Here is a 288,358-nt window from a genome sequence, read left to right on the forward strand (position 1 = left end):
ACAAGAATTTTTGTTTGTCTATTTGTTTTATTTTACTGGGGGGAGGAGAGGGATTTTGGTGCACGATGTGTAAATCATAGACATTCAATAAATGTATATATATATGTATATATGTATATATAATGTATTTGGAGGCAGGTGGTGGTCGCACGCCTTTAATCCCAGCACTTGGAAGGCAGAAGCAGGTTGATCACTGTGTGTAGGTCAGCCTGGTCTACAAAGTGGGTTCAGGAGAGTCAAGGCTACACAGAGAAACTCTGTCTCGAAAAACAAAAACAAAAACAAATTTAAAAAGAAGAAAAAAAAATAAAGAATGTATTTGGGAAATGCTGTGATTGCCTGGTGACTTTCATTTTTCCTAAAACTAAACCTCATTAAGAACGTCCAGCCTTGATTAAGTCATTTGGGGCAAGCTTGATATGTGTGTGGTCCCAGGCCACGGTCACTCACATTTCTCTCCAGAATAAACTTGAGACAAGAGCTGTGTTTTTCACTCAACAGCTTTGCGCATCAGGGAGGTACTGCCGGGGACAGCCCTGTCAGTCGGTCACCTGTTGAACTTAGTGGGGTCTTGCCCCGTAGGACCCAGAGCGCAGAGCCCGCGGCGCACGCGCAGAGCGGAGGAGGGCGAGCGCCTGCCCTCGCCCCTCCGCCCTCCAGGTGGCGCTGGCGACCCGCCGCCGCCTCTCCGAGGCCAACCGGGGCGGCGCCGGCCGCCTTGCGGGCCGCGGGTCCGCCTCCGCCGCCGTGCCGAAAGGGCGTGGGCTCCGGGCTCCCGGAAGCGGCGGCCGCGGCGTGGAGCCCAGCGGGCTTGTCGGTCGCCGGAGCGACCATGCGCGGCGGCCGCCGGGGGTTGTGAGCTGTGCGCGGCGGCGGCGGCGCGGCCGGGGCCCCTGAATGGCGGCTCGCTGAGGCGGTGGCGCGGCGCGGGCTCCTCCCGGCGTGGGGCGGCGGGGGCCGGGGTGATGCTGCTTAAGCTCCTGCAGAGACAGACCTATACCTGCCTATCCCACAGGTATGGGCTCTACGTCTGCTTCGTGGGCGTCGTTGTCACCATCGTCTCGGCTTTCCAGTTCGGAGAGGTGAGTGGCGGGGCCCGGAGACCCGGAGCCGCGCGCGCAGTCCTCCGTGGCCGAGCCCCGCGCGGTGCAGGCGCCCAGCGTCTCCCTCCTGTCTTCCCCATTCTCCCTGCAGCCTGGGGACCAGCACTCTGCAGCAGCCCCGGCCCCCCGGGCGCGGGCGGAGAGCGCGCACCCTCCACCCGGCTGGGCTGCAGCAGCTGGACAGCATGTCAGCGTGCCGGTGGGTCCCCTTCTTTCCCGGGGCTGTCCCCCGCAAAGAGCCCTTCAGTCATTTGGCTTTCGCTCTCAGGCCTTGCGCCGGGGAAACTCCTTCCTAGGATAGATCCGCAGTATGCATTTTTTCCCCCCTTCCCTGTAGAGGTCCTCCGTTCCTTGGCCCCGCTTCAGACCCAGTCCTCTTGGTGCCACCCTATTGCTCTTTCACCTTTGACAAAACGCCTTGTCTTCTTAATCCCGTTTCTTCTGGATCTCATGGTTTGTCTAAGAGGCGCGTGCGGTTTTGCATGTGAATATTGCGCGGTTTGGCATGTGTATTTTGCAGAGTGTAAGGGTTTTGGGTTGTTGTTGTTGTTTTGCTTTTTTAAACTTTTACCCACCTCCTTTTTCAAAATTACTCTGCTGTTTTGTACAGCTGTATGTCCCCGGGTGAAGACCTTACTGCACACGCTTATGGGAAAGCACCAAGTGCTTATCTCAGATGAGCTGAGAGTAGGGCACTTGTCAGGTGACTAGGACTGCCTGCGGATCTTGGACTCCAGCCCCGCACCTCTTGGACGCCAGCACCGACCCTTGCGTCATGGGATACGCTAATACTTTTTAGTTCAAGTCGCTGCTCTGTCTTGGATTGACACCTGCGCTTAATCCATGAGGAAGCAGGAAAGGTGTTTGGTTAGATTGTAAACTCTTCAAAGGGCACAGGCAACCGGCTTGGAGAGGTGGGAAGCACCAGGTGAAATGAATTTTGTCCTCTTTTGGAGACATGCCTTGAATGTTTTTGGACTGCAATGACTCTCTCTAACTAAATCACACAGTTATTTGATTCTTGGTAGTCTGATATGATATTCTCTTTATTTTTTATTTTATTTTATTTTGGTTTTGTTTTTATTTTTTTCCAGACAGAGTTTCTCTGTGTAGTCTTGGCTGTCCCGGACTTGCTTTGTAGACCAGGCTGGCCTGGAACTCACAGCGATCAGCCTGCCTCTGCTTCCCTGAGCGCTGAGATTACAGGCATGTGCCACTGCTCCTGGCTGGTATTCTCTATCTTAAGTATGCAAAGGGCTATGAGCAGGTAAAAAATGTATGTGCAGGCACATGCATGTAATTCAACAAAACACTTTCTGGAAACAGGAAGAAACCATGTGCTTTGAGAGAGTTTGAAATGTGACTCCCTGTTTTCTTTCTTTTTTTTTCTTTTCTTTTTTTTTTGGTTTTTCGAGACAGGGTTTCTCTGTGTAGCCTTAACTGTCCTGGACTCATTTTGTAGTCCAGGTTGGCCTTGAACTCACAATAATCCGCCTGCCTCTGCCTCCCGGGTGCTGGGATTAAAGGCGTGCGCCACCACTCCCGGCCCTGTTTTATTTCTTTGCTTATATTTTAGTTAGAAGTTTAAAGGGTTGTATAACAGAATGATTTTATAAAATGGTCTTCAGTGGAGGAGTTGGTATCACTTTAAATGCTGTACCTCTAACCCAAGCCCAGTGCCAGGCACTGCCACTGTATGCTCGCTAACATTTGTTTAGTGACTGGCTGAACGATGATACGGCATGTTTCTAAGTATGTTTTTGTGTGTGCATGTGATTCTAGGGATTAGAAAAACACACCCTTGTAGGTGAAAATGACAACATCACAGAAAATGAAAATCACAGACTTCTAAGTGTGGAATTTTTTTCTTTTTTTTCTTCTTCTTCTTTTTTTTTTTTTTTTTGTTTTGTTTTGTTTTGTTTTGTTTTGTTTTTTTGAGGCAAGGTTTCTCTGTGTAGCTTTGGCTGTCCTGGACTCATTTTGTAGACCAGGCTGGCCTTGAATTTACAGATCCACCTGCCTCTGGTCTCCCAAGTGCTGGGCGGATTCAAGGAGTGGGCTACTACCCCAGGCTGGAATATTTTCTTTCTTTCTTTCTTTCTTTTCTTTTTTTTTTTTTTTTTTTTGTCCGAGACAAGGTCTCTCTGTGTTAGCCTTGGCTGCCCTGGACTTACTTTGTAGACCAGGCTGCCCTCCTTGAGCTCACAGTGATCCTCCTGCCTCTGCCTCCAGAATGCTGGGATTCAAGGTGTATGCCACAATGCCTGGCTTGTGGGCACATATCTTAAAGTTTAGATCAAACAAGAGAAATGAAGAGTAAAGGGTGTCACAAGGTAGCATGAGAGGTGGTGGCAGGTGGCAGGTGGCCTGTGGTGGGCCCGAGAGACAGATAGATCTAATTTGGATTTGATGGGGAGGCCCGAGGTACTACTAACTCTGACAGCAATGAACATAATAACTTAGCAGGCGTTCTCCTAACTGCCTTCCAGGCTAATTGAGTCTTCACAGTATCATCTGACACACACAGTATTATTTTACCCACCTCACAGGTTACGCAACTGAGATGTTTGCGTAAGTTAACACAGTTCATTGGTGGCAGACATGTGCTTCAAACGTAAGCAACTAGCTTTGATGCCCACATCATAATAACACCTCTTTTTTTTTAATTAAACATTCTTTATTTTTACATAGACATTTATATTATTACACATATATACAATAAACTACCTACAGCAAAAAGAACCATGACACAATCAGGAGTTATATAAATGTTGCATTCTTAGTGTTTTGGCTATTTGTATTTGACAGCCTTGAAGAAAACATCTTTCCTATCATGATGCATCTGAAATTCTGAACGTAAATCAATCTCCATCACATCTTGTCATTATCAACTTAAAACATCTATCTAGACATAAAAACATCTTAACCCCTAAGCAACTAAAGCTTCATTGTAAAACTAAGCTACCTGGTCTTCAGCTCCATCAGAGATGTGAGAAGGAATAAACTTGATTACCTGAGTATGCCGGGAGTGCAGATTAGTAGCTTTCCAATAATGCCTCTTTTGTAAAATAGGTTTACATTGCATTTACTTACGCTGTGTGCGCACGTGGGTACACATGTGAAACACTGTACATGTGCTTCTCCCTCTTCTCTTTGTGGTTCCCAGGGATTAAACTGAGGTTTGGCAGTGGCCCTTATCCTGGGAGCTATCTCATTACCGCCACCGCTGGGGACTGAACCCGTGACCTGGTACATCCTAGGCAAGAGCTCTTGGTGGTTTCTCAAGCACCCCAGGCAGGCTCTGCTTATCCGATCTGGGAAAAGAAATTAACCCCTCTCAGCTTCTGGGTTTTTTTTTTTTTTTTTTTTTTTTTTTTTTTTTTTTTTTAATACCCTGAGACAGGGTTTCTCTGTGTAGCTTTGGCTGTCCTGGACTCCCTTTGTAGACCAGGCTGGCCTCAAACTCACAGCGATCTGCCTGCCTCTGCCTCCCGAATGCTGGGATTAAAGCTGTGTGCCACCACACCCGGCTTTTTTTTTTTTTTTTTAATAAAAGCAAGAATGTCTTTTTATTAGGGTTGCTAGTGGAAATTAAGTGTATAAAGTCCTTCATCTGACTGATTGTACATGACAGATCATTGTTAAGCCATAATAGTTAATGCTACTATTAATGTTATCACCACCAGTTGTTTTTGTCTCAGTCTTCAACTTGCTAACTAGTTGTAGTACTCATAAAGGTTAAGAAGGTCATTGTTAAATTGTGAGGTCATTATTTTCCCTCTCTTTAGTTTAAGAGATAAAGTATTTTTGTTTTCAAAAAATTTTCTTTTTCTTTTTTGCCCCCTGAGACAGGGTTTCTCTGTGTAACAGCTCTGGTTGTCCTGGAACTCGCTCTGTAGTCCAGGCTGGCTTCGAACTCGTGGAGATCCACCTGCCTCTGCCTCCCAAGTGCTGGGATTAAAGGCGTGCTCCACCACCACCTGGTGAAAATTTTAATTTTTCTGTCAGTCTGTCTGTGTCTATGTATGTCTGAAGATTACCTGGATCTGGAGCCCCCCACCCCCCTCTCCTGTGTGTGTGTGTGTGTGTGTGTGTGTGTGTGTGTGTGTGTGAGAGAGAGAGAGAGAGAGAGAGAGAGAGAGAGAGAGAGAGAGAGAGGTGTGTGTGTGTATGTGAGAGAGAGTATTTAAGACAAGATCACATGTACCCCAGGCTAGCCTACAAGCCCATTTGTACTTGAGGATGACCTTGAACTTCTTTCTGATCCTGCTTCGGCTTCCATGGTGCTGGGATTCTTGCTGAGCAATGCCTCAGACAGTACTGGGAATCTAACCCAGGGCTTTATGCGTCTTAGTTGAGCAAGGTACAAATTTAAGGTACCTCCCAAGCCCTAGGGTGTTGCTAAAAAAAAAAAAGGATTTATTTATGTATTGTATATACAGTGTTCTACCTGCATATAACTCCTGCACACCACAAGACAAGAGGGCACCAGATCTCATTATAAGATGGTTGTGAGCAGGGAATTGAACTCAGGACCTTTGGAAGAGCAGCCAGTGTCTGAGTCATCTCTCTAGCCCTGTTTTGTTTTTGGTTTTTGGTTTTTGTTTTGTTTTTCCTTTTCTTCAAGACAGGGTTTCTTTGTTACACAGAGCCCTGGCTGTGCTGGACTCTCTTTGTAAACCAGGCTGGCCTTGAGTTCACAGAGATCCACCTGCCTCTGTTCCCCAGTGCTAGAATTAAAGGTGTTGCTTACCGCCTCCCCCCCCCCCCCCCCCCCCCCCCCCCCCCCGCCCAAGCCAGGGTTATTCTGTGTAGCCTTGGCTGTCCTGGACTTTGTAGCTCAGGCTATCCTTGAACTCACAGAGATCTACCTGCCTCTGCCTCCCAGGTGCTTGTATTAAAGGCCCAGTTTGGGTGTTGCTTTTTTTGTTTTTTGTTTTTGTTTTTCGAGACAGGGTTTCTCTGTTCCTTTTTAATAAGCCATTTGAACACTTGTCCAAATTTTGAGGACAAATGTAATCGAGGATGGGACCTACTAAATAATTAACTTTCCCCTACAAGTTGAGCCAGGTACTTTCTGGGAAAACCCTTGGGAATTCTGACAAAACTGAAATACAGCTGAATCCAAAGGTGAAGGTGAGGGTGTTGGACAGGACAGCTCCGAGGTGTGGTTGAAGAGAAGGTTTTTATTGTAGGTATGAGGGAGAGCACTGCCAGAGGCATCTGGAAGGGTCCAGAGCAGGGAGAGAAAGTAGTGCACTAGACATGACAGACCAGTAGACTGAAGGGGGCCAAGGATTGGAATTGAGAGAGGAAGAGAAAGGGGAAGGGAGGGGAGAGGTGAGGAGGGAAGGGGAAAACTGAGAGAGCCTTGGCTGCAATGGCAGGTTTCTGTAGGAATGAAAACTGGGGACCGGAAGCCCAGGAGCAGAAGTTTAGGGTAGGGGCCCTTTGAGACAGGCTGAGGGGAGCCATGGACTCTCTAGCAGGTACTGGTGATGCTGAGAGAGCCTGGAAGCCAGCGAGCTCTTTGGTATGCTAATAAGCACCACAGTTAGCTTTTTGTCCGCAGTTTCCCTGGGACCCAGCTGCTGTGACCTTGAGGTGAGGGCAGCAGGGACAAACCCGTGTTTGTTGAAAGTCATGTGGGTCTGGGAGCCTGGGTTTTCTTACAAGTCAGGCACTAGACAGTGTCCTTTAGAGTCCTTTAGGGACTCTGGAGCAACTGTGCCTTAATTCAGAAACATTTGATTCTGTTTTGTAAGGTATAACGTGACTGTTATAACTGCACTCAGGAAGACAGGCAGGAGGGTTGAACTAGAGGTTAGCCTGGGCTACACAGTGAGCCATTGACTCAAGGGAAAAAGAAAGACGCTTCTAGCTTTTTTTTTTTTTTTTTTTTTTAATATTTTATTTAGTTTTTAATCTATGTGCATTGGTGTCAAAGTGTCAGATCTTGGAGTTACAGACAGTTGTGGGCTGCCATGTGGGTCCTGGGAATTGAACCCGGGTCCTTTGGAAGAGCAGGCAGTGCTCTTAACCACTGAGCCATCTCTCCAGCCCCGATGCTTCTAGCTTTAACATCAGTATTTATTCTGTCTTATTATAGTTGCTATTGTGTGTCTTTGTTGTTGTTGTTTTTGTTTCATTTTCCGAGACAAGGTTTTTCTGCTTACTCTTGACTGTGGCTGTCCTTGACTAGCTTTGTAGACCAGGCTGGCCTCGAACTCAGAGATCTGCCTCTGCCTCCCAAGTGCTGGGATTACTGGAAATTGCTATTATCAGTCTTAAGGCCTGCTTTTGAGGGGAAAATGTATTTCAGGCCATTATCATTTATATACAAGTCTACACACCATTTCCTGGAACTTCTGCAGCTCTTGCATTATCTTGTCATCCAGTGCGTGCACTCTCTCTCTCTAGAAGTGCATGAATATTTATCCTCCTGGAGGAAAATACTGACTATAAATAGTCCCGTGTCAGTTAGGTTAGGGTTTACCACCAGATGAGTTCAGGGCAGGTCAAGTGTGCTGCCAAGTGGGGAGCAACAACAGAACTGGTATTTTGGAGCTCTTTTGATTTAGGATTGTGAATAAAGGCTTTGCAGGTTACTGGTGCACAAGTATGTGTGTATGTGTGCCTGTTCTTACATGGAATGTTTCACTTTCTGTGTAAACTGTGTGTGGAAACAAAACTAATCCCCATTAAGAAAGTCGGGGGGGGGGGCTAGAGAGATGGCTCAGTGGTTAAGAGCACTGCCTGCTCTTCCAAAGGACCGGGGTTCAATTCCCAGCACCCACATGGCAGCTCACAACTGTCTGTAACTCCAAGATCTGACACCCTCACACCAATGCACATAAATTAAAACTAAATAAAAATATTAAAAAAAAAAAAAGAAAGTCAGTAGGCTAGCTTACACTCTGCTACTGTGTGAGCATTTCCTCCACTTTCCTGCCCCTTTTGCTTCCATGTTTATCATCATGATTTTGGATTGAGCCTATGCCTTGAGGGTTAATTCTCATGGCTTTATGGTTTATTTTTGGCAGAAGTTTTTTGTTGTTGTTGTTTTGTTTTTGTTTTTTGAGGCAGGGTTTCTCTGTTACACAGAACACTGGCTGACCTGGGCTTGCTTTGTAGACCAGGCTGGCCTCGAACTCACAGCAGTCCGCCTGCCTCTGCCTCCCGAGTGCTGGGATTAAAGGCGTGCGCCACCAACACTCGGCTGTTGTTTTTGTTTTTTGAGACGGGGTTTCTCTGTTACACGGAACCCTGGCTGACCTGGACTCTCTTTGTAGACCAGGCTGGCCTCGAACTCACAGAGATCTGTCTCCCGAGTGCCGGGATTAAAGGTGTGCGCCACTACGCCCAGCCAGCTGCAGAAGTTTACTAAAAAGTAATTGTTTTGCTGGGTATGGTGGTTTTGCATAGCCCTTACTACCAGCAGTAGGCTAGCCTGATCTAGATTTACAATTAATCACTGGGCTAGCCAAGGCTATGTAGTAAGAACCTGTCTTACAAAACAAAAGTACCTAAAACAACAACAAAATGGTTTCAAAACTACTAGCCAACATATCTAAGCCCCCTTCCTCCCATTTTTAATGTTGAAGAGTGTACATTATTGGACTCTGGAATTGGTGCGTAAGAAACCTGAACTGTGCTTGACAGTTGGAACTCCTGGACAGGCTGAAGGAAGTCCTCTGACTTGTGTGTGTGTGTGTGTGTGTGTGTGTGTGTGTGTGTGTGTGTGTGTGTGTACCGCCCCCTAAAACAAAATTTAAAAGGAACATACCCTATTATATATTATTAATATATATAAATGGAATTTGTGCTATGGAGAAAATGTGAGGGATCACAGAATTTTCTTTAAAAAAAAAAAATCTTGGGGCTGAAGAGATGGTTCAACAGTTAAGAGCACTGTCTGCTCTTCCAAAGGCTCTGGGTTCAATTCCCAGCAAACACATGGTGGCTCACAACCATGAGATCTGGTGCCCTCTTCTATTGTGCAAATAGAGCGCTCATACACATAAACAAAAATCTTAAAAAAAAAAAAAAACAAACCAACAACTTTCTTTGGGGGACACTACAGTCAGAGCCTACCTAATTAGCAAAGTAAAGACTGTCTAAGTCATTGCTCAACTCTTGCTAAATGAAAAATGCTTATTAACCAAAAGATACCAAGTAAATTCTGGAGCTCAGTGGGAAGAGGGCTGGCTTGTGGGGGATTTCTACCTAGAATCCTTTGAACAGTTTCAATGAGGGTAAATTCTCTACTGATATAATGTGTGGTTACTTTGTATTTTGCAAACATGGTCAATGTGACTGTAACGTGTCCATTTTCATGTTCCGAAATTCATCTCTGTTCTAGGAAGATTTTCCTAGAAACCCGAGGCTTGTAGTTAGGATGCACACAGTATGGCCTTCAGGTTAGAGATAGAACTGCATAATAGCCGGGCGTGGTGGCGCACACCTTTAATCCCAGCACTCTGGAGGCAGAGGCAGGTGGATCGCTGTGAGTTCAAGGCTAGCCTGGTCTACAAAGTGAGTCCAGGACAGCTAAGGCTACATAGAGAAACCCTGTTTTGAAAAACAAACAAAAGAAAAGAAAAGGGACTGCATAATACATAGTTTAAGGGAAAAACAGTGCAGTCTGTGGATAGGGAAACAATAACTTAGTTTAGGGGAAGGAAATCACTGGTTGGAGCATTTTAGAAGAACCTCAGAGACCTTTGCAGGAGGCACAGGCTGTAGGCTGACTTCATAAAGGAGTAGGCGTGTGGACAGACGGAAGGAAAGAATAATTTGGACTGTAAGACCATTGGGAGTGGCTGAGCTGAGGCTTGGTGTGTGCTCCCTTATGCATTGTGAACCTCTAGTCACTGCCAGTGGCTGCTGGTTGTTATCTGTAGCACTGGGTGACAAGTGACAGATCCCACCTCAGACCTGGTTTAAGAACAAAGGGGAGCTTATGAGCTGGGGGTAAAGCTCTGGCAAGGTTGGATTGAGGCGCTTGAGTGACGTCAGGACTCCCTCCAGCTTCTCTTCTGCCAGCTAGTAACTGCAGAGACTTCCCCAGGAGGGCAGGCCACACTCCAATCTGCCTGCCTTGCCCTGAGGATGAGTGCCCTTGTCATACCTCTGTCACCCCACCTAGATCGGCTTCAGAGCCTTGGGAGTGGGCAGGCATGGTAGTCAGAGCTGAGCCACAAGGTCTGAGAGGGCTGCTGCCCCCCAGGTGTCCCCCCACCCCCATCCCGGCCTCCTGGAGAATAGTTGCCAGACTATTGTGGAAGGATTGGCCAGAAGCAACAAATGTCTAAAGATACAGCTTCAGTTCAAACCCATTTCTTTCCCTTGGCCTCCCTATTGTGCCCGTGATAACCGTTTGCCTTCTACCTCATGGATGTAATCAGCCATGGCTGTTGAAAATCTTTTTTTTTTTTTTTTTTGGTTGTCCTGGACTCACTTTGTAGACCAGGCTGGCCTCGAACTCACAGAGATCCACCTGCTTCCACCTCCCAAGGGCTGGGGTTAAAGGTGTGCGCCACCACGCCTAGCAAGCTGTTGAAATTCTTGTACCGGCACATTATCCTGGCACTTTGCTAAGTCCAGCTCAAGGGTACCTCATAAAACCTCCAGCAGTGATTGAATGTATATAACATATGTAGCAACTTTTGAGATCTATTCTTTTTTTTTTTTTTTGAGACAGGGTTTCTCTGTGTAGTCTTGGCTGTCCTGGACTCACTCTGTAGACCAGGCTGGCTTCGAACTCACAGAGATCTGCCTGCCTCCGCATTTTAAATGGAAGTCTATTCTTTTTTGTTGTTGGTTTTTGTTTGTTTGTTTTTGGTTTTTTGAAACAGGGTTTCTCGGTGCAGCCTTGGCTGTCCTAGACTCACTTTGTAGACCAGGCTGGCCTCAAACTCACAGAGATCCGCCTGTCTCTGCCTCCCAAGTGCTGGGATTAAAGGCGTGCGCCACCACGCTGGCTAGGTCTATTCTTTTTACTAATGAATTTTATTTTATTTATATATTTATTTGGTTTTTCGAGACAGGGTTTCTCTGTGTAATCTTGGCTGTCCTGGACTCCCAGTGTAGACCAGGCTGGCCTTAAACTCACAGCAATCCACCTGTCTCTGCCTCCAGAATGCTGGGATTAAAGGTGTGCGCTACCACTGCCAGGTTTCCTTAGTCTTAAATGCTGGGATTGACACCCTAGTTACATATCTCCCACTGCCCCCTTGTGGCAGCGGACTGGGGTTCCACCACTGGGCCAGAGTTCTCCCAGAAATGGAGGCGGACTTGTCTGAGTCATATGTAGTTCATCCCTGGCATCGTCAGCAGTTATATCACAGAACCGTGCTTGGAAGAGCACCCAGACATCTGTACTGTACAGGATGAAGTCCCTTTGTGAAAGAAGAATAAGAGACAAAGCACAGGCCATTTACTGTTTGTCTCTGAATAGTAGGCTGTCAGTTGGGCCCAAGACCTGTGTTGCTCATTGGCAACAAAAACTTCCCTTTTGGCCTGGGCATGGTGGTGTATACCTTTAATTACAGCAATGAGGAACCGGAATAGGCACATCTTTCTGAGTTCGAGGCCAGCCTGGTTATACACTTCTGCAGTCACTTCAGATTACGAACTGTAATATGACTTCAGCATTAGAGTGGCCAGTCTCAGTGGGTAACAGATCCCAGAGCCTAAGCTGATTCTTTGTGCCTTGCCTAGCTGGGTCTGCGTCAGATAGCACACCCAAAATTAAGGAGAGGAGATGGGTTTGTGGTCCCCTCCCTTTCCTAGCCCAGTGTGCCTCTTTTCCACTGAGAGCACCTGGACGGCTGCGAGAAAGGAGGGCAGGAAGTGCTTCCTATGTAAGTGTGAAGACCTCAGATATGGCAAGTTTCAAAGTTAGTTCTTCCTGAGTACCCTCAAAGGGCACCTTCCAAGACCACTGCTTCTGCCATGCTCGGAGCTGTCACGTGGTCATCCCCGGGGAGACCAAATGTCACTTTGATGTAGATGAGTTGTTTAGCCTCTGCCTGGGGCTCAGGGGTGGGGGAGGTGGGGGGGGGTGGGTAGGGGTAGGCAGTAGAGGTGGATAGGGCTGGGGGGGTAGGGGGACTAGGGGTGGGGTGGGTAGGGGTGGAGCCGCAGTTACAGACCGCCCAGCACTCCTGCAAAGCTTCCTAGCCTGTGGCCCTTTATGTCACAGCTGGGATGGATTTCCCTCTCCACTCTGTAGGGAATGCTGTGTTTTGCTCCATCCCTTACTTGGCCCCAGAATGTGGTTTCTCATATTTGGTACTTCCGAAGCAATGCTTGCTTTTTCTCCTCACAGCGGCTCTTTGGTGCCAGTTCACCTAGCTTGTTGCCCAGGAGATCAGAACTCAGCTTACCACTCTGTACCCAGCGATCTAGGCTTAGAGATGCTATCTCTCTCTCTTTCTCTTGAACCTTAAAACTCCGCTGTACCCACAGAATGACTGGCTCGCTCATTTGGTTAGGAAATACTTAACCAGGCCCCCACCCCCACCCCCGGGGTGCACAGCAGTCAAGGAGACATTGTTCCCCGACAAGGAGCTTGTGCAGTCGCGCTTTAAATGCTCCTTCATCAGATTGTGAGCAGTGCTGCGAAGACGGCACAGAGGGCGTGGTGGGAGAGGTCAGCGGTGAGAACAGACTTGTCCCGTGGCATATCAAGATGGCTCTTTTGATGGCATGTGAGCTCAATGGGTAGGCCAGCAGAGCTCAGGCAGAGGACAGAGGAGGAGGGTAGGGCTGTGTCTGGTGTTCACTTTCAGCCCGGCGGTGAGATGTCCCCCAGGGGATGTTTCACAACATCTGGAGACATTTCAGAACGTCACACAGGGCATGGAATGAAATAGTACTACTACTGGCTTTACTGTGGAGAAGCCACGGGATTCTGTTGCTCTCTGGGGCAATCCCCTCACAGCAAAGAGCTATCCAGGCCCAATGGCGGTGGTGCCGATATGGAGAAACTACCATCTCTCAGCCAAAGGAACGGAGTAAAGGCCTTGACATTGGGAGAAAGGTCAAAATGGCAAATGAAGGGGGCGTCGGTGGAAAAACGTGGCTGTCACTAAGTCTGGGGCCAGAGTGTGAGTCCCAGGACGGTGTGTGGTGGAAGCAAGAGAACACACCCCCAGATCGTCACTCGTTGCCCTCTGGGCCCCCTTCCCCCCTTACATACATACATGCTGGAGATCTCACGTGCTCCTGCCACCCACAAAATAAGCCAGTGAAAAGATAAACAGGGAGAGGGCTGTGCGTGCAACAGCGGAGGCCCTCCCGGCTAGAGATAGAAAGGAAGACAAAGCTGACATAAGGGTGATGGGTGTAGTTGTGGTGACCTTTTCCCCACCACCTGGAGGTACCATTAGAGGTGGTTTTGTTCTGGCATCTAGTAGCCGAGGCCCTGGAATACTGCTGAATAATGATAAGCCAGCCCTCCTAAGAAAAAACAAACCAAAACAAACCCAAAAAACCTGTCCAGACCCCTTCCCAGTGGTGTGAGGTTTGAGAAATACCAAGTAAGAGGAGGCGCATGGCTGTGGGTTGTCTGCAGGAGTCTTGGACTAGGCTGGAGACAGAGCGTAGAGGGAGTGGGGAGAATGGGAGCACTCAGTCGTGTGTGTGTGTGTGTGTGTGTGTGTGTGTGTGTGTGTTTGCGTGTTTGCCAGCCGCTCCGCTAACATCTCCCATTAACAAAAGCCAGCAAAACAGCCAGTTGGCGCTCACGCTCCAAGTCCCTCATGGTAGGTGTTCCCGTGAGCATCTGTTGAAGGGATACTCTGAGCACCAAAACTCGCTTTCCTTCACTGATTGCGCTGTCAAGTTTTATGCCAACTCGACACAAGCTAGAGTATTCCAAGATGTGGGAGCCTCAGTTGAGAAACCACCTCCAAAGGGATCGGGCTCTATGCAAGCCTGTAGGACAGTGTGGGAGGGCCCAGCCCAGCGTGGGTGGTGCCGCCCCTGGGGCTGCTGGTCCTGGGTTCTGTAAGAAGGTGGCTGAGCAAGCCACGGGGAGCAAGCCAAGAAGCAGCACCCCTCCATGCCGCTGCATCAGCCCCTGCCTCCAGGTACCTGCCCTGCCCTGAGTTCCTGTCCCTGACTTATTTTGAGAAGGAACAGAGAGGTGTGGAAGTTTAAACCGAATTAACCCTTTCCTCCCCAAGTTGCTTTTGCTCATGGTGTCTTGTAGCAGCAACAGAAACGGAGACACTGGTTGTGACTAAGCCTAGTGAGGCCAGGAGGTGGGTTAAAGGAGGTGCCAGATGCCCACAAGGCACCTTGCAAAATGCCCGGTGGAAAGAGTCCAACAAATACTAATTAAGAGCTTACACGTCTCCTCTTGGGAGCTCCTCCAGCTGCGATGCTCGCACAGGCAGAAGCGGGGGACCCACTCTCTCAGCTGATGCCTGTCAGTTTTTCCCTAGGCCCAGCAGAAAAGCCCAGGAGAATTGCCTGGATGTGCTGTATTATAGGATACCAGAGGGGCAAGAACTTTAATAATGTGGCTTGCGCTTCCATAATCACAATGTGGATGTTCCTTCTCTGGTTCCTCCTAGAATGTAGCCAGCAGGTATTCGTGGCAGATGACGTCTATTCACAGTTTGCCGGTTTAAATTTCTCCAGTCTTGGGACAGTTTGTTCCAGTCTTGTGATGCAGATGGCAGTGTCTTCAGCGAGTGATCATTCAGCCCGTGGGTGTGATTCATAAGTGCAGCACATCAAACAGGAAGAAGGGATTTCAGAGACCTCCTGCAGACTAAGTCTCCTTCAGACAGAGGGAGCGGCATTCAGAGATCGGACAGAAAGCCATATGGCCCACTTTTTTTTATAGATTTTGAATTTTAAGATTTATTTATTTTATGTAGACGAGTGCTCTATCTGCATGCACAGCAGTGGAGGGCGTCAGATCAAAGTATACATGGTTGTGAGCCACCATGTGGGTGCTGGGAATTGAACTCAGGACCTCTGGAAGAATAGACAGTGCTCTGAACTGCTGAGCTATCTCTCTAGTCCCTATATGGCTCACTTTTTTTTTTAAGATTTATTTATTTTATTTATTGTATATCAGTGCTTTATCTGCCGAAGAAGGCATCAGATCACATTATAGATGGTTGTGAGCCACCATGTGGTTGCTGGGAATTGAACTCAGGACCTCTGGAAGAGCAGGCGGCACTCTTAACCTCTGAGCCATCTCTCCAGCCCCTATGGCCCACTTTTAAGTGTGCTTAATTTTCTAAGTGTGCTGCTTCTTTTAGGACTCTAGTTAAATTCTTTTCCCTTGATCTGCCTGTTTTCCCTTTTCTCTTTATTGACAGATTGAATTATTCTGTGTGTCTGCATCTTTTGCTTACATGTATATATGCCACCATGTGTGTGCCTTGTGCCCTTTGGAGGTCAGAGGAGGACATCAGATTCTCTGGGACTGGAGTTACAGATGGTTGTGAGCCCACACGTGAGTGCTGGGAATTGAACCCAGGGCTCCCGGAGACACCAGCGCTCTTAACCATGGAGCCATCTCTCCTGCCCCTTATATGGCTGCTTTTCTTTCCTTTATGTTTGTTTGTTTTGTTTTGTTTTGTTGAGGCAGGGTTTCTCTGTGTAATAGCCCTGGCTGGCCTGGAGCTCTCTTTGTAGACCAGGCTGGCCTGAAACTCAGAGATCTGCCTGGCTCTGCCTCCCGAGTGCTGGGATTAAAGGCATGCGCCACCACGCCCGGCTAATCCTTTATGTTACTTCACTCCTTTAGCGTTATTTCTGTTTCTCATTTATTCCTGCTTAATAAAGATTCTTCACCAAGATTTCAGAAGTTGTCCACGTGACGGACTGATGGAGGTGCTTGCTCTGGTTAGGTCCTCGGTGGGTAGGCCTCCTTTTGGATTTGAGGACCTCACAATGCAGCGGGGAGACGGCCAGAATGGACTTGAAATCTGTGCAGGGCAACAGTGGTAAAGGGAGGCCGAGTAAGTTCAAAAGAAGTTGACAGAGGGGACCACAGTCAGAACGAAGAAGACAGGCTGTAGAGGGAGGTGAGGCGGAAGGCTGAAATGACACGAGAGTGAACAGAGCAGCGACAGCTGTACACACCACAGGTTGTGCCACCAACCCAGAGCTGTGAGCAGAATACCAAATATGAACGCACCTCTGTCTCTCGAGAGCCGCGTAGGAGGTTTGCTAGCCACACGATACAAGCCAGGCATGGTGACTTTCATCTCCTCAAAGAAGGGTGTTGCAAAATGAACCGGTACCAAGGGGTTGTCTGCATGAGGGGTTGGCCCTCAACCACTGGGGGAATCTCATGTTGGCCACTAGGGGGAGTAACTGTTGGTGAGGGAGGCGGTCCATGATGCTGGCATCTGCCTACTGCTAGGCTGGCATCATTTCAGTGAGGAGTCACACTGCATTTGGCCGGCCACCTATAGCCCGAATCTGACACCCTCACGTCGTCATGGAATACAGAACACCCTGACAATGTTGAAGCACCATGCACACTGGGACCCTGGCTGCTGCCTTTCAAAACCTTTAGAACCAGGCCGGAGAGATGGCTCAGAGGTTAAGGGCATGGACTACTCCTCCAGAGGTCCTGAGTTCAATTCCCAGCAACCACATGGTGGCTCATAACCATCTATAATATGACCTGATGCCCTCTTCTGGCCTGCAGGTGTATGTGCAGTCAGAGCACTGTATACATAATAATAAATGAATCTTTAAAACAAAAAACAAAACCTTTAGAACCTACAGTTGAAGGGGATACGACCATTTTCTCTCTATCTAGATGGTACTACTACCGAGTTCACTGTCATCAAGTCTCTTGTTGATACGCTACTGAAAAAGCTTTTAGTGGTTTAAGAGTCATTGAGGGTGAGGGGTTGGAGGGATGGCTCAGAAGTTAAGAGCACTGACTGCTCTTCCAGAGGTCCTGAGTTCAATTCCCAGCAACCATATGGTGGCTCACAACCATCTATAATGTGATATGATGCCCTCTTCTGGCCTGCAGGTGTACATGCATGCAGGCAGAGCACTGTATGGTGGCACAGGCCTTTAATCCCAGCAGAGAGAGGAAGGCAGGTCTCTGTGAGTTCTAAGCCAGTCTGGTCTACAGGGTAGGATAGCCAGGGCTGCACACAGAAACCCTGTCTCAGGAAAACAAAAAAGCAGCAACTAAAATACTAGCCAAGATCACTTGATACTAATCTTTTTGTTTATTTTAGTTTTTTTTATTTATTTATTTATTAGGCTTCTCTGTGTAGCCTTGGCTGTCCTGGACTCGCTTTGTAGACCAGGGTGGCCTCGAACTCACAGTGATCCCCCTGCCTCTGCTTCCTTAGTGCTAATACTAATCTTTTTTAAAAAAACTGTATTATGGTAAGTGAAGTTGAAAAAGTCCCAAGTGTGTGTAGACACATATACATACACACAATAAGTAAACAAACGTAAAGAAAAACTTCTTTAAAGAGTGGTAAAATCAGGCCCGGTGTTGTGGCACATGCCTTTAATCCCAGCACTCAGGAGGCAGAGACAGGCAGATTACTGAGTTAGAGGCCAGCCTGTTCTACAAAAGCAAAAACAAGTCCAGGACAGCCAGTGCTATACAGACAAACCCTGTCTTGAAAAAACCAAAAATAAGTAAATAAATGAATAAAAGTGTGGTAAAATCCCCAGATGTGGCACTACACAAGAATTTCAGCACTTGGGAGAGAGGCCTGTGGGCCTTGAACTCACAGAGATCTGCCTGCCTCTGCCTCCCAAGTGCTGGGAATAAAGGTGTGCGCCACCACGCCAGGCCAGCCTGGTCTTTTAAATTAAAAGAAAGAAAAAGAAAAATCTAGCCTGTGCACAACCACTGTGGCAGTAGTGTAGACAGCGTGTTGCTGGAGGAAGACACTTAGCAAAGTGGTGGATTATAGCAGGAGTCAGGTGACAGACAGCACCTGAATGACCACAGTGACTCACAATCAGCAGAATTGCCCTCTTCCTCCTCCTCCCCGCAACTTGCTCTTTTTTTGCAATGAAGGTTTGGGTAGCCTGGCTTGGCTTATCCTGTGGGCTCTGCCTCCAGTGCCTCAGTTTCCTCTCCCAGGAAAGGCTGCCACAGTTCTTCCTTTTTTTTTTTTTTTTTTCTGAATGTGTTCTACGTACTTCAGCTGGCACTGATCTAACACTAAGGAGTGAGTGTTTCTGCAGCATCTCATGTGAGCGTGACTGGTTCCTAACAGGGCCATCGGCTTGTAGATTTCCATTTGTGCTCCTTAAAAATCTGTTTAGCGGACCAGATCTGGAAACGGTTGCGTTTGATTAGTGTTACAGCAGAAAGTGGTTGTTTACCTTGGATTTGAATCATTTGTTTTAATTTGTGTGAAGCAGGGGGAAATCACTCCAGTTTTAATGATTCAGGTTTTTCTTTTCTTTCTTTTTTTTTTTTTTTTTTTTTTTGGTTTTTCGAGACAGGGTTTCTCTGTGTAGCCTTGGCTGTCCTGGACTCACTTTGTAGACCAGGCTGGCCTCGAACTCACAGCGATCCGCCTGCCTCTGCCTCCCAAGTGCTGGGATTAAAGGCGTGCGCCACCACGCCCGGCCAGGTTTTTCTCTTAAGTTGTATTTTCTCTTTTCCTCTTATTAAAAATAGATTCTTTTCTCACATAATTACGGTTTCCTTTTCCTCCTCCCCAACCCTCCTATCCTCCTCCCAGTCCCTCCTCCCCAACCCTCCTAGCCTGATCCACCCCCTCTCTGTTTCTCATTACAAAAGAACACACTCGTAAGAGATCACACTAAAATGCAACAAAATAAAATACAGTAAGACAGATAAAGCAAAAACTATCATGTCAAAGTTGGACAGGACAAACCAATAGGAGGAAAAGGACCCAAGGGAAGGCACAAGAATCAGAGACGCGCACATCTGCGCACGCACAAGTCCCCTGTGAACACTAAAGTGGAAGCTGTGATGACTATGCAGAGGGCCGGCAGCACAGCTGTCCCAAGTCCTGAGTGTGCCACTTCTGACTGAATTCCTATGAGCTCTGCTCATGTTGATTTAGAGGGCTTGGTTTTCTTGGTGTCCCCCAGGCTTCCCTGAGCTGCAAAGAGAGAGATTTGATGGAGACATCCCATTTACAGCTGAGGGGTCCATGGTCTCTCAATCAATCTCTCTGCATAATGGCTGGTTGTGGGTCTCTGTATTTGTCCCTATCCATTGCAGGAGGAAACTCCTCTGACGGTGACTGAACGAGGCACTGTTTTTGTTTTTCAGACCAGTAGTACTTGGTTTTTGCCTTAGGTTCTGGTTCTGAGTCACCCAAACCGTGTTGGGTATGGGTTCCGGCTCACGGAGTGGGGTTGGTTACTCCCACAAGCTTTGTGCCACCGTGGCCCTAGCACACCTTGCCGGCAGGCCACCGCTATGGGTGAAAGGCTTGTGGCCTGGCTCAGTGTTGGCGGTCCTCCTTCCGCAGCAGGCAGAGCGCCCTTCTGGACCAAAGGCACTGGAACAGCGCTCCCCGGCTTCCCTAGTGCTTCATCCCTTCAATACAGCGCCTCCTCGTGTGGTGGCGACCCCCAACCATAAACCATACTTCGTTTCTGCTTCATAACTGTAATTTTGCTGCTGTTGTGAACTGCAGTGTAAATATTGGATACGCAGGATAGCTGATAACGTGACCCCCCCCAGAGTTGCAACCCGCGTGTTTCGACTGCTGCTGTAGGATGCGGGAGTACAGGTTCTTTGCAGGCATCAGCGCTTTCTCCCTCTCCCTCCCCTCCCCACCCCCCCCCTCCCCCCCCCCCCCCCTCCCCTCCCTCCCCTCCCCCTCCCCTCCCTCCCCTCTCCCCTCCCCTCCCCCCTTCTCCTCCCCCTCCCCTCCCCTCCCCTCCCTCCCCTCTCCCCTCCCCTCCCCTCCCCTCCCTCCCCTCCCCCCCTCCCCCTCCCCTCCCCTCTCCTCCCCTCCCACTCCCCTCCCCTCCCCCTCCCCCTCCTCTGTCTGTGCAGTGAGTTGTGTAGGCATCGTCCTCAGCAATCTATGGCTTTGGAACAGCCTGGGTTGTTTAAGGATTCCCCTGGGTCCCCTTTGGCCAACAGCTCAGTTAGATGTGACCCAATCCTGGTACTGTAACGTACATTTGGTGACAAGAGATGGCCAGTTGGGACTCTTTCTCCCTCATTAGTTGGCCATTTCTATTTAGATTGCATTCATGTATGTATATATTTCAGGAGGCGTCTGCTGGGTTAGGTTCCTATAATGCCTCCCCAAAGCCGTCTCTCCTTGTCTTCCCCCCTCAGTGCCGTCTCTAACCCGATGCCCACCCGAGTCTCCTATTCCAACCCTCTCATCCTTTTCTAATGAGATCTGTCTCCCCTAGTCCCCTACGCTACCTATACCCAACCTCTGTGGTTCTAGAGATTGTAACTTGTCTGTCATTGACTTAACAGCTTATATCTACACACAAGGAGGGCACATACCAAAGTTGTCTTCCTGGGTCTGGGTTACCTCACTCAAAATGATTTTTTTTTCCCTAGTTCCCACCATTTGCCTGTAAAGTTCATGATGTCATTATTTTTAATGGCTGTGTACTACTCCATCGTGTAGATGTACCACATTTTCGTTATCAATCCTTTTGAGGGACATCTAGATTGTTTCTGATTCCTGACTGTTATGAATAGCGCAGCAATGAACATAGTTGAGCAAGTGTCTCTGTGGTAGGATGAAGTGTCCTTTGGGTATATGCCTGAGAGTGGTATAACTGGATCTTGAGGTAGATGTATTCCTCTCTTTCTAAGGAACCGCCACACTGATTTCCATAGTGGCTGCACAAGTTTGCACTCCCACCAGCAATGAGCTCATACAGTACGGGCTGTGTGAGCTGTCACTTGTTTTGTTGGTCTTAGCCCTTCTGGCAGATGTAAGATGAAACCTCAAAGTAATTTTGATTTGCATTTCCCTGATGGCTAAGGATGTTGAACCTTTCTTTTAAGTGTTTGTCAGCCATTTGAGTTTTCTCTTTTGAGACCTCTGTTTTGATTTGTACCCCATTTTTAATTGGGTTATTTTATTTTAATTTTTTATGTCGTTTTTTGGAGTTCTTTATATAGTTGGATTACCCCTCTATCTGATGTATAGTTGGTTAAAAAAAAAATATGTATTTTTTTTCTTATTCTGTAGGCTGCTACTTTGTCCAAACATGCAGAAGTGTCTCAGTTTCATGAGGTCCCATTTATTAATTGTTGATCTTAGTGCTGGTGCTAACGATGTTCTGTTCACAAAGTTGTCTCCTGTGCCAATGTGTTCAAAGCAGTTCCCCACTTTTCTTCTTCCAGGTTTAGTGTATCCGGCTTTATGTTGAGGTCTTTGAAAGATACGGAGTTTAGTTTTATGCAGGGCAATAAGTATGGATCATTTTGGATTCTTTTTTTTTTTTTTTTAAGATTTATTTATTATGTATACAGTGCTGTGCCTGTATGTACACCTGCAGGCCAGAAGAGGGCACCAGATCACATTATAGATGGTTCTGAGCCACCATGTGATTGCTGGCAATTGAACTCAGGACCTTTGGAAGAACAGACAGTGCTCTTAACCTCTGAGCCATCTCTCCAGCCCCCCCACCCCCTTTTTTTTTCTTAAAGACAAGGCTTCTCTTGTGGTCCTGGCTGTCCTGGACTTGCTTTGTAGACCAGGCTGGCCTCGAACTCACAGAGATCCGCCTACCTCTGCCTCCCGAGTGCTGGGGTTAAAGGCGTCACCACGCTCAACCTGTTTGGATTCCTGTACATGCTGACATCTAGTCTGATGAGCAGCATTTCTTGAAAATGTTGTCTTTTACCCAGACTGTATACTATATATACTTGCCTTTTTTTTTTTTTTTAAATCAGAAATTGGATGTCTATAGATTTGTGGATTTGTTTCTGGATCTTCTATTTAATTCCAATGATCATAGTGTCTATTTTTGTTTCAATACCATGCTTGGTTTAGTACTATAACTTTGAAGTACAACACTTTGTAAAAGCCTGGGGACAACCAGTGTCCTCAAATCCAGGATTATTCACCTGGGCAAAGTGCTGGCTCACCAAGTGCCATACATCTCTAGGCGAGAATATATTTTAAAAAGTCATTTGGTCCGCTACTTCCTCTTAATGCACAACTAAATTTTGTTGTCTGAAACTGAACACTGCACTATAACGCAGCTGAGCTGGGTTTCTGGATGTCAGGCGAGGAAGAGCCTTAGCTGTGTTGTGCAGAGCTCACACGCTTGTCAGTCGTGCGGAAACGAGTCTTCTCTCGCTTCACAGGGCAGTTCGCCACATCTCCTCCACACTTAGAAAAAAACAACTGCAGCCGTCATTCTGCAGAGAATGCCATATGCCGTGTGGTCAAGCCTGCTCTTGCCTCCTTAAGTTCTGGCTCTCGGCTTCACTATAACTCCGTGGAAGTGGGTCCAAAGCAGGAAAGTTCTGGAAGGAAACGTGGGGGTGGTGAGCACCTCCAAGGTCCCACCCTTGTCCATCCATTAGCCGTGTTTGTTGATTTGTGTGGTAGGCATTGGGCAAGGCTCTGGAAATCAAGTCCCTGGCTCTCAGGCATGGCAGCCCTTATTCTGTCTTTAAGTTGACTCATGGAAATTGCACATAAATCTGCGGGGTGCTGTGGGATGTTTTGATAAATGCATACATTGTGGAGAAGCTCTGGCAAGTTCTTTAACAGTTAAATTGTAGTATTATAAGTGCCATTGTAAGAGTCCTGTTAGCAAGGTGTGGTGGCGCACGCCCTTAATCCCAGCACTCGGGAGGCAGAGGTAGGTGGATCACTGCGAGTTCGAGGCCAGCCTGGTCTACAAAGCGAGTCCAGGACAGCCAAGGCTACACAGAGAAACCCTGTCTTGAAAAACCAAAGAAAGTGGCGCACACCTTTAATCTCAGCACTAGGGTGGCAGAGGCAGGTGGATCACTATGAGTTAGAGGCCAGTCTGGTCTACAAAGAAGTCCAGGGCAGCCAAGCCTACACAGAGAAACCCTGTCTCAAAAAACCAGAAAGAGAGAGAGAGAGAGAGACAGACAGACAGACAGACAGTGACAGACAGAGCCAGAGAGAAGAGTCTGTGAACTGTTTGTCTATAAACATGTCGTACAGTCTTATAAAGCAGGTGGCATTAATATTGTCATTACACAGAAAGAGAAATTGAAAGTAGGAAAGTGTCCTAGGTTTATACAACTGATAAGTATCAGGTTCAAATTTTCTGATAATAAATCTTTTGATCTTTGTATCGTCTAGGATGAATGCAGGACTCTGCACATATTCTACTCCTGAGCTAGACCCAGCCCCAATTCTCTTCTGCCTTTTTCCACTAAAAAACATGTGTCGTTTTTATTTTATATACACTTAAAACACTCTTGCATATAAACATTCTTACAAGAGCGCTTTACCTGCATGTGTGCGTGTGTCAGGTGGCTACGTGGATGCCGAGGAAGCCAGAAGACTTCCCTGAAACCAGAGCTACAATCTGAGTTGCCGGGTAGGTGTGGGAGCTGAATCCAGGTCCTCCGTAGGAATAACAGATGCTGTTAACCACTGCACCATCCTTCCAGACCCCTCTCCGTCTCCTCTTCTTCTGTATTTGCTTTTAATTATGTGCATTTGTATATGAGTGTCTAGGTGTGTGTGTTACAGGTGAGTGTAGTTGCTGGCTGAGGCTGGAGGCATGTGATCCTCTGGACCTGGAGTTACATAGGAGGATGTAACCGGACCAATGATGTGGGTGCTGGGAACCAAAATCCATTCCTCTGCAAGAGCAGTGAGGGGCTGCCTTAACTGCTGAACTGTCTCTCCAGCCCACCTAGCCCCTCCTCTGATACAAAGGAAGATGAAATTCCCTATCACTTACCATTACTCTACTGTGGCATGCGTTTCATTAAAAAAAAAACAATAAAACTGTATTCTCATTTTACATTAAATTTTCCATTACATTTTAATTAATTTATTGTGTGTATATGTGTGCACCTGTATGTGTACATGTATGTGTGTGCACATATGCCTGTGTGTGTGAGCGCGCGCGTGCGCACATGCATGTGTCGTGTACATATGCAAGTATTGCCATGGCATACATATGGAGGTCAGAGAACAACTTGCAGGAGCAGCTCTCCACTTCAGCTGAGCATTTTAGCAACCATAAGGGTGGCCAGGCTTGGTGGCGCACACCTCTAATCCCAGCTCTCCGGAGGCAGGGGCTGGCAGATTGCTGTGAGTTTGAGGCCAGCCTGGTCTACTAAGTGAGTCCAGGACAGCCAGGGCTACACAGAAAAACCCTGTCTCGACAAAAAAAAAAAAAAAAAAAAAGTAAAATAAAAAAGGCAACTGTAAGGCCAGACTAAGAAAATGCTCTTTTTATTTAACTGTGATCGTTTATGGCCATCTCAGGGAAGTAGTTTGGGGTCTCTGGTTGTCTGGTCTGTTGTGTAAACATCAGTTTTAGAACTGGTGAGTGGCTGAGTATATATTTAACAAGCCAGCTGCAAGTGTGCCTGAGTAAGCAGCCTGGGCAAAGGTACAGCCAGGTGACTGGAGCTCAGCCCTGTGACTAAGGCGGTGGGGAGCAGCTGTAGGAACTTGAGAGTTAGCTCGGGCAGCTCAGGCAGGCTTCTCCGCAAGCCCGAGAACCTGAGTTCTTGTCATTAGCACCCACACTAAAAATGCAGCAGCGAGCTCTTCCGTCTTACTCCTAGAGAGAAAGGTAGTGACAGGTAGATCCCTGAGCTCGGTGGCCATCCAGTCTACCAGAATCAGTGAGCTCCAGGCTTAATGAGAGACTCTGCCTCAAAAAAACAAGACAGAGAGCAACTGAGGAAGATATCCCATGTTGATCTTTGACAAATATACACATTCATGCAGATGTGCACAACACATAAACACACACACACACACAAAAGCATTTTTAACTAATATAACAAGTTTCCTTCTAATGGTATTTATACTTTGTTTGTTTGTTTGAGACAAGGTTTCTCTGTGTAGCCCTGGCTGTCCTGGACTCACTTTCTAGACCAGGCTGGCCTCAAACTCACAGAGATCCGCCTGCCTCTGCCTCCCAAAGTACTAGGATTACAGAGCATGCGCCACTGCAGATCAGTTTCAAAAATGGTATCATAGTTCATCTAGTCTCAGATTTTTACCAACAAGCCACCCTCCTGAGTGGAAATTGTTTAACAATAAACATTATTCAGAGGAAAATGGTGTAGAGCAGCGGTTCTCAGCTTTCCTAATGCTGCGACCCTTTAATACAGTTCGTGTTGATCCGACCATAAAATTATTTCATTGCTACTTTATAAGTGTAATTTTGCTCCTGTTATGAATCATCATGAAAACATCTGGTATGCAGAGTACCTGATGTGATGGGACCCACGGGTTGAGAACCACTAGGTGAGAGGGTGGTGTCTGGAGGAAAAGTTTCAAGTACATTTCATCTGTAAAAAGTGACATTAGGAGCCAGAGGCAGGCAGATGGTTGTGAGTTTGAAGCCAGCCTGGTCTACAAAGTGAGTCCAGGACAGCCAAGGCTACACAGAGAAACCCTGTCTTGAAAAACAAAACAAACAAACAAAAATATTGACACTGAGATGGCTCAGAGGTTAAGAGCACTGACTGTTCTTCTAAAGGCCCTAAGTTCAATTCCCAGCAGCCACATGGTGACTCACAACCATCTATAATGAGATCTGGTGCCCCCTTTTGGTATACATAATAAATAACTATTTTTTTTTTAAGTGATACTAATTTCCATATAGAAAATTTTAATTTGTATTAGTGCTATATAATGCTTCAAGTATCATGCCATTACAACAACGAAGTTTCCAGAAACCATGCAGTGCCTAGTATGCCTGGCTAACACAGGAGAAAAAGTCAATGAGGACAACAAAACTGGGGCTTGAGAGGTGGCTCAACATTTAAGAGCACGGGCCGTTCTTCCAGGGGACCTGGGTTTGATTCCTAGCACCCATGTGGCAGCTCACAATTGTCCGAGGGATCTCGTTGCCCTTTCTGGCCTTCGTACATGTGGTGTACAGACATAGATATAGGCAGAAATAAATAAAAATAAAAAAAAACAATAATGTTATCAGGCGTGGAATACTACAGACAGTGGGCGGCTAATTTCCAAGTCAGCAGTCGAGGTAAAAGTTGCTTGGAGAAATCAGGGGGCATTTGGATTGAGCCAAGAAACAAGGAGTTTCCTTATTTCTTCCTAGTCTACCAAAGCACTCTGGAGCTGGCGAGGTTGGTTTTTCTGGGGAGGGAACTCGAAGCCTATTAGCTGAGCATGACCCTTGGTGATGTCATACGCCCTCCCTTCCCCCAGTGCGTCTCCTGGACAGCCAGCTAGCCAAGAACAGTTTTCCTAGCTTAATTTTTTGTGGTTTGTTTTTCAAGAGTGATAAGCAGTTGTCCCATGGCAGATCACACAGAGATATTGATGGAGAGTTGCTTTGTCTGTACTCAGTGAGTTGGCATCAACGACTGAAAATGGGCACACCTGCATTTCAAAGGGCAGGCGACATTTTGTAGCCACGGGCTTGGTTCTGCCTGATATCAAAGACAGAGAGCGCTTTCTTCCTCCTCTAGGAATCTGAAGTCCAGCTGGGGGACGGCTGTATGCATCCTTAACCTCATTCACCGTGATGATGACGGGGTCCAGCAAGTGTCATCGGGCTCAACAGCGTAGAGCCTCCATAGACCACTGAGATGGGGGAGGGCAGGTGCGGTGGAGAGGGCTGAGGGTTCTAGAAGAATGTGGATGCCGTTGAAAGCTATAGAGGATTTGGGATAGAGTGAGAGATCAGCTAGAAGGGTGTAAAGGGAAGGCTTCCCAGAGCCCCTGGAGCGCGTCATGTATGTATGTATGTATGTATGTATGTATGTTTGTATGTATGTATGTATGTATGCAAAATCCTACTGAGAGGAAGGAGAAATGGAGGGAAGGCCATGAGCTGAGAGTTGATGAGGCCTAGAGCAAATGCGCAGCGGTAGGGTGTTTGCAAGGAAGAGCACTTCCTCAGTGCTCAGGAAGTGGAAGGGGAAACAAGATCTGTGTATGGTGAGTTTGTGGAGCACTCATCGGAAGCTCCTGGAGCAAGGCCATCAGTGGAAGCCTCAGGTAGTGAGGTTGTCATCACCCAGGAGATGTCAGTGTCTTCTCTTACTGTTGGTGTTCTTAGGTAGAGCACAGGCTGCCTTACAGCCCTCCAGAACGCCTGCTAAACCATGCGTGGCAGGCAGGTCATAGTCGAGGTCTAGCTTACTGTCCTAGCTTTGATTCTCTCCTGGTATCTACCCATTCTCTGCTTTAAAAAGGCAACCACAAGCCGTAAAAAGGCAACCACAAGCCGGGTGGTAGTAGCACACGCCTTTAATCCCAGCACTAAGGAGGCAGAAGCAGGTGGATCTCTTATGAGTTCAAGGCCAGCCTGGTCTGCAAAGCGAGCCCAGGACAGGAAGGCTACACACAGAGAAACCCTGTCTGGGGAAGGCGGAGGGGGGGAGGGGGTGAAGCCAACCACATGGAGCTGGAGGAATGACTCAAGGATTAAGAGCACTGGCTGTTCTTCCAGAGGACCGGGGTTTGATTCCTACTACCCACATGACAGTTCACACCTGCCTGCCACTCCAGTTCCAGGGGATCCGACACACTCACACCAGCATACATGCACGCAAAACACCAATACACATATAATAAAAAAAAAGAAAACATTGAAAAATCCAACTTCATAGGTGCCCTCAAGCAACTTGCCCCAAACACCCTTCCCATCCCCTTTCTCATCCTCCTTCAAGACCCCATTCAAGTATTACTTCCAAGAGCTAGAGAGATGGCTCAGAGGTTAAGCGCCCTGGCTACTCTTCCAAAGATCCTGAGTTCAATTCCCAGCAACCACATGGTGGCTCACAATCATCTATAATGAGATCTGGTGCCCTCTTCTGGCGTACAGGAGTACGTGCAGGCAAAAACACTGTATACATATTAAAATTTATTTTTTTTAATCACTTCCTTTTAAACATTTTGTATTCCCAGGCCCTGACCCACAGTCAGTGAGATCCTCAGTCTTCTCAGATGACTACGCCACAGTGTTAGCTAATTTACTGGCTTCAGCAGGGTGTCGGGTGTGGGTGGGCGCCTTAGACTGCTGGGTCTGTTCCCTTAGCAGTTGCTCATGAATTGAAGTGGGCTTTTGTATTGAACTGTTAGCCTTTGATGCACAGAAAGTATTGGTATTTTTCTTTTTATTCTAGGTGGTTCTGGAATGGAGCCGCGATCAGTACCACGTTCTGTTTGACTCCTACAGAGACAATATTGCTGGCAAATCCTTTCAGAATCGGTAAGATGAGAGTGATTCTGTAGGGCTTCTGTTATCTGAACGTAAACATCAAGTCGTGTTTTAAATATGGTGGTTGGTTAAAGAGATCTTTCCAGGTTGTTTTTGTCCATACAAAACATGTCTCTCACCTCCGAGGAAATAAGAAACTGATTACTGTTGAGGCAGATATAAGTAGCCAGGAGCATGGATTCTAACTGTGTCAAGTCGTACCCTCCTATGTGGAAATGATTTATGAATTTTTTATAGTTATGTAGCAAAAGGAAGTAATAAATGTATTTTAAAACCAGATTGATGGGAACATTGGGTAAGTGAGAGCGTTCAGGCTTCATTGCTGTGGACAGACACCATGACCGAGGCAACACTTACAAAGGACAACATGTAAGTGGGGCTGGCTTACAGTTTCAGAGGTTTCGTCCCTTATCATCACAGCGGGAAGCATGGCAGCATGCAGGCCGGCGCGGTGCTGGAGAAGGAGCTGAGATTACTCTATCTTGATCTGAAGGCAGCAGAAGGGGTCTGTATACCACACTGGGTAGAGCCTGAGCATAGGAAACCTCAAAGCCCACCCCCACAGTGACACACTTCCTCCAACAAGGTTGCAGATCCTAATAGTGCCTCTCCCTGTGGGCCAAGCATTCAAACAGGAGTCTCTGGCAGGGGCGGGGGCCACGCCTATTCAAACTACCACAGGGCTTATAGTAAACAGGGGGGGGGGGGGGGGGGGTATTTCTGCTATCAGTTTCAGATGATGGCAGTGCTAGCTTTTGGATTGATGGAAACTAGTGATCTGTTAATACATTTGTTTTGTTTTGTTTTGTTTTTTTTCTGAGATAGAGTTTCTCTTTGTAGCCTTGGCTGTCTTAGACTCTCCACCATGCCCAACTGTTAATACATTTTAAATGTTTTTACCTGCCCATATTACCTGGTAGTGATAAGGATCTTAGATCTGACACAGAGGTGAGCACTGGATGGCAGTTAAGGATATTGAAAATGGCCCAAGAGGATTTGCCTCCGAATCTGCAACATCCTAACCCTCTACAACCAGGTGGTTCTAAGCACCCATGTAGACGCTGTAGTAGAGGTGTGACTTGGTTCATATATTTCAGAGTATATACACCTACCTGAAGAAACCTTCTAGTTCATTCTATTTCGTAGGTGGAAAATCTTGATGTGCAAGAAATAATCTTGCCTTGCAGTGTTGAATAGACTAGTTTGCATGGACTCATTTTATCTCTCCAGTCCTTTGAGGTACAGGATATGGGAACGAGGTAGCCACTACCCAGCTAGTTGGGAGCATTGGCCAGCTTAACATCACCGTGTCAACCAAGGCATGGCCACAGAAACTGCCAGGCTGGTCCTTACACTTTGGCCATCACATTTAAAAAAATATATTATATATGAATATATATTTGCATATATATTCATTATATATTCAATATATATGTGTGTGTATATGTATAAATATATATGTGTGTGTGTGTGTATATATGAATGCTCTATCTGCATGCATACTTGCATACCAAAAGAGGACATTAGAGGCTAGAGATGGTTGTGAGCCACCATGTGGTTGCTGGTAATTGAACTCAGGACCTTTGGAAGAGCGGACAGTGCTCTTACCCTCTGAGCCATCTCTCCAGCCCTGGTCATCACATCTTGCTGCCTCTGTGAAGTACCAGTAGCCTCAGTGTCTGGGCCTCTCTCTGTTTAGGCCAAGCTTCCTGATGAAATGCTTATTCTTTTTTTCTTTTGTTTTTTGTTTGTTTGATTTTTTTTTTTTTTTTTTTTTTTTTTTTTTTTTTTGGTCTTTCAAGACAGGGTTTCTCTGTGTAGCCATGGCTGTCCTGGACTCACTGTGTAGATCAGCCTGGCCTCAGATTCAGAGCGATCCATCTGCCTCTGCCTTCTGAGTGCTGGGATTAGAGGTGTGTGCCACCACGCCCAGCGCAATGCTAGTCTTACCCTTATCGATTTTACTCTTTTATAAGCCAGGCCTCGGAAGCAATTTTCACCCCAACACCATACTTCCTGTGCACAAAATGAATCACATAGCCCTACCCTCCCCCCTTTATCGTTTTGGTCTACAAAACTATTGCTTATTTTATATATTTTTTTATTACGTGCTTGTATGTGGCTATGTGTAGTTACATGTAGGACCCATGGAAGCCAGGAGAGAGCATCCAATTCTCCCAAACTGCAGTTTCAGGTGGTTGTGAGGCACCTGATGTGGGTGCTGGGAACTGAACCCAGGTCTTCTGTGAGAGCAGCAAGTGCTCTCAACCACTGAGCCAATGCTCCGGCCCAAGCCTTCAGCTTTGGTCTTTAGTGCACATCTTCCACAAAGATGAACTCTCTCTAGACACTGAGATGTATGCATCTGTTGTAACAGTAGTGGGAGAGAGATGCAATCAATGTAAGGAAAAGACACCCATCCCTTAGGTTCGATCTATCTATCTTATTTATTTATTTATTTATTTGAGACAGGGTTTCTCAGTGTAGCCTTGGCTGCCTTAGAATTCATTCTGTAGACCAGGCTGGCCTCTAACTTAGAGACCCACCTGCCTTTGCCCTCCAAGTGCTGGAAATAAAGGCGTGGCCACCACTGGCCCCCTCAGGATCTTTTTTTAAAAAAATAATTTATTTTTATTTTATGTGCATTGGTGTTTTGCCTGCATATGTGTCTGTGTGAGGGTGTCAGTTGGAGTTATAGACAGTTGTGAGCTGCCATGTGGGTGCTGGGAATTGAACCCAGGTCCTGTAAGAGCAATCAGTGCTCTTAACCACTGTGCCATCTCTCTAGCGCCCTCTTAGGATCTTTAAAGCAGCGGTTTTCAAAGACACCCAGGGAGTTCAGTGGAATTAAAGATCTTTCTATAACAAATGCCTGTGTGGAATTTGCTTTTTAAAATACTATATGCATTAGTGAATGGTCTAGCAATAGTGTGTAAAATTTCTCACACCCTAATATTCTACCATTGCATTGATTAAAGGGAGCAGAACAGGACGGTTGTATTCATAAATGCTCATGATGAAGTAGAGCAGTTGTTAGCCTGATGATAGGTTGACCCTTGAGTGCATATCTTGCTAATACCCTAGATCAGTGGCTGTGGTCCGAAACCCCTTTGGGGTTGAATATCAGATCTGCTGCACATCAGCATTAGGAAGGTGGAGAATCACTGCTTTAGATAATGTTCACACTAGCTTCCTGTCGTTTGCTTAAGTAAAAGCCCTCAGGCGGCTGAGTCACAAGTCCAACCAGCCATCTTCTTCATGGCAACTCCTGTTACTTTATAGAGCAGACAACAGTGTGATGACTGCGCAGACTTAATTACTTCTATTTCTAGGCAGTGAACAAGGTCATCTTGTCATTTCAAGGAAAGCAGGTAACGGTATTTGTTAGTGATGACTCCATTTATGTTCTCAGGGTTATAGGACTTGCTTCCAACATGGAGACACTAACAGCTTCACGGTTCTTTTTGACTAGCGTTGGTCTCATCTCTGAGATCGCACCTGTTAATACCATGTAAAAAAAATCAATAAATGGCATCAGCTTTTGGCAGATCTGCATTCGTTGTGTGTTTTCAGATTCCACTCTGCAGGCAACCCTTAAGTCGCCATGGCTGATTTTGGCTTTGGTATCAGAGGAGATTATATATATGATCTATTGTCTGGAAAGGCTAGCAAACGATGCCCCTCCCGTGTCTGCGTGATCAAGGCTTTTCTCCAAAACCCTTGTCTCTCTCGGTTGCCTAACCAAAGCATTATATGTCAACACATTGAAACTGGAAGCCATAAGATGCCAGCTTGGTTCTGTTAAGCCGAACAGAAAATTTCAGAAACCACAGTAACGCCTCTGTCTAAGTTTTGCTGTTGTTGCCTAGAAAATACAGCTTCTGGGTCTCAGAGATAGATCTGTCCATAAAGTGCTTGCAAGTAAAGCCTAAGAACCCAGAGTGACTCCCCCAGAACCCGGGGCAAAATAGCCGCGTGAACCCTTGTAACCCCAGGGCTGGGGAGGCAGAGGCGAGCAGGTGTAGGGAACTTCTTGCTGGCAGCCAGTTGAACCTATTGATAAGCTCTTGGCCAGTGAGGCACCTTGTCTCAAAAAAAAGTGACTGTCACCTGACCCTGGTTTTCCTCTGACCCATGTGCATACACATCTCCTCCACACATACACAAGAAAATAATAGTTTAATTGTTTGGTCTTGGAGCTTTGAGGGTCAAACCCTTATGCTGGCAGAACAGTTATTTTATCCCCCTGGCCCAAGAAAATTGTGGTTTTCATGACAGAAGCTATAAACATTTTGTTTTGTTTTGTTGTTCTTTTGTTTTTGTTTTTGTTTTTTGAGACAGAGCTTCTCTGTGTTGCCTTGGCTGTCCTGGACTCACTTTATAGACTGGACTGGCCTCATAGTGATCTGCCTGCCTCTGCCTCCCGAGTGCTGGGATTAAAGGCATGCACCATCACGCCTGGCTTTTTTTTTTTTTTATCTTATTTTATTTTAATTTTTTGGAGAAGCTATAAACATTAACAGGTGAGGAAGCTCATTGCTTTAAGACGTCCCATTACATTGCAAATATGGAGACCATGAACAATTATAACCTGTGAGGCCGAGGTCTTGTGGGCCTCTGTAGTTTTTGGTCTTACAGCCAACAGACTCAGAGAAGGCTGCTAAACATTCCCTGTGATGGTTGCTCAATTTTGTGTGCAGTGGAGGGTGTGAGCAAAGGGCAGCTTCTTCCCACCCCAGAGTTGCTGAGTCTGCAGGTCTCGGAGTGTCTCTAGGAACTTGAGTTTCTTTATAAGCACTTTCCTGGAGGCCCTGAGGCTGCAGGTCAGCTGAGTCCTCATGAGAGTGCCCATCATGGAGTGACTTCCGTGCTTTGCTGACTTGCCCTTCAGCAACAGTTGATTCCCCCCACCCCCACCCCACAGAAAAAGGCTAAAAAGTGATTCTCCCAACCCGACATTTATGGAGCGCTTACTATGTACCCCTTGTTGTGACAATGCACAGATCAGCATGTCCCCGCTTTGAAGAAATGCCAGGCTTTTTTGTTTTGTTTTGTTTTTTTGTTTTTCAAGACAGGGTTTCTCTGTGTAGCCCTGGCTGTCCTGGACTCACTTTGTAGACCAGGCTGGCCTCGAACTCACAGCGATCCGCCTGCCTCTGCCTCCCGAGTGCTGGGATTAAAGGCGTCCGCCACCACGCCCGGCTCCTTTTGTTTTTTTTGTTTTTTGTTTTGTTTTGTTTTGTTTTGTTTTTGAAATGCCAGACTTTTAAGAAAGCTAAGTTGTTAGAAAATGTGGATTTTTTAAATTTAGTTAATTTTTTGTTGTTGTTTTGTTTAGTTTTTCGAGACAGGGTTTCTCTGTGTAGCCTTGGCTGTTCAGGACTCGCTTTGTAGACCAGGCTGGCCTCGAACTCAATAGTGATCCACCTCCCTCTGCCTCTCGAGTGCTGGGATTAAAGGCGTGCGCCACCACGCCCGGTCATAGCTAAATTTTTTTTTAATTTAATTTTTTTGTCTTAATTTTTAATTATGTGTCTGTGTGATGGTAGGAGGGTTGTAGGTGTGAATGCAGTGCCCGCAAAGGCCAAAAGAGGGCATCAGATCCCTCGGAGTTGGAATTAAGGGCGGTTGCTAGCTATCTGGCTGCTGGGAGCCAAACCCACGTCTTCCCTGAGAGCAGGGTATGCGTGTGTCCTAGACCTGAACCCAAGCTCAGTGGTTTTAACAAATACTCTTGTTTCCTTTCTGAAGGATTTTTGTTTTGTTGAGACAGTCTCTCATTATGTAGCCCTGCCTGGCCTGGAGCTTGTTGTGTAAACCAGGCTTGCCTGTACGGTCTCCTGAGTGCTGGGATTGAAGACGTGCACCACCACACCCAGCCCCTTTATAAAGAACTTTATAAATCTTGACTACGTATTTATTTATGAAACAGGTCTCAATATGTATCCCACTCCGGCTCCATATTCAGAATCCTGCCTCAGCCTCCCAAGTGCAGGGAGACTGCAGGCTAAGATCTTTGGGAATGATGTGTCAGCCGTTTTTAGGTTCCACTAAGTACTGTAACATTTATTGAAAGCCTCTATTTTTTTGTTAGTTTCCGTACTTCTTTGTTTTGTTTTTTCAAGACAGGCTTTCTCTGTGTAGCCCTGGCTGTCCTGAAACTTGCTCTATAAACCAGGCTGGCCCTGAGCTCAGAGATCCACCTGCCTCTGCCTCCCAAGTTCTGGGATTTTATCATGTTTAAAACATGGGTATTATGTTGTAAATCCCAACTACTTAATTTCTGGATTGTTTTGTCTTTTTTTGTTTTCTTTTTTATTCTTTTGTTTTTCTACTGTAGGACTAAAGGTTTGCAAAATGACCGTAAGAGTTCCTTTTAAATCGTGACTTGAGTGCAGATTGATTCACATCTTTGTCACCATCACTTTTCATTCTGAGTCACAGGCTTCCTTGTCATCTGGAAACCAAGATCACGGTCTAGTGGTTATAAAACTAAAGGCTCAGCCTCATCTCTGCCATGCTTGATAGCCAGACAGCTGAGTCACGGCCATGAGCTGATCATGTGATGTCTTTTGGGCTTTCAATTTAACCCATGAGATAATTGGGCATGTGACACCAGGCTCATTTGAAGAACTTGAGTTGTTTTCCTCAGCTGGTCATTTACCTGTATCTCCTGAATCTATTAAAAACCGTTAAGAACGAGTAATTACTTTGCCAGGAAAACCACAGAATATGCAGTCTCTTCCCTCCTTTTCCACCTTTCCATTGAAAAGTGTATTAAATCAAGCAGGGTTTTTTTCCCTTTTGTTTTCTTTCCCCCTTTCTCTGCCTCCTCCTCACAGGGTAGTATGTAAATGTTTGACACACAAACCTAAAATGACTTGTGAGAACTGACACCCCAAGGTTCTTCTTTGCTCTCCACACACGAGCACGTGCCTTCACTGCCACAAACAAGCCACCCACATCAACACAGACACCATCCCACACACCGCAATAAGAGCATTTGGGAGACTGGGAGCCGAGTGACCGTGGATAAGTTGTATGTGGGTATATCGAGTCAGATAGATATTAACAGGAAACACACATACATATGTGCCAAAGGAATTACAGTCCCTGGGGCTAAAGAGATAGCTTAGCGGTAAAGAGCACTGATGCCTCTCCCAGACTTTGGTTCCAGGAGATCCAACACCCTTTCCTGGCCTCTGCAGGCACGAAGTCCATAGAGGGTACACAGACATGCATGCAAGCAAAACACCCACACACAGCAGCAACAACGATGCTAATTTTAATGAAATTATGCATTTTCAAGACCCTAGGTGGGTAGTGGTGAACAAGATGAACCCATGAATCTTCCGTACAGGACTGGCAGTGTAGCCCAGCTCCGTAGAACGCAGCTGTGTGGTCGACCGTGGCCGCATTAGCTGAGAACTTGGAGGAGAGCCTTCTGAGGCTCCACCCTGACCTGCCCAGTTAGGATCTGACGGGGAGCCGCAGCCTGCTGATGAGTCAGTCCTCCTTGTAGCTGCCAGTTACCGTGTGAGAATCACTGAAGGACATGTGCAGGAAAACCTAGAGGGAACGTTTCTGATACTGTCTCAGTGGGAAGAGAGAGCGCTCGGAGATGCCAGAGAGAAAATAAGTGTAGTAAAGTGGCACCCAGCATGCATAGCTCCACTTGTGCCCTGGGTCCTGGCTATCATGCGGAAGGGAGTAGGTAGGAAGTTCTAAGAGGAGTAACAACCCCCTAAAGTATAAAGCGCCGGGGAAGGTGCCTACTGTGAGTCAATGCTCTTCCAAGAGAATAGGGGTAGAGAACGGATGGAGGAAGACAGAAGTGGAACCGACCCAAAGCATCCTCCAAGTTTGTTTGTTTGGTTGGTTGGTTGATTTTTTTTTTTTTTTTTTTTTTTTTTTTGAGACAGGGTTTCTCTATGTGGCCTTGGCTGTCTTGGACTGGCTTTGTAGACCAGGCTGGCCTTGAACTCACAACAGAGATTCCCCCTGCCTCTGCCTCCCGAGTGCTGGGATTACAGACGTGTGCCACTGTGCCTGGCTTTTACTGTGAGTTCTTAACCATATAAGGGGAGGGAAAGCAGCCAGGGTGTCCCAAGAACAACATATTGTGAGGCCTAGTCTGTGCTGGGGTCAGTGATGATCGGTCATCACTCAGCTATCACATAGGTGACCTCACTTTCCTGACAGCACTGGGACCCCTGGTGTCTCTGAGCTCTGTTTCTAGTTAGGGTCTCCCATTTGCTTGGTCCTTCCTAGTCTCTTGGACAAGCCAGCTATGCATGTGTCTCAGGGCACAGGAAAACACCTTTCCCCAGCCTGCTTCCTCCTCCAGCTTCCAAACTGGCTTATTCCCACACTTTATGCCTTTTTTTCTACAGTGCCGTATTCCCAGCACTTTTCCCTTCAGAGCTGAGGTTAGAACCATAGACCTCTTGCATACTGAAAAAACACTCCACCACCCAGCTACATTCCTGCCCAAACCTACTTGCTCTGTAAGACCAGCTGATATCTGTATCTAAAAATAGTCCTATATAAATGGTTTCTAAATTTTCTGTTTATCTTCTCTGTGACATTTAACATCTCTGGCTTCATATCTATTTCGTTTATCTCCTGGGTTTTTTGTTTGTTTGTTTGTTTGTTTTTGTTTTTCCGAGACAGGGTTTCTCTGTGTAGCCTTGGCTGTCCTAGACTTGCTTTGTAGACCAGGCTGGCCTCGAACTCACAGAGATCCGCCTGCCTCTGCCTCCTGATTGGGATTAAAGGCGTGCGCCACCACGCCCAGCTGCTCCTGTTTTTACTCATCTAGAATATAAGCATCACATCATTTTGGGGGTGGAGTCGGGGCAAGGTCTCAGCATGACCCAGGCTGACTCAGTATCTTTCTTTTTTTTTTTTTAATATTTATTTATTTTATGTATATGAGTGCTCTATCTGGATGTACACCTGCAGGCCAGAAGAGGGCACCAGATCACATTATAGATGGTTGTGAGCCACCATGTAGTTGCTGGGAATTGAACTCAGGACCTTTGGAAGAACAGCCAGTGCTCTTAACCTCTGAGCCATCTCTCCAGCCCCGTATCTTCCTTTCTTGCACCTCTTTATAGTTTTGGAATTACAGGTACGTGCCACCAGTCTCGCGCTCATGTCTTTAAAGCAGAAGGTGGTGGTTACTTTGACTAATTTATTTCCCATGAAGTAATTAATCTGTGATGGAAAAAAAAAATGGAGTTGCAGCCAGAAGTCTAATCCTGTGCCCAGGCTGCAAGAAGAAAAGGAGCGTGTGTTTCCTCGTAGCTGTGACTACACACCTTACCAGGATCGCCTTATGGGAGGAAAGATTTATTTGCCTATTTTGGCTGTTGATTCATGGTGGGGAAGGCAGGATGGTCTGAATGGCTTTGCAGGTGGGGCAGGTGTGGGGCAGGTGTGGGACAGGTGGGGCAGGTGTGGGACAGGTGGGGCAGGTGTGGGGCGGGAGTGGGTGAGGAAGCAACCGCAGGAAATGCAGTGCTGGTTTTCTCCTTCTAGCCATTTCTATTGAGTCTGGCACCCCAGGCAACGGGGATGACCTCCTCTGAATCTAATCAAGTTGATAATCAGAATTAACTACCACAAAGGGCAAGCTTTGGGGGTTGGCCCTAAAACAAACAAACAAACAAACAAAACTGTCCATTTGCTTGGAAATCTAAAATGCCAACAACCCAAACAGACAGGAAGTCTGTGTTATAGGCCAGAGAGGTGGTGGTTGGGGGTGGGGCGGGCGTTGGTTTGGTTTGGTTTGGTAAGTTGGTGAGCCAGAGGAGAAACATTCTTTTGGAGGGATTAAACCCGAACAGAAACAAGGCTGGGCCTCCCTCATTCCTTATTTTGCAGACGATTTGAAAGCAAGAGCAGGTGTTTGAAAAAACACACCCCACACCCTACCCTAACCCCACAGCAAAGCAGGAAGGTCTCCTGCCTTCTTGGACATATGTCACTGATAGTCATTTAACTATTAGAAAGACGTGAAGGGCTCTGGAGCAAAGGAAAAGAGGAGGGCCGGACTTGGAACGGCTCTCTTAGATCAAGCCTCCTGCCTGGACTGTTTGATTACGTCACTGTCTTTGCTCCTTAAGCCTCTGAGTACCTTCTGTACTTTGCTGCACTTGTCCTACTGATCCCATATTTGTGGACTATATGAGTGATTATCTAATCTCAATGGGAAAAAGTTATTCTCACTCGGCTTGACATCTTCCTGAAGCACGAAAGTTAGCATTTCCGCCATTTTTAAAGTGCATGGTTGAGAGCAGCGCCACATGGCATTCATTCACAATTGTTTGAGGGGCTGTGGTCACCGTATGGTCCCAGGACTTTGATCACCCTAAGCAGAAACCCTGTGCCTGATGACCAGTCACTGTCTGCTCCACTGGAGATGTAAGGTCTCCAAGGACCGACTTTTGTCTATTAGAGTCTCCTCCATTAATCTTTCATTTACATCACCGTCACCATCATCATCATCACCACCACCACCACCACCACCACCTCCATCACCATCATCATCACCACCACTACCACTGTCGTGTGTGTGCCTGGTGGTGGGGGTGGCATGGCAGAGGATAACATCCAGGAGTTAGTTTAGTTCTCCTTACCTTTCCGGGGATCAAACTGGGTTCTTAGGTTTGTGTGGCAAGCACTTTGAACTCACTGAGCCCTCTCAGTAGCCCCTCAAGTAACCTTTAGGAAGGAAAGACATTCAGCCTGTTTACAGGAGGATGAAACCATCCAAATTCCATGACGTTTCTAACACAATGCAGTTCACAGAGATGGTATTTGATAGACACCACTCCTTCTTCAACAGTGGCCCCTGGACGGCACACAGTTCTGTCACACGGGCATGCCATAGTCCTGCGGCCTTTTTGTTGATAATGTCTACATTTAAACTCTTTGTTGTCGGTGGTTGTGATGGTGGTGGTGCTTGGTTGGTTGGTTTTGGGTTTTGGTTTTTTGAGACAGGATATCTCTGCTTCACCCTGGCTGTCTTGGAACTCATTCTATAGACCAGGGTGGCTTCAGACTCAGAGAGCTACCTGTCTCTGCCTCCCAAGTGCTAGAATTAAAGGTTTGCCACCACTCTTATGTGTAAGCCGTGCTATAATCTTTTCCTCAAGTGTTCTGAAAAGCCCACAATTAAGCTGGAGGACTTGTGGTGTGCCCTAGGCTCTGTCTGCCCATGCCAATCGATGTGGTCTACACCTGGGTGAACGGCACAGACCTTGAGCTGCTGAAGGAACTCCAGCAGGTCCGGGAGCAAATGGAGGAAGAGCAGAAAGCTATGAGGTAAACCAGCTTAAAAAGAAGCCCATAGTACGGTTGCGGGGGCCCGCAGGTGCACATCTGAGATGGGTGAAGTGGTCACTCAGAGTTGGTTCACTGTTACTCTCTCATCCGGAGGATTTGCCGAGAGCTTCCCCCACCTCCTTATAAGCATCGCCAGTGCACTGCAGGAGCATATGACTTGTTTACATTTTCAGTGCTGTGTGACCTGTCCCATTGGCATATTAGTCCCAGCGAAGTCACCAAAAAAGTCAGCATTGTAAAGTCTTGTCCACATCTGGGGCTCACACTGGCTGGTGCCTGTGTAACAAGCTGTGTTTGCTCTTTGTTAGGGAAATCCTTGGGAAGAACACAACAGAGCCAACGAAGAAGAGGTAAGCATTTTGGTCTCTTCTCGGGAATAGAGCTTGAGGAGACGAAGTGTCCAGATTATCACTTGTGGGCACGCACTGTTTTGTTTTGTGTTTAAACTACTGCTCAGATGCAGGGCCCTCACCCGTACCCCACTATTTTCGACACCCCAGTTAAGTGCATGCATTAGAGAGAATTTGCAGTGCTCAACAGCATAGTGACTGAGCACTCGCGGCGTCTGTGTGCTGGCCAACCCAGTCCTGCGCGGTTTTGGCAAGGAGAGAAGTGCTCATTTATCCATCCTGATGCGTTGTTCCCTTGGCCTCTTCAAACTAATTATACCCTGTGTTTGGACTATAAAATTCATTCCCACCATTTAGTTGTACATTTGTAATCTGTCCTTATCTTTGGGAGCTGTCAAGTTGTATATATTTAAAGACCTAGAAGGTGATTTAGCCCAACGATGCATCTCTTTTGCTAAATATATTGATTTCAATCACGCGTGGTGGCACTGATGAGTCCTTAAAACAGTTCTGACTGACAAACAGAACCGTCTTCACTGCTCCTTTCCCACTTAAACTTTAAAATAAGGCATTTGTGGAGATGATTGTGACCCCCGCTCCTCTACAGTCTTTTTTTTTCTTTCTAATATTTATTTATTTATTATGTATACAGTATTCTGCCTGCATGTACACCTGCATGCCAGAAGATGGCAGCAGATCTCATTGTGGATGGTTGTGAGCCACCATGTGGTTGCTGGGAATTGAACTCAGGACCTCTGGGAGAGCAGTCAGTGCTCTTAACCGCTGAGCCATCTCTCCAGCCCCCTCTACGGTTTTTTTGCTTGTTTATTTTTGTCTTTTGAGTCAGGGTCTCCTAACTCTCAGGCTGGCCTTCACATTCACTCTGTGGCTGAGCGTAGCCTTGAACTCCCCACCCTCCTGCCTCCTCCTCAAGTGCTAGGATTACAGGAGTGTGTGGCTACACCCAGCTCAAAACTGTCAGTCATAGTTAATGGCCCGAAGTCTCCTGCTTTTCAATTCCCACATCAATGCTTTACTTTCGTGTTTCATACCTCTCGGTATATTGGACAGGCACAAGGACACGTATATGAGTCGTAAGCATATAATGTGTGCCTATTACCACAGCGTGTCCCTAAAGAGCTCTGAGGCCAGAAATGTTTGAGAGGGGCAGATTTACAGTGCTTGGATTAAACCCAGTAGTCGGTTGACTACTGATTGAGCCAAGGGTGCTTTCTTCTGCATTTCTGTGACTAGCTAAGAAGGTTGAATGGTTTAACACATCATTGTGCTAGCTGTGGTTCCAGCTTTGTGAACTTTTTAGCCATGTTATGTGCCCACTGCCCTCATTCAGGTAAAAAGCTCTCCTACGTGCACACATTAGAACCAGGTTACGTTGCTGGTATTTGTGTCAGTGTAATGTCCGCTGTGGTTCATATTGTTCTGATTGGGGTGGGTAGACTGTATGAGCCAGAATCTCTCTCCTAATATGCTAACAAGGGGCTTCAATGGACTTTAAAAAAAATTTTTTTTTAATGGTAGCACTGAAGTACTTAATATCTCATGAATTTTGAGTTAGTAAATTTTGGTGCCAAACTTAACTTAATTTGTCTTTTTTTTTTTCCTAGTGTAAATTAATTCTTTTTTTCCTTTTTTTATTATTAATTTATTCAAATTACATCTCAGTTGTTAGCCCAGCCCTTGTATCCTCCCATTCCTCCCTCCCTCCCGCTTCCCCCCCCCCATTCCCCTCCCCTATGTCTGTGACTGAGGGGGACCTCCTCCCCCTGTGTATGCTCATAGGGTATCTTGAGTCTCTTCTTGATGACCTATTATCCTTCCTCTGAGTGCCACCAGGCATCCCCATCCAAGGGACATGGTCAAATATGGGTCACCAGAGTTTGTGTGAAAGTCAGATTTCCTTCTCCACTTAACGGTGGAGAATGTCCTGTCCATCTGCTAGTCTGGGTAGGGGTTCGAAGTTTACTGCCTATATTTTCCTTGTCTTTTTTGAGACATGATTTAACTATGTACTCCAAAGTGGCCTAGAATTTATAATCGTCCCTCTTGCCTCATCCTTCAAGTAGGAGACATCACAACTTGATTGCTACTCCTGTAATTAGTAAAAGTTTGAAAACTGTATCTTTAAAATGTGTCCTGTTATTTTTAATCCCATACTTACTAACAACAACAAAAGAAGGTTTAGGGTTACATCCTTGAGATGAATGAGCCTAGTAAGGTGTGGTAATTTTATATAGGCTGTGGGATTTTAAATCCCCCCTCGGTGAGTGGGGGCCACAAGCTTCTCCTTGTCTGGAGTGTTGTCTGTCTCTGCAGCGAGAAGCAGCTGGAGTGTCTGCTGACACACTGCGTTAAGGTGCCCATGCTCGTCCTGGACCCGCCCCTGCCCGCCAACAGCACCCTGAAGGACCTGCCGGCTCTGTGCCCATCCTTTCACACTGCCACTGACATGTTCAATGTCGCGAAACCAAAAAACCCTTCTACCAACGTGTCAGTTGTTGTTTTTGACACTACTAAGGATGGTAAGAGGTTTTTTTTTTCCCTTTTTTAAAAAAAGATTTACTTATTATGTTGTGTGTATGAGTGTTTTGTCTGCATGTATGTCTGTACACCTCATGCCTGGAGGTGTTGGGTCCCCTGGAACTGGGGCTATAGGGAGTCGTGAGCTGCCATGTGGGTTCTGGGAATTGAACCCAGGTCCTCCGGAGGAGCAGCCAGTGCTCTTGCCTCCTGAGCCACCTTCTCCAGCTCCTGTGTATGTTTTATTTTCATTATTATTTTTAGAGGTTTCATTGTTGTTGGCAGGGTCTCTCTATTATGTAGCCCTGGCTGTCCTGGAACTCACTCTGTAGACCAGACCTCTAACTCTCAGAGATCCACCTGCTTCTGCCTCCTGTGTGCTGAGATTAAATGTGTGAGTCACATGCCCAGCTCCTTGCATGTATTTTTAAACCATGTTATTATCATTGATATTCAGAATAACAAAATTCTGAATGAAACACATGATTCAGTTTTTGGTTTTTCAAGACATGGTTTCTCTGTGTTGCCTTGGCTGTCTTGGATTTGCTTTGTAAACCAGTCCGGCCTTGAACTCACAGCTATCTGTCTGCCTCTGCCTCTCAAGGGCTGGGATTAAAGGTGTGTGCCACTGCACCCAGCGAAAATGATTCAGTTTTTAGAAACGGTCTGAAAAACTAAAAATGTCCAAGAAAAGCCAAAGGGGCCACTATTGTATTGTGTTGTAAACCGTCTGTCACCTCAGAAAAGGACTGCACAGCGTTCCTTCCATCTCCACGCAGACACATCAGACCCTGTGTTCTGAATTTCCCGTGAGTCCCTTGAATCTGGTACTCAAAATTACGTCTTCCTGGCTCAAAGTCATCTGGAGGCTTTTTTAAAAACCATATGACATACCAGAGCATTCATACTTTTTATTCAGATTCCTTCTGCTTCACACACAGTGAAATGCGGACTTCCAAAGGCATGGCACGGGAGGCGGGAGGTGGGACCTCTGGGAGGTGATCAGGGCGGGAAGACTCAGCCTTCACAAGTAGCACTACAGACCCTAGCCCTTCCCTGCGAGGAGTTAACCAGCCGATCCCTAACTGCACTTGGGAAGAGGGTCCTCCTGAGAGCCCAACTCCGCTGGAGCCTGTGCTTGGCGTCAGTCCGTCTGCTCAGCAGCTGGTGGAAGAACTAGTTCTCCGCTTGAAGCTGCTTCGTCCCTGTGCCACTGAGGCCACACACGTGCCCCAGCCCTGGCGTCTCTTCTCTCACAGCCTTCCTGTTCATCAGACAGCCCCACCTGGAGGAGGTGCTGTGGGTTTCATGTGGATACCATGAAGGCTCGCAAGCTCCTTCGACAATTATGGAGTGCCATTTTGCCCACGCCGTATACTGCAGCCCCGCTTTTTATCTTTGCTTTTTCCTTCAAATGTAATAGCTAGCCCCATCCTGTCAGTTGCTTTTGTTTTGCAAACAGTTCTTAGGTTCCCTTGTATCCGTTTCATTTCCTTCACACACTCCTGAAACAGACGCAGGAGCTGTTCTTTCCGTCCGTCTAGTACCCTCCGTAGCACAGACTGGCAGATAGACTGAAAATCCCCGTCTCATTGGCTCACTCTCCCTTAGAAAAGCGTACTTCAGTGAGAGTGCGTTTGCTCTTCCTACGGGTGTGAACTCCTTCCTGTCCCTAATGGTGTAGATTCTGCTGGCTGTGCCCGCCCCGTATATCTTTCCTCACGCTTTGGCTGCAGGAGGTGGTGGGCCAGCGCTACGGCCACAGCCTCCTCTTAGCCATCTCCCGGTCTTCCCCATCCATCTCTTCCATGGGAGGACTAGGGCATTCACGGTGCTTTTATCCTTGCTTTCCTACCTCCACGGTATTCGGGATCTATCTCATATTTTAACTACAATTGCATGGGAGTTTACGGCATCCTGAATAATTTATTGTTTGAGACAAAACTTTGCCACACACCAGTCTATATTGGAAAGAGTGCCACAACTAGGTTCCTAGTTTGTGTTTCCGTGGAAGGAAATTCTGACCTTTCTGCGTACAAGCCCCTCCCCTTGCAGACAAGAGGTGTGGTCAGCCATGTCTCAGTCCAGCCCTGCAGCCTGCTCCTGGGACTCCAAAGCAAAGTGGCTTTTCCAGTCAAGCTTACATCCCTTGAGTTATAAGAACCAATGCCTTCTTGTGGCGGCTCATTTTGCATCTAGACTAAACTGGCTTTTAGGAATAGCTACAAATGGCTCCCTCATGGTCTCTCACAGATGAAATGTGTTTCCAGTGCACATAGAGCGGGGATTTAATTCCTTCCCATGATGCTCCTTTCACTCTTGAGCTGTGAGTTCTCGGGATATAGTAAGCTCACTATGGGAAGAGTGCCAACCTGGACATGACCTTTGTATTTCCTGTGTCTTGCTCTGCAGGGAGAGCAGGCGTGCCCACTTAACAGTGTTTTGTTACATGCCTAGAACATACCAGGCATTGTCCTCGGTGATGGAGATACAGCAGATGAGCAGATGGCAGTATTTTCTGCCCTGAATTGGCAAATAGTTAACAGATAAGCAACTGATTTGCTCTGTAGAAAATAATGCTACAAGCCAGGCGTGGTGGCGCACGCCTTTAATCCCAGCACCTGGGAGGCAGAGGCAGATGATCGCTGTGAGTTCGAGGCCAGCCTGTTCTACAAAGTGAGTCCAGGACAGAAAAACCCTGGGACAGAGAAAAACTAAAGTGGGGATAGTGGAAAAGGAAATGGCAGTCAGAAAAGGGTGAAAATTCTAAATGGAGTGGAAGGGACAGGCTTTGTGATAGGGTGATTTTTTAACGAGATGCAACTAACTAACTAACTAACTGCCTAAAGACTTACCAGGGAGGTCGACTATCTATTGCAAAGGCAGGAATGCGGCTACCATGTTGCAGGCGCAGGAGGCTGGCATGAGTGAAAGACGCCGCATAAGAAAAAATAGGCAGAAGAACGAGCCTGGAGAGTTGGGAATCAAGGGCACGGTAGCCATATCGAACCCAGTCTTTAGCCTCTAGTGCAAGGGGGATCACCGGAGCTACAGTCTGACTCCTGTTCCGTACAAATCAGTTTGCTGTGTGTAGAGAGAATAGACTGAGGAGGGAGAACAGTTGTCGTAATCCAGGCAGAAGTGAGTGTGCCTCAGCAGAAGTGCGTGGGAAGTGACAAGCGTTTGGATTCTGCCAATTTTGAAGGCCTGCTCACCCAGCTTTCTTGGTGAATACCTCTCGTGATGACTGTTTGTATAATTGGCTTGTGGTGCCCCTTTACAGATTATACCTTTGTAGAAGACTGTATTTTGCTAGATTTGATGCACTGCTGTAAGCAACCACAAGTTTGGAGAGTTGTTAGTCTGTCATCTAGGATAAGAAATCACACTGGGCTATGGTGGTGCATACCTTTAGTCCCAGCACTCGGGAGGCAAGAGACTGACAGATCTCCATGAGTTTGAGGCCAGCCTGGTCTACAGAGAGTTCCGGAACAGCCAGGGCTACACAGAGAAAACCTGTCCAAAAAGAAAAAAAAAAAAATCCCTGTCAGCTTTGTCTGTAATTTCACAAACACGTTTCCCATATCTTTCAAAACTTTGTTTTGATGTCCAATTCATAGAGACAAGAACCGTGGCAAAGCACTCAGGTGTTTTTTCCAGGGTGGCTACAGCTGAGTGATTCCTTCAGTCAGAACTCTCTCCTGAGTTTCTAGCCTTTATGTCTCTTAAAAATAAAGGTGGTGTAAGAACACTGTGAAGACTTTGGTGAGATTTTATGTGCGTGGATATATTTTTGCACGTACCAAACCTGTTCAAATTCTCCAATTTACCAGCTGTTGCTGTTAAAAAAAAAAAAAAAAAATGAAAATCTCAACCATTCAGTTTTTACCACTAAAGACTCAGGAGGCAGATGCTGGGTGTCAGCAGCGCCTTCGCTGGGTCACGTGTCCCCGTACTCCTCTTGCAGCTGAGAGCCCGCCAGCGCCAGCCGTGTTCCACATCACCTTGTGGGAAAGCTGCTCTTTACTGGAACGTGGCGTGTAAGGCAGCTGCTTTCTTTTCCGTAAATACCTCTGCCTGTTGTTCAAGGCCCCTTCCCTCATCTGGCTGCTCTTATCTGCTGGTGCTGACGGCCCCAGAGGTTTTACTGTAGTCAGACAGTCAAATGATGCTTTCCGTTTTCTCATCCAGGTTTGCTCTTCTATATGGGATGTTTTTCTACGCCCCCCACCCCCCGCACCTCCATTTCTTCCTTGTGGTCCAGCTTAAGTTTGTTTATTCCCACAGAGCACTGCACGTTTCCACGGCCTGCGTGGATCTCGTGGCTGTGCAGGATTGAGTGTGTAGTTATGCTCGGCTTTCCTTCCATGGTGCCACCTTTGTCAAATGTGATGGTTTTACCTTCTCTAACTACTTTTTTTGGGAACCATGTATTATGCTACTTTAAGAGCTCCCTGCCAGGGAGTGTTCTGCCAGGGAGCATAGGTGGGTATCTGTTAAACGTACGCTTGCCTCTTGCATTGTCTGTTGTAGTTGAAGATGCCCATGCTGGACTGGTTAAAGGAAGCAGCAAGCAGACAGTCTGGAGAGCCTACTTGGTATGTCACTTTAAATCTAATTGCCCGTTTTGCACTGGACTAGAATAAAAGTATGAATAAGAAAGCTCCTTACCTGAAGTCTCACAGTGTAGTCCTAGCTGGCCTTGACCTTGCAATATTCTCACCTCTGCCTTAGGAATGCTGGGACTGCAGTCTGGGCCACTGTGCTCTGCTCCTTAAGAACCTTTTCTCTGAAGCTAGCTTATGGGTGTTGGTGAGGGCCCAGCTAGGGTGGTACTCTTAAGTTGAAGCCAGGTGAGTGCCCAGCTAGGGTGGTACTCTTAAGTTGAAGCCAGGTGAGTGCCCAGCTAGGGTGGTACTCTTAAGTTGAAGCCAGGTGAGTGCCCAGCTAGGGTGGTACTCTTTAAGTTGAAGGCCGTGGAGCACAGCGGGAGCGCACCAGCTTCTCTGCTGAGTTTTCACCAGCTCTGTGATACGGGAGGCAAGCTGCGTCTTTACCTTTCATTTTAGACAACAGACAAAGAAGTCCCAGGCCTAGTGCTGATGCGCGACTTGGTGTTCCTGAGCGGATTCCCACCCACGTTCAAGGAGACAAGCCAGCTGAAGGCAAAACTGCCAGAAAATCTGTCTTCCAAAATAAAACTGGTAAGAACAGAACCGGAGCCACCAGCACGGCACATCTCATTTCACGTGTGACCCTTATGTCACGACCCACTTTGCACTTTGTCCAAAGTTTCGCCAACAGTTACAAAAGGCTAACTCTGCCCTGCCACAGTATGCTGTCAGAATGGTAAATCTGCACAGGAGGTCCTCCTTGCTTACTCGTTTTGTTTGTTTGTTTGTTTTTAAATTTATTTATTTATTTATCATATATACACAGTGTTTTGCCTGCATGTATACTAGAAGAGGGCACCAGATATCATTATAGATGGTTGTGAGCCACCATGTAGTTGGCTGGGAATTGAACTCAGGACCTCCGGAAAAGCGGTCAGTGTTTCGAGACTGTGTTTTGAGACTAGGTTTTACCCTACAGCAAGGTTGATGGTAAACTTGTAACTTCCTCCTGCCCCAGCCTCTCAAGTGCTAGTAGTACAGATCTGCACCTTCAAACCAAGCTCTGAAATTGCTATTTTTATAATTTGTCATTAAGTGTGTGTGTGTGTGTGTGTGTGTGTGTGTGTGTGTGTGTGTGTGTTGGGGAAAGCCATAAAAGTACTAAGTACTCTGAACTGCATATTTGTGAAAGCTTTCATTCATAAAGGGTCATATTTCCGATATTTATAATGTTTAATAATATGATACTCTGATTGATAGCAAATCCAGCCATTGATGGGTTTAGGACATAAATGTATTTCTTACCCTTTAGCCCTGCCCATTCTGTTTCTGAGGATTGACTTGGCTGGTGACCAGCCTTTTCCTGAACATTTCTTGTTCTCTGAATCATTTGCCTGGTAGGTTCAGGACACAGTTCATGTTTCCAGTTGGCCTTCTATCTTGGTGTTGTAACATTCCAAGGGGTAAACGCGAGCATCTTCTCTCTAGAGAAGAGGCCATAGAGTCCTTGCCTCTGCAACTGTTGGGATCTGGCTCTTGAATTTGTGGAATTCTGCCACTAGGTTTAGCTTGCTTGATTCCTACTTCTTCCCCCTATTTTTTTTTTTTTTTCATCTAACAGTTTGTGAGAGCATGGAGAAGGTGGGGGTGATAGAGTAAGGGGGCTCTTACTCAGTTCTTACGTCAGCCACTCCACCCTAAAGCTCCCTTTGAGTCACTGCTTTTTCCTTTCACTGGGTTTTACGGGTTAAGGTGCCATGTGTCGCGTTTGTAAGAAAACGGTGATGTGAATGATGCCTCGTTTTTCTTTGTTTCCTATCTCGCTCATAGCTAGCTTGCTTTATGTGTTGGTCCGTTTTTCTCTTCCTTCCTCCTCCTCCTCCTCTTCATTTTTGTTTGAGACAGGTCTTGCTGTGTCATTCTGGCTGGCCTGCAGCTTGCTGTGTAGATGAGGCTGTCTTCAAGCTTGGAAGCTTCCCACTTCTGCGTCCCACATACTGGGGTTACAGGAATGCGCCACTGTGCCCAGCTGTCCCTTGTAGTTTTTCTTCCTTGCATTTGAACTATATGGTAGGCGTTCCGGAAGTGCAACCAGTTAGTTTGCCTTTCTTGTACGGATTGGAACAGCACTCAGCTGTATTTGGGGTGAACTTGGGGTGAATCTGCAGTTACTCTAAAATAGATACCACACCTCCTGCTTCCCCCGAGGGACTTTCAGTACTGATTTGAGCAATTAAAACCATAGACTAACTTCTTTTTTTTTTTTTTTTTTTTTTTTTTGGTTTTTCGAGACAGGGTTTCTCTGTGTAGCCTTGGCCATCCTGGACTCACTTTGTAGACCAGGCTGGCCTCGAACTCACAGTGATCCGCCTGCCTCTGCCTCCCGAGTTCTGGGATTAAAGGTGTGCGCCACCACGCCCAGCTAGACTAACTTCTATTTCGTGGCTTTTTAGTTGCTCGTCTCAGAGTTACAGACTCGTGTACATTTGTCGTTTCACGGCCAGCTCATCTTCCTTTTATAGGAAGAATGACTTTCTTGATTATTTTTCTGTAAGTCCACATTAATAAATTTTTATAATGAAATTAGGAATTCATTCTGCCTCTCCATCTTACACTCAAGTATGGACACGTCACATCCTGCTGTGCTGTACCCCACCTGCCCCTCAGCATGGACACGTCACATCCCGCTGCGCTGTACCCCACCTGCCCCTCAGCATGGACACGTCACATCCTGCTGTGCTGTACCCCACCTGCCCCTCAGCACTGACAACACTTGACGTGCCTGTGGGTGATTGGTATACACTGACAAAGGTGACAATTTCAAATAGCAGCGGGCCTCCGCAAACTATTCCTGGGTGACCAGGTGCGTGGTGCATGCAGGTGGATGTAAAGTGTCATGGTGACTTGAGTTGCCAGAGAAATTGAGAGCCAGGAAGAACAGATGTGGTGACATTTGAGTCCAGTTCTTCAGATCTGTGTGTGTTGTGGAGAGAGTGCAATACTTGTTCTTGTGAGCGTGAGTGTACGTGTGTGGGTGTCGGTGCATGTGGAATCCAGAGGTTGACGTCAGACGGCTTCCTTGATCACTCTCCCTCTGGTGTTTTGTTTTGTTGGCCAGAATCTCTCATTAAGTCTTTGACCTCACCAGGTGGCCAGGCCGCTTGACCAACAAGCTCTAGGGAATCTGCCTGTCTCCCTGCATCCTACCAAATGCTAGACTTACAGGCATGCGCAGCTTGTACATGGGCTCTGGGGATTTGAACTCAGGTCCTCATACTCTCGTGGAGCCGTTTCCTAGCCCCTTAGGCTCTGCCTTCTAGTTGTATTACGTTTCTTCTGAGAGTAGTGTTTCCTATCATAGGTTCTCAGTCCACCTAGATGACTTTTGTCTGATATCTCCTACCTGCCTGGGACTGCGTGAGGGAGAACCGAGGGTATTAAAGCTTTTCCTTGGGACGTTATGATTTCCAAATAGTAATATAAAAGTGCCCAAGAACACCTGGGCTTTAGGCACATTAGGAGTTAGGACAGGCGGTGCAGCTTAGCTGGTCCCTAAACACAGCCACTGTTCTTGGGTTGAGAAGCCAGTGCAGAGAGGACAGCCCGGTCTTAGAAGTAGAGAGCGTGTCTGGGGAGTGTCAGAGCCAGATTGTCACAGGTTTCCATAGAGGTAGGGATGGGGAAGAGAGGTCAGGCGAGATTGCTGGACCTTATCCTGGAGGCATGGGGAGCTGCAGCAGGAAGAAGATGGCGACAATCTGGTCTATGTGTAAGGCGCAGAGTAGGGACAGGAGCGGTAGGTGTTAGGCAGGAGGAAGCTGGAGGCGAGGAAACTAGTTCCGTCCTGCAAGACAGTCCTGTTCAAGGGCCTCCTCCCATGGGATGCCAGTGATGGGAGTAGTTCCCCAAACATCTGAAAGGTACTCAAAAGCATATGTCCAGAAGCCGCTGGGAAGCAGGAAGACGGAGAGAGGAGCCGGGTGGACACAGCGAAGGTGGCAGTGATGGTATCAGCCACACCAAATGCGGTGGGAGAAAACGAGATCGGTTTGCAGTTTTGCGCAGAAGACACTGGACTTGAGGACGTGAGCAGCTTGATCGCCTCATGCTCCCGAGCTGCCCCCCCCCCCCAGGAGGCCTTTGCTGAGGCCTGTAGTCCAGAAGTCAGTCAGGGAGGGCCCGGCTGTGTCCAGCATCACAGGCTGCATCTTGGAGCATCATCTCTGTCCTTCCACACACTCCTACAGGACACTCATAGTGTGCAGGCCTCGGGCCAGGAGGGGACGCTTGTGGGTCCTGTGATGATGCCGGGTGCAGAGGTTCACCTATGCACACACCCTAGCCTTCACGTGTCCTGCTTGAAGGCCCATGCTTTGTGTGGCTCTAAAGGGTGGAGTGGGACTAGGAAGCGCTGGACTTAGAATGGATTTGAATTTCTACGCGCTTTGCATCCACTCTCATCCTATATAACAAACAGCCCTCTCTCAGGTTTTCTGTTTCAAGAAGCCTTATTACCTATGAATTTATCGGTAGAGTTTTTAGATGTGACAAATACAGTTTCTCTTGCTAAGCCACCCATTGTCTTTATTTTCAGTCCACTACCAATCCTTCCGTGGTTTGGGGACGTGTTCATGCACGCTGGGGTGCGTCCATTTACTCTTGGGTTTGTTTTTATTCTGTCCTACAACATGTGAGGGGCGGATGGGAAATTATCCGAGTTCACAAGGAAGTGCTCCCAGTAAGTGTAAGCCAGTGATGCCAATGCTGAGTGGGTATGCAGGAGTCCGTGTGTGCGTGCGTGCCTGCCTGCCTGCGAGCGTGCATGCGTGCACATGTGTGCACGTGTGTGCCCTGCCCTCAGGTATTTAAACCTTGTTTGGAAGCACAGGAGTCACATACTGGGCAGGTCCTGAGTGGTGAGTAATAAATGAATAACCACGGAGGGGCCCCACTATGACTTGGATAGAAACGTGCCTCAAAGGCGCCTGTGTTTTTAACATCCAGGTCCCAGCTGGTAGCGCTATTATGAGCGTTGTGGTACCTTCAGGAGATGGGTGAAGTGGGTAACCAGGGAGCTCACAGGCCAGCCTGGCTTCCTGTTTGTTTCCGCCTCCTGGTAAGCTGAGACAGGGAACAGGCAATCTCACATTCCTGATGTCATCGTTTCTGCACCACGATGGACAGCTCCTTCAAGCAGTGAGCCGCAGTAGATCCTTCCTCCCTTCCTTAAGATGTTCCCGTCAGGCATCACGGCACAGTGACACAAAAAGTATCCAGTGCACACGTGGAGTCGGGGAGGCCTGCGTGGTTCAGACTAAGTGTGCACTAGTTCTGTACTGAAGGCTAGCTAAGCTTATCAGTTAGGGAGGGAGGGGAGTCTAGACCAGATGCTAACAGCTTAGTGACTCGCCCACATTCACGTTCTGCCCCTTCTCAGTTCTATTCAGGACCTGCTTAAGGGCACCAAAAATGGTGCCACCAGTTAAACATCTCTAACTAGAACATCCGAAGTCTAAGATACTCCAAAATTCAAAACTTTCTGAGCACCAACATGACCACCACAAGTGTAAAACTAGGTACCTGTCCTCATAGGAAACTGTTTCACACACAGAATTATTTAGAATATCTTAAATTATCTTCAGGCCATGTGTATAAGGTACATGAAATATAAATGTCAGTTTTAGACTTGAGTTTCAGCCCCCACATAGATGTAAATATTTGGAACTTTTTTTTTTTTTTTTTTTTTTTTGAGACAGGGTCCCACTATGTAGCCCTAGCTAGCCTAGAGCTCACTGTGTAGACTAGGCTCCACCCTCCTGTGCCTCCTTGAGTGTTAGGTGTGGGAAGGACTGTAAGCTTTGTCACAGGTGAAAGCAATCTTGGTGGGCTTTGCCCTTGGACACACCACGGATACTCCCTGAGATTAACCTTGAGATAGACTGGGTGAAGCCATCTTGGGCCTAGAATTCAAGAAGGGGACCAAGGGACTCCACCTGGACTATTGTGTTTCTAATTGACCCTCAATGGGAGGCGGAGACCACCCCTTAAACATGAGAGACTGGCAGGTGGAGAGGAAAGAGGAGCAGCAGGTTCAGACTGGGCTTGAGCCCACATGGATCAGCAAACAGGCTGGACCAGCGCACAGGCCAGAGACACCTAGGGACCCGTCCCGTGGAACGAATACTGGAAGGTTCACTCTTGTTTCCCTTTAATCTTTTTTTCCCTTTTGTGCAAGCTAGTTGGGTTGTATAATAAAGTTTAATTGTTAAAAAACAGAGCCAACAGTTAGGATTAAAGGCATGTGCCATCATACCAGTCTTGAAACAAAACAGGCACAGTGGCATAGTGGTGCACGCCTTGAGGCCAGTGAATCTGAGTTCAAGGCCAGCCTGGACCCCATAGCAAGTTCCAGGCCAGGCCACACCAAAGCTATACAGTAAGACCCTGTCTCAAAAACAAACAAACAAACAAACAAACCCAAAATAAACAAATAGCCCTCTTGCTTGGTCCCGAGCATTTTAGATAGAAGATTCTTGGCCATGTAATACTATTGCTAACAGGGACTTCCATGGCTTTCAATGCACGACCTCCCCTTTTGCAGCTGAAGCAACAACATGGAACTAGCTTTAGCTTCGGGACAACCATCTGGGCATCTTAAAGCCTAGCAGCCATCATATATCAAATCAGTAAAAGGTGCTGCTAGCTTGGTTTTCAGTTAGCAGTAGCAGAAGTGGTTTTATCCTGAAGACTTCCTTTTCTTTTCTCAACATATTTGTATTTGGGAATTTCACATAATACACCCCACGATCACATTCACATCCCTGTCCTCCTAGGTTTGCCCCCCCCCGACCCCTCCACTATCCTGTGACCTCCCACACCCCCAGAAAAGAGAGAGAGAAACAACAAAACCCAAGTTCTATTGGTGTTACCCCATACTCACTGGAGCATGGTCAGACTGCCAGTGGCCAGCGCCTTAAAGAAAACTGGGTCAAGCTTGGCAGTGGTGGCGCACGCCTTTAATCCCAGCACTTCGGGGGCAGAGGCAGGCAGATCACTGTGAGTTCAAGGCCAGCCTCGTCTACAAAGCGAGTCCAGAACAGCCATGGCTACACAGAGAAACCCTGACTTTAAAAAAAAGAAAATAAAATAAAATTGGATCCTTCCCCATCCCACAAGAAGCCATCAACCATGGAGAGCTCCACCTCAGCATCCTTATAATTTTTAAGAGTTCTTTTCCAATGGCTTTTTCTTGTCTAGGCTGTCACTTTTGGGGGTAGGGTAGGAGTTGTCACTGAAGCCTACTATGTCTGTCTGTCTGTCTGTCCCCCCCCCCCCGCCTCTCTCCCAACTGTGAGTCTTTAATTGTCATCACCACGGCAAAATTAGCTTCCCAAAGGCTTCTTAATAACATACAAATCAAATCAGCCCAAATTTAAAGGCAAGCTGTATCTTGAGAAATTCTCAGTCCTTTAAAAAGTTGCTGGCGGTGTACGTCTTACAGGAAAGCTCTGCCTTGCTCTGGGATGTGCTGTTCTGGAACAGATTTGCTTGCTGCCTGCCTGACAGTCTTACCCCAGTGCAGGTGTCCTGCACTCCAAGGATGTTAGCAGCACCTAGGCCTCTGATCTCTGGATTAGAGCCTCCTCAACCTTCCCGCCCACAATCCTTGTGACCTGTGAAGTTTGTTCATGAGTCTACATATATAGATACAGGAAATAGATACATGCTTACTGATAATAAATTATAAGGAAAAATTTTGATCCTGCGAATCAAATTTGTGATGTCACACATGCTTGCTGGCAGGTGCCATTATCCACTGAGACATCTTGCCAGCCCAGGAAATTTATTTTCAAATAATTCTTTGGTATACATGTAATTTTACCTTTTTATCAAAGATGAAAACTAATTTTTTTTTTTTTTTAAAGACAGGGTTTCTCTGTGTAGCCTTGACTGTCCTGGACTCACTTTGTAGACCAGGCTGGCCTCGAACTTGCCTGCCTCTGCCTCCCAAGTACTGGGATTATAGGCATGTGCCACCATGCTCAGCTTTGAAAACCAATTTTATGCTATTGAGATGGTCATAAATAATTACATTTTGGCCAGAGTTGGTACTGCAGAATCATCATCTTCCATGTTTTTCTTTTCGTTTGTTTGTTTGTTTTGCTTTTTTAGTTTTTGTTTTGTTCTTGAGACAGGGTTTCTCTGTGTATCTCTGGCTGTCCTGGAACTCACTCTATAGACCAAGCTGGCCTCAAACTCACGAGGGCTTCCTGCCTCTGCTGAGTACTGGGATTAAAAGCACCACCATCAGTGCTTTTTGTTTGATTTCTCTCTCTCTCTCTCTCTCTCTCTCTCTCTCTCTCTCTCTCTCTCTCTCATAAGTGCTAAGAATTCTACTTTCTAAATAGTGCAAATGGCAGAAACATGTTTAGTGATATTTCAGAAATCTTTGAAAGCTGAAGATAGAGCTCGGTAGGTCAGATGGCAGCATAGCAGACCAGAGGCCTGGGGTTGGGTCCCTAGCACTGCTCAAACCGGACACACAGAGAGGGCCGCGGTCCTGCTTTTCAGAGCTGGTAGCAGAATCATTAGGAGTTCCAGCTAAGAACTCCATCCTTGACTAGAAACCACAGCTATTTAACCCGTACCAAAAATCAACATGACATTTGCTCAAAAACAAAAAATAATCCAGCATCGAGGAAAATCGCAGATCCTTTCCCAGCAAAAGAAGCTTCTACTACAAGGAATCAAGAGTAGCAGGACTGGGCTGCCACCTAGTGGACAGCTGAGGTTACTGCATGTTCGTTACCCTGCCCCTTTTAAAATGTTCTTTTAAAGTTTCTTCCTTTTTAATCTCTATTCTGTGGTTTTGGTGAGAGAACCTCTTTCTGGTTTTTGGTGAGGTAGTTAGAAGACAGCCCTAGGCGGTTGCTAGTATGAGCTGGCAAGTTGGCTTAGTGGGCAGAGGTACTTGCCGCCTGACCTTAGGACTAAATCTGGTCCTCTTAGCAAGTCCCATGCTGGAAGGAGAGGACAGACTCCTGCTAGTTGCCCTCTGACTGTCACACCTGCACTGTGGCACACACACCCCCTCCCTCCCACAAAACACACGAGTGACACTTTTAAAATTATTAAAATAAATAAAATTACTGATTTTAAAGTGCATTTTTAAAGGTTGATAATTTAAAAATAATTTTCCTGTTGCAGTTCTTTTTTTTTTAATTTATGTAATTTTAATTTATGTGCATTGGTGTGAGGGTGTCAGATTTTGGAGTTACAGACAGTTGTGAGCTGCCATGTGGGTGCTGGGAATTGAACCCAGGTCCTTTGGAAGAGCAGGCAGTGCTCTTAACCACTGAGCCATCTCTCCAGCCCCCCTGTTGCAGTTCTTAATACAAATTATGAAATACAATTAGTTATCATTTTGAAATAGTGCCGTGAGTCTTTGGCTCTTTTACTACTGTTCTCAGGTTGTCTTTCTTTGTACATTGCTGGGGCTGGCTTGGAAGCCAGGGTCTTATGCACGAGAGTCAAGCACTGAGCCTGAGCCACACACTCTGCCCGGTTCCTCCCTTTATCAGTAAGACAGCAGCAGCAATAACAAACACATATATTTACTGGCTTAACAGTGTTTTTTTTTTTTTTTTTAAAAGATATGGTGTTTTGTTTTGTTCATTTCAAAATGGAAATGCCTAGCCTCTCAGGGATAGTTAACTGTGTTTCTCTGTGGTGGCTTGGGACTCTGTAGGAGGCATGCCATGAAAATTCCATACAGGACCTGGTGGAAGCCTGGCTCCTGCTTTGCTCTCCAGCCACGCTGAGTGATTTTCTTGCTCTGACACTGGCCGATGATATCTCTCTCACTCTCCCTCCGCACCCCCTCTCTCTGTTTCTGTTTTTTTGAGACAGGGTTTCCCGACTTGACTGTCCTAGACTCCCTTTGTAGACCAGGCTGGCCATGAACTCACAGTGATCCGCCTGCCTCTGCCTCCTGAGTACTGGGATTAAAGGTGTGTGCTACCACGCCCTGCCCTTTTTTTTAAACCTTGAGACTGCGTTTCTTCACAGAGCCCTGGCTGTCCTGGAACTCACTCTGTAGACCAGGATGACCTTAAACTCAGAGAAATCTGCCTTTGTCTCCCGAGTGATGGGATTAAAGGCATGTGCACAATGCCCTGCCGAAAAATCAAACATTTAATGAGCATGGTGGCACATGCCTTTTGTTTGTTTGTTTTTGTTTTATTTGTTTGTTGCTTTTAGAGGCAGGGTTTCTCTGTGTAGCCCAGCTGGTACATGCCCAGCACTTGGAAGGCAGAAGCAGGCAGATCTCTCTGAGTTCAAGGCCAGCCTGGTCTATAGAGTGAGTCCAGGACATCCAGGGCTATACACAGAGTATCCCTGTCTCGTAAAACAAACAAAAAGCCAAAACCAAACCAAAACATTTACGCCAACTCTGAAGAGTTAGGAGGATTTCATAAAAGAGTCTGACCTCAGGAGATCTAGAGTCCCTGTGGCATTGAGGAGTGTCTACAGCTGTCCAGTGACGCCCAAGGTGCCCTGTCCACAGTGTCCCCTCCTCTTCCCCACTGCATTCACCTGGGCAATACTTTGGACCCGTGATCTCAATACTAAAAGTTAAAAAGCTGGGCATGATGGCTCGCACCTGTAATCTCAGCACTTGGGAAGGCAGGATTGCCATGAGTTTAAGGTCAGTCTAGACCTCTCAAACTGTCTCAAAAAATTAAAATAAAATAAGATAAAGGCATATCTGTGTTTATTTGTTGAGGTCCAGGTGCCCATGCAAGTCTCTTGTCCCCTGTCAGTTGCAGCTATATTCCGAGGCCAGTGTTGCTCTTCTAAAACTGAATAACCCCAGAGGTTTCCAAGAACTGACCAAGCAAACCAAGAAGAACATGACCATCAATGGGAAGGAGCTGACCATCAGCCCTGCCTATCTGTTGTGGGACTTGAGCGCCATCAGCCAGGTAAGGGGTGGAGGCTTCTGCTGCTCAGCTCAGGGACTCAGAAGGCCTGCCTCTGTCAGAGTAGCTCTGTCGAGAGAGTGAGAGCCGTAGGCTGAAGAAAGTTGGCTCAGAGGTTAAGAGCACACTTCCAAAGGTCCTGCATTTAATTCCCAGCGATCACATGGTTCACAGCCATCTATAGTGAGGTCTGGTGCCCTCTTCTGGCATATATAAACATTTAAAAAAAAGATTTATTTTTAAATTAACCTTTAAAAAAAAGAAAAGAACAAGGCTAGAGAGGTGGTCCCTCTGTTAGCAGCACTTCCTGCTCTCTTCCAGAGGACCCAAATTTGGCTTCAGCAGCCACACTGGACAGCTTATAACCTCCTGGCCTCAAGGAATCTCACGCCTTCTCTGGCCTCCAAGGGTACCCACACACACATACACATACTCACGCATTAAATGTAAATAAAAATAAAGCATTGGCCAGGCTGGATGGCATATATGTCTGTAATCCCAGGCCTCTAGAGGCAAAAGCAGGCACATTTTTGTGAGGGTAAGGCCAGCCTTGGTCCATGTAGTGAGTTCCAGGCCCACAAGACCAATCGGGATGAGACCCTTTGTGTAACGTATAATAAAGAGCACACACACCCATGCATGCACAAGTGCACAGAGGTCAGCCAGAACCATGCGTGCACAAGTGCACAGAGATCAGCCAGAACCATGCGCGCACAAGTACACAGAGGTCGGCCAGAACCCCTGTCTTAGTTAGTTAGGATTTCTACTGCTGTGATGAAACACCATGCACTTTAGGGAAGAAAGGGCTTATTTGCCTTATACTTTGTTCTTCATGGAAGGAAGTCTGGGCAGGAGCCTGGAGGCAGAAGCCGATGCAGAGGCCGTGGAGGGGTGCTGCTTACTGGCTTGCTCCCCATGGCTTGCTCAGCCTGCTTTCTTATAGAACCCAGGACCACCAGCCCAGGGATGACATCACCCACACTGGGCTAGACCTTCCTCCATGGTTCACTAATTAAGAAAAGTCCTGTAGGATGGTGGTTGGAGTCGGGGAAGGGCGCACGCCTTTAATCCCAGCACTTGGGAGGCAGAGGCAGGTGGATCTCTGTGAGTTTGAAGCCACCCTGGTCTACAAAGCAAGTTCCACAGAGAAACCCTGTCTCGAAAAACAAACAAATGGAAAAAATGAGAGAGGGGGGTCGGCGAAAGTTTCTAACAAAGTTACCTATAGCCTGATCTTATGGAGAGTCTTCTCAGTTGAGGTCCCCTCCTCAGATGACTCCAGTTTGTGTCAGGCTAGAGCAGAGCAGGCAAGGGTCAGGACAGAGCCGTGGGTTTAGGGTAGATACTTCATGACTTTATGTCTCAAGTACCTCTCCCACCCCCCAGTCCAAGCAGGATGAAGATGTGTCTGCCAGCCGCTTCGAAGATAACGAAGAGCTGAGGTATTCCTTGCGCTCTGTCGAAAGGCACGCCCCGTGGGTACGGAATATTTTCATTGTCACCAACGGGCAGATTCCATCCTGGCTGAACCTTGACAACCCTCGAGTGACAATAGTAACCCACCAGGTGGGTGACTTTGCAGGGATCGCAAGGCTGTGGCTTCCCCTCCAGTGTGGTACAGTGGGTGACCTCTTCATGGCCCGCACCTTCTCCGACTCCATGTGTGCCTTCTGAATGATCGCAGTCTCTCCCCTTCCCTCTTTCTAAACGCCCGACCAAACCAACACAACTCATAGTTACCCTCCGTGTGTGTTTTCTGTTAAAAGGACATTTTCCGAAATCTGAGCCACCTCCCCACTTTCAGTTCGCCTGCTATTGAAAGCCATATCCATCGCATCGAGGGGCTGTCACAGAAGTTCATTTATCTAAACGATGATGTCATGTTTGGTAAGGATGTTTGGCCGGATGATTTTTACAGTCACTCCAAAGGTCAAAAGGTAAGTGCTAAGATGGGTGGGCACCTAGCTAGACAATCCCTAGGAGATGAGGAAATCTGTGTGTACATATCTATATCTAAGCGTTAGCAAATAAACACTTATGACTTCCAAGTCAGCAGTTAGGCAATAAGAAAACTACGGTGGGAAATTGCTTTCCTTCAGTGCCAGATAAACAGAACCCCCCCCCACACACACACACACATACACATACCTTTTTTTCTCCTTGGATCTTTCTGTTTTCTGCTATAGCAAAGCCACTTTGCAACGGAAGTGCAGCTAAGAGAGACAACAAAACGACCAACATAGAAAATTAGCTTAACATAGTGCTTAAACCACCTGTAATGAGAGCTGGTGTCTTCCTGTGGTGGGCAGAATAGTATATAAATAATAAAAATAAATCTTAAAAAAAAAAGAAGTGGGAAGTGAGAGCCGGGCAGTGGTGGCACACGCCTTTAAGAAGGCGGATCGCTGTGAGTCCAAGGCCAGCCTAGTCTACAAAGTGAGTCCAGGACAACCAAGACTACACAGAGAAACGCTGTCTCGAAAAAGAAAACACAAAGTGTCAAAAATGATTGTGTTTGTCTCCTTGACTTTATCACAGGTTTATCTGACGTGGCCTGTGCCAAATTGTGCAGAGGGCTGCCCAGGCTCCTGGATTAAAGATGGCTACTGTGACAAGGCCTGTAATAATTCAGCCTGTGACTGGGATGGTGGTGATTGCTCTGGTGAGGACCCGCTAAATGTGACCTGTTCACTTCCCCATCTTTAGTCCTAAGAATACGGGGTCGACAATCGACCATCCAGGAATTACTGGTCAGCGTGTCCACGTGGCCCAGATGATTCATGGGATGCTTTCTCTGATGTAGGGCCTTCTGGTCCTCCTCTCCAGTTTAGGGGTCCTGCAGATGGGAGGACCGAAAGAATGAGAAGAGGGCATGGGTACTCCTTCACCTGGGGATGAGGCAACAGACAGATTGCTCTCCCCACCCCCCCTCCCGACCCCACCCCCCTGACACCACCACCCCCCAACCCCACCCCCAGGGAGGAGCAAGTGGAGGAGACCACCTATTGGTTCACTCCTCCTTGCAGTGGTTTTCCTCAGTCTCTGTTCCTCAGGGCTCTAGGGAAGGCTTGTCCCAAGAACAGGTGGTTACACTGAGAACAGGGTGGGGTGGGTGAATGTGGCCGCCTGTGCTGGTTCTCCAGCGGGAGGGAGCTCTACACTTCTGCGCCCTTCCCAATGGAAAGAGGGCCCTAGGCTTGGGAAAGTATAGAGTAGCTGAGCACTGTTAGCCAAAATTAAGACAGTAGAGAAACAGAGAACTAGGTTTTAATTCACGCAGAGCTAAACTGACAAAAGGAAAAATAAAGAAAAGCCTTTCCTCTGTCCTCCCGACCCCAAGCCTTCTGTCCCCTTCTCTGTCCTAGAGCTCTCCGATGGGAGCCTGGGCTTTTAAAGTAGGGCACTTGTCCCTGGGCCTCTTGTCAGTGCAGGGTTGCTTTGAAGTGTCCAAATGGAGCCAAAATAATCATTCTGTTCTGCCAGTGGGATGTTATGGGTTCTTTCTGGAAGCAGGAGGGAGTTGCTTCCCCTTATCTGGAGCAGGTAAAACTGGCTTCTCCAGAGAGCACTGACTCAGACCTCTGCCCAGAAAATTTGCACGCACTTGGAACTATCTTTCCTTATCACTTAAAGCATCCAGAGTACTCTTAATTATATAAAGCTAAGGATTACTCTCACTGGTCCATGGCAGCATCTTTCAGCAGGAAACTGCAGTAGGCCCTGAAATGATCAGAGTTGCAGAATAAACAGCTCTTACCTATATAACACTTAACATCCTACCCCACCCCACCCCACCCCTCTACACCCCTCCCCCCTTCCCCCTCCCCAACCCCAACCCACCCCTGCACATCTCCGGTTACCTTTGGACTTGATGCTGGTGCTTTTTAAAATGTTTGCTCGCCACCTTTCAGTTCATTAAGGCACTAAATCCTAGAACATTATTCATTACCCACTTGAATATCCGGGGCTTTGAGGAAGAGAGTTCACAGACGTTATTATCATCCTGGTGTTCCAGATGAGGAAATGGGCTCGTGAGTGTGTCCAATTATCAGAGGAAACAAAATGTCCAGGCTGTCCTTTAGTGTTCTCCGTCAGGTGCGCTTCTGTAGACTATAAGCAGCCACAGGGAGAGGACACAGGTGTACAAAGTAGCCCTGGTCAGCGCCAACATTTGATAGAGTTAATGCCTGTTGTCTGGATGTGGTTTGGGGAGTTCTGACAGTCAATGGTCCCTGGAACCATATCTTCCCCTTCCCAGCTCTGCTCTCCTGTCTTGACCACACTGCCTGCCCTCTACCAGCTGATGCTGCTCCCTTTGGGGGTTTTCCTTAAGGCTCAGGGAGGCTTCTTCTGCCTCCCTTCCCAGCAGCAAGCCCAGCAAAGCCTCCTCTTTCCTCCTCTCTCCAGGTAACAGTGGGGGGAGTCGCTACGCAGCAGGAGGTGGGGGTACCGGGAATATTGGAGTCGGACAGCCCTGGCATTTCGGTGGAGGGATAAACAGTGTCTCGTACTGTAACCAAGGATGTGCAAATTCCTGGCTCGCTGATAAGTTCTGTGACCAAGCCTGCAACGTCTTGTCCTGTGGGTTTGATGCTGGTGACTGCGGACAAGGTATGGTTATTGCAGTGGGAACATTAGAAGCAAGGGGCTCAGCCCACAAATAAGAGGTGCACTCGGTGCCTGTCATTATTTAAAGTAGTTCTTCTCAGCGAGGCAAAAAAGTTTGAAATTAGTCATTGAAATTTATTGATAAAAATCATGGCACATCTCTATATTGAGTCAGGGATAACGTTCCATGCAAATTGCTGTGGACACCTCAGATGGTAAGATGAGCGCCCACACACACATACATGTGTACATGCATGTGTGTGCATGTATGTATGCATAGCCAAACCTCGTATTAAAATTTGTGAGCATTTTAAAATGAATTTAAAGCCGCCCTTAGAAAATAAGAACTTGAACCCAGAGAGTTAAGGAAAGCGAGTAAAAGTGCCTAATTAAAAAGATACCATGTGTGGTTTTTTTTTTTTCCCTCTAGATCATTTTCATGAATTGTACAAAGTAACTCTTCTCCCAAACCAGACTCACTACGTTATCCCCAAAGGTGAATACCTGTCTTATTTCAGCTTTGCAAAAATAGCCAGAAGAGGAATTGAAGGTACGTACAGTGACAATCCAATAATCCGACACGCATCCATTGCAAACAAGTGGAAAACCATACACCTCATATTGCACAGTGGGATGAATGCGACCGTGATACATTTTAATCTCACACTGCAAAACTCAAATGACGAAGAGGTCAAAGTCCAGATAACAGTAGAGGTGGACACGAGGGAGGTGCCAAAACTGAATTCTACAACCCAGAAGGCCTATGAAAGTTTGGTTAGCCCAGTGACGCCTCTTCCCCAGGCGGAAATCCCCTTCGAAGATGTACCCGAAGGGAAACGCTTCCCCAAGGTCAGGAGACCGGAGGTAAATGCAACAGGGAGACTCCAAGAGGAGGTGAAAATCCCACTGGTAAACATTTCACTCCTCCCGAAAGAGGCCCGGGTGAAACTGAGGGAGTTGGACTCTCAGCTGCAGCAGGGAGACCTCACTCTGAAAGGATACAACGTGTCCAAGTCAGCCCTGCTGAGCTCTTACCTGGGCAACTCACGGGACGCTAAAGAAAGACGGCAAGCCGGAAGGACTGATGAGACACGCGACAACTTGGAGGTCTCACAGGAAAAGCCCTCTCACGAAAGCCCACGTGGCTTTGTTGCTGGACACAGACCAGAGAGATGGACGTCCCCAGCCGGGACAGTGAACGTAAACGGTCCTGACCATGATTTGACTCCAGCCCTGGTCTTGGAGACCAAGGCAAGATTTAAGTTGGAAACTCAGGCCCAACGTGCACCAGGCATGGGTGTAGCCAAAGAAAACCTCTTACCACAGGCTAGTCCCCTGGAAAGCCACGTGACAAAAGCAGAGCTCACAGGGAGAGAAGAGGAGAGAGACAGAGCAGAGGGCAACGTTGACAGCCGCGTAGCTGTGAATGAAATAGTGCCCGGAAGAAGGTTGCAGCAGCACACGCAGAGTTACCCAGGCTTTTTACCTTGGGAGAAAAAAAAGTATTTCCAAGACCTTCTTGATGTAAGTTAGACCCAGCCCCATTCTTTGTCGTGCCCAGGAACATAAGTAACTTTTGTATGTGATTCTACAATAGTAACTACCATTTATCTAGCATTCTTCTGTGACCACAACTGAAATAAGTGCTTTTCTTGGGTGATTTCATTTAATTTTCCCCCAGTAACCCTAATAATAAAAATGCCACTTAAAACGTGTAAGGATTTTAGCAAGAGGAACAAGGCTGACATCCTGTCCCTCCTTAGCCTGTAGCTCTGGTACTATTCCAGCTTTACTGTTGAGAAAACTTGAGGTTCTGATAAGTTGGTTAGTATCTCCAACATCAGCGCAACCAGCGGTGTAAGCCAAACCTCAAAACCAAGGCTTTTGTGTCCCCGTCCCATCCATCCATATGTCTCCCCCCCTCAACCTCCCCACCCCCAGTGTCATACGGGGCCATGGTGTCATTTTTCCTCCGGGTGCTGCCACAGTGATAAACCCTGGGGAATACAGACACAGTCACACTGCTCTGGAAGCCTGAGCGGCCACTAAGGACAGGTTTAAAAACTGATAGTTGTGGCCATGAGATACTTCTGCTGAGACATAGGCAAGGTGTGTGTGGGGTGGGGAGACGGCCTCAGCTTTGCCCAAGGCATTAGGGAAGGCTTCCAGGAGCCAAGGCCCGTGAGCTGACCCTACATGGGTTGACGACAGGCCAAGAGCAGCTGTGTGGCCGAGGCTGGACAGTGAAGAAGAAGATGAAGTTTGCCTTATTCCTCAGCACTTCGGGGAGGTAGCCGTTTGCCTTGCACACTGGGCATTTGCTAATTGAGTAGAAGGTGACAGGTACTTGCCTGTGTTTTCTTTTTACGCTTTCCTAAAAGTATAGAAGTTTGACTGACTGTAGACTAGTAAAATTTTCAAGCAGTACAAGAGCCAGGGAAGCTCTTGAATCTTCCTCCTTGAGAACGATGAGTGGGAGGCCTTCCAGTCTTTTCTGTAGGTACATAAGCGTGCCACCAATGGGGTTTCTGTCCTGCAGTGGTGACTCCACCACCCGCATGTCCCTGCCTGTGAGAAAGGAGCCCTTGGCAGTTCCTCTCTCTTCTTTCCAACAGCTGGGCGTTGGCAGTGTTTTACAACTCTAGCAGCTCAACACATTTTCTCACATATTGCACCCTTAAGTTTTTATTCCCGTACGTAGAATTGGTAGGTTTCATCCTTGAAAACTTTGTGTCCTAAAGTGTGGCACCACTTTACACTCCTACCACGCACAGGGACGCGTGCTGCGCCACACGCCAACCAGCACTGGTCGTTTTCTTCAGTTTGGGACACAGAAAGTTTCTTCTATTAAAGTGTACACAAATTCTTTGCCAGTTTTCTTTGCCCATTTATTTCCACCTAGCTGGTTTTGTCTCTGTCATACGGTGGGCTCAGTTTCTTTGAGTCGTATTCAAGACTCAAATACACACTCCTTTGTTACCAGCCAAAGTAGCTTGACATTTAAGGCACGACAAAATTTGTATTAATTCATTTTCCCTAAACATTATACACCGTTTTCTGCAACTAGTTTTTGGTGCACTCCTGGCCCATGACATCACTGTTATTTTCAAGCCGGTGCTGTCCTTAAGATCCTTAGAGACACCCAACAGCATACGCACCACTCCCCTTCAAGGACTGGTAATGACCAGCTGACATTCTGTAACACTGCACGGTGGCACCTTTATCTCCTGTTAACAGAACCCACGCTGGGCTAAACACAATGCTGAGTTACACGGATTCTCCTTTCAGGAGGAAGAGTCGCTGAAGACACAGTTGGCATACTTTACAGATAGCAAACATACGGGGAGGCAACTAAAAGATACGTTTGCAGACTCACTCCGATACGTCAATAAGATCCTGAACAGCAAGTTTGGATTCACCTCCAGGAAAGTCCCCGCACACATGCCCCACATGATTGACAGGATCGTCATGCACGAGCTACAAGATATGTAAGTCTCCTGCTGTGCCCGTGGTGCCCGCCTATGTACTCTGAGCCTATGGCCTTCGTATTTGATTTGTCAGAGACGCCATATCAATACAACATGAAGACAGACTTCCTGTTTTCACAAATGCCCGATACAGTAGGTACTGGGGATGCCCTAGCTCTGTGTGTTGTATTTGGGCAGGTTCCCTGAAGAATTTGACAAGACGTCATTTCACAAGGTGCGTCACTCCGAGGACATGCAGTTCGCCTTCTCCTACTTTTATTACCTCATGAGTGCAGTTCAGCCCCTGAATATTTCTCAAGTCTTTGATGAAGTAGATACAGACCAATCTGGTGTCTTGTCTGACAGAGAAATCCGAACGCTGGCTACCAGAATTCACGATTTGCCTTTAAGCTTGCAGGTAACATTATTTGAGCCTTAAGCTTCTGACATGTCAAGTGAAAATAATTACCTCTTTTTCTACTACATTTCAAGTGAAGATCATTCTGAATAGTTAATGTGTTGGCTAGTAACTCATCCATTTATTAGTGCCAGAGTTAAGATAGTATTTGATATTTGTGTTTTATGGAGTGTGTGTGTGTGTGTGTGTGTGTGTGTGTGTGTGTGTGTGTGTTTCCGTCCTTGCAGTGAGGCTAGCTGTTATGTGAGGGGAGACTCAGGCGGTAGATACCTGCATATATGGTCCTTGTAACGAGTTCACTCAGGGCCTGGCGGTGTGACTGACTGCAGCTGAGTCCCAGGCCAGGTGCGCATCAAAACTTATTTGCAGAAAACATGACTTCAAAGTTGGTTTGGTATAATGTCTGGAGAACTGTTGCATCGCCTTACTTTGCTCTTTTGAAATGTCTCTGTTTCTTACATAAGAATTCTATTGCTTTTGAGCCATTTAAAATAGCCATTTCTTTAGACTTTCTCTTCCTTTTTTCTTATGATTTTTCATTTTTTTGTTTGTTTTTATTTTGTTTTGTTTTGTTAAGACAGGGTCTCTCTGCGTAGCCTTGGCCGTCCTGGACTCACTTTGTAGACCAGGCTGGCCTCGAACTCACATCCATCCGCCTGTCTCTGCCTCCCGAGTGCTGGGATTAAAGGCGTGCGCCACCACGCCCGGCACAATTTTTCCTTTTATTATTTGAGATTATAACGTAGTTATATTATTTCCCCATTTCCGTCCTTCGCATCCTCTCATGTATGCCCCTCCATGTTCTTTCACATCCATGCCGGCCCCTCCCCCCATTTAATGTTTGTTAGATGCATGTGTATATATGTATATACACATATATTTCTAAATATATAAATACAACCTGCTCAGTCTGTAAATGTTTCTTGTGTGCGCATACCTTTTATTTTTACAGCTTTATCTATGCTGTATATAATGGATTTATATTTTTCTTTGTTAGGATCTGACAGGTTTGGAACACATGTTAATAAATTGCTCAAAAACGCTCCCTGCTAATCTCACTCAATTAAACAGTATTCCACCAACTCAGGAAGCATACTATGATCCCAATCTGGTAAGTGTCATGTTGCTCCGTATCAGGTGTGTCCCCCACCTTTCAAAAGCAGAGGTGGAGCAGAGGCTCCGATCACACAGTCACATCATGCCTTAGGATGTCTCCCACTCTGTGAGCCTGTGGACTAATGTTCAGTTGGTCATTTAGATCCCATAAACAGACATTCTAGTGACCAAAGAACCTCAGAGCTCTCTTTTGGAAAGAGAAATAAGTCAGATGGGGCCCTCAGGGCCCTTCCTGGATTTTATAGGGGATAGTGATGAGTTCCAACACCTGTTGCAATGTCACCTGACCAGAGTAGTCAGAAGAGTGTTAACTACAAGAGACATCCCCATTATAGAGTGGTGAAAATAAGTGCACCTCAGAATTGATAAAAGGAAATGCGTTATACAGTATTTAACATGGTTTTATAAGTAGTGCATATGATACATGGGAAAATGCTTAGAAAATCACAGCATACACTATGAGTTGAATTATCAAAAATTCTCAACTACAGTCCACTTCCTATATTAGTACATGGAACATGCATACTTCAAGAGATATACTAGGCGGGCTGGAGAGATGGCTCAGAGGTTAAGAGCACTGGCTGCTCTTCCAGAGGACCTGAGTTCAACTCCCAGCAACCACATTGTGGCTCACAGCCATTCTGTGATGAGATCAAGTACCCTCTTCTGGTGTGCGGGTGTACATGCAGGCAGAACATTGTATACATAATAAATAAATCTTTTTTTTTTTTTAAAGAGAGAAAGATTTTTGAATCATAAACTTTTGGGGGGAGATTTGAGACAGGGTTTCTCTATGTAGCCTTGGACTCACTTTGTAGACCAGGCTGGCTTCCAACTCACATCAGTCCGCCTGCCTCTGCCTCCCAAGTGCTGGGATTAAAGGCGTGCGCCACCACACCCAGCCTGAATCATAAACTTTAGTATTGTTGTTTTACTTGTGTGTTCTATATTTTTGTACAATGAATAACTTTGCTTTCATTATCAGAATAAAATTCTATTTAAAAAAAACTATGGTAGGGAGGTGGCTCAGTGGTTAAGAACAGCTTTTGTTCTCAGAGAGAACCTGGCTTCCGTTCCTAGCACCTACGTGGTGGTTTACAACCATCTGTAACCCCAGTTCTAAAAGAAACACAGCTGGTTGGTGGGGTGTTCTTAATCAGTGAAAGGGGTGAGTGTGGTGTGTGTGTGTCTGTATAATCATAGTAGGCATTTTCTGCCTCTGCAGAGAAGTTAAATTGTACAGGCTAAAGAACGTTTTCAGAAGAGTTTAAAGACAACAACTCCTTTAAAAAAATTTCCCCAGATTTAATTATACCAATTCTAACAAAGCTAATATAGTCAAAGGCATCTACAGGTTAATGGCCTGCTGTTTGTTTATTTGTTTGTTTGTTTTGATCTATTTTAAGCCAGGCCTGTTATCCCACCACATGAGAGGCAGAGGCAGGAGAGTCGCAAGTTTAAAATCAGCCTGGGTCTCCTTAGTGAGTTCCAGGTCAGCAAAGACCTCATCAGGAAATGCTAAGAAGACAAAAGAATAATTAGTTAGTTAATTAGGCCAAAGATGGGTAATTAATTTTTCACTCGTGTGTTTATCAGCACACCTTTTCTGGATGTAGGTTGGAATGGAAAGCCAGCCCTATCACTTGTCCACACATCTTTTCGTGTACCTCAAGAGTGTGACTAAGATGGTAGCTGAGGGGAAAGGGTGCTGGTTCCCCTTCAATATGGCCTTAGTCCAGTGAACTCTTGGTGACCCCTTAACCTCAGCACCCAAGGCAAGGGCCTCACTTGCTCTCTCTTGTCTTGCCCTTGAAGGACCATCTGACCCACTTGTGTTTTCTCACAGCCCCCAGTCACTAAAAGTCTTGTCACCAACTGTAAACCGGTAACTGACAAAATCCACAAAGCGTATAAAGACAAGAACAAGTACAGGTAAGTAGCCCGGGCGTTTGTTCAGCTTGTGAGCAGTTAGACAGCCGGGCATGGTGGCGCGCACCTTTAATCCCAGTGCTCAGGAGGCAGAGGCAAGCAGATCTCTTTGAGTTCAAGGCCAGCCTGGTCTACAGAGTGAGTTCCAGGACAGCCAGAGCCGTTACCCAGAGAAACCCTGTCTCCAGAAAAGAAAAAGTAGTCATAAAGGTCCTGCATGTTTATGCCTCTACTGTGTTCCGTTAATTATACATTCCCTTAAATTTCCTCTCGTAATCTTAAAAGATGCATCCACTTCTGTTCACATCGAGTCCACCGGGGTTTCCAAGAATGCTTTTCCTTCTGAGATGTTGCTTTTCCTTTCCATATGTTTAGTAAACTCTTTCAACGCGTTTGACAATTAGGTTTGAAATCATGGGAGAAGAAGAAATTGCTTTCAAAATGATTCGTACCAATGTCTCTCACGTGGTCGGCCAGTTGGATGACATAAGAAAAAACCCCAGGTACAATTTTTTATAATTTTTCTCTGACTGATTATAAAACTGTGGGCTTTTAATAAATATGACTTTGAAGGGAACAAGCAGGACTAGCGAGAAGGGGGCGGCTTACTTCATTCAGTAAGGAGTGGACAGAAAAGCTCCGTGGTGGAAGGGCATGGTGTTTCAGCCGGGCTTGAACAGAAGTGGGGGGTGGGGTGGGAGCGTTGTGAGTTAAGTTTTGAGTTACCCACAGAGGGCCTCACCCAGACTACCAAGGGTTGGTGGCACCAGCTGGCTGCTCAGTGAGGCCCAGAGCAGGTTGGATGTGGTGGGGGATGGGGCACAAGGAGGAGTCTCTGCTCAGTGTCCCTAAAAAGAGTCCTCCTGAGCGGTTGCCATGGCAGTTAGACCTAGGCCCTGATGCTCTCCCAGCACGCAAGAGGGGCCAGCTAACAGCTCGGACAACTCATTGGCTGTTTGGTGGCCTGAGGCTTCTTAGCTCTTCTTGTTGTGGTTGTGGGTGTGGTTTTTGTTTTTATTTATTTTTGAGACAGGACTAGTTCCCACCAATCCACCCTGGCCTGGAACTCAAATCTGCCTCAGCCTCCTGAGTCCTGAGATACAGGCAGCAGCCACTATATTTAGGGAATTTCTTTCCCTCTTTCATTCTTTGGATAAGGTTTTTTTGTTTTTTTGTTTTTCAGGGGGTAGGGGGTTCCAGACAGGGTTTCTCTGTGTAGCCTTGGCTGCCCTGGAACATTCTGTAGACCAGGCTGGCCTCAAACTCAAAAGATCTGCCTGCCTCTGCCTCCGGGGTGCTGGGATTAAAGGCGTTCACCACCATGCCCGGCTCTTTCTGGAAGTTCTTAAGTTGTTCCTATACCCTCTGTTTTCCCAAGAATTGGTAGTTGGATCTGAAGGTCTTATTAAATTTGTTTGCTTTTTTTAATTGTTGTTTTCAAAAGTGTTGTTGTCACAACTTGTCATGATCTTAATGGGACCATGGTTTAGTGACTTTTCACCTAAAGAAAACTTGAGACAAGAAAGTCGCACTATCCTAACCTGCTTTTGCTGAGCTCCAGCCTCTCACCGCTTGGTTGGAAATACGTTAAATCAAAACTCAAAGTCTGACTGTAGGACACAGTCTGCATTTCAGTCATCCCAGGGCCGGATATAACAGGACTTGTTTTAGGTGCTTACTAAGTTTCCCCCTACTGTGCAGCCAGTCAGATCCACGCACTGAGCACATACATCTAGCCGCACTCACTGGAACTCACCTATTTATTCCGTAGGTAACAGGGATCTTTCATAACTATCTGGCCTGGTTCTCTCCCTATATAGGGAAGGAATTTGCAAGGAAATTTTACAACACACTCCTCCTCCAGGGAACAGTATCAGCGAGTGTACCAACCCGGGGAGCTGGCACGTTGGAATGTTTTTTTCAGAATGCAGATTTTATTATCTCAGGCTCCTGTGTGCGACGGCCAATGAGTCTCTGTTGTTTCAGGAAGTTCGTTTGTCTGAACGACAACATCGACCACAATCATAAAGACGCCCAGACAGTGAAGGCTGTCCTCAGGGACTTCTACGAATCCATGTTCCCTGTACCTTCCCAGTTTGAGCTGCCAAGAGAGTATCGGAATCGGTTCCTTCATATGCATGAGCTGCAGGAATGGTAAGTTCTTGTTTTGCGTGCGTGAATGCGTTCATGTGTGCGTCTGTGTGCGCGAGTAAGTGTGTGTGCCCATGTGTCTGTGTGTGCCTGTGTATCTGCATATACATTTGTGTCTGGATTTTGGATTGCTGACAGTTCTTCAGTGTGCTATCTGCTGTCTAATTTCTTCAGGAAAACATTAACAATTTTGTTTTATTAAACATTTAAAAGATATTTACTGGCATCTCTAGAGATTTGAAAAAAAAATTACGTAACTGGTTTTTTTTTCTGGCTTTGCTAAATGAAACGTCATTTATTCCATTGTTTGTTGACCGATATCTAAGTGAACAGCAGCACTAACGTGGAAGATCTTGTTGTGCGGTGCAAAACATGAAGTGAGCATGGGCCGACCAGACCGTCAGTCAGGCCAGCTCTCAGAACCAATGGGAACCTGGTAGAGACTGTCTGAAAAGCTGACTTCTGGGCAGCGTTGTGTAGAAATTGTGTGCTGTAATTGGGAAGGATGAAGACAAGTAAAAATTGAAGTGGAGGTCACCAAATACGCCGCACCATTTCCAAGCATACGGTTCAGGGGCATTGACACCTTCATGGCGCTGTGCAGCACTGCTCTCGTTTGAAGACTTCCTGGTCACTCCAGAAGTTATCCCCATAGCCTCTGAGCAGTCATTTCCCCATCACCCCGCCCTCCGCCCCTGGTTGACCGGTTATTTGCCTTCTCCCTGTGAATTTGCCTGCTCTGAATACTGCTTACGTAAGGGCTTGGGCCACGGGATCTCGTGTGTCTAACTTCTTCCACTTCAGGGGAATTATTTTCTTTAGTGACAGGCTCAAACCCAGGGTCTTGTGTGTGCCAGGCAAGTGCTTTCTGACCAGGATACACCCTGAGCCCTTGATTTTAAAGACAGGGCTCCAGTATGTTGTTCATGCTGGTCTCGAATTCCCTTTGCAGCCCAGGCTGGTCTCACTTGTGGTCTGATCCTTGCCTCAACCTCATGAGCACTGGGAGTAATTTGCTCACACTGAAGTAGTTGGCATGTGGTAGTCAAACCTGGCTCATGTTTACACATTCTAGAATATTCCCCAACTGCTTCTACCCCCACCTCCTATAGGAGTTTTTCTTTCCCTCTCTTGGTAGCTTTTTGGCTTCATGGCCTGCATACACACAGGAATATAGAGAGATTAAAATCTAGGGCCCACATATGAGAGAAAACATGCAGTATTTGTCTTTTTTTTTTTTTTTTTTGAGTCTGGCTTTTTTTTCTCTTAACCTGGTAATTTCCATTTGCATCCACTCCCCTGCAGATATCATGATTTCATTTTTTTTCTTTATGGCTCAGTAAATCCCATTGTGCATATGGACCATACCTTCTTGATCCCCTCACCTGTTAATGGACACCCGGGCAGCTTCCATGGTTTAGCTGCTGACTAGTACAGCGGTAGGCACGGCTGTGGCGAGTACCTCCGAGGCCCAGATAGAGTCCGCATGACCCTGCACACATTTGAGTCCACTGAGCCAGCTGTGTCTGGTCACAGATATTAGAAACATAGGAAAAACCCTGCGCAGAAGATTATGACTTAAACTAGAAGAGACTTATATTCTCATAGAGCGGTAAGAATCTGGTGTTGCGGTTAAATTATTATTGTGGCAGTATTTTCTAACCCGCCAGCAATCAATCAAGACACAGACACCTGTTATATTTTAAAATAGCCTTAGTTAACCTGGGGCAGGGCAGATGTTAATCCCCTAAACTACCTCCCATAGAGGGGCAGGTATGGGATCCCTGTCCCAATCCCATGCCATCTGCTTCTAATGTCTTTCAAGCTCCCTCCCATCCATAATCCCATATACTTGCTAATGTTCTTCATCTGGGCCAAATCCTCCATCCACGCCGGCCATGTGCTTCTCTTCCATCTAACCCGTGATGGCGCGACCTTCTCCTCTCCTCTCTTCTCCTGTCTCTTCCTCCCAAGATCCTCTCTGTCTCCCCAAGCCTGGGAACTTTAGCCATGCCTATCCCTGCCCAGGGATGTGATAGCCTTTTATTGGTCAAATAGGTTAGTTAGTCTCTAGGAAAGGTACAGGTGGGCCACAGAGACAGCAAGCAGTAATTAGCATCAAAATACACCAGACCAGCCTCCAACAATCTGGGACTAGGCAAAAAGCCCGAGTGCAGCAGTTAATTTAACTGTATGTTAAGCATTTTTACTGAGTGCTCCTAACAGTTCATTACCTCCAAGTAACAGATGAGAAACTGTTGCACCTCCCTCCCTTTGTCCCCAGCTCTTGTCAACTCCAGCTACCCTTCCTCCTACCTTCAGAACATGACCTTTGCTCTATTTCTTTTCCTTCTCATGGCTCTGGAGCAGCCCCGCATTCCATGCCACGCCTCAGCTAAAACCGGGCTGTGTGCCTTGCTTGTCCACCTGTCTGCCCTTCACGCCGCCTCCTTTCTTACTTTGCTTGTGTGACACAGCAATGCCCCCATAGTTCATCTATTTTTCCCTCAGAGTTTTCCAGGCAAACCTCCTTTGCGGAGTAGCGTCGGGTCCTGCCAACTGCCTTCCTGTTGTTCAGCTCTTCCCAGAGCCTCACCAGCTCGTCAGTTCTGCAGGACTCTGGGTGACTGTTGGCCTCTGCCACTTATTTTACCCTTTTCAGCCAGACATGTTGCTTCTCACTCAAGGCGAAGGAAAAACGGGACCCTATGGGTACCACTGTCCCTGTTTCTCTGGGGGTTTTCTACAAGACTTTACTTTTTTTAACACGTGTTTCCAGCCACCTGGTTGACAGCATGTCAGTGACTCTCCGAGTTTCTAAACACCTTCAAGCAGAAACTTAGTCTCGTTCATCCCTGGGCATCCACGGGAATTGTGTTCTGGAATACGTGAACGTGAATGAGTAAATAAAATAAAATAAAAATAAATGATATTTTAAGGTGTAAGTACTTTTCTTTTGAAGCCGAGGAGACTTTTACTACCTGTAGTAGTATTTATTATAAAATAACAGATCTGAACTTGTGTTAGGAATGTATATTTTACTAATTTTTTTTAGCACTGACTGGATAGTACCTGTTTGCTTCACAGTCTCCACAGTGTGATTTTGTAAAAAAACAAGCAGTGAGTAACTCCTCTGTTTCCGAACAGGAGGGCCTATCGAGACAAGTTGAAGTTTTGGACCCACTGCGTGCTAGCAACATTGATTATATTTACTGTATTCTCATTCTTTGCTGAACAGGTAAGCTTTTTGTTTCATGTGGCCTTTTAGAAAATGATATAAACTCACACCCACACTTAGGTGTAGAATCCCAGTGCTCAGGAGGTTGGATCACAAGTTGGAGGGTAGCATGGGCTACGCAGGACTTGCATTGAAAACTGCACCACCAGCCTCTCTCTCTTCCCCGCCCTCAAAGAAGGAAAAGTAAGGAAAAGCAGTGCACACAGAGCATTTAACTTTTCCTGTTGCCTTATAGCTCCATGTCACAGCACGTGAAGTCATGCAGTATTCAGCCAGCCTGGCGACCTCCTCTTCGTTTGTCTCCCTTCTTACTTAGAAACTCAGTGGGTTAACTCATAGATTAAGAATATAGCGGAAAAGTTCGATTTCCAACCCAAACCTTGCTTAGAGTCCTTATCTGGTACTAAGCCTTCTTCCTGTAGCCCTTCCTAGAGAAGCCACAGCATCTTCTGCTCAGGCTCCCACAGTCCCGGGTGTCACTCCGCACGCACCAGCAGCCCCCACTTATGGTCCTTTGAATTGTCCTTCCTCCTCTGTCATCGCCCTCTAGCACCTGGGCTCCAGCCAGCTCCTTGCTGAGGGTCCGAGAGGAAGATGTCAGGGGTGATAATAAAGTGATGAGGGAGCCTTCACTGGGCTACAGGTGGGAAACACTGTGAAGAAAAAAGGTGGAAGGGGAGGAATGGAGAAGAGAAGAGAGCACTGACTGGTGTAAGGCCAGAGGCCCCCTCAGCCCCCGGGGGAAGTGACTGATGAATGGACCGGCTGCGCTTGTCCCTCCCAGGAAATGCGCACTGCCAAGGAGGCGTGTAAATACTGAGAGCTTGAGGAGAAACGGTTGCTTCCTGCCACAGACAGAATAAAATCCATCTACCTTCAAGACCTTTCTTGATCTTTGTTGTCACGATCTTGTAGGGGGGAAAGAACTAAACACACACACACACACACACACACACACACACACACACACACACAGCACCTGTTTCTAGAATATGGGTCCCCCAGGAACTTAGCAATCTGCTCTCAGCTGTTTCAAGATGAAGGAGAGCGACCTGCCTGAGCTGAGCCACTGAGGGACATGAGGACCGAGCCTCCTCCTGCATCCTTTGTACTAGGAGAGAGCAGGGAGCTAGAAAGATGGGTGGGGAGGAGGAGGAAGATTCCCTCCGTGCTTCTCCAGCCCCTTGCCCTCCTACTCAAATCAGCATCCTTCCTTCTGTCCCCATCGCTTACCACCCTCACAGACAAATAGAAAGCTCTGTTCCTCCCTCAGCAGCCAGTCCCAGCTCCTTAATGGAACTGCTCAAAAGGCCTAGCCAGTCTCCACCTCTGAAGGAAAATGCACAGATGTCAGGGCTGGGTCCTGCATAGATGGGGAGAGGAAAGGTAAAGTCAACATCAGGGACCCAGATGGAAACTAGAAGTGTAGTTGGGTTTTTCCTCAGAGCAGCTTTACAATGATGGATAGGTTTTCCATGTCAGATGTAGCACATGTGTTTTTGAGAAAAGACGTATTTGTTCAGGTTCTGAACAACAAATTTAGAAATGAACTTTAAGAAGAAGGTGGGGTTTTGTTTGTTTGTTTATTATGTGTGGGTGGGTGTTTCCTTAGCGTGTGTTCCTATGCACCATGTGCATGCAATGCCAGTAGAAGCCACAGGAGGGCATTGGATTCCCTGGAACTGGAGTTGTACACAGTAGTGAGCCCCCATACAGGTGCTGGAAATCAACTCCACTCATGTCTTCTGCAAGAACAGCCCGGGCTCTTAACTGCTGAACCGTCTCTCCAGCACCTACAAATGAATGTTTTGTATTGCAACCCATTCCTAACCACTAGCTTTATTTTCAAACGACTGTTGATAAGTATAGGGGAAAAAAAAAAAACATCGATAGGATTTTAATAACATAGCTTTTTTAAAAAACTGTCTTACAAAAAAGCCTATTCAAACCCAGAATCGGTGTTCTAATAATTAAGCAGAAGTGGTTCCTTTCAATTAAAACCAAAACCAAAACTGGGTAAAGGTCTTGAAAATAAACAGCTTTAGCAATGGCTATATAAAATCTATTGTTACGGATCTTCCAAAAGTGAGCTGTGGGCCAGCATAATTTTAGTCTTGTGTCTTTGTGGGCACATGCTTAAGCACAAGTAACTGCGATAAGCAAAGCTAGCGATTGCTTTTTGTCTTGGGAAGTGTGAAAGAAATTGGGTTTTGTTTTGTTTGTTTTGTTTTTTTGGTGGTTTTTGTTGTTGTTGTTGTTGTTGTTTTGGTTTGTTTGTCATTGTATCAGACCATGGCAATGATCAAGAATATGTGTGTCACAGAAGGAAAGCTGGCTTCACTAAGAGTCACTATGGAAACCCACTATTTAGTTTCTGTCTTCCATCACATAGATAATTGCTCTGAAGCGGAAGATATTTCCCAGAAGGAGGGCACACAAGGAAGCTAGTCCCGACCGGATCAGGGTGTAGAAGGTCTTCATTTGAAGTCACCACCTACCTCAGCGTCATCTGAGCATCTCCCACCTCTTCGACATCACAGGGTGTCGCCCATGACGTGGCACGTAGACAGCCTGGTGGGAAGACGGGACGGCATGCAGTGCGTGTTCCTTCGCAGCATGAAGAGAGCCTGCTGCCCTGGAGTTGATCAGCGCTCTGGGAAGTTGTGTGGACAGCTTGTTCAGCTTGTACTTTTAAAGGCTTTGCTGGAGGACCTGTCAACTTGTGGATGAGCCCTCGCTGGCAAGCTGCTGGTTTCCTCCCACAATCATTGAAGGCTAAGAAGCCAGGCCAGCTCAGGAGCAAGCGCTGGGGGACAGCAAGTCTTTGCATTCCAAAGCTCTTGGCATAATTTTTCACTTTTCTCCTCCTTTTATTCACTTCCCATTAAAAAAAAAAAAAAAAAAAAAAAAAAGTAGCTACTAAGTTAGTTATTCTCACTTCTGAAAATAATAAATCAGGATGTCAAAACATATTTGGATAGAATAATGTGGAACTGCCACGTCCTCCTAGCATATCTAAATTATTGATTTTTTTATTAACATTCAAGTGGTCTTGAATAACAGCTACTGAAGAGCTTGGGGATTGACGTCGAAAGTGCTTTGCGCTCCTTTGGCTCAGTCTCCTAGAACACTGTGGTGTGTGCGGGCCTGATCGCAAAGGGCTAGTGTCAAGCAGCGCTGCTACTCACCGGATGTAATTATGTCTTGGAAATGTACATTTGCAAACAAAAGTGCCTCATTTCAGAAACAGCCCCAGCACATGACTGTGGCATCCACTTGAAAATCCACCGTATCGCCCAATAGCTCACTCTCAGTTTATATGGACCAGGGGTCAGCTAAGTTCCATAAAAGAACAAAGTAAGTAACTCGAGACATGGCCATCTTCATCTCATCGAACAGTCTTCTCTGTTATTGATTTTGGGGGGTTTTCTTTTATTTATTTTTAGACAGCTCAATAAGAAAGAAAGAAAAAACCTCTGCTTTAGTTTGCAGCTACACAAAAGCAGGGCCCCAAGCAGACTTGACCCATGGGCCATTGTTGGCAGACCAGAGAAGCAGCCTGGTTTTTACATAGGAGTAAGCAAACCCTGACGTTAGCCATGCTCCGTTATGTCATTCTGCGCTGGTTTTGTGGAGCCCTGATGCCGTGAGGCCTTTTTGAATTCTGACAGATGTCTTCGATCATGATCTCAATGGGATTCCTCCAAAACGGGCGCACATTTTTGTAAGGAGAACTTGAAATGTAAATACTGTGTTTGTGCTGTAAATTTTGTGTATTTCAAAAACTGGAGTCTCATAAAAAATTACATTTATTGATGCTTTGAGTTTGTTGTCATTATTATTTCATTATTAATATTGTGTATGAGTGTTTTGCCTGCATGTACCACACATGTGTCTGGTGTTCCTGGAGAGCAAAAGAGGGTTTGAGATCCCTTGGAACTGGAGTTAAAAATGTCGCAAGCCACCATGTGAAGGCTGCGGATTGAACCTGGGTCCTCTGGCAGAGCAACCAATGCTCTTAACCACTGAGTCATCTCTCCAGCTCTGTGCTTTGAGCTCTAAGTCTCTGAAGATGGGTGTTACTATTGTCTAGGTTCAGCCGTCACTTGGATGGTTGTCTGTGTGGCGTGGTTTGGCTGTCGGGTTCTACAATGGACACTAGGAAGTGTGAAGTAATGCAAAGAAAGGTTAGTATTATGACATACTGGAGAATGCTGCTTTATAGAAGGGGAAATTTGTCAAAAATCATTTATCTAATAATTTGGCAGGTCATTGGAACAGAATTTAATGAGCAGTCAGTGGCCAGGAGTATTAAAACCTTAGAACCATTCATTCAAGTGAAATTCTATAAAAAGTTAGAATGTGTCTTAAAGTCCATTTGTGATAATGAAATACAGTATACTTGTGGCTGGAGAGATAGCTGAGTGGTTAAGGGCACATAATCTTCATGAGGACCTGAGTTCAATTCCCAGCCTCACATCAGCCTGTAATCCCGGTTCCAGAAGAATCTGACACCTCTGACTTCCACAAGCACTTGCAGTCACATGCACATAACCCCACCTCCCATCCCGCCTATCTAATTAAAACAACAAAAATTAATTCATACAAATTAAAAATAGGCTTGTAATCTCTGCATTCTGAAGGCCAAGATAGAGGAGATTTGCCATGATTTCCAGGCCAGCCTGAGCTGCATAGTGAGTTCCAGGTACCCTGTGCAACAAAGAGAGACCTTATGGGCCGGGCGTGGTGGCCCACGCCTTTAATCCCAGCTCTCGGGAGGCAGAGGCAGGCGGATCACTGAGTTCGAGGCCAGCCTGGTCTACAAAGTGAGTCCAGGACAGCCAAGGCTACACAGAGAAGCCCTGTCTCAAAACAACCAACCAACAAACAAAACAATGTGAACTTATCGCAAAGCCACCACCACTGTAAGGAATAATATGCAAGCATGAGTAATTTTTTTAAAGATTTCTTTATTATGTATACAACATCTTGCCCGCATGTGTGCCTGCCCACCAGAAGAGGGCACCAAATCTCATTATAGACGGTTGTGAGCCACCACGGGGTTGCTGGGAATTGAACTCAGGACCTTCGGAAGAGCCACCAGTGCTCTGAGCCATCTCTCCAGCCCCTAAGTATGAGTAATTTGTGAATAACAGAAATGCATTTCCTAATAATTCTAGGGGTTGAGAAGGTCAAGTTGCTGGCGGGTTCAGTTTGACACCCCACCCCACCTCACCCCACCTCCAGCCCTAGAAGTGAAATACCTTGTGCTGACAAGGCAGAAGGTGGAAAGACAAAAGGATAGTCCTTTTCATTAACTGATCATGGTGACCAAGGTTCTTCTGCCCTGGTGACTTAAACCACTCCCTCTTAGCAACGTTACATGGGGGTTTACATTTCACAAAGATCCATCTGCCTCCCCGAGTGCTGGGATTAGAGCTGTGTGTCCCATGACCTTTTTACGGATTTATTTTCTGTGTGGTGGGGAGAGTCATAGGCACACCACAGCATACCTTCAGAGGTCAGAGGACAACTTGTAGGAGTTGGGTCTCTCCAGAGATACGGATCCCGGGAAACAAACTCAGGTCCTTAGGCTTGGAGGCTTGTGCTGAGCAGCCTTACCAGCCTGTTCATGTATTTTTCCAGACTGGCATGGTGGCACACATCTGTCATCCCAGGAGGAGGATTCTGAAGGAATACAGCAGGAAGATAGTAAGTTCAAGGTCTACCCAAGAACTACTCTTCCATTCCATCCCTCTTATTCTTTTTTGTTGTTGTTTTGTGGGTTTTTTGTTTTGTTTTGTTTTGTTTTTTTGTTTTTCAAGACAGGGTTTCTCTGTGTAGCTCTGGCTGTCCTGGACTCACTTTGTAGACCAGGCTGGCCTCGAACTCAGAGAGATCCACCTGCCTCTGCCACCCAAGTGCTGGGTTTAAAGGTGTGCACCACCAACGCCTGGCTCCATCCCTCTTATTCTAAGTTGGGAGCCTGGGTGTAAAACTCTCACTATTAAATGGCTATCAGTTTTTCTCCTCAAAAGTCTCCATGAAGCTGGCCAGCCTGGTCTACAAAGAGAGTCCGCGACAGCAAAGACTACACAGAGAAACCTGTCTTGAAAAACAAAGAGAGTCTCCATGAAATTCATTCTTTGGCACTGAAACATGCTTGGATTGCAAGGGACAGGTGAATCTTAAAGCCCTTTAAACAGAGGAATCACAGTGACTTATTCTATGTGACAGTACTGTCCATTTGTTGAGATCTAGAATCATTCAAGAGACAAGCCTCTGCGCACAGTATCATTTCTGTTAGGTAACTGGAGTGGGGCGATCCATCCTACACATGCGCAGTACCTTTGTGTTAGCCCAGCTATAAGGAAGTCAGCGGGGAAAACTGTTCTTTTGCTGGTGAGTGTGTCTGCCGCGTCAAGACCTCTCTTGCCCTGTGGCTGCCCCTGCACTGTCCTTTGTTGGCACCTGAGGCCAGCTTCTTCAGCCTTCTGACATAGATGAAGATCTTTGGCCCTCCAGGGATGCCACCCCCAACCCCCGCCAGGCCTCAGTGCCACGCTGGAACTGCCGAGGTGCTCAGCATCATAGACCTTGTCTGCAGACAGCCATTGTGGGACGGCCCAGAGCTAATGGTGTAGGCCAATCTAACCAATCCCCGCCTTGAATATATGCCCGTTGCACCAGTGAGATCTTCCTCTAGAGACCCCTGACGAATGTACCCTGTCGCTCAGGTCCGCCCAGCCCCGCCTTTCTTTCCACGTGGGTCCTATCCCCAGAATGAAGGCACGCCTCGTAACGCACATCCCTCAGGGAGTCCAGAAACGTCATCTCTGGTTTCATATAGAAAATCTTGATTGGGAATGAATTGGGGACGATTAGCATACTCTAGGCGTCTGTCTGCTTCTGGCTATTTCACTACCCGGCTATTTCTTAAACAATACTCAGGAAAGTTCAATCATAAATTTCCCCGGGGCTAAAGCCATTGTGTTTACAAGATTGTCATAGCACCATAGCTTGAAACTAAATGTCCTTAATATGGAAAAAAACCTGACTTACTTCCTGTCCCAAACCAACAGGCGTGCTATCCAAGCCTAGGCTAACTGCCAAGGAGTCCTCTATTGTAAAATACCTGTAAAGCATGATGTTCCAAGCCCACCTTCTATTACTTTCAAAGCAGATTCTAAAGAAACAGGTTTTACGTTTCTACAGCTAACAATACCTAACCAGGTCCTTTTATTTCAGAGTCCTAACTCTCTTTCCAAGCAGTTTCTGCTTGGCTGATCACAGTCAGAGCCCAAACTCTTATTTTTTCATGCCTTTGGCCAGGTGCCTTCTTTCAACAATCTCTTTGGGAAAAAGTTTTCCCAGTGTGAATTTCATTAGGGCTGAGAAATAAAAGAGAAAGGCAGTTTTTAGGAGAAAAAGCAGATTTCAAAGTAGTTTTTAGACAAAAATCATACGTGGACCATACATAATATTTAAGGGCAGTGGTGATCAGCCTGAGATCTTTGGAACTTTGTCAAGAAAAGCCTCAACAGCTGTTTTGGTTTCTAAAAATCATGCTAGACAGCTGGGGGTCTTTGGAACTTTGTCAAGCACAGCCCCTACGACTTGTCCTCATGTCTGTGACATCTCCCCCTTAGGCATACGTTTTAATTCAGTGGTCTTCAGATGTCAAGGCATCTATGGCTTTTTGGAGCTGGCAGAAGATGACTGGAAGACAAATGAGCAAGAGTAGTGCCGGGTGTGGTGGCGCACGCCTTTAATCCCAGCACTCAGGAGGCAGAGGCAGGTGGATTGCTGTGAGTTCGAGGCCAGCCTGGTCTACACAGCGAGTCTAGGACAGCCACGGCTACACAGAGAAACCCTGTCTTAAAAAACCAAAAAAAGAGTAGACTACCCCGAGTGCAAATGTACCATTGACTAACACAGATCGTATGATGGTATTGAAAGAAGTTTATCCAAGGCAGAGGAAAGGGCAGTAGCCACTTCCTCAAGAGAGGCAGAACCTACATGTGAGCTACCAATATCAATTATCTTACCATGACGCAGATTAACTCCCAAATCATGATGATTCCAGAGTCTTTTAATATGGCTTTGAATACGTGTCCACTCATGTTCTGATTCATTATATTGTAATGGAGTTATACAAATCCATCTAAGCATGGAATGGGATCGAACTGTTGATCTAACCTTGATGCTCTCTGAATCTGTTTTCCCATATATAAAACTGCTTCCCTGCCGGGCGGTGATGGTACATGCCTTTAACCTCAGCCACAAATTTTCTTGCTCATTTTAAAGATGACCTCTATGCAGTACCTCAGTTCCAGGATTATTAAACCAAAGCCCAGTGGTGTTCTCAGGCAGTATACCATAACATAGGGCGGTGTCCTGACCAGTTTCAGTGATGCAGTTGGTCAAAACACACTCCTTACAGGAAATATAGTAGACACCTTCATTCTTTTTTTATTTTTTTATTTTTTGAAATGCAAAATTCCATTTGTTCCCTTATGCAAGATAGAAAGTGGGGAATAAACACCATCAGTGACTGGTTCCCTTGTCATCAGCTCTGTACCAGACAAGAGACACTTTTCTAGTAGCTGCAAAAAGATGAGATAAATTATCTTGCAAGGGCAACTCTCTTTTTGTTATCATGGGGCAGAATATTGCAGCCACCCGTCCTGGGCAATACCAAGCTCCCACATTTTCAACTGGAAATAGCCACTGATATGCATAATAGCACTTTCCCTCCCACAGTTCATGCTTTTTCTTTTTTTTTTTTTTTTTTTTTTGTGAAGATGTGGACTTGAAACTGACCAATCCCAGAGCTGCAAGCTAGAATTATTAAAGGGAGTATATACCACAGCATTGAGGGAAAAAAAAAACACACATGAAAACCATTTTGGGTCTCCTTCCTCAGATATCTATACTAGTGGCTTAGGACACAATGAGATAATGTCCTAGGGAAAGGTTTTGGAACCCATTCAAAGTTAAGTATCACTGTAAAACTGAGGTAAATGTAATTTAAGGAAGTGCACATCTCCTGGCACATCATGATTATATCCAGAGGCTCAGATAAAGGAGAAGGAGAATCCGCTACTAAAGTATGTTCCTTCGGCGAAAAACAATCTTGAGTGACTTCTCCACATGTAAAACAAATGTGGGAGCAAAGCCCTCAGGAGTAAAATTTACTTTCTGGCCGCTGAGTTAAATAGTTGTTACTCTGTGCACCTGGCAGGTCAACGCTGTCAGTAGTGACTTTAATTAGGTCAGTATCCCATGCAGCCACATGGAGTGTGAGGAGATCAGGTAGATAAGCCCGATAAGGCACAGAGTTTCCAAATTCCTGGGCATCGGTCATTGGAAAGCAAGAAAGACATTCCTCTCCTGCCAAAAGAGCAAGCGTGCCTACGTGCAGAGGGTGCAGGGGGGTGAGCAGTAGAAACCAGGGCCTGGTCTCCACTAGCCAAAGCCTTGAGCGGACCCCAGGTAGGAATCAGATTATCACGTGTGGCTGCTGTGACTGGAGTCTATTGATGCTCCTCTGACTTTAACTGGGCAAATGACGCAGCCAGTGCCTGACCTGTGCCGGTGAGGAGGATGAAGCCATGTTAGCTGTGGAGTGAGGTGGTGTCTTTCCACTCCGGGTTTTTAATCTTTCTTTTTTTGTTTGTTTGTTTTTTGTTTTGTTTTTGTGGGTTTTGTTGTTGTTGTTGTTTCGAGACAGGGTTTCTCTGTGTAGCCTTGGCTGTCCTGGACTCACTTCGTAGACCAGGCTGGCCTCGAAACTCACAGTGATCCACCTGCCTCTGCCTTCCAGAGTCCTGGGATTAAAGGCGTGCACTACCACCCCTGCCTTTCATTTCTTTTTCAATGGAAGCTTTGAGTTATTGCAATGCTCAGGCATAAAAAATAAATAAATAAACCTGTAATGTCTTGGCATATTAAAATTCATATCTAGCAGGCCGCCTGCAATCCCAGCACTCAGGGAGGCAGAGGCAGGTGGATCTCTGTGAGTTCAAGACCAGCCTGGTCTACAAATGGAGTCCAGGACAGCCAAGGCTACTCAGAGAAAGCATGTCCCAAAAAAGAAAAGGGAAAAGTCCATGTCTGTGTGTTATCGCAACTCAGACAACGTAAATCGTTTGTTGATTTACTCCTATAACTCTTGCACTTAAGACGCTAAGGCAGGAAGATTACCGTGAGTTTGAAGGCCGCCTGGGTTAGAGTGAGACCCTGTAGCAGGAGCCAAACAACAAAGAACCAAACAAAAACATCAGAAAACGGGTGATGAGTAATTTACATAAATTCGGAAATTTCCATATACACCTGAATGAGGAACCGCAGGCAAAGATGGCCGCCGGGTCTGGTGGGATGATGGTGACCCGTGCGGTTTGGAGAGGGATTTCCTAACGCAGTTCGGTGAAGGAATTGCGAGAAAGCCCGGCTTCTAAGGTTAAATGTTCGTCATGAAAGTGCCGCGCCCCGCCCCCATCGTGGCGGCTGTGAGAACACGCATGCGCATGGGAAGCATCTCCCCCCCCATGGGGCGGAGCTAACGTCAGCGCGCGTGCCCATAGCGGCCGACCAATCAGCGGAGAGTTTGGTCGGGGCCACGCCGTATTTTCTCCCGCCCAAAGGCGAAGGTTCCTCAAATGCTTCGCGGCTCCGGAGACGAGGAGGATTCCTCTCTGGAGGAGCTGAAGTAAGGCGATGGCCGAGTGAGAGCCGGTGCCAGCAGCTTGGCCTTCACCGGGGAGGCGGATGCCATAGCCCAGCTAGGCGGGAACGTGAGAAGGCGACGCTCGCTGAGGGCGCAGCGGTTCACCAACCGTGGTCGGTGTGGGGCAGGCAGGGCCTGAGGCCGGACGACAGCTCCGGAACGGCACGGGTCCGAGCTCAGGGAGTCGGGGCCTGAGGAGCCGGGGGTCCGGGTCGAGGGAGCCGGGGGTCCGGGTCGAGGGAATCCGGGGTCCGGGTCGAGGGGCCAAGGGTCCCGGGGCCGAGGGAGTCGGGGCCTGAGGAGTCGAGGGTCCGGGCCGAGGGAGTCGGGAGTCCGGGCCGAGGGAGTCGGGGGTCGGGGCCGAGAGAGTCAGGGCCTGAGGAGTCGGGGGTCCGGGTCGAGGGAGTCGAGGGGCTGAGGGAGTCGGGGCCGAGGCCGAGGGAGTCCGGGGTCGGGGCCGAGGGAGTCGAGGTCGAGGGAGTCGGGGCCGAGGGAGTCGGGGCCGAGGTCGAGGGAGTCGGGGTCGGGGCCGAGGGAGGTCGGGGTCGGGGCCGAGGGAGTCCGGGGTCGAGGTCGAGGGAGTCGGGGCCGAGGGAGTCGAGGTCGAGGGAGTCGAGGTCGAGGGAGTCGGGGTCGGGGCCGAGGGAGGTCGGGGTCGGGGCCGAGGGAGTCGGGGTCGAGGGAGTCGGGGGTCCGGGCTGATGGCATTGGGGTCAGAGCTGAGGAATTAGGGGTCTTGACCTTAGGGAACAGGAAGCTGGGCCTAGGAAGGTAGAGTCAGGTTTGAAGTAGGGAAGTAGTGGTCCGGACCTAGGGAGTTAGGGTCAGGCTGAGAGAGTTAAAAGGTCAGGGGTCAAGGGAATCTGGAGGTGGAACCTTGGGAATTGGCTCCCCTATTGGAGCCTATGGGAGCCAATAGGGGGCGGGGCCTGAGAAATAAGGACGTGGCAGCTGAGACTAATAAGGGCTCTGACTAGGGAAGAGGAGTCAAGGACTAAGGAAATGAGGAGGGGCCTGGGGAGTTAGAGGTCATGGTTAAAGGCATTGGGGTCAGGGCTGAGGGGCCAGAGTCAGGGGCCGAGGGAATGTGGAGGCTAGACTTTGGGAATTGGGATGGTAGGGGTTGGGAGCTCAGGGACTTTAGGACTGGGCCTAGGGGATTAGGGGGTGTGGTCTAGGGGATGGAGGCGTGGCCTCGGGAAATGGGGGTGGGGCGAAGAGAATTGAGTTGAGGTTTAGGAAATTAGGAGTGGTGGCCTATGGATTTAGGGACAATGGACTAAGTAAACTAGGAGGCAGATTTATATTTTATATTGCTACAACCAACTTTTGGAGTGCTTGTGATTTATTCTGCTGGTAACCATGATTTTAGTTTCTGAGATACAAACTTAACTAAAACTTATCAAGTATCTGGCAGATAGTGCTAAAATTGAGCTCTAGTGGCTAAGTGGAAGTATTTGGAGTCCATGTTCAAACTATCACTGTGGTATGTTTATTCTTAATTTGGCAAATGATAAACTGTTAAATTTTGGAACTATTAAAAAAAAAAAATCAGGCCGGGCCTGGTGGTACACACCTTTAATCCCAGCACTTGGGAGGCAGAGACAAGCAGATCTCTGTGAGTTCGAGGCCAGCCTGGTCTAAAGAGCGAGTCCAGGACAGCCAAGAGAACATTGAGAAACCCTGGCCCGGAAAAACAAAAAACAACAAAAATCAGGCCAGTAAGATAGCCCAGTGAGTAAAGGTACTTGTTCTCAAGCCTGGTGTAAGAGAACTAGTTTTTAAAGTTGGCCTCTGCCTTCCATATATGTGTTATTCCCCCCAAATAAACAAAAAAGTTAAATGATATCTATGAATTCAAACAGTTTGAAAGATTTGGTGGTTTTGCTGGTTTCTGTTTGCTTTTTAAACAAGGAAACGTCTAAAGATGGTGGCTGGTGGAAGAAAGCATTCTGGGAAATCTGGGAAGCCACCATTAGTGGATCAGCCTCAGAAAGCCTTTGACTTTGAGAAAGAAGATAAAGATCAGTCTTGTTCAGAGGAGGATGTTGTTGATGGTAAATATGCCTAATATCGGGTATTAACCGTGTCCTAGGGTTTACTTTGAACCTGCTACACGTAAAACTGAATTAAAGCACATACTTTATGCCTCATCAGATCTTCAATCTCTGTTATCAGAGTTGTAGCACTTCAAATAGTATTCCTTCTATTGTCCAACAGTACATGACCAAACTTAAATTTGCTTCTATAAAATGAATGGATCAATTGTGATATAATTGTTTACCTGCTTTTAAAATGTTACAAAATCCTGAAATACTTTAGATTTAAAATTTACCAAAATAACACTTAATTTTAAATTTTATTTTGTCAATACAGAAAAGACTCCAGTAATTGATAAACACGGAAAGAAAAGATCTTCTGCAGAAATAATTGAAGATGTGGGGTAAGATGTTAAAAAGACTTGAGGGTGTTGTGTGCAAGTGCATGCCGGTGTGTGTGTGTGCGCGCGCGCGCCAAATACCAAGTTATATGTCAAGTACTTTATGTGGGTACTGAGGTTGAACGTCAGGTATTCATGCTTGCAGAGCAAGCATTTAACTGTTCTGAGCTATTTCACAAGTCCCAAAAATGTTTTCTTTGTTCAATAAAGTACTTTAAGAAAAATTTACTTCAGTTTAGCTAGCAACTAGGGTATTTTTTCCAAAACAAGTATATTGTGAATCTCTAAATTAAAAGATTTATTTGTTACTCAGGTAGATCTCTGTGAGTTCAAGGCCACACAGAGAAACCTTGTCTTGAAAAACAAAAACAAACAGTGTCTTATTTTTGATGATGCTAGGGATTAAACCTAGGGCCTTGAGCGTGTGGCAAATGTTTTACCACTGAATTACACTCCTGGTCCTAATTTTTCAACTGTAATCTTTTTCACAGAGGCGAAGTACAGAATATGCTGGAAAAATTTGGAGGTATGTTTTTGGGAGACATATTTAAAGAAGATTGTTTAAAACTATATAGCAATTGTACCATAGGAAATAAGTTCACTGTGAATATTGTTTAGTGCCATATTTTTGTTTATAGGGTTTTGCATAAATGTTTTAAGAGTTAGTATCATTTTCTTTCTTAACCTTTTATGATATGAAAAGTAAACATAGTACTTCAAGAATTCTAGAAAAAATAGAGGGGATAAGTTTTTCTACTTTATATTAATAGAATAAGTGATTATATTTTTTTCTGGAAATTTTTTTTAAGGTTTTTCGAGACAGAGTTTCTCTGTGTAGCCCTGGACTCACTTTGTAGACCAGGCTGGCCTTGAACTCAGAGATTGCCTGCCTCTGCCTCCCTGAGTGCTGGGATTACAGGTGTGCACCACTGTACCTGTTTTACTTTATATATATTTTTATTCCAAAATATTTGAGATTAAAAATTCAGAATTCAGCCATTTTTAGATTTTATATTTGCGTAGACTTAACTGGCTGAGCTTCCCTAGTCTGAAAATTCTAAATGCTAAGCATTCTAAAGTACAAAGCATTTTCTATTTAAGATTTTATTTACTTATTTTATGTATGAGTGCTCTATCTGCATGTACAGCTACAGGCCGGAAGAAGGCATTAGATCACATAGATGGCTGTGAGCCACCATGTGGTTGCTAGGAATTGAACTAAGGATCTCTGGAAGGGCAGACAGGCTCTTAACCTCTGAGCCATCTCTCCAGTCCCCAATAAAAAAAAAGACACACACATTAGTGCTATTCAAATTTTATTTTATTATTTTGTGTGTGATGTATATGTGTGAGTGTGGTATAAATGTGTGATGCAGGTCACAGTATTTTGGGGGGAGTTGTCTCTTGTTTTCTACTGGCAGAGACAGTGTTTTTCAGGGCTTGGTTTTCCACTTACACCATGGATTCTCAGCATCAAACTTAGGTTGTCAGGCTTATGGCAAGTGGCTTTTTTCCCTGTTTGAGACCGAAATCCTCTATATTTCCTGGCTGGCCTGGAACTCAGAGATCACCTGCAGAACTCTGCCTTCCAAGTGCTGGGATGAAAGGCATGGCCCAGTAGTCTAATGCAAATGTTTTTGTTTGTTTTCCTACTGAACCTTCTCTCTGGTCCCTAAATTTAATTTTAAATGTCCTTGATATTGATGAATGAACCCATACTTACAGTTATTTGATTATGTGGAACAAAATTGTTTTCTTTAATATTAAATTTTGATGTTTATTTTCAATATAGCTGACATCAACAAAGCTCTTCTTGCTAAGAGAAAGAGAATAGAAATGTATACCAAAGCTTCTTTCAAAGCCAGTAACCAGAAAATTGAGCAAATTTGGAAAACACAACAAGAGGAAATGTAAGGTTTTGACATTTCTTAATATGTCCTAGTGCAAATTACCTATGGAAAATAGCATCATCTGCTTCTTAGAATCTCTAGTGAAAATGCTTGGGTTTTTAAATTTTCTAATTACATAGTCCTGTAGCCTCATATCTTCATAGAATTGAGATATTTCTTAGAAGTCAGTGGAGATTACTTTTTTCCTCCTTTTAAATACTTGGGAGGTTATTTCATTGATATCCATTGTGGAAATATATTACTTGAATAAAAAATGTGTCATAGAAATTATTGTTTGATAACTGTAAAATATAGAAAAAGTTCTATCTTGTAAATAAGTTTACACATTTTAGTTACTTGACTATTCCTTTGTACTAAACCTTTTATGCCAAAATAGGGGAGGGGCAACCTAAGTGAAATAATTTAACCTATAAGAAGTATATTCAGTAGGAAAAATGAAAAATTCCTTGGAGATTAAAAGCTAAAACTTGCTCAGTTTTCAAGATCTAAAGCAGGTTAAAAGACCTCTGTTAGGAAAAAAAATACTGAAATTAACATACATTTAAAACTTTTTCCTATCAAAATAATTAAACTCTTATTTCCTTTTATAACATAAAATATGTGAGTTGAATTTGTTTTGAATGTTCTTTTCACACTGGTATGAAGTTTGACAGGATTCAATGTTGTTTTTTTTTTTTTTTTTTTTTTTACAGACAGAAGCTTAACAGTGAATATTCTCAGCAATTTATGAGTGTATTACAGCAGTGGGAACTGGATATGCAGAAATTTGAGGAACAAGGAGAAAAACTAACTGTTAGTATCACGAGTCACTTTATAATTAATCTATTATAATAAGCCTCAAGTAGAAATAAAGAACCTAGTCATATATTATGTTCATAGAACTAAGACAAGTTTTATTACCCACTGTTAATTACATATTTTAATATTTACAAATCATCAACCACATAAGTATAGGTACATAAAATATTCCTAAAAGCACTGGTTTCCTTTTATCCCCCTCCCCCCGCCTTGGTGGTGTGAGACAGGGTTTCTCTGTGTAGCCTTGGCTGTCCTGGAGTAGCTTTGTAGACCAAGCTGGCCTCAAACTCACAGCAATCTGCCTGCCTCTGCCTCTCAAGTGCTGGGATTAAAGGCATGTGCCACCACTGCCCGGCTTAGCACTGGCCTTAATAGTTGATATCCTTGCAACTTTAAATAACAGAAACTTGTCAATAGATAAAAGAATTACTTATTTATATAAAAGAATTTGGTATAAATTAGCTTTAGACACACAGTTGAATAGAGGTGGGGAACAGTTGCTTAATTATAGTGCCATCTTGGCTCTGCTGCTAGGTCTCTATGAAATTTTGTTTTTTTGAAACAGGGTTTCTCTGTCATAGTTCTGGCTGTCGTGAAACTTGCTTTGTAGACCAGGCTGGCCTTGAACTCATAGAGATCCACCCGCCTCTGCCTCTGCCTCCCAAGTGCTGGGATTAAAGGCGTGCGCCACCACTGCCCGGCACAGCCATTATTTTTTTTAAGATAAGTGAAACAGCAGGCTTATGTGCTGACAGGAATCTAGAGAAACAAATTTATTTCTGGTATTTCAGATTGAACCTTGGCCTTCAAAACTGTTCTACCAATACACTATGTTCCCAGCCCTCTTTTTTACCTTTAATTTTGAAACAAGATCTCATCAAGATAGCCAGACTACTCTTGTTACCCTATAGCCTAGGTAGGACTTCAGTGTGTGGCTGCCTGTCTCCACCTTGAAAAAAGGTAGGGTTATAGGCCTCCAGCACCAGCTCTGGCTACAGAGAGAAATTTAATAGTAACAGAAGGGGGAAAATTAAAATTCTTGAGAATGGAAAAGACATGAAGTTGGACTAAGTATCATCCTTAGAAACAAGAGGAAGTAAGAGTATATAAGTACAAATACAAATAGATGTAGATGGGTGGTATATAACACATGGTGATGGAAAACTGTTCTCTTTGGATTATGTTTTATTTAGGAGGGTCATTAGACATCGAAAAGTAATGCCACCACGGAGAGTAACTAGAGTTGAATTTTACAAGATAGGGATTTAGCCAAGTAAATGTGACAAAGTCAGAAGGCAACAAAGTGTATAGGCTAAGGAGTATTATGTAACTTAATCTGGGAATTACAGTAAAAGGAAGAATGCAGATTTTAGTCCTGAACTAATAAAAATGAGCTATATACTGTAGTACTAAAGAGCCAGAATAGTAGGCAGGCAGTGGTTGAATATACAATATACTAGAGAAACCATATGTACAATGATTAGTGCCTGGATTATAGAAACCTATTTGGAACCAAATTCTGCTCGAACAGTAGTTAGCTTTGAAACAATAGGTTTTACTGTTATGGTTCAGTTTCTTCATCTTTGGATATGGCTGATGAATATCTATGCCAAATAGTTGTGGAGGACTGTGTATGTGTACTTAAGGGTCTCAAAATAGTTAATACAATTAAATACATTGTCATTACAGTACTACTGTACAGAAAGAACTGGAGAGGTGGCTCAGAGGTTAAGAGCACTGACTGCTATTCCAGAGGTCCTGAGTTCAATTCCCAGCAACCACATGGTGGCTCACAACCATCTTATAATGTGATCTAATGCTCTCTTTTCGCCTGCAGGTGTACTTGCAGGCAGAGCACTGTATACATAGTAAATAAATAAATCTTAAGGATATAAGTGCATGGATTAAGGAGGCTAGAAGACAAAGTCATTTGTAAAGAATAGATTAGGAACTAAAAGACCAACATTCATATATCAGCTGTATAATACATTCTTATTACTAAGAAGATATTCTTGGGGCTAGGGATATATATCAGTGGTAGACTCTAGCACGTACAAAACTTTGTGTTTGATCCCCGGCACTACATAAACCAGGTGTGGTTTTCACTTTCCATTATCTGATGGCCTTACTAAATAAAACAAAAGATGCATTTGATGTAGAAACAGAGGGACCCAGCAGTTCAAAGGCATTTTGACTACATAATAAATTAAGACCAGCTTAGACCCTGTCTCAAAACCCTAAAACAGTGAGATTTCCTATTCAATCTTATAGTGGTATATGCCTGTAATCCCAGCTACTTAAAATGCTAAGGTAGGAGAGTCATAAGTTCCAAGTCAGGCTGTGCAACACAATGAAACCTTGCTTCAAATACCAGGGGCTGGAGCAATGGTTCAGAGGTGAGGAGTTCTTACTGCTCTTGTAGATGACCCAGGTTTGGTTCTCTGCACTAAAATGGCAGCTCATAATCACTTGTGACTTCAGTTTCAGGAGATTCAACACCCTTATATCCAGGCACACAAATATTTTTAAAACTTACACATTGAATGACAGGATTATTATAACAGGATATTATAGTTAGTGGAAAAAGTACTTAAGCTTAATCATAATAGTTGTTAAAATACTAAAAACCTTAAGCTATACCTTTATCGTGGAATTATATTTTGCTAAATTTAAAACTAAGGTATGAGATAGAGCTCAGAGCTAGGTGTCTGCCTAGCATGCATGAAGCCCGCATAACAAAAATACTTTAACCAAGTCACTATTACTTTTGCTTATAGAATCTTTTTCGACAACAACAAAAGATTTTTCAGCAGTCTAGAATTGTTCAGACCCAGAGACTGAAAGCAATCAAACAGTTACATGAGAAGTTCATAAAGGTGAGTTATACATGGTAACATGTTTTTGTTTGTTGTGTTTTTGCTTGAGACAGGGATCACTATATAGCCTTGCTGGCCTGGAGCTTACTATGTAGAATAGGCAGCTTTCAAACTCAAAGAGGTTCTTTTGCCTCTTCTTCCCCAGTACTGGTGTTAAAGGTGTGTGCCACCACACCCAGCTAACTTATGTTCTTGTTTAATATTGCATATGAGTGTTTTTTATATATGTGTGTATACCATGTGCATGCCTGGTGCCCACAGAAGTCAGAAGAGGGTAGTGGATCCTTTGGAACTAAAGTTACAGATAGTTGTGAGGTGCCATGTGGGGACTGGGAATCAAACCTAAGTCCTCTGTAAGAACAAGCATTCTTAATCACTGAGCCATCTCCTGCCCTATTCTTTGAGTCTGCCCTGTTATCTTTCTAAAACATCTTCCTCAAAATGTGCCTGTAGTCTCCCCTTCTAAATTTTTAGGTGTTTAGGATTCTCTTTGACATGATTCTGTTTAAGCTTCACAAACTATACATGTCTGTTAATCCAAACTCTCTACATAATTGCTTTCTCTAAATCTACAGACTTACATATTTCCATGCTTTGGTTATACTGTTCCTCTAGAATCTTTTAAGTTCCCTTTTAGAACATCTGGGTATAGTCAACTTATTATGACTAAGAAACTTACTAGAAATTTTCAAAACTGTATTTACTGATAGACAACCTACTGTTTCTTATTCTTTTGAGATAGGATCCTATGTTGCCCACATTAGCCTTAAATTCTCAAATCTCCCATCTTTTTTTTTTTTTTGCTTTTTCGAGACAGTTTCTCTATGTTATCTGGGCTGTCCTGGACTTGCTTTGTAGACCAGGCTGGCCTCAAACTCACAGCGGTCCACCTGCCTCTGCCTCCCAAGTGCTAGGATTAAAGGTGTGCGCCACCACACCCAGTTCAGTTCTCCCATTTTGTTTAGCTCCCTTTTAAATTTTATTTTATTACCTTGACCTTAATATTTCATTAAACTACTGTTTTGGGTAAAGATGCTATTGTTGTACTCTAAATAATTGTGTTTGATTAATGTGATTATATTTTATATGTTTATAGTGGGAAGTTTGGTCTACATAAGTACATATAAATTATGTTAGGATAAATAATCAGCATTATTTGCATAAAAGATTTTTACTTTTGAAAAGTTTACAGTTTACAGTTTAGAACTATAAAAGTATAAACTAATGAAAATGGCCTTTTTGTGTTTTAGAATTTGGAGGATGTGGAGAAGAATAATGATAATCTATTTACTGGCACACAAAGTGAACTTAAGAAAGAAATGGCTATGTTGCAAAAAAAGGTTATGATGGAAACTGTAAGTTCTATTTAATTGCAAAAATATGGATTAGTGGAGGTACTGAAATGTTTTATTTGCTGAAATTTTATAACATTTAACTAAAAATTAAACGTTTCATATCTCCTTTCATGAAACAGCAGCAGCAAGAGATGGCAAATGTTCGAAAGTCTCTTCAATCCATGTTATTCTGATGAGTCTTTGAAGAAAGAACTTGAACCTATGTAATATGATACAATTAAAACATTAAGAGGCATGCCTTTAGAAGTTATATACTATAACATCTGTAATAATTAGCTAAGTGGAAGATTTCTGCTCTGTAAACTTAAATAAACCTAAACACTGTATAAAATAGCAGCTATTCTAGTGTATCAAGCTTTCAGCTCTTTTGTTGTAATAGTGAGTTCTCTCTACTATTGTGTCAATAAAGACTTAAATTTAAGTCTTGGTTTCAGTGCATCTCTTAAGAATCCCAAGGAACAAAGTTCTAAATATAGATGGTTCTGTTGTTCCGTTTCTAAGAAAGAGTCTAACCCTCTTGCCCAGATTAGTTTCATGGAGTAAGTGATTCTTAGTCCTCAGCCTCCCATGTAGCAGGAACAAGTACATTTCGCCACTTTGGCTAACTAACACTGTTCTCCTTTAAGGAAGAAAACCACAGAATCTGTTTTATGTGTATATATTTATATGTTTACTAAAATAATAGATTGCCAATTCTAAGAAAAGAATCTGCTATACAGTTTATTAAAAGAACTTAAGTTAGTGTCTTAGAATAAATTATAAAAGCTAAAATAATAAACCTGAACATTTCTAAATATTAGTTTTAATACATGGATTTATGAATATTTCACTTCTGTAAGGTCATCAAGATACCATTTAATTGGGCTAGTTTATTTAATTGACACATGGCTCTAGTAATGATTAAGAGCATTATCACAAACACAGCTAAAGTTATCTATGGTTTAAGTACTTCATATATAAATTACCTAGCTGTCTTTTCCATTGTAATGTTCAGTAAATATACTGAAGTTTGATTTCACATTCATTTCTAAACTTGGACTATTTTTAATAAAATAGGCATTATACAGATAAACTTACAAAACACTAATTTCCTACATGTTTTTTCAACATTTCTTTAAAGACAAACTTACTAGTTTTGCTGAAATTGCATTCAATGAGTCATTCTGAATAACAAAACATACCCATTAAGAGGAAAGCAACAATCTTTAAAATCTTTAAAAGATAGGTTATAGAACAAAATTTAAACAAGTCTATGTAATACTATCTTTTTATTGTCTAGGAAGAAAGTGCCCTTCTACCATTAGCTTTGACATTAAAAGGACACCTCAATTTAAAAATCGCTTTTTGGGGTTGCTGGTAGATCAAGCCAAGTGCCTCACCCATGCTAAGCATTAACTCTCCCACCTAGTATCCAACTTTTAAGGTCTTTGAGAAGTACCAGGGGTTAGAGAGGCAAAGTAAATACTAGAGTGTTTTTTCTGTATTTACATATTTTTTTACCTTTGAAAAACATACTTTTAAAAATCCTTTTCTTGCTTGGAATACTTAAAAGTACATGTTTATTTGTCTGATTATTTCATACTGTGGAACTAAGGTGATATGGGTCATAAAGTCTGAAGAGTGTTCAGGTAATTCTATTATTTATAAAGAGAATCTAAGTATTTTAAACTGAGAACAGAAAAGATGATCAGAACACAATGTACTTAGTGTTGAGTAACTGACTCTTGTTCCCCCCTCCCCTTTTTATTTTTTCAAGACAGTGTTTCTCTGTGTAGTCTTGGCTATCTTAGACTCACTTTGTAGACCAGGTTGGCCTTGAACTCACAGAGATCTGCCTGTCTCTGCCTCCCAAGTGCCGGGATTAAAGGCACATGCCACCATGCCCAGCCCTGAAGTAAATTTTTTACTTGGACTATTAAGGCACAAGTTATCCTCAAAGATTCATGTTATGCTGAATTGGTACAACAGATTCCTTTTAGTAAATACAAATTACAACAAATTTCCATAACCATTGTTTTAAAGTCTAGGTAGTATTGAAAGTGTGTCTTTCTATAATTAGCATACCTCTTGAACAATGGTTAGTATATAAAAATATCTCATTATATCACTTGACTCAATGATAGTATTACCATTAAATACTTATGAGCTCACTTTTCAAGTTCTTATCAATCAAATGTCACTGCCAAGATGGCTAGAAGTTCTTTTAAGTTCTGAATATTTGTGTGATCCTTTGGCAATCAAACCTCCCCAAGTCTGATAGGTACTTTGTGGACACAGTACTATTTAGAATTATTGGGGTCTAATTTCTTATTGTCCTTTTAGTATTAACATTTTTGTTTCTAATTCATACATTATATTACACTGATAACATCTGTAATAAAATGTTAATGACTGATGTAGGCATAATGGAAGCTACCAGATTTATGTTTCACATTTAAACATAACCTTATAGATAGTATACTAGCCTCCTGCATAGAGAGTTTCCTTCACACATAGGTTCCCCTAACTGCTTCTCCTCTTTTCCTTGGGCTACTAGTCAGTCAATATGCTTGTGAACCTGTTCAGGTGCTTGTTGATATGAAGTCTTGAAGATATTTAGATGAAGGTGTCTTGAAATTTGCAGACACAAAGAACTAAAGTATATCATCATATCAAATGAAGAAATGACCTTTGGAAGCAAAAAGGAAAATACAAAATGGGTTATGTATGGTTCATCTTTTGTAAAAATACAATTAATTTTCTATTAGCCCCAAGTCCCATCTCAAATGTCCTTAAAATTCCTAGCTGAAAACACTGTATTTTAGAATACTTTTTAATACCTTTCATACTTACACATTATATCCTTACTGTTCTTTTTCTTGTTTTGTTTTTTAAAACAGGGCCTATCTATGTAGTCCTGGTTGGCCTTTTGACTATGTAGCCCAGGCTGGCTTTAACGCATATCACTTCTCTTGCCTTGGCTTCCAAAGTGCTGGGATTACAAGCCATAATGTCCAGATATTCTGGATATTTACAAAAATTGAAGCATAGAGGCAAAAAAGACTAAAGTACAAAAGTGGAAGGACCTAAACATTCTATCAACTTTCTGCCATTAAATGAACTCACAAATTTCTTTTCTTTTCTTTTTTTTTTTTTTTTTGGTTTTTCGAGACAGGGTTTCCTCTGTGTAGCCTTGGCCATCCTTTGTAGACCAGTCTGGCCTCGAACTCAACAGCGATCCGCCTGCCTCTGCCTCCCGAGTGCTGGGATTAAAGGCGTGCGCCACCACGCCCGGCTCAAATTTCTTAAAAGAAGGGCTGTTCATATTTTTTTATCCCTTTGACATTTAAGAACTTAAAAAGCCTAAAAAAAGAGACTAGTTTAGGGAAGCATACATAAAATTGTTGTATTCAAAAGTTAAAGGGAAAGGTCTCTAGACACTGCTCAGAGATTATAGCCAAATACTTTAAGAAAATAAAGCTCAGAAAAAGCTTTTAGGGATAGAATTCTCACTCACAGGAAAAGGTCCTTTTTATTGGACAATTCTGTCATGCTCTTTCTATCACCGAAAGCTTACCTCTAGAGAGACCACGGACCACAGATGTTCTGTTTGGCCCATGTTCTGTGTGTCTGAATTGTCTCCAACTGTGTTTTATAGAAAAAATTGGACACAGTTCACCAGACTGCTCTATCATTGGTGTAAATCAGGCCCATAACTATACAAAATAGGTGCTTAGCTGGCTGGTGGTGCATGTTTTTAATCCCAGCACTCAGAAGGCAAAGGTAGGTGAATCTCTTAGTTGGAGGCCAGCCTGGTCTATAGAATGAGTTCCACGACAGGCAGAGCTACAGAGAAACCTTGTCTTGAAAAACAAAAAATTGGTGCTTGATTTCCCCCAGCCCCATTTGGGGGAGGTGCTGGGATTATACATAGGGTCTTTTGCAGGTTAGGCAAATAATCACAAGTTCACAGATGCACACAAAGCTTACATCACCTAGATATCCCTATTCTTTCCTCTAGAAGTTTCAGAGTTTCAAATCTAACATTGTGAGGTGCTCAGCCATAAATGGGACATCTAAACTATAACCCTTCTGAGGGCTCAGGGAACATGGAAGAGGGGGCAGAAAGATGGGAAGAGCCAGAGGCTGGGGAAAAAAAAGACATCAATGTTGTATAAATGCGGCTCCCCAATTGTCCCCTGATATACCAAAAAAGCAGTTTATAGCCAATCAGTGAGCAGGGGAGAGAACAGGGCTAGACTTCCTGCCAGCCAAGGGAGAAGGAGTTAGAAGAGGAAGCAGGGGATTCAGCCACGGGAGAGATCCAAGAGACAGATCAGGAAAGGTACAAAATGCAAGTATCTCTGGGATGTATGCTGGGAAGAAACCAGATTATTTAGAGGGTTAAGAATAGAGTAATAACTTCTCAGTTATAATGTTGTAAAGCTTATTAAAGAAATATAAAAGTCAATTATTTGTATGTTAGCTGAGTTGAGAGAAACCGAAAAACAAAGTTTTGTAAAAGTAACTTTAACATACATTCCCTTCTTAATCAGGGTATAATCAATGAGAATTTAACCTTTGCTTAATGACCAAGTCATTAATAAAACATTGTCACCAAGGGCCATATATTCAAGGTTGTTACCTCAAACATAAGCTAGTCTTTGACTCTTACCCTGAGAGACGAGTGGTACTATCTTTTCTGTTTCTCCAACATTCAGTGGCAGTTTGGGGTGCAGCAGGTGCTAATTCCAACCCCATCCAACTGGTTTGTCCCCTGATACGAGCTGGGGATAATTTTAATAAGCTTGTAAAGTTGGAAAGTCTTGGGCAAAATAGACTTTTTGACATATCTGTTCCGATTTAGGGGAGAGAAAAGTTATTTTTAGGTCTAGGCTATTTGAAGCCTGACCTCTCAGATATGAAAGTCACTTCTACACATAATATATATGTTTCATGGGTTTACACTTAAATATGCAGAACATTATGTGGACTATACATATGATCCCATTGAAGTGGTTCTTAAACTGAGCTGACATGCTAAAAAAAAAAAAACCAAAAACAAGCTGGAAAGTACTTACCATTGCTATCCATAAAACAACATATTCATCTATGAAATTATTAAAGTATTGGTCTAAAAACAAAAGACCTGGCCCAACAAACACAGTATCTTGAAGATATAGTTCACTTTTCGTCATATGAGCTATCTATAAAAAAGCAAATAAAACAATTTCACTGTTAAGACAAGTCCATTTCATATTTGATAAAGGAATACTTAATGCACATCTCAAGTTCACAAGCAGATAGTTTGTTAAAAGTCCTAATATAGGGGCTGGAGAGGTGGCTCAGAGGTTAAGAGCACTGGCTGCTCTTCCAGAGGTCCTGAGTTCAATTCCCAGCAACCACATGGTGGCTCATAACTAAGATGAGATCTGATGCCCTTTTCTGGCATGCAGGTGCACATGCAAGTAGAGCACAATGTATATAATAATAGCAACAACAACAACAATAATAATAATGTCCTAATATACAAGCTCCTTGGTAGCAGAAAGTTATAGTTGACTATTATTGAGAATATACTGTTAACTCACAGTTTTACCTGGAGCACAAACAGCTATTTGTTTTTTTGGTTTTTTGAGACACCACGCCTGGCTAAACAGCTATTTGTTGTGCTGCTGACACCATAAAGGAAAACCAACACTCGAGAAGCAAAGGCAGGCGGATAGCTGTAAGTTCAAGGCCAGCCTGGTCTACAAAGTGAGTCCAGGACAGCCAAGGCTAACACAGAGAAACCCTGTCTCAAAAAACCAAAAAAAGAAAAAAAAAAAAAAAGAAAAAACCTGTTTTCAGCTTTGTGGTTGAAGACTATAATATTTATATATCATGAATTATAAAGAATTTCTTACCACCAGTTTTTGTGCAACTTTAGCAAAGACACATCCAAACATTAAGGTATAAAGGCAAGGGTGTTTTTCAAACAAATTTGTTGCAGACTTTTTGTAAATCATTATTGCCAATATAACAATTAATCCTATGTGGAGTCCAGGTGACAAGACACTGGTGCCCTAAAAGATAAAAGGAAAATAGTTAATCACCATATTTTAACATTGCATATATTACAATGCAAACATTTCCAATTTTTGTTTTATTATGAGGAACTCTAAATTCTCTTTTTGAAAGTAGAGGAAGCAGTGAACCCTAGGAACAAGCCATGATCCCACAAGGCCATGCTCATGATAGAGGGAGCTTGAAAGAGGATCAGGATAGTGATGGGCCAGACCCAAGGATTTAACAACTAAAGAAACTTATCAAATTAAGTAATTCTTACTAGCGTGGTATAAATGAAATAGAAATCTAGAAAGGTTAATTAAGAATGATTAAATAGTTTCAAGCCTTAGCACCTGGAAGTAGCTCCAGGATGTATGTACTCTTTTGGGGTACAGTCAAACCCAGTCTTGGTTGGATACAAGGGCTGCCATTGTTGCATGCCAAACAGCTCCTTGAAATTTGCTGAAGTACAGTATTAAAGATCCACAAGGCTCATTAAGACAATTTAGGTATTTTATATTCTCTTAACTGCCCCTTTTACACAAAGCTACTAATACACAGAATGTTAACTCTTCACATGTAATACATTTTCTCAAGTGTTCTTTGGGTAATAGGCTGGGCATCTGTGACTATTTCTGGGGATGCAGTCCCAAGCTCAGCAATGAGACACTGTATAGCTACAAGAAGCAGGGCCCTTCAGCCAACAAGATACTCTGTGGAGGAGAAGGAAAGGGCTCCACTCAAAAAGGACCATTTCTAAAAAATTATCCAGTGAGTCGTGACCTTTTGCTTTCTGTGTCCTGGGAGAGGAGAGGCTATCCTTAGGCTACAGATAGCAAGATTTATAGACAGTCTTAGAAAGTTTAACAGCATCCTGTTCTCCAAGAAAGTAGGCAGGAGAAAGTGCAACCATTTTTAATTTTTTTATTTTTTATTTTGAGTCAGGGTCTCATGTAGCCCAGAGTGGCCTTAAATCCATTATGTCGCTGAGGATGCCATGATTCTCCTGACGCCACCGATCAGGTGATGATGGTATTATAAGCATGTGCTGCCAGGCCTGGCTTTGAACATCTATTTCATGCAAAGAACTTGAGTATAAACAGTATATGACTAAATTCAAACTTTCTCAGAACCCTTTGGTTGTACAACAATAACAAGGCACAACAGATACTGCTTCAATTTTGTGTGTGTGTGTGTGTGTGTGTGTGTGTGTGTGTGTATGCTTTAATTAACAAGAAATAAAATTGACAATCAGATTTCTCTATGTCAATTTTTACTAAGTAAAAGGCCATTAATACTTAAGACTGTCAATGAAGTTTTGTAAAAGTGTTAAAATAAGATGTATCCTGCTAACTACAAAATACAAGAGTCATTGATTAGAAAAGGCTCAATTTAACCTGGCTTCTTTCTACATATACAATTATATATTCCAGGTCATTAAATTTCCTTCAGTGAGAATCAACACTTATCATAAACAACATGTTGAAATTCTTCTGGCATTGAGGCTAACTGAATGACCACCAATATGCTCATTAAAACATCCTAAAATCTTTTACATTCATGCACGTTTTAAGCTGAAGACAGTACTTTTAAAAATGTAGAGAGCACATTTATTTACACATGTCAAAAATTCCATCTTCTTGGCCGGGCATGGTGGTACATGCCTTTAATCCCAGCACTTGGGAGGCAGAGGCAGGTGGATCACTGTGAGTTCGAGGCCAGCCTGGTCTACAAAGTGAGTCTAGGATAGCTAAGGCTACACAGAGAAACCCTGTCTCAAAAAACCAAAATAAATAAATTATTTGTTATGTATACAGTGCTCTGCCTGCATGTACTCCTGTATGCCAGAGGCAGGCACTAGATCACAGTATAGATGGTTGTGAGCCACCATGTGGTTGCTGGAAATTGAACTCAGGACCTTTGGAAGCATAGCCAGTGCTCTTAACCTCTGAGCCATCTCTCCTGGCCCCAAGGTACTGACTTTTTAAAGCATATGAGGAAATCTACAAATGATGTTAGCATAAGCAAAGCATGAAGAACACAAAGAAATGAGGTTAAAGCTTTAATTCTAACTCACCAGGTAGTTCCTTTAAGTACAGATCACTAAAAGTTCCATAGAAATGTGTAAGTCAGAAACTGTACAGTCTATGAACCTCTGCCCTTTGGGATCCTTCCTGTCACTCAATCAAGAACCAATGTTCTGTTCTCCATGCTGAAGTTTCACCCAGGCACAAAATGAAAGCAAGCAAACGGCACCGATGATGCCTATGGTTGCCATGTACAGTAATTAAAGACTAAAAGAAAGGAGAACACTTTAAACTGTTTTAAAAGTGCTTTTGTGTTATGTATCTAAAACAAATTCTTCAGGATAATTGGCTGCTTTTTCTATTCTTGAGTTTTGGTGTATTTGATTATCTTTTTATAGTGATTACATATTCCTGCTGAAAAATGATGGAAACAATCTCTTACTGCAATAGTCGATCCATTCTTGCCAACGCCACCATGGAGGATCACATGGAAATAATTGGAACAGGAAAATATCACTCCACCTATTAATCCAAGGATCGGAAAGGTCTTCAGTTTTATTTCTAGAACAGGGATCTTTAGGGGCAGAGGAGACAAACCATTAATAAAACAGAACTTCTCTCCCTATTAACTAGAAAGACACATAACATGATCGTGTACAACAGGCGATTCTCTCCTGTAGAACCGATCATCAGCTTCTACAAGACAAGCAGGAGCTTTTCTGAGACTGTTTTACTAACTGGGAAGTGAATCCACCCAATCAGTTCAGCCCATTTGTAAGATTATAATTAAATCATTAATTTCACAAGCCTTTATCTGACTTAAACATGACAAAGGATAGTTCACTGGAATCCAGTAGCTTCTAAAAGGCAGCATCACAGGAAAGGCAGACACTGTGACCTGCACTTTATGTGTAATGAATACCACGCATGTGCATGCAAAAAACTAGTTAATATCCAGGATTAAACCTCTGGCAATAATATTTACCTGATGGTCAACCGCTGTTTAAGACAACTTCCAAAGGCAGCAAAGGAGTTAAAAACAGTAAGAATGAATTGCTAGATGCTATAGGCTATTATACTTTGAAAATAGACTCTGAGAAACGATACCCAAATTTATGAAAACTATAGGCTAATAACTAAATTTAGAAAACCGTAAGTATCATAGTATGAGAATCAGATGTGTCTCTCGTATGTTACTGTCGAAACCCTAAATGAAACAAGCTTAAGATTCAGCTGCAAATAGAAGACCGCCCCCCCACCCCCCCGACTTGATGACTAGAACTGCCAGCTGCTTCCTGGTCCACATCCAGCATCCAGTGGACTCAGGCCAGTGGTAGAACACCTTTGATTTTACTGTTATATGGGAAGGAGCAGGACTGTCATAACGACTTGAGAGTGTGCTGAAATCCTGTTCTGAGCTTACAGGTAGGAGCAGTACCTGAGACTCTAACATAGCTAAGTGCTACAGGGAAACTTTTGTTTTTAAGATTTGACTTTTTGAAAATTGTGTGTGTGTGTGTGTGTGATGTGATGTGTATGCATGGAGGCAGAGGGCATTTAGGGACAAATTTCAAATATATTTTACTAATTCTATTCAAAATAACTGTTTTCTATGGTAAATCTTGCCCTGAAAAAGGTAATTGGAGTGTATTTTTTTCCCTTTACTATTAGGAAAATAGGGACATTTTCTTCTGTGCAATAGAACATTCACTACAGAAATAAAAGTCATATAAATATTGCATACAGAATATTAATATTATTAAATGAAAGAAAAAACTTATAAAAGAGAATGACTGTTAAATATAACTGAGGATTTCTGAAGACAAGCAACAATCTAATATCTTCCTATGTACATTAAAAGCACATAAATGTAAATTTAAATATTTAAATTTACCGTATAGTCCCACATTGTTGCTCCTCCAAATGTAGATAATATAAAGACAATCACCAAAGCTAACTGAATCTCAGTTACATCCACTCTGCAGAGGAAGAACAAAGAACAGGCCAGTGTTTATAAATGAAGTCCTTGAACATGAAGGTGAGTTATCACATATGCTACAGCACAGATATGCCTCTATGCCCATCACTGAGTTCTGTGTCAGCTGACCCTGCTAGGTAAAAAAGAACAGCATTTGGTCTCACACAGTAAATATCGAGGTAACAGGACAAACTTAGGTGTTGGGCCTCACCATGTATGTTGCTTGAAACCAGTCTCTGTCATCTGCTGCTGCAAACACCAGGTCAGCTAGCCTGCACACTTCTGGGGATTCTCCTGCCTTCACCTCCCATTTTGCTATGGAAGCACTGTGATTACAGACATCTGCTGCTGCACCTGGCTTTATGTAGGACCTAGGGTCTTGAACTCAGGCCCTCACGATTGTGCAACAAGCACTTTACCCACTGAGCCACTCTCTCAGCCCTAAGGCAAGTAATTCTTCTTACAACTATTATTATTATTTCTCCTTTCCTTTTCCTCTTTTTCTTTTTCTTCCTCCTCCTCCTCTTTTTCTTCATCATTTTTAATATACTTATTTAGTGGGTGGGTGTATGTATGTGTGCCATGAAGATCAGAAAATAACTGAGGAAGTTGGTTCAGTGGGTGCTTCGCTGGCCGTCAGTGAAGTCGTGATGGTCAGGCAGGCTCCAGAAAGCCTGGCTAGCAGTCAAGCCCTGGGAGTTCAGTGGCAAATTTCTAGTGAGGAGGGGAGCCTTCCATCTCAGGGAATAAATGACAAGTCTCAGGTGGCCATGGTGGAAAGCTGATGGTAGCATGCAGCATGCAGCCAGCACCTTGCACATTTATTTCATGTGAAACCAGGGATTTATAAACCTTGGGCAGTGGAAGGGACTTTAAGGGTGAACGTGTTTGATTCGCTGGGATTGGAGGTGCTAGGATTCATGACTTACATGCAGTAGCACAGTCTTATCACAAGGGGAACACAGTACTTAATTATCCTATGGGCATGGGAGAATCTCCAGGTACAATTGAGGGTTACTGCAGAAAACTAAGATCTCCTTAGCATAGGGTAGGATATCTCCAGGAATCCCCAGGTGCTTGCCAAACAGGTCCAACCTGTAATCTTCCCTGAGGGCTGTGTGACACTCCTTATAAGATCTGGCCTTCCCAGATCAGGCGGAGAGAGAAGTCCACCATTATAGACTGAGCACAGAGGCTATCTGGGAATGTCAGATGACTTCAACCTTCTCCAGCAGAGTCCCACATTGTATTATATATTTATGTGAAATGGTAGTCTCAGCATTGATAATTATAAAACCAAACAAATGACTGGCTCTGAAAATGTTGAAGATCCTCTATGTCCTGCAATATCAAATAGCCAAGCTTTATTTTTTAGGTAAAAATAAATAAAAGTATCTACTCATTAGAATGCAACTTTTCTTTTGTCTTTATTGTTTTACTTTATGTACGGGTGTTTTGCCTGCACGTATGCCTGTGCACCACATGTGTGCCTGGTGCCATGGAGGGGAAAGGTACTCAACACCCTGGAGCTGGAGTTCCAGGTAGTAAGAAGGCACCATGTGGGAATCAAACCCAGGTTGGAGCCATCATTCTAATCCCATTGATTTTTGTCTTTAATAAATCATAAATTTTTATATATTTGTTTTAAAATAAAATTCCTTACGTTTTCTTATCAGTGAATGTTTTATAATCCATTTTGTAAGTCTACATACCCATATAGTCATTTCTCAGGGATAAAGGAAGGCGTCGTAGGTAGGAAACAGCGTGAGCAGTCCTGCTCTAGAGCATACCGTTATTCATCTCCTAAAATACTGCCTCCAGAATTCCACGTGCACTTTTACATCCTCTGAATACTTTTATCTCTACTTAAGACCATCATCTTCCATGCTAATCCATGTCTCCAGTCCACATCCCTCCCCTGAGCTCCCATCTCTCTTAGACAGGAGAGTAATAATAATCTCTTAGCAAAGATAGTAAATGTAGGGATTAGTTTTAAAAGAAGCTATGGAAGAAAACATCTCAACCGTGTTATTTGGGGTACAGTCAAAAGAATAAAACAGACTTAGTCTTAAGTGAATAATGGTATCCGTGGCAAGCAAACACCAACAACCGGAGAGATGGTGGCAAACGCGCACACACTAACGCTGTGTGCAGCACTTTCCAGGAGAGAATACAGGAAGGACTGATGTTTGCTACAGACCTCTCTCGTGTTATATGAGCTGGAAGTTATTCGGTGGTGTTTCTCATTTGAGGTTTTTTCTTTGGGTCGAGGAGAGGAGAAATTAAAACAATATCTCAATGCCTGTATTGGAACAGCTGAATATCCTAGAAAAAGGGCCTTAATACCCTTACCTACAATACTTAGGACTCTTATCAATGCACAGCATTTCAGTAGTGGTGACAGAGTCACATGTGACCAGTCCATCCACAACTGTCATGGATTTTAACTAATGACTAGAAGTAAAGAGTATATATGGGAACTGTGCTTTACCACAGGCTTTTGATCAAATTTAGGCTAAAGTTCACCCTATGTCCGTGTCTGTTGCAGGTAGGTCTGGTGCTATATATATATATACTAATTACCGGCTCCCAAGATCTAGCTGCTGACCTGAAAAGCACATTCTCAATACCCCAAGTATTGCTGTGTAGCCTTGCCTCCCTGATTGACTGAATAAAAGACCTACACCTGGGCAGGACAGAAGGAAGCGGGAAGAGTGAAGGTTCGAGGGCTCTGGGGAAAGAAGGATCTTGAGAGGCAGAAGCAGAGAGGGACCAGAGGAGGAAGAAAGAGGATCGCCATGGGATAGGGAAGAGCCGCATGGGCCCAAAAGGGCAACTCTGAAGTTCCATATAGAAAGAAATGGCCCAGATGAACAATATGAGCAAGCATTTTGGGATTATGGATGGGAGATAGCCCAGACAGAAACTGTTAGAACAGATAGCATGGGATAGAGAATGAGAGATAATGGAAGGCAGTTTAGTGGGTTAATACCTGGCCTGCCCCAGGTCAAATATTCTAAAATATATCAGCTGTCTGTGTCTTTATTGATTGTGAAAGTAGGTTAAGTAATACTGCTGTAATAATTATAGCCAAATAATAAACATTTATTAGGCCATACCTCTAAATTAACCATAACACATGTCATTTAAGGACACACTAAGTACAGGTGTGTTCAAGATCCAGGCACCCTGCTTCTGGGGACTGCATAGCCACTGGTCTGGAGCTCACTGAATAGACTAGCTGGATCGACACGGTAACCCTGGCACCTTCTCACATCCATCCCCTCGGCCCCGACAATGCAAGCTTTGCACTAAGTGGGTCTTGGAGGATGAACTCAGGACTTGCTGTGCACACGGCAAGCACTTGACCAACTGAGATCAATCTCCAACCATATTATAATTCTTGAGGCCAGAAAAAAAGAGGAATATCAAAATAGATAAAACTGTGCAGTTTATGGGAAGGGTTCAAGAGTAATCTGCAAGCCCCACAGACAGCGCAGCATGTTTGTGTGCTTTTCCCTGGTGTCTAAGAAGAGGCACCAAAGCATGTATACCAAGTAGTCTATAGCTCCAGCATCTATAGGGTGTTCACATGTTAGCTCACCTCTCTCACAGCTGAGTCCCTGGATCATCTGCTGTTGGTGACTATTGTCAAAGGGTCCCTCTTTCAGGGTACATGATACTTTGACAAAACAAAAAAATCATCTCCACCTAGGCATGGTGGCACATACCTTTCATCTCAGCACTTAACAGAGGCAAATGAATCTCTGTGAGCATAACGCCAAGCTGGTCTACATAGTGAATTCCAGACAAGTGAGGGCTACATATATAACCTTATCTAAGGATTTTTTTTGTTATGATTAAAAAAAAATTTTTTTTGGGGGGGGGTGGGGGTTTCGACACAGGGTTTCTCTATGTAGCCTTGGCTGTCCTGGAACTCACTCTGTAGAACAGGCTGACTGAAATCACAGAGATGACTGCCTTTGCCTCTCAAGTGCTGGGATTAAAGGCCTGCACCACCATCCCCCAGCTAAAAATCTTTAAACTCAACAACAACAACAAAACCATTAGATTCAATATCACATTATTTTATGAGCCAAATAGTGTTTAGATACTATCTATCCTTTTTCTTTATTGTTTGGGTACTTTATTTTATTCTATCCTGACTATTCTTACTTTAACTAGTAAGTCTGAGAAGGTTAGAAGAAAAATATATTGTCTAATAATATATAGTGGTTAGAAGAACAAATTAATGTAACTATAACTTGCAGGATGCCAGAATAGATTTAGGTGTAGCCCTGATGGCTATTCCAGGAAATTAGAAGAATTTTAATTACTGCACAAAGCTTATCTTCCTTAAGGTGGGCAGGTACCATTACAGAGTATAAACATGATTTTTGTTGCATTGTAAAATGTAGAGCTTAAGAAACATGCTTACCTTCCAAATCTTAACACTCCTGAGACATAAGTCTGCCAATGTGCACAATAAAACAAGAACATCCCAATAAAAGAGCAGAAAAACAACCAATCAGGATTCGTTCCTAGGCGAACAGCAATTGAAGCTCCAATGGCCATAAATACTGAAAAACCAAGATTAAGAACAGTTAAGAGGAGCTTCAGATGGCTCAGCAGTTAAGAGCACTGACTGTTCTTCCAGAGGACCCAGGTTCAATTCCCAGCACCCATATGGTGTCTCACAACTGTCTATAACTCCAGTTCCAGGAGACCCAACACCCTCACACAGACATATACATGCAGGCAAAGCACCAATATATATAAAATAAAAAAATTTTAAAGCGGGGCTGAAGAGATGGCTCAGAGCTTAAGAGCACTGGCTGCTCTTCCAAAGACTTTGAGTTCAATTCCCAGCAACCACATGGGGGCTCATAACCATCTATAATGAGATCTGGTGCCCTCTTCTGGTGGGCAGGCACACATGCATAACTAACAAACATGCACACATAACTAAATCTTTAAAGTTTTTTTAAACAACAGTTAAGAAAACAACTACTGAGTTAATCTGTTTAGAAATATGGCTTTAGGCCAGGTGGTGGCGCACACCTTTAATCCCAGCACTTGGGAGGCAGAGGCAGGTGGATCTCCGTGAGTTCAAGGCCAGCCTGGACTACAGGATGAGTTCCAGCACAGAGAAACTCTGTCTCGAAAAACAAAACAAAACAAAACAAAAAAAGAAAGAAAAAGAAAAAATAGAAAAGAAATACAGCCTTAAGGGACATAATCCTGGTATTAAAAAATGTTCCCAACTTACAGCTCAGCTTATACAACTTATAGCTCAGATCACTGAGGTTTTTATGTTGTTGTTGAAAGCAAATCACAGAAAGAAAAGGCGAAACTCCGCTAATTTACCTGTGGAAAGAGAGTCGCAGCCATGGTCAAACAGTTCCCCTAGAGGAGAGCAAGAGTTTGTCCTCCTGGCTTGTTTCCCATCAATGGCGTCCAGGGACTGGTAGACGAAGAGTCCCACGGCGCATAAAAGGTATGTCCAGTAAGGGGCCTGCAAGGAGACACAAACGACAAGAGCAGGTGACCAGCTATATGATCACATGACATTAAATTCCAAGCAGCTCAGGGTTTTGATCTGGATTCGAGTCCATGGCTTTCCTAATATCCCTGTACTCATAAACAGCACTTGTATGACTTTCTCACCAAGTCTTTGCTAAGTAAGACTGTCAAGGCAAACTTCAGCCCTGTCTGTGTCTGTCACGACTGCCAACAGAGACTGGCTTTACTCTCCCGGCCACGGCAAGCAACCTGAGATCCGAGAGAAGGAAACAGGCAAACTCCTCAGCTGCTCCAGGGACTGCCTGACGGGAGCCCAGAGACCTGTGCCGAGAAGGGCAGCGTTGAGAAAAGTCAAGGAAGGCAGTACTTGTAGAGCAAAGGAGAGCAGGGAGGCAGCTGCGCTGAAAGGCTACCTTTCAGTCTTTGGCTAGGAACGGACCTGTGCCTGAACAAGGCAAGATTGTTACCCAAGGCCAGGGAAAGAAGCCCCAGGAAGTGAAGGTCAAACAATCCGTGGCCCTCTCAGGCTGCCAGGGAGAAGTCACGTTCCCATCAGACACAGAATAGTTCTTGGAAGTGTACTGCCCTGGAGCCATCCAAATTAGACCTGGAGCTGATGTCTCTAATGAAACCTAAGACAGAGTTTAAAGCTAATTCTCAACCTGTGGGTCTCGACCCCTTTCACAGTGGTCACCTAGCTCCATGAGGAAACACAGATATTACATTACAATTCATAACAGTAGCAGAATTACAGTTAGGAAGTAGCAATAAAAATAACTAGTGTTATTTTTATTTTTATTTTATTTTATACAGTCCCACAACACGAGGGACTGTATTAAAGGGTTGCCGCCTTAGGAAGGTTGAGAACCACTGATTTAGAGGCTCCAATTAACTCTCCACAAGTTAACTGCAAGTGACATAGAGTGCATCTGAAGGGAAAACAATCTAGCACTCCAAAATACAAATCCACAAGGTTCAACACTCAGTCACAAATAACCAGCCACACAAAGAAGCAGCAGAATTGGACAGAGAAGCAATCGGTTCAATGAATGTCAGATGTAAAAGAACAGCTGAGCAGGACACCAAGATGGTTACTGTAAACACATTCCATGGTTTTAAGAAGGTTGAGAAAAATTAGAAAAGATGAAGGAAGAAAAGACTAAAGAGAAACTTCTAGACGTGAAAAGTGTAGCGTCTGCTCTGTAAAACACACCAGGTGTGTTTGTGTTTATTTAAGACATTATGCAAAAAAGATAAGTGAACTGGCAGACTAGATGAAAACTATCCAAAGTGGTGTACAGGAAAGAGACAAAAAATGCCTGGCCTCAAGCACAGAAATGCCTCTGGGGTAACAGGCAAGCAGGTATGTGTACGTGTTTCAGAAAGAAGAGAGACAGGTGGGCCAGAAAAATGACAGGAAACAATGACTGAAATATTTCCAGATGTTATGACAGCTATGAACCTACACACGCGGGAAGCTCACAAAAGCCCAGGCAGAGTAAGTTCAGTTTAAAACCAACCAAGGCGTTAGGTTGAGAGTGAGTAATTGTAATCCCAGCTAAGACAGGAGAGCCATGAGTTCAAAGTTCACAGAAAGCTCTAGGCTAGTGGAGGCTATACAGGACACACACACACACACACACACACACACACACACACACACACACACACACACACGCACGTAAGCACACACACACTCCACCAAGGCAAATAATAATAATAATAAAAACACTGTGACAAAATCATTTGAAAAGCCAAAGAAAAAGACACATTTCTTAAATATAGTGGTGCATGCACACATCACAGAGGAAAGGGTCATCAATTTGAAGCTGGAGCAACAGAAAATACACAGTTCAAGCATTAGGCAAGAGACTTCTTCCTTCCTTTCTTCCTTTTATTGTTTTGGAGACAGAGTTTCTCTGTGTAGCCTTGGCTGTCCTGGACTTTGTAGACCAGGCTGGCCTCGAACTCACAGAGACCCACCTGCCTCTGCTGTGATTAAAGACATGCACCACCTCGCCTGCTTGGCTGACAAGAGATTTCTCCATGACCACTCCTCTGCCATTCATAAATGTATTCTCTTCCCCTAAGCCCCGTGATTATGTGAGCTCTTGATTCTCAGGTAAACGGAATGCGGGGTTTATGTTGGCTGGTGGTTTTGGTCCATGGCTACTTGGTTCCATGTTTCTCGATTTGAGTGTCGGGGGTGAGAGGTTGGGGGCGTGGGGGGTAGCGGACAGAATACCACCAGCAAGGAGCTTGTGGTAGACCAAAGCCTACCTCTTATCCAACAGGAGGCAGCTAAGGAGGAAGCATCTGGGGACAGGACATAACCTTCATACCCGGCAGCCTCCTCCTTCCAATCAGGCTCGCTTTGCCATCATCCACCCAGGCAGGAGGCATTGGCATCGGTGCATTAATGCACTGTAAAGTGAGACCTCAAGATCCAATCTCTTCTCAAAGGCCCACCAGCTGGCAACCGGGCCTTCTTGAGCCTTCAGGGGAAATTTGTAAATTCAAGCCATATGTAGCCAACCTAGAACTGTACAAAGCTGTTAAAGAATTGGGGTCTTTTTTTTTTTTTTTAAAGATTTATTTTATATATGTGAGTGCTCTGTTTGCATGTACACCAACATGCCAGAAGAGGGCACCAGATTACATTACAAATGGTTGTGAGCCACCGTGTGGTTGCCGGGAATTGAACTCAGGACCCCAGAAGAGCAAATAGTGCTCTTAACCTCTGAGCCATCTCTCCAGTCTCAAGAACTGGCGTCTTAAGTCGGATGTGTGTTTGATTTCTAGGCTCTGCCATGTAATAACTATGTGACCTTGGGCAAGTCATATAACATCTGACTTTTTGTTTGCTGCTTGAGACAAGGTCTCATTGTGTATCCCAGGCTAGCCCAGAACTCACTAGTGATCGCCGTACCTCTACCTCCCAAGCGCTAGGACTGAGGGCGGGTACTCCTAAAATAATCTTGCTTTACCACTTTAAGTCTGGATCACTTTGCCTGTAACAGGTGAAAAACAGGAGTTTTATCTGATGAAAAAAAAAAACCTGTTATGTCACTCTTTATAATAGCCTGGCCCATAGTAAGAGCCTCAATAAGGTAGCTAGTATCACTGTGTGCCTATTTTTTGTGGCGAATATACACTTTAAATATCAACGTTTATGATGATTCAACAAATATCCGTCAACCCAAAAGCCTATTCCTCAATTTTTTCTGAGTAAACGAAACTTGGCTGCTTTGGATAAACTTTATTTAAAAATCTATCGTTTGCTACTATTAAATGCTCAACACTACGGCTCACACTGCTGATTGTTCTGTTTTTACACTTTCAGGTATTGTCTTCAAAACTGGGTCTCTCCACATCCCTCACTGGCCTGGGGTGTGCTGTGCTGAGAGTTATTTTAAAAGATTCTAAGTCACTTTAACTCAAAAGAAAAGCAGTGTTGGTCATATGCGTTCTTAAAGGGGCAGCAAGAGACACAGCAAACCGAGCCACCACGCCATGTTCTGATCAGTGCGCTGTCAAGCTGGGAGGCAGTGAAAACACAACTGAGAAGTCATCCCAGATGCATAAAAATGAGAAGGGAAAACCCTTCTGGAATTTAAAAAGATCTTGGGAGGTTTTTACAAAGAACAAGTCTGTTGGTCAGTAACCCTTCACTGTGTTCTCCACTAAAAAGAAAAAAGCCACACTTTTTCAAGTCATGCCTCAAGTAGAATCAGAAGTCAGGAGTCAAACATCTCTCTCTCTCTCTCTTTTTTTTTTTTTTTTAGGTTTTTCAAGACAGGGTTTCTCTGTGAAGCCTTGACTGTCCTGGACTCGATTTGTAGACCAGGCTGGCCTTGAACTCACATCCATCCGCCTGGCTCTGCCTCCCGAGTGCTGGGATTAAAGGTGTGCGCCACCACTGCTGGGCAGGATTCAAACTTCTCAGATGGCATGCAAAGCCATTGCTCTTGTTGCACTTTGTTTTCTTTAATTATTTACTCGTCCCCCAAATGACAGGCTTCTGACAACAAATTCTATCTGAAGGACTCACCCCTGAAAAGACCATTCGTGTATAAAAGTGGACATTTGGGAAATTTTACCACTTTAAGTCACTAGATTATGATTTTAAAACTTCCTCAGTGCTCTGTCCACAGAAAGAAGATGCAAAAGCCACTGCCCTAGCCCGGCACTCAAAGCCTTGTTCTCCAAGCCCAGAGCCTCGCTGGGGAGCGTCTAGCCGACTTTAATCACCACCCCTGATTTGCTTCTTCAAAAAACTTCTTGTCACCTCACAAAACATAAAGTCTTCATTTCCATGTTTAAGAAAAACGGCGTTGGAGCTGGGGCAGGGAGGGGAGGCATGACTGCAGAGCGAGGGGGAGGAGATGGTACCTTCCTTGCCACACCCTGCTTCCACTAGCTCCTTGGGTTTCCCTCTCTGATCAAAGCTTTCTCCAGACTCCTTTCTGTCTCCCCCCCCCCACCCCACCCGCCACACACGCGCACACCCTAAATCTCACTTTCTGGTCTGAACTAATCAGGGAGGGACTCACCTAGAGTTTTGGCACAGCTCTATCTTAAACGCCGGACCTCACTCTCCAGCTCCATCCCCCCTACAGAGTCCCATGTCTGGGTTATTTATGGCTATTGCCTCCCTAGGCGTTCTCCCCACACCCAGCCAAGCCCTCGTGTGCTCACCTCCTTCAAGCAGACACCTCTTTCCCCACCTATGCTTCACCTAGGGAGGGATCACAGGGCACACTGTGGCCGACGCTAGTCACTATACTCCACTCCAAAATGCACCTCCTACAGAGCTTTCCATTTCAGCTGCCGTTCGGCACGTGTTCATAGGACTGCTGGTGTCGCAAGCACACACACTTAGAAAACTACACAAGGAGGGTATTTGTGAGTTTGTACCAATATACTGTCTTCGTGGGACAGTTTCATTAGTTTCAAATGATTTCACGGTTGGCAGGGCTAAGTTGAAACAACAGAGCTCCAGCATCCTCTAGTTTGTGAAGACTGAGTTCAACCAAGGGACAGACTATGAAAGTGTGCCTGCCTGCGTGCCTGCCACCCACGTCTGGATGTCCGTGAACGCCAGAGGGATCGCATCTCCTGGGGCTGGGGATCGAACCTAAGTCCTGCGGAAGTGGAATACATGCTGCTGATCATTGAGCCCCTCTCTAGTCTGTCAGGTGACATTTTTAAATCTGTAGTTTAAGTGAATGGTAACAAACAGAAAAGGGCTTTCTACCTCAAACCTTTCTTTAGATTTTTATAATCACATAGAAGATGTCCTCAATGACAATGTACAAGGCAAAACTGCATGACTTAGAACTGGAAATTGAATTATGATAATCTTTTATTTTATTGCTCTTAAAGTGATATATTTTCTTTTGCCTGTAAACAATGATTTAGTAATAATGATGATCTAGGAAAGATGTATTTTTTGTTTGTTTGATTGGTTTTTGGTTTTACGAGACAGGGTTTCTCTGTGTAGCCGTGGCTGTCCTGGATTCACTTTGTAGACCAGGCTGGCCTCAAACTCACAGAGATTTGCCTGCCTCTGCTTCCCAGGTGCTGGGATTAAAGGCGTGTGCCACCATACACGGCCCCAAAAGATATTTTAATATTCAATGTACCTAGGTGAAAACTGGAAAAAGAAAACATTTTCTTACAGAGAAATAGGTAGTACATCTGCTGTTTGTTATCTGCGTTTCATGGAGGAAGATACCTCAAATACCCAGATACTAGCAAGCTAAGAAGCCTGAAGAACGTGGACTCAGTCCGCTTGGTCAGAAAACAAATGAACAAAAACTTAAATTAGATCTTTCTTGGTCGCAAGCTGTACTTAGCAATGAGTATTAACTAGGAGCCTCATGTGCTATTTATTTAGGTTCCGGAAAAGCATTGGGGAGAAGACCAATTGTTCAACTTTAAGCACTGGGACTTCTTCTGTGTCATCCTGTTCATGGGACAAAGGGGAATAAGTAAAGTGAGAAAGAACAAGGGTGTCTGTCACACACAGGCTTGCTCTCACTTCCTGAAGGAATCAGCTCCTCGGTGGAGCTTCAGCCAGGAAGAAAATGATCTCTTAACTGTTGGGATGATTTGACCGAATAAGGGCATGCCACCTCTCATCAATACACAGGAAAGGTTAAAGAGAAAAGGGGGTAGGGAGGAAGAGAAGAAGAGAGGATGGGAGATCAAGAGGGAGGAAGAGAGGGAGGGAGGGGGAGGGGGAATAGGACACGAGAGAAGGGGGAGGAAGGGAGGGAAGGAGAGAGAGAGGTATCAGGTGGATGATCAGCCAGCTGATGGGGGATGCTGATGGTCTGCAAGGCCTTCTGCAGCAGAAGAGGCAGAGCCTCTGTCTGGGTTGAGGCATGAGTTGCTATTTAAAACCCTACTGCTGAAGGAACAAGAAGAGGAAGTGAGGTAAACATGGGATTTCCTAAGAATGAGGGCCCCTGGTTGTGGAGTGATTGCACAATTGCTGGCTGAGATGATCGCAGTTGATCCTCAAACAGGAGGCCCCAGAAGCTGCCACATGGTAAGTAGAGAGAAAAAGACACCAGGAACCCAGCTTTCTTTCCTAAACAAACACCCTTATCATAAACCTAGATCTACATTATAAAACATGCCATGCATCTGACTCCAAGTCATGTGGAGGGACGTTAAGCACCCAGAGATAGGAGGGACAGTATGTGCCAACTGCTGGCTGTTAGAATTAACTGAGACTTGGAGACAGATCATCACCAGTCCCAGGCACCTTTGAGTGTGTGAAGAATAAGGAGACAGGACTTAGATGCTGAGCAACACACACTATCTACTTACTGGACCAACACTACTTAGGAGTCACGGGTGAAGAGAGTTAGAAAAATTACTCAGCTTCTCAGAGATTTGGTCTCCAAACATGAAAGAAAGACAGAGAAAAAGAAGGGAGGGAGGGAGGGAGGGAGGAAGGAAGGAAGAAAAAAAGAAAGGGAGGGAGGGAGGGAGGGAGAGAGGAAGGAAGGAAGGAAGGAAGGAAGGAAGGAAGGAAGAAAGGAAGGAAAGAATAATCCCAGGGCTGGGGAGGCAGAGATAGGAAACCCTGGTGCTTGCTGGCCAGCCCGCTTAGGCCAATTGGTGAGGCCCAAAACCCAGAAAAAAAGGAAAGAAGGAAAGAAAAGAAGGAATCGCTGTGCATGTGCTTGTGAAAGGAGCTCACTCGGTGTCTGTTACTGTTATTCTATTACCAATTCTTCCAGATAACTTTGGCATCTTGTGGCTGATGGTTTTAGCTGAACAGTTAGGACTTAGCTCATGTACGTTTTAAAAATAGTTAATGCGGCACATCTAAGATTTTATACATGTAAGGCTTTGAATGAGTCTATGCTTTTGAGACTGATGGTTTAGAGCTGATGTAGTGAAAAAACGGTGTCACTCTCAATCCAGGATCTCCTTTTCCAATGCATGTACACTTTCACAAGTTGGAAGAAGGGTGTCCAAGTTTCCCTTTAATGGCAGAAGCCTCTGGAACAACTGCAGCTCTCGGCACCCATCATGTCTGCCTTTAAACTCCCATTCCTTTCACGGCCAAGCCACACATTTCCTAGTATCTTTGTGCTCGCTCACTCCCGAGCTATCAGTGGGTCACAAACCATGTCACAGCCTGGATGTCATGTGGGGTTGAAATTATCAACACCAAACAACTCCGTCTGCTACTTTTCAATTTAGTTTCACTCCAAGTTTTAGGTCACTGGCGGAAGGCAGTCAGCTGCTTTGCCAATGAGTGACAGGATCGGTACTGACAGGATCTTTGTTTCCCCCACCTGAATGGTCCCTTACACTGTGCACATCACTTGGGGCTTCTCTAGCGCACCATTCCAAACCCTTCCCTATTCCTCCCATAAAACAGTCCCAAAGGCCTGGGAGCCACAAGGTCAAGTTCATCACAGAAATGGCCCCACCCCTTGGTACTGATTTTCCACAGTTGTTATTGTTGTATTATTATTATTATTATTATTATTATTATTATTATTATTATTATTATTATTATTATTATTATTATTACAGCAGAATGTCTGGCAAAGACAGATTTGGGGAGAGAGGGATCAGTGTGGTTCGTGGTTTAGGTTGTAATGTAATCCACCATGGTGGAAAGGCACTGTAGCCACACTGTGCCCCACAGTCAGGAAGCAGAGACACAGACATGTCCGCCTTCCCTTTTCTTTTTCTTTCTTTCTTTCTTTCTTTTTTTTTTTTTTCCTGGTTTTTGGGGACAGGGTTTCTCTATGTAGCCTTGGCCATCCTGGACTCACTTTGTAGACCAGGCTGGCCTCGAACTCACAGCGATCCGCCTGCCTCTGCCTCCCGAGTGCTGGGATTAAAGGCGTGCGCCACCACGCCCGGCTCCCGCCTTCCCTTTTCTATGCGGTCACCCAGGAAACAATGCTACCCACATGCAAGAAGAGTCTTCACCCTCCAGTCAACCCTCTGGAAAATTCTCAGACACACTCCGGAATATCTCCAAAGATGATCCCAAACCCTGCTGACAAGTTGGATTCACCATACGCTGGTATAGACAATACCAAGAGTCCTCTGAAATGGATATTTAGGAAATACTAGAACTATGCGTTCTCTATTTTCTGAACTTTCATCCTTGAGAACCATCTCTCTGCTTTAAACAGCCATGGCATGGGCCAACTGACACAACTGCAAAGGGATTCACAACATCACTGTGTCAGCTGATTGGGGGGGGGGGGATGTTAACAGTCCCCACACCTGAGTTGACTTCTGCATGAAAATGGAAACCATATTTCTAAGTGTTCAGAAAGAAGGAGACTAGAAGAGACAAGTTGTGTATGTGAAAAACACAATGCTGGCATGCTGCTCAAGGTGGCTTTACACCCTGTCAGGTGCTGTGAGGCTTTTAAAGAGAGCCAGTAGAGTTCTCCAGTAGACTGTTTCCCTTCCTCAGGAAAACAGCAATTAGAAACAACTGGATGTCTCATTCTTGTAACTTCTCTAACTTAAATGCTCTGTGCTGGTGATGCGTTCAGACAGTTTGTGGGCTGGAGAGACTGCTCAGTATCACAAGGTCCGATAGTCTGTGCCCAAAAAAAATAGTCAGGTGTGGTAGCACATGTGTGTAATCCCAGTGCTGGGAAGACAGAGAGAGGAAAGCCCTGGGGCTTGCTGGCCAGCCAGCTTAGGCTAATTGGTGAGACCCCAAACCCAGTGAGAGACCATGTCTCAAAAAACAAGATGGGGGGCTCCTGAGGAATAACATTAGAGGCTGGATTTCTGGTGGACAGACAGACAGACAGACAGACAGACAGACACAGACACACACACACAGAGAGACAGAGAGAGAGAGAGAGAGAGAGAGAGAGAGAGAGAGAGAGTGTGTGAGTGTGTGTTAATTGGGAGCCTGTGACAAGCAGGGCACTTCCTTGTTCCCAGAAGGCAGGTAGGTTTCCTGCAGGGTGAATGATCACGGAGGAGAATACCCTCCGTGCAGCCAAACAGGATTGCCCCAGGAGCTCTCTGGCTCTATCCAGGACTTCTGGCCTCGTCTTAGTTTACGCACTAACACTAAGGAGAGCAGACTCATTTCTCTGAAATATGGCAGCTCTGAGCAGGGCCAAAGGGATTCAAGACATTGCTCAGGAAGGCACTCAGCCAGGCACGCAAGAACCAAAGGGTTTTCTCATGATCTGAGCAGTCCTTCAAAAGGTGGCCTTTCTTTTTCTGTTTCCAACAGTCCTGGATTGCTTCCCCCTCCGCCCCTTTTTGGTAGTTACTGGGGTTCTTGTTGAAATGCTAAGGGGAAGAGAGGAGACAGGGAAGGCAATCCCATGTCTATTGTTAGTTCATCAAATGTGTGTACCAGATGCCCCAGTCAGTGTTCTGTTCTCTAACTTAATAAATGAAAGGGGTAGGAGACGATGAAAGGAGTGCAGAATCTGTAATTCTCCTGATACATCACAATGTTTTGTCAGTACTCGCAGTATTTCTGCGGGAGAGGCAGTGCATTCCTTAGAAAGCAACCAGAGCGCAGTCACAGAGCCACGGGAACAAGTCACAAAGGAAGGCTGTCCCCTGCAAAGGCCTCCTCCAGGCACATCAGCAAGGGGGATGAGGCAAGGAAGCACCCACCCAGCTGCACGGTGTGTGAAGACATCTGCTCCTAGGTGCCAGAAAGCACCTCCTTAAACCCTGGGGCCACAGTTCACTCCACCGTAGGCTCTTCACTGTTCCTCACTGTTCCTCAAACTTTCTTCACCAGCTGGCAGCTAGGAGTTGATATTTCCTTTTAACAGGAGAAGCCACTTTCCATTGCAAGACTCCCGCCTTAACAAATGAGGCTTGGCAAGGTACTGAGTTGGTTTTAAAAAGAGGGTATTAAAAGAAGATACAGATCTCAAAAAGTTAAACCTACTTAAAAAAGAAAAATCTGAGTAGGAATCTGTAGTGCCATTGAAACAGATACTAACGTGAATATAAATGCACAGATTAAAAAGGAGGGGAGAAAAATAAATAAATAAAAAGGCAGGAAGAAAATAGCAAAACAAATAAGTAAAAGAGAATTATGCCACAATTTATATGAGGAAAAAAAACAAAAAGCAAGAACGTATTTTTGTAGTTGAGAATGCTACTGCAGCTGAGACTTCCCACTTCCTCTGTCCTTCTGCACCTTTGGATAACAAGAAGCCCCACCTATGTGTTAACTGCTAACTTTGGTTTGTTTTGTGAGACAGAGTTTCTCTCTGTGTGTAGCCCTGGCTGTCCCGGACTCGCTTTGTAGACCAGGCTGGCCTCGAACTCACAGAGATCCACCTGCCTCTGCCTCCCAAGTGCTGGCGTTACAGGTGTGCATCACTGCACCCAGCTGCTAACTCTTTCTTTAGATTTCCTGAACCCAGATGGCTTTTATCCCACTCTTCCTTAGTAACTGCTCACAAAAGAAGGTGTAAGCCCGCTGCTGTGGTCTGGAGAACACACACACCCTGGCTAGCCAAGACTCTGACTAAAGCCTGGCCCCACCTCCTCCTCCTCTCCCAGGGAGACTCCCCAACAAGGAAAATAGGCTTTGCCTAAAGCTGATTCCTTCCTCGCAATGCTTATTCTCCTGAATACTGGTACCTCAGTGGCCAGGAGCAAGGATATTTGATTCTGGAAACCCACGAAGGCTAAAGCTAGAAGTAGCTTTGAATCACCAAGTTATCAGACATTTAGCAACTGCATTAAACAGGCTCTAAGAATCTATGAGTCTAAGAATCTATGGTTCTACTTTAGGAAGAGGCAGCTAAGGACTGGAGCCCAGGGGTTGGTTATATACTCAAGAGCGGTAAATGCTTCATCAAGGTGTGGGAGAGGAGTTCTACCCATTTTCCCTAACATTTGATCCAAGAACAGCTAAAACCCACTGAGGGTTGAAGAACTGCATCTCTGGAGATTTCACGGCGCTGTTTCACTCCTGCGCTCAATTAGCAAACACTATCCAAGACGCAGCGCCACGAAGTGAGAGCTGGTCCCCTGTTCTATCCTGTAAGGACACATTAAAAACAAAAGGAAATGGAGGTTTTCCTACTGGGGCGCTACCGGGAGGCCTGCAACAGCAGAGACAGGGCTTTTTGGTTTGGAACCCTGGTCCTCACTTAAAGCTCTATAATCCTAGGAGATAACAATTTCTCCCCCACTCTATGGTATCTATGGAGTCTATGGAGTGGGGATATTAACTGTTAACAGAGCAAAAAGCAGCTCAGATTGGTGCCTGGTGTATAGAGAACAGCGTACTAGTTATCACTCTTATTATGGTGGGAGTTCAGGTGCTTTTAAGCAGTTGACTTGTCTTAGAAGGAAGAAAAAGGTTCACGGGGTCGTAGTGTTAGGGGAAGCAGTGCCAGAAGCATTGGAAGCTAAGTGGTCAATTGGATAAATGAAGATAGAAGAAGAAGAAGAAGAAGGCGGAGGAGGAGGAGGAAGAGGAGGAGGAAGAGGAGGAAGAGAAGGAGAAAAAGAAGAAGAAGAAAAAATCCCTGCTGTGGCAAGTTGTTCACGTTGAGTTCAGGGAAGAGCCCTAAGCAGAAAGTGTGGTCTCTGCAGTACTTAGACGCACCATTAGAGAAACTTAATATAAGCCATGGACAGCCTTTCCGGTCAGTTTTCCATCCCTCCCAATCACGGTCTAGAAATAAGGGCACAGCTCCTGGGTTCCAGGTGAGCCTGATCAACTAAGCGAGCCCCATCTCAAAATTTAAAATAAAACCATGCTGGGGCTAATCTAAACCCAGCGGCAGAGCGCTCTCATGTCCAAGGCCCGGGTTCAGTCTCCAGTGTGGCACACATGCAACGCGTGAAAAAGCACCCTCGAATCCTCAGGTCTGAGAAACAAAAACTTCCGAGCTAGGTCAAAGGCCCTTAACCTCTGTGGACTTCAGTTTCCTCTTATGAAAATACGTACCAAAGTTACTTCAGGCTGTCAAGGAGTTCTGAGACAGCAGGAAGGCCACCCTAGCAAGGGAAATCTCACCAGCCTCTTCAGGTCACAACAGGCCTTTAATCCCAGGAGGCAGGAGAATCTCTGTGAGTTCCAGGCCAACCTGGTCTACAAATAAGAGTCCAGGACAGCCAAGGCTAACACAGAGAGACTCTGTCTCAAAAAACAAACACCAAAAAAACTGCAACGAATTTGTGAAAGCCCCTCACATACCTACTCTCATCATATAAAACGCCAGTGTTTTTATACACACCATACAAGCACCAAAAAGAATGTACGATTCCCAGCTGGGTCAAGCTGGATCTAAATTGTATTGAGCCACGCCATTTGTTAAGGCAAATTAGCCAGAAACTATCATTAAAATACACTACTATTTGAACCTTATTTTAAAACAACAACAACAACAATGTGGCTCCTACAATGCCGTTTCTCCTCTTACTTTGGCCAATTAGAAGCAAATGCAGGATCCGATGGCATGCACTTCGCTGCCTCTCACAGTTTATCTATCAAAACCCTTTAGCCCTCTTACCTGGGCCATTCTGGCTTTCCACATTTTTAAGTGCCTCACACCCCACCATAGCCACCACAGCGTCTTTTAAAAATGAGTCTGAGCCTATAGGTTAATTATAAATTTATCCCATCTATAGGCCCCCTTCAGCCCTACCAGAGGCCCTTGGACTTGTCTGTCCATTCTTCTGAGTGCTCAGCAAATGTATGGTAAGTAGCATCAAAGTTTACAGCTAGCTGGACAGTTGTGCTGCACGGCTTTAATCCCAGCACTTGGGAGGCAGAGGCAGGCAGATCTCTGTGAGTTCGAGGCCAGCCTGGTCTACAAAGTGAGTGCAGGACAGTCAGGGCTACACAAGTTTACAGTTTTAAATGGCCAATGCCAGAAACATCTAAAGACTGATAAGCCAAACAGAAGACCAATTCAAAGCTAAATTTTACTGTGCATGCTTCATGGCACTGTTTACCAATGGTACGGTTTTAATGTGTTGAGAGAGAGTTTTAATTTGCTGAGGCAAGTTCAGTCCTACAACCTACAACCAACTCACTGGCGCCTTGTAAAAAGGGCCTGGCAGGCACTATTTCTATTTTCAACACAGGGAAACAGATCTGGTAGGTCTGCCGTGGCTGAGGCCAATGAAAAACCAAGACCCTTCACTTGCAGGCCTGCCATCATCCCTTTCCATACACAGTATACGCTTCTGGGGGTTCCGGAAACAGCAAAATCCCAAACCCCAAACAGTTCGGTGTTTTCAAAGTACATGAAAACAAATAACAATAGGCCATCGGCTAAGGAATATGTGATAAATATAGCCATCGGCAGGCATGACATTTTAAACTAAGCTCTAAAAGTGTTTGCACCGATGCAGAGCATGAACTTTTTTTTTTTTTTATTGTATTCCTGTTACCCACACTCAGCTCTCACTTTTGTGCACGATCTGTTATTCACATGTAATTACGGAAGTCACAGAATCTGCCTTAGCAATATGTATCCTACTTAGCATATCAAGGCACTCCCACCCTGCTCTTACGCACCCTCTACAATCGGCCCAAGAAACCCACGTTACTTAATAGTCTTACTTTAGACATAGGCTAGATATAATTACCACTAATAAAATGCGTTGTCTTCTACAATCACTTAAGTCTAGATAATTGTAAGGCCCGTCGACTACATCCTGTTTGTTTTTCATGAAAAAGCCAATGAAGCACAAAGGAAGTTACGGTCCAGAAGTAACTTATCTTTTGATCAATGCTGCTAGTAATTTCAGGGTCACCTTTGAGAAACAGAGCGCCAAAAGGCATCTTGAGCTTCCCCGACCCATCCACAAGTCCTGTCAGGGTGGAGATGCTGGTGTTCAATCCTCAGTGTGCGAAGTATAGGCTGGTGGTACCTACTGGGAGGCAACCTTCCAGTTGGCCCATGGCCCCATGGATGAAGTGGGCATACAGAGGGTTGAGGCAGTGACCTTGACAGCCCCCTCCAGGGAAGCTCAGAATGGTCCCAGAATTGGGGCGGTAGTCGTGGTCAGAATGGTCCCTGGGGTAATGGCAAGACAGTCTCTAGGAGCCCCCCGGGGAGGCTAAAGATGAATACAGCCACCCTCCAAGATCCGGAGGATGGTCTCCTTACAGGGTCTCCCCGCTGCCCCCCACCTCCGACGCTTAAAGTGGGGCGGACTCGGAAGGAGGCCCAAGGGCTCCGGGGGTGGGGGAGGGGCGGAACAGTATACGGGTGAGCGGCCAGCCCTACCTCCTCCGTGACCGTAGGGCAGTAGAAGATGAGCACTAGTGTGGTGACCAGGTTGATGACGAGGCCGATGAGGGTGATGGTGTTGGGGGCCATCCAGAGCGGGATCCATTGGAGCAGCCAGGTCCAGTAAAGCTGCAGCGGCGGCTCGAACAGCGACACTCCCATCGAGCAGTACCGGTGCTCTTCCAGCCGCCGCAGCTGCGCCGCGCTGAGCGGCTCACCCAGCGCCTTCACCCAGCGCGGCGCCGGCCTGGCCCCGGCGCCCGCCGCCATGGCCGCCTGCGGGGCCCGCCGCGACCCAGCGCAGCCCGCGGCCCGCGCGGGGTGTGTGGGGCGGAGACAGCCGAGCGAGGGCAGAGCGCCCGGGCTCGCTCCGCCGGTGGGACCCACGTAGCGGCGGGTCGTGGGGGCGGGGCCTCAGAGAGCTCGTGGGCTGGGCGTGGCCTCAGCGAGCTCCTGGGGGCGGGGTAGGGGGCGGGGCCTCCGCAAGCTTGGCTCGGGGCGCCCGCCCAGGAGGCGTCCCGCAGCCGGGAGAGCTTTCTAGCACTGGTCTAGGGTCCGTTTGGCTTGCTCGCTATGGCTTTCCTATTGGGCCTCGAGGCCTTGCCTTCCTCTCCTCTAGCCTCTGCTCACGTTTCTGTGACGACGACGTCTCTCTTAGCCTGGATCCTGGCTGATCTGTGTTGTCTACTGAGTGGTTGGTACAAGAGACTAGTGTGCCTCTGCTCAGACCTTTGATTAATCAAGAAGATGCCGCCTACTGATGCTGTGACGCTGGAGTGGTCACCCTATGTGTATTGATCAGAAAACACTTAAGCATTGGGAAGGGCTATGCGAAGGCTCCTCCACATACTACCTTAGTTAATTAACCCTCTCTGTGGGATCAGACAGATTTTTGTAACAAACAAAAAACCCAGATCTTAGAAATAATGTCAGAGGGGAACTAATTAGAAACCCAAATGGCTGGGTTTTTTGTTTGTTTGTTTTGTTGCTTTTTCGTTTTTGTTTTTGTTTTGTTTTAGACACGCTCTTCCTCAGAGTAAAGTCTAAGCCAGTTTCAATGAACAGAAAGCTGATTGCCACATAATGGCAGGTCACCGGCTCCTTACTTCACAATGCACCCATCTGGACTGGGGACATCCTGTCATAAACTTGTTCTATTGCCTTACCAGAGATAGGCCGGACACTTGCTGCTCTACACGTGCCGGGTCTAGTCTGGCCACCCCTTTCTAAAGCATAAAACAAGCTGGAAACTACTTTCCAGATTCTTGGATTGAGCAACATGGATCAGCAGATACGTTCTGCCTCACAGGATTTTTGAGAAAGAGTCAGTAAACTTTGACTTGAAGGCCAACCCCAAAAGAAGTATGCTTTTTACGTTTTTTAATTATTGGCAAAATCAAAAGAAGAACAGTGTTTATGTTGTTGGAATGTATGAAATTTAAATTTCAGTTCTGTGACTATAGCCGTGCTTACTCCAACAGAGGTGAGGAGTTCTAACAGGACAGCTTACAAAGGTTTGAATATTTACAACCTGGCTTTTTACCATTTAAAAAAAAAAAAAAAAAAGCAGCTGAAGGTGGTAGCCCACACCTTTGATCCCAGCACTGGGGAAGCAGAGGCAGGTGGGGGAAAAATTGCAACACTTTCATTATATATTTCTAGTATTTTATTATTTTGCTCCAGGACTTTGAACCTAGCACTTTGCTGTCCACTGCTGAGCTTTATCTTCGGTCCTTTGTTTGATTTTGATTTTGAGACAGGATCTTGCTATGCAGCCTAGACTAGCCTTGAACCTGTGATTCCCCCATCTCAGCCTCCTGGGTAGCTGGGATTACAAGCAAGTATCATTGCACCTGGCCTCTTCTAGTTAAACATGGCTGTGAAGGGGCACACAGCATGCTCAGAAGGTACCAACAATTGCTCTAGGCTGCATCTAGGTAAACTACAATGGCTTTAATGAGACAGAAGTTCATTTTGCCCAAAGCTAATGTCTGGGGAGGGGACTGAGGGCTGCTGCAAAAAGCTCAGTGTGTAAGAGACACTGATTTCTTCCATTTCATTGTCTGCTACCTTTAGGGTATTGTCCTTGACTTAATCAAAAACAGGTGGTCACAAATTCCGCAGGAATTCGACAGGTCACAGGAAGAAGGGAAAGAGAAGGTGGTGGGGGCTGAACTCCCTCCCTGGCTTAGAAGGTTATCCAAAGTTTCATTACTCATTTCTAACTCCTTTCTTGTGCAAGGAAAGCTAAATGTAGTTGTTAGCTGGCCAACAATTTGTATTGCTTTTAAAATTATCTGTTTTATCAGTATTATCAGGAGGCCCGGCTAGCAATCAATCAAGACACGGACACTCGTTATATTTTAAAATTGCCCAGTTAACCTGGGGCAGGGCAGACATTAATCCTCTAAACTACTTCCCATAGTGGGGCAGGCATGGAATCCCTGCCTCAATCCCATGCCATTCGCTTCCAATAACTTCTATCAAGCTACCTCCCATCCAGAATCCCAAATACTTGCTAACGTTCTTCATTTGGGCTGGATCTCCATCAACGCCTGCCACATGTTTCTCCTCCACCTAACCCATGGCAGCCTTCCTCTCTTCCCTTTAGGTCTCTCTCCTTCCCCCTTCTGGTGGTTTTTCTTTCTTCTCCCCAGGATTCCTCTCTCTCTCCCCCAAGCCCCACCAATCTCCTTTGCCCTGCCCAGGTGGAATGGCTTTTCGTTAATCAAAAGGTGGGTCACAGAGACAGCAAGCAGTAATTAGCATCAAAATACATCAGACCATCCCCCCCCAACAAATTTGTCTGACTAATTTCTACTACTATTGAAAAGTGAGAGAGAGAGGGTGTTGGAGGGTCATCTGCCCATGTCAACCACAGGCTTGTGTTCTGATCTCTTTATACACTTATAAAAAAATGTATATTTTGTTTGAGAATTTCATACAATATATTTTGATCATATTAACCCCTTATCCCTTCCCTAAGTCCTCCCAGCCGTGGTAGGTACAACCATACATGAAATAACTACTTCAAAACCAAGTTTTCACTGGTTTGAAGGGAAAAATGATGGTCTCAAGCAACATGTCACCTGGACCTCAATTTGATTATGGCACATTGTTTACCTGTATCAAAAAGTCACATCCTATCCAGTAAATACGCACAAATAATATGATAACGAGTTTTAAAAAGGGATCGCTTGGCTATACCTGTTCACAGTTCTGACTGGATAATTAACGATTGCAAGATCCTATTGTGTGAACATTTGTTTTTCTAAGATTTTATTTTTCCTTTCTGCATCGCAGGACTCGGCTGCATATCGGTGTGTGTACCATGCACGTGTCCGACTCCCCAGGGGCCAGAAGATGGTGTCGGATCTCCTGGTATTGGAGTGACATAAAGCTATAAGTAGCCATGTGAGGTCTGGGAACTAAAGCCAGGTCTTCTCCAAGTGCAGCAGGTACTCCTGACCACCGAGACAGCTCGCTCTCTCCGTGGCAGGGTATTTGATCTCAGTGTGATCCCTGAGATTGGGAACTGTGAATCCCTGTTTCTTGTGGTTGAGGCCTAGTCCACACCTTTAATCCAAGAACTGTTTATTGTGAACAGGAGACTATAGTGTGGTCCATCCAGCCTTACAGACACTTTTAATCCAAGAGCTATTTGTACCCAGGATTTAATAAAGTTAACCCTAAGTCAAGAGGTGGAGCAAAAAACCAGCTGACAGGGATTAAAGAGTAGGAGGGACTTTGGGTTGAGAGGTGTTTAAGACAGCGTGGAGAAGCAGAAAGGGTCTTTGGTACTTTCAGCTCTTGGGCTTTACTCTTGGGATTTTAGCTTCTAGCTCTTTGGCTCTTAGCTCTCTAGCTCTTGAGTGCCTCAGCTCCTTGGCCTTTGGCTTTTTGGGCCTTGTGCTAGCAAGCCTTTGGCCTTGGGTTTTTTGGCCTTTTCCTCCTGGGCTGTCAGCTGATCAGTAAGCCTTTTGGGCCTTTTCCATGAGCTGAGTAGGAAAGTCAGCTGGGTGCTTTCTCTGCCTCTCTGAGCCAGCAGGGGTTTTGTTGGGGGTGTTGTTTTTACCACAACATCTGGCTCCTGAATGTTTATTGGTAAAATAGAATGAGCTGGAATTTTAGTTAAAACTACAACTCTCCAACTCCATAAACACTTGCTTTTGGTACATTTATTCTGATCTGCCCTGATCTATACTTTGGGATCTTAAAGTTCACATTTTTTTGTAGGCAGGCAGCTATGCAGTATTCAGTGAGAAATCAACTAAAAACCTTTGCTCTACTCTCTAGAAATGCTTAGTGTCTATTATAAGATCATAAAAAAAAAAAGCAGATTTCACAACAAAATCCCTAAGATGCGGTAACTGTGCTTTTTATCTGAAATTGCAAAAGCGATTGAAGGCTAAAGAAGTTGATTTTCCCAGGGCATAGTTCTTAGCTCTCAATCTTGTTTATATCCTTTAATCTTTGTTTTTTTTTTTTTACATTTATGATGGTTTTGTGAGTCCAGTGTCTTCCATGGAATGATCTGCAGAACCCTTCCTTCCTTAAAAAATTTATTTTTCAGCAGCTTGGATTGCCTAAAGCCCTGCCTGCAGCTTTGGGATTTTCAGAAGAAGCCACATTTGAGTATGTAGTTGGGTCTTTATCTGGACTCTCTGAGAGAGGGGTGTTACAGTTTGAATCTACAATGTGTCCCAAAGACTTAGTTTGGGGCAATTGGTCCCAAGGCGATGGCACTGTTGTGGGGAGATTGTGTGATCTTTGGGCAGTGTGGTCTACCTAACAGGAGTGGGTCCCTTGAGTTGGGCTTTGAAGGCTGTATATGTACTTCTTGTTCCAGCCAGAATACACTGTTTGCTGGTCTGCCAAGACCCACAACATGCTCCTCCCACCGCTGAGGCCAAGCCTTTCCTACCATGAAACCACCAGCCAAAACAACCACCACCACCCCCATCCCCTTAAACTGTTTCTATCATCAGACGTTTTGTCACAGTCCTGTGAAAAGTAATGAAAGATGGGATACATTAATCAGAATCTTTCCTTTAAGATGGGAACTGTTTGCTGGACAGATGGATCAGACCCAGAATTTAGTTCCCAGCACCCACACTGGATAGCTCACAACTTCTTGTAGTTCCAGCCAGGGGATCTGAAACACTCTCTTCTGGCTTCTGTGGACACCTGCAACACAATGTGGTGTGTGCACACGCGCGCGTGCGCGCGCACACACACACACACACACACACACACACACACACACGCACACACAGAAAAATAAATCTTAAATGAAGGGAAAGGGACCAACAGAAGGGGCAGAGGGTTGATGTTGATATTGATGATCAGGTAATGGGGGGATGCACAAATGATCAAAGTATATGACACTCATGTATCAAAATACCCTAATGAGATTTATTATTTTGTACAAGGAATATATACTAATTTTAAAAATTTAAACATCCATACAAGGAATTAGACAAAGGGCTGAAGCCTGCCCTCCTCTCCCCATGAATGGGCATGAGGGTCATCATTGGGGAGTCTCACTTCAAGGCAGATTTGTAAATTTGTAAGTCTGGGAAAGAAGCTAAGAATGCTCATTTCTGAGAAGCCTCCAGTTGGCCAGGTGGTAGGGGTCACCAAATCACCCTTTGTTATGAAAGGAGTCTAAACACATTGCCTCAGAAGGCTGGGGTGGAGATACCACTCTGAGCGAGAGAGAAAAGACTCCTAGGGTAATTAAAAGATAAAAGAGAACAACTAGATTCTGGTGGGTTTTTTTTTTTCCCTCAATGCTGATTTTTTTTGGGAGGGGGGTTGTTTTGTTTGTTTGTTTGTTGTTGTTGTGTTGGGTTTTGTTGTTTGTTGTTGTTGTTTTGGTTTTGAAGACGGGGTTTCTCTAGGTAGCCCTGGCTGTCCTGGAACTCTGTAGACAACCACCTCTGCCTCCCAAGTGCAGGGATCAAAGGCATACGCCACCACCGCCCAGCAACCAATGCTGGTGTTTTTAAGACACTGAAGGTCTAAATAGAAGAAAGGCAGATAAGCCTTTAATTTTCATATTCTATTCTATTGTTTTTATTTTACATATATTTAAAAAGACATATTTTGTACCAATTATGTAATCTACTTGGAGAACAACAGCTATTTTTGAGACCTGAGTTATGGTGGCAGTTGAAAGTTATCCAAGATAACACGAAACCCTCTCAGGCTAGGAAACCTTCAGCGCCCTGGCAATGAGTCTGAGGAAACCAGCCTCTGCGTGGATATCTGTGGAGAAGCACACATGTTGTTGTTGGTAATTTGTCCTAAGTCAGAGGAGGTGAGGACAGGGTGAGGGTTCATATCCCTCAGCTTTCTCCCATGGTTCTCCTCTCTTCTGCAAAGAGGAACGCCCTGCTGGGGGAGGGGGGGAAGGGGGGAGGAAGTAGGGGAAGGGTTAAGAAGCCATAGCTGGGTTAATGCTTGTGAGGCAGGTAAACAAAAGCTCCTTTCTTTTCTGTCTTTGCTTCCTCTTTAGTTCCTTACCTGCTAACTTTATTTCTCTCTCTATTTCCTTGGTGCCTCTTGACTGCCCTTCCCTCTGTACAAATAACAGTGTTAATCTGACCCTTCCCTCCTCCTGCTACTGGGTAGTGCTCCTGCTTCTTGGCTGGCATTGAGCCCCTCGTGTCCCATGATCCTCTTGGTCTATCTCTCAGTGTTTAACTCCTTAAAGGAGTAAGTATTAAAGGCTCACACTGGCCACAGTGTTTGTCCTTCGGAAGGCCTGAAAACATGAGACAAGTCAGAAAAGCTCATCTCACCCGTGGACGGCTTATGCTGCAGGGACGTTTGTGGCACTCTGGCTATGAGCTGCTAGCAAGAAGATTAAAAATAGCCTTGCCTAAAGGGTTCTCCTCACAGTAACCCTCCCCCCACTGTCACCCCAACTGTCTCCTATCAATGGCACCTTCCGGTGAGGGCATAGGAAAGGAAGTCACAGTGGCCCCCGTGGACACCCAGTGGGCTGGAAGAGGTACTCCATCTTGTAGCCTGCAAGGGACATTTCCTCGGCTCCTTCATCCTTGGAATCTCTCAGACAGTCACATGATGGTTTCTTTTGAAACATGGCTCCCTTCCAATGACCCTTTGTCATAATTCTCCAGAAGGTTGCTTTACAATTTAGGAAGAGCGCCTTCTTTCCTTGACTGACACAGTACAGTGCTGGGGATGAACTCCGCTTTTTTTTTTTTTTTTTTTTTTTTTAATTAAACACAAATTTTTAAGCCAGCAGGTATAATTTAGTTTGTAATGTCTTTTTAAGATGTCTTTCCTGTGCTCCGGGATTGCAAGGAAGGCGAAGGAGAGAAAAACAGGAGTGAAATCACTTGTCTTGGGGAGCTAACGCAGCACTTATCAGAAGACAGGGGTCATGTCAATATTGCTTAGGAGAAAAACTACATATGTTGGATAAGCCGTATCAGCAGGGCGTTGTCTCCTGAATGACACGTTTGAGTCACCCAGGGCCCTAAGCACCTTTGAGCCCTTATTCCACGGGTGCTGCGGTATTTTTGCCTTGCAACCTAATTCAGACGATGCTCAGGCGCTTGCCTCTGTAGTAACTCATTGGAATCCACAAACACAAGAGAACGCAGTAGGTGTGGTTTATTTAAGACACCTACTATAAACAGTGACACTCTGAGAGATCCTAGGTGCTCCGGTCTCATGGCCAAATTCTTGCCACATCTCTCTCCCCAGCTTCCTGGCACACAGGTGACCCTAGGTCAAGCTTTTGGCCTTGGAGTGAGCATACAGTCTATGAGGTGCTTCAGTGGGGATCTGGATCTAGAGAAAAGACCCAAGAAACAGAACTGGATACAGTCTGCCTTGTCTGGTCTCTGTGGGAAAGGATGTGCCTAGTTCTGCGGCGACTTAATGTGCCAGGTCGGGTTGGTACCCACGGGGCCCTTCCCCTTTCTCGGAGCGGGGGGGGGGGGGGGAATGTGGATAGAGGTGTGTGAGGGGGGCCTAAGAAGACAGAAGGGGGCTGCAAGTAGGATGTAAAGTGAATAAATAAAATTTTTAAAAAGGAAAAAAACAAAGGAGAAATGTTGCAAGCAGGGCTGTCTACATGGATCCGTGAATTCCCTGACTTGTGGAGGAAAGCTATAACTTGAGAATCCCAGAGTGAAACTAGAAAAATGCTGAGGTCCTTTCTGCCAAATTCTACTGAGCAGTAGAACTGTTCAGATCTTTCACAAAGAACACATAAAATTAGCATGAGAAATGCTGCAGCAGTTAACTGTGCACGGTAGCAGGACTGGGCATCAGAGAGCCACACAGGTGCTTGGACAACGCGTCTAGTGCTTTTAACAGACCTTCGTGTTTGAAAGATGGACTGAGTAAAGCAGATAGCCTCTCTATGCGGTTAAACATTATCCAGTCAAGTGAGGATCTAGGAACTCTTGGCTCTCAAGCTTTCCAACCCAGGGTGCAACGGACACCACCAACTTTCCGATTCTTAGCCTTATCAGCTGTACTAGTTATTGATTTTTTTCCCCGGGTGTTTGCCTGGGAAAACGATGGGTGCCAAGTCTCCATCTTTCAGACTCACCCACTTCTTAGACTTCAGCCTTTATCTAACCTAATCTAAACACCTACCTCATAGAGACTGAAATAGCCCAGTCCCACGCATCTTAGAGTCACCTGTTTTTTAATAAACCATGGAATCGCCAGTGTAGATTGAAGACCAGAGGCCATTCCTTCATTCTTTCTCCTACACACCAGGAAAGGGCACAGCTGGCCAGAGAACCTGTGGCTTTACTGCCACACAGGACAGAGGATTTTTCAATTCCCCTGGTTGCTAGAAACCGCAGGGTCACATTTGACATAAAAAAATAAACATACCCTGTCCTGTACATTGATTCTAACAAATATATAAATCATATGATCCAACTTTGAACCCATATATGCACTCTATACCTTCCCTGTTTATAGGTACACAAGTCCCCAAGTTCCAAACTGACTCTATCATGGCCTGAGTGCTGGGATTAAAGGCCTGTGCCACCACGTCCGGCCCAAATATAACTTCTAAGTAAATAGTTAGGAACATATTAGTGCATTTCAAGGGAGAAAAGCAAGGGAACAAGAGAAGGGGAAAGGGAGCCGGGCATGGTGGCTCACGCCTTTAATCCCAGCACTTGGGAGGCAGAGGCAGGCGGATCACTGTGAGTTTGAGGCCAGCCTGGTCAACAAAGTGAGTCCAGGATGGCCAAGGCTACACAGAGAAACCCTGTCTCAAAAACCAAAAAAAAAAAAAAAAAAAAAAAAAAAAAAAAAAAAAAAAAAAAGAGAGAGAGAGAGAGAGAAGGGGAAAGGGATATTTGTCCGGGACAACAAAGGACTGCTTTTGGATAAAAAGAGACAGACGTGACCTATAAGAAAATGGCAGCTAATAAAGGTAAAATGGGAAATCCCCGTTAGGCCGAGGTGTTTACTTTTGGTTGGGCATGTTAATTAGGTGAGCCAAAGGGGGCTTTTGATCATTGGTCTTCAATACCTTGATAGCTGCACCTTGGTAGTCAGACTTGGGAGGAAGAAGTGGACAAATAAGTTTAAAGGGCCTTGATGGCTAGCTTTAGGAATGTAATCAAACAGTTATTTTGTTTGTTTGTTTTTCGAGACAGGGTTTCTCTGTGTAGCCTTGGCGGTCTTGTACTCACTTTGTAGAGCAAGCTGGCCTCGAACTCACAGCGATCCGCCTGCCTCTGCCTTCCGAGTGCTGGGATTAAAGGCTTGCGCCACAATGCCAGGCCCAATCTAATGGTTCTTAGCAAGGCAGAGGGGTAGGGGAGAAAGGCAGAGCCTGCCAGAGCCATGTTAGCCATACTCCCTTCAGATATAATTAAGGAGGTTAAGCTGTGAGTGGGGAAAGAAATTCTGAAAGAAAGCATCACAATCTCTTCTAGATTACAGATCAAGATGGCCTAACAGATTTGACCGTGACTCAGCAAGACTGGTCAGCCAGTATTAGCGTTAGGGAGCCAGCTCAGCTGTTGTGCCACAACCAGCCTGCAAGGGCTTGGTGCTTAGCCTCACTGGCTCATTATTTAATTGGTGCATGCAAGGAGTTCCAGCCTTCAATGTGTTTTACAAAGGAGCCAGACTTTAGTCATTAACATTCAGATTGCTTTCCTAATGCAATATGGGTAACGAACGCTATGTTGGTGGCCAACTTTGTGTTTAAAAGTTTAAAATTCCTGAGCTTAAAAGGGCAATAAGCAAACTGGACTTCCAAAGGTTAAGGGCTGCTAAGGGTTAATTTTTGCCATCACCGCCTGGTCGTGTACAACTTTAATAAACCCACTGTTTCTGCTTCTGTAAAGAAAAGCTTGCTTTGCACAGATGAACTCCTGCTGGCACATAGACAGAATGTTACTTTGCCTTTAAAAGCCCCTGATGAAGATTTTCATGGGACATGCCCCTTGGGCTAGTGTCCAATTATAAGTGAGTAGATACCTTTTGAGTCTTTCTGCTTCTGGGTTAACTCACTCGTTATGATCCTTGGGGAAATAGAAGGATCCAGAGGGTCCTAGAAACCTACAAGAAGAACATTATGATGGGCGGATCTGGGCCCAGGGGTTCTGCTCAAAATATGGCACCAACCAAGGACAATACATGCAGTAAACATCGAACCCCTACTCAGATCTAGCCAAGGGACAGGACATTCTCCACAGTTGAGTGGAGAGCGGGGACTGCTTTCACACGAACTCTGGGGCCCCATATTTGACCACGTCCCCTTGATGGGGAGGCCTGGTGGCACTCAGAGGAAGGATAGCAGGCTACCAAGAAGAGACTTGATACCCTATGATCATATAGAGGGGGAGGAGGTCCACCTCAGTCACAGATATAGGGGAGGGGAGCAGGGTGAAAGTGGGAGGGAGGGAAGAATGGGCAGGATACAAGGGATGGAATAACAATTGAGATGCAATATGAATAAATTTTTTAAAAAGCCCCTGATGAGGAGGCTGGGCAGTGCATCTGGGAGTCCTGGGATGTAGACCTGGTGCCAGGGTATGATTAAAAGCCTCTTCTTTGTTAAAATTTACTCATGATCAGAATGGTGAGTCTCAGAACAATCCCAGAACCCATAGCACTAATTAACACATGTGTTTACAGAAGGATTGTGTAGTACGACAGTCAGCTCTTCGTTTTGTTTTTTTGTTGTTTTAAAGATTGATTTATTTTATATAGATGAGTGTTTTGTCTGTGTGTACACCTGCAGGCCAGAAGAGGGCACCAGATATCATTATAGGTGGTTGTGAGCCACCATGTGGTTGCTGGGAATTGAACTCAGGACCTTCTAGAAAAGGAGACAGGGCTCTTAACCACTGAGCCATCTCTCCAACCCTGATAGGATCGTGATGACACCAAGAGAAAAGTGTGTTTTGTGCTGAACTTTGGCGGGGGTGGGTGGGTGGGACAGGGGGAGGGGGGAGGGATGTCGGGCCATCTTTCGCCCTACTCATAATCCCCTGAACAACTTACTTTGTGTTGTAGTAATCTAGAGGTCATTTGAAGTACACGGGAGGAAGCATATCGATGAGTGTGAATTGTGTGATGCTTTGAATGTAGAAAACTCGAGCATCTGAACATTTCGGTACCCACGAGGAGCCCAGAACCACCCTATGGAGCCTAGGGGACCGAGAGACAACTGTTATTTTGGAGTGATCGGGAGTATAAATGCAAGGCTGGTAACACATTATTAACACCCAAGGAGGCAAGATCACCAAGCAGTCAGAACAACAAAACAACAACAACAACAACAGCGACAACAACAACAGAGAGCGCCATCATAGGTTGACCATAAAATAGTTTTCTCTTGAAATTCCCAGATGCATTGCAGCCACCGAAACCATCTGTCATTCCCTTGGTGAGCCCACCATAGTTCCGGCAGCCACTCTCATATTTCCCCACTGTAATGTGGAAAGGGAGAAGGGGAAACGCTTTATAATGCCATTCCATGTTACTATGGTAGAATCTGCAAACAACATGGGGGAAAACAATAAGAGCAACAACAGCAACAGCAACAAAGGTGTGAGTGGGGTTGGGGTTAAAAGAATAAAAAAATATTTGAATACCGAATCTGCAGCTGCTGCGTACAGTGCAGTGGTGGATATGCCTAGGAATTTCTCGCAGGGACATTCTGGGTATCAGACCCAAGTTTGGAATGATCTGGGCCCCAAGCCTCTTGCCTCAGTGCCATCTGAGAATACAACTCCAAAATGTTTAAGCAACTGCTGTGTCATTTCAGTATATTTGCTACAAATTGTGCCATCTACTAGATACATTTTTCCTTTTTTAACTGAAAAAAAAAATGCCTAAAAGATGAAATTAAGAGACTTTTAAGTTCTAATGGGAAAACAGGGCATAGGTCCTTGTGCTAAGTAGGTTTGCGTGAGCCAAACAAATCTGATTTCAAAAACTTAGATTTAGAAAAATGTATTAGAGACACATTTAGTGTTTCATGCTTCGAACTCCAGTACTCAGGAGGCTCACCATGAGTTCGAGGCCAGCTTGGAGCACACTGTAAAAAGTCAACCAAAAAAAGAATTAGTTTTCAGGATTCCATTGTGGTATATTGTGACTCCATTATTGTGATTTTCTTTACTCTGGGAAAGAAAAGCATTTGGAGATACTATAATAAACTGAAACAATAGTCTTTCCTTACTCTACAGTTGGTTTTTAGTACAGTACAGTGAATGACCCAAACAGGGCTATAGTGAACAAAACGTGACTGCAAAAGAGATTTTGTTTGCGATTTTTTAATTAAGCAATCCGTGCAAACAATTTTTTTTTCTTTCTTTCTTCAAGGTTAGGAGGGAGAGAAAATGACCACACATGGGGACCTGGGTGAAAACCAGAAAATGCTTTCTCTTTTCAATCAAACTTCAAAGCAGTGGTGTTTATAGAGGCAGTGCCCAGCCCTCAGTACTCCTCAGGATTGCTTGATTGTAAGTCTCGCAAATATGAATCGATTATGTTTGGAGGCACGCCTTGCAGGAGGAGCCTGCAGAAGGACAGCCCACCTGGAAAAGACAAAAGGGAGACAGGGCAAGTTAAAAGCATCTCTGTGAAAGACCACCGCGACAACACTCCTGGACTAGCTGCCTACAAATGGGATTGATTTTGTTCTTGCTAGCTACAAGGGCTCACTCCATCCCTACCTGAAAAATTTCTCCTGGTTCTAGTATATTTCAAATATAAAGCACTTAAGAGTCTTGACCAAATAAATAAATAAATAAATAAATAATAAAAAAATAAAAATAAAAAAATCAAGTTCCTGGTAGTAATTTATTCCCTGCTACTATTGTTCAATCTTGGCTTAAGTTCCCAAGGGTTTGAGAGCGCATTTCTCTCTAAGAGGTTTTGGGAGTCCGCCACGTAGGATGTAAAGGCTCTGCCTGAATGTCTGTAGGTCGGCAAGAGAGCCATTTCCCATCCCTTAATGCTCTTCTCAACTAAGCACAGAAAAGTAGTCTGATTCGAGCGCACTGGAGAAGCAAAAGGTTTGCTTTACCTTTTGGCCATTTTACAAACTGTGCAAAAACTAGAACTGATATCTTCTGAGAGTGAGAGAAATGCCCCTAGTATTTCACACCCACCTTCGAATTCCTGTTTTATAAATATGTATATATATATAATTTTCTTTAATTCAAAATACCATTCAAGAGAAACCCTGTGAAACCAGAAGTTTGCACAGTCCTTTAATAAATGCTTCATTCCTTGCTTAAAAAAAAAAAAAATGTTTTTTTCATGACCAGACAAAAGCAGCATGCTGTTTGAACATTCTTAAAACTTCTTTAATGCAAATTCGAGAAACTCATTCTTCTTAATAAAAGAAAGAAAGAGAGAGAGAGAGAGACAGAGAGAGAGGAGAGAGAGAGAGAGAGAGAGAGAGAGAGAGAGAGAGAGAGAGAGAGAAAACCAACCAACCAACCACGTCACATATTGGTAGAAACGATGACACTTGTTTACATGTCCTTTCCTTGATGCAAAGAAGTCAGAATGCACGGGTATCATGCCTTTTCATCTACACCAAATGCTTTCACTCATGCTGTACGACATTCAACAACTTGCTGCATGTCAAGAAGAAACGGTTGGGAAGGGTCAGTATTAGGTGTTAATTTCAATGATCCAGAAATACAAGTTAAAACTAGGGAGTTAGCAGGTTCCATTTTCATTGGTCGGCTACGTAATGAAAATCATGCCATACTCCACAGGCTTGGTATGGCTTATGATAGTCATAAGCTTCATATGCTGACGCCATATGAAAGCTTACCTTAGGTGGCAATATACACTCAAAAATCCTTACTGTGCTACAAACTAAGGAAGAGAGAGGAAGAAAAAGAGAGAAGTTGTAAGCATTAAAAAAAAAAAAAAGTGCTAACATCAGTGTTGGGTTTTATGTTGGAGGTGAAATTATGGTCACAATTACGATGAGGTGATTTCATTAATCCTTAGTCGGGAGAATGGCAAAGGAAGAATAGAGTGAAGGGTGTCACTTCAAGAGGATCATTAATACATAAAAAAATTAATAATATGCATAACCACTTTGCTAGAATAGATGGCAAAGCTAATCTGACTAGTGAATATTTATGGTAAGAGCTTCCAAACTGTTAGCTTGAAGAAAAAAAAATACCCTACAACATATATATATCGCGTTTTTCAACAAAAGAAAAACATAGGTGGTATTTTAAAATGTTAGTGTTCATATATATATGTTGGAATTCCAAAAGGCAAAATTATCAAGTACTATATTTTATAATATTCCATTTGGGACAGATTATATGTAACTAGTCAAGTCTTAAACTCAAACTACAGGGTGACTGTGCTATGACCTACAACACTCCAAAGGCAGCACTCTGGTATTTTGTTTTTTCTAACCTCTAAATTCAGAAAGCAAATACTACATTGGAGTTTAATTCAGGTTGTTTGCCTTGCCCCCAAGAACTCTTAATTAGCTCTTCTAAGTGAGAATGAGCCATATACATACAATAGGACTTTTTTTTTATGTAATACATTTTACATAGGACCATGAGCGTTTTCTTCCTTTTGTTTCATAAACATATGAAATAGTTTGGATACCATAAAGATGCCCAAACTGAATAGGTGAATAGGTTAGATACTCAACCAGTGACTCAGCAGTGGGAAAATCTTAAACAGGGAAGTTTCCAAATGTCACACCTGTCTTTGCAGCCTCCATCAAAAGTGCACAGAGCATGCTCTATGCCTTAGTAGGTTTAAGGTGCTCAGTTTCTGAATTCTGTCACAAATATACACTCCCTCTGCTATAAACTATCTTCAGGGGCCACTATATCCTTATACATTTGAAAAACGAAAACATTTAGTAAACATCCTTGTTTCCAAAGGGTTTTTGTTTGTTTGTTTGTTTGTTTGTTTATAGTCGTACATAAAATGAAAAGTTTCCGGCTTTGTTTATGGGGACAGCTGATCTGGTACTTAGTGTTCTGATAACAAGATACTGGTTCTACATTTAATTGATACTCTTGGATAATTTGCCTTCCTCGTTCATGGCATAAGCATTGTATGCCATGAGCCTCTAAGAAATACAGTGAAAAGCAAACCAGGAAATCAAGCTTTACATGCAAAGTGCGTTCTCATGTAAGAGGAACGGAACAAAAAATGGAAATAGCCAGTGAGACGTGAACTTTTTGAACCTGTTGCTGCCCCTCCAGGGAGACTGGCTGTCCAGGGGTATTTACTCCTTGATATATCACTGCAGAATTAGAATATTTGTACCATATTTATTTATTCTCAGTTGACATTCTTACCTTTTAATGCATAGCTTAACCCATTAAGTAACCCCTTATCAGATAACATTCCGACGGTAAGCAGTCCCATCTTTGTTTTTAGGACCAAAAGATTTTACCAAGAGAGAAGGTCACAGTCAATACCTTATCGTGTTGGTTTTTTTTAAAACAAAAGAATACATTGTTCTCATTATTAAATTCAGTCGCTACTCAATTTACTATTACTCAGAACAGCATAATATGTACATGAGTAATGTCCCTTGTTTGTATAGAAGGCTCCAAATACTGACTCACTTATGAAACTACTTTATGCCCTCAACATTTCATTATTTTTAAACCATGATCATACGACAGTTTTTTTTTTTTTTTTAATTTTGTTTTTTGGATGATGTTAGAAATTCACCAGTAATACCTTGAAATAATAAAGCTAGAAGTTTAGAGACTAGATGACTTATAAATGTGGCCTAAATTGTCATGCAAAGCTAAGAAAACAGCAGCTAAGTGGAGTGGTTAAATCCATAAGGGTTTTCTCAGTTGTAAGCTGTGGATTTTTGATGAATATCATAGGCCCTATATGTTTATGATATAGAAATATTTCTCTTATCACCCAATCCTGATTTATTGTAGACCCAAGGACTAACAGAAACCATTAGAGAAAGAAAAGTTATATATATATGCCAATATTCAAGAAGTTTCTTATACTCTATATTAAACTTAGGAGGAAAAGATTCTTTTAAAAATATGTTGGACATTTATTGCGACTATAAAATGTGTATTTACAAAGCCATCTTTTTAACTTTTAGATTCTAGTTGTTTGTTATAGACAGAGAAAATAAGACACTTTGAAGATAGGAATAAAATATAGAATGAGAAAAAACACATCGTAATCATGCTGTCTGATATCCCGCAGTGTCCCAAAGTAAGTTTTGTTTGTTAAGAAAAACTTTAGGATAAACTATTGTCATGAATAAGAAATGTGATTAAGAAGACAATTTATGCTAAGATTTTTCTCCTATATAAATCCTTATGTGGTTTTTGTTGTTATTATTTTATGTTTTGGCTTGCATTAGCTGTAACATTTCTTAAATGGAATATAAGCCTATGGATAAAAATTCTTTAGTAATGTTATATAATAGGATATAGGTATGCTGAATCCCAGATGTCTGTCAAATACTAAAATAACAAAACTGTATATGTGTGTGTGTATTTGTACACGTATGTATATATGCATATGTAGTTCCACTGATCCCTTCATGTGGGTGTGACTTCCTTAACTGCAGCTTCAGTAGATAAGCTCTTACAAATAGGCTACCACTTGCAGATGGACTGTGTCACCAAAGCAATACTGTTTTTACTTCAGTCATTGTCACTCTGCTGTCTGCCTACATGTCACTGACATTGATATTCTTCCTTCAATGAACAGGAATTGAAAAACAATAATAAAACAAGGTACCCCAAAGGGTCAAGCAGCTGAGGTAGAGCTGCCCCTCCCCCGCCGATTTGGCCAAAGGAGTCACCGCGTCTCGTTTGGATTTTGCGTTAGGAGGCTCTTTAAGCCGCCGCAGCCTTTAACTCAAGCCTACAGCTGAGCCCTGGGGCGGCTTACCTTTCACCTCCAGTTTGCATTCGATCTCCACTGTGCCGAGGTCATTTACCGCTTTGCAGCAGTACATGCCTCCGTCGTAGGGACTAGGCTTGCGTATCTCCAGCGTGCAGACCCCTTGGTTGCTGAACATCCTGTATCTCGGGTCGTCCACAATAGCCACTTTGTTCTTCATCCACGTGATTTTGGGCTGAGGTTCAGATAGAAGAGCGACAAGTCAAGGCCTTTGTGTATGTAGCGTATTAAGAGACCGTCAAACGCAGGGATGGGATTCTTTTTTAAAGCATGGGTTAGAACGAAAGGGGGGGGGGGGTGGTCTAAGAAGCGTAGGCGGCTTCTTGGCTCCTGTTTGTCTCGGATTAAATTCTATTTCCTTAGCAAGAGACCAAATGGGCAGCTCTAAAGAAGAAAGCTGGAATTGTTCAGAGGACGGCTCAAGGGCAATCTTCCCAGATGGATTAATCCATTCCAAATTAATCTACATGGGCAGAGTGTTCAGTTGTGAGGCAAACGGGTTCTCTGCCTCATTGACACATTGGCAGTGTGTTTGTAGATGTGCTAACTTGATTGTGAAAATCATTGCACACTGTGCACATCAAGGCACACGGTGTGCCTTGAATATACCTGTTCTTTAAAAAAAAAAAGTTTATTTATATTTATATCATATTCTGCCTGCATGTGGGCCATCTGGCCAGAAGAGGGCACCAGATCTCATTATAGATGATTGTGACCCGCCATGTGGTTACTGGGAATTGAACTCAGGACCTTTGGGAAGAACAGCCAGTGCTCTTAACCTCTGAGCCATCTCTCCAGCTCCACGTATACCTGTTCTTTATTCATCAGTTGTCCCCAGATTTTAAAACTCATTCTACAGGTTTGTGAAACGAGTTCATAACGGAGACTGTGCATTGCTAGGTATTTTTCAGAGAGTTCCTAAAAGCTGTCACGATCTTCAGATTGTCTTCTCCTTTCCCAGAAGTCTCTAGTTCTTCGTAGGTTGGGTGTGCCACATCACCTCCCCTCCCCTCTGCCATCCGTACTCACCATCTGGTGGGCGAAGATGAGTTCCGGATACAAGAGCAGCAGCAACCCAGTCACCCAGGAAGGTGCTTTTGAGCTTTCGGACTCTTCCTCGGTCTACGGGTGCAGCCACTGACTGCGCCCACTTCTCTACCTACTCCTCCTCCCCCCTGTCCCCCCCCCACTCTCTGCACTTATTACGTTTTCTCCCACAGATCCCAGAGCTGGAATATTTTTTGTCTTTTTTAATCCCATCCTCTCCCTCCTTCCATCTCTCAAATGGGCTCACATCTGGGCCCTCAGCTTTTTACTACCTTCCTTCTGGAATGTGAGCTCCACAGACTGGTGGGTAATGGCCCCTTACTGCCAGATGGAGGTCCCCACGTCACATCTGTTTGCATACTACCTCAGCACCTTCTTCCCATGCTCCTCCTGGCCTCTCCCTCTGACTTGTTCCATTCTGCCCAAGATCTATGCCATGGTTACTGTGTTTCTTCCTCTCAGAGTTTTTTGTTTGTTTGTTTGTTTTTTAATCTGAGGATACTTTCTCTTGTCCCGCCCAGGGATAGAGAGCACTGGGGACAACATTTGCTAGTTGTTGCTGTTAAACACCAGCACCATGGAACTTGAAGACCTTTCTAAGTATCTTCAATTGGCCTCATTTTATCAGAGCCCATTTTTTTATTCAGCCCTGAATCATGTGACTGCTGAGTGTGGTATAGACCTCTTGGTGAATCGCCATTCTCGCCTAATTTCTTCTGGTAAAACAATTTGCTTCCTCTCTGCTTCTTTTCATGTGGTTTTGTTTCCTTAGCAGCCATCCATTAGACAATAAGGACACATAGTATGTCTGCTACCACTACATTTAAATTTTCAGAGGCAGGCGGTGGTGGCCCATGCCTGTAATCCTAGCACTTGGGAGGCAGAGGCAGGTGGATCTCTGTGAGTTCGAGGCCAGCCTGATCTACAAAAACTAGTTCAAGGTAGCCAAGGCTACACAGAGAAACCCTGTCTCGAAAAAAACAAAAAAAAACAAAAAAACAAAAACAAAAAGAAAATGGAAAAAAATTCAAATTATTTTTATCCAGAAATCCCATCTTTGTTCACTCCTCCCACCCTAGGAAGGCCTGTTTATCTTTCCACTTGCCGATATAACACGGCAAATCTAAAAGAGAAGCTTTGGAATCAGTCTTCAATGTAAGGAATTGAGTAGCAAAGCACTATATACCTTGGGATTTCCACGGACGCTGCAGTTCAGTGTGGCGTTGTAACCAGCGATGGCATAGGTGTTAACCAAAGGCTGAGTAAACATGGGGGCCTCTGTGAAATCAAAGTCTTCATATACGGGATTTTTGTAGATTTTACCTTAAAAATGAGTATTAGAAGGCGTTTAAAAATAGGAGTTGGCTTGAGAATGCATTATTCTTGATGTCTTTTACTCATGAGTAAAAGGACCCTGGGATCTGTGGGAGACAGTGTAATAGATGCAGAGAGTTGAGGGAGACCGTGTCAAGGATGGGAACACGGACCGTGGGAAGAAGTAAGTAGAAAAGTGGGGGAGGTCAATGACTGCAAACGTAGGTTTTGGACATCTAATGTAGTCGAAGGAAATTTTACCTGTGAGTAAAGCATGAGCAAATAAATGCCACGTGGCATTTTTTTCTGATGGGGACACATGGATAGACCACACCTGATGGATGTGGAAGCCAGTGGTTGGTTACGAGACACTAAACCAAGTACTGAAAGGATATAATTGTGTTTCTGAGTTTCTTGATCAAAAATGTGCACTAGTGTGAACATTACAACGAAGGACTTAAGGGTGATTGATTGAAAAGATAAAATTCAGCTTACCCAGCCAGGTATGGTGGCGCACACCTTTAATCCCAGTACTCAGGAGGCAGAGGCAGGTGGATCTCTGTGAGTTGGAGGCCAGCCTGGTCTACAAAGTGAATCCAAGACAGCCAAGGCTACACAGAGAAATCCTGTCTTGAAAAAAAAAATCAGCTTGCCCTTTCTTTAGAGCAAGTCTCATGTAATGCTACAAAATTGAAGGTGTCAAAAAATAAACAGAAAACCTAGAAATGTGCAATTTTTCCTATCTGTGAAACATTCACCATGTATAGACCTAGTGGCCAGAAACTGGATTGAATTGAATTTGTGAAACCTAGGATGGTACTAGGGGGAAAAAAATTGCCTGTAGAATTGAAATTTTATTGAGTACTGTTACCGTTGTCTCCCAGAATTTGCTCGCTCTTATCTGCTTTTTATCTTCTCTTTCTTTCTCTTCCTGTGAGTCAACCAGGGTTCCTAAGTGGCAGTCCACTCCCCCCCCCCCCAACTCACCATCCTTGGCGATCACGGCACTCTCCTTAGTCATCGTTGCATCCTCACTGAGGCCACACATGTTTTCAGCAAAGACCCGGAAGTAGTATTCATTTCCTATGACCAGCTCCGTAATGGTGGCGTTGGTTCGATGGCAGTGCTCAATGACAGTGAACCATTCCTGAGGGGAAACAAGTGAGGCTAATCAGATGATGCCCCCTACTGTTCGGAATAAAGAGAATGTGCCATTAATGGAGACAAAAACAAAAACAAGCCAACATCGCTAGTCTTTATATTGGAGAGCAATGAAAATATATATTTAATACTATGTAACTTATCTACAGTTGTCTGAAGTTTAGTCTCATTTACACATTGGAGTCGTAGCATCTAGGGCTATCATCCTTATGTTTTTCATAACCGCATAATGTCTGCTGTCTACTTCTCATCCACTGATCTATCACTCTTTGTTTGTTTGTTTGTTTGTTTTTGAAACAGGGTTTCTCTGTGCAGCTTTGGCTGTCGTGGACTCACTCTGTAGACCAGGCTGGCCTCGAACTCACAGAGATCTGCCTGCTTCTGCCTCCCGAGTGCTGGGGTTCAAGGTGTGCTCTACCACGCTTGGCTGATCTATCCAACTTTTGTGGGATAGAATATAATTATAGAATTTAAGTAGTAATTGATTGTTAAGAGTAATAGATGAGGGGGCTGGAGAGATGGCTCAGTGGTTAAGAGCACTGGCTGCCCTTCCAGAGGACCTGGGTTCAACTCCCCACATGGCACATGGCACAACCCACATGGCAGCTCACCACTGTCTGTAACTCACACCCTCACACAGACATACGTGCAGGCAAAACACCGAGGCACATGAAATAAAAATAATTTTTTTTACAAAAAGAGTGATAGATGAAGCTAAATCACTGGAGAAAAGTTAATAGTATCTAATAATGTAGGTTATTTTAGCTGTTACCCCTCCCTGCGTGTTTCTCCTGCTGTACTATTTGTAACATATCGGACATTCTTTATGACCCTTCATCTGGACCCGTTTTCCTCAGACTCCTCTCACACACTCTCTCTCTGTCTCTCTCTCTCTCTCTCTCTCTCTCTCTCTCTCTCTCACACACACACACAATTAACTTGTTTGCTCTCTGAACTACAGCTCATTAACACAAAGCCTCCCTTTTCTTCCCACCTCATGGAGCCCGTCACAGTACCTAGAACCTAGTAGACTCAATATACAAAGTAAATATTGAATATTTAATCAATAAATAAATGAGGATGCTAAGACACTTTTAAAATTTCTGCCCTCCCAGGACCAAGAAATATACTTTCAAAGCTTTGCCTTGCTGCCAGTAGAAGACCACTCTATTCCAACATATGTTTTGTACTGTTAATAGAAAAAATACATTTACTAACAAAAGCTTACTTTCTAAAGGAAAACAATTTTTTTCCTTGGAATTTTCAAGACCATCATTATCTATAGCTTTGGATCATTTAATACCATAAGAGAATAATTATGCATTCATTTATTCCAAGAACTCTTTTTATTGTTTTGTTTTCTTGAGATAGGGTTTCTCTGTGTAGCCATGGCCACCCTGGAACTCACTCTATAGACTGGGTTGTTCACAGAGATCCACCTGCCTCTGCCACCAAAATGCTGGGATTAAAAGCATCTGCCACCACCATTCAGCTCCCAAAACTCTTTATGTAAACCTTTTTCCTAACTTTTTTTTTTTCTTTTTCTTTTTTTGTTTTTTTCAAAGCACGGTTTCTTGTGTAGTCTTGGCTGTCCTGGAACTCATTTTGTAGACCAAACTGGCTTGGAACTCAGATATCTGCCTGCCCCTGACTCCTCAGTGCTGGGATTAAAGGTGTGCGCCACCACTACCTGGTCATCCTAACATTTTTATATTGGCTTATCACGGCTTTATGTCTTTCATCTTGCTTTGACTGTGAGTGCCCCAAGAGTAGGAGTTATCTTTCTTTTTTCCTTTCTTTTTAATCAGCTTAACATATAGCAAGAAGACCAAAAAAAAAAAAAAAAAAAAAAAGAATGTTTGGGCCTAAATAATAGAAATGACATAGACAGATAGACAGGAGGCCATGGTCATTTGAATGAAGACTGGGCTCTGCAGGCTGATGAGACAGCCTGGTAGAAAAAACAAAAACAAAAAACAAAACAAAACCCAGTGGCCCCTGGATCTGTTATTTACTGCTGAAATGCAAGGAAACACAGGGTGGGGCAGACATCAACAGGAAGACCTCAGTCACATGGGAAGTCCTAGTGCAACTGGACTTGGCAGGATAACTTAAGGGCAAAATGCTTTTAAAATATGCTGAGCATAAGAGACTATGCAGAGGAGCCTCTACAGAGACTATGGTGGCCCTGGGTTCTCAATCAATATCAGAATCAAGGCCCCAGAAGACCCGTCATTGCAAAAGAAGTCTGAGCTGCTCAGGTCTTCCTCCTCCTCCTCTTCCTCCTCCTTCTTTTTCTCTTTTGGTTTTTCGACACAGGGTCTCTCTGTGTAGCCTTGACTGTCTTGGATTTGCTTTGTGGACCAGGCTGGCCTCGAACTCACAGCGATCTGTCTGCCTCTGCCTCCCTGAGTGTTGGGATTACAGCCAGTATAACTTCATGACCTACGTTCTTGCTGAGATCTAGATGTGTGATGCACAGAGACTTTATACCATTCACCATGACGTTTTACTATGAGAATGAAAAATATTCTATTCCAACATGTGTCCATTTTTTTTGTTCATTCAGTCTCTTACAGGTAGGCGAGAAGGTATAGCATAAAGTTCCATACAGTAGGAGGGTATAGCACATGATTTCTCACTCGGCTTTTAGCACAGAAATTCTGTTTATCAGCAAGTCATTGGTTCTTTCTGCACCCTAATTCCCCATCTATAAAAGGCAGATCATAATAAGTCATTGTCCCCACAGGGCTACACCTTGAACACATTATGCTGGCTCTTTCTCAGAACATCAGCATATGATGCAACTTTCAGAATCTTTCTTTTCTAGTTGATGTCTACCCATTGTTTTTAAGGTTTTGGGCTTAAGTTCATAGCATTTCATGCTCATTTCATAAGGAGAAAACATTGCATATGGAACCTTCAAAGAACAATTTTCAACTTCACATGAAAAAACTAAAAGCCCAGAATAGCTAAAACAATTCTGTACAATAAAAGATCTTCTAGAAGAATTTCCATCCCTGATCTCAAGCTGTACTGCGAAGCAACAGTAAAAAAAAAAAAAAAAAAAAAAAAAAAAAAACCCTGCTTGGTACTGGCATAGAAACAGACAGTGGATCAATGGAATCGAATTGAAGACCTAGAAATAAACCCATACAACTATGGATACTTGATTTTTGATAAAGAAGCCAAAACCATACAGTAGAAAGAAGACAGCATCTTCAACATACGGTGCTGGTCTAACTGGATGTCTACTTGTAGAAAAATGCAAATAGATCCATAGTTATCACCCTGCACAAAACTAAAGTCCAAGTGGATTAAAGACCTCAGCATAAAACCAGACACACTAAATCTGTTAGAAAAAAGGTGGGGAGGAGCCTTGAACTCACTGGCACAAGAGACAATTTGTAAACAGAACTGAAACTGAAAAGCTTCTGTAAGGCAAAGGACACAGTCAACAGGACACAATGACAGCCTACAGGCTGGGAAAAGATCTTCATGAACCCTACATCTGACAGAGGGCTAATATCCAAAATACAAAAAGGACTTAAGAAATTAAACATCAACAAACCAAATAATCCAATTTAAAAATGGGGCCCAGTGCTAAACAGAGAATTCTCAACAGAGGAATCTGAAATGGATGAGACACACTTAAAGAAATGCTTAACGTCCTTAGTCGCCAGGGAAATGCCAATCAGAAGAACTCTGAATATTTACTGAATGAAGAATGGATTCCGTTTGCATTTCGCCACCTGCTTTAGACCATCTTAGCTTTATAATAACCAAGTGAGGTAGGTATCTGTACCTCCATTTTATAGGCAAGGAAATGGTCAAAGGGATGGGACAATGCGCGCATGACTTAAGTAGCAGCAGTGGGGTTTAATTCAACTCTAAAGCCCCCACCTTTCTGGCCAGGCCATCTTACTCTTCCACGTCTCCTGCAGGCTCTCCACTGGAGAAACCTCAGGACGGGCCCATTACCTCTGATGGACGTGGCTTTGCCCCTGATTGTTGGCTAATAAGCCAGACTTACCATACTCTTCTTGTCCGCCTTCTGGATGGTGTAGCCTGTGATGGCAGCGTTGCCGTCGTCCTTAGGTGGTGCCCATGTGAGAGCAACATTCTCTCCCCACACGTCTTCAATGGTCACAGTCTGGGGTGGCCCTGGGCGGTCTGTAGGATGGATTCACGCCACCACTGTGAGCTCACCGTCTCTTCTCCAGTCTATACCCTGCTACGTGAGGATATCTTAAAATGTCCCTCTTTTTTTCTGGTTACAGGAGGCAACACTCTTCCTGCCATGGGGGTCTGCACAGAACCTGTGCTTCCTTCATCTGAGTGGACCCCAAACAAGGCCAAGTGCATAAAGCACTCTTATACTCCTCTCAGCTTAGAAAACCCCTTAAGGTTTGATAAGAGGGAAACGGTGCTTGGTTTGAGGTTTCCTAGAGGAACTTTGCCTATAGTTAGAGCATCTGGAATCCCAGCAAATTGACCTCAACAACAACAATAACAATAACAACAAAAGATCGGAAACAAGGCTTTCTTAGCACATAATTAGATAATTTTGTTTGTTTGTTTGTTTTTTATACATACATAACCTTAAACTCAGAGCATCTTTAGCTTTTTTTTAGCAATTTATTTACTATGTATACAAAGTTCTGCCTGCATGTGTGCCTGCCCGCTGGAAAAGGGCATCAGAACTCATTATAGATGGTTTGTGAGCCACCATGTGGTTGCTGGGAATTGAACTCAGGACCTCTGGAAGAACAGTCAGTGCTCTTAACCTCTGAGCCATCTCTCCAGCCCATCTTTAGCTTTTTTATGTGCTGGAATTAAAGGCATGTAGCAATAGGCTGGGTCCTTAAATTCTTTTTATGTGTGAGCGGATTATGTGTGTACATGCCAGGGATGGGGAGGCACACACATGTGGAAGCCAGATGAAGGCGTCAGATGTCCTCTGTCATTTTCCATCTCATTCCTTTGAGGTTAAGAGTCTCTTCCTGAACCTGAAGTTATTGTTTTTCCAGCTCGGCTGGCAGGTAGCAAGCCACGGGAAACCTGGAATCTTCTCTTGACTCAGTGCCAGGTTTGGGCACACGCAGGACCAGGTGGCTGCTGACTTCCTGCTTGTGTGCTCGGCCCTCTGGGCCATCTCACCGGCCTCCTAAGTTTACTTACCGACATTTCAAAACGTTACAGAATAGTTTAAGCAAGAGGGATCTGTGTCTCAGGATCCCGACTCTTGTTTCCCTAACTCTGAGCTACAATGAGAACCAAGCTATTTATTTTCTATAGGTACTGACAACAAGGGATCAACTCCTTCTGTGTTTATCTGTTTGGCTTCTGTTGATGTTTCTTTACATAAGTAAAAAAAAGTCTTCAGTCTCTCTAAACAAGTAGTCAATGTCAGGTGGCAAGAAACATTTAAGCTGTCTAGAAGCTACTATGCTTTTTGGGTTTTATCTGTTTGTTTTTGGTATTTTGTTGTCTTACTGGCTGTTTCTTTTTAAATAATGGCTCCTTTCTTTCCTTCCTTCTTTATGTCTTCTTTTTAAATGTATTTTTATTTATTTATTCACTTATTCATTTTGTTGTTTGTTTGTTTGTTTGTTTTTGAGATAGGGACTCTCTATGTAGCCTTGGTTGTTCTGGACTTGCATTGTAGACCAGGCTGGCTTCGAACTCACAGGGATCCACCTGCCTCTGCCTCCGGAGTGCTGGGATTAAAGGCATGCTCCACCATGCCCGGCTTATTTTATTTTTGAAACAGAGTCTCTCTATGTAGCCCTGGCTGTCCTGGAACTCACTACATAGACCAAGCTGGCCTTGATTTCAGAGAGTCTCCTGCGCCTGTCTCCTGCGTCTGCCTCCTGCCTCTGCCTCCTGCCTGCTGGGACTAAAGGTATGCGCCACCACATCCGGCATCTCTTATTTAATGATTAAAATGCTTTCGTGTAGAACAGGCCTAACACATTCCGCTGTCTCCCCAAATGACAAAGGCATCTAGTCCCCATACTCCTTTGACAGAATGACTGCTGTAGCTCCTTCCTCGAAACCTACCAACAATCTGGATGTCAATCGAGGCGTTTTCCACGTATTTGTCCACTTTGACCTGTAGGTCATACTTGCCGGAGTGGCTCCGTTCAGCTTTCCTAATGAATATAATGGTATCAGTCTCTGAGTTGCGAATGTTTATTTGATTCTTATCAATATCTTTGCCATCCTTCTTCCAGGTCAGTTCTGGTCTTGGTTTACCCTAAAGTGAAAGACAGGAAGTTAAAGCGGAGAAATAATATTGTCATATACAAACATACATACATACATACATACAAACAAACATACATACATACAAACATACATACATACATATATACACAGATATGTATATATAATTTTAACAAGAATGGCCTAACTTAGGTGGAAAATGCCACCACCCTAATCCAACGGTGGGCGACACTAGGCAAGTAAGGCCCCTTCCTGCTGACTGCCTTCTGTGTGTCAGGTGCACAATGTTTGTTATTTTCACTGGCCCACACATTGAATAAGTATCATTAACATTGCTGGTTTAGAAAGAGGGATTCAGTGATTTGCCCATGGCCTTGAAGTAAAGAAACTTCTAGAACCAGTTCTTAGAGGAAGATCTGCCAGACTCTGGCAGGACAGTGCCCAAGGGTGTGTGCTCCAGGACACCTGGAACCTATGCTTGAATCTTGACCACTTAATAATGCTGTGACCTTGGGGAAATTGTTTTAAAAAATATCTGTGCCTCAGTTTCCCAATCTGTAAAAGAGGTCCAACAGCAGTGCCCACCTCACAGAGTGGGTTTGTTTGTTTGGTTTTTGTTTCTTTGAGACAGGGTTTCTCTGTGTAGACCAGGCTGGCCTCGAACTCACAGCGATCCCCCTGCCTCTGCCTCCTGGAGTGCTGGGATTACAGCCATGCGCCAACAAGCATGGCTTCACAGAGTGCTTACAAAGACTGGAGTCTTCTGCCGACAGCCCAGGTGTTTAGCATTGTCACCCACAGGCCTCTGAATCTCCTCTGTACTCTGCTTCCCATCTCAGAATGGTCTAGAACCTCTCTAGCTGCTGGCGCTATTAAGAAGCTATAAAGTTATTCTGTAGGAACAAATTTCAATTTCCTTTGTTGATTGCTTTTTTTTTTTTTGAGACAGGGTCTCATGTAGTCCAAGATAGTCTCAAAATCCCTGACTGGCCTAGGATACCTTTGAATTGCTTCCTGAACACCCCACCTCTAACTCCTGAGTACTAAGATTTCAAGTATGCACTACCATACCTGGTCTATTTGTTCATTTGATATGCATGCCTTGTTTTATACATACATGTATACATGTATGTATGTATTCCTTGTGTGGACCAGCTGTCTTGTTATTGGCCTTAAACTCATAGCAATCTTTTCTGCCTCATCCTGAAGTGCTGGGAGTATAGGCATGAGCAAGATGTGTGGGGCCAAAGAAGGGAGGGGCAGAAAGAGAGAGAGAGAGAGAGAGAGAGAGAGAGAGCCCTAAGTTGATTATTGAAAAGAGCCAGGTTACTTTTGCTGGCGCAATTATTTCACAATGGTATGTATCAAGATTTCAGAGTAGGATTCTTTTTGGTTGGGAGCCATTGTGGAAACCAAGAGAATACTGCTTGTTGGGTATGAGAACTTGAGTGCAAAACAGTGTCACAAATGGCTGGGGCACAGCAATTCTTCCAGCATTTCTTCCTTTCCATCCCGTCAGATATCCCTGTACTGCCCTACCTAGAGTCTTTAGGCAAGACTAGGTCTCCGTGCCCTGCAGAATTGAAATCTGTCTGTTTAGGCCTGGCGTGGTGGCGCACGCCTTTAATCCCAGCACTTGGGAGGCAGAGGCAAGTGGGTCGCTGTGAGTTCGAGGCCAGCCTGGTCTACAAAGTGAGTCTAGGACAGTCAAGGCTACACAGAGAGACCCTGTCTCAAACAAACAAACAAAACAAAACACAAAACAAAATAAATAAATAAATCTGACCGTTTTATGGCATTTTTCATTATTGACCTAATCTCTCTGGGGAATTCCGAATCCTTACAGGCTAGACTGTCTCCCTTGACCTTTTAAACACTCCCACTCTGGAAAGACAAAGTGAGAGGTTTCTGGGTTTTTGTTTTTGTTTTTTTTACCTGGAAAGGAATAACCAGATTGACAGCTTCTCCAACTCGGCGGATATACGTCTGCTTCAGGTGCCTTGGGATGCGAATCTTCGGTGGCTCTGGGGAAGGGTGGAGGGGCATAATTGTGCAGTCAGTACAGTGCCCGCCCTGGAAATGGCCTCACATGAGCGGATGCGTGGTGCCCATGACACAGCCTTGGGATCACACTGCTTTCAGGCAACCTTATATTTTTTTCACTAACAGCATACTTACTAAACTTGGTCCAAACTGCTTAAGTACGGATTTATTTATTTATTTATCTATTTATTTATTTATTTATTTATTTTTAAGGTGTATGTTTATGGGGTTAGGGAGATGGCTCGGCACCTAAGAGCATTTGCTGCTCTTCCGGTAGGCCCTGTTTGAGGCCCGGCACCGCATGGTAACTGACAACTGTGACTCCTGTTTCTGGAGACCCAGTGGCCTTTCCTGGCCTCTTTGGACACCAGGCACAGAGATGGCATCCTCACATACATGCAGGCGAAACACTCATAAACATAGTGTACAGCAAAATGACAAAGAAAACATTAGAGAACCGGAGGCCAAGCAATCCCCCTGCCTCAGCCGTTCAAGTAGCTGAGACTAAAGGCATAAGACACTATGACCACTTAACATGCATGACTTTTTTTTTTTTTTTAAGATTTATTTATTTATTAAGTATACAGTGTTTTTGGCTGCATGTACACCTGCACACCAGAAGAGGGCACCAGATCTCATTAAAGATGGTTGTGAGCCACGACGTGGTTGCTGGGAATTGAACTCAGGACCTTTGGAGGAACAGGCAGTGTTCTTAACCTCTGAGCCATGTCTCCAGCCCCCCCATGCATGACTTTTTATATGCACCGATCATTTCAAAGCAATTACTATGTAGAATTGTGCAGATATTCCAAATGCTGACATGTCTTATTATATAATACAATTCATATTTCTTGATGCAACCACTGTATTAATCAATATTGTTAAGCATTCAAAAGGTGTCAAGTCCATTATGATGGATGTTAAGTTTTACAGACTTCTTTTTTTAAAATTATTTATTAATTTATTCTTGTTACATCTCAATGGTTATCCCATCCCTTGTATCCTCCCATTCCTCCCTCCTTCCCATTTTCCCCTTATTCCCCTCCCCTATGACTGTTCCTGAGGGGGATTTTCTCCCCCTGTATATGCTCATAGGGTATCAAGTCTCTTCTTTGTAACCTGCTGTCCTTCCTCTGAGTGCCACCAGGTCTCTCCCTCCAGGGGACATGGTCAAATATGAGGCACGAGAGTTTGTGTGAAAGTCATACCCCACTCTCCACTCAACTGTGGGGAATGTTCTGTCCATTGGGTAGATCTGGGTAGGGGTTTAAAGTTTACCGCTTGTATTGTCCTTGTCTGGTGCCTTAGTTTGAGCGGGACCTCTGGGCCCAAATCTGCCAATCATAATGTTCTACTTGTAGGTTTCTAGGACCCTCTGGATCCTTCTACTTTGCTATTTTCCCATGCTTCTCTCATCTAGAGTCCCAATAGGATGTCCTCCCCTCTGTTCCAGTTTTCTGGTAAGTGAAGGCTTTCGTGGGACATGCCCCTTGGGCTAGTATGCAGATATAAGTGAGTATATACCATTTGAGTCTTTCTGCTTCTGGGTTAACTCACTCATTATGATCATTTCTAGCTCAATCCATTTGTCCACAAATTTCGGGAATTCCTTGTTTTTAATAGCTGAGTAGTATTCCATAGTGTATATGTACCACAGTTTCTTTATCTATTCTTCTACTGAGGGACACTTAGGCTGTTTCCATGTTCTGGCTATTATGAATAAGGCTGCTATGAACATCAGATTTCTTTTTGCTTGAAAGCACACATGTTTTTATGAACAAGTTGACAACAAACACTGTAAATTGTGCGCCTTGAGCTGACAAAAATATCAAGATGCCTCACTGGGTAAAAGTGCTGGCTGTGCAAGCCTGATGACTCATATGGAGGAAAGAGAGAACCAAGTATTGAAAGATGGGCTGGAGAGATGGCTCAGTGGTTAAGAGTGCAGCCTGCTCTTCCAAAGGTTCTGAGTTCAATTCCCAGAAACCACACAGTGGCTCACAACCATCTGTAATATGATATGATGCCCTCTTCCAGCCTACAGGTGTATACTCAGGCAAAGCACTGTATACATAATACTAAATAAATAAATCTTAAAAAGAAAGAAAGAAAGAAAGATGGTCTCCAGTGGGGGGTGGGAGGGAAAGTCGTGGACTCAAGGACCAACATTTCTTGTTTGACCAACAATGCTCTAAGACAAAGCTGAGCCTTCTCTTTAACTGTGAGCATACGGTTGGAGGGGAAGGCAGAGGCGCTGCTGTGCTTGGTGGCACCGACCAGATTCATACAAAGGCACCAAAGGCTCCATTTACCATCAGTGCAGGTGTAAGTACATTGAACAGAGCCTGAATACATCCACGTCATCCAGGAAATGGCTGTGACCTTAAAGACGCACTTGAGCTAGCATGTGGGTGAAGTGCCACCAGCGTTGGCTCAGAGAATCTAGACAAATCCATCAACTCGTCTTCTGAGAACTAAATGATAAAACCCAAAGCTGACCCCCTTAACTGCCTGAAAGGCCATATTCTGCGAACTTTTAACTTCCAGGAAACATTCATAAACTATCAAAGGAATGGCAGCAAAATAAATTTTAAGAAAGGGATGAACATGAGGGTATGTGTGTGTGTGTTTGTGTGGTGTGTGTCTCTGTGTGTGTGCACGCACGTGTGCGCGTGTCTGTGACTCTGTGAGGTTCTGTGTGTGTGCATGTGCCTGTGTGTCTATGTGTCTGTGTATACATTTGTGTATGTGTGTGTGCCTGTGTGTCTATGTGTCTCTATGTATACATTTGTGTGTGTGTGTGTGAAATGTCTCTGTGTGTGTGCATGTGTCTGTGTGTCTCTGTGTATACATTTGTGTGTGTGTGTAGCGTCTCTGTGTGTGTGCATGTGTCTGTGTGTCTCTGTGGTGTGTGTGTGTGTGAAATGTCTCTGTGTGTGTGCATGTGTCTGTTTGTCTCTGTGTATGCATTTGTGTATGAGTGGTGTCTCTGTGTGTGCGCATGCGCCTGTGTGTCTCTGTGGGGTGTGTGTGTGTGTGTGTGTGTGTGTGTGTGTGTGTGTGTGTGTGTGTGAAATGTCTCTGTGTGTGTGCATCTGTCTGTTTGTCTCTGTGTATGCATTTGTGTGTGTGTGGTGTCTCTCTGTGTGTGCATGCGCCTGTGTGTCTCTGTGGGGTGTGTGTGTGTGTGTGTGTGTGTGTGTGTGTGTGTGTGTGTGTGTGTGTGAAATGTCTCTGTGTGTGTGCATGTGTCTGTTTGTCTCTGTGTATGCATTTGTGTGTGAGTGGTGTCTCTCTGTGTGTGCATGTGTCTGTGTGTCTCTGTGGTGTGTGTGTGTGTGCCCAAGGTCACCCTTGGGTGCCATTCCTCAGAATGCTGTCCACCTTGGGTTTCTGTTGTTATTGAGCTTTGTGTTTTGAGGTAGGACCTCACTGGCCTAGAGATTTCTGACTTGATGAGGCTGGTTGGGCAGTGAGCCCCAAAGATCTGCCCGTCTCTGTCCCCAAGCACTGGGATTGCAGTACATCGCCATGGCTGGCTTTCTTATGTGGACTTGTGCTCAAGGTCAAGCCACCATGCCTGCATGAGGACTTTGCTGACTGAGCTCTCTCCCCAGCCCTAGAAAGAGATTTTGAAAAGCAAAAGCAAACCATTGGAAAAGTGGGGTAAACGTGGGACCCCTGCCACCTACCGATGATTTCCTTCACAAGAATGGGCTGAGAGTAGTACTTGGGCTCGCTGGCCCCAGCTGCATTAATAGCCTTCACACGTACAAAGATCTTTGCATCCGTGGGCAGACCATTGATGGTGAACTTGGTCTTGTCGATCAGGTCTGTGTTTGCGACTATCCAGTCCTCAGCTATAACCAGTAAAAGAAACAGAGACGAAGCGGGAACATTGTTCAGTGAAAGAAGCCATCCCAGGCCACTGCAACCAACTCCAACTTAGCATTTTATTCATTCTTAAGTCCTTTGAAAAGAACATGATTTGGACTAGACTCAGGTTATGACTACTTAAATATGTGGAAAAAATGCCCCCCAAATGCTAACGTAAACAACAGGAAGAATTAAATTAGACTCTGCCATTTCTGAAAAAAAAAAAAACAAAAAAAAAAAAACCTAAAATTCTTACTTAGGAATAAAACACCCTTTATTCTTAATATAATAGTAACTGGTTCCAATAATTTTGTAGCAGCTTTAATCCATGCATCTTGGCTCCACACTGCATGATATAATCTTGATATTTATGCTTTGATAAACTTTAAAGCTCAGACAGACAGGAAACTGCCCTTCTCGTGAAAGAAAAGGCACTCTCTTCTTGTCACATGGTCTCTGTGTTATCTCATTTGGTTTATTATCATGAGACATTGGTGTGAACAGAAAGAATTGATAATGTTCGTTTGCATTCATGAAGAAAAGCCAATTCTATCTACAAAGAGGGAAGGAGGCTCATGAGCTGATGGCCCATGAGTTGTCACAACCCTTTTCTCTCAACTAAAAAATTGGATTCCCCCTCCGCACCCCTGCCACCCCAGCGATTGGTAGCTCTGCCTACAGTCTATAACATCAAAAGACTTTAAACCCTGCATCCAGGATGTCCCAAGTGTTTCAGCTTCTAAGAAGTCAAAAATGACCACTGGCCAAAGAGAAGTCTTGGACCCGATGAGAAAGTTACCCCTTGTCTCCCAACTCTAGGGATATCTGTGTTGGGGTCATGGGGAGGCCCTTCATGGAAGGTCATGGAACATTCCCAGATACAGTTCAAAGAGTAAGAAAGTCCGAGAGCTTCCCAGAATACGTTACCTGGTAGATCACACGCAGCCTCCCCATTTTCATTAGACTGTTTGGCTGATGTACCTTTGAGAATCCGTCAATAAATTAATTAAAGACACCCACGTTCACACGAGAAGAACATTGTATCAGTGGTCAGCATTCTCTGTTAGTAAAGTATGCAAAGTAGGCAAAGAGACTTGTCTTCAGAGTAGTGACGCAAGAGACCAGACAGGTTAAGGGGAGGCAGGCATTCTCCAGAGAGGCACAGCTCACTCTGTACAGCCTGTGGGTTTTGTCTGCAGGCCTCTGGCCCAGAGAACGAAAGGGCTAAGAGAAGAGAAGAGGGGAGAGGAGGCTGAGACACCTCCAAAGGGGGAAGAAGAGCTGGAGAATAAAAGATCTTGAAGGAAAAGGAAGAGTCTGTTCTGGAATCCAGAGGGAGTTGAAAACATGATGCTCCCGTGGTGCGGGCTCCCACTGTCGTACTAGGGCTCAGCTGGGTCTCAGCACAGTGGAAAGGGGAGCCAGCCCCGACAGCTCAGAAAGCAGGCCTGGTTACCACGGCAATGAATTCGGCATCAAGAAAACACACCAGACATTCCTGTGTCCCTGTAGTCTATGTAAAGGGCTCACAGGACGGTTTGGGTCTTGTGACAATGGTTTGGAATGGTGTGTGCCTATCTTGGTACCAAGGAGATGAGCTGGGGCAACTAGTCTAGTGTGGCTGTCCCTGGGAATCTTGGCCCCCACCCCCTTCAAGGCTATCAGGACTATAGAGGAGGTTTGCTATCTTGACAATGGAGAGGGTGTGTGGATGATAAAAATTACTCATGACTTTGAAAAAAAAGATACATCTTTCAACAGTGGCCTGTTTGATAGTTACTGGGCTAGCTTCACAGAAGACTCACTCAGTGGATGGGGAAGTGAAAATGAGACAAGAGGAAAAAGCACAAAAGAGCAAAGAACAGAGAAAACAAGATGAAAAAGATGGGAGGGGAACAAAAATAGTCCATCTCTTCATACCTGAGCCACGTTAGCTCAGGGGAAGAGAAAGTAAATGCTGCCCAAAGGGTGGGGGAGGGGCTTTGTAAGTTGTTTGATTTGGGGGGGGGATGTACTTTAAGAAAAGGATGGACTAGGATGAAGGAAGAAAATAAGAATAAAATGCTTCAGGCATTAAAAATAAAACAAAAGACAGAATAGTAAACACACACACACACACACACACACACACACATACAACCTTATATAAGAAAGACTCGAGGAATAAACCTAACATGTTCAAAAGCATCAAACACTTCAGAAAATTAGTCTGGAGACTAGCAGCCATTAAAAGAGAATAAAGAACCAGGCAGCCACATTAAGAAAACAAGGAAAGACGAGGAAGATACACGTTACGAACGTTTCCATAGAAAGCTAATTCCGACATGTTACGTGGCAGACATGTACATAATGGCCGTGTACATATACATATGTACACCCTCATATGTATCTACACAGATCACACACACGTGATGTAAAATACACTTCGTTGTATTTTATCTAAGGTGGGTAACATCAAAATGACAGCCATCTATCATTTTGCTGTATCTTCTTACGTTTTAAACCTATCAGAAAGAAAAGAGTAAAGAATTTGCTCTGTTTCATTCACATACAGAAGGTTCTCGCTCAGAAGCCACATCACATATATGGTTAGGAAGTTCTTCTGCTGGCTGGGCAATATGAAAAGCAGAAGAGAGGGCTCAGGACAACGGGGCAGGGATAAACCAGACTCGGAAACCACTGGAAGGTTTTCTTGTTGAGCTCATCACAATACCCACTTCTCATGCTGTGTTAAGCCTGGTTTTTCTTGTTGTTGTTTGTTTGTTTTTGTTTTTTTCCTTTTAACATGCTTGGCTGCTTTTGGATCAAGGGCCTCCTGGAGCTTGGAGGGCCTCCTGGAGAAAGCACGTCAAGTAGAGTGAGGGTTGGGTAAAAGGAAGCGGTCACACGGGGTGCTTCGTCCCCGTCTCTGCTTGTTCCTGAGTGGCCATGGCCCCAGTGCAGTCTGGGATATCAAGTTTCTTTTCGTGAATTTCTTCTGCACCGTGATCCTCCTCCAGGGGCCCCCACTTGTGTTTACCTCCTTCATTCCCAAATGCGTTGTTGCTTCTTTCCTTCATGGGGAGCTTCAGTGTCAAAGTTTGGGATCCAAAGAGTGATTTTTTTTAAAGGTTAATTTTTTGGTTTTGGGGGCCTCAGTAAGCTTCTTTGGGGGGACTTTTTGCCTCCCGTCAACTAGAGAGGAACCTGAGTCAAGAGCCAGGGCTATTTCTGTCTCATTTGCCAACTGTCTGCCCTCCCTCTCTCCCTTGTTTCCCTCCCTCCTCCCTTCCTCCTTCCCTCCCTCCTTCCCTTCCTTCCTTCCTTCCTTCTTTTCTTTCTCCTTTTTTACTTCCTTTTCCTCTCTTTTTCCTATTTGGGATGAAGCCCAGGGCCTACCACACACTCTAGGCAAATGTTCTCCCACTGAGTTATGTCCACAGTCCATTTTCAAATGTCATTTTCTTCTGGTCACAGCAAGCAGGAAATTAAAAACATGAGGCCTTGAGTGAATGTCACACCTTTTGGTTCTGGTTTCCTGTGACATTTTCTTTTTCTCTCTCCTTTTTAATTTAATCGGAGGTGGGGTTGGATTTTTTCCTTTCCCTGCCAAAAATTTAATTTTCATATACTTGAGCCTTAAGATAGGTTCCTGTCACATATTGACGGCATCACTTATGCCCTCTGGGATCTAATCCTTCCTCTAAGAAGGAAGGAGAGGCTCACTGCATGGCTAAATACACAGTCTTGTCCTGTGATTGGCTGTATGTAGACTTTCACTGCTCAGTGGCGCAAATCTAGAAAAGGATGTCGTCAATGCACCACCATCCTGCGCTAGCACAGTGGTGATAGCCTCACAGGCTAATTCAGATGCTGTTAGCATCTACACTTAGAGCATTAAATACTCGAGGGAATCTATGTTCACCTACATCTCAGAAAGATGGCCTTTGGTTTGGCGTCATTTTCAGTAACAGAGTGATGCTTTTCTAAGAAAGACAAGAGAAAGCGAGGCACATCTCACCCAGCACTGATGGTACTCACTGTAATATCTATGCGTACTTACTTCCTTCAAAGCAATACTCTAGCACATAGCCATCTAAACCTGCCGCGCCAATCTGGTCTGGGGGCCTCCACTTCATCGTCACAGACGAGTCAGTCACAGAGTCAACAGCTAGAAGAGTAGGGGGACTGGTCACAGCTAAAAAAATGAGAGTCGGAGAAAGAAGAAGCTGTGAGTAGGAAGCCATGGCAGAGCACCTGCAACAAGAAGCAACTAAAAATACGTGTGGACGCTCCACGCTTTGCTAACACTCAGTGAGAACACCCGGAGCATGTCACGTGTAGGCCAAATGTCTGATTGACAAGAGTCTTGCAAAGACTACCACAACTCTTTCTTCAGTTTGGAATGTTTATGTGAGAAGCTGGGGGCCAAAGGGAGTTAAAGAAATCAGTTTGGAGGATCTAATAATCTAGGGTAGAATTTCCATAGTCCTATAATTTAAACTATTTATCATTTTAGGATATATATATATATATGGGATGATGTGTACATACATGTAGGTAACCAGTGTTCAAAAGAGAATTGTCAGCTGGGCGTGGTGGTGCACACCTTTAATCCCAGCACTTGGGAGGCAGAGGCAGGCGGATTGCTGTGAGTTCAAGGCCAGCTTAGTCTACAAAGTGAGTCCAGGACAGCCAAGGCTACACAGAGAAATCCTGTCTTGAAAAAAGCCAAATGAGGGGGTGCGGAGGGAGAGAGAATTGTCAGAATCTCCCAGAGCTGGACTTATAGGCAACTATGAGCTTGCCTCTTGTGGATGCTAGGCCAGACTCAGGTTTTCTGCCAGAGCAATAACTGCTCTTACTCACTAAACCATTTCTCCAGCCCTTAGACTTTTAATTGTAAAGCAAACTCTTGTACTAAGTTTCCTTCCTTCCTTTCTTCCTTCCTTCCCCTCTCTCTCTCTCTCTTCTTCTTCTTCTTCCCTCTTCCTTTTCCTTCCCCTCCTTCCTTTTTTTTTTTTTTTTTTTTTTCAAGACAGGGTTTCTCTGTGTAACAGCTCTGGCTGTCCTGGAACTCGCTTTGTAGACCAGGCTGGCCTTGAACTCACAGAGATCCATGTGCCTCTGCCTCTCAAGTACTGTGACCAAAGGTGTGTGCCCCCATGCCCAACTGAATCTCCCGTTTCCTAAATTCTTTAATACAGTAAGATAGTGGAGATAGCTTCTCTTCCATTTGCCTTCACTGGACTTCTTGTCGTTGTTTCATGGACAAATTTAAGATGCAGCCATAAACTAAGATGCCATTGTAAAGCAAAGAGGTTCATTGCTGGATGTAGCTTAGGCTCTGACTCTTTGGGAAGGACAATGGGAGGAGCAGTCACAGGGGCTCAGATTCACGATTATAGCAGCGAGAGCCACACACAGCTCTTACTGGGTTTCTGGAAATGTGTCCCAGGACCTACATCCTGAAGATGGTCAGCCTCTCCAAATTCAGTTTTCAAGTTCTTATACTACAGGCCTTAGTGGCGTGGCGTCCGGTCTCCTACCCATCCCTCCACTCTAAGAAGCCCATTGCAGTTTAGATGTCAGAGGGAAGGCAGGGATTTCCACAACAAAGACATTTCTCTGGACTCACCCAAAGGAACAAAGGGCTTGGAGGGCATACTGGGCTTGGAGATGCCAATGGCATTGACCGCAAAGATGCGGACCTCGTAGGCCACGCCTTCAATCATCTTCTTGGGCTCAAAAGTGGTTTCTTTGCAGAGGTCAAAGTTCAGCCTCATCCACCTTGAGCTTTGTTTCTTTTTCCTCTCAATAAAATACCCTGTAGGTGTAAAAAGTAGACACTTGGGTTTCCTTTTTCTTCTTTATTTTGTCTCCAAAGTTAGACTTTATTAGACGGCAGGCCTTAAAATTTCACACATTTGGGGGGCTGGAAAGATGGCTCAGCGTGCTATTAAGAGCTCTGCCTGCTCATTCAGAGGTCTTGCCTTCAACTCCTGGGTACCACATGGTGGCTCACAACCATCTGTAATGTGATCTAATGCCCTCTTCCTCGGCATACAGGTGTGCATGAAAATAGAGTACTCTTATACAATAAATAAATAAAATCTTTAAAAAAATTTTTGACACATTTTAGGCAGACTGAGTGAAGTAGCCAAATACATTTATATTTTAATGCACCTTATTCTGCCTGTTGTTAGAGATCAGATAATACAACTGTGAACTCTGTAAAATAAAAATTAAAAAAATCAAAATAATAGGACTAGAAAAAAAAATAAAGTTGTACTAAAAAAGAAGAAAAATGAGTCACAGCAGACATATAGCTCCTAGCAACTTAATCACTGTGGTTGAACAATTTGGAGCTAAGAGCCCAGAAAGCTATAGCGATGGAGAATTAAAAAAAAGGGGGGGGGGCATGAGAAAGGCCAGCTTTGTGAATTTTATTACTATAGAAAAATTATTTCTTCATTAAGGAGGCAAATCCTCCTGAGAATGTAATGCTAAAGTATTTCTTCATGTCACAGCCTGTGGTGGTTTGAAGGAGAAAGGCCCTTATAGGCTCATATGCTTGAATGCTTAGTAAATTAGTGGAACTGTTTGAGAAGGATTAGGAGGAGGTGCATCCCTGGGAGTGGGCTTGGAGGTTTCAAAAGCTCACACCAGGCCCAACTCTCTACTTGGTGGCTGTAGATCAGGATTTAGCTTCTAATCCAGTATCATACCCGTCTGCTTCCCACCATGATGGTCACAGACTAAACCTCTAAAGCTGTAAGCAAGCGACCAATTAACACATCTTCTCATAGAAGAGTTGTCTTGGTCATGGTGTCTCTTCAGAGCAAAAGAACAGTAACTAAAACACAGCCCTATGGTATTTACTGACCAGAACAGTGGGAATTAGGCTTGGAGCTCTTTCAGAATTAGTTGCCGAGTGAAAAGAGCAAACAAGCAAGAGAAAGGACAGGTGATCAGAGGGCATACACCAGAGCTGCTCAAATCCCAAGGAATCCTAGAACATCGCAATAGATATTTCAATTTCAACAGCTATTTAAAGTCAGAGTACATATTACGATAAGCGCCATCTCCTCTGCCTTCTCCTTGGCAGTAGTAAGAGCTGAGTCCAGAACCTTCTGTATGCTAGGCCAGGACTCTACTGACTCAGTAGGTTTTTTCCTCCACTCAATGCCCAGAATGCATTCTGCTCTGATACGTGCTAAGAAAATGCCAGCTGCACTGGTCAGTGCCATTACCTAAGATTGGAGACCCTCCATCATAGGCAGGAGGCTCCCAATTCATGATGCACCAGTCATCTCCCACTTCTGTCACATTTGGTGCCACCGGAGGATCCGGGATGTCTGTGATAGACAGAACAGAAACGTGTTAAGAGGAAAATAGGGGTTTGGGTGAAGGTCAGAACTTGGTACCAAGTTGTTGTTTTTATTTTTGTTTATTTATTTATTTACTTATTTATTTTTTCTGAAATAGGTTTACAAACTAACTTGGACAAAAAGTCAATACAGGGTAAGGGGAAAAGAGCTCAGTGAAAATGAACCTAGCAATGTCCGTAAACCCTTGAAAACTGTCGCGTTAGAGGACATGTTCCACGTGGAACCCAAGGCTCTTGTTCTTTCCTCTGAAAAATGGTGACAAGAAACCATCACCTAAATGTTGAATATAATCATTTTATTAACTACAAAATGAACTTCCAGCAGAGTGAAAACCAAGGGCTAATTATTGTCAATTTTACACCAATTAGAAGAATTCAAGATGTCAGTTGGAGGAATTCAATTCAGAACTGGCAAGACTCTATGTTTTATAGTTTAGCTTAGCTTGTGCGCAACAAGAACTATTACAGACTACCACAATTCTCCACAACGCAGAAGATCATGGGGTGCCCAGCACAAGTTGATACATCTATAACCCAAGCCCAAAACCCAAGAGCACTGTGGAAGAGGGGATGGAAAGACTGTAAGTGCTAGGGGGAGCGGGCCATCTGCTGCGAGACTGTGTGTTCTAGAAAACAGAACTCAACAGTGTGCTGTCTAAAAAAGCCCCAAACAAGTACAACACCAACAGATGTGCTAACGTGGAGGGGGGAAATCTCACAGGTCTGCACCCATACACAAAGAACTGCACAGGCAACTAAGGAATGCTGACAGTGGGAGAAATAGTCTTCCCAGGGATGAGCCTCCTATTGGTTATCAGACACCAAGTGGTCAGTCCTGAAACCATACAGGTTGTATGTTTATCTACCTATGTAGTGTCTGTGTGTGTGTGTGTATGTGTGTGTGTACGCATGTGTGCGTGCATGCATGTGTGTGTGTTTGTGTGTGTGTAGTCATGAATTTGAGAGGAAGTTGGGGGGCATGGGAGGAGCTGGAAAGAGGAAAAGGAAGATAATGTAATTATATCTTTATTGTAAAAAAAAAAAATTTTTTTTTTAACTTTTGAAGGGTACCAGAGAATTATTTGCAGAGCTAATAACCAATAGCCCCAAATGCCCCTAACTATTCAGCTCCTCTGGGGAGAAGTCCTCTAGACAAGAAAACAGAGGAGGAAAAATAAGAGAGGGACCGGGCGTGGTGGTGCATGCCTTTAATCCCAGCACCCAGTAGGCAGAGGCAGAGGCAGGTGGCAGCCTGGTCTACAAAGAGAGTCCAGGACAGCCAAGGCTACACAGAGAAACCCTGTCTTGAAAACCAAAAAAAAAAAAAAAAGGGGGGGGGAGTGGGGAGGTCACACAAGGCGCTGGTTTGCAGGCTAAAGCCACCATGTTGTGGTTTCCTCTGGTCACATTCTAGAGGGTTGTTTTCCTGGAGAACTTACCCACAACTTTAATCTTGATGCTTGCATGGGCTTCTCCAGCCTCGTTTTTCAGATTTATGTTGTACACACCAGAGTCATCTCTCTCGGCCACATCGATGACGAGTGTGCTGCTGTCGGGGTAGGATTCTGCCCTGATCCGTCCGCTGCCCTCCATAATAGCCTGCCAAGGGAGAAGCAAACATTGGACAATGGACTGACTTACAGGGACCACTGCAGCGCACCTGAGGACCCCAGGCAGGCAGGGGGCCCAACAGGTGCATTGTCAGTCCTCACCCTACTGTTAGCTCATTTAGACATGAGGAGACCATAGATTTCATGTGCTCATGGCCACACGCCTGAGAGCTACAGAGCTGGGACCCAGATAAAAAAAAAAGCCCGTTAATGAGAAGCCTTCCCAAGAGAAAGTCGGAGAGCAGGAAAACACAGGGGGAGAAGTTGTCCTTTTAAGACATGAGCCTCTTGGTGTATAAAATCGGAAGTCCACCGACTCCTGTCAGAGACTCGTGATTTTCTTTTGCACGGATGTCTTGAAAATTGGAAAACATTGAAAAGGCTGGGAGTGGTGACACACATCTTTAATCCCAGCATTCTGGTGATGAATCTCTGTGAGTTCAAGGTCAGTCTGGTCCACGTAGCAAGTTCCAGGCCAGCCAGAGCTACCTAGTGAGAGCTTGCCTCAGAAATCAAAACAAAACACAAAAACTAGACCAAACCAAACAAATAAACAAACTACAAAAAAACAAAAAAACAAAAAAAAAAAAAACATGATAAGGAGTGGGCAGTGTTGAAGAATGGTGCCAGGATCAGCTTCCATTCTAGGTAATATAAAGTTTCCATTTAAAACAAAGGTTTATTTATATTTATTTTATGTGAATGCTGTTTTACCTGCATGTATATCTATGCCCCGGGTGTATGCAGTACCCCCAATGGTCAAAAGAGGGCGTCAGATCTCCTGGACCTAGAGCTACAGCTGGTTGTTAGCTGCCACACAGGTGCTGGGAACCAATTCCTGGGTCCTTCGCAAGAGTAACAAGTGCCCTTAACCATCGAGCCATCTCTGCAGCTCCAGGTTTCCAGTTCAGAGAAGGACATGGAAAAGTGACTGGTTCCCACTTGGGAGAGAAACGCTGAGCCTTCTGTTGCATTGTTTTACCTTCTGCTATGTGACAATCTTAAACCACTGAGCTACACCCTCAACTCCTATTTCCAATGTCAGGTGCTCATTACATAGTCCTGGCTGGTCTGGAACTGGCTCTGTAGACCAGGCCAGCCTTGAATTGAGAGATTCCCCCTGCCTCTGCCTCCTGAGTGCTGCGGGTAAAGGCGTGCGCCACCATACTGGCCCTTAGAGCCCCAGGGTTTGATCTATGCGGTGCTCCACTCTGGCGCATGCCTGATGAACTGCCACTTTGGGCTTCTTGTATGAAAAACCCTCAACTGCCTTTAGGTTCTGTCTGGGTGTTTCCTCCTTGTACATGAGCTGAAACGGAAATATCTCCTCGCCCCACTCTCTCCTTGCTAGGAACCAAACCCTTGGGCCTCATACATGCCAGGCAAAGGCTCTGCTCATAAGACACACCCCCACCTTTAGAGAACTCTTCCAGGCAGCTGTAGGACACTGTCATTAATTTGTCATGTCGGAGCCATTGTCCAGAAATAACTGTTCACACAATATTGTCAACTTGGGGATTACTGTACTCGAGAATATGAGTCAGGTTCCTATGGTTCCGTGGGCTGGAAGTAAAACTCTCCCGTTCTGTTTTTAAATGTAACTGTTTTTGTGGCAGGGAGCCAGGGCTTGCTTAACCTGAGCTACTTTACCCACCCCCACACCTTTTGTTTTCCCCCTCCCGGCCTACATACCCCAGCAGCGCTGGCTTTCTAGGCCTCCCCCACACTAAACTAACTCTCTGAACTTGACCTTGGCACGTGAGCCGCCTTCACCTGGAGATCTCTTCTCTGTGGAGTTCAAGTCCAGGGGAGTTGCTCTCTCTCAGCCACTGAGGCTTCACGGACTAGAGGGCTGCTTGCTATCACAACAAGCTCTTGGGTTTTTAGATTTGTTCGTTTACTTATTTTCATTATCATTGTTATTATTATTATTTGGGCTTTTTCGGTAGCCTTTGCTGTCCTTGAATATTCCTGTCTTCCTCCACTCAGGGTATTTGTTGTGGTATGAGACACCCTATCCATTTTACCACAGCACTTCTTTTTTTTAAAAATGTATTTATTGCCGGGCAGTGGTGGCACACGCCTTTAATCCCAGCACTCGGGAGGCAGAGGTAGGTGGATCGCTCTGAGTTCGAGGCCAGCCTGGTCTACAAAGTGAGTCCAGGACAGCCAAGGCTACACAGAGAGACCCTGTTTCGAAAAACCAAACCAAACCAAACCAAAACAAAAACAAAAAGTATTTATTATTTATTTATTTTTAATTTTTAAGAATTTTAAAAATATTTTTTATTTTTTCCACAGCACTTCTTATTATGCAAAGTGATCTTGTTCCTTAATTTATTTGCTTATTTACTATTTTACTACTTTTCTTCCTTCTGATCCCATGACATCCATGGAATATAAGATGGGACCATGTTCATAACTCACAAAATCATGCTTGGCCAAATAAGTGGATGACGAAATATGACAATAAATAAATTAATAGATTTATCTGAAGATCACCTCCTGTTCTCTTTTCAGAGGAATTATACCCAAAATGTGTGTTTGGGTCTTTTTGTTTTTTGTTTTTCTTGGTGCGTGAATGGGAGTAGCTCTAGCTGTCCTGGAATTCATTATGTAGATAATGTAGAATTCGTTATGTAGATTAGGCTAGCTTCAAACTCAGAGAACCCTGCCTGCCTTTGTTTCCAGTGTTGGGATTAAAGGCTGGACCACCACACCTGGCTATAGCATACACACTGATTTATGCCTTTTCCCTTTACCTCAATCACAGGGGCGAGGGCAAAGAGTGTGTGCATGTGCATGCGTGTGGCAAACCTTATCTGCTCGGCTCCAGATGGCTTTGGGAGGTGGTTCCCCTGTGACGGGGATCTCAAGACGAAGCTTGCTTCCAGCAATCACTGTCACGGTGTTGTCAGCATCAAGGCCATCCAGAATGATCTTGGGAGGATCTGGAATAGTCAGCATAGCTTTGGTCATCACACAGCAATTTCTATGTGCTATTTCGGCTAGTGATAAAACATTGGTAACAATTTACAACCTAGTGTATATATATATATATATACATATATATATATATATATATATACACACACACATATATATGTATATATATACACACACATATATGTATATATTTATATACACACACACATGCACACATATATATATGAATGAAATCTCACCCTATAAAACTGCTTCTTGTCATATGTACAAATTAACCACTTATAATGAATGAGTAGCAGCAACTGATGTATCTTTTAAATCGTATGGTTTTTGACGCATTATAGTCCAAGGGAAGCAAACCAGTGGGCAGCTATACAATAATTTCTTTGATCTACTCACCAATGACGTGAACTTTGGCAGACAAAGGAACATTGTAGGCATCTGGTGTAAATACATACTCGCCTTCATCTTCAATGAGAGCATTGGCTATGACTAGCTTGTGGATTCTAAAGAAATAGGAAAAACATATGTCTTTGCAAGCTTTGCAAGGGTGTAGCCTATCCATGATCCAAACTGAAGATGCACCTGCCCTTTATTTAATTCACGTGCTTCATATAGGAGAGAGAGAAAGAGAGGGTCAGGACAGGGGGGTTTATTTTTTTTTTACTGACCCAAGTCAGATCTCCTTTGGAGTGTATGAAAGAATCTCTACAAATACAACCTGCGATTATGTACACAGGTGTCTGTTCTTCTTTTTTTCTCATAACTTCAAAAAGAACAAAACACAGAATCTTAATTAATGCTACACTTAAATATGTAATAAATTACAAAGGAAAATACTGACCAAAGCGTTCTTAAGTTTAAAGGCCATGAATCAGTGAACACTGGATGGAGCCTATGGATCCTCTCCTTGTGAAAAGTGTGCAGTTTAATGCTGCTAGTGGTGGCGCGTGCCTTTAATCCCAGTACTTTAGGAGGCAGAGGCAGGCAGATCTCTGTGACGTCAAGACCAGCTTAGTCTACAGAGCTATTTCTAGCACAGCCAAGACTACCCAAAGAAACACTGTCTTAAAAAGAAACAAAAAAACAAAACAAAACAAGAAAACCCAAACGAAAAAAACAATCTCCCTCCTTAAAACCAAACCAAAAATCTAGCTGGGCATGGTGGCGCCTATAATTCCAGAATTCAGGAGGCAGAAGCAGGGGGATCGCTGTGAGTTTAAGGCCAGCCTAGCCTACAAATCAAGTTCTAGGACAGCCAGGACAGCCAGGACTGTTACACAGAGAAACCCTGTCTCAGGGGTCTTAAGGAGGGCATGGTTTTCAGCAAAGCAATCAAGTTCTTACTAGACTAGACATCTCCCTACTTTCCACAGAGTCAATGACTAAGTCATCAGGAAGTAGGAAAAGCGAATGTGGCTAACTCCTTACTGACGGCCCAGCTGGTTTACTTACCTTCCTTTGTGAACAACCTTCAAACGGTCACCCTCCTGAACAGGGAGGCCATTTTTTGTCCACTTTCCTGGTACATTTTCCGAGATTTCACACTTCAAGCACACTTCTTTGCCAAGTTTCACAGTCTGATCAGTCAGAGGCGTTGTGATCTTTAGAGGTCTCACTACAGAAATAGAGAGCGTTATGAATCCACACCTGAACTCAGACCAGCTAACATGGGGGCATTTCACAATGTTCCCGTTGGTTCTTCTGCAAAATGTGCTTGGAAGACGACAGCTTATTTCAATGGTCATAACTGAGCAGAATCAAGTGTAACGCAAGTTCCATCCTGACTATTGTTCACTCATTCACACCCAAGGTTACAACTATTCATCTGATTTCATGTAATCCTCAACACTACTTCATGACACCCTTAAAGCTACAGGCATCCCAGCCCAAGGCCCACAAGTAAATCTCAGGTCCCTTTCAAGGCGAAGTGCCGTATTTACCAACAATTTAACATGAGGAAAACTATGACACTATTTTTTTTGTTGTTGTTCTTTTGAATGAAGTCTTTGTTTTTTTTTTTTTAAAGACATTTCTTTTTTATTTTATATGCACTGATATTTACTTATATGTATGTATATGCACTGTGCATGCCTGGTGCCCATGAAGGGCACAAGAGGGCATCAAATCTCTTGGAATTGGAGATACAGATGGTTGTGAGCCACCATGTGGGTTCCAGCAACTGAACCTGGGTCCTCTGCAAGAGCAGCCTGTGCCCCTAACAGAGCCATTTCTCCACCCTTTTTAAAAATTTTATTTTAATTTATTATAATTTATTCAGATTACAACCTGATTGTTATCTCCTTCCTTGCCTTTTTGTTTTGTTTTGTTTTTTGTTTTTTAAGGATTGATTTATTTATGTATACAGCGCTCTGCCTACATGTACACCTGCATGCCAGAAGAGGGCACCAGATCACATTATAGATGGCTGTGAGCCACCATGTGGTCGCTGGGAATTGAACCCAGGGCCTTTGGAAGAGCAGGCAGTGTGCCTAACCCCTGAGCCACCTCTCCAGACCCCTTTATTTTGTTTTCAAAACATCACTAGCAGGGTTTTTTAATGCAATGCCCCGAATCTTATTTATGCCATAAGCTACACGGTTATTATCACATGAGTTTATATAGGATAATAATTTTTAGAAATAGATATATCACATGAAGGCAGAACTGATTATAGTTACTTTGAATGGCTACAGATGTAGGTAAGATCCTGTCAGCTCTGCATGTGTGACTAAGCATCGTGACATTTTGTTCTTTTAATTTCTGCAGAAGCTCTGAATAGACTGTTACTGAGAAACCACTACTTTAAGAGGCCATTTGGACAAGAACACTAAGTTCTCTCAGGTTCCGGAAGCCTACCCATCTGTAAACAAGCTCTTCAACAGAGTTCTCAATGGCATCTCGAGGTTTAAAACAACTTTTTCCTCCTCATAACAAATGTGCACCAAGTTGCATGGTGAGTGTTAAATCATTATTTAAGGACTAGATAGTGAGTCATAATGATGCTAACAGTATCAGCATTTGGCATATTTACTGTCTTCCTCTAAGTTCTGACACTTAGAACTTTTCTGGCAGGTGATTTGTAAGCTCAATTTTCTTAGCAAATATATTTTATTATGAGCTTATTAACAGAGAGTACCTCACTTGTAACCCGACTAACTTAAATAATAGGAAAAGAGGATTAAAGAATACAATAACAAAACTGTAGGGATATCAGTTCCAAGGAACGATTCTCCTGGCATAATCAGCAGGATTTCTTCTGCTGGAACCTGGACTAACCAGAACCCGGAACCTCAGCAGGAGCCTGGAACCCCGAAGCCTTCCCTCGAGCGGTTCTCTCTAGGAGCATCTCAGAGTGAAGCAATCAACTGCCAAAACTATCCCAAGTCTCCAAAGGCCCTGCCTCCTGTTTTTGGTTCACATTTATACCTCCTCTCAGAATTTGTTCAAGGATGTTTATCAGCTGCTTAACAGCCAATCTCCCCCTCATGGTGGTTCGACTTCTAAGGGGATAAACATCACCTGCCCTCTCACAAGTCTTTTTCTCATCCTCCACTTGTGATCTAAACAAACAAACAAAAAAACCATGTTTCTCTCTCCTTCAGTCATTTCATCTTTTCTCCTCCCTCCCCCAGGGTTGGTGCTCTACTATTTAAAAAGAAGAAGAAGAAGAAGAAAAAGAAGAAAAAGAAGAAGAAGAAGAAGAAGAAGAAGAAGAAGAAGAAGAAGAAGAAGAAGCTGCTTCCTTTCCAAGAGACCCGATATGACGTTCGGCTAGAGTAGAGCCCAATTCTACCAATTTCAAAATCCCACAAGGAAAAGATCAAGCATGTTGAGCCTTTGCTTGAGTCAACAAGCAGCATCTTATTTGTAAGCCGGCTTAGAAGCCATCTAAAGAAGTCTGACTCACAGTCAACACTCAGCTTAGCCGATGACTGTCCCCCAGTTGTCATGACAGAGTACTCCGCGCTGTCCGCCTTTGTGGCGCCTTCTATGATCAGAGTATGTTTTTTGCCCTCAACTTTAATTTTGTATCTTGACTTGGGGCCAGGGAAGATCTCTTCACCATTCTTAAACCTGAATTAACATGGGTTTAAAAGAGAGGAGGAAGAGGTTGAACGGGGAAGGGAAGAGGACGGGGAGGGGAGGGAATGGAAGTTACGATCAAACTAAATCACATACGTATATACATACATATATATTTAAAATTATAAGAGCAAAATATTAATTTCCAGGAAATAAATGTTAGCTTATTGTCTTATCCCAGTGTCTTCCATGGTCCTCAGCAGATCCCAGACACACAGAAAGGTTTTGTTAGAGAGCATGATTTCATTAAGAGGTCCACTGGGGGACCCATTGATTAATCCATGGTGTAACGAGTATTGTGGAGAAAACCACATTAGAAGAACGTGAGCCCCACCTCTCATTCAGTCAGAGGCTAAGAATGTGTTCGGCTCCACTTCTGGCCACACAACACATTTGTAAGTTCTCTGTATTCCAGTTTATCAGGATTAATCTCCTTTATGCCAACGACTATGGGTTCCTGTTGTGTAACTTGCTATTGTCCTTTCAACATCACATTTTATTTAACGATCTTAACTCTTCTAGTTTTTAGTTTTTTGTTTGTTTGTGAGACAGGGTCTCTCCGTGTTATCCTTGGCTGTCCTAGACTCACTTTGTAGGCCAGGCTGGCCTCGAACTCACAGCGATCTGCCTGCCTCTGCTGCCTCCCAAGTGCTGGGATTAAAGGTGTGCACCACCACCGCCCAGCTAGTTTTCAGTTTTGAGTTAACGCTCAGGGAACATACAACAAAAGAGTTGTCAGTTCCCACCTCCTCAAGCCTTATATTGTGTGTGTGTGTGTGTGTGTGTGTGTGTGTGTGTGTGTGTGTGTGTGTATGTGTGTGTAGTACAAATAGTCAACTGAGGGCCTTGTACAAGCTCCTAAGCCACACCCCCTGGCTCTTTCTAATTTTTGAAAGGGACTTGTGATTTTCAGTATACTGTATCTTCCAGGGAAACTGCAAAAATAAACATAATGAAAACTGAGTGCTTAGGACTGTAGGCTGGAGTCTGGGAGCTTGAGCATGCTCGGTGAGTTCTGTCACAGTGGGTTATGTTCCCAGCAACAACGGAAAATCGGTATGTTATGTTTTTTCCATGTAGGTTGCCAGTAAGGCCTGCAATGAAGTTGAAGAACATTCATTGTCTTTCCAGTCCAGTACAACCCTGTGTACTCCAGTTCAGATCCCGCCTCCCTACACGTCTGCACAGACAGATCTCTAAGAGTTGGCTTTTCAGATTACAGTATGGCTTTGCATATCGTCTCTGCTAATACAACAGCAGTTGAGATCATTTTCATGTTTGGAAGCCTCTCCCATGTTTGTTATGGAGATGGTTTGTCTATCAGAGGCAGGCGGGCATCGATCGGCAAAGCCGTTTACCATTTTACGTTGGCGTCATCTTCGGATACCTCAACTTCCATCTCCACTCTCTCCCCACAGTAAGCATTCATGTCTTCCAGCTGCTTGGTCACCATAATTGGAGGTTCTAGTTGGGAAAAAGAGAACTCAATGTCATTAAATATCCAAAGCCTCTGGCTCCAGCCCCAGTTTGTTTACAGAGGAAAATCCAGCAATGGGAAAGAATTGTTAACGAATCTGGTGTGTAAAGTGGAGGTGAGAGTCTCTATGCCTATCCACGGCAAAACAAATAGCTAACAATGCTGGGTCCATTCCCCAGCCCAGAGCTGTTCAAATTATAGCTCTGGGAGTACATAAGATGTACACCAAATATCCTGCTTTCATCAAGGAAGGTACCAGGCCGTGGGCAATATGGATGAAGAAGGGTGTATAATGCTTGAAGGTTTTGATTCTGTTCCTCAGCCAAGCATGGGGGCGGGGGGGATAGAAGTGTCTGTAATCAGAGGGCATCATAAAACAAAAACAAAAACAAAAAACAAGTCACCCTGTCTCTCCCTAACTCCTTGAGTTGTTTTCACCCAGTCTTAGTAAACGCTGCTCCTCTGATGCCAGTGAGCGATGCCCTCCTCTCTCTGAAGCCGCTTTCTCTCATGAGACCCTACTTGCATTCAGCTAAGTGGGCAAAATACAGATGACCCATTTAAGTCTGTCGGGTTTCAGAAGCTATAGCAAAACCAACCTTGCAGAATAGCGCCTGGCTTAACTCAAAACCACGAGGTAGTTTCACAAAGCAGGGTTTTGTTTGTTTGTTTGTTTGTTTCTGTTTTTGTTTTTTTCTCTCTCCCTCTCAGCTTCTCTCTCCTTCAACAAATTGGAAGAGTGAGTGGGATTCAGGCTACCTGCCAATGCAATGGCGCCTCAAGACTGAGCCAATCTAACAGGCAAGCCAACCATTTCCAGAGGGCCACTGCTTCTGCTGTGGGCTGGGAGTGGCTACCCTGGGAGGAGAGAGAGAGAGATTCGCCCCTTTGAAAATGCGAGACAAGGAGATTTCTTTTTACCTCTTACAAAGAGCTCTGTCGAACATTTCTCATCTCCAGCGGTCACATAGTACTCCGAGTCATCTGTCAGTGCACAGTTATTAATGAACATGATCCTCTCGTTCCCTTTGTGCTCAAAGATGTATCTGTTTTGAGCAGGAGGGAGGCAGAGTTGGTGAGCTTGACCTTTTTTACTTTGTTAGTAAATTTGGCATGTAACTCGTTAATGCCTGAGAATCAAGGACAGCGCTGTGGTCTCCTATTTATGCCACATACGTCATATGCCCAATTAATGTCAAGCAGAAGCTTGTTGTCCTTTTTACAATACATGGGAAATATGTATTTGTACAAACTATTTAATTTGTTATTCTTTCCTTTCATATACGTTTCCATTGCAAATATAAGCAAATTCTCATATAGTTAAAATTTTAACCCTCTTTTGGAAAATAGAGTTGGTTTTGAGTGTGTTAAGAGAAAATTTTAACTTCGTACATTCTTCAAATGATTATGTACGTTACAAAAGTGACAGAGACTTTATCTAGCCTGTGAATGCAGGTTATTTTTGTTGGATGAATAAACGCTCGTTCAACTGAAGCAATAACAGACCTTAATTGATAAGATCAGCAGCAAATATGCAGTTTCTTGGATGAGCTTAAGCACTGGGCCTGTTGTATCACAGTTACTCTCTATTAAGAAAGCATTTTCCTGGCTGGAGAGATGGCTCAGCAGTTAAGAGCACTGGCTGCTCTTCCAGAGGTTCGATTCCAGACACCCACACAGAAGCTCACAACTATCTGTAACTCAACTTCTAGCCCCTACAGGCACAAATGATACAGACACACACACAAGGCCAAATACCAATACACATCAAATCAACTCCATTAAAAAAAAAAAGTTCAGAAACAGAACACTAAAAGCCAGGAAGAAAAAATATTCTAGTTACATGCGTTGATTATGGAGGCACACACGGTAATACTCTCATAACTGAGAAAAAACAAAAAACAAAAAAACAACCAAATTGGAGAAATCTCTAGGACTGAAGACTTCAAGAACAAAACATATTAGCATTTTCTGGTAAAGCTAACCAAGGAAAATCATGTCTGGGTGAATCCAGGTCGCCTTCAAGAGACTTCTGCACCAGGTATAAATATTATCACCTCAAAGTCATTCTGTCAGGCATCAGCCCACGGGAAAACTGAAAGCCACTTCACAGTACTCTAAAAGCGACAGGTTTCTGGGATTAAAGTCTGTATCGATGCACACGTGGCTCTTATTAACTTAAAACAACACACTGCAGCTGAAAATCCCCAGGGCTGAGGAAGGTCCCCCATGAAGTAATTTCATAAGGGATCAAGCCGTGCCATCAGGGACTGGGGATTAGTTTAACCCCTTCCTTTGGAAGAGGGACAAGATACAACGAAACACAGGCTTAGGCACATTTCATTGTCTCAACACCAAATAGTTCTATTCAGATGCAATGCTGCAGGTACTAGAAGACGCTCGACCAGCATCAAGTACCCAACAAGGACAACTCCCCCAAACCTGCTAATTGGCATAGCAAATGTACAGTTTAACTATCTCTAGGTTTTATCATTTTGAAGAGAGACAAGCTTGGCGGGGCTTTGAGATAATGACATAAAATGTGTGGTGACAAGAAACAATTGGCTTGAAGAGGCCTCAGAAAACATGAAGAGTTTCTTTGACACAGCAGCATGGCTTTCAGAATCCCAAAGTACATGAAAGTGACTTCACCCCTTCCTCTCCCTCCACACTGTTTTATATTATAAAGATATAAATGGAGGGGGGGGGGTACAGACAGGGAGGGGGCAGATGGAGGATAGGGGAAATGATGGGACATATGCCAAAAGCGCTCCTTAATTCTCTAAAAGTTAAGTCAAACTGCTGCTCACTTATATTTTGACTGGGTCTTTTAAAACCCACTTACTTAGTGCTGGGTCGAATTTCTTGACCATTTTTAAACCACTTCACCTCCAGCTTTGGGTCTGCCAATTCCACAACAAATCTCACTTTGCCTCCTTTATCAACCTGATATGCAGGATCCAGAATTTTTGCAAAAGCTGTAGACAGAAACAAAACAAAAAAATTATGATGGTGCATATACACAAAAGCTACAAACTTATTTTGTTTTTAAAAACTATTTTATTTATTTACATTTTTATGAGTGCTGTAGCAGCACGTGCACCTGCCTGCCAGAAGAGGGCACCAGATCTCATTATACATGGCTGTGAACCACCATGTGGTTGTCGAGAATTGAACTCAGGACCTCTGGAAGAGCAGACAGTGCTCTAATCCACTGAGCCATCTCTCCAGCCCCCAAAAGCTACTAATTTAAATAGTTAACATATGTACAAAAGTCTAAGAACACGTTAAAAAAAGAAATGAGTCTCTGGGAAGAACACATTTAGAAGCCTTCTCAGTTATCCCTTCTGTTTTAGAGCTATGTTGACATGTATACAGAGTAAGGTAGGGTGGTTTAAAATGTAAAGAGAATTGCTTTGTTTTGTTTTGTTTTGGTTTTTCAAGACAGGGTTTCTCTGTGTAGCCTTGGCTGTCTTGGAACCCACTTTATAGACCAGGCTGGCCTCGAACTCACAGCAATTTGCCTGCCTCTGCTTCCCGAGCGTGCACCAGGAGTCCCGCTCAAACTAAGGCACCAGCCAAGGACAATACAGGCGGTAAACTTTAAACCCCTACCCAGATCTAGCCAATGGTCAGAACAGTCTCCACAGTTGAGTGGAGAGTGGGATATGACTTTCTCTGGTGCCTCACATTTGACCACGTCCCCTGGATGGGGAGGCCTGGTGGCACTCAGAGGAAGGATAGCAGGCTACCAAGAAGAGATTTAATACCCTATGAGCATATACAGGGGGAGGTAATCCCCCTCAGGAACAGTCATAGGGGAGGGGAATAAGGGGAAAAGGGGAGGGAGGGAAGAATGGGAGGACACAAGGGATGGGATAATCATTGAGATGTGACAAGAATAAATTAATAATAAAAAATTAAAAAAAAAGCGTGCACCACTACGCCCGGCTTCATGTGTTTTAAAAAGAAACATGAGAGAAAAATAGCACTACTACTAATTCTAAATTACATTATTTTGAATGTGCCCGCATGCACGTTGGGAGTTGGTGTCAGAAAACAACTTCGGGGTGTCTGTTCCCACATTCCACCACATGGGATCCTGGGTTCTAACTAAAGTGGTCAGATTTGGCAGCAAACGCCTTTACTCCCATTGGCTTATGCTCACTTTTCTCTCATTTTAAAAAGCTAACAATGAATATTCAATTTCCAACCGGTCACTTAACTGACTCAGAAGTCAGAATTGAGGACAGCTAGTGTGGTAAAGGGGCCGTCAGCGGGCTCTCCACTTGAGCGGCTGTTTCTGGAATCATGAATGAGAGCCAAAAAGGTGGATACCTACCCTGCACACGAAGCTCGGCAGGCTCGTGGAGCCTCGCCCCAAACTTGATAGCAAGTTGGATGAGACCTGAGACCCACAGGGTTGGTTCTAGGTGGCGGACCCGCCTCTGCCACGCCCCCAGGGGTGCTCACCTGCGCTCTTCTTCTCCACCCTGCGCATGCGCTTGAGCCGCTTCAGCATGCCACGCAGGTCGGTGATGCCATACTGGAAAGCGATCTTCTCGTACTCGTTGGGGTTGGCATTTTTCAGCAGCTCCCACACGTCTATCTCGGGCTCTTCCTCCTGTTGCTTCACCTCCCTAGCCCGGAAGAAGGGTCGTCTAGGTTAGAAACTGTCGGGGCGGGGGGGGGGGGGCGGGGGGCTGAAGGCCAGCGAATGCTAAAGGTTCTTAGAGCCACTGACTGAGTCGACTTGATTATTTATTTATTTATTGGAAATATCCAGATAGTGGAAGATCAAATATATACACTTCGAACTTTACTTCTTCAAGTTAAAAACGTAGTTGTAGGAGGAGCAGGGATGCCAGGACAAATTCTGAGAGTGCAGAATCTATCTATTCCCCACATGTGGCATGAGATGTATTTTTAAGTTTCTGAAAAATCTTGCTTCAGTTTGATCTTTCGGCAAAGATCAAATGCGATCAGAAATTAAAATAATTGAAAGGAAGATATCTCAGAAGGAAGTTAAATGTTTATGTAAGTACATGTATGTATATTTAATCTCCTAAAGCTTTTCAGCACACTCCAGCCTGAATATATCCACCCAAACTCTAGAATTATTTCACACTTAGATTATGTTAAATCTGGAGATTTTGTAACATGTGTTATTTTAACCAAGAGAAATGATGTCCTACGTATTTCAATTTACATATTTCGTATTACGTTTGGTGGGAAGATGTAAACATATCAAAATCTATGTAATTTATTCTGTTGGTGCATGCCTTTAATGGGAGGCAGAGGCTGGTGGATCTCTGTGAGTTTGAGGACAGCCTGGTCTACAGAGCGAGTTCCAGGACAGCCAGAGATGTTACACAGAGAAATCCTGTCTCAAAAAACAAACAAAAAAGCCAAAAAAAAAAAAAAAAAAAAAAAAAAAATCTATATTCTGTTTGTTTTTGAAATAGCTCATGTAGGCCAGGCTAGCCTTGGCTTTATTGTAGGTTAAGTTTTCTTAACCAATATATTTTATTACGAACTTATTAATGAAGCGTATGCCCCTTATAACCCGACTAACTGAAACAATAGGAAAAGAGGATTAAGAAATAACAAAACTGTAAGGATATTGGATTTCTTCTGCTGGAACCTGGAGTAACCAGAACCCAGAACCTCAGCAGGAGCCGGAGCCCCGAAGCCTTCCCTCGTTGAGCGGTTCTCTCTAGGAGCATCTCGAAATGGAGCGATGAACAGCCAAAACTATCCCAAGTCTCCAAAGGCCCCGCCTCCAGTTCTGGGCTCATTTATATATCTCCTCCCAGAGTTTGGTCACAGGATCAGTTCAGCTGGCAACAATCAAGCTCCCGCACGAGGTGGTTCGTCTTCTAGTGGATTAACCTCACCTGTTCTCCCACAAGACCGTTCCAATCCCACACTTGGGATCATAACAAAAGCAGGTTTATCTCTCCTTCGCTTTATGATGTAGCCAAGAATGGACCTTAAACTTCTGCTCCTCTGATTCCCACTTCCTGAGTGCTGGGATTACAGGGGTGTTCGTTCCACCATGCCCAGTTTATGTGGTGTTAATAATCGACGCCATGGCCTTGTCTGTGCCAGGCAAACACCCTACCAACTGAGCTGCACACCCAATTTACTATAAATAGCTGTAAGAGACACAATGGAACAAGGAGACACAGTAAGCTCAGGAGGTGAATGGTTACCGAGGAAACCAGTAAAAATGCTCATCGTCTCCTAGAGCAGACTCACAGGCAGCTATCCTCACATCTTGCATTCAGGTGTGAGGATGTAATCCTTTCCGCTGTGTCCTTTATCACACTTTATACGTGAACACCAACAACCTACTTTCTTCTTCTTTTACTATATAGCTTTATTGTATCCTCAATTTTAGACAGAAGCGTTTATTTTGTAGGGAGATATGAGGCCAAAGCTGTCTTCTGCAGCAGTCTGCCAACCTAGAACCTGTCTTTACTTGTCACGTGCACTGCTCACAACACTGTGTGGTTAACGGACTAGTGTACAGCGAGCAGAGAAAATCCAGCTTTCGGATTCCTTTGCGTTCACTGTACTTTTATCTACATCGCAAATTTCTATAAGTTGATGGCCCCGGTGAGCCATCACACATTTATAGAAATGTTATGTAGAATAAGATTTCGAAGTATTTATAAAGGTCTAATCCCATAATGAGATATCGCCCCAAAGACTAGCCTTGATTCATCTAGTGGGCATTGGAATAAGCCGGCTTTAATATGCAAAGGGAGAGTTTTTGGTGCACAGATGCTGGTTCTAATATTTATTCCAATAGAGCTTTGGCTGCACGTGTCCGGAGAAGAAGGGGAACCATGTGTCATTACCACAAGGAAAACACATGCAACCACAGTTTAGTAAGCAACACATTCCTCCTATGGTTATAATGGTGGGTTAGTGCAGTATATTAAATAAACAGAGTCTTATGTGAAAAATCCAGCGAACTTGAGCCTTAAAGGACGTAAGGAAAGGAGAACTGCAGACACAGTCACTGCCCTTTTGTCCCAAGATTTCCCACCTTAGTCATTCGGGCTATGTAATTAGATTCCTGTTTCTTCCCCATGCAAATTGTTGGTAGAAATCACCTGTTATTTTTTTATTTCCCTTTCCTTTTAAAATCAGGACGTGGCTCTAAATTTGCTGTATCAAATCCTGATTGTGCTCATGTGTGTGTCCGTGCATGCATGCGTGTGTGAGGATATGTGTGTTTGTATATATGTGTGTTCATGTGTGCATGCATCTATGTTTGTTGCCTGAGTTCATTCATGAGTGAGTGTGTGTGCGTGTGTGTTTGTGCTCTTTGTATGAAGACAAATGCATTTTAAAAAATTAAATTTTCAATTTTTCCTGGGATGTGTACCATTTCTCCTATCTACTATGATCTAAGTCATTTATATTTAATTTAAATTTTTTTTGTTTGCTTGTTTTTGTTTTTTTGGGACATGGTCTCTCTGTGTTAGCCATGGCTGTCCTGGACTCACTTTGTGGACAAAGCTGGCCTCAAACTAACAGCAATCTGCCTGCCTCTGCTTCCTAAGTGCTGGGATTAAAGGCGTTCGCCACCACCGCCCTGCCCTAATTTAATTTTTATAATTCTTTTAGTTTTTTGTTTTTCACATGTACATATGTGGAAAGTACAATTCATAGAGGACATGCCTTTTAACCAAAGTCACATAATGAAATTCCACACTGTCAAGAGAGTGTGACAGGTAATAGTAAATATTTATTTTCATTTTACTACCATGATTTATCTTCCAGTGTTGAGACTTAGTCTGTCTCTCGATCATACAAATATTTATTTATTCTTTTCTTTTTTCTTTAAAGATTTATTTATTATTATATATATAGTGGTCTGTCTGCATGTACACCTGCAGGCCAGAAGAAGGCACCAGATCTCATTACAGATGGTTGTGAGCCACCATGTGGTTGCTGGGAACTGAACTCAGGACCTCTGGACAAGCAGTCAGTGCAGTGCTCTTAACCTCTGAGCCATCTTTTCTATGGATGGGATTCTGCTTTATTTGCCTGGACTTCATCCAGCTTTTTGTTTTGTTTTGTTTCCCTACAGAGAAAGCAGTTGGTATTTTCTGGTTGTGTCACATGTGCCCTGCGAAGAAAAGCTCCCTTGTCATCGACAGTGTGATACACATTGCAAGTGGCAATGGCAATGTTAGTTTCTAGGGCAGACTCAGAGGTTTGCTTGTTTGTATTTATTTATTTATTATTACATATACAGTGTTCTGCCTGCATGTACACCTGCCGGCCAGAAGAGGGCATCAGACCACATTGTAGATGGTTGTGAGTGCTCTTAACCTCTGATCCATCTCTCCAGCCCCAGAGTTCTGTTCCTAACATAGAGTCACAGGGACAGCAATGACACCCCCCCCCACCAAAAAAAAAAAGAAAGAAGAGAAACTTGGATTTGGGTCTCTGCCCTGCCTGTTCCAGTGTGACTCTGTGTAGGTGGCTCAGTATTTCATGGCCTTGGTTTCTTACCTGATAACAAGGCTCACTTAAGGACACTTGCTATACTGTTGCTTTAAATGTACTTTGGAAATTAATTAATACTATTTAAACTAATGATTGAGATGTGTTGATATTGCCATGTGTATTGATGGATATTTATCACTAATTAGTAAATGACATTGATTAACATTTCTGTTTTTAACCATAATGTTGGAGGCTATGATTGAAATCTTCATTCCATTAACTTGAAAAGCGCCATCCAATCAAACTGAGAATATGAGCACAAGCCTGCTTTCTTTCAAGAATTTACAGCTTTTGAAGGGCATTTGTACTAATGCGCCTTTAATATCACAAAGAGGACTGAAATTGTTTTTAAAATAAATCTGAAAAGCTAAATGAAAACTGATGCCAAAATTATAGTTATTATATTATATTATATTATATTATCAGGGCTGGAGAGATGGCTCAGCGGTTAAGAGCACTGTCTGCTTTTCCAGAGGTTCTGAGTTCAATTCCCAGTAACTACATGGTGCCTCACAACCATCTATAATGTGATATAATGCCCTCTTCTGGCATACAGGTATATATGCAAGTTGAACATTCATATACAATAAATAAATAAAATCTTTTTTAAAAAAAGACTAACAGGCTTACTATATTTATTCTCAAATTTGTTAGATAAAATATAGTCCCCACAAATAACACTTTCTTTTTGATATTTTTACACTATAGAAAATGTCTTATAGCTACAAATAACACTTATGTAATGAAGTTTATTATATGATTTCATATGTGTATATATATGCACAGGAATCCTAAAACATTATTATATGCTTAATATCCATATGACTATCCTATATGTTCTATTGTACAGGATGATACTGTCAAGGTAGTGTGTAATAAATGCTTATCTCTGTTTACTACTATGTTTTATTATTTCTAAAATGTACATCTCAGGGATGGCATTTTAAATGTCTCTGGAATAAGGGTGTATCTTATAGTCAACCCTGTGTCATAATAGGATATTTAGAGAAAAAACCCTTTCATCTAGTTACTGTCTTATGAAATATCAGCATGTCTTCAAATGATTAATGTCTTAATTTGAGTCATAAATAATATACCAAAATGAATCTGTCTGTTGCAAAGACCACTACCAAAAATGCGTAACTCACATTTTCAAGTCAAGTATCAAAAAAAATCAAAGGTAGAAAAAAAAGCTGTATTTACCCAGTCGCCAAAGAGAATCATCTGCAGTTTTGACTGTTTCTAGGCATTTAAGTCTTATGCCTCAGTTATCAAATTTCCTCACCCCCAACTACGAAAATACATGAAAACTCATAAATCAGGTAAGTAGAAAGTTTAGGAAGCAGCCTCACCAAATTAGTATGCAATCGTTGCTTTCTCTTTCTTAGTTGGTTGTTATGTTCTATAAGCAGAACGCATGTTAAGAAATGACAATTTTTTTTGACAAGCATTCAGCTTAAATATGACTTCTCTGGGTGGGTCTAAGAGATCCAGGCGCTCACAGCATCACTTGGCTCTCACCTACGTTTCAGGAGGCCACTAAAGTCAAGCTCCCCTGCATCCTCTTGACCTTCTCCGCTGTCATTAACGAAAGAAAAGCAAACCTGGGTTTAATGCGGACACACAGCTGAGCTTCCCCCGCCCCCCAAAATGGACACTCTACACAGAACGTATATGCAATTTTGTACCGGCACACAAAGACCAAATGAACACAAACCATTTTCTTTTCACACAAGTGACATTGTACGTCTTTGGAATATGTACGGACTTGTGGAAAAGTAGACACCGGGAGCTGTGTCACTGTATGGTTGCAGAATACGCAGTGGGTATTGCATATATGAGGCTGCTTGGATTTGTGTTAAAAAAAAAAAAAACAAAAAACAAAAAACACCAGATAACACAAATGCATGAAGCCAAGAGATGCAAAGTACTTTGTTTTTTGCAAGTTGGGGGAAAGAAAAAGTTCTGGAAAGAAACCTGTATAAAAAACAAAGGACTTTTGCTGATCTCTGTCATCCACGGAAGGCGGCGACTGGCTTGAAGGACAAAGTGCTGTCTGTCAGGCATATAAGTGCAGAGCCTTATATCCAAAGGTGAGCTGTATGCCCATGAATAGATGAACCAGCTAGGTGACACCAACAGGGCATACAAATGGGCCTTTCTAGACAATGCACTTCTTTCTGCTCTAAAGAGACCCCCGTTGGCAACACAGTTATTTTGGTTTTCCTGCTAGCGCCTTTTAAAAATGAGGTTTCCAAAAACATTCTCTCTTGAGTTGTTAATTAACTCTTCCTTAGCAGCCATGTAAGGAGCTTACCTATAGAGAAACGCATCTTAAATCAGGCATTGAGGGCTGCTGCCTTGATTTTTCTATTGAGTCTAGGAAGAAGCTGCAAGGCTGACATTTCAATGGCACTGCGCATTTACTTACATGTTTTTTAATTTTTTTAATGGAGATTTTGTTTCCTGCTCTTTAGGGCTGTCATTTGTAGTTTCTAAGGAAAGAGTCTGTGGGTTTAAAAACAATGTATCTAACATGTAAACCATAAGAAACTACAGCCGACCAATGGCTATCATTTTTCAAATTTTCTGTTAGCAGGTGGCCGAGGACCCTCTGAAGTAGACACATTTCTATTCTTTCAAAGCACAAAAACAGCATGTGCCTCCCTTTTAAGATTTGCCTGATCATGCATGAGCCTGTTTAGATTGGTTTATTGCTAAGCATGAGGTGAAGACGAGACCAGTGGTAGAAATAGGATTTAAAAGTTTGAGTTTTTTTATGTTAAAAAATATCATCGACTAATCAGGTAATATCTAATATTTTTTAAAAGTCACTGAACATTTTAGGCAGGAAATATGTCTTTTTAATCAGACTAAATTGTGGCTTTATAATGAACAGATAATATATTGTATACTCTAGGACAATTTTTCTTATTTAAAAAAAATGGTATGTGGAGTCAATCTTAAGAAGAACAAAATATCTGTTCTCATTCAAAAATGTGTATTACTGCTCACCAAGCACAGAAGGTAATATAATGACTGTCAAGAAGAAGCTAGTTGCATCTCTCAGAGGCTAGCCAAAAAAAAAAAAAAAAAAAAAGGTCATTTTTCTATCTTGACCTCTTGAATTTTCAATCTTTGTAGTTGCAAAGATAAATTAAATAGGTATCTAAAATATTCCTTTCTTCAGTATCCTTAACACCAGTAGACTTCAGTGGTTCTTTATTTAGGATAATCCAACGGTATATGGCGTTAACTTTACTAAGTAGCTATTTAATTGTAATTGGGGTGGGACACATGGTTTAATAGCTCCATGCAGGATGGAAAGACACAGAAGTGAAGGCTGCTGGCTATGGCTCTGCCGCTGCTGTTCAGGTGTATTCTTTCGGTGTCTCTGTTGGCCACTTGGTGGAAAACAGTGCAATTAAGGATGAACTCACTCCTCAGAGGATGGATAATCTAAGACAATCCTGAGATCTACAAAATGGAGGCTCCACTCTAACAAGAATTCTCCAAGAAGTTATTGGCATAAGGTCAGTTGGGCATTAAACTCATGGCTTTTGGAGAAGAGTGACTTTTAAATACACGGTACATTTGACTTCGGTAAAATGGACTGTGCCCTTTTGGAATACGGAGTATAGAGGGAAAATCTGCCACCCCATGTTATATGAGAGCTATCTGGGTTTCCCCACTATGAAGTTACCTTCTCTTAAAGGCAGATCTGATGTCAATGTTTGGCGTAGTCCCAGTAGATTCTTTGGAAAGAAAGAAAATAATACAATGAATGACCTTTAAGAAGGCAACTTTGTATTCAATTCTACCGTGGACTGTGGAGATTTCTTCAGATGGAAAAGCATCAGGTGAAAGGAGGTGGCTGTCGTGCCGTCCCCCCCCCCCCCCTGGCGGGGTGGCTGAGCTACTGAGACATGGGTCATCTCCTGTTCTTTAGATGAAGAACCAAGAGAGCGACTTTGGAGGAAAATTGTCATCCCGTCTGCCTGTCCTAGACTTCATAAGGCACTTATAAAATGCAATTAACTTGATCTTTCCCAAAAGGGATGCTGAAATCCTAGGCCATAGAGGGAGCTCCAAATAACAGAATTCTGCAAAGGTTTCCCAGGAGGCTCTTAGATGCGCCTGCCTGGGGTGATGCAGCTCGGATGGGTACCTGGCATTTCACATCTCTCAGAATGAGAAGCTCATGTTGTTTCCAGTTTGTTGGCATAGCTTCCCTTCCCTCCCGCCCCCCGCCCCCGCATTCCCCCTCCCTCCCCCTCCCTCCCCCTCCCTCCCCCTCCCTCCCCTCATCCTTGCCATCCTTTATTCCCTCCCTTTCTTCCTCATTTCATCTTTCCCTCCCTCCTTCTCCTCATTTCCTCCCTCCCTCCTCCCTTCCTTCTTCCTCTCCCCCCCCCCCCCTTTTATCCCCACTTATTTTGAGACAGAGTTTTATTGCACGGCTCTATCTCTGGTCTAGAACTTACTCTATAAACAGGCTAGCCTCAAACTTGCAGAGGTCTTTCCAACTGTGTCTTGTGTGCTTGAGCCATGGCCCACCCACGCCTAGATGGTTGACAGGGTTTCCCAGAAGAGTTTATGCTAATGTGATGACAAAGTTGGTCCTCACACCTTCCTTCAAATCTGCTTAAGTACTGCTCGAGTACAGGAAAAGGCTGTCTTTTCCCTTCTGTGTGGCTGCCCTTCTGCTCTACGCATTGAGCCATGACTGACTCTGGTCACCTTCATACTCAAGTAGGACAGGATGTGGTTTCTAGAATCTTCATAATCCTGGTTACCCTGCTCCAAAGGGATCCAAGTTGAAGTGTGGTGCATAAGACTAATGGCATCACCCCAAACGTGGAACAAGCACTAAACTCAATTCCACTCCATGTAAAGAATTTTACTTAAAACAATACTGGTTTTGTTTTTCTTTTGTGGCTACCTTTCACTTAGATGAGCTCATCTTATGTTCATGGTGGCTGATGGCAAGTTAATTTCCTACCTGTAAAACCACTTATATAGGGCTGGAGAGATAGCTCAGCAGTTAAGAGCACAGTTTGCTCTTCCAGAGGTCCTGAGTTCAATTCCCAGCAACCACATGGTGGCTCAGAACCATCTATAAAGTGATCTGATGCCCTCTTCTGGTATTCAGGTGTACATGCAGATAGAGCATATATATGCGTGTGTATATATTATATATATGTGTATATATATTATATATACGTACATACATACATATAAATGTTTTTTTTAAACCACTTATAAACATGGAGTTTTCATTCAGCCCCAATGTACCCTAGTACTTCTTCATATTATGTTTTTGTGGGGCAGAACACAGGACACATGAGTTGAAGATTTCTGTTACCTGACGTTAGTTACTGCAAGAAAACATCTCCCTTCTGTCATAGCAGCCTGACATCCTTGTATAGAGCTGTTTCCAAACTCAGTGGAAAAGGGGCCTATGCCATAGATAAAATCATTAGAAAAACAATACTTTCTGGGCCGGGTGGGGGGTTGGGGTGTCGCATGCCTTTAATCCTAGCACTTGGGAGGCAGAGGCAGGCATATCTCCATGAGTTCGAGGCCAGCCTGGTCTACAGAGTGAGTTCCAGGACAGCCAGGGCTACACAGAGAAACCCTGTCTCAGAAACAAAACAAAACAAAACAAAACCCAAACAAATAACAACAGACCCCAATATTTGTCAGGCTAACTAAATCCACAGCAAGCAGAAAAAACACAACCTTAAATGCAAATTAAACAATGCAAAGCCAAATCTGACAGTGTTACATTTCTTCTTCATCTCTCTCCACCTTATAAAAAAGTCACATTTACCCAGGCAAGATGGCTCCCTTACCATGCACTTCAAGGTCAAAGGAACAGCTGTCGAATTTATCCTTGTAGGTGACCTCACACCTGTAATTTCCTGCATAGTTCTCTTTGGCCTTGATGATCTGCATCTCGAATGTGTATATCTGCAACAAAAAGCATCCAGACGCTCTGTTGACTGACCGTGATGGCAGAGAAAGGCGCTCACCTTTCCATTACTTAACAGATTTCTCAGTGTTAGTGTAGACATGAGACTGTGTATGTTTGCAGCACATGAGTCCTGGTCCAGAGGGATCGAAATGTCTCAAAACTAAACTTTCCTCGGGGTTGGAACTGATCGCTGCCATTTCCTTGTTGGTTTGGTTTTTCGAGACAGGGTTTCGCTGTGTAGCCTTGGCTGTCCTGGATTGGCGTTGTAGACCAGTGTGGGTGCGGACTTTAATCCTAGTACTCAGGAGGCAGAGGTAGGCGGAGCTCTGTGAGACCGGCGCCAGTTTGACTCAGAGTTGCACAAATCGCCAGCACAAGCCAATGGCAAGATGAAGCCTTCTTCACATTCCCTCGTGGGGAGAGAATGGGGAGGCTGGTAAAAACCCTAATGCTCACATGGGTCCTCCCTGTGGCTACACAAGCAGTAAACAATGAGAGAGAGAGAGAGAGAGAGAGAGAGAGAGAGAGAGAGAGAGAGAGAGAGAGAGAGAGAGAGAGAGAGAGAGAGAGAGAGAGAGAGAGAAACCCGTTTTGGTGTAGTAGTCAGTAAGCTGCACCGAAAGCTTGGGCATCACCCCCGCCAGGGCGACGCTTTTCATGATGCAGCTCGTGATTTTTTTCATGCTGCTCTAGCGGACACTTTTATGTATGCTCCTAGAAATAACCCCAATGGATTCATCGGTTCACCAAGCTGGACTTGGCTGAGACCTTTTCTTTCATGTCATTGTCTTAAGTTATACAGGGTGAATAGAAATATAGTCCCCAGGGGGGGAAAAAATCCACCCCGCAGCCTGAAACCGCTCTCTGTCCCCATAGAAGGGACGAGCCGGGGTTTCAGGACCGTACCCGAGTTTGCCTCTCGAAGGTCTCCTTCAGCTGCAGATGTTTCCCAGCTTTGCTGGCCAGATCCATCCACTTCCCCTTGAACCATTTGACGGTGGGTTTTCTAAGAAGATCCTCAGCCTTAACTTTGGCTATAAAGGTGATGTTTGCACCTAGGAAAAGCACAAAGGATTTAATCTGGGATTTAGAGAGTGCTGTTTGTCTTGCTTTCAGCTGAAGGGAATTGATGCAAGTCCGCACCATATAGAGCACGGCTTACGCTTACGCTTACGGTTTCTCAGTGGCTTACTGGTTTGTAAAACCTCCTGGGGTTAATGAAAATATTTTGGAACGGCATAGACTTGATGGGTGTTTTCCTAGCTGCCGACAGCCTCATTTTAAAATGATTTATTTTGTGATATATGCGGAGACAGGGAGGATTCTGGGCCAATACTCACCGACTTTCACTGATCCTGTTTGAGGCTTTTCAACAAACAGGGTGGACAGCTGAGAGTTGGCGTTCTGCTTGTCCTGTTCCTCTCCGCCAGCAGGTGACTCGCCAAGAGACCATTCTGGAAGCGGAAAGGAGGGCGTGGATCACTTCAGGGCCCGGCTCCCCTCGGGCTGACTTACCTGTGTTGGCTGCTCTCCTCCATCCTGGTTCTTGCTCTTGCTTAATAGACCTAGATCAAAATGGCAGCATCCCCCCTGTCCCCGCAGGCCACCAGCAGAGAGGGTCAGGGTCCCATTCTTGCAGAGATGGCTCATCCACGGGCCAGGCAAAGGAACATTTTCTACGTCCTGGAAGAGTGAAGCTTGTCAGGTCGGTTGTTCACTGTCTTTGGTGTGCTAGCCGGTCCCGTTATTTAAATGGCGGCAGTGGGAGAGTCACACAGCAATCTCGGTGTCTTTCCGGGTGACTGACTCTAAGGCCAAATCTATACAACAGAATCTGGGGAAACTAAAAGAGGCGGGGGGGTCATGTAGGGGGTCAACCACCCAGTGAGGATCAGAGAACCAAGCCTGGCTTTGTACTTCTAAGGTTCCTTGCTGTGTGCTCAGTGGAAAATTCTACACAGAGGTAAGTTACAGGGTCATGACCTGCAGGTACAAACGCAAAGAACAGTAGGATTGTCCTGCAAGGAAGAAAAATACAACAAAACACCCTCCCCCCAAAAAATAAAACAAAACCCAAAACAAACAGAAGACGAGACTGGTCGGAGCTTTCCTGTAACGAGAGGCAAGCTGAAAAGGAAGCTTCTTTTGTATTTTCTAGTCTGACACTGATCAGCAGTTAATTCCAGGGAGGGAATGGGGAAGATGGGGTCACTGTAGTCTCCCTGGCTGAGCCAAGAGCAGAACTCCATCCTGGGCCCTTGGTAACTGGGGTGAAATGCATGGTTCAGTAACTCTGTACTTGTTAATGTTTCATGAAAAGAAGGGAAGTGCACGTTTAATCATTTTAGTTTTCACGTGTCAATCATGCTCAGTGCAAAGACTTCTACCCACGATGACATTAACCCAAGCAGCTGCTGGGTTACATATTCTGAATGCCCCAGTTAACGTTAGGGTCCCGCGCTCTGCCTCTGATGTTAATAATAATAGTGAGTGGTGACTGTGTGAAAGATATGAAGACAAGAATTTTTATTGTTTTGTTCGTTTCTATCCGTGCAGTCAGTGCCTATGCCACTGACTGGCCCCTACGCATTCAGTGATGGGACCAGGTTAGGCCCACAGGACAAAGTTACTGAACGAATGATAACTTTAGAGTTGTAGACACAGCTGGCAGGACCTGTTTGAAAACGGCTCAAACAACTATATTTAGGATTATACACCCAGATGGGAATTATAACTTGCTACATCCCAGGCGTGGAGACTGATCTCTACTTATTGGCTAAATGTAAAAAAAAAAAAAAAAAAAAAAAAAGACATTATCATGTCACAAACACGCCTATGGCATTATGTGGCCCGGATTCTCAAATGTGTGTTTTGTATCATGCAAAATTAATTGTTTCTCGATACATTAGTTTTTCTTATCTAGGGGAATGTAGTGAAAGGTTGCTGTAGAAGCTACAAACTGAGGAAGACAGGATTAGAATCAGTGCAGCCTCAGGAAATAGTCATTAGTGCTCGTATAGGCTTGGGGTCTGGATACCTGGTGCGGATGTGTCTGCTCACCTGAATCTTTTCTCTCCAGGGCCCGACTACCCAAACCTGAAAGGAAAGCATGATTTGGAGGATATAGGAGAGTGTAGGAAGGAGGGAAGTGGGGGTGGCTGCGACCTTCTTGGGGTACCCCCTACATCCTGTCTATTTTCGTATGGAGGAAGAAAACTACAAGTTGGTTTGAGTGGAAAATCAGTAAGTTCCAACTGTGGAGGACTCTGTTAATCTATCCTCTTTAAGAACAATAATGCTGCCAGGTGGTGGTGGCGCACTCCTTTAATCTCAGCACTCAGGAGGCAGAGGCAGGTGGATCTCTGTGAGTTCGAGGCCAGCCTGGTCTACAAAGAGAGTTCCAGGACAGCCAGGGCTAAAAACAGAGAAACCCTGTCTCAAAAAAAAAAAAAAAAAAAAAAAAAAAAAAAAACCAGAACAGAACAAAACAAAACAACAAAAAAGCAATAAACAAGCAAGGGGGAAATATATAGATGAAAATGGATGATAAATATTTTCGTCCCTAAAATAATCCATATTCAAGATTTTCTTTTCTTTTTCTTCTTCTTTTTTAAAAGACAATGTTTCACTATGTAACTCAGGCTGGCATGAACCACACTCCCATAGCCCTAGGTGGCCTGGCCTTGAGATCCTCCCCTCCCTCAGCCTCCCCAGTGCTGGGATTACATATGTACTTCACCACACCTGGCTAGAAAATCTTCCTTTTCAAAAATTTCTCATAGAAATCATCCCTAAAGCCAACATTTTCCCTCTTGCTTCCCTGACTCTTGGCTTCTACGGTGGGTCAAAGAATTAATGAGTTAAAAGTTGGGCCAGGGAGTCGTCCTAACCTGGAGGCAGGGCACTCGGCGGAGAGGCCTCATCTTCCTCTGAAACAAGAAACAGGAGGAAAAAGTCAAGGAGGAAAGAACTTCATCCAAATAACCTGCAGGAGAGGAGTCTGGAAGAGAAGAGAGAGACTACACAGAGCATTTTCAACCTCTGTGTGAGCCCTAGGAGGCCTCACACCCACAGGTAGCCTTTGAGAGCGTGGACAGAAACCAAACCAAACAGAAGGAGAATACAAAAAGGGTGTCAGAGCTGGATCATTCAACTGAAAACACAGACTTAAAAAAAAAAAAAAGGAACTTTGCCAGAGTTTTTGTGACCATAAGTCACTGGGAAAATGATGGAGGGGCTTTCCAAGTGTTCACTTCAGAGCTGAAATCAACGGCAGATGGGGTTCATGTATCATAATCATTTAGATACGGATGCACAAGCTTTTAGGGACTATTTGAGAACTGGTTCCACCCAGCAAAGCCCAGAGTTTCCCTTGAGTATTCAAGAAGCCAAAACCTGTAATGAATACTAAGTTCTGCTAAGTTTAGTGATGAGCACCTTCAGAAGTTGATAGCCATTCCCCCAAGACTGCATGGGTACTTCCAGTGCTACACAAATGAAATTTATAGATTCTAAAAATATGTTGTGCAATATCTAGGCTCAGAGACACACTGAAGTGTGCCACTTCCTGACACACCTGTGTAGCAACATGTGTGCTTTGCTTTACCTGCCTGCAGAGGCAGTTGGTGGGGAGTGTTGGAAACCCAGACTCTCCCTACCCGAAGCATGTAGGGTAAGGTTTGAATAAAGAATACACATTTACACTCTTCAAAATAGAATGTTATAGGACCTCATATGATCTCAGACATAGGCCTCAGGAGGTCCATTGCATAGAAAGCTTATTAAAAGTAGTTTAAAAATTACTGAGAAGGAGCCGGGCGTGGTGGCGCATGCCTTTAATCCCAGCACTCGGGAGGCAGAGGCAGGCAGATCTCTGTGAGTTCAAGGCCAGCCTGGTCTACAAAGTGAGTCCAGTACAGTCAAGGCTACACAGAGAAACCTTGTCTCAAAAAAAACCAAAAAAAAATTACTGAGAAAGTAGGTTTTTGTATGATCTATTTAAATATTTACAACTTTTTGTTTTGTTCTGTTTTTCAAGACAGGGTTTCTCTGTGTAGCCTTGGCTGTCCTGGACTCACTTTGTAGACCAGGCTGGCCTTGAACTCACAGAGATCTGCCTGCCTCTGCCTCCCAACTGCTGGGATCACAGGCATGCGCCACCACACCTGGTGATTTTATGTTACTTTGAACTGGGGATATAGCTTACTATTTCTTTAGACAAAATATTATAACACAGAGCACAGAGACATCCTATTATTTCATTACTTCAAAACTCAGGAGGAGATTCACCGGGTTATGAAAATTGGGATTGTTCAGAGGAAGTTTTAGTGATGGAAGAAGGTTGGAAAATGCTAGGCTGAAGCTAAACATTTCTACCGTACTGTGCTGTTTGTGCACACTCACTGACACACATGCCAAAGCCCTTGGTGAGTTCGTGTGCACCAGGAATGGACTTGAGACGATGCTCTTCTTAAACTTATTTCCAACTCTCTTCTCCGGGAATAGTCGTTAACATTCTAGAAGTTGTATACCTACAGCTACTTCTGAAATAAAGGAGAAAGCTAGCCTGGAACTCACAAGTCTTAAACCTGAAATCCTCCTGCTTCCGTCTCCTGGGATCATTGGTGCTCATCTCTATGATGGACCTTGGATGTTGCAAATCTGACCTTAAACTCTTGAACAACGGTCTGGTTGAATTCAATTGAATTTGGGTGAAAAAGAAAAGCTTAATTTTCCTTACCTACCATTGAAAGAAGATTCTGTTGCTAGGAAGAAACTATGCAACCTTTATAGGTTCTGTGACATTCAACACCATTTATATAAATGATAGAATCTTTAAAAAAAAAAAAAAAAAAAAAAGACAAAAGAAACAGTAGAGTATGGAAGTCACCCTAGCCCTTTCTCTGCTTGCAAGTGACTAGAGTGTTGATGAAAATTCTTATATTTCCTTTTGGGTTTACTAGAATACAATACACTTGAAGGCAGAGTGTGCAGACAGCAAGCTGTGCCTCCTAGGTTCACAGAACAGCAATTTCACAAAACAGACCTTGCTAACTTCTAGGGGCTTGGGAAAATAGCGGTTGCAGAGCCACAAACATGATGGCTCGCCAACAGAAATCTCCAGGGAAGAAGTCAGAGGAGAGAGAGAGAGAATTCAGCCATCCTCACAAGCCAGGTTCTCAGCGAGGTGGGTTCTCTTGGTTGTCTGTGAGCCCTGCTGTCAATCACAGGCACCACAGAGCCCGTAGGATGTATGTTCAACCTTCCAGATTCTGCTGAGCATACAATTATTCCTACCTGACTGGCTCTGAACTCAAAGTAATCCACCTGCCTCTGCTTCCTAAGTGCAGGGATTAAAGTCCAGTGCTACTGTCCTTGGCTTTCTCATAGTTGGTTTTAAATTGTCCATTAATGTAAAATAATAATAGTAATTTAAGCAATGCAAACCTCAGACAAATGTTGCGGCTTTAGAATAAAAACTAAAAGCATACAAGAGATACATGGTTCACAACAAGCCAGTTAAATACTGGCGTGATATCTTGTCTGACTTAGGCAAATTCATGAATGCCTCAAGCAGGGCGGTCACATGGAGGAAATATTATTATGCATGACCAAAATTACAACAGTGACAACAAAATATTGGAAGATAGCAACAACAGCTAACATGAATTCATTAAGTATTGAGCCACTTGATTAACATACTTTTTTTTTTTTTTAGTTTTTTTTTTTAGTTTTTTTGAGACAGGGTCTCTCTGTGTTATCTTGACTGTCCTGGACTCACTTTGTAGACCAGGCTGGCCTTGAATTCATAATGATCCACCTGCCTCTGCCTCCTCAGTGTTGGGATTGAAGGAGTGTGCCACCACACCTGGCTTAATTTACACTTTTTAAAATAATACATGCCAGCTGGGCAGTGATGGCGCATGCCTTTAATCCCAGCATTTGGGAGGCAGAGGCAGGTGGATCTCTATGAGTTCGAGGCCAGCCTGGTCTACAGAGTGAGTTCCAGGACAGCCAGAGCTGTTACATAGAGAAACCCTGTCTTGAAAAAAAAAACTACATGCCTTCACATTTTGATGCTTACAAAAACCCAATATTCATCTTATCATAGATATGTATATTTATTGAGTATTTTTTTCTACCCCAAACCTATCAAATCAATGTTATATCTTCTAGTGGCTGTCTCAGAATTGAAAAATACAACGATGTTGTTTATTTATTTTTAAATTTATTTATTTATTACATATACAGTGTCCTACTTGCATATAACTCCTGCATGCCAGAAGAGGGCACCAGATCTCATTATAGATGGTTATGAACTACCAAGTGGTTGCTGGGAATTGAACTCAGGACCTTTGGAAGAGCAGTCAGTGCTCTTAACCTCTAAGCCATCTCTCCAGCCCCCTTATTTACTTTTTTTTTTTTTTTTTTTAATGAAGCAATGGCATCAGAATACACAGTAAAAGAAATGGAAAAGTGTAAGGCATTTCAACAGATGACTGATTGAAACCTGTGGTGGCTTAAATAGGTATTGCCCTGCTTGAGGCATCCAACAGACTCATGCGCTTGGATGCCCGGCATTGTTGGAAGAAGTGTGTCAGCTCCTTCTCCAGCACCATGTCTGCCATGCTTGCCGCCATGATGATAATGGACTAAACCTCTGAAGCTGTGAGCCATCCCCAGTGAAACGCCTTCCTTGATAAGAGCTGCCGTGGTCATGGTGTCTCGTCACACCAATAGAAACTTTAACTAAGATGATGCCTAAAGGCAAATTGCTCCAAACATATCTGAGCATGAGAGTGAAAAGCACCAGGGCACAGCTACTGTGAGTTTAAAGGATCCTAAACAAAGAAAGCGAGTTAATAGTTCTGTAAAGAAATTGCATCCTTCAGGAGAGCACAGTTCAGAATGTCTGCTGGTTCACTTCCCCATGTGCCAGCACCTCACACCAGGAGGAGGAGGAGGAGGAGAAGGAGGAGGAGGAAGAGGAGGAGAGACTTCATCTGAAGTTGTGTGACAGATTAGGTAAGCATGTGGTTCATTTGAGATCATTTATGTGCTAATGTTAATCCCTGGGGAAAAGTAAACACGGTTTTATTTTACTTGCAGCAACTACAAAAAGCAATTATTTTTCTGGGAGAAAAAGAAAAGGAGCAGTAATTCTTTTGAATAAGCCTATCATACATACGTGTGTGTGTGTGTGTGTGTGTGTGTGTGTGTGTGTGTGTGTGTGTGTGTAATATACTCAACTAATAAAATACTAAAACAAAAAACAAAAACACACTTTTTTTTTTCTAAGATAGGGTCTTACTTTGTAGCCCTGGCTGGCTTCGAAGTCAGTTTTTCTGCCTCAGCCTCTTAGGTGCTAGGATTGTGGATGTGCCTTCCCATGACTGTTTGAAGAAGTTATCAGATACAGTCAGCACCCCAATTACAAGGTCAATATCAGAACCAAACAACTTTCCTTGGCCACAAAAATGAAAAAAAGTTTTTCAGAAAATTTCTAGGTTATCCCACAATAATTCAATCAGGAATATTCTTTTCAAAAAATGTTTTTTTTTTTCCTTTGTTTTTAATTTTATCTGTCTGGATGTTATGCAGAACCACGTGCAGGCAGTGCTTGTAGAGGCCAGAAGAGGTCATCAAAGTCCCCTAGGACTCTGATTACAGATAGTTGTGAGCTGCCACTTGGGTGTTAGTAGTCTAACCTGGATCCTCTTGGGAGAGTAGCCAGTGCCCTTAACCATTGACCTATCTCTCTAGTCCAGAAAAATATTGTTAATAGTGATATCCTTAGAGCTTATTTACTGAATATATTTTAATAAGACAGAGGACTAGCATGCACGCCAATAAAAGCTTCCCGGTTAAGTTCGGAGCTAATTCCGGGTGTGACTCTATTTAGAAGCTTCGAGCAAGTTGTTCTACACTGCCCTCACTAACTATAAGTATGCATCTTGCCCAGCCAATGAGAATACGGGAATAAAACTATGCACATCACCATTGTTGGTCAGCAGGCAAGCCAGTGTGGAAATCCAATGGTTGATTCATTCAGCGAGTACTTATTGGGACATGGTCATGTGAGGTTCTGTGCCAGATGCTGGAGGGAACAAGATGAGGTGGCCAAGGAGGTGATAAAGACATAGTGCCTGAGCCAGTGGGTTAGGGAAAGCCTTCAACCATGAATGTGCGACTAAGTGGAGACAACCGTCCATGACACAGGCAATGTGTCCAAGAAAAACCAGGAGGAAGCAGAAAAGGTGGACATGAACCAGATGGTCAGTGGTAAGCTGTGAAAGGAGTGAAGCCAGAGTTGCATAGTTTAAAAAAATTTTTTTTCAGGGTGCACTTTTTTTTTTTTCTTCAGTATTTTCTTTGAAATCGCCCTGTCCTGAATTAAAACAAGTGGTGGTTGAAGAGGACTACATAGATAGAAAACAGAATAAAACCATTACCTAAAGCTTCCTTATTTAAGGATATCATTTTTTATACTAAATCAACTTGCCAAGTATAAAGAGTAACTTTTTTCTTTCTTTCTTTTTTTTTTTTTTTTTAAAGGTAGTTTGTGAATCTGGGCATGTCCTCACTTATCTTCTACAAATGTAAGAAAAAAAAATGCTACTAAATTTCGGAGATTCCGTCTTCTGGCTTTATTCTTTCGCTATACCTGTTTTCTGTAAGGAAGTGTCTGGCGACTAGCTGCTTTTAGTTTATAGAAATTTATTAAAACATATAAATGGGGCCTGATGACCTTTGCAGGCTGAGGGTCAAGCCCAGGCTTTGTTTAAACCATGACAGCTTGCCTTCCAGCATGACATCATCTGTTCTGTTGGTGTAGCCTCGCAGGTCGGCCCCAAGCACCTTTCCAAATTTAGAAGCAGAGGTATACTCCATTGGTCTTGTTGAGAATAATGTTACAATAACTTCAGCCAGGACGTTCAAACCTCCCTGAAGCCATATCATGGAAAGATTTCTAGGAGTTTGCACCGTCTGCATTCCGTAAGAAAATAGCCTTGAACTATGGCCACGAAGCCAGGATTAGTATCCGAGGTACTGTCCAGGGGCAGTCCTGAAGGTCAGGACAAAGGGCAATGTGCTAACACTGTGCGTTCATTTACAAGAGCGTTAAGTTCAAGTCATGTGAAGAAAATCCAGTATACTGAAAGAAAGAAAATATTTTACTAAGGTATAGGCAACAGTAGTGTAGGAATTAGGAAGTGAAATATTTGACATACAAAGAACATACAGATAATTAACAGGCTTTGAGCTGTGTTCAGGAAAGTAAAGAGTCTTCTTATTGTAATCAGTAAACAATTATTCTGAAATTTAAACTACATTATTCATTGCTTAATTAAATGTCAATGTAAAAATGATGACACAAGCACATAAAGCGAAACTGTCCACCGACTTCCATGAAAACGTTTCTCCACGGGAAGGCTATTACTCCTCAGCCTAAAAGAGATGGCCGGTGGTGACGGTGACAACAGCCATGGTGAGACACAGAAATACGTGATAATAATTACTGCTTTCCCGAAATTGTGCTAGTCTCCACAAAGTGCAAAACACGGGTCAATATTACATCAACAAGTGAGGTTTTCCGTTCAGTAAGTATGATGTCTGCTTAATATGTAATATCAGTGTCTACGGATCCACGTCTTGTCAGGAGGATGTACTCAGGTCTGTGAAGTGAGGGGCGGGTCTTCACAATGGCTAGTGAAACCTGAAGCGGTCCACAGAATGACTCAAACACTGACAAACTTTTTTTTTTGAAACATCTGGATAAAAAATTTTCCCAACTGAAGCAAACCAGGATCAAACAGATTCTCTGAAGATGCTCAGTGGGACCCCAAAAAACAACCAACTCACAAACTCCCACGCTGCCTTCTCCCTGAATGCTTGTGACTTTGTTTTGTAGTGGCTTTCCTTTGATTGGAAATGCATGTGAGAGCCACATGCCAAAAGCAGATGGTTCTTGCAGATGAGATGCAAATGAGGAACTGGAAACCACAGGGATGAAAACTAACCCCAGGAGGTCACGGGTCACATGACCTCCGGAAGGACACCCCACCCCCCACCCCCTTTCCTGTTCTGGCCTTGCTGAATTCACTCTCTCCCTCCCACCAACTCACCTTTTGCCGGAGCAGTTCCCGCCTCTTTCTCTTTATTTGGTTCTGTGTGGAAAGTACAAGCACATTTTTAAAAGTGTCTTACAGCACTTTACTGGGTGACGAGCAAAGAGTAGAGGGAGAGGAAGGAAATAAATGATGTTAGCGGTACTACGTAATCATTATGCTGCACATTAATGGGGGACTTGGGGATTACAGTTCAGAGTCATTTTTAACCTTTAATCAAAGCAGTTAATATATGTGATCAGTTTTAAAAGTATATATAAAAACATGCAATACACACTTGTTAAAATACACTTAACCCAGCTTGGCGCGGTGGCACACGCCTGTAATCCCAGTACATGGGGAGGAGGCAGGGGCAGGCGAATCCCTGTGAGTTGGAAGCCAGCCTGGTCTACAAAGTGAGTCCAGGACAGCAAAGGCTACACGGAGAAAACCCTGTCTCGAAAAAAACAAAGCAAAACAAAACAACAACAACAACAACACTCTTAACCCAGGCCAGGTGTGGTAGCACACTCTTTTAAATCCAGTATTCAGGACTTGAAGGCAGAGGAACTCTGTGAGTTCAAGGACAGCCTGGTCTACGTAATCAGCTTCAGGACAGCAGGGCTACGCAGAGAGGCTCTGTTTCAATAAAAAACAACCCCTCCCACCAGAAGAAAAAGAAAAAAGACTTACACCTAACTCTGCCAGGACCATGTTGTTTTTATAAACTAGAGTAGAGCTGAGTATACTATGTGGGTGCTTTGTTTTATGCTTCAGCCAGGGACATTTTAAGGAACTTTGACCCATACAAAGGGTCCCAGTTGCTCAGCTTCTAGCTGTTACAAGGAGGTATAGAATGATTGTGGGATGTTTGCAGTTTCAAAAATGTTCCTGTGGGCACATGGATTAGGTGGCAATCAGTGTGCCGTGCGGACAGTGGGATCAGATTTTGTCGTCAATGTCATCCTCATTGCGTCTCTTTCTGTTCGTAATCATATTAGTTTAGAGACGAGAAGACAGTCCGTGTAAGGTCATAACTGTTGGGACTGGAGGCATGGCTCAGGTGGTTGACACTGCCTGTAACTCCATCCCTCTTCCGGCCTCTGCCTGCACCTGCCTCTAGATACAAGTGCCTGTACAGTCACACAGATACCCACACACAAATACACCTTAAAAGATTAAAGTAACTGTTTCAACCATAGCGGGGCGTGACGGCACACATTGTAATCATCAGTTCAAGACCAAAATCAAAACAAAACAAAAACACATTAAACATCACTTCAAGCATGAGTTTCTTTCCTCCACTGTCTGTCTGTCTGTCTCTTCCTATAAGTAGTGAGCCATAGTTCAGCTAGCTAAGGATTATCTTAGCACAGTTTGAAAGGAGGCATTTTAGCCATAGTAGCTCAATATTGTGTAATAAATAATGAAATATGACAGAATAAGGGAAACTTTTTGGGGGGGTTTCAAGACAGGGTTTCTCTGTGTAGCCTTGGCTGTCCTGGACTCACTTTGTAGACCAGGCTGGCCTCGATCTCACAGAGATCCGCCTGTCTCTGCCTCCCAAGTGCTGGGATTAAAGGTGTGTGTCACCACCTGGGAAACATAATTTATAGTGGCTAAAACCAACATGTGACCTGTCGGCGGGAGGGAAAGGCTTGTCTGTCATGGCCTCTAGGCTCTCAGTGTGCTCACCGATGGCCAAAGTAAGCTTTACATACAAGAAGAAGACAGCAAGGAAGAAGATGATCCTAAGAAGATTGTCACAAATCTGCAGGGAACTTCAAGATTGACATCTACAAAGTACTGGACCAACCAACCCAAAGGGGAGCTTGCCCATTTGACCTCTTACTGCATGGAGCCTGTTTCATTCATTTGAAGACTCTGCCTAAGGTTTTCAGTGAGTCGGGTATTCCTAGCTAGACAAAGGGGCTTCTGGGAACAACTCGAGTCTCTCAGAATGCCCTCCAGAAAAAATGGAAAAAGCTCCATAACCCTCTCATAAATTTCTAGCAGGAGAAAAAAAAAAAAGGAGGAGGGCACTAGAAATTGAAACCTTACTCAGATCTCCTTTGGCTTGGACAGAACCAGCCAGCACTGGCATGCTACCCCCTGGCTTCACACCACGTTGCTGACCCAGGTAACTAGTACATAATTGCATACTGTCCCAGAGGCTTCCTTACAGCCTCACCAGCTCCTCAGCGGAGACGCTGAGTTTCATTTCATTGTGCTGCAGGCTGTTGTTTCACTGTTAATTTGACTGCAAACCAAACAATACACAAGACTGCTTTCTGTTTATAACTCCATACTGTGTCCGGTGCGGGGAGAGTTTTAGCTTTCAAGTGTTTGCAAGAGAGCTCTGTGTCCTTCTCCAGGCTTAGGGTGCCACCTAGAGTTGTGCATGTGGAAAATGCCCAGGGAGCGACTCAGCAGCTGTCTCTTTAAGGAGGAAGGGTGACAAGAAAGACATGTTTATTTTTTTGTGTGTGTGGGGGCAGGGGGTTGGCTTGGTTGGGGGGAGGGGTGGCTTGAGGGACAATGCACTTGATTTTGGCTGCTTTCATCCTGGTAGGAACAGTCACACAAATGACTCTCGAGGGCCACACAGAGAGTTTTTAAGTGTCAGTTGGGCCGCCTTTATCCTTTCAGCTCCGGTGTCTTCCTTAACCCACAGGTCTCTCATACGTAAAGCAGACTTTGTATGTTGCCAGCTGTATGTAGACTCACCAAGAATTTTGCTGGCTAGTCTTAGTTACTTTATTTTATTTTTCCCATTATGGTAGGCAAGAGAATATGAACAGCCCAATAAATTGGATCTAATGGCATGCTCCAGAGATCCCAAACTTTTCTGGAAGCTTCCCCCAAAGGGTTTTTGAAGCTGCCTGATTAAGACATAGACCAAGCTGAAAAGCTACAGAGCTCCGGGCTGAGATAATGATCCATAAGATATGATCACAAAAAAAGATGTAAAGCCTGACTTTTTACAATATCAGGGAAAACTTCATAGATGTTTTTATATTCCACCAGTATAAACAGTGAGCCTGGTGACAGCTTCTACATAACAGGAGGACTTAGGAACGATCTCACAAAACACACGAAGTGCCGCCCAAATCAGGTTAATATACTGTGTATTATTTTGGTTACCAGCTTATCAGAGCTGTGATCACCCAGTGTCTCAGTAGGAAGTAGGTTAAAGCTCACAGCATCCATCCACGGAAAGAGGCCGAATCATGCTAGGGCAACGGACTTCACAGCGTTGGCAGCTCAAACCCATGAGGTGATGGCTTTACTTACCATCTGGGGGAGGAGCCGGGGCGGACACTTCATTTTCTAGAAATGAAAAGGATAACGGAAGAGTTAGGGCTCGCTTCTCCTAAGTAAAGGCTGCTCCAGCCAGGCCGCCATCTTCCTGTACTTGCTGACAGAGAGTCGCCGAAGGTATTAAGAGGCCCAAGGCACAATGCCTTGTGGTGTGCGTGGGGAACCGAGGACCTGGGTGACGTGCTATAGATGCTATGGTGAGATACAGATCCAGGATAGGCTCACCATTTGCCACTAAGCTCTTAGTCTGAGGCTGGGAAGAGTGGTGCACACCTGTAATCCCAGTACTCTCCCAGTAGAGGCAGGAGAACTGATAGCGCATTGCCATCTCTGGCTATATCCCAAGTTCCAGGAGAAAATCCTATCCAAGCAAGTGAGGACTGGGGACTTAAATATTAAGTGTGTTTCCTCCACTCTGCAATAATGGCAGTGGCACTGGTTTGATATGTGAGGGCTACTGTGAGGATGAAACGAGACCCCAGCAGGTGGCAAACACATACTGTGGAGTTTACACAAAGCCCCTTTAAGAGATTCCCATACTGGCTGACCTAGGCCGCCTGCACATGCATTGCAGCTGTGTAGCTAGATCTTTTTGGAGGATGCCTGACAGTGGGAACGGGGACTGTCTGTCTCTGACTCTTTTTGCCTGTTTTGGGGACCCTTTTCCTCATACTGGGCTGCCTCACCCAGCCTTCATCTAGCCTTCATACGAAGCCTGCCCTTTTCTGAAGAGAAATGGACGGAGGTGGGGCAGAGGGAAGGTGAGGAGAGGGGCTGAGAGGGGGGCAAGGGAGGGGGGGAGAGAGAGAGGCGAGGGAGGGAGAGAGAGAGAGCGATTCCTTAGTACAAAAGAGAAGGCATCAAGGTGACTCCAGTAGAGGACATTCTGAAAGGTGATGACAACAAAGTCCTCTGATTTCTGTAGCTTTTCATTTCATTACGAGGCAAAGTGCTGGTCTCCGGGAAACAGAACTAAGGTCTCCTCACACTGGTTGTGTTAAGTACACAAGCTAAGGATACCCTCCCCCCCACGTAGGCTTATCAAGCCCTTCCAAAGCTCAGGGTTTGAGACATTTCATGTGGCTTTGCGTATGCAATGCGCAGAGTGTGGAGCAGTGTGGCTGTGCAGTCTGGTAAAGAACCCTCTGTTCAAGCACACACTATTTCTACGTAGCTACAGGCAGAGTCCCCACGGCGAAATAGCACGAAGCTGTCCCTGCGGGACTCCCTCCCATAGGCACCAGGAACTGGGTATTCCTGGTTCTGTGTGAGTGAACCTGATGCATTAATTCCAGGACAGGAAGAGACTGTCAATGAAGGTAATCACCTTTAAAAGTGCTTCCCTCTTGATCTTTTTTTTTTTTTTTTTTGGTTTTTCGAGACAGGGTTTCTCTGTGTAGCCTTGGCCATCCTGGACTCACTTTGTAGACCAGGCTGGCCTCGAACTCACAGCGATCCGCCTGCCTCTGCCTCCCAAGTGCTGGGATTAAAGGCGTGCGCCACCACACCCGGCCCCTCTTGATCTTTAAACAAAACCTGGGGGTTGGGGATTTAGCTCAGTGGTAGAGCTCTTGCCAAGCAAGTGCAAGGCCCTGGGTTCGGTCCTCAGCTCTGAGGGGAAAATGATTAAATAAAATCCAAAGATAAGAAAGTTGTATTTTAGGCAGATAATGGGATCCTGGGAGTTTTGCATTTGTCCGTGCCTGGGATGCTGCACAATCCACTTGGCTGTGGGAATGCACAGACTTTAGCATGCACAGGTTGAAATGGACTTAGACAAATGAATGGATTATACTATGACAGAAATCAGAAAATGAGAAATATAGGGATGTGGGGTGCAACAATGTCTTTTTTTTCCCTCTTTCTTTCAACGATGCCTTTTAAAGACATCATTATTTTGTACCTGGTATAAACTTCAATTTGTTTATTTACTTAAAATTTTTTTTCAAATATTCTCATGATTAATAAATACTTTCTTATTTATTAATGAGAGAGACGATAGATAGGTAGACAGATAGATACCAAAAGAGAAAAAGTATATAACCTTACATGCTGGCAGAAGATAACACAGCAGGATATGAGATCATTCACTGGCAGAGTGAGACACTCATATCCCGTCAGATGCCATTGGCAAGAATGCTTTCATGTGTTCACCTCATCACAGAAAACATCATTAACGCTGTTCTCCACCAGAAGATGGATGACTCGGCCTCTCTTACTTTCAGAGATGAGAGTGAAGAAATGGAAATCTAGTAGTGACAGCCGTGGCTCTGGGTGAGTTGTTGAGGCGTGCAGATGGATATCAGAGTGCCAGAGTAAGAAGCCAGTGCTCTGACACATTATCTTTCGGTCTGAGCCGTGGCTGCACCATGCCTGAGCACCTCTTCCCGGATCTTTCTGCACACAGTGCTCTCTGTCTCCTGATCCTTCCTCCCCACCGTAGATGCTGTTCACTGGGCTCCTCAGTCCCATCCCACTAGTCTGTCTGAGAGGGTCTCTTACCCACTGGGTTGGGTCCACTCTCTCCAGGTTACCATTTCCCGGTCTTCCTCTTGCTGTGCTACTACAGCCATCCTGTTCTGGAGCTGTGTTTTCTGTCCATCCTCTGACCTTCCTGGTGCTGAAGGTGACTGATGTCTTGTTCTTTTCCCCACTGGACCTTCTGCCTTTCCTCTGTGATGATATCAGAAAGAACTAGGTGGGATCCTGACTCTGGGCCTACCCTATTCTGTTGTTACACTTGCATAGGCTTGGTCTACCTTTATGGCTTCTTTCAAGGCTCTTGAGGCTGTGACAATTCTATTCTTCCTTATTCTGTGGCTGCATCATAATATACTACTTGTCAACTATGACTTAGTTATTTTCCAGCAGTCTCAGTATGCTTATATATTTGCATATATATATGCTTATATATTTAATCCCCAATTAAATACTGACAGGGCTGGGGTTTTTTGTTTGTTTGTTTGTTGTTTTTGTTTTTTCCTTCCTGGCATCTTGTTGCATTGCTGAAAACACATTCAATGTATAGTAAACTAGGCAACAAAAAAAATGAAGAAAGGCTTCATGGGTGGCTGTGTATAAACTATCAAGCTGAATCAGGCTCCCAGCTTTGTTGTTGAGACGAGATCTTACTGTGGTGGCTCTGGCTAGCTTCAAACTCTCTGTGTAGTCCAGGCTAGTCTAGAACACATTGCAATCCTTCTGCCTGGGCCTTCGAAGTGCTGGGGCACCAAGCATGCATTGCCACACACAGCACAAGGCACATTTGCTAAGGATGGCTATAGCTTTATTATTTGTAGGCTCAATTTTCTTAACCGATATATTTTATTAACAACTTAAACCCGACTAACCAAAACAATAGGCAATGAGGATTAATGGACACAATAACAAAACCTTAAGGATATCAGTTCCGAGGAACAATTCTCAGGGCATGAGCCACAGGATTTTTTCTGCTGGAACCTGGAGTAACCAGAACCCAGAACCTCAGCAGGAGCCAGAGCCCTGAAGCCTTCCCTCGAGTGGTTCTCTCTTGGAGCATCTCAAAGTGCCGCTATGAACAGCCAAAACTATCCCAAGTCTCCAAAAAGCCCCCGCCTCCAGTTCTGGGCTCATTTATGTATCTCCTCCCAGAGTCTGTTCACGGGATCTTTTCAGCTGGCAACAATTAAGCTCCTGCACAAGGTGGTTGCTCTTCTAGTGGATTAACCTCACCTGTTCTCTCACGAAACTGTTCCAATCCCGCACTTGGAATCCTAAAAAACACGTTTATCTCTCCTTCAATTATTATTATTTTTTTCAGATCCAAGCGAGGCCTTGGGTGAATTCTAACCAAATAAATTAGAATTGTCTTGGATGCTGATGCTGTAACCATGCCCTGCATATTAATTGTCTGTCCCCATTGTGTCTGAAGGACCCATGCACTCACTATACAGCAGGCCAAAATACAAAAACAAAATGAGAATTTGAGACCTTTCATTCAACTGCCCCAAATCTGGAAGCCACTGTTTTAACAGCCAGCTGTGTAACAGATTGTCCAAGCTGTGGAGACCTCATAGGACATTAATGCTAAGATATCTGCATGAAGCGGAAATGAGCATTGTGCGCCTCCTTGGAAAGGAAATTTGCCCTCTGAAGAACACAAAAAGGCCATCGCTTTGCAGCCAACAAATAAACAGCGACAGCTTACCAACATCTGTTGCATTCAGGACTAACTTATATTAACATTTTTAATTCTAGTAAGTTACTGCCTGCAATTGTCCCCTTTTGGTATGGGAACTGAAACCCTCACAGACCCTACAGTTCATGAAGAGAGGCTAGACTCTGTACCTTCCAAAGCGGCAGTTCTCAACCTGTGGGGTCATGACCCTCTGATGCCCTTCCCGCCATACCTTTCTTCCCATTGGGCTAGCCTGTGGCAGGGCCTGTGCTTCTTCTCCCAGTTGCTCTGAAGGAGGGCAGAGGAAATGAGCTGATGACCGTTCTGACATTATTACGTCACTTTCCCCTCCTATCAATCACTTTCAAGGTCACGTAGCCTCTTCAGCTGCCACATTTGCCAGAGCATCCCTCAGTTGCTTCATTAGGAGACGCAACAGCGCCTCAGGGTGGTTGGCGGGGAGGAATGAGTTAACAGGCATCACTTGCTGGGTTTTCTTAATTGTCATCATTTTTACTTGGCCATGCCTGAAATGCACCTGCTAAGGATTTGCCTCATCTTCAGGACCCTGTGTGTGTGAAATCGGGGTGGGGGGGGGTAGGCTGATGAGGCAGCCAGGAATGGGACAGATGTGCTTGCCCACCTCCACCCTAACACAAATTAGATAAGTAGACCTAACTATCAACCAGTCGCCAATTATGCTGAAGTGGAAAGGATGGGGGGCGGTGGGGGGGAGAAACTCCCCGCCATTTCCGGGCCATTGGTACAAAGAATTCGTGTAGCCTGGAATTAATAGGTGCCCGGGAAATGTTGACAGCCAAGCAGGCTTGACTCAGAAAAGGAATCATTCCCAAAGTTTCAGCACCCCCGTGGGATGCCCTATAGCATTCCCCATATTGCTGTTCGCGTCTCCGCCTGTCTCACGGGCCAACTTTGTCATGCTCAGCCTTGTCACTAAAATCACTTGCACGCACCCCGAATTCATTGGCTGCTTCTGTGGCAATTATTCATTAAATAGAGTTGCCCCTCATGTCGCACTGAGTACGGCGGGGTGGGGGTGGCGGCGGCGGGGAGGTCAGGGGTGTGTGTGGGAGCACCCATTATGGGTTTGGCAAAAGCAAGAGGCTTACAAAACTGGCTGAGAGAGGAGAGATGCCCGTGTTTCAGGAACTCACAGGAGAATGATTGTCTGGTAGTTGTGGTTTCGTTGGCCCCTGCCTCTGTGCCCTCTGACAGTACTCAGAACTCAGCCTTCCATGGGCCCTTCAGCTTCAGAAACTGCTCCGTGCACAGGATCTGACTGAGCCACAGGCTCTAAAAGGAGATCAGTGCCAAGTCCGAAATTCTGCACTTCTGACAGGCTTGTGGGCACCACTGGTGCTGCAGGTCCACAGCCCACACTTTGAGCACCAAGGCTCAGCCCAGCTCCTAAAGGTCAACTTGTTCCTCTCCCATTTCATGGATGGTTGTGTACATGCTAAGGCGTTTACAGTAGCCGAGGGCCTTTCTTCCCTTTTTGGTCACAAGCTTCTTGAGGACAAGGCTGGGCTTTTCTTCCTCTCCAAATTCCACACAGCAGGTGCTCCGTAAATATAGTTAACTGGCAGGCAGTTCCTCCCCGCACAAAAGCCCCTTCTCCTTGCTGCCAAGAAATCAAGAACTGTCCCCTGGTGCTCCGCGGGCAGCTTTCTTCAGCTGCATTACCCACAGGGAACACTATGTCTTCCATGGCTGCCCTCCTGCTGGCTCAGGCGCCCAGGCATCCGCCCAAAGCCATCTTTTAGATTTCATCTTACTGTCAACACACGTCTTGCATTTCTTAACAAGGGCAGGAGAGCAATCGCGGCTAGGGTTTTGGCTCTCAGGGAACAGCGCACCCCTTCCCTTTCTAAGGAATCTGCCCCCTTTTAAAAGTCCAGGCTGGAAAGACAAATAGAATCAAGGAACCTGTTCCACCAATTTCTAGGCAAATACCCCATCAGTCAGCTGGTAGCTGGGTCCCTGTGTTTTAACAGCCGAGAGGCACCTCCTTTGGCAAACTCTCTAAATCTTAAACAAGCAAACAGATATTGACTAAGCCAGACGCCACTAGACTTCTGCCTACTTAAAAGCCACTGAGCTTCTTTGGGGACCAGCTGGATGAAGGCAGCTTTTGTCTCCTCTCTTTCTACCAGAAAAATGTACCAATAGGATGGCATGGAAACGCGGGACTGTGTAAGTTGCTAAAGAAAGAGAAGGAGGAGAAGGGGTGGGGAGGGAGAAGAGGAGGAGAAAAAGATAACTGGGTGGGGAGGGGGCGGGGGGAGCTCGAATAATTTGGTGGACAATATAAAGAGGAGTGGAGTTCCAGCCAGCCCAGTGTACAGAGTGAGTTCCAGGACAGCCAAGGCTACACAGTGAAACCCTGTCTCCGAAAAACAAAACAAAGAACAAACAAACAAACACCCCTCCCAAAAAAAGTTGAGTGGGCTTCTTAAGCAGCAGAGAAGCTAGCTTCTGTCGTCCTAGAGCAGAGTGGCTGGTCTTTGATCTTGTCTAACTAATACCAGGCTTTCCCTCCCTGGGCAAGGCTGAAATGCTTTCAGATGCTCAGTCTATTTATGGTGGATTTTTTCCCTATGATCACCTACTGTAAGCAGCACAGGTATGCCACCAATGGCATGCCTGCACAGACAGCTTGTGCCCAGGCATTCTAATTGACGGGCACTGGTGGCAACGATGAGACAGCCTCATACGTGGCCCTCAGCTGCTGAAGAAACACTGGGAACCAGAGACTCCATAAAAGGTGCGACTTTCTCCAGTGGGCGCCATTTCCACTCTCAGTGCCAAGGGTTCTGTGCTCAGTAACTTAAGTGGGGGAGGGAGGGAACTTTAACTCTTAGATGGTATTAAGCTGTGTGTGTGTGTCTGCCCACTAGAGTGACACAACTCAGTTCTCTCTTTTCCATAGGCTCACTGCCTGTCACAAAGCTGTTACGCTAGTTTCACAAAGCAAAACTATTATTACATTATTGTAGCTTATGTTGTCATGTATTCAAATAATACATTATCATTAAAAATATTCTGCGGGCCCCTAGGTATAACCTCACTTAGGCTATCATAATAGTTTTACATAATAAAACTATTGTTGCATTATTGTATTTTGCATTGTCATATATTTAAATAATACATTATCATTAAACATAAATTAAATTTTATTTCATTTTTTTGTATTATGGGTGGAATAATTATTTGTTCGACATGACTGTTACACAGGTATAGAGAAGGCAGGAAAAACACATTTAAAAGGTTATCATTGAATACCATGACTATGTTTTTCACTCTGTCACCTATGAGGAAAATTTTTGAAAATGAATCTTCAAAAGCCATCCATCCTTTGGTAATACGGCTTTGAGGGAGAAAATAGTATAATTTATTTGTTTATTTTTGAGACAGAGTCTAACTATGTAGACCAAGCTATGCTGGGGTTACAAGAGTGGCTCACCACGGTCAGCCTTAATTATTTCTTAAACGCATATTTGTGTGTGTGTGTGTGTGTGTGTGCCCTCAGCTGCACACATATAACACACACACACACACACACACACACACACACACACACACATGCACATATATGCATCTGAGTGGGAATAAAATGTTTTTTGGTAAGGTCTTCTTTGATGTGAAGTGCAGTCACTTCTCTCCTTCCACCACCTGGGCCTCCGGGAGTAAACTCAGGTCCTCAGGCTTGGTGGCAAGTGGCCTTTGCCTGCTGAGCCATCTTACTGGCCTGTGTTTCTTATTCTCAAGGTAACATTCTGAGTTCGAAATGAAATATGTGACTATTTTCTATATTGAACACACCAATGAGGTCACTTTTGATAATATGACAAATTCTCTTTCTTTTTCCGTTAAAAAGGCGGCAAGGCCTGCAGGCCCTTTTCTTTGTTGACAATGGACTCTGGCACTCTGTGCTTGCTCCAGGTGGAACCCCATCTGCCCAGGCGACAGCACCCCGGAAATAGCCTCAATGCAAAGCACAGTTTGCATGGAGACATTTGCCTTACCACCTAGGGAAATACCGGCTATATGAATTACTATCACCAAAAAAAAAAAATCCACAAACATTTGATTTATAATAAGAGTTCTGAAACTATGGGTTGCAATTCCTGAGTTCCCAAGACTCTTTACGGAGTCTAGGATATCAAGGTTCTTTCTGTAATTTTAAGATGTTATTTGTATTTTTTCATTCACATTCTTAGAAGTAAATAGTGAAGTTTTCCAAAGGACATACCACCCCATACATACATACATACATATGTATATATATAAAATGACACAGTGTTCTGACAGCTTATAGAATGCGAGCTTATATATTTTTATGTTTGAAATATCTTTGGGTTTTTAGTTTCCTAGAAAATAATAATCAAAAACTGGTCACTGCCTTCAGTAGCTAAGAGTGGTGTGCCTGAAGCCCACTCACTTCTGAGGTTGAAGCAACATAGCAAGGCCCTGTTCTACAAACATAAAAAATGTATATGTGAAGATGTGCAAAATATGTATCTGAGTGAGAATAAAAAGATGTTGGGGGTAAAGTCTTTTCAAGTGTGAATAAATTCATGTTGTGCACTTCATCTAGAGCTTTGATTGGATAAAAGTGTGAAGCTCTTAGAGAGGACACAGGTTCAAGCTCAGCACCCACCCATGTGGTGGCTCACAAGTGTCTGAAACGCCAGGTCGGGGGATCTGACACCCTCTCCTCCTCCTCCTCCTCCTCTTTCTCCTCCTCCTCCTCTTCCTTTCTTCTCTCCTTCTCCTCCTTTTTCCTCTCCTCCTCCTTCTTCTCCCTCTCCCTCTTTCTCTCTCTCTCCTTCTCTTCCTTCTTCTCCCCCCCCCACTACCTCCTCCTCCTCCTTCTTGGTGAGGTCATACAGGCAGGAAGATGGACCTGGGAGGACTTGGAAGTGACTGTGATTGGGGGTGCATTGTGTGAAATTCCCAAATAATCAATAAAAATATTATGTTGGAAAACAAAACCATAAAATGACTTTGGGGGCAGTAACTTGTTTTCCTATGGCCACAGTGATAGAGACATTGTGTACTGGGTGGCATTGCCCAGTGCTGCTTCCTTTACAACTCATCTGTCTTATTCACTTATCCTGATAAACAGGGGCTGGCCTGAAAGTTACATGGGCCACTGGGACGGAAAGTGCATTCGTGTCAAGCTCCCCAGGCTGCCTGCGCTAAGAACCCTGAGCTGTGCCTAAGTGTGGAGTGAGTGCAGAACACTAGCCTTGGGGGAGGCAAGCCAGGTGTCCACAGGAGCAGCTTTAAAGAAGTTGCTCACCTGTAGGAGCCTACTGGCATTTGCATGGCCTTAAAAGTGAGCGCCTTCCTAAAGGCTGGCTGTTCTCAAGGTTGCACCAAACTCCCCGTAGCTAGATTCATCCTCACCCCACGTGCATAACAGCAGAGGGAAGGGCTTTACTTAGTGTTAGGCAGAACAATAAAAACAACCTTCCAGCAAGAACAATAGGAAAGCAATGAATTACTGGATTAATTCATTGATTACAATTAAATTTAATTGATTAAATCAATAATCACGATTAATTTATTATATAATCAATTCTATCACTATTACTTAATAATAAATTAATGAGGAATGATTAAATTATATTAATAATGTTATTTTGATATTTATTTATTTTAATTAATTGATTGATTAATTAGAATTTGAAATGCAAATCAGTATTAACTTGCTTGACACAAAAACAGTAAGTTGGATTCTTGGTTTAAGGTGTTTTACATTAGCTGCAATATAGGATGAAGTTAAATTACATCCCCTGTGCATTTTTAGTTTTTGATATAGAATCTCACACAGCCCAACCTTACAGCTGCTATGTGGCTAAGGATGCTTTCAAGTACAATCTTTCTGTCTCTACCGCCCACCTTCTGGGGCTCCAGGCCTACACCACGACAAGTGGCTCCCACTCTGTTTCATTTTTTAAATATAGAGTTTTTTTTGTTTCTTTTTTAGGTTTTTCAATACAGGGTTTCTCTGTGTAGCCTTGGCTGTCCTGGACTCACTTTTGTAGACCAGGCTGGCCTCGAACTCACAGCAATCTGCCTGCCTCTGCCTCCCAAGGGCTGGAATTAAATGCGTGCACCACCACACCCAGCAAGAATTTTTTTTTTTTTTAAGTATAGATATATTACATTTTAGAAATGTTTCTCCCCAGTATTGATTGAAATGATAAAGTTTACCAGGCTCTAGAACAAGATGAACCCTTAGCCTTGCACACAGGCCCCACTCTTTAAGATGACCTAACCCGTGTAATCCAGATTTATCTGCTGTGGCCACGGGTTCTAAGGACTGTACTCTAAACATCTAAAAGCCTAACTGTGCATGGACTCTGAAGATTTCGATGACTCGTGCTGCAGCTTGATGAAATTTCCCTAAATCCACAGGGCTTTTTTAAAACCCTTCAATTAGCTCGTGCTTTTGTCCGAATCATACGTGTTTCAACTCAGGATGCCATCCCACACTGAAAGAGGATGAAGATACAGGCATCGCCACACGGCAACAAGCACAAAACATCTCACCCGGTGCTTCACTTCTTTATCTCTTGTCTCGAAAGACAATCAAACGAGAGTCACAACGGCCCAGACATCGGGTAAAGCTGGACACAATTTTAAGAAATTGAAATAGTTTAGAATACATCAAAAGGAAATTATTTCAGAAGTGATCTTCGTTGTCAATGCTTTTTCTCTTTAAGTTTCCCCATGGTGCCTTTCCCTGGGGTCTGTATTATTGACTCCTGTTTGTAGTCAGAGATTATGGGATAAATCTCCTGAAGGCCTTCTCCCAAGCGCCTACTGGGGCTCACTTTTGGTGACTTCTTAAAAATAGAGGAAAGAGAGTCCCGATGCCAAATGGTGGGGGGGGGTGGGGGGGGCAGGGGGGGCGGGGGATCATAAAAAATAAGATTCCAGAGCAATAGATATAGCAGTGGCTCTCAGTTTGTTACCCACTGCACCTCTGTGCAATCAAGACTATCTCTTTATGTAGTTTTCCTGAGAAACCTCCAGAGCCAAGAAGACTGACCATTGAAGGCAGCGCTGTGTAGAGAAATCTTATGTCCCTCAAGTCTCAACTGTTGGTGACAGATACAGTTATAGGCATCAGCTATTCAAGGTGACGTTGTGGTCTAAGTGAGAAAGGTCATACCCCCCTCCCCAACGCACACACAATGGAGCAGGAAAGAAACATCTCAGCATCCCTTTCTTTCTGGCAGCTGGAGACCTCTCATCACCATACACGTCAGTAGGAACACCGCAGAGATTGTGCAATGTAGACCCCTCCTTAATCCGAATTGAGTAAAAAACTAAGATGTTTCACTTCACTTTGAGTAAAATCAGGACATACTCCTGGTGACAGCAATGGACATCGTAATAACATGAGCTCTCAAATGGTTGTGGCTTTGCCTGTCTGTAATCCCACCTCTCAAGAGACAGAGGCAAGGAGACTGCCAAGTCCAAAGGCCCACCAGGGCTTCACAGAAAGAATCAGGCTAGCCAAGGCTATAGCGCAAGCCTCTGTTTCAAAATAAAGACAGCTGAAACGAAAACAAAAGACATTTATGTAGTCGTGGGTTATAAGTATTAACAACATGTTAGGGAGAAACAGCATATGTTGTTGGAAATACCGGCGCCCTGTCACACGTTGCTTATGTCTGACAAAGTTTCTGGGCTCACTCTTGCCATCTTGCCCTATGGTGGGTCTCATTCTGAGCACTTTATCTGATTTATTTCCAATTCTACAAAGACCTCATGAATTGGATATTATTTTAATGGTATTTTAGACACAAGGGTAGTAAGTGGAACTCAGTCTGTGGTCTAGCAGGAATTCAAGCTATCTAGAATGTTCCATAGGTATTATACAGTAATGTTGGACAAGAATATACTTTAATATGTATAAAGGAAGGCCAAATATATACAGGACTATGGTTTGTTTGGTTGGTTTTGAGACAGGGTTTCTTTGTGTAACCTTGGCTGTCCTAGGACTAGCTCTGTAGATCAGGCCAGTCTGCCTGCCTCTGCCTCCCAAGTGCTGGAATTAAAATTGTGTACCACTACCCCACTACCCACCTCTTCCGCAATACAGGATACTCTTAAAGACATCCAATTCCAAACAGGACATGTTCAATTCTATGAATAATCAATTTTTTTATATATAAATAGAACATTGGCTACTGTGTGGCATTTTATAAAAGGCAAGACCACAAACAAAACATTCCTGGGGAAATTTAAGAAGAAATTTTTGATGCTCTCTGGAGAATGCTTGGATGATTTTGAAGAAGGAAAAAAGTTTGTCCCAAACAGATAAATAAACACAAGTTAAAAAGTGACTAAAACAGGCCAGGCTTGGTGGTGCATACCTTTAATCCCAGCACTCAGGAGGCAGAGGCAGGCGGATCTCTGTGCTTTTGAGGCCAGCCTGGTGTACAAAGTGAGTCCAGGACAGCCAAGTCTACACAGAGAAACCCTGTCTTGGGGGGGAAAAGTGACTAAAACAGGCCAGGCTTGGTGGTGCACACCTTTAATTCCAGCACTCAAGAGGCAGAGGCAGGCAGATCTCTGTGCCTTTGAGGCCAGCCTGGTCTACAAAGCAAGTCCAGGACAGCCAAGTCTGCACAGAGAAACCCTGTCTCAGGGGGGAAAAAAGTGACTAAAACAAAACCCTAAGACCTGACACCTGACACATGAAATGTAACTTTAGATACTACATTTGTGTGCCAAACTGGCCTATAAAAAGATTCTTAGGGAGGATAATAGGGCAAAAGTCTTATCAAAGCAGGCTTAAACTTGAAAGACACATGAAAGTCAGCTTATAGTTAGATTCTTGTGAATTCATTTTAGAGCGAGAAATGAGCATGGGGTGGACTGAACCTCACCTGTTCTATGGCAACACAGGCAACCCACACGTGGCCCCCCACCCCGTGAGGTCTGAGAGCTGACTCTGGAAGCAGCCTATAAGAGTTCTCTGTCTTATGAATGGGAGTACCCTGAAATTCGGCTTACTGTTGTTATCTGTGTGGCTGTGCACATGCGGTCTCTGGAGTTCAAGCTGACCCTGCCCACCGACAGCAGACTCCACTGAGGCAAGACAATAGCATCCTTTTGATTTAGGGGAGCTGTCAGTTTAAAAAAAAAAAAAACCACCATATGAAGTCAGGGGTCATATTCTCTGTATTTATGGAATAATTTTACGGCCTCTGGGAAATCAAATGGCAAAGTCTTGGTTCTTTCTCATAGTTTGATCTTTGTTCATCAGTAGGCTCTCAATTTTGAGGAAATGGCTCTTGGGTAGGAACTGGATTCCTCACATTTTACCTGACACAGAACAATGCAATTCAGTAGCTAACTTCTTGGGGAATTATTGAATTTCTCTAGGATGCTGTACTCTGAACCAACTGAAGGGTTTCAGGCAAGGAAAAAAAAAATCTCATTCTATTAGGAATTGGCACCAGTGATGACAAGACAAGAGTAATTTCTTATTGCTAGGACTTTCACTCTGATATTTCTCATCCAATGCACACAAGTGTATCTAGAATTAGCACAGAAGTCATTGGCAGCCAAGAGCACTTAGCGTAACTTAGTAGAGGCTTCATATAGGTAATTAGGAAGGAGTATAGGTGCAAGTAGAAAATTTTCATAATAGTAAAAATCTTCTTTAGAGGTCCATAAAGATTCTAAATTGTCATTTTAAAATAAACTGGTCACCTGAAATGTGAGGGAAAAGAGCTAGCATGCTTTCTATGTCTGTAAAAGCAGTGGTGATGATTTTATACCTATCTCCTCTCATAGATTCCTAAGATTTAAAAGAATATATTTATTGCAAGAGTATTGCAGAAGATTGTTTTAGTCAAGTTTTTAAAGAGACTATTTTAAAGTGACTCCAGTTTGGGTATCCTCTTCCAACATGTGTGGTGGACAATGACCTTTAAAATTGCTGTCAAAAAGGAAACACTGTAAGCCTTGTGTGCCTACAACCCTTGGAAGTAAGTATCTGTAATCCTAGCACTAGAGAGGCTGGGGGGGGGGGGGTAGGAGTAGAAGGGTCGATGGTAAATTCAAGGCAAGTATGAGCTACAGAGCGGGACACTATTTAAGCAAGAATGAAAGTGTTGCAAGGCCAGAGCCATGCCTCAGACCTGAAATAAAGCAAGCCACCCTGGGGAAAATCTAAGCACTTGACAAGTTGCCTGTCTCTCCAGCTTGCCAGACAAGCAGGAAGCATTTGGCCATTTTACCATTTTACTCTTCACTTCCCTGCTGTTTGAAACCAGAGGGCCGCTTCTTCAGCCTTAGTGGATGAGAAGCAACAACAGGACTTGCTTTCCTACAGTTTTTTTTTTTTTTTAAGTGATTTATTTAGAGAGCTTGAGAGCAAAGAATTGCCCAGGCCTTTATTTATCTCCCAACAGGTGCAGTACAGATGATCATAAAAGCAGGCGCTAAAAAAACGAGAATTCTGCCAAGCACTAAGCCCCCACCCCCACCCCACTGCGGGGTGCATTTCCCAAGAGAACCCCTTCTTAGGTGGACAGCCCAAACCTGTGCTCTGAATCTCCAGTAAGTCAAAGCAGTGCTTTTCTGGGGCCCGGTGGGGATGGTGGCAGGGATGGTGGCGGGGAGGGTGGCCGCGGCTAATGCTATAGTACTTCTCTTTTGTCTTGTTTTTAAGGTAGCATCTTGCTATGTAGCCCAGGCTGGCCTTGGAGTCTCTATTTTCTCACTTTCAGCCCCCAGGGTGTTGTCACCACAACACACCTGACAGTATAAATATATTCTATACTCCTCATTTCAGTCTTTTATTTGTGTGATCATGCATAGTTAGAAGGAAAACAGTTGCTCCTGATTTAAAAAAAAAAAAAAAAAGCCTCCTCTTTTCTCCTCTATTCTTCTATGTTGTTTCCTATAAATTATTAACTTCCATATGTGTGTGTGTGAATATATATATACATATATATAATTATATATATAATTTTCCAAATCAAGTTTATTTTGGGACTTCAGATAAGCCACCCAGTGGCTTGCGTGTGGAACCTGATGGTCAACAAGTAAATATGAGAGGGACACTTTCCATCACTGGTCTCCTTTTCTGATGATGACTAAGCCCTGAGCCACGCTTGGAAATAGGCAAGAGGTGAAGGGTGCCACTTTAGAGTTCATATTCTCCAGGCCATTAAGATGACCTAGGGACCAGGAAAGAAAAGTAAAGAAGGTGAGGAAAGCTTCTGGACTGAAAAAAAAAGGCTCTCCGTGACCGTGTTCCCTCCTGTCCCCAAGACTCAAGTAGACGCAGCAGATACTGTACGTTGAAATGTTGATACAGCTGGAAAGCCACGGCTTTGATTCTGAAAGTTACCAGAATACACTGTCACTTTTGCAGTCATAAACGACCCTGTGTTTTGTCCTGTGTCTTCGGTGTTAAAGAAAAGATCCAACCCGAAAGATAAGAAAATTACCGCGACTCCACCAGGTGTTTTGATCGATGCCCAAGGACCAAGAAGAACTATTTTTTTTTTCTGACAAATGACATATGCAAAACATAACACTGCCTGATACACTACAGGACAAAAGTGAAATTCATCTTGAGGCCTCAACTCCATGTGCGAGAAAAGGAGTTTTCAAGATTGCAAAGAACCTTACAGTGAACCTTACGCGCAGAGTCTAAACAACCGGGCCTTGTGGCTTTCGGCATTACGAGCTGCAGAGGTACAATAATTTTTTAAGAGTCATTCATACTTTTTAATAATTTTTATTACATCTTGTTTTGCATGCGCATATGCGTGCGTGCGCGCATGCGCAATGTTAGCAGGTGGGGGGCCGAAGACAACTTGTGGGAGCTGGTCAGCTCCTTTCACTAAATATGTCTCCTGCATGAAATCAAGGTTGCTAAGCTTGGCTGCAACTGCCTTTACCTGCTGAGCGACCTCATCAGCCCCATAGTGTTTTCAAACTAATAAAGATTCTTCCCCTCCAAGAAGAAAAGTTATTGAAATGTCTTAAGTTTAGGTTAATAGTGTTCTTTTTGACTGGAAAAAGAAAAAATTCCAATGGCAGGTTATTTCTTTACATATTAGGACCCAGAGGGACAAATTATCCATGAAGACCTGCAGAAGCCACCTTATAGATGGCTCTGAAAAGGAGCACAGTATAATAGTTGGTATGTAAATGAATCCATTCGCAAGGCACTCTGGGAGATTCCGACCAACTGATGCTTCCTTTCAGCACCTTCTCTCACCATCCGATTAGAAAACCGTGATGGCTTCGGGTTCTACATGAATACGGAGTGTGAGGGAGGTCCACGGGATAAACACAAAAGCTGTCCAGATGCAGATACAACAGGTGAAATGGAGAGCAGGCAATGAGTAGTTTACTCCTATTCTGGACAAGGGTGTAGCTCAGTTGCAGAACACACACCCCTAAGTGTGCATGAGGTGCTGGGTTTGATCTCTAGTACCACCAAGGGGGGGGGGTGGGGGGGAGGAGGATGCTTTCTGTTTCCAAAAGGAGTCCTTGAGATAGCTGGAAGTATTTTCAAGGCTCCAAACAGGAAATATAGACTAATTCTTTCCGCTATACTTCCTCCCTGAGGTTCGAGGCTGCACCGCCTTTCTCTTCCCCAGAATGACCCACTCCCAGGAGAGCTGACATTAGATTCCCCGGACTAGGCCACTGCAGGTTGGAGGTATCTAAGTGAGATGTCCTTTGCACCTTTAGGTGCTGAAAACTCAGACTCTTTGCCAGATCCTATCAGGGCTCACAGCCTTGCGTTCCCTGGGGAGGAGAAGGAAAGTTCACTTAGGGCGAGGAGGTGCGGGTTCTTTGGGGGAATATCTGCCGTGTCTTTAACAGGGCGGCCTCCATGGAGTAAAAGCCAACAGCAGTGAATATGGAATCACCTACAGTGTGTGTCGCTGCTGCAGACTGGAGCAGCCCAGGAATTAGCGTGTTCTTCCAGGATGTAAACGACCGTGGTCGTCAAAGGCCACAGTGTCATGGAGGAGGCAAACTCGCCGTGCCTCTCCTTTCACAATCACTTGTGCTGGTAAGGGGATTAAAAATGGAAATCTCTGTACGTCCTTGATGGATTTAAAATATATCAGTGATACTTTGGGAGAGGATGCTGCTTCCTACCATCCAAATTGAAGCTAAGCAAGAAATCTATGGGTTTAAAATTACTGTCTTAGGGGGCTGGAGAGATGGCTCAGGGGTTAAGAGCACTGACTGCTCCTCCGGAGGTCCTGAGTTCAAGTCCCAGCAACCACATGTTGGCTCACAACCATTTATACTGGGATCTGATTCTGGCCTGCAGGTGTACATGCAGATAGAGCACTCATACTAAATAAATAAGTAAATCCTTTGAAAAATCTTTTTAAAAAAAATTACTGTCTTAGGTGAAGGGGCTCCTACACAGAATATAAAACGCACTTTGATAGCGAAACAAAACAAAACAACAAACCTCACGGAAACTTTAGTAGTCTGTGGATTTATTTTTTAAACATATAAAATACATATGAGAAAAACTACATTGTCTTCTTTCTAGCTCTATAATTTCATTCTTTCTCTATGGGTATAAAATTACTGTCCTGGGTGAAGGAGTTTCTATACTGAATATAAAACGTACTTTGATAGCAAAACAAAAAAAACAAAAATCCCCTGGAGACCTTAGTATTCTCGTGGATTTATTTTTTAGGTGTATAAAATATATGTGAGAAAAATATATATTGCCTTCTTTCTAGCTCTATAACTTCATTCTTTCTAAATGTAAAATGGATTGGACCAAGTTGCCAAACCAAATGCAAAACTTTACGGTGTCCAACAGGAAGAATAATTTAATTCACTTTATTGGCTCTGCAGCCTAACGCCTTACTTATTAATCTTCCAGCTTTCTTGTCATTTTCACTTGGGATTTCGAGCAGCAGATGAAATTCAGACTAATTAAAATAATCTTCTATTTTCAATTAGGAATCATAAAAGGTATTTCATCTGAGTAAGCCTTGAAGAGGCAAGTCAAGTGACCCATCAGATAAAAGGGACATTTAATACACATGTAAATCATTTGCCTTACAAATAAGACACTTTAGCAGGGGTTAGACACACACACTTCCCCGGAGTTGGGATTAAGTTCCCATATTCCTGCATGCATTTGGTGTGGTTATTTTGGGAGAAACACTTCATCTACCAATGCTCTCTGCCACTAAGTAGGGCCAACCTGTAACTGATCGCCGCAACCTGTCAGCACTGACTACCTAATTACATAAAGAAAAAAAAAAACAAAAAAACAAAAAACCACTAAAAAGCCTCTTTTCAGAATTTGGTTAAGATCTCAACTTCAAGTTCAATGTGTGGCATCATTTGCAAAGTTCTTCAAAACGACAGCAACAAGCACTTTTAAGAATCAAAAACGAAAAGCCTAAATATTGTCTCTGTGTCCCCTGCCAGGCTTGTGTGCATGTATCTGTGAGTGTGAGCAAGTATGCTTTTTTTTCTGCAGAGGAGGGGGGAAAAATAAAGAATTTGAAAGCTCCAATGAAACTAATTTGATTGGAATATTTACATTTTGTATTAGTCCCAAAGAAGCAAAACATCAAAAACTTGGCTCATCAAAACCTTGGCTCAAGACTCCAGGGTTCTCCCCTCCTGTAACTGTCAGTAAAGGATGAGAGATTTATATCGTCCCAAGAGAAACCAGAGTACGAGGTAATATTTATAAAATACATTTCCATTAAAAAATAGTGTGTTTATGTGATAAATGTGCATTTTCACTATTTCCATAATCACCAACACCAATTTACTTATGTTATTAACCAGCAATTTTAAAATACTAATCTTTTTATAGAAAGGAGAAATGTTTCTTCCAATAAAGACTACTCCTTAATTGTTTTTCTTTTCTGTTCTTAATTTTTTTTTTTTTTTTTTTTTTTTTTTTTGCAAAGGCTACATAATTTGAGATTGTATATAGTGAAACTCAGAAGAGGGCACAATCTACATGCCACAGTCTGAAAGATTTTCTTCTCAAGTAAGAATTTCAAAGCTGAGCTACCAAAGCAGCAAGCAAAGAAACAAACATCCATATATATATTTGAATGCCTTTCTGTAGAAAAAAAAAAAGGAAAGCTACAAATAGTATCACAAATTCTTACTTGAAGACTTGACCAAACTTATTAAGTGTTTCAGAGAACATCACATGCCCTAACCCCTGCAAACTAACACTAGGTGGACGTTCTGAGGAACAAAGTAAGAAAATAAGCTTCAAAGTGCAACCTCCTCACCATGGGCAGTTAATATCTTTGATTTAAGCATTTTGAGGACCTCTTGAAATTGAAGAATAAAAACCTTCATTTAACCATTGGAATAAATGGTTTAGAAAGCATTCTAAACTATCTTTACCAGATATTTCCCAGTTGATTATATAGTCTCATATTTTTCTTCTGGCTTTTTCCACACTCAAGAACTTTATCTTAGTAGCCCAGTAATTCTACTGTTCTATCGTCTGTTCTTTTAAAAATCAGATAAGTTTAAAACGAAATACCAAAATAGATATTAATATTAACGACTACAACAAGAAGATCTGTGGGTGTCTTACCCTCTTTCTTAGTGGGTTCTGGCATGACCACAATAAAAGGTTACTCTCCAAGGAGTTTTCTTGTCTCCAGCACCAGCTGACAGAAACCCCAAGGACAGCGGAGAGATGGTGCAGGTCAGGGTGACAAGCAGCTGCTGAGATGTCGAAAGCTTTTATACAGGCTCTGAACGTCAATCATGTTGGCGCCTCCCTTCTTCGGCACAAGGATGCTGAAACCTGACAGCTCTGGGACCGCTCTCACATCTGTTGTCTGTGCTCTGCTCTCTCTCCTGCTGGAAGGACTCCCCTGTCCGTCTCGTGGTCTCGTGTGGCACATGAGAGCATCTCTAACTTTCTAAATTCAGCTGCGTCTCGTGGTCTCTCCTGTTCTCCATCCTACCGGCAGATGCATGTGCCGACTCAGCAGTGCACAGAGTTTTCTGGGTGATAAAATAAATAAATGAAAATCATACTATATGAGCCTGGCTTCTCTCTTAATTTTCACTAAGACTTAAAAGAAAAAAATGGTATATAAAAATGGTTATTTTTTTATGCCCATCTTTGTTATTTTTCTTACTTCTTACTTTTTTTTTTGTATTGTATTTCTAAACCAATGCTAATTAGTCAAACTGAATTCCAAGTTAAATATTTTGTTTCACTTTCTCTACCAAGAATAGCAAAGGTGTCTGTGATAGGATACACTGCATCTGCATGTGTTTCAAGAAATATTTTCTTAAATTACAAGCATATAAAAGGATGAAGCAAGGAGATAGGTTACAAGGTGGATGGAACTTACACTAATGAAAGAAACCAGTAACAAAAGGTAGGCTATAAAATCATATTATTCAACCTACTGTCATGAAATAGCCTGAATAGGTAAACATAGCATTGGAAAATAGCATAGTGGTTGCCTCAGGCTAGAAAAAGTAGAATTAGGACTGAATGCTCATGAATGTAAGACTTTTCCTGGTAAAGATGAAAGCATTTTGGAATTGGAGGGAATGGTTTGCATAGCTTTGTGAAAGACACACATACACACATTTTATATATATATATGTGTGTGTGTGTGTGTGTGTGTGTATTTGTGTGTATGTATATATGTGTATATATATCACAGTGATATATACATGCACACATATGCATAATATATATGTATATATTCATCATAGGGATGTATATGCACACACACACACAACTGAACTGTACACGTGGGACATGGGTAAAGAAAGTCAGATAGACTGGTCAATGTTTGGATTCAAGATGATAAAAGGCCTCCCCAGAACATCACAAAAAAAGGTGATTATTAAAATGGCAAATGGGCACAGAAACTTAACTTAAAACAGTCCCAGAAGGTATCAGTGTGGGTCACTTCCACCTGAAACTCTATAGGAGCTAGTGGGATGGAACATGCCCTACCAAAGGGCTAGACTAAACAGACACCCTTATTTTCATTGTCCATATGCATGGCACCTCAGAGAGAGAGCTAGAATATGTCTACGTGGGAATTCACCCACATGTATGCCTTTAATGGTGTGTGTTTTCAATATAATTCATCCCGAACCGGCCACATTGTCTCGGTGAATTCCCCTTGTGACTGAGAGCACAGCTGGTCAGACTTAGTTCTACCAAGCACCACGGCCAAGCTGTTCTTCTGTACAGATGGGAACTCTAGCGCTCAATAACATCATGAGTTAGCTATGTGGGGAGAGGGGGAGGCAGGCTAGGCAGCACTTTCAATGAATAACGCCCATAGAGAAAGCCTTCTCTCCCCCGCAACTGAGCACACTGCTTCTCAAACAGATTCTTTCTTCTTAGACGACAGCCTGTTACTGTCAACCACAGGACAACAACGTATTCTGTATATCAAGTCAGACATGGCTGGAAAGAGGGACACGAAAAGCATCCCTGTGTCTACTATGTATCCGTTAATACCTTAAATGAGTTGAAGAATCTAAGATCTAAAGTCAGGCAGAGGCAGGTGGCTTGCTGTGAGTTCGAGGCTAGCCTGGTCTATAAAGCGAGTCTAGGACAGCCAAGGCTCCACAGAGAAACCCTGTCTCAAAAAACAAACAAACAAACAAACAAATAAATAAAAATTAAGTCAGATACTCCAATTCTATGCATGGGCTTGGTGTAATCCAGCCAAATTGCTGTAAGGAAACCTGGTGGGGCAATCTGTGCCTGGGTTTCTTTCCTCTTGGGTAAAATAGGAGATGTGAACACTAATCTCAGAGGCCCGCTACACTTCTAACATGGTGACGGCAACGCTTGCTGTGTCTCCCTTTCCCAGCACTCCCTGCGGACTGCGCGTTTTGTGTGAGATGGACGGAGGCTCTGCAGAAAGCTTCTGTGCCAGGCAGATTTCACACATGCCGCAAAGGAGCTGCAGGGCCGTCTTTGGCTTCAGCAGAGGCCCCGTGGGCTTTAACACACTGATCATTTTACTGAGGCAAACACGTGCCAGGAAATACTGCAGTGCTCAGAGAAAGTATTTTATGACCTGGAGAACTTTTTGGAAAGAAGGACTTCACTACAAAGAGAAAAGGCTACTGGAGGAACTGAAAGGCTGCATGAGTTCCGAGATTACCAGCCTCACAGCGTAGCAGGCAGTTAAAGTGAGATTTTAAATGAGGATAACGCCTATTTGCAGACTCTCAGGAAAGGGAGACATAGTCTGTAGGGCTCTCCCCCCTCCTTTGGATGAATGCTTTATTGAATTATTTTTTTCCTTTCTGTTATTGAAGGAGAAGTTGGTGACTCATAAAACATACACACACACACACACACACACACACACACACACACACACACACCAAAACAAAAACAAAAACAAACAAACAAAAAAACCCAAAATCCAGCAACAGTTTAATCAAGAAAGAAATACGGGCCAGGCGGTGCACTCCTTTAATACCTGCACTTGGGAGGCAGAGGCAGGTGGATTGCTGTGAGTTCGAAGCCAGCATGGTCTACAAAAGCAAGTCCAGGACAGTCAGGCCTATACAGAGAAACCCTGTCTCGAAAAAACCAAAAACCAAAATCAAAAAAAAAAAAAAAAAAGAAAGAAAGAAAAAAAGAAAAGAAAAGAAAGTAAGAAATATGGGCTGGAGAGATGGCTCAGTGGTTAACAGCATTGTTTGCTCTTCCAAAGGACCCAGGTTCGATTCCCAGAACCCACATAGCAGTTCACAACTGTCTTGTAACTCTAGTTCCAAAGGATCTGATATCCTCATATTAATGCACATAAAATAAAATTAAACAAGCTATTTAAGAAAGACAAACAGACTTCGATGGGCAGTGGTGGCACTTGTCTTTAATCCCAGCACTTGGGAGGCAGAGGTAGGCAGATCGCTGAGTTCCAGGTCAGCCTGGTCTACAAAGTGAGTCCAGGACAGCCAGAGCTGTTACACAGAGAAACCCTGTCTCAAAAACCAACAACAAAACCAACACAACAACAACAAAAACCAAACAAACAGATGAAAAAAAAACCTATAATCAGTATACAAAGTATTGGCGTTGGGCCTGAGATATCTTAGCGGTTAAGCACACTGGCAGCTCTTGTAGAGGATCCAGGTTAAACGCCCAGCACCCACAGGGCAGCTAACTACAGCGTGTAACTTGACTTCCAGAGGACCTGGTGCACTCTTCTGAACTCTGCAGGCAGCAGATATGCCTGTGGTTCACAGACACATATTGCAGGAGAAACACATGTGCATATGAAATAAAAATCAAAAGAGTATCAGAGGGCTACAGAATCTTAGAACAAGTGCTGTATCTGGCACCAATCTGGAGCGATGGCACCTGAGCTTTAAGGTAGCCTTTTGTCAGTGACTGTCGACTGAGACTGTGTGGGGTTATTCCCTTGAAGGTCTCTCAGACCCTTTGCATATCATCATCCATAGACAGGCCTGGCACACCAGGGAGTCTCCCAAAGCTGAGAATTGCTTAGGTGACAGGACTTTCAAGATAATCCCTAGATCAGATGAGATTTTTGTTGTTGTTTAGAAATTGACTTGCTAAAGGTGCCTTTTTGTAACTATAAAAAGAGCTTCCAGGAGGGCTGCGGGGGGGGGGGGGGGGGGGGGGGGGGGGGGGGGAGGGTAGGTCAGTCCCACAGAGTCTGTTCCCCTTGTTGCTGAGCCTGAATTAATCCTGTAGTGATTCTCTTTGTGCCTTCAGATAGTCCCATGTAAAGTGCTAACACTTACACCAAAGCACTGGGTTTTGCCTTTTTTTATTCCCTCCTGCCCCCACCCCTCCCCCACTCTCATCCCCCTCCCTCGTGTGTACATGTGTGGAGGTGAGAGGACAACCTTGACTCTTTGCCACAACCTACACAGGGGCTACCACTGGCCCATGAGTTTCTAGGACTCTCTGGCGTCACTGCCCCCAGTCTGCCTAGCAACCTATGACGTCATTACCTGCCTGCCACTAGGTGGGCCAGCTGCCCAGGATATAAAAAGAGGAACTCCTCCTCCTCTCCCTCTCTTGCCCCTCTTCCTCTCTTACCTCTCTCACTCTCTCCCTCTCTCTTCTTCCTCTTCCTGTCTCTTTCTCTCTGGGGCGCCCTTCTTCCTCTCTGCTCCCCCATGCTACTATAATAAACTTCTCCATATCATCTCCGTGGCCTGGCGCCTCATTTTTAATCCTTACGTCTGGTCTCTGCCTTCCATCTTGCTGTAGAAGCCTTGAGAATACAGAGGCCCACAGCTGTGTCTGACTTCACATGGGTTCTGAGGGTCTGGACTCGCACTTGCACGGTAGAACATCTCCTCAGCCTGAGATCACGGCATCGGCAAACAGTTTCTTTCGGTTCGTCCTCCTCCCCTCCCTTCCCCTCCATTTCCTTTTGCAGCTCCCAGAAGTCTCCTTTCTACTTTAATGCCGCATGTGTTCTATTGCCCCTCCGGGAACACATCTTTCTCCTCTCTCATCCTCTCAAGTTTAACAGCCTAGACCAGTGGTTCTCAGCTTTCTTCACACTGCGACCCTTTAGCACCGTTCCTCATGCTGTGGTGACCCCCAACCACAAAATTATTTTTTTTTAATATTTATTTATTTACTTACTATGTATGCAATGCTCTGCCTGCATGTTCACCTGCAGGCCACAAGAGGGCGTCAGATCACATTATAGATGGTTGTGAGCCACCATGTGGTTTCTGGGAATTGAACTCAGGACCTTTGGAAGAACAGCCAGTGCTCTTAACCTCTGAGCCATCTCTCCAACCCCCATAAAATTGTTTTGTGGCTACTTCATAACCGTATTTTGCTAGTGTTACGAATCATAACGTAAATACCAAATGTGTTGCCAAGGCAGACGTGACCTTCGGAAGGAGCGGGGTTAGAGGGTCCAGAACTGAAAGACCGTGTAACTTTAGTGATTTGAGATTTCCATGACCGTGACTGTGGTCCAAATGTATTAAACAAAATAGTAAGTAAACTAAAATAACTAAAAAAGATATAAGTTTAAAAATAAATTGTCATGTTATCTTTAAAATAATTACTAGGCTGGAGAGATGGCTCAGAGGTTAAGAGCACTGACTGCTCTTCCAGAGGTCCTGAGTTCAATTCCCAGCAACAACACGGTGGCTCACACCATCTATAATGTGATCTGGTGCCCTCTTGTGGCCTGCAGGTGTACATGCAGGCAGAGCACTGTATACGTAATAATAAATAAATACATCTTTTTTTTTTTAAATAAATACATCTTTAAAAAATAAAATAAAATAATTACTGTTTTGTCGTTCAAGGTTACTCTCATCTTCAACTAGCTTTGACATAAATTTCAGTCTTTGTGGTTTTACCTTCAAAAATGCTCTACTCCTAAACTTGGGCACCAAGACATTTGTTAGATGCGCAAGCTCGTCAACAAAAAAGAGCTCCACAATTTTAATTGGCTTAACCAGTGTGGTTGTCAATAACTGTCTCACGTGGATCATTTTAATTGTCTTTGATATTAACTCCCTGACTGAAATATAGTTGGTAAAGATTTTCTCCCATTCTGTAGCATTCCTTCCTATTAAGGGTAAACTGTTCTACGTGGTGTGAATATGCCATACTTTCTTGATTATTTCCCTTTAATGAGCAGTCAGTTAATGTCAGCGTGTACTGTCCACAATTAAATACTGTGATCAGCCCTATGGTAAGACAGCACTGTCATGATTTCTTATTAAACAGGTCGTATTTTGGCCCTTATTTGACAGAATAAATATAAGCAAAACACCAGAAATATTGTTTTAAATTGTAACAATAAATCATTACAAATATTTAAGAAAATCACCAGACAGTGGAGGCTCACGCCTTTAACCCCAGCGCTCAGGAGGCAGAGGCAGGTGGATCTCTATGAGTTCGAGGCCAGCCTGGTCTACAGAGCGAGTTCCAGGACAGCCAACGCTACACAGATTAAAGGCATGCATCACCATAATCTGGTTTATTCATTGCTGTTGATAGCTAATTCTGTATTTATTTGCTAGTTGATACACAGTGTTCTTCAGGCCTGCTATTTACTTATTTATTTATTTATTTATTTATTGTGTGGTTTGAATAAGAAAAGTCCCCCATGCGCGCATATATTTGAATGCTTAGTCATCAGGACATGGCACTACTTGAGAAGGATTAGGAGGCGTGGCCTTGTTGGAGGAAGTGTGTCACTGAGGGGTGGACTTTGAGGTTTCAAAAACCCAAACCAGGCGCAGCGGCTCTCTCTTCCTTTGCCTATGGATTGGGACGTAGTTCTCCACTACAGTGTCCTGACTAGGTGCCACCATGCTTCCTGCCAGGATGAGAGTGGACTAAACTTCTGAAACTAAGCAGGTCCAAACTAAATACTCCCTTTTTATAAGAGTTGCTTTGGTCATGGTGTCTCTTCACTGCAATAGGACACTAAGAAAAGTGCCCTCTCTCTGGGCACTTTGACTACTGGAAGTGAGGTGTGGTGTCTCCACAGCTATTTCAGAACTACCCAGTTCTCCCTTCCATTCTGTCACAGTTTGCTTGGAGTTAACCTGTCTCACTGTCAGTGAAGCTTTAAAATAATAAAGACATTTTAAAATACTATATTCTGCATGTCTCTGGGGTTTTGAAGACCTTACCTAACTATCCTACCTTATCTTTCTATAGAATCATATCTGCTGCACCTAAGATGTATATTCTTGTGATGAAAGTAAACTAGCAATTGATGAACTAGATTTCTTATGACAATAAATACTTAGCCGTAAATTAACAAAATAGGATTTCTACCTAATAAAAATGCTAATTCACATTTTAATAAGACTTACTTAATATTATCTCTTAAGTTGTCTTAGGCAATTGTATACAAATGGTACTCATAATAGTAACTTGGTTACAAATGGAATTTTAAAATACTGTATAGGCCTGTGGTCACAGAAAAAAAAATTAAAAATTAAATTTGTTCTAGGCATGGTGGAGAATGCTTTTAATGCCAGCACTTGAGAGGCAGAGATAGGTGGATGTCTCTGAGTTCGAGACTAACCTGATCTACATTGTGAGTTCCAGGCCAGCCAGGACTACATAGTGAGATCTTGTTTCAAATCAGGTTTTTTTTTCAGTTTATATATTTTCTGTATGAAAATTTGGGGTGTTGGCGGTTGGTCTGATGCTATGTATTTTGATGCTAGTTACTGGCTCCCGAGATCTAGTTGCTGCTGAGACAAGCACATTCTCACGTACATCTGTCCTTGTTATATAAACCTTGCCTGAGAAATTGTTCCTGTTTGACAAATAAAAAGCCAGTACCAGAGCCGGGCGGTGGTGGTGCACGCCTTTAGTCCCAGCACTCGGGAGGCAGAGGCAGGTGGATCGCTGTGAGTTCGAGGCCAGCCTGGTCTACAAAGTGAGTCCAGGACAGCCAGGGCTACACAGAGAAACTCTGTCTCGAAAAACAACAACAACAAAAAACAAAAAAAGCCAGTACCAGGGCAGGGCCGAAGGAAGGTGGGCGTGACGAAGGTTGGAGGGCTTTTGGGAAAAGGAGGAGGATCACCACAGAGCCACATGGGCCAAGAGGAGGAATCCAGGACAACCAAGGGTAACACAGAGAAACCCTGTCTCGAAAAAAAAATAAAAACAACAACAAAAGCCCAACAAAAGCATTAAAGTATATCTAGCTTTATTTTTTTTTTAATGTCACTCTTATAGGACATTAATAATGACATAGTTTTTTGCAACTATTAAGCTGAGGATGGATAGTTTTAAATATCAATTTGAAACACACACAAATGATGCAAAAACAACTTAAAGGTACTAATAGTCAACTTGGAGTGCCATAATTAAATGCCAATAGGCAAGATTTATTTTTTGTAGTTCTACAGTTTGGAGGTCTAAGGTCAGGTACCAGCACTACTGGGTCCTGGCTGGCATATGGCTGCCTCCTTCCTTATGTTCTTGCAAGGCAGAGAGACACACACAGAGCAATCTCTCTGGCATCAATGCCATGTGCAGGCTTCCCCCGCAGAACCTCACCCCAACCTAACCAATTTCCACGAGTCTATAACAGCATCACAGAGTGAGGTTTATGAAACGGGGACACGATTCAGCCTCTGCCAGAAAGAATGTGAACATGTTTGTTTTAGATGTCGGTTTAGATGAAGGCAGTAATAAAGAGGAAGGGTCTAATATAGTGGTCCTCACCCAGTGGGCCAAGACCCTTTCACAGGGGTCATGTGTCAGCTCTCCAGCATATCAGATATGTACATTATGATTCATAACAATAGCAAAATTACAGTTATGAAGTAACAAGGAAATACTTTTATGGTAGGGGGGCGAGGTCACTGTGACAACGAGGAAGTGCATTACGGGGTCACAACATAAGGAAGGTTGAGAACAGTGGGTTAACATCTCTTCCTCTGCCAAGTCCCTGGGCACGTCACCTCCTTCAGTAATTCTCATGTTGTCAGCTATGAGTGTGAAAGGAGTTCCAGAACCTACCTTCAGCCTTAATTCTGAGCCAAAAAACCCGAGCTTTTCTCTAAACCAAATATTAAAATCTTTTTTTTAAAGATTTATTTATTATTATGTATACAGTGCTCTGCCTGCATGAACACCCACAGGCCAGGAGAGGGCACCAGATCTCATTATAGATGGTTGTGAGCCACCATGTGGGTGCTGAGAATTGAACTCAGGACCTCTGAAAGAGCAGTCAGTGCTCTTAACCTCTGAGCCATCTCTCCAGCCCCAAATATTAAAATCTTAATCAGAGATAATACAACTGCTAAAAGTGTTGCTCTTTCTCTCAGTTTTTCCTCCACGTACTTGGAGGGGGTTGGGGGGGAAGCGGGGGTGGGGCAAGGGGAGGGGTGCGGGGGGCAAGGGGGCGGGGGGGCGTTGAGTTTTAGCTTAGTCACAGAAATAAGAACTCTAGGATCTGAAATGAAATTCAAAATCCAGAAGGGAACGAGTCAGAAGAAAAATTTGAAGACAGGAGGCTGGGCACGGTGATGGCTCCAGCCTGCAACCCAGCACTGAGGAGGTAGAGACAGGAGGATTGAGATCTCAACATTACCCTCTCCTAAGCAGCAAGCTGGAGGCTAGCCTAGGCTACACGAAACCCTGCCTCAAAAAGAAAATTAATTTAAATGAAATAAAATGTGAAGAACGAAGCCAAATATGGTTCTGTGTATGTATATATAGACTAAGGCAAGGGGCTGAGGTGGGGGAAGGGTCCAAGAAGTTGGGGCCAGCCTGGGTGAGGTAGCCTGTCAAAAACATGAAGGATAAGGCTGGAGAGATGGCTCAGAGGTTAAGATCACTGGCTGATCTTCCGAAGGCCCTGAGTTCAATTCCCAGCAAGTATACGGTGGCCCACAACCATCTATAATGAGATCTGGTGCCCTCTTCTGGCATGCAGGCACACATGCAGGCAGAATAATGTATAATAAATAAATAAATATATTTTTTTAAATAAAAAATAACTCCACAAAATTGTTACTCAAAGTCTTGTGTCTACCCATTTTTCCTGCCATGGACTCTCTTACTCTGGGTGAAGCAGAAAAGAACCCATGGTATGGATAACAAAGGTTTGAAGAATTTGTCAAATATTAACAGAATTGCAAAGTAATCGCTAAGTGATTTTTTTTTCCCCCGTGCACACATGTGTGAGAAACTGTTTTAAGCACACTGTCACAGGACAGTGATATTTCCATCCACTACATCATGACAATATGAACAACTGTTCCTTAAACCTAGCACTTTAGTAAGTGATATTAAAACTGAAGATTTTCCCTTAGAAAATTATATAAATATATTTCATTTATGAAAAATTTACTTGGGAGGGAGAGGCAGGCAGCTCTCTGAGTTCGAGGCCAGCCTGGGCTACAGAGTGAGTTCCAGGACAGCCAGGACCACACAGAGAAACCCTGTCTTTAAAAATCAAAAGAAAAGAAAAAAAAAAAGAAAGAAAGATTTAACCCCTTCCCCCTTGCTTATCATATTCCTGGGCTCATTATGTTTTAAATTAAAATTTAAAAAGGAATGAAGGAAGGGGGAAAAAAGGAAGGAAGGAAGGAAAGAAAAAGAAAACCTGCCCTCTTGCAATTCCTTCGTGCGACTTTGAATTTTCTTTTGTACCAAGTACAAGTTGATACTGACAGCTCGCCTGCTATCAATAGAACTCTCCTCACCCGCCTTATTTTAAAACTGAAGCATTTTAAACCCTCTAAGCCTCTCTTTAGAAGACAATCCCTTCATCTCCTAAATTAGTCTGTGTCTTTTCTGGATCCCTTCCAAGACGCAGGCGTTCCTTTGCACTCCACGTCCTACCACACAGCGAAGGAAGCTACAAGGAGCAGCAGTTCCTCTGCCTTAAAGTCGCCTTTAATTTTCAGCCCCTAACAAGTTTTCACCTCTATTGTCTTCTGCTTCTTGCTAATAGTACTCATTGGGAAAATGCAAACATTATCCCGGTTGTGATGTTTGATGTGTAAATTTATTTATTTACTTACCTTTGTTTATTTTGCCAATTTCATACATGTGTATGGGGAATTGTGGTCATTTTATTTTATTTTATTTTTTTGGGGGGGTGGGGTGGGCTGTTGAGGCCAGCTCTCTGTGTAGCCTTGACTGTCCTGGAACTTACTATGTAGACCAGGCTGGTCTCAAACTCACATAGATCAGTTTGCTTTTGCCTCTCAAGAGCTGGGATTAAAGGCACACGCCACCACCTCCGGACTGAATTTTGGTCATTTTCCTCGCCTCATGCTAAAGATCCCCTTTCTGCTTTCACGTCTGTGTGTGAGTGCGAGCGTTGAGTGCACCACTGCATTCAGTTAGGGTGTCGTGCATGAACTTAGGTTGAAGGTTATTTGCTAGAGTATGGACAACTATCATTACCAAAGAAACATTTGAAAATTGAAAAAAAGAAAAAGCACATCTCTTTTTAATCCCAGCACTGGGGAGGCAGAGGCAGGCAGATCACTGTGAGTTCAAGGCCAGCCTGACATACAAAGTGAGTCTAGGACAGCCAAGGCTACACAGAGAGACCCTGCCTCAAAAACCAAACAAACAAACAAAAAGAAGAAGAAAATGAAAATTGAAAAAAAAAAAAAAGAATTAAATAAGGACATCCTCTCTCCTAACAACTATTAACTGCCAATAGTCCTTCAGGGAAGGGTGTGGCCCCTCCTCCATCCAGGGTGGAATGTTTAATGGGCCCAATTTCTGTTCTCTCTCTCTCTCTCTCTCTCTCTCTCTCTCTCTCTCTCTCTCTCTCCTCTCTCTCTCTCTCTCTCTCCTCTCTCTCTCTCTGTCTCTCTTTAGTTTATCAAGGCAGAGTTTCTCTGTGTAGCCTTGGTTGTCCTGGACTCACTTTGTAGATCAGGCTAGCCTTGAACTCACAGAGACCTGCCTGCCTCTGCCTTTCGAGTGCTGGCATTAAAGGCGTGCGCCACCACTGCCTGGCTTGTGCAGGTCTTACATAGGTAACTCGTGCAGAAGACATGTCATCTAGCTCCCCTCTCATTCTCTGGATCTGACATTTGCTCTGCTTCCTCTTCAAAATGTTCCCTGAGCCTTGGCTAGACAGAGTAGATTTGTTTGCAATAAGAAGCCGAAAACACATAATAATAAAGCAAAGCCTGAAATGTGAAGCTCAGTGCCACTCACAAGCCACTGGCCTTGGCTGTGATTCCCCACCGGCGAGTCTTTGCTCTGACGGTTTCCTGCAACCAGAGGAGAGTTTTATCTCATTGGAATAGATCCAGTCAATGCTGGTCCCTTGTAGGAGATAACAACAAACCAAACAACAGCAAACACCTCAAGGTGACACCCCTCACAAAATCGCCTCCGATCCTCCAGCTGGAAGTACAATGACTTCTATGAAAACTTTATGGGCTGGAGAGATGGCTGGGAGGTTACAAACACTGCCTGCTGCTCTTCCAAAGGTCCTGAGTTCAATTCCCAGCAAGCGCATGGTGGTTCACAACCATCTATAATGAGATCTTGTGCCCTCTTCTGGCTTGCAGGTGTACATTCAGACAAAACATTGTATACAAAAATAAATAAATAAAATCTTTTTTTAAAAAGAAAACTTTATATAAATACTTAATATAGTAACCACTCTGTATTTATGGGCGTGTCTTATTTATTATACTAGAGAGCCTGACCTAAATCCTTCCTACAATATGTTTCTTTTGGCCTCTCCACTGTTTCTTATACAAGATACGAAGACCACACAAAATATGTCTGCTTTCTCTTAATGACAACGGGTCCATCATGAAGCCATTAACAGGAAGACAGAACACTTTGCTCCTTCAGATGCTTTCCTTCTGTTCATTGGCTGCTGAGCCCGAGGGAACAGCTCTCCTCAGGAAGCACAGCTCTTAATTATCTTGATAGTTCATGTGGTGAGCAATAATTTGCAGCTGAATAGAACGTATATGAAGATTTTTTTAAAAGTAAGTATTTAAAAGTGTGTATTTTTTTTTTTTTTGTTTTGATTTTTTGAGATAGGGTTTCTCTGTGTAGCCTTGGCTGTCCTGGACTCACTTTGTAGACCAGGCTGGCCTCGAACTCGCAGAGATCTGCCTGCTGCTGCCTCCCGAGTGCTGGGATTAAAGGCATGAGCCACCGCGCCCAGCCGTGATTCCTCCATAAAGGCATTGTGTTAAGAGGCAAATCTTTTGTTTCTGCTTTTGTTGTTGTTGTTGTTGTGTTGTTTTTCTATTGTACCACCATCATCAACCAGGCATTACAAAACCAACCAGTGCAATCCCAGCACTTGGGAGTCAGAGGCAGGCAGAATTCTGTAAGTTCGAGGCCAGCGTAGTCTACAAACTGAGTCCAAGACTGCAAGGCTACACAGAGAAACCCTGTCTTGAAAAACCAAAACCAACGACTGCAGCATTGCCCCTCTCCACAGAGGACATCATAGTAGTAAGAAATAAATGCATGAAATAGGTTGTGAATTAGATATCACTCAGAAGAAATGGTTAAGAGACAAGACTCAAGGGGCAGATGGACGTGGGTATAAATGTTGGTGTAAAACAGAACTCTAAGGCCAAGCATGGTGGCGCACACCTTTAATCCCAGCACTCAGGAGGCAGAGGCAGGTGGATCGCTGTGAGTTCAAGGCCAGCCTGGTCTACAAAGCAAGTCTAGGATAGTCAAGGCTACAAAACAAACAAACAAACAAAAAACCAAAAGAAAACAACAACAACAACATAGAACTCAGTGGATTGGGTAAACATTTAATCTCCCCGAGACTTGGTTTGTCTTCTGTTGGTCTTTTTTTTTTTCTTCTTCTTCTTTCTGAAATCTGGGTTGGGATAATAATCCTATTCGCCTCACAGAGGTGTAGGAGGAATTAATAGGCTAACATCAAATGTCCTTGGTCCAGTGCCTGGACATGGCTAATTATTCTAAAGATGGAATGGGTTACTACTGGCAGCTCCACGCTCCAGAATCATCTATGGTACATGCAGGAACACCTAATCACTAAATTCACCACGTTGTATTCCTTCCCAGTCTGTATTAGGAGGGAATTTGCTATACTCTACTAAAAATGGCTCCTTAATATTCAACGACTCCAAGGGTGATTGTTGAGTCTGTGTGGGTGTGACGGAAAAGACCAGCTTGTCACCAGGAGTCCCTTTGCACTCTGGACATGTAAAGGCCAGCCTTGGGCCTGCAGCTGCAGCTTCTATTTGTAGCCTGTGGGATGAGACTCTGGGGCTCTGATTTATTTTCTGCCATGTGCCTTTGTTTAGAAAGACCCTGGCCTTTTCCGCTGCCCCGGACATCGTCACCGCTGCCTCATAGTGTGCTTATTTTTGCCTTGCTGGTTTAAGGTGGACTTCCTCAGTCCTCTCCCAAAAGAAAGTCATTGTCACCACTTAGTCATATTTAGTGTTCAGGGCTGTGTTTAGGCTTTTTCGTTTTGAGCATTTTTTATTCTACCCTCCTGAAACAGTGACCACTGTAATATTCACCTTAAAACGAGGAGAAATGGAGCCGGGCGTGGTGGCGCACGCCTTTAATCCCAGCACTCAGGAGGCAGAGGCAGGCGGATCGCTGTGAGTTCGAGGCCAGCCTGGTCTACAAAGTGAGTCCAGGACAGCCAAGGCTACACAGAGAAACCCTGTCTCGAAAAAAGCAAAGGAAAACAAACAAACAAACAAACAAACTCAAAACAATGCCAAAAGAACAAATGAAGACACATGGAAACCGAGGCACAAGAAAGTTGAATTATCTCCAAAGCTTGCCATTCTAGGGAGAGCCAGTATTTGAAATTTTTTTTCCATAACATATGGTTTTAGTTATTACACTACGCCCCTCTAATGTGACACAGAATGTCATGCTCACCCACATGGTCTTTAGAGTGCCTGTCACACAGCTGTAAGAATGCCAGAATATATTTGTGCTAAGTGAGGGGAAAATGTACTGGTCAATTAGCAAAGCCTGCAGGTGATTTTCAAACTGTGTGTTTATTAGTCCTGAGGGGGAAGCTGCACAAATACAAGTTGTGCTCTCTTAATTTTCAAGGATGCGTCAACAGAATGATTTCATTTAGGACCATAAAACAAAAATCTTAGGCATGAGTTAAAACATTCCTGAGGGCCAAAGAGATGGCCTCTCAGATAAACGTGCTTGCTTGCCAAGACTGATGAGCTGAGTTCAATCACCAGGATCCACATGACAGGGAGAGAACCGACACATGTAAGTTTTTCTTCTGACCCCCATGGTGTACGTGGGTGTGTGCACATGCACATTTAACTATTCACAAAAATTATAAAAGTTATATTGTCCATGGTATCTATCACACAAAATGAATGAGACGTTTCCTATCCTGGGACCCAACCATGCTCAAGGTCTTTCAGAGTAAAGGAAATTAAAAGTAATTTTTTAAAAAATTAGGGGGCTGAAGAGATGGCTCAGAGGTTAAGAGCACTGTCTGTTCTTCCAAAGGTCCTGAGTTCGATTCCCAGCAACTACATGGTGGCTCACAACCATCTATAAAGAGATCTGGTGCCCTTTTCTGGAGTGCAAGCACACACGTGGGCAGAATATTGTACAAATTATAAATATATAAATCTTTAAAAAAATAAATAAAATTAAAAACAAAATTTAAAAAGTGAAAGTCATTTTGCACATGATGTCTGGCCAAGTCTGTGTCTTTGATGTAAGCAAGACAGAATCCTATCCTGTGGGATGAAGAACCACAAAACGCAAACAAGCGCTAAGCCTGCTTACCGATGTCCAGGCTGAAGTCTGAAATAACTCTCATCAGCTGGTACCTTTTACTGAGAAGCAGAACTCTCAGTTACGGGTATGTGGTCTCAGGTGTTGAACTAAAGAGGATGCACTTTTTTTTTTTTTTAGAATTAAGTATAGAAAGGTCTGAGAGCATCAAAGTCAATACATTAAAATGTCTGCCATTAGCATCTGGTGGGCAAGGGTATAGCTCAATGGTAGAGCATTTCCCCCACATATACAAAGCCCTGACTCCAATCTCCCAGTACTAAAAATAGAAAAGAAAGTCTCCATGTAGGAGCCTCTTGTAATTCTGCTTTAAAATACCATTTAGAGCCAGAGAAGCGGCTCAGTGGTTAAGAGCACAGGAGGACCTGGGTTCAATTTTTAGTAGGGACACGGTTACTCACAACCATCTGGAATTCTAATTCTGGGAGGTCTAACGACCTCCTCTCTGAGGGTACCAAGCCTATACATGGTGCATAGACATAGATACAGGCAAAACATACAAAGTAAATTAAATAAAATCTTAAAAATTGACAAGATAAAATACCCAAGTGAGAGATTTAGCCTCCTGGCTTTTGTGTTGAAATCTGATTTTACGGGCTGTACTTGTACATGTGAGCTTTATGCACAAGAGCCATATAAGTACTCCAGAGTTTAGTTTCTGAAAGTAAATTACTTAAAACAAAACAAAACAACAACAACAAACGACCGGTTGGGGTAACACTCAAAGGTAACATGTTTTATTTGTCATCGCTCAGTGACAACTCCCTAACCTAAGCAAGACCCCCCCAGTCCTGCCACAGGATCTTCTTCCCTCAGTTGTACGTGCTTTCTCTGGGCCTGACGCTGTTATCCCTTGGTATTCCCGGTGCGGACATCACAGTGCTCCTCTTAAGGCAGGGGCAATTTTCTTGGAAGACAGCGTCACTGGCAGCTCATCACATTACCACCCTCGTGATTATGGTCTGGGATAAACATCTGTTTGAGACCAACTGGAGGGCAAGCTCCTCCACACGGCCAGTGTTGGCCTCTTATGATTTATTGGTGACACCATGAAAGTAATCAAGAAGTGCGATGTGATCTCTTTCTCCCTTTCTCCTCGCCTCCCCACCTCCTGCTCCCTCTTCCTTCTTCTCTCATTTTTTTTTTTTTCCTTGTCGTGGACAAGGCTTCATATTATAACCCAGGCTGGCCTAGAACTTGGTTCTGAGCTACCTGCCCTCCTTCATTGTCCATCTCTCAGGTTACAGTTAGACACCACCAACGACATCCACGTTAGACCTGATCTCTTGCCCCACAACTGAAGAGTCTGTGACCCTTTGCATAAAGCAGCTTTTTTAAAAAAAAAAAAAATCCAAAGTTGTGCCATTCACACAGAGTGGCTGCTCTAATCTCCTTTTTCCAGAACGAATAACTCTATCAGCAATTCTTTCATCCAAGCCAAAGAGCGGACCAATTGTCTCACCATCCCTCGGTTTCTCCCGGATTCCATTCCTTGTAACACTGTGCACATATAGACGTGGGCTTGAGTTACATCCGTTATTTTTGCTTATACTATGGCATCTTCCTAGGACATATTCCCACTCATATTCTTGGGTAGTTCATGACCTGACCCGCTAATGGCTTCCTTAAATTCTAAAGCTAACCTGTCATCTGGGATCTTCCATATAGGAACTATGGTAACATCCTTCGTGAACCAAGATGGCCTCCCCGACAGGGGAGCTGTAATTCAAATTTTATGCAGCTACTTGGAAGTTCTCAGGACCATGAAACACAAAGTTTAAGAGCTAGACAAATAGTTTGCACCTTGGTTACATGTTGAAGTCTTGTGGAGAAAATTAAAATACCTATGGTAGGGTTTCACTGCCTTGTCCGAGGCTGTATTTTCATTGGTGAGGGGCAAAGTGGGACTCCATCATCAGTGTGTGTTCCTAATGTTCCCTCAAGTGACGGGACTCTTAAGGCTCTGGTGTTGAATCTGACTGGCCCAGAGGGGAGACCAACATAGCTCTTTTTTTTTTTTTTTTTTTTTTTTTTTAACCATGGGAGCTTTCTTAGTTAGGGTTTCCATTGCTGTGAAGAGACACCATGACCAAGGCAACTTGTATAAAGGAAAACATTTCACTGGGGCTGGCTTACGGTTTCAGAGGTTTAGTTCATTATCTTTATGGCGGGAAGCATGGCGGCATGCAGGCAGATGTGGTGCTGGAGGCAGCAAGGAGGAGGCTGTGTGCTACACTGGTGTACCTTGAGCATATGAGCTTAAAGCCCCGCCTCCACAGTGACACATTTCCTCTAGCAAGGCCACACCTCCCAATAGTGCCACTCCCTATGGCCGAGCACTCCAACACATGAGTCTATGGAGGCCATACCTTTTCAAACCACCACAGAAGCATTTCTGAATGGCACCACACCATTCGAACACAGTCTTAAGATTATCCTTGCAGAAGACTGTCATTCATAGTGGCTTGTCACTGCCCTGGAGGTGGTGGGACCTGGGAGGATGGAGCCAACAGGTGAGACGACGGACTGAAGTCTCCTGCCATAGCCAACTAACTTTTACTTAGGATATCAGATAATTTATACCAGTGGTTCTCAATCTGTGGGTACAACTCTTTTGGGCAAACCTCTATTCTCCCAAAATATTTACACTCACAACAGCGGCACAATTACAGTTATAAAGCAGCAGTGAAAATAATGCTATGGTCGGGGCTCACCACAACAGGAGGAACTGTATCGAAGGGTCACACAGAGCTAGGAAGGTTGAGAACCACTGATTTATACTCTGCGAGTTAAGGAGAGCTACATCAGCAAAGTGTTCAGTCACAGGATCAAGCAATACACACGCGAGCTGAATGTGGCCAACCCATGTTTTCCCACAAAGGTGTATAAACGTCTTTTAATATAGCCAGTATACAAACCAGTCATAATGAATAATCTGACGTTAGCTCACCGCTATCCTCTACTCCTGGGAGGGGCTCAAGTTCATGTCGTTGAAGAAACTGGGGTTACAAGACTCATGGTTTCTTGGTGTTTTCTCAGGGATCTCCTCCCAGGACTCCGTTCCTGGACTGTGTTCTGACAGTGGCTGCTAGCTGACACCTCTTTGTGGAGTAGCTGGTATTCAGTCTAGTAAATGCCTCCTAGGCAAGCCCATGTGAAAAGTGTCTCGTAAGACCAGCTGTGTGATTAATAAAAAAAAAAAAAAAAAAAAAAAAAAAAAAGGATGAGTACTGTCATGTCTATTCATAAGTCATAGAAAACATTAGTTTTCCTTTTTGTTTCCTACCAAAGGCATTACATGTACTCTCCTTTAAAATTCTAATGCCTGCCAGATGGGGCGGTGCACGCCCTTAATCCCAGTACTAGAGAGGCGGAGGCAGGGGGATCTCTGTGTGTTTGAGGCTGCCTTGGCATATATAGCTAACTGTAGCTAACTCAAGGGCAGCCAGGAATGCATAGAGAGACCTTGTCTCAAAAATAAAATAAAACAGGAGAAAAGAAAGAAAGAAAGAAAGGGAGGGAGGGATGTGTCTCCATACATTAGCTAGCTTTAAAAAGTTACCACTTAAGTCCTCCACCAGGATTAATATTGGGGCATTCTGCAGGGAGTTCCAATGTGCTCAGCAAAATGAGAAAAATATAGAGAAATGCTTGTATTTTACGGCCCTCATCACCTAAGTGTCCGTGAAACGCCTACTTCTTATACTGTAATTTTAAATCCTCTGTCTGGGTTGGAAGGGACAAAGAGAAGAGGGGAGAATGTCTGGACTCTTTAATGACAACATTACCGGCTACAAAAATGAAAAGCAGTCCGGAGATGGCACAGAATGAAACCTACTCTAGAGTGTGCAAAGCCTTCGTGGCACAACTGCACAGTGGGTCAAATGACCGCAAACGGCCACTTTTTCTCTTTTCTCTACCAAGGCTACTTACCTGCTGAGCCATCTCACCAGCCCTTTCTTGAAAGTCATACTAATGTTTTTTATAAGCAAAATTACATTTATTGACCAGAGTAGGTTTGTTTTTTCCTTTTTCTAATTTTTGGGATGGTTTTTGGGTAGCCCAGGCTGCTAGACTGGTCCTCACAGCAATCATCAGCCTCTTGTGAGGTAGGATGGCAAAAGTTACGTCACCATGACCAGACAAAATTGATCTTTCAAAGAAAATGAAATACTAAGCAAACTCTTATTCTGAACCTTTTTCTTTTCCTTTTCAGTATAAAACTACATGAGCACCATGGAGGGAATATTGTTTCAACATAAGATTGATGTGTCATCGCTTTTTCTTTCTCTTTCTTTCTTTTTTTTGGGGGGTGGATTTTCAAAACAGGGTTTCTCTGTGTAGCCTTGACTATCCTGGACTTGCTTTGTAGACCAGGCTGACCTAGAACTCACAGCGACCCGCCTGCCTCTGCCTCCTGAGTGCTGAGATTAAAGGCGTGCACCACCACCTCCCGGCTCTGTCACTGCTTTTTAAACAATAATTTTATTTATTCTGTGAGAATTTCATACATGCACACTGCGTTCCTATCATATTCTCACCCTACCCCCACCCCTTCCAGCTTTTCCTGTCATCACTTTTTGAAAGTCAAGTTTGCTGCCCCTTCCTTCTATGGCCATGCCATTTTAAATGGCTGGGTTTATGGGGCTGATGAAATGCGTGTTTGTATGTATTTATCACATCAGCTCTGCACACTGAAGGAGATTTATAGGCGCGTTCTGTAAGTGACTGAAGTTGTTAACATGACCCCATTGACTGTATTCCTGTATGTTGAGTAGACGTCAAAAACATTGATGTTTTCTGCAGATCTAGAAACCAATTCTTCCTCCAGAGTTGCCCAATCGAGGGAAGGGGAGGGAGGGGTGGTGGAGTGTGGAGACAGAGGAAAAGGGAGGGCAAGGTGGCGGGGTGGCGGGGTGGGGGGGGGAGGGCAAGGAGGCGAAGGGGGAGGGCAAGGAGGCAGGAGGGGGTGGGGGGGCGGGGAGGCTAGACAGAAAGACAGAGACAGAGACACAGAGACAGACTGACTGGTTGAGAGGCCTTTCTCGTGGGGGGGGGGGGGGGGTGGGGGGGCGGGGGAGATTCCTGATCCCAAAATAAACTCTTCCTGCTCAAGTTAGAGCCTTGGGCTTAAAAGTCTCAGCGTCCTGGAACCAGAACAATATAAACACAGGATAAGGTTGAGGAGAGAATCTGTGTAGGTGATGTGGTCGTTGCTGTTGGTGCTCAGTGAAAGCAGGGAGGCGGGGGTGGGGGGTGTTAATGGGGGTGGGAGTGGGGGTGGGAATGGGGATGGAGGAGTGAGGGGACAGGAGTGGGGGTGGGGATGGGAGTAGGGGTGGGTGGGAGTGGGTGGGAGTGGGGATGGAGGACTGAGGGGACAGGAGTGGGGGTGGGGGTGGGAATGGGGGTGGGAGTGGGTAGGAGTGGAGAATGGAGGAGTGAGGGGACAGGAGTGGGGGTGGGGGGTGTTAATGGGGGTGGGAGTGGGGATGGAGGAGTGAGGGGACAGGAGTGGGGGTGGGAGTGGGGGGGTGGGAGTCAGGGGTGGGGTTCTGGTCAGCTGTGAAGGAAGGGCTTGGTACCATCTCAAGGTGAGGAGATGCCAAGCCACACAGCTCTGTCTTTCCCAACAAGACTTTCCAACGACTTTGACTTCAGGAATGTATGGTAGGAGATTCAGATCTGTATCCTGTGGGTGTGGTAATGTCCACATTGTGGAGCCTGTGGCTCTCAACCTTCCTAATACTGCCTTAAAATACACTTCCTTGGGGTGTGGCAACCCCAGTCACAAAATTATTTTCATTGCTACTTCATAACTGTAGGTTTGCTACAGTCGGGAATTGTAATGTACATCGATGTGTTTTCCCATGGTCTTAACGGACCCCTGAAAAAGGGTGTTAGAGCCTTTAACTGGAGGTCTTGACGCACAGGTCGAGAGCTGCTTATTTAACCCATTCCTAGGCTTGCTTTGAGAATTCAGATTCCCGTATCTAAAAGTCAACTCTGCCAAACTCCATATGCAAGACAGTAAAGATTGCACGACAGGATGTTCACTGATGTGGCATTGTTCAGGGTGACTAAGAAAATGAGGCATAGAACATGGTGGCAATGCTGCCTTTCGGGGCAGCACTCGGGAGGCCATGGTAAGAAGTCAGAGCTGAAACATTGTTTAGGCTCTTTATCAAGGTCAAGGCCAGTGTGGGTTACCTAATGAGATCCTGGCTGAAAACTAAACAGGCAAGTAAATAAATAAGCTAAACAGACAAATAGAAAATAAGCCTTCTGAGCCGGGCACGGTGGCGCATGCCTTTGACCCCAGCACTCAGGAGCCAGAGGCAGATGGATTGCTGTGAGTCCAAGGCCAGCCTGGTCTACAAAATGAGTCTAGGCCAGCCAACGTTACACAGAGAAACCCTGTCTCGAAAAGCAAGCAAACAAACAAACAAACAAAAACAAAAAAAAAAAGAAAGAAAAAGAAAAAAAGAAGCCTTCTGTTCAAGTAATTATTGCATATTAATTAACAGGCATTATTTATAAATGCTACATAATTAAATGGCATGTGGAAGAAAGATAATAGTCATAAAAATGATGACGTCACATACAATAATCCACACCTATAATCTCAGCATTCAGGAAGCGGAAGCAAAACTATCTCCCCAAGTTCAAGGCCAGCCTGCTCCACAGAGTACATCCCAGGACAGCCAGGAATACGGAATGATGAAAGCTGTCTCAAAACTTAAAAAAATAAAAAATAAAAATAAGGGCTGGGGAAATGGCTCGAAGGTCAGAGCACTGACTGCTCTTCCAGAGGTCTTTTAGAGCTCTTCCAGAGGTCCTGAGTTCAATTCCCAGCAACCACATGGTGGCTCACAACCATCTACAATCCAGTCTGATGCCTTCTTCTGTCCTGCAGGTGTACATGCAGGCAGAGCACTATATACACAATAAATAAATACATCTTTAAAAAAAATAATAAAAATTTAAAAATTAAAAAAGTGGAGTCATACATATTAACATGGAGCAATATATTTGCCATATATTGAGAGAAAGATTGGCTTTTGAACTCTAATATAATATCTTCTCTTTCTTATGTCATATATTATTTGCAGGATAAAAAAAAAACGCTCATTTTTAAAAAGATTTATTTTTACTTATGTGTCTGTGTGCATGCACATACCTGTGGAGGCCAGAAGAGGGTGTGAGAGAGCCTGGATCTGGAGTTAGAGGTGACCTGTGGATCATCCAGTGTGGAAAGGAAGCTAGGTGTGGTGAGGTGCACCAGTAACGCCATCGGCGGGGAAGTTATGACGAAAGGGCCTTTAGTCTGAAGACTGAAGGCCAGTGTGGAGCAAGCATGGTGGCACTTGCTTTCAAGTCTGGCACCTGGGAAGTAGAGACAGGTGGATCTGTGTGTGTCTGGGGTTAGCCTGGTCTACACAGGAAGTTTTTGAGCCACCCTGGTCTACATATGGAGACCCTGTCACAAGTGAATAGATAGACACACAGACAGACAGAAGGATAGATGGATGTGAACTAGTACAGGCCACATAGTGAGAATAGGCCTCAAACAAACAAAAAACTCAAGTGGGATAAAAACATCTACTCTGAACAGACAAAGCAAAAAATAAAATAAAATAAAATAAACCAACCCTTTTTGGTTTATATGAGTATTTCCTTTTCTAGAAACTCGTTCTACACAAAAGACACTTGAAGATGGCTATGAGGGCATAAAACCATGCAGCCGGAGATCAGATGCTGGAAAGGTATATAGTGGGGCTGGAGAGATGGCTCAGAGGTTAAGAGTACTGCTTGATTTTCCAAACGTCCTGAGTTTAATTCCCAGCAACCACACAGTGGCTCCCAACCATTTATAATGAGATCTGGTGCCCTTTTCTGGCCTGCAAGCAGAATACTATATACATAATAAATAAATCTTAAAAAAAAAAAAAAAAAAGGTACACAAGATTAAAAATTTCATTTAATGTAGAAAAAAATTCAAACAACTCCAAACTGTAGTTCTCCTTTCTTTCTATAATTCTCACACAGTTTACACACAGCTTTTCTCCATACACTACCCAGTTTTTATTTTTATTTTTTAAAAGCACTTGAGGGCAGGAGAGATAGCTCTGTAATTAAGAGCACTGGCTACTCTTCCTGGATTTGCTATCCAGCACCAACATGTGGCTCACAACCATCTGTAACTCCAGCGCTAGAGGATCCAACATCTGCTTTTGTGGCCCCCATGTGAACCAAGCACACATGTGGTACGTGGAAACACACACAGGCAAAACACCCATATACATAAAATAATGAAAATTAATATTAAACATTTTTTAAATAAAAGGAAAGCATTTGAGCCTCAAACAAGGGAGCACTTCGCCTTATCCTGTTGCACACTTATTTTTATTTGTTCTTTGAGAATTTTATACATATGCTCAGTGTATTTGATGATAATCACTCCCACCAGAGGTTATTCAGTTTTAAAGACAGTTCCTCATCTTCATCTCCCATGCCGCATCTTGGTGCAGGTCAAAATAAGACATTTGCAGTTTTCCATTCTTGTTAGCTTCAATTAAACCTTGCTACTTGCTGTCACTCCTGTGTCATCCAAAATAGAGACCAAGGAAATGATCAGACTTCTTTAATGCTCAATGAGGCATAATAACTTGCCTGATGGAATATACACACATCGGATGATGGGTACCTGGCCGCGTGAAAAAAAAGCAAGCCCAGGATAGTCAAGGCTACACAGAGAAACCCTGACTCAAAAAACCAAAAAAAGAAAGAAAGAAAGAAAAGAAAAAACAATTACAATACTTGAAAAAGACATCGAAAAAGTTACAAAAATAGGTTTTTCAGCGAAAGGAAGCCAAATGGGAATGTTGACTTGAGCGGATTAGAATCCGAGTAAGGAGCTGTGCGTGTCGCTAGGAAACATTTGGGAGAGAGGAAGGCGGAAAGGCCAGCTGGTGTGCTTTACTCAGTAACTGACAAAGAGACCTACTGGAACAGGAAACGCAGAAGCAGAAGGATTCTGGCACTCCGAGTGATGATGGAAAACGTTACTCACCAGCTCAGTGTGTTTCAGAAGAGAAGAGCGATGATGGGGCAACAAGGGCAAAGTCGAAAGAAAGCCGGTGCGCTTAGCTACGTGACGTTCTACTGTATCCCGCTCTGTGTTATTTTAGGGTAGTCATGAGAGCACTTGAACACTGAACAAGGAACTTCTCTTTGCCTTATCCTATTGCACACGGGAATAAAGTGGTTCAAGGACCGAAACTCAGAGGCAATTGCAAAGCTCCAACCGAAAGGCGAGGGAGCACGGCCTATCTCCACCCGTGCACGCTGCTGTCTTCCTGAAGATCCACTCCTAGCCCAGAACCGCCGTGTGAGACTCACTTCCCCCTAGCCTGGGACAGCATTTGGAAGAAATGATGCCACACACAGAGTGGGTATCTGATTTAGTCGGTGACAGAAACAGTAAAAAAACAAACACCTCATAACTTCAATTACACTGGGGTTTCCCCCGCCCTGCCCTTGGGGAGCTGTTCTGGGCTCTTTTGGTAGAAACTGGATTTTGGGAAGAAGAAAAAAATACCAAGGGTGCATACCCAAAGCCAGTTTTCCTTGTGGATAAGCAATTTAAGACAGTTCCAGCCTTCTGGTCTTTGCCATGACAAATACAGAGGGAAAAAAGCTTTTAAAAAATCATAAATAAGGGGATAACTTTTTTTTTTTTTTTTTTTTAAGGATAAATAAATGGAAAAGCTTGGTGGCCTAGACCACAGGAGTGTTGTGAGCTTGGAGGCTAGCCTGATCTACACTGTGTGAGTGACCCTTCCAAAGACGAGGAGGAGGAGGAAGAGGAGGAGGGAAAGAGAGCGAGGGGGCGTAGGCACATAAATGTTAGTTTGTTGGCTGAACAAATTCCACAGTTAGTTGGGCAATACTAAGAGTCTTCCAAGTTCAGCCTTACACGTCACCACCGTGGAAAATACCCCGTGGCACATTAAGATATCGGTTCTACACCCTAGCTCAGATTGTGGCCAGTCACAGGACTCTCTTCTTCTCCCTCACTTCCACTGCATGAACTTGGCTCTGTTCCCAAGTGAATAAGTATCTTTCGCATCAGCTGCAGACATCCAGGGTAGTTATAAATACAGGCTCAAACTGCCTCACCGAGAGTGTGGGTTTTGGCTTCCGATACTCGACGTGCTAATGGCAGCGGTGAATGGCTGGCCAGTAATCTGTGCTGCTCCACTTGCAAGTAATTTATCACCACAGCGTTGTCTGAACTAGTAAGGGAATCTGGCCAGCGTCTTTCCTTTTGTCCTTTCTTCTGCTCATGAGAGATTTAACGTGAGAAGAAAGCTGGGCATGGTGGGCATGGTGGTGCCGCCTTTAACCCTAGCCTCTAATAAGAAGAGACAAACAGATCTCTGTGAGTTCGAGGTTCAGCCTGGTTTACATAGTAAGTTCTGGGACAGCCAGACCCATGTAGTGAGCTTCTGTATAATAATAATAATAATAATAATAATAATAATAATAATAATAATAATAATAATAATAATAATAATAGAAAACTATTCTTGGCTCCCTGTGTCAGGACTACTGTAGTTAGTAGTGAGTGGCTTGTGTTTTTTGTTTGTTTGCTTGTTTTTGTTTTTAATACTGGTACAATTTTTTAAAAAGATTTATTTATTTATTATGTATACAGTATTCTGTCTGCATGTACACCTGCAGGACAGAAGAGGGCATCAGATCAGATTGTAGATGGTTGTGAGACACCACGTGGTTGCTGGGAATTGAACTCAGGACCTCTGGAAGAGCAGTCAATGCTCTTAACCTCTGAGCCATCTCTCCAGCCCAGTACTGGTACAATTTATCAAATACAATAGCCCTGTGTGTTAGAATTATTATCAGTTCCATTTTACACATATAGAAACTTGGGAATAAAGGCTTCTGCGTTTTCTTTGCTAGTGGGTTGTGCAGATTTGACTTTGGATTGTCTGGCTCTCTGCCTTCTGAATGCTGGAGAAAATACAAGCTGGTTTGCACACTGAGCCTCAGTTCTTACCTTTACTTCCCAATAATAAACACGTTCATACTGGCAAGATTGGCGACTTGCTTATTCCCAGATTGATTTTTTTTTCCAGATTGATTTTTTTCCCCAATAATTCACTGTCACACAGGACACTTTTTGAGTCATGTCTTCTCATGCCCCACGTCAGGAGCCTTGGACAGTCACACCGCAGCGGTGGTATTTTAAGCTACAGTGAGGCCGTGTAAGCCCTTTGTTCTACCCACTCTGACAGACCCACCTGCTGCCCCTGATTTCACGTGTCCTACTCTTCACTCAGTGGCTCCTTTTACATTTGATCTGACACGATTTTCCCTTCTGTCACCAAACTTCCTTGTGATGAGAAAAAAAGAGGCAGGGTGGGGGCGGGGACGTGCGAGTAGGTACAATTTTGTTTTCCTCTCCGGTGTGCCAGAGGGACTTCTCCCTTCTCTCAAAGCCCTAAAGAGGGAGGTTTCTTGCTTAAGGAACCAAAGCGAGGAAGGAGAAAGCCGTTGGGGACAGAGATGGATGGAGGCTGAGGTAGAGCAAGATTTGAGGGAGGGATTGGGTGGCCTAGAGCCCTCTGGACACACTGTAAAAAGCCTGCAGCTGTAGACTGTAGAGAGGCGAGTTAGATGGCTGTCGGGGGGGGGGGATGGGGGGAGGGGGGATGCAGGGGCACACGGGGTGGAGGTGGTGGTAGGGGGTTGTCAAAAGCTGTTGTTGTAAAAGTGCATTATGGGTTGTTACTGAGAGAGATGCTCCTGGGTTCTCTTGAGGGCCCTTTGCGAGTAAAAGGCGTTTGGGAATTTGGAGTGGGGACTTGGCTTTTATTGCTTTAAATACAAACCCATGAAGAAATTTGTACCTTAGGGACCCCACACCCCTTTCTCTACGTATTAGCACATTAGGCACAGATCAGGAAGAAGATCTCTTGGGGGAATTCAGAGATAACCAACAACCAGGCTTGGCGTATGGGAGAAAGTCAATGGGATTGGTGACTGTTTGTGGGCCCTCTCCTCAGGATAAAGAAACAGGCCATGAAGGTGGGAGATTTCTCTGCCATGTGGAGACACAGCACCAGTACATGGCTGTGTGTATCCAGGGCAGGCTCCTCAGCAGACATGAGACCTGCCTGCATCTTAACCCTCTGGCTTTCCAGCCTTCAGAACTATGAAAAACAAGTTTGTGTTATTCTAGCCTAAATAAAAATTGTTATAAAAGCCCAAATCGAACAAGACAAGCAGACTGATTTATTTATAAGACTTTCGATTTGTTTTTAGAAGCCTAGGTTTTGGGGCGCAGGTGGTAGCAGAATCGCGGGCTAAGTCAAAGGGCTTTTCTATCAGTCTCATCGGCTTGCATTCAGCAACAGGGAAAGACCTTGACAGCACTGAGGTGCACAGTGCACAGCCCAAGGCCATTCAGCTAGAGAGACAGCTACAGCCCTAGGCCAGACTCAAGGACACTTGGGGCAAGGCAGTAGCTGACAGATGTGACTACAGCGCTGGGAGGCAGGACTCTCACTGTCAGGCCCAAGGCTGTGAGATACTCCAGCAGGTCCTGGGTTAAACACCTGCGACCTGTCTCTAGCTACTAGGACAAATCAAACTTTCTCTCTGGAAGCTTGTCAGATTACCCTTGCTGATTATTTGGTCTGTTGGGGTCCCATTGGAATTCTCTTTATATATAATGAAACTGATCTCACCAACCCCTGGAGATTCAGGCTGTGGGGGGGGGGGGGAGTTTTCGCCAGTTTGTGAGACAAGCATGAAGTTGAGCTGGGGCGTCATCCTGCCTCTCTCAGGTATGAATCTGAGAGAAGTTTCCTAACTACAAAATTCTGTTCTACAGGCAAAAACACTGTCTTATTTGTAAAAAATAAATAAATAAATAAAAATATATTTTTATAAACACCTATCTTGTATTAGACAAGGTTCTCTAGAGTAAAAGAACTTACAGAATGAATCTGTCTCTGTCACACACACACACACACACACACACATACACACACCACACACAGAGTGTTTTATTGCTGACTGTCCTCCTAGGGGCCTTCTCTTGGCCGTTGAGGGACAGTCCAGGTAGAAGGACATTGGAAGTTAAACAGCCTTGCTTTGTCCCATCTAAAGCGAAGAAAGATAACAAAGTGGGGGCAAGGCAGGGTCAGTCTCCAAAGGGCTACCTTAGACTAAACCGCTGCCCTCACCATTTTGAAATTCGGAATACTTTTGAAAAGAGGGCCCTGCATTTTCCTTTTCTACTGGGCCCACAAACTATATAGCCAAGTCTTGAAAATTTATTCTGTATTTCTGAAGCGCTAAGAATAGTATAGCTAGCACATGATGGGCAGGAAGTTAAACGAGTAGGTGAGCGGGTAACGGACCGATGCCTCAAGACGGTGGCCGTGCCTGACTCCACACAGCCCGTGTGTTTCCCACCTTGTAGAGAGTCCCCCGCTCCCACCCCTCAGATATGAGTCTGAATCTAAATCTATCTGCCCAAGGACTTTCCTTTCCTACTTGTTCCCCCAAATCGTTTTCTCCCGGGACATCTCCGGGTAGTATTGCATTGGCGGCATTCTCTGGCATAAACAGAGCTGTGACTCATAGAGCAATCCCACCGAGAGGCCAGCAGCTGTCCGGCATCTGCGACTTACTTTGAGATGGCATGAAAAACATCTCCCGATTGGTTCCCTCTACCTTCTGTCCTGCCCCCGGATTTGTAGGCTTGACATTTCTGCAGAATACTTTTGTATACGTTATCAAAAGACAGCACCAGGTGCCGAAGGGGACGGGGCTGGGGCCTCCTCAGATTCGACTGGGATAATCCCTTCCTTCAAAAATTAATTTCAACCAGATCTGAAGCTCTCGGTGGAGCTGTTTCTATGAACTTTGAGCAGTAACAAGGAAGGATTAAAATTAGAGTCTGGGAACCCGAGGCAGGAATAGAGAATTGATTCGGAAAGGGTAAAAGGAATTTGTGAGTTGGCTTGCCTTCCCCAAGTCTGTCTCCGTGATTAAGTCTGCAGCAAGTAGATTTGTAAAATCCTACCTTGAAGCAACCATCAAAGCGGCGCGAGGGGTGGGGTGGGGGTGGGGTGGGGGTGGGGAAACGACCCAGAGCCACCTTTGGAGCGCTGCCCACTGGACAAACGTTTAGGTTTTAGAGCCTGGGGCAGATGAACTACCGGCAGCTCAGGTGTTCTGAGTCATGCGTCAGGCACACTCTGGGTGAGGGGCAGGGAACACGAGGCGTCACAAAGTTGGTCTAGCTCTGGGCAAAGCGTGGCAAAATGTTCTTTGACCAAAAAGCCATTTCTAGTAGGGCCGTGTTTTGTTGTTGTTTGTTTTGTTTTCTTGTCAATGTGATTGGCCACCACTGACCTGCTTTTCAATTCGTCCTCTTGGTACTGCCGTAGTGGATATCAAATGCTGTGTGCTTGTGGACTCCTTGAACAGTTTAATTGGTGAGTGACTCGACTCTCAAGAACTCTGTATCTCAGTATCTAGAGAAATCACAAGGGCAGGTTAAGATTTCATGAGATTCTGGCAGGTAAAAGGCTCCATAGCACACTCATCCATTCAGGAAAGACTAGGCACATTGAAATACTGCCTTACTCCCTGCCTTTGATAGCTTCCTAAGAAATCTCTTCAGGAATGATTCCTAACAATAACGTGTCTTTCCTCAGACAATAAAGACAACAATAATAACATTTATTTTTGCTTGCTTCGAGACAAGGTCTCATTATGTAGCCCAGGCTGGCCTGAAACCTGCTGTGCATCTAGTCTGGTTTGAACTTACATTCCTCCTGTCCCTGCCTCCCAGGTGCTAGGATTACAGGTACGAGCCACAAAGTCCAGTGATATCGCTGACAGATTTTGCATGGTTACTATGTACAGAGACTGTCGCCGTTGTTTTCCTTACATTCATGTGTTCCCTACAATGACTCTCTAAAAGAAGGTGACGGTGACCGTAGGGTCACCATCTTAACGGATGAGGGAAACAGGCACAGGATGACACAGGGTCATCTGACCTAGGCTTACCAAAGAGACATTCTGTTTTCAGAGTTCTGTATCATGATAGGATCCAACAAAGGTGACTTGAAAAATATTTTTAAGCAAGCTAAAAATGTTGTGATAATAAAGGATGGGATTAAGTAAGATGTGTGCGTGGGGGCCGATCAACGTGGTATAAGAATAAACGACAGATGTATTGACCTTTACTTGAGGCACTAGGGGCCAATGCACAGTCTCATGTATGCATCTACCAGTGAACCACACACACAGCCCAAGACATACAGTACACTTTTTAAAATTTATTTATTTATTTATTATTTATTTTGAGGCAGGGTCTGTCTGTGTTAGCCTTGGCTGTCCTGGACTCACTTTGTAGACCAGGCTGGCCTTGAATTTACAGAGATCTACCAGTCTCTGCCTCCAGAGTTCTGGGATTAAAGGCGTGCACCACCACGCCCGGCAAATATACCTTAAAAAGTATACTAAAGCATACAGCCAGGCTGGGGAACTCATGCTGGGGTTTGATAATGAGAGTTTCTGTGTGGCGCTATTTGGTTTTTCAAGACATGGTTTCTCTATCTTGACAGCACTTGCTGTCCTGGCGCTAGGTCTGTAGACCAGGCTGGCTTCGAACTCAGAGACCCACCTGCCTCTGTCTCCCAAGTGCTGAGATTAAAGGCATGCACCACCACCAACCAGTATCTGTCTGGCATTATTGACAGGGATCCCTTTCTATGTAAGAGTAGGCCAGTCTAAGGCTATAGTGTAATTCGATACTTTTTTTTTTTAAGAACTTTTTTTTTAAACCTTTATTCTATGTGCATTGGTATTTTGCCTGTCTCTGTGAAAGTGTCAGATCCTGGAGTTACAGTTTTGAGTTGCCATGTGGGTGCTGGGAATTGAACTCAGGACCTCAGGAAGAGCAGTCAGTGCCCTTAACTGCTGAGCCATCTCTCCAGCCCCCCCCCCTTTTTTTTTTTCAAAAAGTACGGGGCAAGTGGCAGTCTCTTGGGCTGTCACATTGAAGGCAATAGCTGCCACTTTAAATTTTAAGCTACAAATCCACCTTCTTTTAAACTCATTCCCTGAGTTGGGTCCATCTAGGCTTCTTTTTAAAGCATCAAAGTCATGAGTCAGACGTACAGGCGTTCACCTACTATCCTAGAACTCAGAAGGCTGAGGCAAGAGGATCACAAATTCTAGGTCAGCCTGGGCTACACTGCAAGACCCTGTCCCAGAAAACAAAAAGGCCACACATCCTGCACTTTAGCATCTTTACTAATTCCTCTTCAGGCCTTTGGTAGGCTATCAATCAAGCTGTCAGGATAATTAAGGGAAATATTAACAGAGGGGTTTAGAAATGATAGCTAGGTTTCAGTTCCCGTTTCAAATGGGATCTGCCCAGGCTGGAAACACAACTCTTCTTGGGCAGGTGCAGTTTATTACTTCTGCCATTCCTGGTGGACATTCGACTCCGTCTTCAGCCTTTGAACTCAAACACACACTGGCGACTCTCCAGGGAGCTTGTAGGCAGGCCTTCAGCCTCTGTCTGGGGCGGCATTACCCCGTCCCCCTTTCCTGGAGTCAGATGCTACTGGTTTCTCTCATTCTCCAGCTTGCAAATCAGCTGTTTCTGGGGGCCTTTGCAGCCTCTGGTCTTAAAAGCCTGGCTAGTAAATCTGCTCCTAGAATAATTTTTTTTTTTTTAATTTCTCTTCTCCCAATCTGGAGAGATGGCTCATCAGTTAAAGAGTACATACTGCTCTTAGAGAGGACCCAAGTTTGATTCCCACCACCCATGCCAGGCAGATCCTAACAGTAACTCTAGTGCCAAGGGAACCAACACCCTCTTCCGGCCTCCAAAATCACCTGGACTCAAACGCACATGCATATGCTCCGGTATATACATATACAAATAATTAAAAACTAAAAGATTTATTTTATGTGGATATGGTATACAAATAATTAAAAATTAAAAGATTTATTTTATGTGTTTATGGATACTCATGGAGGCCAGGAGTGACCATTGGATCCCTTGGAACAGGAATCACAGTTGTTTGTAAGCTGCCTGACATAGGTAGCCAAAACCAGGTCCTCCATAAGAGCAGCAAGTGCTGTTTGCTGCGGAATCACCTTTCAGCCCCAGCCCCTCATTAGTGTATCTTTTTTTTTTTTTTTTTTAAAGACAGGGTTTCTCTGTGTAGCCTTGGCTATCCTGGAACTCTCTTTGTAGACCAGGCTGGTCTCGAAGTCACAGAGATATACCTGCCTCTTCCTCCCTGAGTGCTGGGATTACAGACATGCAGTGTATATTTAAGAGACTGAAATGGGGTGTGGAAAATACATTTTAGTTCTTTCAGCATCTCTTAGATGAGCTCTGAGCCTATAAAACATCTTCAAATAACATTTAGGGGAGAAACTAAGGTAGCAAATAAGCCAATGCATCTAAATTGTTTAGAATAGGGTCAGCATATATAGTTAAAAAGTCGTTGGTAATAAATATTGTTGAATAGGTAAATATATAGTAGTGTCTTAGTTAAGGTTTCTATTGCTGTGAAGAGACACCATGACCACGGCAAAGCAATTCTTATAAAGGAAAATATTTCATTGGTGCTGGCTTACAGTTCGGAGGTTTTTTCCGTTACTACCATAGCGAAAAGCTCAGAGGCATGCAGGCAGGCACTGTGCTGGAGAGGTAGCTGAGAGTTCTAAATAGGCCACACCTACTCCAACAAGGCCACACCCACTCCAACAAGGCCTGATAGGGCTGTTGCAGGGTATTTGATCCCATTGTGATCCCCAAAATTGTGATCTGTAAAATCCTGTCTTTTGTTTGTCCTGGTTGAGCCCTCCTGCCACACACCTTTAATCCAAGAACTTTGTTTATCGTAAACAGGTGATTGCGGCTCAGCCAGCCCTAGCACACACAGTTGGTTTATTCCAAGAGCTATCTGAAAACAGGATTTAGTAAAATTAATCATAGGTCAAGAGGCAGAGCAAGAAACCAGCTGACAGGGATTAAAGAGTAAAAGGAATTTTGATTTGAGGGGTACTTAAGACACATGTAGAAATAGAAGGAGCTTTTGGATTTAGCTCTTTAGCTCCTGAGCTCCTCAGTTTCCTGGCCCTTGACTCTTTGGGCTTTGAGCTAGCAAAACTTTGGCCTTGGTTTTTTTGTTTTCTTTTGTTTGTTTTGTTTTTTGTTTTGGCCTTTTCCTCCTGGGCTGTCAGCTGAGCCGGTGAGCCTTTTGGGCCTTTTCCATCTGGACATGAGCTGAGCAGGAAGGCCAGCTGGGTGTTTTCTCTGCCTCTCTGCGTGAGCAGGTTTTTCACCCCAGCATCTGGCTCCTGAGTCTTTATTGATAAAGACTCATTTGGGATTTTCATTTAAAACAACATAGTGCTACTCTGACTTTGTAGACCAGGCTAGCCTGGAACTTACTGTGTAGACCAAGCTAGCCTTGAATTCACAGAGGTCTGCCTGCCTCTGCCTCTGGAGTTGTGAGATTTACAGCAGGTACCAACACTCCCAGCCAAATACACAGTGCTTTATGAGTTGGTTTTAACAGCCGAACTCTTTCCAACCCAATGAATGGTTTTAAGGATTTATCTTGGCATCAGCTGACACAATTACTGAACTACTGATCTCTTCTGTCCCTTTAGGGTGACACTGTCATCAAGGGGCTGGTTCCATTCTATTCCAATTTGTGTTGACAACAGCATCTGCCACCTATCAAGTCTATGACAGTTTTCAGCATCCTCCTCCATGAAGACAGGCTTGCATTTATTTCCTTTACACAGAAACTCAAAATAACTGTGACATGACAAATCTGAAGGATTCTTCTACGAAGAACATAGTTTTAGGGAAAAAAATTAGAGAGCTATTAGGAGGAAAAACACCTTTCTTCTTTTTATCTCCTTTGAAACTCTGGCTTTGCTTCCTTGGTAATTTTTAAAGTTATGACATGTTAAAAGAGAGAGAGAGATGGCCGTGACGGCCTGTGCCTTTAATGCCAGCACTCGGGAGGCAGAGGCAGGCAGATCTCTGTGAGTTTGAGGCTAGCCTGGTCTACAAAGTGAGTCCAGGACAGTCTACACAGAGAAACCCTGTCTTGAACCCCTCTCTCTTAAAAGAGAAGGATAAAAGATGAGAGGAAAACAGAAAATGGGAGCAGTTTCCTGAGGTTCATTTGCCAGTTCAGCTTAGGCCAGCAAGCCCCTGGGATGCACCTGTGTCCATTCCCCGGCACCAGGCTTATATGTGCCTACCTTTTATGAGGGTGCTGCTGATGGGGGACCTGGATCCTTATGCTTACACAAGCCCTCTGCCCACAACACTGTCTATCCCAAATAATTGCATACATAGGGCTGGAGAGACGGCTCAGAGGTTATGGTTGTTCTTCCAAAAGTTCCTGAGTTCAGTTCCCAGCAATCACATGGAGACTCACAACCCATCTATAATGAGATCTGGTGCCCTCTTCTGGCCTGCAGGTGTACATGCAAGCAGAGCACTGTATACGTAATAAATAAATAAATAAATCTAAAAAAAAAATAATTATATATATAAATGAAATGATTAGAGTTCTGGGAATTTCCAAGATACATATTTTTTAAGTTATTATTTTGGGTGTCTCGTATGCATGCATGTCTGTGTACCATGCGTGTGCCTGGTGCCCGTGGCAGTCAGAAGAGAATGTCAAATCCTCTGGAGTTATAGACAGGTGTGAGGCACTGTGTGGGTGCTGGGAATTAAACTCGGGTCCTCTGAAGAGAGACAGTATTCTTAACATTGGGCCATCTCTCCAGCCCCTAAGATACATACATACATACACACACACACATACATACATGCATACATATATATACACATACATACACACATATACATACATGCATACATATATACATACATACACACATGCATACATACATACATACATACACATGTATGTGTGTGTATATATAAATGTATATACACACACACACACACACACACATACATATTGTTTGTTGTTGTTGCTATTTTTGAGACAGGGTTTCTCTGTGTAGCCTTGGCTGTCCTGAAATCACTTTGTACACCAGGCTGGCCTGGAACTCACAGAGATCTGCCTGCCTCTGCCTCCCTGAGAGCTAGGATCACAGGCATGCACCACCACACCCAGCTGAAGATACATATTTTAAGTAGACCCACACAATAAGTTACAGCACCGTCTGTTCAAAAGCTGGTGCATAAGGTTCTCAAGTAACTATTTGTGTTTGTGGCCCTAGCTCCTACACCATCAGTCAGATGCTGTGACGCTAATGAGTGTGTGCTTGCTAGCCACGGATTGCAGGAGACAAATGCTATTTTCTTACTCTAAGGAAGTCTGAGTTCAGTCTCTGCAGAGATGACCAAAAAGCAAGCCGGGACAATTTATAGCCACCAACCTAATTTTACATCCTAGTAAAAATATGATACTGCTTGTTTGGAAAATTCAAGAAGAATCTATTTGCAGACCTAATAGTGTAAGGAAGTTTGTCAGGTTACAGGTTAACCCAGCTTTGCAAGAGCCCAAACTCAAACCCTGGCTCTCCCTGATAAGCCTGAAGGGAGGTGGGAAAGCTAAAGTGGCAAATGAGTTTCCCCAGTCTTAGACGTGCTAAGACATGTGGTCACTTTAGAAAGCCCAGATTAGGACTTAACTGAAAGGTTGCTTTGCTCATTATAAAGATAGGATTAAACTTGCGGTGATGATAGTAAGGGCTACCACTGAGCACCAACACAGTGGCGGGTAATGCTCTACATACCCGCTTGATCCCATCACAGCTCTAAACGAAGTCATAGGCCTGAAACCCGAAGCCCAGAGAGATGATGTAATTCCTCTTAGGGCTTCCTGCGGCAGAGAGTAACACCTATACGGTCCAGCAAGGCCCCCACTAACCCATGACGACGTCGAACATGTCCACTGTGCCCAGTCCCGGTGGACATGTGGTATAGTTTGAACCATATCTTTAAAGCATGGCATAAAATAAATAAAATGTGTCATTCTTTTTTTTTTTTTTTTTTGTATGCCTTACCTTTTTCCTCCAGGCACAGCATGACCAGCATTCCACCCTCAGCATAGAACACCGATACCTTGTGACAGTGAAATAAACAATGCGGTGATGGGTGGGTCTGTCTGCCATAGTGATGATGACATCGTTAATGCTCCCTAGTAGATAGAAGAGTGGCAGGTTGGTTTAGGCACACCTGGCTTCCATTGAGCACCCCCTCTTTACTCCCTAGTGTGTATGGTTTGCTTAGGGCAGGAACTGCTGGGTATAGGACGAGAAAGGTGGGATTCCATGGTACAGCTTCCACATTATCCAGAACAAGGTGGGGCTTTGCAGTGGTGGGACCCATGACCCTTTAAGTAAACCATCACTCGTGACCTATAAGCCTAATATACTCAATGGTTCACTGACTGGAATTGGATCGAATTGTTTCTGTGATGTGTCATTGATATGCACGCTACCTAGGGTAGATACAACTTTAGTCATTTTGCCTTAAGGAAAGTAATGTAACAATTACATTTAGCTTTTTTTTTTTTTTTTTTCCTTTAATTTGATGAACTCAATGGTATTTTTGGAGGTTTTTATGTCTCTTAATGCTTTGGGCATTAAAAAAAAAACCTTACAGTTCTTTTGCTTATATATTATTATGGTTTCTAGTTTTGTTTATATGATATTTCTGTGTCTGTATGTTTCTTGTGTTTTTCCTTTGGCTCCTTTCCTGTTTGTTTTGTCCTATTCTAGTTTGTTTTTATCTTATTTAATTTAAATTAATTAATGATTTTTTTGTTTGTTTTTCGAGATAGGGTTTCTCTGTATAGCCTTGGCTATCTTGGATTTGCTTTGTAGACCAGGCTGGCCTTGAACTCACCGTGATCTGCCTGCCTCTGCCTCCCAAGTGCTGTGATTAAAGGCGTGTGCTACCATTGCCTGGCTTAATTAATGAATTTATTCATTTACTTTAGATGAGTGTTTTCCAGAGAGAGAGAGAGAGAGAGGGAGAGAGAGGAGACTTAGCTGGGGAGAGGAGAGGAGGTTGGGAGGATCTGGGAGGAGTCAGGGAAGAGAATAAAATAATCAGAATATATTATAGGAAAAATGTTTTCAATAAAAAATAACAATTTTGTTGTTGTGGTTGCTTGGGGGGCCTGGAGAGGTTCAACAGTTAAGAATGCTTGCTGGGCCAGGCAGTGGTGGCACTTGGGAGGCAGAGACAGGCAGATTGCTGTGAGTTCGAGGCCAGCCTGGTCTATAAAGTGAGTCCAGCACAGCCAGGGCTACACAGAGAAACCCTGTCTTGAAAAGTAAAACAAACAAACAAACAAACAAAAAAACAAAAAGAATGCTTGCTGGAAGCCAGGGGTCTCGAACCACTGACACACCCACTGCAGTATATGCTCAATTTTCTTAACCAACATATTTTACTAACAACTTAGTGACTGAGCATTCGTCACTTATAATCCAACTAACCAAAACAATAGGAAACGAGGATTAATAGACACAATAACAAAACCATAAGGATATCAGTTCCGAGGAACAATTCTCCTGGCGCAATCTGCAGGATTTCTTCTGCTGGAACCTGGAGTAACCAGAACCCGGAACCTCAGCAGGAGCCAGAGCCCCGAAGCCTTCCCTCGAGCGGTTCTCTCTAGGAGCGTCTCAAAGTGCAGTTATGAACAGCCAAAACTACCCCAAGTCTCCAAAAAGCCCCCGCCTCCAGTTCTGGGCTCATTTATATATCTCCTCCCAGAGTCTGTTCAAGGGATCTTTTCAGCTGGCAGCAATTAAGCTCCTGCACGAGGTGGTTGCTCTTCTAGTGGATTAACCTCACCTGTTCTCTCACGAGATCGTTCCGATCCCGCACTTGGGATCCTAAAAAACAGGCTTATCTCTTCTTCATTGCAGTGAACACAGCAAGTAAAGCTGATGGCCAAAAGTATACACCGTGTGACACAGGTGACACGGTGTGGCTTCCACAGAGAGATTATTTTTTATGTTATACTTTTTCTCTTCTCTGTTGTTTTTCTTTCCTTTGGGAGAGGGAGGTTGCAGGGGTGGAGGCATGGGGAGATGGGTAGGATTGGGCTGCATAATGTGAAATTCACAAAAAAATCAATGAAAAGTAAAAAATAAAAGTCAAACTTCAGAACTTTAGAAGAAGTTATGATTTGATTGTCAGTCAATACTTGGAATTAATGACGGCTGAAGAGAAAATTTTTTATTTTTTATTTTATTTATTTTTTGGTTTTTCAAGACAAGGTTTCTCTGTGTAGCCTTAGCTGTCCTGGACTAACTTTGTAAAAATGTGTTTTTAAACAGAGAGAGAGAGCACTTGCTGGTCTTACAGAGGTCCAGGGTTTGGTGCCGTGCCAGGAAACTAGTTCCCTCTTCAGCATTGATGGACACAGAGTGCTCCTGGTACAGACACACACTGAGGCAAAACAACCACAACACATAACATTTTTTTTAAGAAGTAAAATGTGTTACTATGAAACACTTCTTTGCTTGTGCCAGCTTTCTTTGCTTGTTTGGTTTGTTTGAGGCAGACCACAGTGTAGCAGGTTTTCAGCACTCAAGAGCCGGATGCTTAAGTGCTCCAGAGCCGCAGTATTTTTTTTTTTTTTTTTTTTGGATTTTTCGAGACAGGGTTTCTCTGTGTAGCCTTGGCCATCCTGGACTCACTTTGTAGACCAGGCTGGCCTCGAACTCACAGCGATCCGCCTGCCTCTGCCTCCCGAGTGCTGGGATTAAAGGCGTGCGCCACCACGCCCGGCTCAGAGCCGCAGTATTTAAAAGCACTTAGCAGTTACCGTATTGCACAACAGAGTAGTAAAACATTCCTAAAATCTCAGCACATTCTATCAGGCAGTGCTGCCAGGAATTCACTGCTATTATTGTTATTAAAAAAAAAACAACAACAATCCACGCTTACCTTAAGGAAATGACCACAGGTGAGACCTCATCAAAATCTCCTAAACTCCCCCATGAAGTTTCCATCATAATTCTCATTTCATGTGTGGAAACTGAGGCTAGAGGAGTGTTGCTGGGATCTGAATGAAGGTCTTCAGGCGGGTTTCAGTCCTTTTCAAAGTGTTGTCCCCAGACTGTCACCAGAAGCAACGCTGGTTGGTTGAACAATGAAAACTTAGTCAAAGTGCGGTGTCTCAATCAGCAGATCCCGTTGGGAACCCGTCCCCTGAGTTCCAACTGCTGTCGTATGGCATTGCTCTGCGTTCTCTGACTTACCCAGGGAAGGGCTACACCTTGGCTACCAGTATCTTTTAATTAGATGGTATGTCCTAAAACAAAACAAAAAAAAATTTTTTAGGGTGGGCATAGTGGCGCATGCCTATAATCCCGGCACTTGAGAGGCAGAGACAGGCGGATCTCTGTGAGTTCAAACAACATAAAAAGGAAATACAGGGGCTGGAGTGCTGGCCCTGAGGCTGAGAACACTGTGCACTCCTTTTTAGATCACTTCATAGGAGGAAAAGAGAACCCTTGAGTCTGTATGGGGTAAGGGGGTCAGGGCAGGTCTGTTAGCAATTAGCAATTACTTGTGCTGTGTGCTTGGAACTGTGTTTGGAACTATGTGTGTGAGTGTGTGTGTGTGTGTTTCGAGACAAGGTCCCTCTGTGTAGCCTTGGCTGTCCTGGAACTCACTTTGTAGACCAGGCTGGCCTCGAACTCAGGGATTCTCCTGCAAACATCAGTGCTTTCTGTTGGTCTTAGGTGACCCCCATGAAAGGGTTGTTCAGCCCCCAAAGGGGTTGCAACCCATGGGTTGAGAACTGCTGTTCTAGACTGTGACTCTGGGTGATATCTTATTCAGTGTCTATGGTCAGTACTTACCACTGTGTCCTTTCAATGTTTATTTGCTGAACATATAAATCTGACAAGGGGAGGGTGAAAATTAATTATGGTCAGAAATACCATAAGGGCTCTTTTTTTTTTTTTTTTTTCCTGAAGGAAAATAAAAGGTGGTTGCTCTAACTTGAATAGCTTTAATATGCTGTCTTCACAGAAACTCTGCAAGGGGGCACAGTCCTCACCCACCCATTTTCCAGCAGGGAAAACAAAACTGCAGACATTTGACATTTATTCTGCAAATGTTTGGGAGTCTCACATAATGCCTCATGGGCTTAAGTGCTAAGAGAGACTCCAGTTTGCTGGGTTCTGATGTATGGCCAGTATTCCTAGGTTATACTGTCTAGTGAACCCCAGAGAAGTGAAATTGCTCTGCCCTTCTTCAACCTGCTTTATGATTTAGAAGTAAGAGGAAGCACTGGGCTGGAGAGATGGCTCAGCCATTAAAGACTAGGCTCACAACCAAAAATACAAGAGTTCGGTTACCAGCACCGTGGCTGTCTCTCCAGCCAACGAAAATATTAACAACAACGACGACAACAAAAGAGTAAGCATGAAGACCAGGCGTGGTGGCACATGCCTTTAGTCGCAGCACTTGGGAGGCAGGCAGATCTCTGTAAGTTTGAGGCCAGCCTGGTGTACAAAAGTGAGTTCAGGACAGCCAAGGATCCACAGAGAAACCCTGTTTCAACTCCCACCACCACCACCACCAAAAAAAAAAAAAAAAAAAAGCAAGAGAGAGAGAGAGAGAGAGAGTATGTAAGCAGCAGCCTTGACCTTTCATCCCCCAATTCAGAATGCTCCTACATATGACACCAGGATCTCTTGTCCCAGGGTGGAGACAGGGAGTTGGCAGGCTCCGTGTGTCTGCATTCCCTCTTGCTATCCCATGGGTCTAACTCCCTGACGTTAGGCCCTGGTGGCTAAGTCTGGCCTGGCCCAGGGATGGAGATCCTGCTCCAAGGCTCCAGGGGCTGAGAATTCTTGCAGGCCGCTTGGGAGGGCCGGATAACAGCAGTGAGAGAGGCTGGCATGCTGCAGAGAGGGAGCGCTATTTTGAGAATCTGGTCCCAGTAACGTTTCACAGTGGAAAAAACAGTGGCCCTCAGCAGCAGGATGTGACCCGACGTGAGTTATGGCTCAGGCGTCAGTGCCCTGGGTGTCTATTTTTATTGCTGAACTTGTCGTTGGAACTTTAAAAGAGCTGGCCCCCTAGAAAGAGGTAAAAGTCAGTTTGAAATCGGAAAAGATTTTTGGAAATGTGAACACTTCATAGACACTTATAACCCTCTTTAAAGTCAGTCCTTGCTGGGTGTGGTGGCGCACACCTACAATCCCAGCACTTGGGAGGTGGAGGCAAGCAGATCACTGTGAGTTCAAAGCCAGCCTGGTCTACAAAGCAAGTCCAGGACAGCCAAGGCTACACAGAGAAACCCTGTTTTGAAAAACTAAAAAAAAAAAGTTCAAGGCCTTCTGATAAAATTATACTCCAAGACTAGATATGGTAACATACCTGTGGAATCCCAGCACCACGAAGATTCAGAGCCAAGGTCAAGCCTGGGCTACATAGTGAAACCCCTTTTTCAAAAATATCAAAGCAAGACCAGAGAGACAACTCAGTAGTGAGACCTGTTGATTGGAGTTTGTTCCAGGGGACCCACGTGGGAGAAGTTGAGAGCCAACTTCCACAAGTGTCTTCAGACACTTGAATGTTGTAGCATGCACATACACATTAAATAAATGAAAACGTAATTAAAAAAAAAAAAACCCAAGAAGCATACCACACTTCTGGCCATGGCCCCCAAGGCCTCTTTTACAGTCTTATTTCATTTTTGGGGCGGGGAGGAGAGGGTCTGAGACAGGGTTTTCCTGTGTAGCCTTGGCTGTCCTGGACTTGATTTGTAGACCAGGCTGGCCTTGAACTCACAGTGATCCACCTGCCTCTGCCTCCCCAAATGTTGGAATTACCTGCGTGTGCCACCATGCCCATCTCCTCATTTCACTCTTTTTCTTATCATCTCATCCTCTTTCTGTTCTCCTCCACCGAGTTCTCTCTGACTTGCACCGTGGCCCAGCTTTTCCTGTGGCTGGCTTCTCCTTCAGATCTCAATGCAGAGGCCATCTTCTCTGGCCAGTTTATATTAAATAGATCATCGGTTGTTTTTCTGCCTGCCCATCCCCCAGTTGTAAGTCTCGGCAGGACACTTAAGATTTTGTTTGTTTAACTTGTTTCATTCCCATCTGTGTCCCCTTTTGGAAAATGAGCCCCCATAATCTTGGGACCCTGCCTGTCCTGTGTCTCACTGTATCTTTATTACCTAGGACAGAGTCTGGAGCGTTGTAAATATATGTGTGTTCAACAAACAAACAGCAGTTTTCACTTAAATTATGAACTTGGGACAGTTGATACAATATTTCGTTCAAATTGTATTGGAGTGGCTCTTGATATCAGTGTGCAGATTTCCTTTAACAGGTCTGGGTGCCTCGTACACTGCAGAGGCTGGCTTCTTTCTGAGCCATAGTAATTGTGTGGTCCCTGCAGAAGTAGGAGGACCTCAGAATAGGCTGGTGCGTCTGGAGCTTGGAAAGAGTCCCCTCCCCCAACACGCACGCACGCACACACGCACGCACGCACACAGAGAATGTATCCACAATTGGCTAGTAAATGACATGTCCAAGGTCCCTTCTGGACTAACTGTCCAAGCCAGCTTTTCTCAGTATGAGATACAAGCTAAAGTGCACGCCTGTCATCCCAGCACTCAGGAGGCAGAGGCAGGCAGATCGTTGTGATTTCAAGGCCAACCTGGTCTACAAAGTGAGTCCAGGATGGCCAAGGCTGCACGGAGAAACCCTGTCTCAAGAAACAAACAAAAACATTGCAAGCTGAGCTCTGAATCTATGTAGTCAGACAGCCTGGTCTTGGACCCTAGCCCCGCCTCTTCCTAGTTGAAGGCTGCTTGGGCAGCTTCCATAACCTTCCAGGCCCTGGCTTTCCTGATCTGTGTGCCCTGGGTAACAGCAACTGCATGCCAGTGCTAGGATTTCCATACAGTGAGGGCTTAGGGGCAGCAGTCATTGGAGAGAGATGTGAGGAGCCCTGTTTGAAGCTGGGCTTGCTCTGGACTTAGAATGTTTATTTTAAGGTCCTGGTGGAGATTTGGCAGTCACAAAAGATCCCCCCAAGATATCTTTTGGTGCCACACCGAGTAGCTGCTGTGTGGATTTAATAAGATAAGGCCTAAAAGCCCTTAGCAGAGTTCTGGCACACAATAAGAGCTCCACAAATGCTGTATCAGCACCACAGATGCTCTTAAGAATGACGTAATCCCACATCCTACACAAACCGTCTGCATGTCAGCATGAGCATTCCAAACTAGCAACAGGAAGGGTGATGGATCAACCAGTCCCTGGGGAGGACAAGTGTCCAGAGAGGAGAGAGGTTCAAGTCCCCCTTCTCCCCCAATTGCATCGTCTCTCCTTGCTTGTCTTTATGAAAGCTTTTGTTATGGAATATTCTTGCAATTGTTTTGTTTTGGACAAGATGATAATAAATACATTGTATCTTGGAGAACTCAAGGTTCCTGTTCAAGATTAAAGTCTCAAATTCAAAGTTACTTTTACTTTAAGTCTGATATTAAAAAAAAAAAAAAAAGTCTGATATACATTCAGAGAGGAAATTTAACACTCTCCAATCACAACAGTCACAAACACACAATTTCATATATATATACACATACTATATATAATAATAGACATACAATATATAAGATATAATATGTTAGGAGGATAAGTATATATACATAATTATATGTGGGGGGGGGGGGCAGGCAGTCTCTGAAATTGTAATCCTCCTCCCAATCCTCCTGACTAACAAATTGCACTGACACTACCAGGCCCAGCTACAGGCATAATCTGAAACATAAAGCTGGTCACATTGTTGCTGGTCACATTGTTGCATAACTGTAGTCTCAGCTTTTGTGAATGCTGAGGCAGGAGGGTCACGTGAGGATGGAGACAGTCTGAGTGAAAAAAAAAAAAAGAAATAAAGATGGAATGAGTATGCAGTTTGGTGGCAGGGCACTGGTCTAGTACCTGTGACATCTTGGATTTAATCCTCAGTACCACAGCACACTACACACACACACACACACACACACACACACACACACACAGACACACACACACAGACATACACACACACATACTCTCTGACACACACACACACACACTCTACATAATATTCTATTCTGTCAGTAACATTTTCCCATGCCATAAGCTTCTATATAATGCCTTTTCAGCTGTTCTATTCATTTATGATCTCCTTTCTCCTACAAATGACCCCAAATAAGCTTATCGATTTCATCAGAAACCACATGCAAATCTGAGAAACAAATTTTAAAGTCCTTTTTAAAAAAAATTTCAACCAAAATAAGCATCCTGGTACTCACCCCACCAAAGTCAAGTAAGCTGAGTAAGTCATTCAGTTTGGAGGAAATAAGATAGCAAAAATATTTTTATGAGGTGGATTGACACATCTCGTCCCAACTGCCACTCAGGGGACATGGTAGGACACTCTTGCTCTACAAGAATGTTTTTTTATATCACCCTGCTATCATGCAATCCTTCCATATAAATGCTTCTAAAAATAATCATAATAAATACTGAGTTGGGTTTTGCCTTTGAAAAAAATTACATAGGGAAGTTTAAAAAAGAAAAACTATTTCCTATGAACAAGAGCACAGAACAGTGGTGTTTGCTGTCTTCTCTCTCTCTCTCTCTCTCTGTCTCTCTCTCTCTCCCTCCCTCCCTCCATCCTTCCCCCATCCCCCCCCCCTTCCTTCAGGATCTTGATGTATAGTTAACCCTTACAATCTTCATGTTTCAGTCTCACAAGACCTCAGAGAACAGACATGTGCCCACACAAGTAGCTTGGTTCAATTATTTTCTTTTTACATACATACATACATACATACATACCACCTGCGGGCCAGAAGAAGGCATCAGATTCCTGTATAGCTGGTTGTGAGCCACCATGCGGTTGCTGGGAATTGAACTCAGGACCTCTGAAAAAGCACACTGTGCTCTTAATTGCCGAGCCATCTCTCCAACCGTTGGTTCAAATTTTTTAAAGCAATTTTTTATTTATTTCTTCTTTTAACATAAACATTTGTAGTATAAATAAAATAAACTACCTACAGCAAGAAGAACCATGAAACAATCAGGAATTATATAAATGTTACATTCATAGGGTTTTGGATATTTGTATTTAGCAACCTTGAAGAAAACATCTTTCCTATCTTGGTGAGTCTAACATTCTGAATGAAAATCAGTATCTACCTCATCTCTATCAACTTAATGTATCTCATATGCCTAAAACATCTTAACCCCTAAATAACTAAACTTAATTCTAAGACTAAACCCCATCAGAGACTTGAGAAGGAATAAAACTTAATTACCCGAGTAAACAGGAAGTCCAGGTTAGCAGCTTCCGAAATGAGAAAATGTCAGAGACAGTTTGCTGCCTGAACAGTCACCCACAACTCTCTGTAACGTTGGAGCATCTTCTTCAGCCTTCTATTCCAATATATCTGACAGACATATTTGTGAGGCAGGAACTATTGAGGACTTGCTACCCTGTCTTGGCAGAGTTTGACCGTCGACTCTGCCTGCATCCAAGCTTGCCCGTTTTTAGACAGAATTCTGTCTATGGCAGAAATGAAGACATTTTCCCCAGTGGCTGGTTTGCCACATTTGAAGTCATCTCCATAAGGAGGTACTTCAATGCCCATCATCTTCTTTGAGGTAGGCTGGGTGTTGCTAGGAGTATAGACCTTGGTTGGCATACCAGTCTCTGTATTGTAATGTGCTTATCCTGTATTAAGTGGCTAATATCCACTTACAAGTGAGTATATATCATGCATGTCTTTCTGGGTCTGGGTTACCTCACTCAGGATGATTGTCTCTGGTTCCATCCATTTGCTTGCAAATTTCAAGATTTCCTTGTTTTTGGAGCATCTTTAGGGTATATACCTAGAAGTGGTATGGCTGGGTCTTGAGGTAGAATTATTCCAAATTTCCTGTGATAGCACCAGATTGATTTCCAAAGTGGATGTACAAGTTTGCACTCTCACCAGCAATGGAGGAGTATTTCCCTTTCTCCACATCCTCGCCAACATGTGCTGTCACTTGAATTTTTAATCTTAGTCATTCAGATAGGTGTAAGATGGAATCTCAGAGTCGTTTTGATTTGCATTTCCCTGATGACTAGGGATATTAAGCATTTCTTTAAATGTTTCTCAGCCATTCTATATTCCTTCTGTACTCCAATTTTTTAATTGGGATATTTGGCTTGGTGGTGTTTAATTTCTTGAGTTCTTTTTTATCTTATTTTATTTTTATTTGGTTTTTCCAGACAGGGTTTCTCTGTGTAGCCCTGGCTGTCCTGGACTCCCTTTGTAGACCAGGCTGGCCTTGAACTCACAGGGATCCACCTGCCTCTGCCTCCGCCTCCCGTGTGCTGGGATTAAAGGCATGTGCCACCATGCCTGGCTTCTTGAGTTCTTTATATATTTTGGATATTAGCCCTTTGTCGGATGTAGGGTTGGTGAAGATCTTCTCCCAGTCTATAGGCTGTCATTTTGTTCTGTTGACTGTTTGCTTTGCCTTGCAGAAACTTTTCAGTTTTGTGGGGTCCCTTTTATTAATTGTTGATCTCAAAGCCAGAGCACTTAGCACTTAGCTAAATGTTCTGTTCAGGAAGTTGTCTCCTGTGCCAATGAGTTCAAGGCTTTTCTCCATTTTTTTCTTCTAACAGATTTAGGGTGTCCTGTTTTAAGTTGAGGTCTTTAATCCACTTAGACTTTAGTTTTGTGCATGGGTCTATTTGCATTTTCTACATGTAGACATCCAGTTAGACAGCACCACTTGTTGAAGATGCTAGCTTTTTTTCCCCATTGTATGGATTTGGCTTTTTTGTCAAAAATCAAATGCCCATAGGTGTGTGTATTTATTTCTGGGTCTTCTATTCCATTCCACTGATTAACCAGCCTATTTCCATGCCAGTGCCATGCTGTTTTTATTACTGTTACTCTACAGTACAGCTTGAGATCCAGGATAGAGATTTCTCCAGAAGATCTTTTATTGTACAGGATTTTTTTTTTTTTTTTAGCTATTCTGAATTTTTTGTTTTCTCCATATGAAGCTGAGAATTGATCTTTGAAAGTATGTAAAGGATTATCTTGGAATTTTTTATGGGAATTGCATTGAATCTGTAAATTGCCTTTGGTGAGATGGCCATTTTTACTATGCTGATTGTCCTGATCCACAAACATGAGAGATCTTTCCACCTTCTGATATCTTCTTCAATTTCTTTCTTTAGAAACTTGAAATATTTTTCATGTAAGTCTTTCACTTGCTTGGTTAGAGTTACACCAAGATAATTTATATTGCTGGGAATGGTGGCACACACCTTTAATCCCAGCACTTGGGAGGCAGAGGGAGGTGGATCGCTGTGAGTTTGAGGCCAGCCTGGTCTACAAAATGAGTCTAGGACAGCCAAGGCCACACAGAGAAACCCTGTCTTAGAAAACCAAAAAGAAATAAGAGAATAATTAAAAAGAAAAACCAAAAAGAAAAAAAGCCAGGCGTGGTAGTACATGCCTTTAATCTCAGCACTTAGGAGGCAGAGGCAGGCAGATCACTTTGAGTTCCAGGCCATTCTGGTCTACAAAATTTGTCCCAGACAGCCACACCTAACACAGAGAACCCTTGTCTTGAAAAACAAAACAAAAACAACAAAAGATACTTTATACTTGTGGCTATTGTGAAGGGTGTAGTTTTCCCTAATTTCTTTCTCAGCCCAGTTTGTCATTTGTATACAGCAGATCTACTGACTTTTTGGAGTTGATTTTGTATCCAGCCACTTTGCTGAAGGTGTTTATTAGCAGCAGGAGTTCCTTGGTAGAATTTTAGGGTCACTACTGTATACTATCATAAAATCCTCAAATAGTGATTGTTTGATTTCTTCCTTTTCTCTTGATCTCCTTTAGTTGTCCCAAGTACTATATTGAAGAGATACAGAGAGAGTGCGCAGCCTTGTCCTTGATTTCAGTGGAATTGATTTAAGTTTCTCTCTGAGCTGGGTGTAGTGGTGCATGGCTTTAATCCCAGCACTCAGGAGACAGCGGTAGGCGTCTGTGAGTTCGAGGCCCACCTGGTTTACAAAGTGAGTCCAGGACAGCTGAGGCTACACAGAGAAACCCTGTCTCAAAAAAACTTAAAAAAAAAGTTTCTCTCCATTTAGTTTGATGTTGGCTGTAGGTGTGTGCCTTGTATCCTGCTCTCTGCAAGACTTTAAACATGATGGGTGTTGGATTTTGTGAAATACTTTTTTGGCATCTAAGGAGATGATCATATGTTTTGTTTGTTTGTTTTCCAATTTGCTTATAGATTACATTGATGGATTTCTGCGTATTGAATCGCCCATGCATGCCTGGAATGAGGCCTACTTGGTTATGATAATTGATATTTTTTGATGTGTTCTTGGATTTGGTTTGCAAGTATTTTTGTGTCCATGTTCATAAGAGAATTGGTCTGAAATTCTCTTTCTTTTTTTTGAGACAGGCTTTCTCTGTGTAGCCTTGGCTGTCCTGAACTTGCTTTGTAGATCTGGCTGGCCTTGAACTCACAGCGATCTACCTGCCTCTGCCTCTCAAGTGCTGGGATTAAAGGCATGTGCCACCACTGCCCAGCTGAAATTCTCTTTCTTTGTGGAGTCTTTCTGTGCTTTAGGTATCAAGGTGACTGTGACCTCATAGAATGAGTTTAGTAATGTTCCTTCTGTTTCTATTTTGTGGAATAGTTTAGAAAGAATTGGTGTTAGCTTTTCTTTGAAGGTCTGGTAGAATTCTGTACTGAATCCATCAGGTCCTGGGCTTTTTTTTTTTTTTTTTTTTGGTTGGGAGACTTTTGATGACTGCCTCAATTTTCTTAGGAGACATAGGACTATTTAATTTGTTTACCTGATCTTGATTCAATTTTGGTAGTTGGTATCTATCAAGAAAATTGTCAGCCGGGTGTGGTGGCGCACGCCTTTAATCCCAGCACTTGGGAGGCAGAGGCAGGTGGATCACTGTGAGTTTGAGGCCAGCCTGGTCTACAAAGGGAGTCTAGGACAGCCAAGGCTACACAGAGAAACCTTGTCTCAAAAAACAACAAAAAAAATTGTCCATTTAGTTTAGGTTTTCAAATTTTGTGGCATATAGGCTTTTGAAGTACAACCTAATGATTCTTTGGATTTCCTCAATGTCTGTTATGTCTCCCTTTTCATTTCTGATTTTGTTGATTTAATTACTCTTTCTTTGCCTTTTACTTAGTTTGGCTAAAGGTTTGTCTACCTTGTTGATTTTCTCAAAGAACCAACTCTTGGTTTAGTTGATTCTTTGAATTGTTCTCTTTGTTTCTAATTTATTGATTTTAGCCCCGAGTTTGATGATTTACAGCTGTCTACTCCTCTTTGGTGAGTTACTTATTGTTCTAGGGTTTTCTAGAAATGTTGCTAAGTTGCTAGCAGGGGATCTCTCCAATTTCTTTATAAAAGGACTTAGTGCTATGAACTTTCCTCTTAGCATTTCTTTGATTGTGTCTCATAAGTTTGGGTATATTGTACCTTCAGAGTCATTGAATTCTAGGAAGTTTTAAATTTCCTTTTTAGCCAGGTGTGGTGGTGCTGCCTTTAATCCCAGCACTTGGGAAGCAGATGCAGGTGGATTGCTGTGAGTTCGAGGCCAGCCTGGTCTACAAAATGAGTCCAGGACAATCAAGGTTACACAGAGAAACCCTGTCTCGAAAAACCAAAAAAATAAATTTCTTTTTAAAATTAATTCCTTACCCAGATATCATTGAATAGAGAGTTGTTCAGTTTCCAAGAGTTTGTAGGTTTTGTGCTGTTTCTGTTGTTGTTGAGTTCCAGGTTTAATCTATGGTGGTCTGATAAATTTCAAGGGATTATTTCAATCTTTTTGTATCTGTTGAGGTTTGCTCTGTGACCAAGTATATGGTTGATTTTGGAGAAGGTTTTGTGAGGTGCTGAGAAGAAGGTGAATTCTTTCATGTTTGGGTGAAAAGTTCTATATATATATCAGTTAGGTCCATTTAATTCATGACATCTATTAGTTTTGTTGTTTCTCCATTTAGTTTCTGCCAAGATGATCTACCTATTGGTGAGAGTGGGATGTTGAAGTCTCCCACTATTAACATGTGGGAGTCAATGTATGATTTAAGCTTTAGTATTGTTTCTTTATGAATGTGGGTGCTACTGTATTGGGGCATAGATGCTCAGAATTGAGACATCATCTTGGTGTATTTTTCCTTTGATGAGTATGACCTGTCCTTTCCCATCTCTTTTGATTAGTTTTGGTTGAAAGTCTATTTTATTAGATACTAGAATGGCTACTCCAGCTTGTTTATTGGGTCCATTTGCTTGGAATACCTTTTTCCAGCCCTTTACTCTAAGGTAATTTTTATCTTTACTGTTGAGGTGTGCTTCTTGTATGCAGCAGACTGATGGGTCCTGTTTTCACATGCATTCTGTTAGCCTGTGTCTCTTCAACATTAATGTTGAGTGATATTAATGACTCAGTGGTTATTGGTTTCTATTATTTTGATGTTGGGAGGGAGAGAGAGAGAGAGAGAGAGAGAGAGAGAGAGAGAGAGAGAGAGAGAGAGAATGAGAAGAAGAAGAGAGGAAAGAAGAGAGAGAAGAGAGAGAGAATCCTTTCTTTTGTTTTTGTAGATGTGGGATTATTTATTTCTTTGTTTTCCTATGTAAAGTTACCCTCCTTGGGTTGGAGTTTTCCTACTAGTATCTTCTGTAGAGCTGGATTTGTGGTCAGGTACTGTTTGAACTTGATTTTGTCATGGGTATAGTAGTCTGGGTTGGCATCTGTGGTCTCTTAGTGTCAGCATGACATCCATCCAGACTCTTCTGACTTTCATAGTATCCATTGCGAAGTCAGACATAATTCTGAGAGGTTTGCCTTTATATGTGACTTGGCCTTTTTCTCTTGCAGCTTTTAATATTCTTTTTTTGCTCTGTATGTTTAGTATTTTAATTATTATGTGGTAGGAGGATTTTCTTTTCTGGTCCAATCTATTTGGAGTTCTGTAGGCTTCTTGTATATTTGTAGGCATTTCTTTCTTAGGTTAGGGTAATGTTCTTCCATGATTTTTCTTCTCTCTCTCTCTCTCTCCCTCTCTCTCTCTCTCTCTCTCATTGTTGTTGTTGTTGTTTCAAGACAGGGTTTTTCTGGGTATCCTTGGCTGTCCTGGACTCACTTTGTAGGCTGGCCTTGAACTCAGTGATCCACCTGCCTCTGCCTCCCAAGTGCTGGGATTAAAAGTGTGTGCCACGCCCGGCTGTTCCTCTATGATTTTGTTGAAATTATTTTCTAAGCCTTGCAGTTGGGAGTCTTCTTTTTCTTCTATCCCTAAGATTCTTAGGTTTGGTCTTTACATAGTGTCCCACATTTCTTGGATATTCTGTATCAGGAACTTTTTAGATTTAACATTTTTTTAAACTGCTGTATCCATTTCTTCAGTCATAGTTTCTATCCTTGATGTTCTTTCTTCCATCTCTTGAATTCTGTTGGAAACGCTTGTGTCTATAGATCCTGTCCTCTTCTCTCGGGTTTCCATTTCCAAGAATATCTCAGACTGTGTTTTCTTCATAGCTTCTATCTCCATTTTTAGGTCTTTAAACTTTTTATTCATTTCCTTCCCCTGTTTGATTGTAGGTTCTTTAAGTGATTTGTTCAATTCTTTGATCTCTTTCTTTGTGTATTCCTGTTCTAGTTTGAGGGACTTATTTTCCTTCTTTAAGGCCTCTATCATTTTCATAACCTCAGATTTGAAAATTCTCTTATGCATTGGCTATGATCGTATCTCCAGGGCTTGTTGTGGTGGTGGGACTGCTGGTTTCTGGTGGTTTCAAATGGTCCTGAGGGTTGTTGCTTGTGTTTTTATGCTGACGTCTTCCCATTGTGATATCTCTGGTTGGTGCATGAGCCCAATACCTACTTGGACCCTAGAACTTTCTTTGGATTTTCTAGGTTACCTGAGGTCAGATCCACTACTGTTCCTGACTGTGGTGTCTGCTTGGTGCTAGAACCCACAGATGCTGGTGTTTTTGCAGGTCCCAGCTTGCTCTGTGCCCTGGGGAGTTCAAGAGCTGCCTGTCAGCCAGGAGTGTGGCGCGTGCACCCCTGGTGGCTGCTTAGATCCCCATAGTTTTCTGTGGCTTTTCTGGGTGACCTGAGGCCACTTGTGATCCTGACTGTTATGTCTTCTCAGTGCTAGAACCCACAGACATTGGTGTTCTTGCGAGCCAAAGCTCACTCTGCACCCTGGGATTTCAGAAACTGCCCACCTGCCAGGTGTGTGGTGCTGGCCTTCAGAGGCTGCATGCCTGTTTCTGTGGGGACCTAGGACTTTGTGGTTTTGCCAGGTGGCCCGAGGCCAGACCCAATCATGCTCCACACAGTTTGGACCCCTCTTACCTGTGGGTCACCAGTACTGGTGTTTTGTGGTTCTCAAATCAGTCCTTGGGTTGCTGAATAGTCACTGCTGTCCTGCAGATCAAACAACATATGTGTTAGGCACCACCATCTTGGATCCCTTGGTTCAAATTTTAAGTCATGACTTCTAAGTGAAGTGTTTAAATGTATACATGACATATATGTATATGAGACAGTGTTACAAAGATGTAGTTCACAGTTTTATTGATTTTTATTTTTATTTTTTTATTTTTTGGTTTTTTGAGACAGGGTTTCTCTGTATAGCCTTGACTATCCTGGACTTGCTTTGTAGACCAGGCTGGCCTCGAACTCACAGCAATCTGCCTGCCTCTGCCTCCCAAGTGGTAGTTCACACCTTTTAAAGACTGAACCCAAGTCTTGAATTAACTGTCTGTGGTTGGATTAAAGTGAGTTGTCCCTGATATATCCTTTAACGGAAGTGAAGATAAATACTTTTTGGAAGAAATGCTATCATCCAGATTTGCATTTTCCATACGCAATGCCTGGCCAATAAAATTAGCAGATATATCAAGAAGTGAGATCATGAGGGAAAACAGACATTAGAAACAGAACCACAAATACTCAATGGAAAGACCGTGGTTATATTGGCATAGAAAAGAAAACTTGAACAAATGTGTCTACAGAAAGGAAAACTAGGCCGGGCGGTGGTGGCGCACGCCTTTAATCCCAGCACTCGGGAGGCAGAGGCAGGCGGATCGCTGTGAGTTCGAGGCCAGCCTGATCTACAAAGTGAGTACAGGATGGTCAAGGCTACACAGAGAGACCCTGTCTCGAAAAACCAAAATAAATAAATAAATAAATAAATAAATAAACAGAAAGGAAAACTCAAGGGGGCTGGAGAGATAACTCAGAGGTTTAGAGTACTGCTTGCTCTTCCAATGGCCACGAGTTCAAATCCCAGCAACCACATGGTGGCTCACAACCATCTATAATGAGATCTTGGTGCCCTCTTCTGGTATACATGCGGGCAAGATACTGTATACTTAACAAATAAATAAATCATTTTTTAAAAAGAAAGGAAGGAAGGAAAACTCAAGAACCAAGTCAGTTTTCGTCCCTTGAGAAGTTCAGAACTTTGAGGCACACATGCCATAGGAATCAGAAGTCAACATAGGCTTGAAAACAAGGTGATTGTGCCAGGCACCTTGACGTACACCTGTAATCCCAGTACTGGGGAGGCAGAGGCAGGTGGATCTCTGTGAGTTTGAGGCCAGCCTGGTCTACAAAGCGAGTCCAGGACAACCAAGGCTACACAGAGAAACCCTGTCTCAAAAACAAAACAAATAAACAAGGTGATTGTCTAAGAGTTTCTAAATAGAGCAGTTCTATCCGTAGGCTCTCTGTCACTTGGTGGCAGATTCCAAGTGCTGTAGAGAGTTGGGTAAAGTCCCTCCAGCGCAGGGTGGAAGGCAAGGAGGGAAGCAGAGGCTGAGATGAACAGCATGAACATTTGCTTAGGGAAGAGTGGGATCCCTTGGCACTAATATAGCCTGCTCTGAGAATGCAGAAGCCACACATGGGACCTTCGTGTCTGGATTCTGGAGTATTCTTCTAAGAGCCAGTTTTCCACCAAATAAAGTAAAACTTTCATTTTTACTTGATATTTGAAGAATTTAAGTAACATAATGAAACAGCCTTCTTGGAAAGACAAGGGCCACTTAAGAAACTATCTAAATTACTATGATCACAGAAATACTTAGAACAAAAAGACTTTTTGGGCATCAGCCAGGTGGAACACAGATCATTCAAATCAACTCATGCCCTGATCATCATTACTATAGTTAACATTCCAGTGAACTTTTTTTTTTTTAATCATTCTTTTGGCTTCCCAGCATCTTCAAATTTCCTATATTTGGGGGATTTTTGATCAAAAACAGTCTCCAAATGTATAAGCTGAAAATTACAGATAATAAACTTTCTACTTTTATGCCAAACATAGGCCCCTGACTTTGCCTCATCCAATCAGAATCCCTCTTCCTAAAATTTGAATGGGGAGCTAGTGAGACACACAGATCAGGGACAGTACCCAGCCCTCTCTGGGAGCTGTCATATTGCTCTGGGAATAGAAACTAGAATGTGAGGTCTCTGTTCAGTGACATATGATGTGACAAAGCATCATATAGAAGAAAAGACATAATAATGTCTTAACTTGACCAGATACGCTTTGGACTTTGGCTGGCTCCAGCTTTCTCAGAAATTCTTCAATCTTTCAAAAGTTTTCCTGTTATATTATATTGAGCCAAAGCTGATGGTTTCAGTTAGTGCTAGCCAAAACAAACAAACAAACAAACAAACAAACAACAACCAAAAAACCCTTACTATTTCAAAAATCAGTATAAGGCAGAGAATTTTTTATTTATATGTAAAGAAAATAAAAATGAGATTAGTGGGGCTGGGTGGTAGTGGCACACACCTTTAATTCTAACACTCAGGAGGCACAGGCAGGTAGATCTCTGAGTTCAAGGCCAGCCTGATCTACAGATAGAGTTCCAAGACAGCCAAAGCTGTTACACAGAGAAACCTGTCTAGGAAAAAACGAAAATAAACAAATGAAATTAGGAAAATAAATGTAACTGAGAAATATACTGAGTGAGGTAATCCAGGCCCATAAAGAAAAAAGATTTATTTATTTATTTATTATGTATACAGTGCTCTGCCTGCACACCAGAAGAGGACACTAGATCTCATTATAGATGGTTGTGATCCACCACGTGGTTGCTGGGAATTGAACTCAGGACCTTTGTAAGCACAGACAGTGATCTTAACCTTTGAGCCATCTCTCCAGCCCAAAACAATCACTCTTGAATGGAGAAAGCCTTGATTGGATAATGTTTCTCACAGAAGCCATAGGTTGTTGGACAGAAATCCCAGTGTCAAGTGTAGGGTACCATCTTATGAGTTGTTGGTCAAGAAGCTCACCCCCACCCCTAAACAACACAGGCTCTTGCCATTGTTTGTGGTGGTCCACTAGAATTATTATTGAAGATATTATACATTTTGGCTGCAGGACAGAGAAATGAAGCTAGAATTGACCTGGTTAACTTTCATCATGCCAAAAGTACCACGCAAGCTGCTAGGAGAGAAAAAAATCATTAACCATCTTATCCTATGGTGGACCCTACATTCTATTTTGTCTTTTTTTTTTTTTTTTCCCAGAGCTGAGGACCGAACCCAGGGCCTTGCACTTGCTAGGCAAGCACTCTACCACTGAGCTAAATCCCCAACCACGGACCCTACATTCTAAAATACTGACTTTTCAGGCATGCTAAATCCCCAACCCCAGACCCTACATTCTAAAATACTGACTTTTCAGGCATGATGTGGCCACTGGTGCACTTGGCAACAGTGGCGTGGCTGTCCTGGAGGTAACCAACTGTTTTCTGAATGAATGTGAGTACCCCACTCCAAGAAGGAATTTATGATGACTGGTACTGTAACCTGGTTGAAAGCCTATGATTTGGGAAGTCATAGGCTATAAGACAAAACCTAATACTGTTTTGCTAAATGGACACGCCACACTGCCTTTAAAATTTTCTGTTGGTTTGCTTTTAGAGACAGGGTTTCTCTTTGTAGCCCAGGTTGACCTGGAGCTCTCTATACCTGGCCTCAAACTTAAGAGATCCCCCTGCCTCTGCCTCCCAAGTGCTGGAATCAAAGACATGTGATACCACTACCCAGCATTTTTTCTTTCAGAGACTTTCTATGTAGTCTATGTACCCTTGGCTGGCCTGGACCTTGCTATGTAACCACACTTATGTGCCTCTGCCTCCTGAATGCTGAAATTAAAATCACATGCCATCATACACGCCACTAAATATTTATTTTTATACCTATAGATTAGTGCTACTCTCAACCTTCTTCAGTGAAGCTTCTTTTTGCAAAGTGCTGAGGATGAGACCCTTTTAGGGTTTTTTTTTTTGGGGGGTGGGGGTTGTTGTTGTTTTCAAGACAGGGTTTCTCTGTGAAGCTTTGGATGTCCTAGACTCACTTGGTAGACCAGGCTGGCCTCGAACTCGCTATGACCTGCCTGCCTCCCGAGTGCTGGGAATAAGTGACCCTTGAGTGCGCATCCCTAAACAGAGCATCTCTTTATCTCCCAACTCTCTCCCTCTCCCCACTCCCAGGGCTCAGGGAACATCATGGAAAAGAGGAGCAGAAAGAATGTAAGAACCGGGGTCAGAGGTGGGGCTGAGGGGGAGCAGAGAGATGGCTCAGAGGCTAAGAGCACCAGCTGTTCTTCCAGAGGTCCTGAGTTCAATTCCCAGCAACCACATGGTGACTCACAACCATCTATTATGAGATCTGGTGCCTTCTTCTGATGTGCATGAGGACAGTGTACTCGGGGATGAGTTTCTGTGAAATTCCATCTTTTTTGGAGAGATGACACGGCTTACTGCATTCTTGTACTCAGAGCAGTTGAGACTACCTGTACAAGACCTGCACAATACTGAGCCCTTCAGCATTCCAGCATCCCATGTAGAAAGGCCTAATGAGGAGGCTGTAGCTCCTTGGTGAGGAGCGACTGGTAGTTAATGCTTTGGGGAGGCTGTCCTTCCCGCCCCCCCCAGTAGTGCAGCCATTCATAAGCTGTCCGTTGTCCAGTAAGTAACCCAATACCCATGTTCATGGAAGCAACCCAAATTAAGCTCAGGAGGGGTCATTAGAACAAAACTACCTGAAAGTAGAAAGCCTTGCTGGGAAGAAGAGTGAGGAAGGGAGTGGGAAGGTTTCTCAGCTAGGCTTTCGTTGCTGTGAAGACACACCTTGGCGGTGGGACTCCTACAAAGGAAAACATCTCGTTGGGGTTAGTTTACAGGGTCAGAGGTTTAGCCCATTGTCATCATGGCTCGAAGCGTGGCGGCACACAGGCAGACATGGTGCTGGCCGAGAGAGAGGTAGCCGGGAGCTCTACATCTGGATTGGCAGGCAGCAAGAAGAGAGAGAGAGTGGCACTGGGCCTGGCTTGAGCACCTGCATCCTCAAAGCCCACCCCCAGTGGCATACTTCCTCCAACAACGCCACACCTCCTCATTGTGCTGCTATATATGAGCCCGAGGTGGCCATCTCCATTCAAATCACCACAGAGGGTGATAAAGGGGGGGGGGGGGGTAGTGGTTAATAAATATGATCAAAAATATTATATACAGCTATGAAATTGTCAAAGAATCATTTTTAAAGAAATGGTAAAATTGCCGGGCGTGGTGGCGCACGCCTTTAATCCCAGCACTCGGGAGGCAGAGGCAGGCGGATCGCTGTGAGTTCAAGGCCAGCCTGGTCTACAAAGTGAGTCCAGGACAGCCAAGGCTACACAGAGAAACCCTGTCTCGAAAAAAACAAAACAAAACAAAAAAAGAAGTGGTAAAATTATGTGTCTATCAAATAACTTGTTTTTTTCCAGACAGGGTTTCTCTGTGTAGCCTTGGTTGTCCTGGACCCACTTTGTAGACCAGGCTGGCCTCGAACTCACAGCAATCCACCTGCCTCTGCCTCCAGAGTGCTGGGATTGAAGGTCTGTGCCACCACATCCAGCCTCAAACAATTTTTTAAAAAACAAGCTTATTCATGGTTTGTCTTAGTTAGGGTTTTTATTGCTGTGAAGAGACCCACGACCACAGCAACTCTTATAAACATTTAATTGGGGCTTGGCTTACAGCTCGGAGGTTTAATTCATTGTCGTCGTGGTAGAAAGCATGGCAGCGTGGAGACAGACACTGTGTTGGAGACGGAGCTGAGAGTTCCACATCTTGATCTGCAGGCAGCGGAAGGAGACTGTGTGCCACAGTGGGCCTAGCTTGAGCATAGGAGACCTCAAAGCCCGCCTCCACAGTGACACACTTCCTTCAACAGGCCACACCTCCTAATTGTGCCACTTCCTATGGGCCAAGCGTTCAAACACATGTGTCTATGGGGGCCAACCCTACTCACACTGCCACATGAGCTATCGTCAGAAATCAAAACAAAACAAAAAAGAAGCAGAAAGTGGAATGTTGACTATAGCAAATGCTAAAGTCTGGATTCAGTAACGCCAGTCCACAGAACCCATTCATTTTAACATATTGCTGCATGTCCTAAGAAAGAAAGAAAAAGCCTAATTCTCATTTCAAATACTGCTGTAAAGAAATTTTAAACAAGGAGCTTATTCCATAAGGCAGAATTAGGGATTGTGGATATGATAAAGGATTATACCTTGCGTGCTATAAAAGGCCTATGATCCCAGTACTTAGGAGGTGGTGGCAAGATCAGGAGTTCAAGGCCGGCCTCGGCTACACAGGGAGTTTGAGGCCAGCCTAGGTTGTTCGAGAACTTATCTCAAGCATAACAACAAAGGATGTTTAGGAAAGGCAGTAAACACGGGCAAGAGCTCACTCCTCCCCAGGTGGGAATCCCACCATTCCCACGGCTACACAGACGCTACAGTCAAGGGGGCCATTTGGACCATCAGGACCGTGGGGCTGAATGTAGCCATTTCCCGGGGAGTCTCAGGGGTCATGCCTTAGGGAGTGTGTGACTGACTTCCACAGAAGCACCAACAGCTTTGAAATGTTTGTTAAACAAACAAACAAAAAAACGTTGGCCAGCCCATAGCAGGACTATGTTGTTTCTGGCTTCCTTCCTGACATCGGTTACTTTCTCCTTTCAGTTAATACCTGTTTTATGCAGGTGTTCTTTCCTGCTGCCCCTTCTTCCCCCCCCCCCCCCCCCCCCCTCCGACAATGAGTGACCATTCCCTCCTTCAGAAAGGGGCTCCTATTGTGTCTGCACTCTAAGGCCCCATGAGATGTTCTGGGGGAGGCTGGAAAGTTTGGGTTTTTTTGTTTTTTTAAATGAGAAGAAAAATAAAGGAAACTTGGGGAATTCCACAGACCCAGCAGCGCCCACACACCTTGGTGGACTATGCCAATGGTTTTCAACCTGTGGGGCGCGTGCGCGCGCGCACGGTGGGTGGGTGGAGGAAGCGGAATATGTCGCCTCTCAGGTATGCTCTATATCAGGTTTATACATTATGATTCATAGTAGTAGCGAGATTATGGTTATGAAGTAGCCATGAAAATAATTTTATCGTCGGGGTCACCATAACGTGAGGAACTGTATATTAAAGGGTCACAGCATTAGGAAAGTTGAGAACCGCTGTTCGATAACCTGAACTGAAGATGGTTCAGGCAGATTAGAAAACTCCTCTAGCTTGTGATAACACAGATGAATTACGGAACCAAACATCTGGTAAGAAGTAAATCGTTTCCTTCTAGGCTTCCTTGTGCCATGTGGAAAATAAGCCAGAGCTTTCTGTTGCAATTGCTCATGCTGAGGTTCCTCCTTCAGGTACTGTTTGCTAGTCTTAACAGCTAGAGGGAAAACACCCTGGTTCTCAGAGTGGGCTGAAGCGAGAACGGGGCAGCAGCGCCTCCTTGTGGCCAAGTTGTAGAATAGTAAGGAAACATTGACCCGCTGCACACCTTTTTTTTTTGGTTGTTCAAGACAGGGTTTCTCTGTGTAGCCTTGGCTGTCCTGGACTCGCTTTGTAGACCAGGCTGGCCTCGAACGCAACGATCCGTCTGCCTCTGCCTCCCAAGTGCTGGGATTAAAGACACGTGCCACCACACCTGGCTGACCCGCTGCACACTTTATCTAGGAGAATTAACCTCAAAATGATTTATGGTAGTAGGGGTCTTCAGAACGTTATTGTCACAGTGTCATTTCCCTTAGGCCTCTGTCTTCTTTTCGCACCATGGGGTTACAGCCCATTAGTGGAAGTGCGGAGAAAACCCTGGCGGAGGGTAACCATGAAACTTTGTGTACTTAATTATTGTATGCCTGTGAAATGTGCTTAGATATGTCCACTGTAGAGGAATTTTAATTCAGAACATGGCTGCTCTGGCAAGAGCTCACATCCAAAGACCTTCTAGGTCTGTGTGATGTGGCTGGGATACAAACACACCTTTAATCTAGGAGACTGAGGCAAGCAGATCTGAGGTCAAGGCCAGCCTGGTATAGAGCAAATCTTAGGTAAAGAAAAGTTTAGGTCCAGGCGCGGTGATAATATACACCTTTAATTCCAATGAAGGTAAAGATAGTTTGTAGAAGGAAGCACCCATGTTTGAAGGTGATGTCTAATTGAGTGGCAGAAAAAGAGATTTGACAGATTAGGGTATGTCCAACTCTCAGGAGAAGAGTTGAAAGGGAAGCTACCTAAGAAGCAGTTTTACAGAGAGAGGAGGCAGTTTTGCCGGGACAGCAATAGAGAGAGGGAACTCAGGTGAAGATGGAATGAGCCAGAAAAATCAGAAGCCAGAAGATTAGAGCAGATTGCTGGAGTTCGTTTGAGGCCAAGCAGAGCAATTCCGGGGCCAAGAGAGAAGCCAGATTGAATAAGCCAGCTGGGAGAAGAATTGGAGCCAGAAAAGGCTGGGGCTGGCAATGGTGGCAGCGACAGGGTAGATACATGTGCTCCAGCAAGGGTGAGGGTAAGCAAGCAAAGCAAGTGCCGCTTTCCCTGCAGACAGATTTCTATTTGGGGAAAAGGCTCTTTACCCTTCAGTTAATGCTCCCTAGACATACACTCATAGGCATCCCCTCAGCATGTCTCCAAGTTGACTCCAGATTAAACCAACAGGACAATCAACTTTAATCATGACATTAGCCGGGCGTGGTGGCGCACACCTTTAATCCCAGAACTCGGGAGGCAGAGGCAGGACCTCTGTGTGTTCAAGGCCAGGGTGGTCTACAAAGGGAGTCCAGGACAACCAGGGTTCTGTGTAACAGAGAATCCTGGTCTCAGAAAAGCCAAAAAATATATAAATAAAATAAAATAAAATCAGGTGGTGGTCGTGCACATCCTAATCTCAGCACTTGGAAGGCAGAGGCAGGTGGATCTCAGTGAGTTAGAGAAGCCAGTCTGATCAATATAGTTTGTCTCAGGACAGACAGGACCATATAGAAAGACCCTATCCCAGGAAAAAACTTGATTAATTTGATTACATTCACTAGTCCGTTTTTTGTTCCTTCTCCCTCCTACTGTTGATCCTCCTCTTCCCTAATAGTTCTTTCTTTGCGTTGTCTGTTTTGTTTTAAGGCTTAGTATTCCACATGCCTTTAATACCAGCGTTTGAGGATCTGAGTTCTAAGCCAGCCAGAGCTACATAGCAAAGATCCTGCCTCAAAACAAACAAACAAAAAAACCAGAAAGATGCAAATTAAAGCCACAGTGGTGGCCTAATATTTATTAGATTGAATTATATTATTTATTAGGTTAGATTAGACTATATAGCAGTCCACTGTTTTTAAAAGCCACGAACACGTTTCGGTACAATCTCTGTATCACACTACATGTTGAGTGACTTTTCACCTACATACATGACAACAAAGTGCTTTTAAATCAATATATAAGCCTAATATGGTGGTGCATGCATGGTTAGTCTATTAGCTCAAGGACAGCCTCGGCTGCTTAGCAAGATTGTCTCCAAGCAAACAAATAAAAATCATCTTTGATGACATGCTGCACCGGGCGAGGTGGTGACCACCTGTTAATCCCAGCACTGGGGAGGCAGAAGTAGGCAGATCTCTGTGAGTTTAAGGCCAGCCTGGTCCAGAACAGCCAAGGCTACATAGAGAAACCCTGTTAAGTCCTTGCATAGCAGAAGGCATTCAGTGTATGCTCTCAATTCCCTGAAATTCCAATTGTTAATTAGTAAGAGTACCAAGTGGCCCAGTGTACCTCTCGCAAGGTTGGCTGCCCAGGATGTTCTTGGTTACTGAGGCCATGGCCACTGAGTCTATTACACAGACGTGCAGGCAAACTATAAGCACCTTTCTGAAACATCTTTAGGTTCCTTTTAGTGCTAATATAGTGTAAGCACATGTAAAAAAAAGTTGTCAGCACAGGAAGGGAAAATCCAACATGTTCTGTGCAGAGCTTCCCCTGGATGTTTCTGCTTCGTGGGTGTGGAATCTGTGAATGTGGAGATCAGTAAATTGATTTGGGGCGGGGGGGGGGGGGGGGGGGGGGGAATCTGAAGGGATTTTCTGGTGCAACCGAGGCCAAGAAGGAGAGGGTGGGTGCACATGGGTTAGCTCTGCGTGTGGACGTTACCCTAGTAGTCTACATTCCAGTGGTTAACCTGAAATA

General features: G+C 44.0%; 5 protein-coding genes across 7 annotated transcripts in view; 2 read left to right on the forward strand and 3 right to left on the reverse strand.

The window, feature by feature from the left end:
• The first annotated feature begins 899 nt into the window (after positions 1-899).
• Gnptab (N-acetylglucosamine-1-phosphate transferase subunits alpha and beta) lies at positions 900-78,148 on the forward strand. Its single transcript, XM_051172644.1, has 21 exons — positions 900-1,082; positions 28,384-28,469; positions 39,690-39,809; positions 40,139-40,180; positions 42,515-42,720; positions 47,252-47,316; positions 47,788-47,922; positions 58,155-58,316; positions 59,700-59,879; positions 60,080-60,250; positions 60,852-60,975; positions 62,721-62,924; positions 63,352-64,445; positions 66,210-66,409; positions 66,587-66,806; positions 67,804-67,917; positions 69,769-69,854; positions 70,256-70,354; positions 71,838-72,005; positions 75,150-75,240; positions 77,633-78,148. Exons 1-21 carry the CDS (start codon positions 966-968, stop codon positions 77,708-77,710), a joined length of 3,762 nt encoding a protein of 1,253 aa, XP_051028601.1. The 5' UTR covers positions 900-965; the 3' UTR covers positions 77,711-78,148.
• A 7,679-nt stretch (positions 78,149-85,827) lies between these two features.
• On the forward strand, positions 85,828-95,710 carry Sycp3 (synaptonemal complex protein 3). Its single transcript, XM_051172649.1, has 9 exons — positions 85,828-85,951; positions 87,884-88,026; positions 88,346-88,412; positions 88,901-88,935; positions 90,202-90,319; positions 91,012-91,111; positions 93,895-93,993; positions 95,244-95,348; positions 95,468-95,710. Exons 1-9 carry the CDS (start codon positions 85,902-85,904, stop codon positions 95,519-95,521), a joined length of 771 nt encoding a protein of 256 aa, XP_051028606.1. The 5' UTR covers positions 85,828-85,901; the 3' UTR covers positions 95,522-95,710.
• Chpt1 (choline phosphotransferase 1) lies at positions 95,383-125,941 on the reverse strand. 3 transcript variants are annotated; one of them, XR_007833588.1, is made up of 9 exons: positions 125,654-125,941; positions 110,748-110,895; positions 109,819-109,960; positions 105,297-105,381; positions 103,845-103,976; positions 101,234-101,392; positions 100,409-100,534; positions 97,814-98,016; positions 95,383-95,547 (listed from the first exon to the last, which is right to left on the reverse strand). XR_007833588.1 is itself a non-coding variant. In XM_051172635.1 (9 exons), exons 1-9 carry the CDS (start codon positions 125,924-125,926, stop codon positions 95,503-95,505), a joined length of 1,221 nt encoding a protein of 406 aa, XP_051028592.1. In that variant the 5' UTR covers positions 125,927-125,941; the 3' UTR covers positions 95,383-95,502. The 3 variants fall into 3 exon arrangements, 2 of the variants coding, with proteins under 2 accessions (XP_051028592.1, XP_051028593.1); XM_051172635.1 differs by having other exon boundaries at positions 97,906-98,016; XM_051172636.1 differs by lacking the exon at positions 97,814-98,016.
• Positions 125,942-138,446: 12,505 nt separating this feature from the next.
• Positions 138,447-225,148, reverse strand: Mybpc1 (myosin binding protein C1). The gene is made up of 30 exons (XM_051172645.1): positions 224,975-225,148; positions 205,155-205,190; positions 201,879-201,920; positions 194,643-194,681; positions 193,813-193,848; positions 192,093-192,206; positions 191,659-191,807; positions 190,631-190,748; positions 188,479-188,530; positions 186,297-186,353; positions 180,720-180,886; positions 179,092-179,224; positions 177,168-177,292; positions 176,128-176,233; positions 174,594-174,760; positions 172,139-172,301; positions 171,083-171,189; positions 170,555-170,688; positions 167,567-167,726; positions 165,991-166,095; positions 164,376-164,564; positions 162,801-162,935; positions 158,575-158,742; positions 154,775-154,863; positions 152,675-152,870; positions 150,645-150,784; positions 146,438-146,597; positions 145,323-145,459; positions 143,078-143,264; positions 138,447-138,726 (listed from the first exon to the last, which is right to left on the reverse strand). Exons 1-30 carry the CDS (start codon positions 224,997-224,999, stop codon positions 138,626-138,628), a joined length of 3,537 nt encoding a protein of 1,178 aa, XP_051028602.1. The 5' UTR covers positions 225,000-225,148; the 3' UTR covers positions 138,447-138,625.
• A 63,183-nt stretch (positions 225,149-288,331) lies between these two features.
• Spic (Spi-C transcription factor) overlaps positions 288,332-288,358 on the reverse strand; it is a 4,924-nt gene continuing 4,897 nt past the window's right edge. Inside the window, exon 5 of the mRNA XM_051172638.1 lies at positions 288,332-288,358. This exon is cut by the window's right edge and continues 332 nt beyond it. Within this exon, the coding sequence (XP_051028595.1) occupies positions 288,332-288,358 (27 nt within the window).

The sequence above is a fragment of the Acomys russatus genome, chromosome 31 (genome assembly GCF_903995435.1).
Source record: "Acomys russatus chromosome 31, mAcoRus1.1, whole genome shotgun sequence".
Classification (NCBI taxonomy): domain Eukaryota; kingdom Metazoa; phylum Chordata; class Mammalia; order Rodentia; family Muridae; genus Acomys; species Acomys russatus.

Coding starts and splice junctions, on each gene's coding strand:
- Gnptab (XM_051172644.1), top strand. CDS start 966: ATGCTGCTTAAGCTCCTGCAGAGACAGACCTATACCTGCCTATCCCAC. Junction 60,976..62,720: donor GGATGGTGGTGATTGCTCTG/GTGAGGACCCGC, acceptor TCCTCTCTCCAG/GTAACAGTGGGGGGAGTCGC. Junction 75,241..77,632: donor TCTCATTCTTTGCTGAACAG/GTAAGCTTTTTG, acceptor TCCATCACATAG/ATAATTGCTCTGAAGCGGAA.
- Sycp3 (XM_051172649.1), top strand. CDS start 85,902: ATGCTTCGCGGCTCCGGAGACGAGGAGGATTCCTCTCTGGAGGAGCTG. Junction 88,936..90,201: donor TATGCTGGAAAAATTTGGAG/GTATGTTTTTGG, acceptor TTTTCAATATAG/CTGACATCAACAAAGCTCTT. Junction 93,994..95,243: donor TACATGAGAAGTTCATAAAG/GTGAGTTATACA, acceptor TTTGTGTTTTAG/AATTTGGAGGATGTGGAGAA.
- Mybpc1 (XM_051172645.1), bottom strand. CDS start 224,999: ATGCCAGAACCCACTAAGAAAGAGG. Junction 193,849..194,642: donor GCCGAGTGCCCTGCCTCCAG/GTTAGGACGACT, acceptor CTTTCCTTTCAG/GTTTGGGTAGTCGGGCCCTG. Junction 162,936..164,375: donor CAAGCCCTTTGTTCCTTTGG/GTGAGTCCAGAG, acceptor TCATTTTTTTAG/CTGTGACCAGTCCCCCTACT.
- Chpt1 (XM_051172635.1), bottom strand. CDS start 125,926: ATGGCGGCGGGCGCCGGGGCCAGGCCGGCGCCGCGCTGGGTGAAGGCG. Junction 103,977..105,296: donor CAACAATGTGGGACTATACG/GTAAATTTAAAT, acceptor CTGCCCCTAAAG/ATCCCTGTTCTAGAAATAAA. Junction 98,017..100,408: donor TTGTTTTATGGATAGCAATG/GTAAGTACTTTC, acceptor TTGCTTCCAAAG/GTCATTTCTTCATTTGATAT.